General features: G+C 40.1%; 14 protein-coding genes and 2 long non-coding RNA genes across 19 annotated transcripts; 10 read left to right on the top strand and 6 right to left on the bottom strand.

Annotated features, from left to right (window-relative positions):
• The first annotated feature begins 15,291 nt into the window (after window positions 1-15,291).
• Window positions 15,292-16,675, top strand: atoh1b (atonal bHLH transcription factor 1b). Its single transcript, XM_044126172.1, has one exon. The coding sequence runs from the start codon at window positions 15,571-15,573 to the stop codon at window positions 16,306-16,308; it is 738 nt and encodes a 245-aa protein (XP_043982107.1). The 5' UTR covers window positions 15,292-15,570; the 3' UTR covers window positions 16,309-16,675.
• A 722-nt stretch (window positions 16,676-17,397) lies between these two features.
• LOC122836562 (docking protein 3-like) lies at window positions 17,398-28,409 on the bottom strand. Its single transcript, XM_044126171.1, has 5 exons — window positions 28,153-28,409; window positions 22,523-22,813; window positions 22,150-22,240; window positions 19,664-19,851; window positions 17,398-18,567 (listed from the first exon to the last, which is right to left on the bottom strand). Exons 1-5 carry the CDS (start codon window positions 28,207-28,209, stop codon window positions 17,722-17,724), a joined length of 1,473 nt encoding a protein of 490 aa, XP_043982106.1. The 5' UTR covers window positions 28,210-28,409; the 3' UTR covers window positions 17,398-17,721.
• Window positions 28,410-28,562: 153 nt separating this feature from the next.
• Window positions 28,563-36,840, bottom strand: LOC122836561 (probable ATP-dependent RNA helicase DDX41). Its single transcript, XM_044126170.1, has 17 exons — window positions 36,632-36,840; window positions 35,991-36,086; window positions 35,490-35,640; window positions 35,317-35,391; window positions 35,148-35,208; window positions 34,901-35,037; window positions 34,739-34,811; window positions 34,509-34,662; window positions 33,669-33,805; window positions 33,305-33,467; window positions 32,144-32,275; window positions 31,972-32,043; window positions 31,798-31,894; window positions 31,441-31,590; window positions 31,260-31,331; window positions 29,044-29,154; window positions 28,563-28,951 (listed from the first exon to the last, which is right to left on the bottom strand). The coding sequence occupies exons 1-17, from the start codon at window positions 36,656-36,658 to the stop codon at window positions 28,815-28,817; spliced, it is 1,845 nt and encodes a 614-aa protein (XP_043982105.1). The 5' UTR covers window positions 36,659-36,840; the 3' UTR covers window positions 28,563-28,814.
• A 1,336-nt stretch (window positions 36,841-38,176) lies between these two features.
• Window positions 38,177-49,365, bottom strand: fam193b (family with sequence similarity 193 member B). Its single transcript, XM_044126169.1, has 10 exons — window positions 49,024-49,365; window positions 46,150-46,428; window positions 45,238-45,436; window positions 43,003-43,212; window positions 41,910-42,321; window positions 41,636-41,819; window positions 41,302-41,535; window positions 39,668-40,724; window positions 39,504-39,579; window positions 38,177-38,612 (listed from the first exon to the last, which is right to left on the bottom strand). Exons 1-10 carry the CDS (start codon window positions 49,183-49,185, stop codon window positions 38,516-38,518), a joined length of 2,910 nt encoding a protein of 969 aa, XP_043982104.1. The 5' UTR covers window positions 49,186-49,365; the 3' UTR covers window positions 38,177-38,515.
• A 703-nt stretch (window positions 49,366-50,068) lies between these two features.
• Window positions 50,069-53,642, top strand: mxd3 (MAX dimerization protein 3). Its single transcript, XM_044126168.1, has 6 exons — window positions 50,069-50,444; window positions 51,135-51,237; window positions 51,377-51,406; window positions 51,840-51,954; window positions 52,064-52,229; window positions 52,482-53,642. Exons 1-6 carry the CDS (start codon window positions 50,375-50,377, stop codon window positions 52,598-52,600), a joined length of 603 nt encoding a protein of 200 aa, XP_043982103.1. The 5' UTR covers window positions 50,069-50,374; the 3' UTR covers window positions 52,601-53,642.
• A 1,760-nt stretch (window positions 53,643-55,402) lies between these two features.
• Window positions 55,403-59,642, bottom strand: prelid1a (PRELI domain containing 1a). Of its 2 annotated transcripts, none has more exons than XM_044126166.1 (6): window positions 59,502-59,642; window positions 58,850-58,969; window positions 57,412-57,637; window positions 57,196-57,309; window positions 56,889-56,967; window positions 55,403-56,274 (listed from the first exon to the last, which is right to left on the bottom strand). In XM_044126166.1, the coding sequence occupies exons 2-6, from the start codon at window positions 58,939-58,941 to the stop codon at window positions 56,153-56,155; spliced, it is 633 nt and encodes a 210-aa protein (XP_043982101.1). In that variant the 5' UTR covers window positions 58,942-58,969; window positions 59,502-59,642; the 3' UTR covers window positions 55,403-56,152. The 2 variants fall into 2 exon arrangements, with proteins under 2 accessions (XP_043982101.1, XP_043982100.1); XM_044126165.1 differs by having other exon boundaries at window positions 58,850-58,977; window positions 59,502-59,636.
• Window positions 59,643-62,136: 2,494 nt separating this feature from the next.
• npy7r (neuropeptide Y receptor Y7) lies at window positions 62,137-69,658 on the bottom strand. The gene is made up of 2 exons (XM_044126853.1): window positions 69,608-69,658; window positions 62,137-63,753 (listed from the first exon to the last, which is right to left on the bottom strand). The coding sequence occupies exon 2, from the start codon at window positions 63,711-63,713 to the stop codon at window positions 62,598-62,600; it is 1,116 nt and encodes a 371-aa protein (XP_043982788.1). The 5' UTR covers window positions 63,714-63,753; window positions 69,608-69,658; the 3' UTR covers window positions 62,137-62,597.
• Window positions 69,659-74,252: 4,594 nt separating this feature from the next.
• Window positions 74,253-79,536, top strand: trim105 (tripartite motif containing 105). The gene is made up of 7 exons (XM_044127056.1): window positions 74,253-74,397; window positions 74,811-75,125; window positions 75,811-75,906; window positions 77,418-77,636; window positions 77,812-77,825; window positions 77,961-78,076; window positions 78,527-79,536. Exons 2-7 carry the CDS (start codon window positions 74,835-74,837, stop codon window positions 79,075-79,077), a joined length of 1,287 nt encoding a protein of 428 aa, XP_043982991.1. The 5' UTR covers window positions 74,253-74,397; window positions 74,811-74,834; the 3' UTR covers window positions 79,078-79,536.
• Window positions 79,537-84,083: 4,547 nt separating this feature from the next.
• On the top strand, window positions 84,084-142,848 carry flt4 (fms related receptor tyrosine kinase 4). 2 transcript variants are annotated; one of them, XM_044126553.1, is made up of 30 exons: window positions 84,084-84,506; window positions 106,509-106,605; window positions 108,262-108,536; window positions 119,194-119,327; window positions 119,431-119,593; window positions 121,001-121,140; window positions 121,222-121,393; window positions 122,809-122,926; window positions 123,101-123,285; window positions 124,248-124,413; window positions 127,158-127,293; window positions 127,848-127,956; window positions 128,521-128,880; window positions 129,400-129,546; window positions 130,424-130,555; window positions 130,998-131,104; window positions 133,117-133,252; window positions 133,685-133,789; window positions 134,423-134,536; window positions 135,267-135,355; window positions 135,602-135,761; window positions 135,867-135,961; window positions 137,501-137,623; window positions 137,777-137,888; window positions 138,028-138,127; window positions 138,346-138,451; window positions 138,552-138,676; window positions 138,992-139,112; window positions 139,262-139,347; window positions 140,955-142,848. In XM_044126553.1, the coding sequence occupies exons 1-30, from the start codon at window positions 84,449-84,451 to the stop codon at window positions 141,166-141,168; spliced, it is 4,185 nt and encodes a 1,394-aa protein (XP_043982488.1). In that variant the 5' UTR covers window positions 84,084-84,448; the 3' UTR covers window positions 141,169-142,848. The 2 variants fall into 2 exon arrangements, with proteins under 2 accessions (XP_043982488.1, XP_043982489.1); XM_044126554.1 differs by lacking the exon at window positions 106,509-106,605 and having other exon boundaries at window positions 84,398-84,506.
• Window positions 116,031-116,514, top strand: LOC122836739. Its single transcript, XR_006371603.1, has 3 exons — window positions 116,031-116,080; window positions 116,167-116,347; window positions 116,423-116,514. It is a non-coding gene; the product is annotated as an uncharacterized LOC122836739 (long non-coding RNA).
• Window positions 142,849-142,909: 61 nt separating the features above from the next.
• On the bottom strand, window positions 142,910-166,741 carry ergic1 (endoplasmic reticulum-golgi intermediate compartment 1). Of its 2 annotated transcripts, XM_044126556.1 has the most exons (10): window positions 166,582-166,739; window positions 158,661-158,722; window positions 153,012-153,084; window positions 152,581-152,675; window positions 149,481-149,605; window positions 147,297-147,401; window positions 147,145-147,205; window positions 146,796-146,896; window positions 145,832-145,954; window positions 142,910-143,932 (listed from the first exon to the last, which is right to left on the bottom strand). In XM_044126556.1, the coding sequence occupies exons 1-10, from the start codon at window positions 166,599-166,601 to the stop codon at window positions 143,825-143,827; spliced, it is 873 nt and encodes a 290-aa protein (XP_043982491.1). In that variant the 5' UTR covers window positions 166,602-166,739; the 3' UTR covers window positions 142,910-143,824. The 2 variants fall into 2 exon arrangements, with proteins under 2 accessions (XP_043982491.1, XP_043982492.1); XM_044126557.1 differs by lacking the exon at window positions 149,481-149,605 and having other exon boundaries at window positions 152,621-152,675; window positions 166,582-166,741.
• Window positions 150,311-153,542, top strand: LOC122836740. Its single transcript, XR_006371604.1, has 2 exons — window positions 150,311-150,483; window positions 153,144-153,542. It is a non-coding gene; the product is annotated as an uncharacterized LOC122836740 (long non-coding RNA).
• Window positions 166,742-172,970: 6,229 nt separating the features above from the next.
• On the top strand, window positions 172,971-176,247 carry dusp1 (dual specificity phosphatase 1). Its single transcript, XM_044127770.1, has 4 exons — window positions 172,971-173,665; window positions 173,869-174,014; window positions 174,119-174,338; window positions 175,004-176,247. The coding sequence occupies exons 1-4, from the start codon at window positions 173,257-173,259 to the stop codon at window positions 175,357-175,359; spliced, it is 1,131 nt and encodes a 376-aa protein (XP_043983705.1). The 5' UTR covers window positions 172,971-173,256; the 3' UTR covers window positions 175,360-176,247.
• A 26,596-nt stretch (window positions 176,248-202,843) lies between these two features.
• neurl1b (neuralized E3 ubiquitin protein ligase 1B) lies at window positions 202,844-217,690 on the top strand. The gene is made up of 6 exons (XM_044127076.1): window positions 202,844-203,467; window positions 208,042-208,286; window positions 208,358-208,691; window positions 211,927-212,661; window positions 214,826-214,951; window positions 215,303-217,690. Exons 1-6 carry the CDS (start codon window positions 203,437-203,439, stop codon window positions 215,548-215,550), a joined length of 1,719 nt encoding a protein of 572 aa, XP_043983011.1. The 5' UTR covers window positions 202,844-203,436; the 3' UTR covers window positions 215,551-217,690.
• A 2,619-nt stretch (window positions 217,691-220,309) lies between these two features.
• On the top strand, window positions 220,310-235,306 carry mtnr1c (melatonin receptor 1C). Its single transcript, XM_044126680.1, is given in 3 exon segments — window positions 220,310-220,966; window positions 220,968-221,062; window positions 234,321-235,306. Coding segments are annotated over 3 exon segments (1,014 nt in total). The 5' UTR covers window positions 220,310-220,913; the 3' UTR covers window positions 235,187-235,306.
• An 11,515-nt stretch (window positions 235,307-246,821) lies between these two features.
• Window positions 246,822-250,377, top strand: vma21 (vacuolar ATPase assembly factor VMA21). The gene is made up of 3 exons (XM_044126852.1): window positions 246,822-247,032; window positions 247,237-247,346; window positions 249,508-250,377. The coding sequence occupies exons 1-3, from the start codon at window positions 246,971-246,973 to the stop codon at window positions 249,645-249,647; spliced, it is 312 nt and encodes a 103-aa protein (XP_043982787.1). The 5' UTR covers window positions 246,822-246,970; the 3' UTR covers window positions 249,648-250,377.
• Window positions 250,378-250,602: the final 225 nt, after the last annotated feature.

Here is a 250,602-nt window from a genome sequence, read left to right as displayed (position 1 = left end):
AACAAACTGTCACAACATGGTGACAGTTTTAACAAATATGGAGAAAATATATTTTTTTATTAAAGTTATATACTGCGGCTTGAATAAAATGCAACTACACAGCATTTTTTGAGAAGTCTGGATTGCTTCATGTATATTTTGCACGTTGCCTATGACTGTTGCTCATGGGGAGAGACATTTCAGTAATCAAAAACTAATAGAAAAAATCAAGCAACCTACTTGCATACTGTATGTGGACTGTTGCATGTAAAAGTCATGAGCAGTAAATATTGTGCTGGTATCAGTATTGGACCAAAGAAAGCAAGGCTGTTGCAAGCCTTTAAAATTGTGACGCTTTTGATGGGTCAGATAGACTCAAAAAATTGTAACAGCACTTGTGTGGGGGGGGAGGGGGCAATTTAATTTTTTGTCTTGGTGCCCAAGATTCCCGGCGGCGCCCCTGCTGCTAAGATATCAGTCACAGTTTTTGGGGGGGTTTTTTACAGTTTAGTTTTGGTTTCTGTACGTTTTAAGCTGTTTTAGCGACATCAAGAGTGTCGTCGGTGCTTTATTTTAAACTCTTAGCATCAAAGCAGCCATGTGATCGACTCAAGTAGTCAATCAAGGGACCGCCTCATAGTTGTGATTATCCCTGTTTTTTGGCGGTTCATGTCTGAGCCAGCCCCCCAAAATAAGCAGTCTCCGCTGAATATAGCACACTGTGTTTGTAGCTGCCTTTCACTTAAATGCCATGTTGTCTCAGGTTATTTATATCTTGATCATGCCATCCATGTTGGTGTGTGTGTGTGTGGGTGGGTGTGTGTGTGTGTGTGACAGAAAGAGTGAGAGCTAGCATGATGACAGCCAATTAATTCAGCTCTCGGGGACTAGTTGAGGAGAAACAGTGACTGGCTGCATTAGTCATGGAGTATGGCAGCGGCAGCGTTGAAGGGTGGGTGGGGCTCTCGTACACTTTAAAGGGGTCTGCATGTGCCCACATTTGCTGTTTCCCTCTTCTGTTATGCCTCCCTCGTTCATGGGGGAGGGAGGTGGCAGCACAAAACAAACTTACGCAACCAGCGTCTGAGTGCACCCCAAAGAGGTTTTGTCAAACTCTCAGCAATACATTTGCCAAGCACAACAGTGTGCAGCCTTAGCAGCTCCCCGTAAAGACAAACATGCAGTCCGCCTCACGAAAAGTACAAAAAAACAGACACTTTTTTTTTTTTCCAGAGAAAATTGCTTCGTGAAAATGGACGTAAAGAGAGTGCCCTGCAAAAGCGTTAATACCTCTTGAACGTTTTTTCACTTTCACATTCTCCGGTGGCGCGGGGAAGAGGAAGGAAAGTAACACGTGACTCTAAAAACATTTTAAAATGAAAAATCTGAAATGTACGGCAGGCAGTTCCCGGTGTTCGACTCCGTGCCTTTTGCTGCGTCTACAGCAGGAAGTCTTTCTGAGTGCATTTATTTGAACATGAAGAGATTGCTCATTCTTCAATGCAAAATATCAAAGTCTCAGTCAGCTCTTTTTTGGCCTCTAACAGGATTTCTTTTTCAGGTTTTCTGAGTGGGCTCCACCCACCTTTCAGTCCATGCTACGTAAAAGCATTCCCACATGATTATCCTGCTTCCACTGTTTCCATGTGGTGGTGATGTGCATGTGCATACAGTACATACCAAAAGTTTGGACACACCTTCTAACTGAATTCAATTAGGTGTGTCCAAACCTTTGGTCTGTACTGCATGCATATGTAGCTGTTTCTCATCTCTTGCCTGATTCAAATGTTGACGTCTTGGAAAACTCGCAACTTTCCCAGACTTTTTCCTCTAAATAGTCCTCAGCTTGATCTTTGTGGTACAATTTTACAGCTTTAAGCTTCTCCAACACTTTCCCCCCCTTTGACATTTCTGCTTTCTTCCTTGGATTTCAGCGTGCTGCTTGTTTATCGGTGTTTTCCAGCAAAACCTCTGACGCCTTCAGTGAATTAGACGGGATTTAGACTGAGATTAAGTTACACGCAGGAGGGCTCTCTTCGCTGATTGGATCACTCCTTCAGGCTGGGTTGTCCAACACCAATCCTCGCGGTCTGGTGTCCTGCAATATTCGAATGTGTCCCAAGTTTAATGCACTTAATCAAATGATCAAATGACATCCTCAGCAGGCATCACGTTTTGCAGATTCATGCCAATTACCCAATCATGTAATTCAGGTGTATATACAAAGACACATTCTCTCTGGGACTGGAGCTGAACTGGTTACACTTTATTCTTTGCGTATCAGACTAAAACAGATTGAATACAAATGTGTACCTCACCATCCAAATTTCTTTTCTCAATGACTCCATAATTTGGTGCCGTGTCACAAAAGCAATCCTATATATCATAATATCGTGATTAAAACGTGGCAAAAATTTGAAAAAGTGGGGCGAATGCTTGTGCAAGCTTTGACGAAGGAGTTGACTTGTGGTGGAAACAAGTGAGATCACGATAGAGCAGGACGCAAGCATGTCATTATCTCTCTTGAGGAATATTTTCTCTCACTAACTCACTGTCACGCAGATGTCAGGCCATCTTAGAAAAATGAAAAGGCCGTCTGCTGTAAACATGGCATCAGGTTTGCTGTTTGAAACGGTGCGAAGTAAGAAATAAACAGTTTGTCCTTCATGAACGGCCAGTTTGTGACGGAGGGAAGAAAAAGCGTCAGTTTTTGCCCTCGCTACATTCAAGCCAAGGCAGCTCGCACAAGAGCAAAGACTCGAAGAAGGTCGTCGTCAGTGTCCTCATTCTTCATAAGCCATTGAAAGCTCTCCATTTCATATAGTAGAAATCTCTACTTTTCTTTGTGTTACTCGCGAGCGTGAAGAAAACATTTCGCTCTTAAAGAATCAGCTTTTCCCCTCTGTGCCACTACTTGATCCTCTGCTGAACTGCTCGGAGAAAGGTTGCATCGTTGTTGGAGAAACCAAGAGGACGACTGGTAGGTGGCTGCTGTGCTACCTGCTTACAAAAGGCCATTTGCCGAGGTGTGTAGCTGACAGATAAAGGCCCCCCGTTGGTGCCGGTTCAAGCTGTGATTTACAATCTTTATATTTAACCGGAGAGAGATTAATTATTGCTGGCAAATTGACAGGGCCAGTGAGGTGAGGGAGGTTTCTGACTGACATCGCCATTCCTCACAGCGCTTCCCGCCTCAGGGCGCTGCCGCTGACCTTGAGATGCCAGGCATTTTGGGCAGCCCGCCCTCCTCCCAGCAACACCTTTCTGGCCCCCTTCTCCTCCCTCTAATACCCATCCTTTATTCTTTGCAGGACTGCCACACACCCCTTACTGAGCTTCCAGCGCACAATGGTTGTCATGGTAAAGCAAACAATTACTCTCAAGCAGAACTGCATTATAGTTTTTGTTGATCCTGTGGGACTTGTGCTCAAGTGTGTGCAAGAAAGAAGTGTGTGGTCTAAAAAGAAGCTAAACAGAAAACCTTCACTGCCACACATCTTATTGCTGCCATTTTTTAAATTTTTTTTTATTGTCGTTGTCATAAGTGAGACTCTTCCTCTATGCTTCTCATCTTTTGGGGAAATGTGTCTGCTAAATCAGAATAATGTCATGAAGACACACAGGGCTGTTGCGGGTCTAGTGTTACTGCAGCTTCACACAGTTCATGATGATCCCACCCATGATGAGAGGATAATGTCTGTGCTGAAACACGAAGAGTTGTGTCGAGTCAAAAAGCACCATGACTGTAGACATAACGGATACATTTGACTTGTTTGTTTGTTTTTTTTTGTTTTTTTTTACAATCAGTTTCAATGTTAAGGTAAATGATGGGCTTTTCAGATTTAATAGGTAAAATTTGGAAGATTCCTGAATAAATGTTATATTTAAACAAATAAGTATATTAATAATGTTGATTAGTTTTGTTTTCGATCCATTCATAACATCACAAGAGCAACAACTTGCTTGAAGATTACAGCAAAAACCAAACAAAAAATCCTGAGACTTTATTTATAAAGTGGTTGTAAGAGTCCATGATTGACAAATATGGTTTGGTTAAATTTATGAATCTCAAAGAATTAAAGGGCCATTTGCACCTAAATCTAAAGAGAGACCAATTGACACAACAGTCACGTTTTTGGACTGTGGAGAGACAACAACACTTGACATATTACTTCAAAATAAGAAACTAAAATTGACTCAGCTGGTTAACTTCAAATGTAAATTTTCTAAAGAGCATGTTTTTTGTGTGTATCAGATTTCTACAGAATATGCACATTTCCATCTGTTGTTTTATACGTTTGAAACAAAAATATTTGAGGAATCAGTTTCCATTGGTGTTGTGGAGTTGAGCCAAAAACCGAAACATGTCAGTGAATAAGTGAAGCAACAGTTTTACCTTCCTCTCTGCCACTCTGCACTTCCAGCTGAGATAATCATACGAACAAAACTTGACGTTTGATCTGTTTCTTGCTTTCAAGCAAGAATTACTTTTTGAAGACGAATAAAATGCTTAAAGATAAAAACCCAATGTCCCCCATCATAAAATCGATTTGATCTTCTACTGGTAACAAGCTATGAGTCTCCCTATCAGGAGGAGGACTTCTCTCTGGCATGTGACTAAGCAATCTGAGGAGCAACATATTTTTAGCACCTCTCTCTCATCCCAAGCAGAAACTTTTACCTTGTTACTGCTACCGACTTCAGCTACGTGTTTCTGCTCTAAAGTCATCCCTCGTCTTTCCCTTTCAGTCTAAACATCTCTGCTCGCTGTTTCACTCAGCCTACATCACACATGCCTCTTGCCCTCAGTAGCTTCAAATGGCTGAGAATCCCAAAGAAAGACCACATGGTTTACATGCAGCAGATCTGTGACGATGACCTTTTATCTCCTTTGTGACGCCACAATGAAGGCAGCATTAAGGAAGGGCTTTCTGCAGGAGCGATGGCCACCGTCACAAATCCTCCGGCGTCCCCGCCGGCGTACATTACAGATGGAAATCACTTGGGGATTATGGCAGCAAAATCAGCTCTGCTTGGATTAAGACGCAGATTGCCATCAGCCGTCTCATGCTTCCTCTGCCTCGCTGCGTTTCTCAGTCTTCGCCACTCCCGAGTCACACTCCCACATCTGAAGGCAAGGCTTTGAAAGCAGAGATCGCACCCATCCGGAGTGCCAGCATGGGAACAATTAGCTAGCAGGTGCAGTTTGCTGCTCTTTTCATATTAAATGTTAGTTTAATATGATGGCATATCATTATTCCTTAAATCCCCCCCCACACACACACACACACACACACACACACACCACCCCATCTCCTCCAGCTGAATCATGGTTAAGGCACAAAGCCCCCAAAAACAGAGCAGTAATAATTGGACGCAGGAACACAAACTAAAGGTTGCAAAACACACCTCCCCCCACTGGACGTCGGCTTAGACTAGGACGTTACTGATTCTCAATCCAATTATTTTTATTGACCATAGAAAATCTGTACGGAGGGTTGATGAATAATCTTTAGTGCCAAACTACAGGGATTGCATCACAATAACTGCAGTTGGTTGCGTCTGTCACTTTCTCTCTAATGAAATAATCTTGCTGCACTAACCTCCTGACTGTGATCACAGACAGGCATTGTTGTTATTTATCTCCCTTTCAAGAACAAAGTCTCTGTGACCCACTCCTGAGACCTTCCCTCTCTCTCTGTTTTTAGATTTTTTTGTAAAAGTGTCTGACATACAAATAAATCCACAGCATTAATGCCATATAACAAACACATGCAGAGATCATAGCAAAGAGGACAACAGGGTAAGGTGAGAGTAATACACCGTGATTTCTGAGGCACTCCACTCACTCTATGGACATTAAAGACGCTGAAGGTCACGCACTTTTAGCCGATCGCTAAGTGAAAACAGTCTGCTGTGATTCAGAGATAGCCACATCATAACGACTCTCACTTTGTGAGGCACGTTTAATTCAGTCCACAAGGTCAGAGGGGTCAGTGGACAAAGTGTTGCTCATCTCAACTGACAAGCAGCCACATGCTGCTCTGCTCAGCTCCCTACAAAGAGTGCTACTGCTCTCTACTGATGGCTGCAAGACACTTAATGTACCTGACGACAGCCCGAGTCAGATTTACCTTGTAACCTGACACTGAATGACAATGTGGTGCTGATCCCTTTAAGTTGCTCATATAAGAAAAGTCCATCTTTTATATGTTCATGACAATTTGGATTGTGTTATTATGGGGTCATGACATCTATTCTGCCCCATCAAACTTCTGGTTCTGACTCTCACTCAAGCCTCCATATTTTTGTATCCACTCCATCACTGCATGCTGCAGGATTTGTATCTGACTGGCAGTTCTGAAATGTGTTGTGTGGTTCCTCTGACTGAACAATGAACCCACTCTGACATGATGCCATTAATGCCACATGTGTGTTGCCTGTTGTGTTGTCTCCATCTGGTGGAATCTGGGTGTATTGCAGCAAACCTGGCACCCAAGCCCTGAAAGCTCTTCGGATTCATTTGAAAGCTTATTATTTGTTACCACAATAAATCTTATCTCTAACTGCCATTTACTTGGAGCCGGTTGGGAGCCGAAATATGAGAGGGATAAAATCACTCAGATAAAATTAAAAAAAGAATAAATTTAGTGAGGGAAAGCATCTGTGTACTCATTATTTTAATATACCCACTTAAGTTGATATGACTCAAGTCTGCCGCAGCCTCTCACTGTTGTCTTTCCAGTATTTCACTGGGATTTATCTCCCTCCCATCAACTCTGACCAGGTCCAGAAGCCATATTGAAGAAAAGAAGCCTGACAGTATTATGCATCCACTATCACACTTCATTGTGTGGGTGAAATTCTTTTTAGATTGATGTGAAGGGGGGCAGTTTTCCACCACATTTGATGAGTTTTATAAGGCAGAAAGGTGAAGGATCTGTGCAGCACCTGGAGAGTTACTATGGGCTTCTGAGTTTCTTTTTTGATTAGCCTAGGTTTAGTTGGGGGGATTACATTTGTGAAACGCTCTTTCCATTTTTGGTACACGGATTGAATGGTTAAGCGCCGATGGTTTAGAATTCTGGTTTACAATCTAAACATGATTGAACTGCTTCACTTGATCATTTTTGTAGCTTTAAAGGGGAAGAGGTATCATGCACAACTCATTTTTTTAGCCTCATATCCCATAATAATGTTATTACCAAATGAAAAACATACCTGGAGTGTTTCTTCGATTCTTTCATGCATGTTTGAGAAATCTTTGAATTTTCTGTGGAAGCCTTTTGGGGTGCTTAAACACTTGTTCTTCAGGTCGAGCTTCCACCTCACAGAGCCTCCTTCCCCCATGCCTTCCCCACTCAGCTCCACTAGACTAGCGGCAGCAGCAATGAACAAACACCTGGTGAGACTCTGAGTCTGCTGAGCTTCTCATACGAACCACCTCTCACTCCAACACTCCTTAGCACATCCAAAAACAGCATGATGAGAAGCACTGCTGTGACGGCGTGCTGAAGATGGAGTGTAGGGAAGAGTAGGAGGTTCTTAAAGAGACCGAATCTGTCAAATTGCTTTTAAGCCATGTTTGAAATGTACAGTATTTTTAAAACTGAAGGTAGCATAGTTACCTGACTGTGCTGTGAAATGACACTTTGTACCTGGAAAACACAGGTACAAAAAATACATAAGATATTTACCCCCCTTAAAGGAAGTGAAATACAAATGCATGATGCAATTTCAGTTTTTATAATAAAAAAAAAAATGAAAGCGATGTATCATTTTCCTTCCACATTACAGTTTTGAAATTTCACCGTAAACCACAAACCGTAGGAATTAAAATACAAAATAAAGACATACCCAACAACAGAATTGCACAAGAGATTTCATTTAAAGAGACTGTTAGGATCTTGTGTTCGTCATCAGTCAAACCGCAAAGAGCCTGGATGGCAAAGGGAAGCATACGATTCACAGAACAACAAAGATTTTTGGCTCCCACTCCAAGTAGGACTGAAAATCACAAAGAAAGCCCACAGAGGTTTTCAGCTCCTTTAACGAACCACAAAGATACATCAAAAGGACTCACAACAGGCAGGAGATGACACAAAACTGCAACAAACACCTGCAAAAACTCTTCAAAGAAGGAATTTGGAGATCTGACACTAAGGTAGTAGAAGAGACTTTAAAAATAAATAATAGAAACGACAAACAATATAAATAAAAATGGCTGTACGTACAATTAAATACAAACCAACACAAACTAATAAAGGAAGAACTGAAAATGATCACGGAGGCAAACAGTAGCCATGGGGAAAAGGAAGATAAAATGATTTCTACTTTTAATCTTGTGGCTCTGCAGCTTCAGGGAACATTTAACAAGTTTGTTTTCATCTGTTTTTATACATCCACATGTCAAACTTCTGCTATTAACACTTGAAACCAGAAGATTAAACACACCCAGGACATACACACGTTCTTCTGACTTTGAAGACATAAATAATAAATTTCTGTCATGCTCTTTCTCTCACTTTGTGGCAACTCCAGCAGATCTAAGACAAGAAATGTTTGGTGTGATTTAACTTTAGACAGTGAGACAAAAATGTGAATGCGTCTTTTTAGTTTATGCATGTAAACTTCTGGTTTCAACTTTATGTGAATGGTCACTGTGGGACGTCTTCCAAAACAACACCACCACAAACTGAACCGAAGCTTCACAAATCGCCACAAGGTGGCCTCACCTTTTTAACGCCGCAAACGGACACAAAAAGATGTGCATTAAAAATAAAAATAAAAAAAAGTGCTCTCTCCTTTCTGGGTCTTAGAAATGCGTTGCAGTGTGTGAACAATAGAAAACAACTCTCACTTGGGCCCAGCGCCAAAGTTTCAACAGAGTCCTTCATGATAAAAATGGATTGGGCCAAAGATGCTGTTCGCTCATCTGCACGCCTGCCCATCAACGGCATATAATGATGTCATTACAACCACAATAGCCCGCCCAGGCATTCAGTGTGTAATGGATAATAAGTGTCTATCCACCGCTGACAGCTTTCAGGGTCCCTGATGCTCAAGTGTCTGGACGCCTTTCTTCTTTCAGTTGATGGACTGGTTCTTTACAACACAGTCAACGCACGTGTTTGCCTATCTGCCATATGGTGTGCTGGTACATTAAAAAGAAAAAAAAAAAAAGACAACACTAAAACATGCATTTCATTGTGGTTTCACAAGGTTTTAATAGTATTTGAAAAACAATCAGCAGATTAGAAAAGATTAAAGGTTCATGCAAAAATGGGATTATTTGTATAAATGTAGGATACGTCCTCCACCTATATTGAGTGGCGAAAGTACAACGATGTGTGTGTTTAATGGATATTTTCAGTATGTTCTCATATTTGTCTTACTCTGAATTTAAGGAATAATGTTTAGCTTAATTCTGTAAATTTGTGCATCTAAACACGTTAGCACTACCGCCTTTTAGAAATAAGATACGTGGTTGTGTTTTCTACACAAAGCTCAAAAAAGTTGAGAAGATTTGTTCATGGTTGAAGGTTCTTTGTTGTACCAAAGCTTATTGTTAGGTATTACACATATTTTTCACTAACCTTTTGTTTCTTTTACAAATATTACAAATACAAATATTTTGTAAAATATTACAAAAGAACAAACATTTAATGTCAAAGTGAAAACTGATCTGAGCTGAGTTTGCCAAGAGCTGATGAGATCAAAATGAAGCTTTTTGGCCACCAGGCAACAAAGTTGGCCAGACACCAAACACTCCATGCCACCACAAACTCACCATCCTCACTGTTAAGTACGGTGGTGGCAGCACAATGCAGAGGGGATGCTTCTCAGCAGCAGGCCCTGCATGTAGCATTCAACTTTTCTAAGAAACTAAATGTGTTTTCATTAGCTGAAAGCAGAAAATAAACCTACTAAGCAGAAAGACAGATCTGAAAACAGCTGTATGTGTGAAGGAAGAGACTTTAAATAACTATTTACCTAAATACCGGCTCCATAGCAACAACAAATTAATGTGGTTTGTTAGTCTGGGTTAACAACCAATAATAAGTGTCTTCCAGGCTCCATGTGAACCATGATTAAAGATATCCATTCATCCACCCAACCAACTCTACTTAATGGCATAAATATAAAGTTGATTGGTTGATTGATTGATTGATTAATTGTCTATACCCGGATCAAAGGGGTATCTCCAGCAATTCATACCCTGCACAGTTCTACAGTAATATTAAAAATACATAATAAAAAGCTTTTTTTAAGTTACAGTTCACTTTTTCCACATACACACAGCTCCAGTGGGTTGTCTTTCTAAAGTAAATAATGGCGTGGTTAAAGTATTATTTTAGGTGCATAAAAAAATAAGCTGTTTTTTGGGGGGGGTTTTTTGTTTTTTTTTTATGCACAATCCAAGCAAGATATCCCGCTTACAGATGCTGAGTGGCACGTGTCGCCCGGAACACTGTGATCATTGGTGCAGGTCCGCCTGTAAGACCTGCTTTGTTCTGCCTGAAGAACCGCTCCTCCGGACCCCGTCTGTCGGACTCGGACTGAAAAGGCACCCCCTGCAGGACCTCGACTTAAAGCATCGCGACATTTCCTTCCACTTCACTGGAGCAGCGCGCGGTTATGCTCGAGGTGACCGAAAGGAGAGCTGGAGATCATTGCAAGCAGCTTCTAAACGAAAGATGATGACACACAGCATAAAGTCAGAGAGAGAGAGAGAGAGAGAAAAAACTACCCAGTGTCTTTTTGAGTTCATCAATTAGCCCTTTGCCACAGATACCATTAACTTAATGAACCGTTTCTGTAAGGAGAATATTACTTCCCTCTTCCCAAATTAATGAGGCCGCTAATTGTCCTAATTTGCGTCTGAAACCCAAGCATTAAGCTTTCTCTCTGTGCTCACCAGAACCACCTCCGTAGCTTCGGGTGTGAGGGGATAATTACAGACTATGGACTGTTTCCAACATCAAGAGGCTCTCTGTTGCTGGTGCACGAGTGTGTAAAATAATCCACACAGTCTTTTGTAAGGAAATTGAAGGATCTTTAATTAAATAAAAGGATAGTTGACACGGAAACTTCCACTAAGACTCATCAACTTTACATTATTACCAAAGCATCCGAAACGGTGTGGCGGTAGAAATCCTGTTGATAGAAAATAATATTCTTTTTTTTTCTTTTTTACTGAACCAAAAAAGAATAAGGTATTTTTAGTTTAAAGTTTCTTGTTCATCCCTTATTTATCACAATTATTACACTTTCTTAGACCTGTTTTTTTGCAAATACGTCCAATATATACCAGTAGTACTGTAATAATAATGTAACAATATTAAGCAACAATAAACCAGGGTTTAGGTTACTTTATTCACTAATGTGGCTTGGAGCTTTCAGCAAGACCAAAAACAAAATTAGTCACTTGTCGCAATATTAAAGACAAAATTTGACTGTTCTTGTGTGGAGCTCACAAAAAATAAATGTAGCATGAGTTAATCTTTAAATTGGACAAAATTGTCTTAAATCAAGCCTAAAAGACGAGAGAACATTTGGGGCCCTGGTGGCTCCCCGGGGAGTTCACTGAATTGGTTTGATTGCATCCCCTGAGAAATATCAAGTCTGTTTGGTTTGCTTGGCACATCACCCGTCACGCCGTGTTTAATAAGTATGATTGCTATTAAAATAACCAGGCCATGTGCAGTGCCTTGTAGAAGTACATTTATAGGGTTTTTCCCACATTTTGCCATAAAAATAACAAACTTCAGTGCATTTAACTGGAATTGTATGTGAAAAAGTAGCATATAGAGGCACAGAAGTGGAACATAAAGGATGCATGCTTTCTGTCTTTTTTTTCTTTTTTTTTAAAGGACATTTGAAAAGTGTGTAATACACCTAAATTAAATCCAGTGCAACCCATTATTTTCAGCAGTCCCCTAATTAGTGAATAGAGTCCATCTGTCGGTACATTAACCTCAGTGAAAACACACCTGTTCCCTGGCGGCCTTGGGGATGTTTAGAACATATTAGTTACGATATGAGGACAAACTGAACTTCTTATGTGAGACACTGCATCAGCCTGGACACGCCATCTCCACAGTGACACATGGTAGTGGGGGTGATTGTTATTTAGCAGGGACAGAAGAAAAATACAGAACGCAGAAAAACACCCGGCAGTCAATGGTACTGTTCAGATCTAAGAATTTTTACGTTTTTGACCGTCCTAGTCAAAGTCTAGGCCTGAATACATTTGAGAATGTTGGGCAAGACACGAATCCTTGCCCTTCAGACATTTTGTTCGTCTTTAAATAAAATCCATGAATCTTAAAACGGTGAAATCTAAAGAAAAAAATTCAAACGATTTTTGACTCCGATGATTTCTGCTATTGGTCAGACGTTTGTAACAGCAATGAACTCTTTTGGGTTCAAGTCCAAGCCACCGATGCTAAATCCAGCAGCTCAGGTGGTTAGCTGAACAGCAGCCATGGGGACATTGTGTCGACACAAGTGGGTGCTGCTGTTCTTGGCTGATTATGGTTTGAATAATGGTTGAGGCTCAGGAAACAAAGCGCCTGGACTGATGCCAGGTTCCATCACTGACATCGTGGGCCGGAGGCCGTCATCTGCAGCTCTCTGGCTGCCAGGCCGGTGACTAGTTGTGCGCAGCCATTGGCGGAGAACGGATGTTGTGAAATTTTCTGAGGGAAATTTGTCCAACCAGGTCGACTAACCGTGTTCACTCCGACAGCAGAGAGTCGGAAAAAATGATTACTAATGAAAATAATAATGTTAGGAGTTACGTGTTTGAGGCTATTTGGAGTTTCCATCAAAAACTGTGTTTGTGTTGGTGGCATCAGTCATCAGATTGTACTTCTATTGTTTTATTTAAATAATGTTTCTGCATACATTTTATTTAATCGGACTCAAAAGCAATTTAGGGACGTAAAGTAATAGATAACTTATATTTTAACTTTACTTAATTATGCAATTGTAAAACATAGCTTGGGCTTATAAGCAAGAATATCTAATATTAAATATATTTACCTCTTAGTCATGATATTTATTTGTTATTATTTGCTTGCTTGGGTGAGTAAAATTTAACAGATATTTTATTGAGATGACAACATTCAGATTTAAAATAAATAAAATAACCTGGTTAAAACTTTACATTATTTTAAAAATCTTATTTATTTATTTATTATTTTTTTCTGCACGCCACAATGTTTCTGCTGACATAGCTTTTGGTTATTTTATAATTCTACTAAAGATATCAATACATTTCAATGTAACTGGAAATAAACTTGGGCCAATTGTTTTTAAATAGCTTCATATTATAATCTATTTATATATTGAAATCTCTAATGTCTCTATGTATAGCTACTGCACCTTTCAGTTGTGAAGCCTGTGACTGACCTGAAGTGAGTTAACATGGAGTCCATACTATCTACCACATCTCAGTGTAAAGTAAAGGCCCCCAGCAGGAGCCACAGGGCTCTTCAGAGGGTCAGTGGAAGTTGACCTCAGCAATGTTCCTCACACCTCCTCGGCCTGCGCTGCCACTCCTCCGCTCCCGCCCTGCACCAGATGGGAAGTGTAGCCGCATTTTTAAAGCCTGCACGCAGGGTTACAGGCTGTTGTGCTGGCAGTGATGCCGAAGGAATGAAATATTCATGCAGGACCCCAAATAATACAAAAAAAAAAAAACCTGAATGGACTCCCCGGGAGAAGAACGTGCCGATTTATTCAACTAAGACCAGGGCTCATTAAACTGCTGGCGGCGAGGCAGGTCACGGTCCTCTGCTGTAATTGACGCCCTAATGAGTGATTAGCTTCGGAGCGCCGTGGGCAGCATATGGGAGACGTGGGTGACACTGTGTCCACCAGAGGTGCGTGGCGTGTGAGGGGTGCCAGGGGACACCAGCTGATAGGCACAGGGCAGGAGCCAAGTTACTAAAACTGAAATTTGTAGCCTAATCAATCATCCTTCACAAAAAAGCAACATCTTCATTTTGGCAACAACAACTATAACAGGAACCTGGTTATTTAATGGTGCAACTACCTCTTTTATGAATGTTTTCATCCTGCTCTTAAAGGATTCATAAATCGCATTGAGACAACTTATCAGTTATCATGGGTTCGCTGTGTAGCCAGGTGTGTCTCAGCCTTGTCTCCCACCTGTTCGTTTTATTATTCTTCTGCAAATAATCAGGGAATGATTGGCCTTTTTTTTTTTTTTTTTTTTTACTGTTTGTTTGAGCATGCATTTATTTTCCAGATCTGCCTTTCCCTCTCGCAGAGATCTGAGCCAATAGTTAGTTTTATGTTCAGAAAAATACTCAACTTCATTTTACCATGGCTGATGATGGTTCATGGTTAATCCAGAAAGGATTGCTGTTCACTACACACCAGCATTTAATGTGCAGCGTATCTTCTGTCAATTCAATAAGATTATTTTGACCACTGTGAAAATGATTTTTTTTTTGGGTGGTATTAACCATTAGTTAGTTTTAATTTTAGTAAATGGGGTTTACACTTTTATCAAGGATTTTATATCGCAAGTGTAATGTTGATTAATGGTTGAATCATACCAACATTAGCACTTTATTTTGATTGCAAATCCTCGAAGAAGGTTTAAGAATTTAACAGAGGATGAAATGTCCTCAATTCTCATTCATTGTGTGTTGTTACCAGCAGTAAAAATGAAAAGCTGGTATGATTTTGTGGCTTGCATTATAAATAGAACATTAGAAAAATTGCCATGAGTTTTGTGATGGAAAAAGTTTCTCTGCTGCACTAAAAATTTGAGTTTGGGTCCAGCTTAAGGTAGTTTAGCAGCACCGCTAATGATACAGTCAAACTTATTAGCAAGTTGAGCTTCTTCAACTTCTTCAGCTGTTGTTGTCAGGGAAAATATTTTCATGCCGTCTTGACAGGATATATTTCTCGATATTTATTTTATATATATTTTATATATTTTAGAACCTATTAGCCATTAATCTTGCAAAATTTCTACGCAGAAGGTTGATTAAGCTCGGTCAAAATAAACTGCTAGACCAAATGTACTGGTTGAATTACAACAGCCTGTTTCATCGGTGTGTTTAAATGTAGATCTTGTTTCAGTTCAAGCTCCAAAGTCGTTGTGCATACCGTTGAGTCTTGGCAAGCACACTTGTAATATGATCTGCATTTATCCATTAAAATTGTGTTCGCAAAGTTTACTTCCATTCCAGTAAGAGAGATGTTACTCCCATTTCTTCCTTTATCCAAACTTTCTAGACCTCCAGTGCCATCCACGCTCCTGAATGATTAATACTCCCGCTCCCCTCATGTGTAAGGACAACAACAAGGTCGTGATTGAGTTACAAAGCACAATAGGAGAGAAAAAGTCAAGCTTTGTCTGATTGTTCTTTGACAGGGTCAGAGGCTGCTCTCTCCTGAGACAGCAGGGCTGTCACTGGGCAGGGAGTGACAGCAAGGTGACTGAGGGGAGGCTCTATAAATTGGCGGCGCCGAGCAAACCTCTCCAAAGACGCGGAGAATCCCGTGCGCAATTCCACTGCACTGCACGAGCGCGGGCTGTCACTGACGATGACCGCAAAAGCAGAGCTTCCGGGCTGGCCAGAGTACCCCGAGGACTTCTCCCTGCTACAACAGAAAAATCTGGCCCACCTCAGCTCCAAAACGTGGATTTCCTCCAATTCGGTCTGTGGCTTTTCGCGAAGGGAAGCGCACGAATCTGCAGAGGCTGCTGGGATTTCACTGGAGAAACTCGGGTCAGTGGGTAGACTCCACGAGTGCGCGTCCGCAGAGATAGGCCACGCAAGGGCATCCGATGGAGACAAGGGGAGCGGCTTGGGGCCTCAGAGACACCGGCGCGTCGCAGCCAACGCCAGGGAGCGCAGGCGGATGCACGGTCTGAACAAAGCCTTTGACGAGCTGCGGAGCGTCATCCCATCGCTGGAAAACGAGAAAAAGTTATCCAAGTACGACACCCTACAGATGGCGCAGATTTACATCACTGAGCTGTCCGAGCTGCTGGCCGGCGTGGTTCAGCAGGAGTCCAGAGGCCCTCGCTCAGGGTCAGAGAAGACCTCCAGGAGGAACTTGATTCACTCGATCCGGCCAGACGCGGCTGCGCAGCCAGCCATGCTGCTGACTGGAGAGGAACAGCAACAGCAGCAGAGAGAGCAATCCATCAACCACCTGATCATACTCGGACCTTCATCCGTGATAGAATCCAACACGTCAGACGCGTCCTCCGGCAGCAGTGATGGCGAATCCTCGAATCTCAGCGACACGGAGGACAGTCAGACGGGGAGACAGTGACAGAGAAGCAGTTTATTTCTAACTTGGTTCCCAGATGTTCACATGGCAGGGAGGCAGAGCTGCTGTTTACTCCTCCGCCGTCTCTAATAGATTAGATGTTGCACTGCTGGATCTCAAAAGGGAAGAAAACTCATTCGTTTCTCAGAGATCCTGACTTGGTTTCCTCTTGATGAACTAAAAGAGGCCCTCATCTGCACTTTAAGGTCCTGAACAATAACTTGTGGCATTTTCCAGAGTCAGCTGTTGGATCCTAGCTTTTATTTCCAAATAAAACAAGTATTTTTCTATTTAAGAATAGCCAATCTGTATTTTATGAGGGATGTTTTGTTTTTACTACAATAAAGATATAATTAATTAATGGGTTTGCATTTTAATTTATTTAAGTATCACTTCCAGCGACATGTGCACAATTTATACCAAAGGGCAATGATTAATTATGCTGCAGAATAGTTGATTTATAAGTATACATATTCCATGGCTAATAAGAAGACAATGACCCTTCCTGATGCACAAGGCATTAGGTTAGAGCAAATACACTGCATTGCAATGACATTCATGTTTTTTAGCTAAGTTTGCACAAATGATACCAAATGATAACCACAAACCTAAATCTATTTTTACTGGGCCTTTTTTGTCCGACCAACATGGAGCTACACACATGACAGTGTAGCAACAACAACCAATTGTGTTAAATCATTTTTAGTGACCTGCAACTCTTGTCCTTGGCTGCCACTGTCCTGCAACATTTGGATGCATCCCCCACTCCAGCACACCTCAATCAAATTAGGAGGTCGTGACCAAACTTCTCTAAAACTTGCTGACATGATATTTGATTGGGGTTTGTTGGAGCAGGGCTGCATCTAAAGGTTGCAGGCCGGTGGGACTCGACAGCTGCAGTGTAAAGAGAGTTAAACTCAAATCCATGACAAAACCTTTGTCCTTTTCATTTAGAAAAAAAAAATGTGGAAAACCATGCAACCTTTTCCTTTGGTTTCACAACTTCGAGGTCCTTCGTGTTGGATCATATCCCAATAAATTACATTGAAGTTTCTGGTTTGTAATGCGACAAAACATTAGAGAGCTCAGCACTGTATCAGCTAGAGGTTTTATTTTTAAACAACTGCTTTCTGCATCACCTGGTCAAGCAAAGTGGCTTTAAAAGGCGCAACGCTTCTCTAATGTCCAAGCTGCAAAGAACAAAACTGATTAGCACATTTTGCTGTTGCAAATCCCACTCGCCCCCCCAAACCCCCCCAAACAAAAGTGCAGTTCCAGATCCATTTTCAAAGCAGAAAAACACACAGAACATCTGCAAGCACCAGAAGCCTAATTATGGCGCGTGACAGTTCATCATGTTTGAAACAGTCAGTCTGTGAGCCAACAGCCTGCTGTAAAAGGTGGGGCTGCCGTGGCTCAGTACGGAAGAGGAGGCTGGAACTTTGCCAGGTCCTTAGAAATGATTTCTGCCAGCCTCTGTTTGAAACTGCCGGAGGGCTCAGATGGGACGGTGGAGCCGATGGCCTCCTCCCGGTCGTTCATGCCGTCCGCTGCCTGAGCGTTGTACTCCACACATTCGTAGGTATCTGCAGGGGGGAGATGCAGGCTTTGTGGTAGAGCGGAGGCAAAGTGGTGTGCATTGGTGAGGGTAAAAGAAGAGGGCTCATTCGAAGGATGGAGGTCGGAGGAGGAGTAGCTTTTGGTCTCGCTGTACTTGCACTGGAATTCACCGATCTCAGTTTTTCTCATCAGTGGAGGCGTGGTCTTCCTCCAGTTGTAATAAATGCTGTCATTTGTGTGTCTATCCTCATCTACAGCTTCAAGGGAATGACACCGATCATCCTCGCCCTCTGTTTCCTCTTCCTCCAGCTCTTCCTCCTCCTCTTTGGTTTCCTCTCCCACCTCCTCTTTGCTGCCGCAGAGATAAGGCTGGACAAGACACGGATGCTTCAGACTCTCCTCGGAGGGGAGGAGATTAATCGTAGAGTATTGGCTGTCGGAACTGTCCTCCTTGTCACGACGAACCCGCACGAGACTGTAGATCGGAGAAGCGTCGGTCTGGCCGACCGTGGCTGGAAGGGCAACAGAGGACGCGTCAAATGACGGCCTTTTTTTCACACTGGTGGGTTGAGCACCCTGTTTCTTCTGCAGCGAGCACTGCCTCGCCAAAGCCTGGAAGATCTGGGGGCCGTCACGGGTCAGGAAGGTGAACACTCCCTCTCCCGAATCACAGCGACGGCCTGCTTCGATGCAGAAGCCCCCCTGCAATCACAATCAAACCAGCGCACAATTCATGTTTAGCATTTCTTTTGCAAATATCGAGCCATGTAAAATTATCCCTACATCTTGGAAGCGGTAACATCGCGTCACGTTACAACCACAATCTTCACTGTTTGCTGTTGGGATTTTATGTGGTCGACACAAAGCAGCTAATAACTGCAAAGTGAAGTGCAATATAACATTTTTAAATTAAAAAAATAAATAAAAATCTAAAAAGCGTGACCTGCATTTGTAAGCAGCCCCATTTACTCTGATTGCATTTTTTCCCCCCAGTTTTCCATTTCCAATTTCCCTTAGGGATGAATAAAGTTTTCTATAATTTTGAATTGAATTGGTCAGCATAAAACACAACAAAAGCAAAAAAAAGAATAGAGTCCAGCTGTGTTTCAGTTTAATTGCAGCTCTTCTGTAAAGGCATCGGTGGTTTGCAAGACAACATTAGTGAACCACAAATACAGCCAGTATAGAAGATGTATTGTCTGCGTCAAACCTTTTAACAAGTTCTAGTCTTAAAAGACTATACTGGTATGATAAAAAGGCCCAGTCAAAGTCCAGACCAACTGACTTGAACAGGGACGTTCAAAGATGTTCTCCATCTAAATTATACGGGCGTGAGTTATTTTTGTCCAAAGCTAGTACAAACACACCCCAAAAGATTTGCAGGTATAATTGTGATTAAAAAGTATTGATTGGGAGAGAGGGGAGCATGCAAATGTGCTTCATTCAACCTTTATTTAACTAGGTAAGCTACTGATAAGGCGTTCTTATTTGCATTAATGACCTGACAAGGCTGCTATTGACCTGAAGTGCATGCTACACTTTCAGATTATTATCTTAAATTAAAACCATGTCATATGCTGAACTTGGCGTTGCTCCATCACACTAAATCACAGCAAGATATATTGACGTACCACGTCAAAAAAAAAAAAAGGTGCATGAATAATTTTCTGGGACATTGCATGTTCACAAAGACTTGACTGAGCATACAACTCATACAAATGAGTCGCTGTGCGATAATCTGTGATAAAATCTCTCTTTAGGCATTAAGATGAATTGATGAGGTTCTCTACACCTTTACCTCCACTTGTCCAAACTTGCGCAGGAGTCTGTACGGCCAGCTGTAGATGACTCCACCTGTGTTGACGTCGAGGAGCTCCAAGGCCTCGCTGTCTGTGAACACCACATACTCCCCGGCCAGTTTGCACCTCTTAGCCGCGTCCGTGCCCAGAACCTTGACTTTGTACTGGTCAGGAGGAAGCGTCGGCTCTGCACGTCGGAAAACAACCCAGCAGGGAGATGTTCACACATCAGGGCCGAGCAAATCCAAGAAACGTTTTATAGCAGCTCTTGAGAAGCGGAGTGTCATTAAAGGAAACAGACGCATTTCAAACAGACAGTCGGATTCAAAATTACTCGCACTCTGCTAATCTCTCCATGCGTTGGAGCTACCCGGGTGACTTGGGAATGTAATCCGCTCGGAAATGAAAGGAAACGCATTTTTATAAGCCGGAACTTGCTGATGCCAAAGCATTCGAGCTTTAACGCCTGAACAAATGAGCACACTTAACTGCTTCTGACGAGTTTCAGCAGATGCTTACAGTTTATTATGTTGCGACATACCGTCTGGTCGTCTTACATTTATATAGTAAGTGACTAATTTGACATTAACCATCAAGGTATTTATACTACATTACAGTAACGACGTGGTGAGAGCTAGACTTTCCGGTGTTTGTAAAAAGTACCTGCTTATCCAAGCACGAGTTCAATCTTTCAAAAGAGAGATTACTGAAGAGTTTTTTAATGTTAAATGAAAATAATCTGGTTTATGATTTTGATGATGATATTATACTGTACTTGGGTGTAAACAGTTTGTGGATCAGACTAAAGGTAAAGGAGAAGGTGTTTGACATTCGTAGCAGCGTTTACGATGAGAGGCGTTGCGCTTTTTGTTGCTCAGTTCGACTTCTTTGGATGTTTTTAGCGTATGTGCAAATTGGGAGGGAAACCGCCAACTTCTTTTGTTATTTCCTTTCTAAACAAAAGAAAACATTCTCTTTAAATTCACATGTACGTTTTAGGACATAACCAGAAACTCTCTGGTTTTAGGTGTGAAAAAAAACACTCAGCGGTTTCAACAGAGTCATAATTTATGAAACTAAGAGAAAGGTAATGGAGGGGGAGGGAGGTCTGCATGAAAAGTTCCACCTCATGATTCAGTATATTTGGTAACAGTAACTTGAAATAGTTGTTTCCTGTGTGATTTTATCAGTCATTCATGTCACTGAGGACGGATTTCGGCCAACTCTTCTGTGCAGCTACTTCAGTTCATTGAGGTTCCGATTAGTTTGAGCCCTTTACTTTAAGTAGGCCACTGCAATGCCTCTATGCTTTTCTTTTGGGCATACTGACGCGTTTAGGGTTTCTGTCCCGTTACACAATAGCATTTGAAACAAGCCTCAGTGTTCAGACAGAAAGGCTTTAATTTCACTCTTGCAAGCTTTGGGTTACAAAAGGCGTGTGGTCATCTTGGTCACTCTGAGGCACTCGGGGCCCTGCGGCCCCAAAACACGCCCTCTTCATCACTGAAGAGGGCACAAACGGTATGAGCCGTTTGTGCTGATATTGTGATTGGTTTCCCTTAATTATAGTGTAGGGTATTGTGGCCAAACATCACAAAAAGTTCTCATCTGATCAAAAGATATCGTTTGATCAGATGCAGCGTTGCTAAACAAAGTCATGCTTCCTCCTGAAAAAAAAAAAAAAAAAAAAAAAAACTTTTAAAGAAGTCAGTTTTTTCTAATTCTTGTTGTCATGACCTTTAACAATTAACATGCCAGATAAGGTCATCAGAGTCACAGGAATTTTTTTGTTTGTTTGTTTTTAGTCTTTTCTCTGAGCATTCTCTGACAACGATCTTGAATGTAATCGTCTTACCCAAAGAAAACTGATGGAGTTCAGCTCTTCAAAAATGACCTAATAACCATGTTTACATCAATTCCCTCTCTAATGTCATTGCTGGTGTCTGCTTAGCGTCGTGCTAACAGCACCTCCGGCTTTCACACAAGTGGTCGCACTTGTTGATGAGCAAGTTCAGAAGCAGTATGGCTGTGGTAAGGTTGTTGAACACAGTTTTTTGTATTTTGGCTCTGTTTCTCTTCACTGTGTAACAGCATTGTGGAAACAAATTTCTACTTTATTCATGTACAGGCAGCACTGAATCACTTTAGAACCTGGAAAAGTTTAGGTTGCTGTTGTTTTTGTGATGATTCATACGATCTTCGATCCAAAAATATGTTTGTTTGGTTTTTTTTTATGTTACTATGAATGTACACTAAGAAATTAACAGCGGGCATTTTCTACACAAAAGTATTTAAAATAAAAGGAAGGTGATATTTTAGACTTTCTTGTTTATCCTGAGTAAAAATGAAAAATTTACTCTTCGCTGTACCTTTTTGTTTTCTGAATGAAGCACATCTTCCACACAGCAATACGTCATCAACTAGCAGAAACAGTGCAGCGTTGCGCTCATCCTGCTGGATGAATGCTACAAATGATGGGAATTACCGCTTTTCCAAGACGAGTAAAGGTCATTATCCTCCATGGTAAGGCCATTCCCTTCCTCAAAATCCCCTTTCTCTGAGTCTCCAGGATCCCTCTGCAAACACGGTGGCACAGTAAACATTACACAGAGTAAACGCCTCCCTCTTATCACTGCTTTTTATGACTTCAGAGTGGTAAGATGCAAGCAAGAACATGGCTTGTGCAAGCACAAGAATTGGAGAAGTGGCAGAAGTTCCAGATAATGTTTCAACTTCCCCATGTTCTTATCATGTCTGGCTGTGGGGACGGTTTCTGAGCATTTTTCCCAAATTAAAACACTGATACGAAGTGAAAGTCGGGCAGCTGCAGGGGTGGTAACCAGGGGGAAGCGTGGTACCTGGAAGACAAGACTGCAGAGGGCACTGATCCAGTCCTGGCTCTCCGTGGAGGCGAAGGTGTAGGTGTGTTGTGTGGTGTTCAGGTAGAAGGCCGTGCAGCGAGCCGGGCACGACTCCTTGGCAGCCGGGGTGACGCTCAGACAGTCGCTAAAGCGCACAACCTTTCTCTCTTGTGTTTTCTGTCGACTGGCCTTCAGCTGCTCGCTGTCGGATATAGAGCGGAACTCCAGCCGCCCCACACCCATGGAGCTGGGTTTGAAGAGCATCATCCAGATTTTACGCCATGTTTTCTGACAAGAAAAGAAAGGAGACAATTATTTTTTAATGGAGACAGATTTGAAAAGTGAAATGGGCCTCCAGTATCTCCACTGAAAAAATGGCAAATGGTCTGCACTTGTCCAGCACTTTATCAAGTCCAGAGGACTCCATAGCACTTCACATTTCATTCATTCATTCATTCACACGCTGCATCATTTTCTAGCTGTATGAGCGGAGGCACACCACAAGGGGCGCCAGAGGGTAAAATAATGATTGAGCTGTCATTTAAACTCTAAATATTACTTTTTTGCTTGTCTAGTCTAAATTACTTACTTACCTACCAACAAAACAAACAAACAATGGCTCAGAGGAGGCCACGCCTCCCTGTTAAAATTTCAGATTTTCAAACTTCAATACTGAGACCATTAACGTGAGATATACATCACGGAATATTTCAGCGTTCCACATCTGAACTTTTTTTGCTCACTCTTCTGAAAACGTTTCCAAATCTTCTCCCAGATTGTGTGGACATCTCTTGTCCACAGTGATCAAGACATGTCACGTATTTGCTCTTGGATTTAGTTCTGTTCTCTGGGACGCCGTTCTAAAACTTCTACCCTTTTTTACTTTTTTTTTTTTTGTGTGTTGAAAACAAATATTGTTGCTGATTTCAATGTTTGCTTGGACTCACAGTGATGCAACAAACAAAGCCTCTCTTCACGTTCAGATTCCCATCAGATACCTGGAAGTTTGGGGTCTAAACTGGCTAGTAATTAAATTAGTAATCATGATTTCACCCAGGTCCAATCAGAAGAGAGGTAACCCCAGATCATGACGCTGCCATCGCCATTTTTCACATGTGTGAACTCAAGAAAAGTCAAAGCTGAAATAAATCCAAAAATTGCTTCAGCAAAGTATTTGCTTAAGAAGGTGTGCACACTTCTACAAGATTTGACTGTCATTTTACAATATGACTGACAAGTTTATTAATTTCATAACTCCACACATTACGGAGATTAATTGCACGGATCGACGATTTTAAGGCTTTTAATTCTGATAGGTATGAGGATTTTCCACTAACAAATGAAAACACAGCATTAATGATTAGAATTTCAGTCTAACATAAAAATAAAAATACTTTCATTTCAGAAATGTGGACTTAATAAAGGCTATGCTTAATGCCTTATTTAAAGTAATTTTTCAAATGATCTGACAAGCAGTCTCATCAGAATCAATATTCTAATTCATTGAGTATGATCGCATAGATCACATCAGACGTGGAAAATTTTTAAATTCCTTCTTAAGTCTGGAAAGCAGGATTTCGACGGGGCTGTGTAAACTTTTATTGGCCGCAGAATCTGTTTAAAACTGCGTGTGCATCCCCATCCAGCATGATGCTGTGGGAATACGGTTTGAAGCGGGTATGTGGAAGTCGGTCAGCGTTAACGGAAAGATTGGATGAAGCTAAATTTTATTTTTTTATTTTTAATGAAATAGAACTACACGAACATTTTCCAAATCTTTACATAATTGTTGTTGAAGACTGAGCTCAATCCCAGAGTGTGTGAGTGGGTGTGTGTGTGTGTGTGTGTGTGTGTGAGGTGACAGAAGGAGTGTTTGCACTGTTCTTACAGGAAGCGTGATTAATAGTTAGGCCTCCTGTTCTCGTTCTAACACAGCTTGGTAATCCTCATCGTATTCACGGAGCTGAAGTGGAAAATAAAGTCAAAAGTCTACAGGTGACGTGTTGTTCCTGCTACTCGGGAGCAAAGACCAGAAGAGAGAGCCTCACTTCTCTTTTCGCCACCCATTATCAGCATCGACTTACAGCTCTGGTCTAGAACCTGAAACAGATTTTAGGAACCAAATTCAAACATCTGAAACCTTTCTTTGTATTATAGTTTGTCCTGTCTTACATTTACTGACCAAATCTTATTTGAGCGATTTTGGATTTTGTGTTGGAACACTCATGGTTGAGTCTGTAGGATGAAATTAAGCCAAATTTCTGACATTGTCGTGAAGATTCACACTCTGCAGAAAGCAGAAGTGACCATAATAGTAGGGGTCAAGAAAAGAAGGTGTGAAAGTTTATCTGAAGGCATCAGTTTTTAAAAGGCAGAACATTATTTTCTCACTGCAACTTCTGGAAACCTAAATTTAAACCTTGCAAAAACAATACCAGAAAAACTTCCTCTCCGCTAATAATCTCTGATTAAGCTATCAGACCACTTTAGCAAGCTTTTAGTTGTTTTTGGCTCCATAATCAGGCTAGATTTCATTAATAGTGACAGACCTTTAGTTTTCAGACCTTAAGGGTTTTGCAAAGCAATAAACATTTCCACTTACTCCCAAAGAAACAGCAAGTTTTATGTTTTATAGCAAAACACTGATCTGAGAAACCCCACATTTGAATTGCAGTAAGACAAACATACACTGCTTTTCTTCTAAGTTATCTGTTCAGTTATCCTGTGTCTATATTCTATAGTCTTTTTCTTTTCTTTTAAATCAACTAAAAGTAAGCTCAGTTAGGTCTTTAAAAGAACTCGGTATCATACTACAAACAACTTTTAACTGTAGTAAATTAAACTCTGACATAAAATAAACGAGTTGGAGGACTGATCCGATTTAGATTTAAGCTTACATGCACAACCGGGAAGGGAAAGATTTGCAAAGAGCTGGGATGCAAAGAACGTGTAAATGACTGGATCGACTTCTCTACAGGCATCGGATGCTGCCTTCCCCTTTCAAATTTCTTAGAAATCAAATGTTGGACAAAATAGTTTTAGGAGAGTCCCTCTTGCATGTGTATTTTTGATTAGAAATTTCCAAGAACCATAGAAACAGCGCCAACGCTTAACAAATGCTGCACAACACAACAGATGTTCTTCACTCTGATAAATATTTTATGTTTGATGTTTGAACAGCCATAGACAATGGATGGCTGGAACATTAGTCTTTTCTTCATTTGGTTCCATCTGGTTAGGGTAAAAAAAAAAAAAAATCTCTTTTCTTTTTTTATATTTAATTCTTACGACTTGTATAGTGAGAGATTCGGACACTATGCAGCAGATGTTATAAATAAGGCCACTGGTTTACTGGGGCACGGTACTGTGGAAACCACAAACACGGTGCAGCTCCAAACAACACTTGCCACTAATATCGCTCTCTGAGCTATCAAGTGTGACAATAATGCACAATTTGTGATAATTTGATGCAATAAAATAACAATTTAATCTACTAAACGCGTGAGAAATGCAAGATAAAAGTTGGGGCAGTAGCGGCAACTAAAGCCCATCTCTGCTCCAGCTTTCTAAAGATCCATATTGACTCCTTTACAATAAAATTACTTTTTCCCTGTTAAAATTGTTCAAAATGATTTCATAACTTCACTGTTTAAGCTTCAGATATAGACTTTGTGCAACAAAATGTGCTTTAAAGTAAAACTTGCTTGCACGGATTATTGAAGAATGCAGTACTGTCGTAAAGAAAGTCTTTGCCTCACATGTTTCTTTTGTACTGGCTTCTTTGGATTTTCCTTCATTCTTCTTTTAGGCAAGTATGTCCCAATCATAAAACTAATTATAATTTCTGACAAAAATGACCTTGGTAAAAAACAAATAAAGTTTTCAATTGATGATCTATTTATTAAAGAGAATTTTAAAAAACAACAGTAAACTTGACAGAGAATAATTTCTTTTTCTTATATGCTGCATTAGTTTTTGCAACGGGAAGCATATCTTCCTTTTACCTTTTACCTTTTTTTCCCTCATCAGTCCAGAGAAAATTTCCCTCCACAGTATTGAGGACCATTGAGAGTTTTTGAACAAATATGAGATTTTCCTTGAAGCTCTTTTTGGCCAGCAGTGGTTTTCTATTTGGGAACCTCCCAGAGATACAATTTCTCCCGCTCTCTGTCTTATTAGTCTTGAGCGTCGAGGCCAACTGAGGCATGTGATGCCCGCAGTGCTTCTAGATGATGTTTGGGTACTTTTGTGACCTCCAGGATGAGTTGTTGATGTGACCTTGAAGTAACTGCACCTGTTAAATTGTGAATTTACCAGGATTTCCTTTGGAATGTTGGTTTCAATTTCAGCAGCAACAGAGGCTTTTTTTTCCTCATTAGAGTTATAGAACCAAGAAATAGCTTAAATTGCAACCTCTCTAACACCATGATGGAGGGAGAAAAGGCCTCTACAAGCAACACCTCATGCCGTGGTAGAAAGAAATTCAGAAACAAATAAGAAAGTTACTGTTATCCATCAGTCTGGAAAGGGTTTCAAGCTCATTTCCTTCAAAGGCTTCAGAAGTCCAGCAATGAAGAGTGGCATCCACAAAAAAATAAAAATAAAAAATAAAAAACACCACCAAACACTGCTGACCCTCCCCAGGAGTGGCCAAAAAATATCTCAAGACCGCATCCACAACTCATCCACGAGGTCACAAAAGCAACCAAAACAACATTTAAAGCATCACAGATGTCACTTGCCTCAGTTACGGCCTGCGTTCATGATTCACTAGCTGTAATGAGAGGCTCGGCAAAAAAAAAAAAAAGGTATTCATGCGAGAGATCCAAGGAGGAAACCATCGCTGGCCAAACCGAAGCATAAAGATGCATCTCACATTTGCCAAAAAGCAGAAACGGAACAAATTTGTAAGAGCGGGGGGAACTGTTTGTTTTATTTTTTTCTTGGCACTGCGGACATGTAAATAAATACACCATCCTGTACGTGGGTGTCGAATTTGGGTTTAGCTGAACTTGGTGCACTGTTTTCGTGTGGCTGCTGCAGTTATTTTTAAATTTCATTTTTGCACGTCTATTTATTGCGATTGAGTAAGCTGAAATGGAACTTACAAGGCTGATTTCTGTTTCTGTAGAAATACCAAGTATTGTTTCATCAGTCATTTAACCTCTAAATTCTCCTAGAAAGAAAAATCACACAGGGAAATGAAATTCGACATGAGTTTTCATACCAGCCCATTATTACTGCAGAAGAGTGACGGACAATTCTGCTGCCTTGCACCAGTGACGTGTAGTAAATCAAATGCAATCTAGTTTGTAAAGCTTTGCAATATTTGGAGTAGAAGTGTATCTATACTTGAGAGGATTAATAACCAGATAGCTCTATTGACATCTACATTATTATTTTTATTTTTTAAATAATCTTAAAAAGTAGAACGCCGTGCCGTACAAGGTACTGTAACACAAATGCCAATACTGTGAAAGCGTTTTTATGCAAAAGCACTATGTACATTTTAAACTTTTTCATACCTTTTATAAGAACTGGACACTCAATTGACGCATTTTAGCCGAGCAGTAAAAAGCAGGCAGAGTTTTTCCTCTTTCTTTATCGTGATAAAAGATTCAACTTACTTTTCCAAACTTGGCCCCTTGAAGATGCAGCATCCCCTCTTTGAAAGTGACCTCCATGCTCGTACGCTTTGGGTGAAAACTGTTCACACGTCAACAGCAGTTGTCGCGATGTGGCAAAAACTGTGACAAGTGATGAGGTTAAAATTAGGCCTCCTCTACCACAGGTCTGACTTTTTCCTTGACGTCATGATCTGCTGTTATACTGCCGTCAACCTGTGTCCCTGGCTAAAGGAGGAGTTAAAAAAAATAATCATCTGCAACTTGTTACAAAAGAAAGGACACACAAGTTGAGTGTGCTGCTGTTTTCTTGAGTCAAACTTCCCTTTGAATTATTTTGCAACCACGTCAACTTCCTCGTAGAAAACCTCACCACACTTCTTCAATTTTGTACATAATACAAAAAGATCACATAAAATATAAAGGCTTTATTTACAATTCAGATGATACTAGCAGTATTAAAAAAAAAAAAACATATTCACAGCAAGTAACTTAAGAGGAAAAGAAGCAAACAATCACTTTTGTCTGACAGACCTAGAGGAGGATGATAAAATGAACTTCCTCAATTCAGAGACATTACATGTAAGTGTAACATTTCCACAGAAATATTTTCACCTTCATCAGGACAACTTGCATTCTTGCATAAAAAAAAAAAGAAGAAGCATTTAAAAGTCCATCGAGCTATGAGCCAGGTAGTCTTTCCGACCGATGTTGGTGACCTGCTTGGTCTGCATGGCCTCCAGCTTGGGACAGTCGGTGATACGATGGCCGAGACCACCGCAGAACGTGCAGCCCCTCTCCCCTGGGAAGACACGGCAGCGGGACGTGTTAGAATAAACCTGCTAACACCGTGAGGTGATAAGGGTTCAGAAATGTCACAACAAAGTAGCTCACCTCCGATGTCCAGCATGGTCTCGTCGCCCGTCTGGAGCACCTGGAGCACTGGGGGAACCTTCTGTTTGGCTTCGACCAGCAGAGCTTTCAGGTCCATCAGCACAGACTCGTCTGTTAGGAGAGACGAGACCAACGCTGCTGAAGTCACAGGTTCTTGTCCCCTGAAGCCTAGCTGGTTTCACCCTGCAGTTAACTTTTATCAGCTCTTGGTCATTATGTACTATACTTACACACGGTGTGTGGAGCATCTGTACTTTATTTGAGTAGCATTTCTTTGTAAAACTTACTACATTTAGATACTTATTGCTCTAAGACTCATTACTTATGTCGACCGCGTTTGAGTAGTTTGCGTCTATTTTGTTCCACTAAAGCGTGAACATACAAATCTAACATTAAAATAGAACCAACTTACAGGAACTAGCCAGCTGGTATTTTGCATTTGGTAAAAGCCATTTGACTTTACTTTAGGAGCTTCATTTTCTAAAATGGCTTGTGCTGAACTTAGTTTACCATCAGCAAGCATTTCCTCACAGATAATGTACAGACAGTAGCGGCTTGGGCTCCAGAGTTGGGTGGTTTTTAACGTCTGGATCCAGTTGCCACTGGGAGGACTAACGTCATAAGACGGAAGAAGATTTGGTCAGGATGATTCTGCAGCACTTTCACTGTATCTTGTTTACAGTTTGTCACTTTTTGTCAATGCTACAATGCAGTGACATTGTAGCATTGACGTTTACATGCACCAAATAAAAGTATAGGAGCACGTCTCTTCTTACTGTCTGACTCTGAAGTTAAATAAGGCTTGTTTTAGCTCAGAATGACCAGATCCACTTCTACTTACTGAAGGCCACAATAGTGGGAAAAAAAAACTAAAGAATGTGTCAGATTTATTTACTGATGTCTTCAAAATCAGCAGTTAACATAAAGAAAGATTACTGTTTCTTTAAGCAACAAGAGAAAGCCCCGATGACAATGTCATGGATTAGGAAATTTCTGGCTCATCCTTGGGAATCATTTCCAGATGCTTCCAGGTGTTGGGTTCATCCGTTCAAGGTGTCATGTGTACGTACAGACGTGGTGGGAACGTCCAACCATCTCACCCGCTCAAGTTTGGTCCAAAATGTGCAAATTGACCCCGAAATTAAAACCAAAAACCTTGTGAAGGTGCTAGCTGAACCTGGTAAGACAGTGTCATTCTCCGCAGTGAAATGTGTTCTGTACAGACATGGACTGAAAGGCCACTCAGCGAGGAAGAAGACTTTACTTCAAAAGAAACGTAAAAAGCCAGACTGCAGTTTGCAGATGGACATTTTAGAGACATGCCCTGTGATCTGATGACAGTAAAGTGGAAGTGTTTAGCCAGAAAAAAAAAAAACAGGGGGATTGCTTGTACCATTCTTACTGTGAATTATGTTGTGGGGCCGTCTTGCTGCAGAAAGAACTGAATTTCAAAAAATAGATGGCATGATGAAGAAGGACCATTATGTGGAAACATTAAAGCGACAACTACAGACACCATCCAGGAAGTTAAAACTCGGGTGCAGATTGATCTTCCAAATGAGCAACAACACTGAGCAAACAGACAAAAGTGGCTTAAGGTCAGCAAAAGCATTGTTTTGAAGTGGCCACCACAAAGTCCTGATCTCAGTCCCATGGAGAAGTTGTGGGCTGATCTGAAAAGGCATGTGTGAGTGAGGCGGCCTGCTAAATGGACTCAGTTACACCAGAGAGCGAAGAAAACTCAAAACGTTTAACCCAAGTCAGATAGTTCAAATGTAACGCTGCCAAACATTTTCAACGTCTGACTTTAGAGACATTAATACATCTCTGACACACTTTCACTCTCGTTTTTGTGACATTTAGCAAATAGAAATAATTTGCTAAATAACATTATGCAGCAGTGCAAATCTATCAAACAAGAGTGAAAATTATATTTCGCTTTCAAAATATTAAAAGGTTGGAAACTTCTTTGCTAAAGTGTCTGACACAAATGCAAAGTGTGATTCTGCAGGTGGCGAAGTTTAATGCAGAGCAATCCTGGAAGAAAACCTATTAGAGGCTACAGAACACTTGGAACAGCAACATTTCACTTCTCTACAGTAAGGATGGATGGGGGGGACAACAGATATCTGTAATATCTGCAGCAAAGTAAAAGTAAAAGAACAACAATTTTGAGGATAAATAACTTGAATAAAAAAAAAGTAATGTTTCCTCACCACAGCCCTTATTGATGAACGTTGTGGCAATACCGGTCTTGCCTGATCGTCCGGTTCTTCCTATTCTGTGGACTAAAACGACAAAAAATTGATAGCGAGGCACTAGAGAAGTCCACAACCAACTACATAAGGTGACACTCTTGTGTAGTTAGATTTATTTATCAACATATATCCTCTTTACCGTAGTTTTCTATCTCCTCAGGCATGTCGTAGTTCACTACATGCTGAATAGCTGGGAAATCGAGACCTTTAGATGCAACGTCTGTGGCAACTAAAACGTCTTTCTTCCCTTCTTTGAACGCTTCTATGGCTTTAGTTCTTTCTTCCTGATCTGCAAAAAGAATCAACAAATAAAACCTTAGTTTATACACCTGATTAGTCACTGCTTCACAGAACCTTGTGACATTTGCAAGAAGGGCGACATCTGCTGGGATTAATGAGGAAATACAAGCAGATTTTCGGGAGAAAATCTCATGCGGGGTTAAACACTCCTTCGTTCACCGTTTTTGCAAAGTAGCATCAACATAATTCTGCATACCTTTTCCTCCATGTATGGCCACCGCCTCCACTCCCTTAAGCAACAAATATTCGTGGATGGCGTCTACGTCGGCCTTTTTCTCAGCAAACATCAACACCTGTCAAAACAAACAGTCGCTTTCCATACACTCCCTCATTTTGTCAGGATGTTTGCACAGTGAACTGAGTTTCTTACTGGAGGCGGGGTTTTCTGGAGGCACTCCAGCAGGTACACCATCTTGGCCTCCTCTTTGACATATTCCACTTCCTGCATTGGAAAAAAAAATAAAAAATAAGCTCATGAAAATCTTTAAGATGAAATCTATGAGAAGATTTGAGAAGTCTTACAGCAACACAGAAAAACGTACCTGGATTACATCCAAGCTTGCAGCTCCGGCTCTGCCCACGTTAATAGTGACCGGTTTGACCAGAGCACTCTTGGCAAAGTTCTGGATCTTCTTCGGCATAGTAGCACTGAAAAGTAGGGTCTGCCTTTGTCCCTGGAAAACACAGACAAAACACACATGCACAAAAAATCAGGAAGGCTGGTTTTTATTTTATAGTCTGCATCAACAGATTGAGTGCAGCAGCTGGAACACACAACGTGGCCAATTCTAGATGATTAACTTCACTTCCTCCGACAGATTTAGGAGTGAGGGAAAAATTACAACTTAGCATTGAAACGCAAAAGAAAAAAAAAAAAGAAAAAAAGACAAAGAAAATTCTGGAAAAATCCAGAATCAAAACACAATTTAAGCAAAGCAAAGTTCATTCACCAGATCAGCCGGGGAGAATATAAGGAATACGGGCCACAGATTGTCTTCAGGAAGCGTTTCTGAGACCAACAGAATATTGCACTTCATAAATGACTTTTAGATGAAATAGAAAGTAGACCTGCCGTGAGCTATTAGGAGTCATTTTAAGTATATATTTTTATGCGTCTGTTCAACAAAAGGTAAGGTGGACGGCTGCGTCTGGAGAACTGGTTTCTCCATCTTTCCTCTCACTGTCTCTCACTTGTGGTTGAGTTCAGAATGAGGATTTCATCAGAGTGTGCACTCGTCGGAGAATGAAGATTTTAGAGAGTAAATGTGAGAGCTGATATTCCAAATCGAGCCTAAATTAAAGTTTGACGCCGCAGACGTCCTCGGCCTCGTCAGCCGTGCTGGAGAAAGTGATGCGTTCATGTCACCAGAAAGCACGTAAAAAAAAAAATAAAAATACTTCAATTCAGTGACTAAAATACACAATAAGACATCCAGATCACTGATCAGAGGAACATGGAAACTGCAACAACTGCACTGTGATGTGTGTATTGTAAAACAGACACTCCAGATTTGACCACTCGCTTACTTAAACTGCACTTGCCCAGGTCACTTCAAAATGTCCTAAAAGGATATTTTAGCTCGACCCAAAACAGAGGTAACAATGGTTGCATCTGAAGGTTGCAGAAAAGTGGACACCCACCAATAACAACATGTTGATGGTCCGTTCCCCAGCGTCGCTTATTTACACCACAAGTGCCTCACCTTAAAATAGGAAAATATGGTCCGGATGTCTTCTTCGAACCCCATGTCAATCATCCTGTCTGCTTCATCCAGAGCCAAGTAGCGGCAAATGTCAAGACTGACCATCTTCTTTTGTAGCAGGTCCATCAATCTTCCAGGGGTGGCGACCATCATGTGGACGCCGCTGAAAACAATAAAAAAAAATAAAATACAAATAAGAATCCTCAAATACAGGTAGCTACTCTGCTTTTCGATGTTACACTTTGCGACACGGTTCGTAGGAACCCCTTCTCGAGTGTCTGTGTTTCTCAGAGTGACGTAGCTGAACGCTTCCAAATGGCACAGTGAGCTGATTTTTCGCCACTGAACAATCAATCTTACTTACTGTTTCACCACCTCCATCTGCTCCTTGACAGACATTCCTCCGATGCAGAGGGCTGTGCGCAGCTGAGGAGCTCCTTCCTCTTCCAGCAGCTTGCAGTAATACTCTATGATGCCATGAGTCTGTCTCGCCAACTCTCGCTGGGGGAGAGAGGGGGGAAAGGCTGCAGATGTTTTATTGTATGACAAGTAAAAGATTTTCCATTGCTTATGTAATTGAGGTCTAAAACCGAAAAAAAATAAATAAAATAAAATACGAGGGGACAAAGATGTGCAGCAAATTTTGGTCTGAACAAATCAGAGCAGTAGAGATGCATTGCTCAGGCTTTTCCTAATTGATTCAGATTTATTTCCTTTCCAGGTGTTTTAGCTGTTGATTACAATTTATCTTTTCAAAGTAATTTTTCTTTTTGTGAAAGCATGCGGTTCTATCGCATATATACCAGAAAAATATAACCAGTTAAAGTACGACAATATTTTTTACAATATAAACTCTGAAATCAAAGCTAACAATTATTGAGACTCAACACATTCATCTTCTGTTACTGCTGAATAATTTCTACTCACATTTATCATGGACAAAATTATAAAAGTTATCAATTTCCATTATTATTTTACTTCCATTCAACTTCATTTGTTTGCGACAATGCAATGGACACATTTCCACTGAAATTATTATTTAATAGGCAATTTGCCAAAATGTGGTTTCTTAAGTACAAATAAAAGACATTTTTGAAGTCATGTAGTCAACCGGTGTTTGTCAAGTAAAATGTCAAATATTTCTCTCGTTTCTTCAAGAAAAAAAAAAAAAAAAAAAAAAAAAAAAGAGTCTGGCATGTCTTACTGAGGGACAGATGATGAGTCCATATGGTCCCTCTCTCTTGAAAAAAGGCAAACGTTTCTCCTGCTCAAGGGCAAACATGATGATTGGCAGAGTGAAGACCAAAGTCTTTCCTGATCCCGTGAAGGCGATGCCAATCATGTCTCGACCTGATAGACTACACACAAGCACTGTCAGTTCATGAACAGCTTTTACATGCATTAAATCCTAACAGGGATCATCCCATCACTTACACTGTGGGGATTCCTTGGATCTGAATTGGGGTTGGATGGACAATCCCCTTCTTTTTTAAACCTTTTAGAATCGCTGCAAATGTAAAAACAGAAATATGTTAACAGGAGAGACATAAAACCACAGAATGCAGTTTTAGCGTGGGAGATGTCGAGTGGTGTCACCTGGCGGAAACTTCATCTCCCTGAAGCTTTTGATGGGAGCAGGGATGCCTTCTCCGTCCACCAGGATGTGGAATTTCTTCCTGACTCGCTCATGTCTTGTGTTTGGCATATTTAAGATGTATCGTGGTGCCTTCCAGCTACGAATTAATGTAAATCAGTTAAATGAGCCCTCACCACCCAAAAAAAAAAAAAAGTGAAGTCCATTTTTTTTGGACTTCAAAAAGAGCTTTATTACGTAAAGCTTCACCTTGTTTTAATTGGGTCATCATATATGATACCTTTGGCCATTTCCTTTACAGACATCAGAGCTAGAAGAAAAGATTTAAGTTTGTGCAATTAGTTCTGTCATCTACACGGTTCTCAATTTCACTACTGAATTACTCGGACTTCTGAGGGTCTTGGTTGTGTTAATGTACCTCTGCCCTCAGCTACGCTTTCCAGAATCTTCTCTTCCTCCTTCAGCTGTTTTTCTTTTGCAGACTCCTTACGGGCTGCATACACAGACAAGTAAAAACTGTTACAGATCCCTTTAAGTAAAGACAGAAAAATAGAGACAAGTGTTGTTACATGGAGAAGCTCTGCTCTGAACCTTCTGCTTTCTCCTTGAGGTGTTGATGTTGGTCGAGGAGACTAACATTGGAGCGTGGACCAAGGCCCTCCTCTTCATCCCTTTGTTCCTCTCCGCTGTCCTTCTGATCCTCATCTACGGCCTTTCCACGCAGCCGTAGCATCTTCTGGAGCTGTAAACATTCAAAAAGCTTGACTACATACTAACTTAAAGTACAACTACATAACATAAAGTTATGTAACTCAAAATATTAAAGGCCTAACAAACCCTTAATATTCATTTACCCGACTTTGACAAAAAAACAAAAATTCGCAAGATTCAGATTATTACAATAATAATGAAGTAAAAAAGATTAAAATTATTGGTGTGTGGTTTTATAATGGAATCAGTATAAGGGGGGGAAAGGATTTAATAAATATTAAGAAAAAAGGTTAATGTAAATTAACTTGGTCACGTGGAACAAGAACCTAAACATTAATTTTGCACAGACTTGTCATTTCTTTGTTTCGTAACATTACTCACCATTTGTTGTTTCCTAATTTTGACTGGAACATATGGGACATAATCGTCATCCTCCGATCCTTCTGAGCCCGACTTTTCTTCACCTCCATGGGATCTCTGGAACAAACAAATGACAGATGCCATGATAATTCAAAAATAAAATTCTGAGAAAAAATTTTCAGAGTGCATTGTGGCTGAATGATTCATTTCAGAAATTTTAATTAATATTAGCGTTGTATAGACAGTTGTTCGCAGTGCCCCTCATTTTTGTAATTATCGCTGGTACCACGGATATCAACCTCCAAGCCTCCAAGAAATGCTCTCTGACACAGATACGCATATCAGTTTTAAATTTCACCACCGTATTTACATTAAAATAGAAGCAGACACTGATAATCGTATAGCCTTCGAAAAGCCAAAATTGCATACATAGCACGGCTAGCTCACTTTGTAAGGCCCGTGTTGACAGTTTAGTTTTAATACCTGCACCATATTACAAAAATTTATTTTTACATTTTATGTGTGATTTTACTTACAGTTAAATGTACTATATTATGTGAAATTATGCAACACCTTCACTGATAAAAACTGTTAGCATTTTCATATTAGCGTTCCTTAGCTAGCTTCACACGTTTATCATCCGCAGTTTGATCCTAACTTACCTTTAGAGTCCGATTTTCGGTCTCCATTTTATTTAATATTTACGTAACTTTACTCTGTATATATTATAAGTTAGCTACAGGTCATAATATAACAATTTAATTCAATATATCAACTCCTCCTGTTTACGCAACAGAAGCTACTAGTCTACGGAACGCCAGGAGGGTCAGATCAACCGGAGCCACATCTTCCAAACAGGCGAGACAGCGGTACGGATACAGGTATGAGCCAAAATTAATAATAATTTAAAAAATTGAATACCACACCTGATTTTGTCAAAGCTGTATTGTTTTAATCTTTCCGAACGAAAGATTTTTTCACAGTATCAAAAGTGAATTAAAAAAAGAAACAAGCCAACATACACTTGGCTGTTATTGGTATAGTATAAATCTACATTCGAAACATTAAGGTAATCTTTTCTAGTTGAGTATAACCTGGAAAGCATCAGAGATGTTACATTAAAAACAGAATTTCAGCACAGATTTAAAATAATAATAATAATAATAATAATAATAATAATAATAATAATAATAATAATAATAATAATAAAAAAAATTTATCCATCTTCATGAAAGCCATCAGGCAAAAACATTGATACTGGTGTGAAGCCAAAGGCCTGTGTCCTAAAGGTCTGTTTCTATTATTTTTGCCAAGAAAACAGTTGTGAAGAGGGCGTAAAGTTAACAGTACAGGTCAGAGCAAAATGGATGAAAAATGAAGCTCACACATATACACAAACCCTCAGGAAGGTAAGAAAAACTCGAAGGGGCCAAAAATATTCACTCAATATGTACAAGCATTTAAATTAACTGCGACAAACAATGCGTTTCCAATGTTGGAGTGAACATTGCACAGTGCGCTGCCAAGCAGGGGCTGAAATAGCAGTTTAGAGAATAAGCACTTCATGGCAAAGGGGTTTCTTCAACACATAGTCTCAAAGTGTATTGGATATCGTAGTTCTTCATAACTAACACCAAAGAGGGACAGACACTGAAGCAACACAATTTTCCAATACAAGATAGGAGCAAAGAGTTTAGTTCCTTTTCATCATGCACAGGGATGCGTCTGCCGGGGGGCTGATAGAAATCACATTTATCATGCATCCCATAGGCCAAATGTAAAAAAAAAAACTAAACTAAATTTAATAAGTGACATGAATATTATTAGTGTTGCTCTCATATCTATTGTTTAAAAAAAACATGCTGTATTATTTTTTTTCAATTTCATAACAAGAAAGTCTAGCAGGTAGGTCAAGTGAAAGGTAGATTGTTGATCGTAATCAAGTGTAGGAACAAGTATCCAATTCAGAGCCAGGACTGACTTCAGTCTCTTTGAGACTAAAAGCGGCACATCCTGTTATAACTGTAACTTAGGATGGTAGCTGTGTTTATTTAATATTAGTTCAAAATATTATATTGTGCTCCATTCTGACAACTGTACATTATTAGCATATTTGGATTAGACTGCAGGTTGTGATGGATGAAAAGCACCAATTCCATTTGACTTCATTGTAATTCATCAGCTTAACAATGTTAAAATTTCGCAGATTTGTGATAAAACCATTTATTTCATGTAATTGTTTACATACTACATACGTAAGCACATGGATATCAACAGACTTTTCTCTGTTTCCGTGTCACTCATTCAGTTCACGTTGCAATCATAGCAAAAGGGTAGAGTTGGCCTTGAGAACGCCAAGTGACTTCACAGCCACGAGTCGCTTTTCAGTCTTTTTAGTGAAGAGCAAGATTTTAAAACCAGGGTCCCTTGGCTTCATCAGGAGAAGAAAACTGGGAATGAGAGAAGGGCTCAGGCCAAACCGGGCTCTGTTGAGAGAGTTTGTGATGTGAAGAATTTCTTTTCTCCCCCTCTGAATTTAATCCAAGTTATTGAGCTGCATTGGAAGGAACCTTTTTGAGGCTGAAGTTGGACCAGTTCACTGCTACTTTCTGGCGAGTTTGCTTTGCTGAATCAAGACAGAACCTATGAGAAGCAAAGATAAAAAAAAAACACAAGAAGTGAAAAAAAAAAAACTGGATTAGTGATGCAAATAAGGCTAACACTGTCAGACATGAACAGAGAAATCAGCAGACGTTCATCTCGAACAGCCTCTGTGGGTAACTAGATGGCTCAAAAACCGGATCTTACTTGAGTAAGAGCTACCCAAACAACAACACTTTTCCATGTGGAACTGCTTGCTGACTGAAGAAGACTCAAGTGTAACTTTTACCAGAACCACTGAGTTCTTCAAAATGAAGTTAGAAAATCACAGAAATGTACAGTGGTGTGAAAAAGTGTTTGTCTCCATCATGATTTCCTGTTTTTTTGCATGTTTGTCACACTTCAGTGTTTCAGAACATTAAATGAAGTGGTTAATTATTAAGAAAAAAAAAATCCTAAAACTATATGTCCCTGTGTGAAAAGCTACATCTTTAAATAGATAACAGGAAGGCCCAACATAGTAAAACAGACATGTTGGGTTTTATTCATTTACCTTTTGTTCAACATACCACTATGTATTTGAAAATAGGACAACCTTTTAGAAATCTCTGAGTTAAAGGTTTACTACCCCTTCCTATTGTTTTTAATTTCTTTATGCTAACTCTGCCAATTGCTAATATAGAATAGTAAATGGCCTGTACTTGTGTAGTGATCTAAGCACTTTACACTATGTTCAGCCAGGAAGAAAAACTATCTTCAATACTTTTCGTTTATCATGCTGTTTTCTTTTTCGTAAAGAAAAAAAAAAGGCAAACGACAAGAATTTGCGTTGGCAGCTCAAAGCTTGATAAAACCCAAAGATCGGAATCCGAGCTCAAAATTCTGATTAGTGCATATATGCTTTCAACTAAATCACAGCTGTATGGTGATTACCTTTTAAAGTATTCAACTTCCCGATCAATCTCATCCATTTCTGTGGGATCCACATCTTTAGGGAGAAATACATCATCTGAAGAAGTGACATAAAGACGCAACATTAGATGGGATGACTCGAATTCCTCATAATGTGGTAAATACTGAGCTGTTGCCCCCCGTACCAATAGCACTGTTGGACTTTTCTCCCTTATTCTTGTTCTTCTTATTTTTCCCCTTGGGTTGTTGCTGTGGAGGCCCATTTGGAGGAACGGAGGTGGGAGCTTTGCCCTCTGATTCCTGCTCAGATCGACCTCCTCGGCTCTCCACGTCAGTTTTCCCCCTTGGTGCACCCACAAGGCCGTTTGCTCCATTTGATACATGCTTGGACGACCTCCCCTCCTCCGTTTTCTTAGGCCCGTTCCTCTGGTTGTCTGCTGGCTGCTGAGGCTGTTTGCTCCCAGCCTTTGAGCCATGAGATGCCGTGTCTTTAGACTCATTGGTTTTCTGTGCTTCGTTCCCAAAGGCAGCTTTGGTTGGTTTGATAGAGTTTTGCTCCGATACTGACTGCTCCTGTTTTAGCTGCTGCTTTTTATTCTTCTTCAACTTTGCGCCGACGTTTCCAGTGCTCTTGGGATCAGGAGCTTCCTCCTTTGATTTTGCCGTCGCTTGGGCTGGCACCTGTGGCAAACTGTCAGATCCAGCGGAAGTGCATCTTTCTGGGGAGCGAACTCTAGCGAGCTTTGAGAGACTGCTTGTAGTGTGCAACCGCTGAGTGTCCTTTGAAGCAGCACTGACACCTGCTGCGGTGTTGGCAGCAGCGTCGGGAGAAGAGGACATATTCGTGTCCTCCCATCCATTAACCAGGTCCAGGTGGCTCTTAAAGCTCCCCAGCGAGAGAGGAGAAAGGTCCAGGTCTATCTGCTGCAAGTCAGAGGAACCGTTGAGATGGGACAGCAGGTGGTTTCCCTCCAATGTAGCTGCCTTCTTGGGAAAGTCATTGACGTCCAGATTGAGGTCGTACATGCTGAACGAGGCCCGAATCGAGTCTTTGATGGTGTTCTTGATCTCTTCTAGTCGACTGGTGAGAAAACTGTTGACTCGCTCAAGTTCCAGCTGAGGCCAGTCAAGCAGCCGACTGGTTTCAGGGCCATCGGGGATGGGCTCGTCTACGGGCTCCTCAGGCGCACCGGACTGGGGTTCACCGCCAGCAGAACCCGTGTTAACCTGCTGAGCTTTTTCCTGCATCATAAGAGGAACAGGTTCAGGAGCAAAGTACAAACACATACACACAATTTAGAACTTCCTTAGAGATGTTTGTATGCAATCATCTACATGAATGTCATATTGATCCTTTTGGGTTATTTATTGGAATTGTTTAATGCTGTTTAATGGTGGCAACATTAAACAACATTATAATTTGAAAAAAAAAATTGAAAACTATATTGAGCATAATATTTATCTTTTTTGGCCAAGATTACAAGAAGTATGTTTGGTGGAGTCAACTTAAGTATCATCAGTACTTGGATCACTGTACCAGAAGTCAAGCATTGTTGAAGCTCGTTAAAATGTCCTTGAAGTTCAATTTTATAATCTTGCGGCCAGAACTGTCCCACGTCACGGTTTATCAATTTTTTACTATGACAAAATTAAATCTGAAGTTACAAATATGCTCACAATTGACTTGACCTTTTATTGCCAGACAAAGGTTTGTGCTTTTAGCTTTAAAGGAAATCATATCTATTTGTTTTGCTTAAAATTCACAGTTAAGTAAAAGGATTTGTGAGAAGTTTAGCAACTTTTTCAAAGGTCAACACACCTTTTTCTTTTGTTTGTGTCGAGCCCTCTTGGCAGCCTTGGCACTGTTGACAGGTTTAGGCTCCGAGCTGTTTATGAAGTCCAGCAGCTCGTCCACGTCCCTGTTGTCAATGGCACTGACTGCGGTCAGCTCTGCATCCTGACGCTGAGGCAGCTCCTCTTTACGTCGCGTTAGACGTGAGCGAAGCTTCTCTCGGATCTCAGCGTAGTTTCTGCTGGTTGGTGCAGCTGGAGGCTGTAAGATGTTAAACATGTTTAAATATGACGCATGCTTGGCAGAGCAAATGCTTTCCATTTCTTGCTTTCTTTCTCAAAGGAAGAGAAAACAGATCTACCGCATTGTGTCCAAAGAACTCGCAGTAGCAGCAGTCACAGTATTTCCCGTCCTTTTGATTGGTTGAAGAGGAGGCACAGGAGCTCCTCTCAGAGCTGCTGTCTTCATCCTCACCTTCTTCCAGCTCAGACGATGGGTGGCACAATGTTCCATTTGTCACTTTGTGCCCTTTACATGCCTGATCCCTGCAAAAGACCCCCACATAAATACATTTTTTCTTTCAATAAATACATACAATTGTCTAATTTCACATAAGCAGAGACACCAATTCTAACCTGCAGGCTCCAGCCGTCAGATGCCCTACATTTGAAGCGGCCACAGTTCCCGGGTTGTGTCCGTTACAAGAGTGGTTACAGCCCATTAGAGACGTTCCTAGTTTGCCGTGTTGTGTGTTTACCGCAGGAATGTGGGAGTTTTTGCATGAACTGGGTTTATGAACCGATGTTGGGCTGTCTGGACTTGGGGAGTTGAGTTTGGCTGCGGTGTTGTGGAGGTTTGGTACCAGCGGGGAGAAAGAAGTCTGGGCTGCCACGCCAGTGCCGCAGGACGAGGCGACGTGTCCGTGCTGTCCGGAGTTTGGCTTTGGGGGCAGGAGGGAGGAATGCTGGGAGGAGAGACCGGTGGGGCTGTTGGGCGGTACCGACAAGTCTGCATGTTGATGGTGGTCACTGGGATGAAAGGCTTCCCCTAGGCAACACACATTAAAAATGAGCTCTAGGTTATATACAGTGATTGACTGCAGGAATTACAAATGAGCATTTTCAAAAAAAATTACATCTCTGGGACGTTTTATTGTCGCTACAATGGATATGTTTTTGCATGTCACATGTAACTTGGGAAGTCAAAATAGTGATAGAATTACATTTGCTTAAGATAGTGGTAAATTGAACTCTGTTTTTTAAATAAAAAATACTTAAGAATATTTTTCATGTTAAAACAAATGCCGTACATCTATTTAGTCACATAAGAATTACTAAGTAAATCTTTTTTGGATACAAAGAAAAAAAACATAACTTAATTAGTGGTATAATGTAAAATATTCAGTTGGATAAAATGAAACTTTCCATCATATTTGTTCCTAAGACAAATACAGTTTTTTTTTTAATTTATTTTACCAAAAGGTTGTACCTGATCAGCAGTTGTTTATTTAAAATAAAGATGAAAAAACTTTACATGCTACCTCCAGTTATTATTTGACCAAGATGGTAAGCAACTGTACATTCTGATCCAAGAGCTTTTTCTTTAAAGCCCTTTTAACTACCCTGTGCATGAATAAAGTCAGAAAGAGGAAACTGGCAACAAAATATTTCATCGGTACATTACTACTCTAAATAAGACTCCTGACCCAAACCAAACAAAACAAAATACCTGGTGGCGTTGGTCGACGGCACATGGTCTTGAAGTGCTTGGATGTGGTCTTACAGAGGTCTGCTGAGGTAGACTGGGAGTTCCCAGCAGAGGGTCCACTGGAATTCTGGGATGACGGGTGACTGTAGGGACAGACTTTAGGACTTGAGGTTTTTGCCGATTTTCCAGGTGCTTCGTGAAGCCCCCGTTTTTCGTGACAGGCTGTTAGCCCTGTAAATAGAAACCTGTTTAAAATATCTCAGATAACAGAGGGCTTAATAGCTGTTCATTTCTGTAGTTCACACCCATCAGCACATAGAAGCAGTAATAGGCATCGGACCTTTTGGTGTAATTGAACCATCAACATAAGAAAGAAGCACGTAGAAGTCATTCAGGATTAGAGTTTTTGTGAAATTGTCTCTTTTCTTTGAGGGGACGTTTAACTATCCAACTATAACTAGTTATTATTGCTCCTACTAAAAAACAACAAGCTGACAAGTATTTTTTTGACACTTTTCGGTCCAGCTTGCAAATCTCTTTGAATTACATTTTAAAGTGTTGACCTACCCATAACTGGTGCAGAAAGACAATTCCCACCATTAGACGTTGACATGTCTTGTTCCTTTCTTACTTATGTTGTTCCATTGGTATCGTGTCAGTGCTCTGCACCCTTTGCTTCTTATTCACTACACAATTAAACATTTAAAGAATGACACGCGACTTCATGATGCATACAAGCATCATTTGACTACTTTCGCTTTCCACGTTTAAGCCTCCATCTTACATTACCAATTCAAATTTTCGTTCCAGATCAGAGCTACAGGAACTCTGGTGTATTTAAAGTAAACTCTACAACGAAGTCTCAATGAAGTCTTAAGTAGAACTATTTTTAACCAATCTGAATAATAAACTTGATTGCATTGTTTGAAAACAAGGATCAATTGCAAAGTATGCAGTTGACTTGAAATCTAATTGAATTGAATATGAAAAAAAAAAAACCCTAACAATTACATTCATGTCTTTTTTTTTCTATTTCTTGTCTTCTTTATTTTCTTGATTATATTTCTAATTTGTTCTATTCAACACTAATGTTTATTTTTTTTATGAAACTACCTGCTCTACTCTTTATTGGTCAAAGTGTTTTGTGGCTTTTTAAGTGGAAACCTCGTTTTGCTGCCTATTTTTAACAAAACCTTTAACAAGAATTCAAAAACCAAGACAGGTCCCTGACAGAAAACAGCTGTTTGAGCGCAGCTTCAAAGGTCTAACAACTTAGCAAGTGAAGAAACGTGGTTGCATTTTGGGGCTGAAATTGAAGAGCTGGTTTGAACAAAAATGCAAACGCATTTGTGTGCTTATTTAATACTCAGATAATGACTATGAATTGTCGATAGGTCAGAACACAATAGTAGATGTCACCAGTTCCGCAATACTAATAAAGAGATAATATGTAGTTTGTTTTTGAGTAATTTATACTGTGCACTTAAGAGGTTTACTCTTTGGGATGTTTTTTATTTTTGAAAATTTGGGAGGAGCAATAAACTGTTGGTTCTATTCCTTTCCAACCATTAAATGATGAACAATTAGTGATCTTGTCCATTTAAATGTTTTTCAGTTGTTGCAACAAGTTTTAAGGCAGAGCAGCTTCTGCATCACTCTGGTCAAACCTTCACTGCCTGACAGATTACTGACATTATTTAAGGTTCGATGCCAATTTAGGATAAACTAGGTTTAATTCAGCAATTAAACACAAAGATTTTTCCTCAACTGAAAATAAAAAAAAGTATCCAACATACCACTTGTCTATGCCAGAGAGCAGAATTTAATTTTTCAGTATTTGACCTAGCGATCACCAGTCAGATCAAGTCTATTTCATTCATTGGCTGATCAATAGTTGAGTCACTACTTCATCTTCTTTATTTCTTATCTTAACACCATCATTCATTAATAACTCAGACTAAACACCAGCCTACACACACAGTAACTTTGGAGTTATGAATAAAAGCTTTAATTTAGTTTCACCTTTTGGTTTAGCCAACCTCCTTTCTGCAAACATCAATTTACCAGCAATAATTCTGAGCCAAAAACTGTATTTTATCCCTCTTTAGGTGAAGCAGAGCAAAGATGCCAACCAATAAAATTAAATTCGGTTTCCTCTGAACAACAACACCAACTCAACATCTGGATCGTAAGCCTGGAGAAACCTTCAGCCATCACCGTGTGTGTGTGTGTGTCACTGACGCCTTTGTTCCTTACCTTGTGATGACAGACCTTGTGAGTGCGAAGAAGTGTTGTGGTTGCAGTGCTCGCCTCCATTGGAGTGGGCCGAGTTCCAGAGACCTGACAGTTTGTGGGCCGACAGGAAGGAACTCGGGTCCCAGTCTACAGTACTTTGCTCCGGGTAACCGTTCCCACAACTTTGGGACTTACAGGAGGAAGAGTGTGACAATGGTACCTAGTTTGAAAGAAATAAACAAAACAGAACGCCAATTAGTTACTCATCTGGCCTTCTTTTATTGACTTAAATCTTGGCAGGAAAAGAACAGGAGAGTGAGATAAAAGTCAGAAATGCGTTAAAACTATTTTAATGAGAAAAACAAACAGTAAAAAGGCTGCTTTTTGTTTTTCTAGCGTTTAATACATTTACAATTTGAACTGAAAGTGCACACATTAGACTTTTTTCTGACATACCACTTTCTGTTCTTATTTGAGGTCTGAGCAGCTAATTATGAGTTTGAGCAATTCCACTTTTATTTTTCTCAGGACAAATAAAATAGAAAAAAAGTGTTGCAGATTCCATGTTAGATGTTGTTTTGCGTTCATCGGAAAACTAAAAGAAAATACTTGAATATGCCCAACCACGCATCAATTACTTAGCTGAAAAAAGGACATTTAAGTGCATGCTGTTGAGTGATGCACTATGGACCAAAGAAAGATGGGACGTCTTAGTTTTAATGCATTCAACAATTAGGGGGAAAAAAAGTCAAATCAGATTTTTCAGAACCTGCATCCCCATATGAAGCAAGTCAAAAACAGGTTCTCCCACACACATTAGTAATCAAAACTCAGTAATCAAAACAATCAAACACATTGTCCAAATATAAGAAAGCTGGAGGTGAGTTAAACTTCGCCTGAGCCAAGCCGTTTTATTTTTTTTGTTTAATGTACCGATGAGGGCTGCTCCTGCGTGCTCCTTCTCTCCTCCTCCTCCACACTCTTGCAGCAGCTCTGACAGATCCATAAAGGGACCTCTCCCAGCAGGGACTGGGACAGCGAAGGCACTGCGTCGGCCAGTTTTCGACCCGGCGCCTCCCGTAATAAGGCCTGGGAGAGTGCAGGCACCGCGTCGGCCAGCTTCGTCCCGTGGCCGGCGGGAAGCCCGTTGACAGAACCTGCTCCCCAGTCCTTGAATTCTCGATGGCACAGCAGGCAGCAGGTGTGCATGGGCTAAGTGGATACAGAGAGAAAGAACGTGATTACTGTTTGAGATCGAATGAACTGTGGAATTGAAGCCTGACTTCATGTGGCGCCATAATAAACTTGAACCAATTTGAAGGAAGGTGAATATAAATAGAAAACTTCTAAGCGTCAGAAGAGTTGCTTGCTTTTTATTTGGCCTAAGAACTACTACTGAGTCTTTGTTTGTTTAATCACTTCCCTCTTTTTTATTCTTCTCTTTGAGACCCGTAGTACTCGATGAACAGACAGCCACCATTTTTCTTTATCCTTCATATTTTGATATCACCATTTTGCTCTTAAAGGCTGCTATAAACAATAATAAGATAGATATTTCTTGCAAAGTCTGCACAAAACTCTGTTTGCTTTAAAACATCTCAAAGATTTGAACCACAATCTAAAGGCGGCTACAAAATGTCAATTTTAAGTGCCATAACTGTCTTAGAAACCTTTCTGATGTCATTATGATTTAAATCTTAAGAATTATGTGGGAAAAAAACAACACTTACCAGTTAATAGTGTTTAATCTTAGTTGATTTCAACGAGTTATATCTGCGTTCAAGTAGTCTCAGATTTCAGAGCAGGGAGTCACACCTGAGTTAGAGGGTTCTGGTTGCAACAGGGAAAACTGAGGGATTTGCCTTTTCTTTTGGCACCAACAACTACAAGCCTATTTCTTTCAACTTCCTGTTGACTAAAGAAACACATTCGCAAACAGATATTTTACTGTGTTGCCCTGGTTTGATAAAGTGCTAATAAATGGTTAATATGGGTAACTGTTACTGCCTCCTGTGTGTATGCAGGTATATACGATATTAGTTTCTTCATCAGCTCTAGCTTTTCTGGTCCAAAGATTGACTTTGGGGAGCATTCTGGTTGCTTTCCTGACTCAGAACTTGGAAAATACAAATTCTGAGTACAAAGCGAGTGGACAATTAATACAACACTGTCGACGTAAATTGTTTACAGCTAGGTTCTTTTACCCTGCGGACCTACAGTACGCTGTACATATGTAATTATTGTCTTTCAGCTGAGTTTATTGCTTCCCTGCAACATGGGAGTCATAGTTTAGTCATGGGAGATGAAACACAATTTCACAAGCAATAACTAAATCCTCTGCTAGAGCTACTAATCACAGAATAAATTAACCCAGCAAAAAACAGCAGTTAACAAAGAATACACAGTTAGGAATTAACTGGACATATGTGTACTTTCCAGAACCTAAAAATTTAAGAATGATCTTTTTGACTTTTTAAAACCTTTCAGAAATCCTCTATAAACGCTGTGCAGATTCATCGAGTTTACGAACAATGTTACGGTTTTGCAAAAATCTGTTTAGATGATCAAAAAGGCTTTGAAACTATAGCACGAAACAGAAACCAGAATAGTCAGTAAGGAGATATAATGTTCGGCTTGTTTTGAACTGTCTATGTGGAGTTTCATGGCATAAGAAGTATTTTAGATTGGTTACATTTTTGGACCCTTATATTTCTCTGAGTTCCACTCACCGATTCAGTAAAAAAAAAAAAAAAAAAGAGAGAGACATTGATGACCATAATAGTGGGGTATCAAAAAACTAACAAATGTCAACAGAAGTCAATTACAACTCTGTGTATATATAACACTGAATCACATGATTATAAATCATATATAGCTAGATGTAAGTGACATCCATGCCACAATAAGTAATGTTTCATTATTTATTTGTAAGAAAAAATAAACAAAAGTACATGCTATTGTTTAAAAGAGTCACATAAAGTTAAACATGTTCTGTTTTATTGTTATTTCTTATTGAAGTAGTAAAAAGGGAAAACTGATTATAAATAAAAATTGTAGTTTTATAGCTTGTTTGAAATTTTGAGTGTAACTGGTCCAGACTCAGCAAAATTCGTATCAGCTGGAGTTATATTTTTATAATTTAATTAAAAAAAGAAAGAATGATAAATTCAGTCATATCGTGTAGTTTTGACATCGTTTTAGATGCTCAGTGCAAATGACGCTCTCATTCAGGCATAACAAAATGATGCGTTTACAGTTAAAGTTTTCACCTTCCAAATAGATCATCCAAACAAGACATGACGAAAAAAAAGAAAATCCAAACTGAGATTTGGCATAATAATTTTAACCCGTTCTCTCCTGTAGCCCGGTGGGCTGCTAAGCTGTTAGCTTGTGCTTGCAGAGCGCTCCTGCACATAGGGATGAAGCACGTTTGCAGCACACCGACTAGCCTTGAGGCTAACGTTAGCTGGGCGGATGAAGAGTTGTAAAGGCTGGAAATGGGACGACCTGTCCGAGGTACAATGTCACCTGTCCGACACAAGAGATGGGCTGCAAAGCTCCCGGATTCCCCTCCCTCAATTCAGCTTATTTGTTGACCTGCACATCCAACGCAATCAAGCTCCACATCCACGACAAGTACATCAAGTGTGAAATAGCTTTCAAGTACGGAGGGAATGCATTTAATTTTTACCTCAGCGGTTTTCTTTAATTAAATTAAAAAGAACAGTACGGCTCTGTTTGGATTAGCAGAGTGGAGAAGGAACATAGGCCGAGTAGACTTTACAAATGGGTTGCTTTTTTAGCTACCTGGTTCGCCCTGGTGTTGGCCAGCCTATCCAACCCAGCATCTCCTCCGCCGCCGCCGCCAGCTGCATCGCCGGGAGAGACAGTGCTCTTCGGTGCGGTCTGCTGTCCAGCCACAAGCTCCTTCTGGCTGACCCCTTGTTGCTTGCTTTTCTTCCTCGCCATCACTGTGGTGTTTGCGGGACGCTTTGGCCAAGTTTGCACCAGTTTTAATGGTTTTTACGAGCACACTTTCGTTTCTTCTCGGACCTCAAAATGTTCTCTATCTCCTCCAGTCAAGACAACAGTCAATATGGCGGAGGACTGGCACACTCGGGGGTTCAGAGGTTAAAGATACTACTGGCAAGAAGGCTTCACTTCCAACCGGCGAATGAATTTACAGCAACATTCGGTAGGTGAAGCCAGAGATCGCCATGTTTAGAAAGGGCAAAATTATCTTTTTTTTTCTTTAAGGGTATAATTGAAAATACAGCCCTAATTCCGAGAATTTCTTTTATTAGAACATATCGTTAATATTTATTATAATACCATAATTCTCACAAGCATGTATACATTTTTAAATCAGATTTAATATATATAATTAAAGAACGAATGTGTCAGCTACGGCGATTAAGAGATTTTGTTTAACTGGAAAATAACCATAAACATGTTGCTTTAGGTTATTATTTATTATTATTATTATTATTATTATTATTATTATTATTATTATTATTATTATTATTATTATTGTTGTTGTTGTTGTTGTTGTTGTTGTTGTTGTTGTTGTTGTTGTTGTTGTTGTTGTTGTTGTTGTTGTAGGAAACAGACTTATATGGTAGATAATTATATAAAGTTGCATGATTTCTGCATGTGAGAAACTTAAAAAAAAATTCTGTACTACTACAATTATTGCCGTAAATAGGCGTGGAAATGTTTTTATTATGCTTGAGCAAATTAGAAACGAGTACACGTCTCTCGCGGAGGGGAGTGGCTGGCTTGACCATGACGTTTTACTAGGCATAACGACTCCTTCAAATGCCTTTGGAAATGGTAGAGCCATATACAGAACATTTTCATTTTTGAATTTAAGCATACTTAATACATGCTTAATACATATCATTGCTTCAAATTAAGAGCAGTCTATTAATGCAGTACCGGATTGTGATGGACTAACTATTTTTGTTTTTAGCGTTTTGACAAGGCAGCCGAAAGTGTGAAATTTCGCAGATTTCCGTCCAGTCCATGAAGGCAGCACTATTGTTGGATCTCCGTGAACTGTGGACGTAGCTTGCACAGACAGTCCTTCGCTCATAGTAGATTCTTGTCTCGTTGTAGTTTGTTTACCTCCGCTTGTTTTACTCTTGCCAGCTCAATAATGGAAGGAAATGTTTGCAGCATTCAGGTTCTCCTTTGGGCAGCCGAGTTCGTGGAGAGGAAAGGCCGAGGTTGGTATTTTATGTAAACAGTCAGCCTAGGGGTAGGAGTTATTGTTGCTAAGGGGAGAAAGCAATCTGCATCGAGAAGCTGTTACTAATACATACGGGATTAATAATACAGTAATCACATCGTTTGCATTTGTTTAAGATTGCACATGAATTTCCAGCTAGATGGTACCGTGGCCGATCTGTGCCATTTGACTCAGTGACCTACATATCGGTGGCATCTTTGTATTGGAAGGCGCCAATCTCACCGAGTTTGAAAATGAATCCGGGGCGGCGCTCATCAGTCCTGCTCGATGAATGAGAAGACCGACTGGGCAGGAAAGCTACATTTATCGCGCATTCTGCAAACTGAGTCAATGCTAGTTTAATGTAGTAAGTTAGAGTACTTTAAACCTAAAAGCCTCGGTTTGAGTGTGACGGATAGCTAATGGATGGATGGCGCCAAAACCAAAAAAAATAAAAAATAAATAATAAACGTTCAGCTGATGACTCCTCAGATTGTTTTCATCATTTTTGCTTGAACACTTTAGTTTGGGTTAGGGTAATATTTCTGACATAATACATACTTAGTCAGAATCCCAGGACTTCTAACATGTCTACAATGAGAAAACCACCATTGTAGCGTTGTAACAGTAATTTTATCAGCGTCATAAACATTGACGCTTGCCTGTAATGGACTTCCTCCCCGTGCAGAGGCTGAACATGGATATGCTTCGCCCCCGCCTCTCAGCCCCGGTAACTCGGATAAAAGAAGCAAACAGAAGAACAAGAAGATTTCTGCTGCTGGCGGCAAAAGGTAAGTACATTATGTAACAGATCAATGGCGCTTCGCCTGTGTCTGTCAGTTATGATAAGGAATCATAAACCTTACCTGTAAAAGATGTTTCATCATATTTATAACATTAAGAAAAGTGTGTTTTTAATTCTAATTGCAGGACAGTTCACAATGAGCTGGAGAAAAACAGGTACTCACGTTTATTTTTTAAATTAAATTACATCAGATGTGTCAAAGCTGGGGTTTTTTGTCTTGAGAGATATAACAGTACATTGCTTTCATTTATAATTCGAACTTTTCTACATTTCCTCACATTGTATCCAGCGAGTTTGCCTGTGCAGATGTCTGAAAATCTCAGAGGCTTTCGCAGAACAGAGATCAAATGCAGACATATTTCCCTAATGAGTTGACTTCTTAAGGTTGTCATGGTAAAGTGGAATGTATACAAATGCACAACAGACTTTGCAAAGTGAAACTGAAAACCACATGAATCTTCATCCACTTCACTTCACAATCACATTGTGTGGGTCTATAGCATAACTCAGTCGAGGCTCCTTTGAACGCTGTGGTCGTAATGTGACGAGATATGAAAAAGTAACATTGCTGATTGTTGTAATCTGCAGACGAGCTCAGCTCAGGCAGTGCTTGGAGCAGCTGAAGAAGCAGGTTCCTCACTCTACCGACTCCATGAGGAACACCACCCTGAACCTGCTGAGACAAGCTCAGCTTCACATAAAGGTACTTCGGAAAGCCTCACATTGACCTCTCCAACAACATTCCCTTCCTCCCCCTTTGTGTCTGAAGCTTTGATCAAATGTCTCTCTCCCCTTCGTCTGCGACGTTTCAGAAGCTGCAGGAGCAGGACGAGCGTGCCGAGCAGCTGAAGGACCGCCTTCGCTGGGAGCAGAGGGAGCTGCAGGTTCGGCTGGAGCAGCTCCAGAGGGGAACGGAGAGGATGAGGAACAACAGCCAGGGGTCCACCATGTCCTCTGAGAGGTCGGACTCTGACAGAGGTGGGTGGATGACAGGCTCTCAGCTGAAATCTGTCACGTCACACTTTGATTTTACTCTCTTTTTGGCTTGAATTGAACTTTTAGAATGATGCCAAAAAAAACAAAAAACAAGTCTTTATTTTATTTACCAAAAACAGTAAAAACAGGAGTTCTTTTTTAAACAGATCAGATCATGCAGCCCCAGTTTTCAGCTCTTTCACCTTGAGTTTCCTCTCCTAATGGGTTTAATCTGTGCTGCTGTCCTCATTACAGAAGACGTGGAGGTGGATGTGGAAAGCATCGTGTTTGACTGCGTGGACTCTGACGGGCTGAGTATTGCACACATGGACGCAGACCACAGTTACTCCAGCTTGGACAGGGCCTGGCTATGACCACCATGACAAAGGGTTTAACCAGAGCGAAGGGTAGGAAGAAAACATTCCAAAAACAAGACAACAGAGGATGAGGGAAGACGTGGATACTGTACACGACAAAACACTTTTGTTTTTACAGGAAGCTTTCTTTTTTTGGGGATGGGGGGGAGATCTTCTTTCAAAATAAGTTCAGGCTAATAATGTATTCAATTGCACTGGGATGGATGTTACAGCATGAATAAGCATTCCTCTGAGAAAGCAATTATGTATTTTTGTTCCCAAAAGCCATGAGGTGTTAACCTTTCTGTCATTTAGGAATCCAGTTTTTATCTAAATAAGGGCTTTAATACAAATTTCCTTCATGTCTGTGCTGAATTCTGCCTTAAACCAGATTTAAACTAACATTCTACACTGCTTCTCCTTAGCACTAAGTCTATATTGCAGCAATGTCACATTTATCATGCACTTAAAACATTATTTCTGTTTTGTTTTCCTTTTCTTTTTTTTTTTCGTCCTCCTACTTAAGTTCCCTTCATGTATTTATAGCGCTTTTTCTTCTGTTGCACATAACGTCCACCCGTTGCACTTGTTTTGTCAGAAGGACGTGGGGTAGGGCAAGAGATGGGAGGGGGGCGATCAACAACCAGGAAATGGGAAAAGGAAAAAAAAAACCTCAGTCACATTTGCACATTGAGGTTTCATATCGGCACGCATTTACATCTCTATTTAAAACAAAGGCTTGACACATTATGTGATCGGTCGGATCTCGAGAGCGTTCAGGTCAGGGAGGAGCGTTGGCCGTCTTGCGTATTCAGTTGGACATTTGAAAATCAGTCAAAGCAGGCGACAGCTACCTGCGATAATTATGCAATTAACGCTGATTACAGGTATTTAACATTGATTTAATAACTGAAGTTGCTTTCTTCTTCACTTTTTGTATATGCAAGATGCCTTATTACTTTTAGTTCGTCTTTCCACCCAGTAATATTATGTAGCATTTTTTTTGTACCGTTGTAAGCTTTCTTTCTTTTTTTAAGCAAATAAATATTTTCTATATAAATTTCTTTCATGTGTTATTTTTTTCAAAACTATTCTCTCTGAGAATTTTAGGAACAAAGCCTTGTAGAAGCATTCATACCTTTATACTTTTGTCATATGAAAACAAAAAAAAAATGTGTATTTCGATATGATTGTACCTGATAAAGCAACACACTTTTCATATACTATGAAAATCTGCATTTGTATTCAGCCCCATTTAACTCTTATGCCACTTAATAAAGTTGTGGAGGAATTTAAAGGTGGGTTGACATGTCCACAAGATTGTTATTAGTTTTCTAAATTATGTCAAATCTGAATATTTGACATAATGTAGCTTTGTGCGTTTCATCCCAACCAGTCGTTTCTTACCCACTTCTGCTTTTTTTTAATATTGAGATGCTCCAATAACACAATGATAGTTAGTCAGCTACAGTCAAATGATTTAGATCAAAGCATACTAATGTTAGAATGGCTTTGTTAAAATCTAGATCTAATTCTAATCTAGAATCTGTGGTAAGACCAAAAAAAAAAAAATTGCCATTTTGCAAAGAATGTGAAAATCATATTACAATCAGTGATGTCAGTAACGTTACTTGGTAACGCGTTACTGACGTCGGACCACTTTTTTCAGTAACGAGTGATCTAACGCGTTGCTATTTATCCAGTAGTCAGACTACAGTTACTTATCAAAATCATTTTTGCATTACTATTTTCTTTGGAATTTAATTTTATTTCCTCTACGCGTCTTGTCGAGTGATCGCCGTTTTTATACGACAGTGTCAGCGGCGACAGAAATGAAAACAATGGGCAGAAGAGGGAGATGGGCATTTTGTTGGTACAAAAACAAGAACTACTTCTGAGTTTCTGTTGCCAAGTCCGATTATTATAAGCGGCTGTGGGCTTTTTTTGTTGTTGTTTTTTTAAAAGTCGCTTGCAAATTTAACGAATCGCGAATTGCGCCTTTTGGGCTCGTTTTTGAACGTGAAGTTGCTCATTTGGGCTTGGAAATAAGCAGACATAAACCCCAGAATGTGTCTGACCTACTAGTTTCAGTCAGGCTCTCCCTGTCCGTCATTTCCCGGAGGATCCGTCCCGCTGTGTCTTTGTTAATGTCAGGTTAATAAATTTCCTGTGAATTACATCGAGCTATCCAGAACATTGGAAACATCGAGACTAATATGAACAGCGCAATAAACAAGAAAACAGCCACGAATGAGCGAGTCCGTAAAGTTGTGCGACTAAACGCCATTATAATTATTAATATTAAGATAAGTGTCACAAATCTGTGCATCTGAATTGTGAAGCCGCAGTAGGAGCGCTATGCGCTGCGCTCTGACACCAAACGCAGGGCCGTAGCTCAGAACCTGGAGGACTGGGGGCTGGGCGGTTAAAATCCTTCTTAGAGTTTTCCAGACAATAGTGGACCACACAAATTGTTGATGTTACCATTATAAAATAGCTTACAATTAAGTTTTGGCAAAGATCAATGTGATTTTCACAGCTTTGTTGTTAGCAGCTGCTGAAAGTAACTAAAAAAAGTTACTTTTAATGTAGCTTAGTTACTTTCCAAATCAAGTAGTCAGTAATCTGAGTTACTTTTTCAAGGAGTAATCAGTAATCCGATTAAAGTTGCTTTTTCAAAGTAACTATGCCATCACTGATTACAATTACACACTACTTTGTGTTGTGTTACCACATAAAATCCCAATTAAATACAGCAAAAAGGCGCCATCGCATTCAAGGTAAAGTTGTCCAATGCTTTACTTGACACAGAAAACCATATAATGATTAGGAAATGTCAATTTATTCACCAACTGATACTTCATTTAAGCAAGAAAAGTCACAAGGACTACATGAATGTATACAGCGAGGTGACAATCAAGTTAAGAGGAGGCTTCATGTATAGCTCTTACACAGCAGCAGAGATGCCAGGTGATGAGACGTTGTCAAGCTTTTATCGACAACAACGTGAAGCTAACAAACTTCAGCATGAAGCAGCCAGGGAACCAGTCTCAATATCAGGACTAAAGTAGGACTGGGTAAACTGAACTAACACAAAACAACTGGGATATCATAACACGTATATTAATCATAAAGAACTGATGTGATATTTTAAAGTAGTGCTCCACGTTAACAAAGAACATAATAAACAAAACAAGATGTGAAGTGAACTGGAATTTAAAAAAGGCAAATCCTGGTGGGTAGGGAGGCTGAGCAAAAGCCTAAGGAACACTTCCAGTATAGGTCATCACCCTTACTTTTATGGCACCCTGGGCCATGGTCAAGATCTCTATCTGTGGTAAATACTGAAATGATGTGGCATCAGAAGTAGAATAAACACAATCAGCACGGGTGGAGCAGGCTCTTGAACCCAGCTCAGGCCTTTTCACCACCACTTTCAGCAGGATGTGTCCTCACAGAGGTGTTTTTAAACCAACACTGGGATGCGTTGCAACATACCCAGTAACTGCGTGAGCTATGAGATTGGTTAAATGTAAAATAGTCTTGGTATAAAAGGCTGCAGCTGCATCATCATACGTATTGTTTCTTCTGAGCATGCGAGGCGAGGTCCTTGGCTTTCTCTTTAGCTGCCAGTGCTGTCTCTCTTGCCCGCTCTGTAGCGGTCTCTGCCAAGGTTCTGGACGGAGTTTCGCCTACAGAAACACAAAGCACGGCTTTAAACGAAACACGTCGTCATTCTCATGCTCAGGATGAAGAGGTAAAGGTTAAGCTGATGTACAAAAACAAAACTGGCAGGTTTTAGAAACACACACTTTTTCACAGCAATGTATATTATGTCAAGATTACAATATCAAAATGTCCCACGTTTTACAAAGGTCAATCAATTTTACTAAAATCCACGTAGTCATCAAAAAGAAACAAGGAGAAAAAGTCTCAGAGCCGATCAGCAGCATGGTCCTGCAAACTAAGTCTGCATAGAAACGAGTTGCTGAAGAGGCAGACTAGCATTAACTGGCTTCCTCTTCGTATTATTCTGACTCAGAGAATTTGGTGTGTCAGCATTCTGAGAAATTTGCTAAAAAAAAATTTTTCTTCACATTTTTAAAATAAAAAATTAACTGTTATTTTCTGTCATTCTTGGTCAACAAAAAAAAAAAAAAACAACACAAACCTATATCTGCAACAATTAATGTAATGCCACGCCCCAACTACATGCTTGTAAACATGAATGAATTACATGAACCTGTAAGGTTTACTATAGCTCTAGGGGGAATCTGGAAAAAAAACTCTTCATATGACAATGTACCTTGCATTCTGGAGAGCACGTACTCAAAGCCTTTCATCGTCTTTGTGACGCTATTCTTGAACCTTGCCAGACCAAATTCCTGAAAAATGAACAAAGTCAGTAAAGGAAAAAGACAAAGTGTATTTATGTAAACCCAGCAACAACAAGAAACTACATGGACTAATTGCTCAGCTGTTCCCTCTTAACTCTGGCATTATGTTGCTGATAATGCCAGAACAGAACAGAAGACAGGTGGGGAGCTCTCCCCATCAGCCACTCCATGCTGCTTTGTGTGCTGTAGTACCACTTTCCCCTTTACTCTACTGACCTGAATAGCTCTAGAAAGCCCATAGAGACTGGAAGAGATCCAGGCTTCCCGTTTAATCTCCGTCCAGGAGCCGTTCTCTGGATTAATTTGGTATAGACAGCGCTCCTCCACAGACTGGAACAGCATGGAGGAAAAAAAAAAACAACAAAACATCACAATTATGTTTTGACTTTGAGCAAAGCCAAGTTCTGCTGGAGCCGGTACACCGGAGCGTACCATGAGGCGAGCGTGGCTGATGTTCCAGGTCAGAGTGGTCATGGTCCGTTTCTGAGGGTCTACGACGGAGTCCTCGATGATGTACGCCGAGTTGGTCATGTGCTTTGGGAGGTACCGCTCCATCCAGCGAGGTGCGCGGCTGGTTTTGGTCAACAGACGTCTGGAAATGAGGCAGTTGGACGGAGTAACTTCTCTGAAGATGATGTCCTCCGTCAAGACATGGTTACTGAAATCAAAGGGATCGGTAAAATGTTAAAAATCAGATTTTATTTGCAATATATTCATTTTTGAACAACTTTAAATTCTCAAAGTAACAAATTGGTGTTCTATTTTAGTATGAATGGGTTTTATTGATTTAATTTCTGTGTTGACTACTTAAACAGTAAACCTAAAATCCTAGATCAGTAAATCAAACTTAGGTCAGCAAAATGTCCCTCTTCCTCAACAAGGACTTCACAGTATTCAGGAAACACAGCTCAGTTTTCTGCTTCTCACGACATCAGTAACCCTTTAGGGTCTGTGGATATTTGTGGTAAATAGCAATTGTTTACTTCTATAGCAATGTTTTATTTGATTGTCATAATAATAAACATAATAAATTTCTGTGTATTTTAATTACAGGGCTCGGTGTACTGCTGATCCAGAGTCACATGAATCTGTGGTTCCTTCAATGATAATTAAAAACTTTGTTTTTAATCATAAAAGGAAATAGAAAACGGAGGATTTAAGAGTTCTTTATGTTGTTATGCAAATCCCGGACTGAATGCCAACTACAAAAATGTTAATAATCCAAGGCTTTCCCCCCCAAACTATGTGAGAAACGTAGGGGAAATATAAAGGGACTATAAAAAGAACACAACTATTCTCATACTTAGTTGTGTGTATGAGACTAACATTTGTTTTCAAGGAAGAAAACCCTTGTTACTTTGTCACATTTTGTGACAAAGTAACAAAATGTGGAAAAATTGAAGGCGTGTGAAGAACTTTGTAAGGCAGTATGCATATTACCGTATGTAATGCAACTCTAATTATTAATAAACTGCTTTTACAGTTATGTCAGAAAGGTATCATGTCCCACTTTGTTGCCACATGTCACAGAGGGTATAGTGCATGCTCACATTTTTAGTAACATTACTTTGATCATTTCAAAGTCTGTGTATCATCAGAAAATTCCCATAATGCATTTTCAAGCTTGGCATGATAGCACCTTACGGTTTCAAATGGCCAATAATTGATGTTTTATAACACACAAAAAGAAAACATAGTTGTAGGTACACTGCAGTTATGTGTTTACTTATAAGAGTGTTTGTACATCAAGAAATTCATCTACATTAACAAACCTCTGCAGTATGCAAATGTAAAGACCTATTTCACCAGCACAATTTTTTACAGTAAAGTTAATAATCGTGCACTTTTACACTAAGATATATTTTCTCACCTGTAAGGATTGGGATAACGTTGCCAGAAAGCAATGCAAACTTGGTCCCAGGTGTTTTTCAGTAAACCTGTGCAGCAAACGTATTTGCCCATTGTTCCCTTGGTTTACTCTGGCAGTACTCTGTGGAACTACAGCACAAAAAATAAAGTCAGTTATAATCAGATAAAGCAGAAGTAGAGCAAACTAGACAGTAATCATATTTGTAGCTCATTCAGCTGCCGTCTCCGGATTTAAATAACTGCTACGAATAAGTAGGATTTAAGTCAGTCATGACTGTACTAACATTTTTCATTCATATTTTGTAGAATAATGGTACAAGGTGGCTAAAACCAACATAAAAACCTAGCAAGGTATAAAAAATCCCAGCGGGCCATTTTTTTACTGACGGCTTTATGATGTATTCGCAGTTTAAATAAGGGCTTCATGTATTAAAAAAAAAAAAAAAAACAACAACAAAAAACTGAGGTCAACGTGTTTAAAGTCGTTTCTGTCACATTCGTCACGTCCACACTACCTAGCTTCCTGGGTGGTAGGAGTTAGCCTAGCATGCGGCTAACCTTGTTAATGAATGGCTCTCTCGTTATAGATTTGTATTTAGTCACATATCAACACTCAGAAGGAAGGGCTCAACACAGACGAAATAAACACTGACCTGCACAGTGATGATATTCAAAAGATCAGAGCGGACATTTCATTGTTCCTGAGGAGCAAAGTCCACCGTGCGACCACCTACACGAGACACCAAACGTCACCAGGCCGAGAAGAAGGTCAAACGTTGAGAGTTGACGGAACATCCGGCAGGAGCCACTGGTGATGCTTGTTTTGATCACTAGATGGCAGCAGAGATCCTGCGCAAAATGTTTCAGTTCCATTGCAGGTTGTGCCTGTGTAGGGAGGGTTGACAGCGGGAGTTTCTTCCTGCCCAGTTAAATGTCACTCCATATAAGTACTCAAATCAAACTCAGATTTTCTGCTGTGTTTGTGACTGATATTTACAAACAGACTATATGAAAATACTGTAAATTTTAAGGAAGAGATTTTGTTTTTCTTCTTAAAGGCTTGAAGCCTGAAATAGATATAATAATAATATGCTTAAACCAGGAAATCTGCAATGTGGGAGTTAGGAACCAGTAATGCAATGGCCATAGCTATTCTCTTTGGCCTACAATGAATAAAAAATGTGTGGGTCACATTAGTAATTTTGCTATTTTAATGCGTTACAGGATTTACTTAACCCTTTTTTTATAAATCCGGATGTACTTTACTTCCACACATACACAACCAATATCTCTTTATTTGACACAGAGGAACAAACAATACGTTGTCTTTATAGAAACAGCAGCTGTAATGTATCAGGTCCAGGCTTGAAACCTGTGCCCAGAGGCCTCATTGTTGATTCATGTCCCCACATTTATTAAATAGGATCAACAGAAAGGTCACTTTAGCAGCAGCATAATGAACACAGAATTGCATGTCCTTTTTTACATCCCCTTGAACAAGTTTCTGTAATGAAGACATCAACAGTGTGCTGCCCTGGCATCACACAGGTCACTGGTTTCCAGTCCCATTCCTCTGGACACAGAGTCCCGCTGCTTTGTCTAATCAAGAACAGCTGGTGGCCAGGTGAGAACAATAAATTTTTATTTTTCCAGATTAGAGGATTTGAATGAATGATAAAACAATTAACGAAGTGTCATGACAAGCCTACATTCACTGTCACACAAATCTATGCTTTCTCGCTAGAAAATATCCTGCAAAGTTGAACATTACTCAGCAACAAGAATTATGTACAGACAGTGGAACATGTTTACATAAGACATAGGTAAACATTTTAGATACATATTTGAATAAATTAGATATGTACTTTACAAATACCACTCACAATTCAACAAGGAGCCTTAAAAAGAGATTTGCATGCAATGCATTGGGCCCTCTTTAGTGACCAATGCTTTGTGTCAACCATTGTCTCTATGCGGAGGGGTTATTATCTCTTGTCCCTTCTCATTTAAGCTGCAGGATCCAGGGTAGGGAGGTAGCACTTTTGGAAATATCCTCAAAATGGTGGAGCTTTGAAAGGTTGTTAGCCATTTCTGAATAGGTAAGTATGATAGCGAGAACATTGCATTGCGTTAGGCACTAACACCTTTGTCACATTGTTGCTTATCTCCCAAGTGTTTTATTTGGGTAGGATTACATACTGCCTTAGGTGAATCACTTTCCAGCATCACTACTTGTCCTTGCATTTAATACCATAGAATAGTTAATAGAAAAAACATTGTATATTTAACCAAAAGCCCAACTGGAGAAAGAATTTGTAAACAAGCCTCGGTTAAAAATGCCGAAGTGTTCAAAATTTGTTGACACTGAACACTTGAATATAGATAAATGTAATCAGTGAAAAACATAACATAATCACTAGCTATGGCAGGCTGAATGTCCCACTCTTTCCCGCACCCAACTTTCAGGAAGTCATCACAACATCACTCCTCTTTAGACCCTTGAGCAACGATGCAACCATTGAGAAGTAGCGGGTATAATGAGATCAGCTGATGCACAGTTCCATCCGGGTATTGGCTAATTGCTGCTGGCTAGTCTGAAGGAGCTGAGTGAGGAAGTTGCAGAGATCTGTGATGAAGAGGCTCTGCAGCATGGAGACTGCAGCTCTGAGGAGGAGATTCATCCTCAAAGAAGCTCAGTCCCACCAAGAGTTTTGAACAACTGAATTGTTGTGCAAAACAAGATTAAATGATTTCTCAAGCATGCATGAAAGCAACAGTCCAGGCATGGTTTCGATGAGGAAATAACATTATAACATGATATAAACCTAAAAAAGTGGATTTCATATAATACTGCTCCATGTAATCCCAATTTATATGCATTATGTAAAGTAGGAACTTGTCAAAAGTGACTAACACCCATCAAAACTGTGATACGATTTGAGGTTTCCAAAATTATTCCTTTTTATTCTGCTTAATTTTATGAAACACTTATTCTTAAGGCCCAGCACACATGGGAAAATAGAAAATAGTGTGAGAGCAGCTTAAGGATTTCACACAATGGGTATAAAAATCCCATGAAAATCACATGTGACTTTCACATGTGATCACATGTGGTTCACACAAATGTTTACACGTGAATGATGTGTGAAAGATGTGAATCACATGTGAAAGCACATGTATTCGTGTGTCTCGTGGTAAAATCACGTGATTCACATATGATTTTCATGAGATTTTTTTTTGTAAGGGACTGCTGTTTTATAATGTACCCAGTGTTAAAATAGTCAGAAAATTATGTTTTATTGGTATCATTTAAAAAACCATTTTCTAATTTTATCGTAGTTGTGCAAATAGCTAGGCCTAAATGTTGCATTTGCAAACAATAAAAGATTTTCCAGCTGGAATTTATTTAGCTGGAAACACTAGGCATAAAAGAACACATAGTTTTGTTCTGCTTTGTTTTTTATTCTTAAGACACTGTCAGCAGCAGCAGCAACACCTCAGCAGTTCAGTATTGACCAGAAGTAAGTGACACATATGTACCTAAGGTACCTGTACTTTGAACTTTTGTGGGCAAATGGTTTTCAAGATTCTTGAAAACCAACAAGGAGCTGAAAGCTTCAGGGTAGATACAATTGAAATACACCCATAGGTCAGTTCTTTTAAGTCAAAAGGCTTCTTGAGAACCACACACCCCTTAAAGCAGAGGTCTAGCTAATGTGCTAAAATTCTGTTTTTAAACAAGACAAATCTCATACAGCAGTAGGAGGGTGTCTGCTGTTACAACCGTTCAGAGTGGGCCCTCTTACAGAGCGTGTCCTGAACGACCCATCTGGGTGGAAAGTATCTGCCTTGTCCTCGCAACGGAACACCATTATGAAGCCATTCCTGTAGTTTTTATTCATCCATCCATAGAGGAGAGGGTTGGTGAAGGTAGGGCACATAGCCACGATGTGAAAGACCGTGAAGATGAGCTTATACTCCTCAAACCGGAGCACCAAGTCCAGATCAGTGGCCAGCTGGAGCACATGTAAAGGCAGCCAACTGGTTGCAAATACCACTACTACCAGCGCTAGCATCTTTGTGGTTTTCTTGCGTCGGTTGATGCTGTCGTTACGGCTGGACGGACTGACATGGTTTTTTAGTTTGACCCAAATGCATATGTATGCATAACTGATGATTGCTAAAGGAAGAATGTACAATAATAGGATCATTGAGAGACTGTAGATGACTCCATCCCTGTTGATGCCATGGGGCCACTTCTCAGAGCAGACAGGCATGCGCAGATTGATAGGAGGAATCTCTTCATAGCGATATTCCCTGAAGATGGCAAGAGGAGCTGCCAGGACAGAAGAAATAGTCCAGGTGAATGCCATGATGAAGAGGCTGGAATGCCAGGTCAGCCGTCGACCAAGGTGGAAGACAATGCAGCGGTAACGCTCCAGAGCTATGACAGTCAGGGTCAGGATGGACACATGAACACTCAGAGCTTGGGCAAACGGGACTATGTGGCACAACACGGCACCAAACTTCCATTCATCCAGCAGAGTGTAAATCAGAGTAAAGGGCAGGCACAGAGTGACCATCAGAAGGTCTGCCAAGGCCAGGTTGGCTATGAAGTAGTTGGTCACTGTCCGCATGTTTCTGTAGCGAATAATCATGTAGATGACAAGGGAATTTCCCAGCAGTCCCAGCAGGATTATTAAGGAATAAGCCATTATTAGAGTGATTTGGACTCCAAGGTGCTTGGTGATATCAGAGCTGAAACCGGGCTGGTATGAATCAAAGCTGTCGTTGAACAAAAACGACAGATCACTTTCGCTAGGCTCCACTTCTGCTGTGGCGTTGGATGTGTCAAGTGGGCTCATTTTTACTGGAAGGTCCACAATACTGAGGCTGCACCAACACCTGAGCAGAGAAAACAAAAAACAAAACAGCTTGACACAAAATTAATACAACATCACTTTCAGACAGAACATAGCTATGTTGGATATTCTGGAGAAGTAAGGAGTAGAATGTAATAAGCCTGGGCTTTATCCTACTCCTTTTCAAACTAAATAGGAGCAATTAAGTGAAGCAGAATTAGGGGCAAGTGCAGTAGCCTCCATGTGAGTCTGAAAGCTAACCTATATTAACAAGCACTAACAAATCTTGAGGCTATTTGCTTAGCTGGCCACACTGCCTATTGGGCAGATAGAACTGCAAACTCTGGTAAAACTGCAGTTCACAGCTGGATACTAACTAGACTACAAACAGGGTGAGAAACTCGGTCATCCGAGAGGGACTCAGAGTAGAGCCGCTGCTCCTTCATATCGAGAGGAGTCAGTTGAGGTGGCTCAGGCATCTGGTCAAGATGCCTCCTGGACGCCTCCATGGTGAGGTGTTCCAGGTACGTCCCACTGAGAGGAGGCCCCGGGCCCCTACCTGCATTCCCAGGACACGCTGGAGGGACTATGTCTCTCGGCTGGTCTGGGAACACCTTGGGATTCCCCTGGAAAATGTGGCTTGGGAGAGGGAAGTCTGGGGAGAGGGAAGTCTGGGGCTCCCTTCTGAAGCTGCTACCCCCGTGACCCGACCCCGGATAAGGCGGGAAAAAAATGGATGGATGGATGGATGGATGGATGGATAAATGGATGGTTCCCCCAATTTTCTTGCACACCCGGCAGTACAGCAGTGATACACAATGCTCTACGACAAAAATTCCCAAGCAGCTGAGATGGCATATTGGCCATTTTCAGCCTCAGGAAGAAAAGAGCCTTTGCTGAGCATTATTTTCAGGGCTAGCAGAGTTATTTATTTATTTTTTAACTACATCTGATCCTCACTGGTGTGAATTGGATGGACACCACTTTGAACTTAATTGACAGTCAGTGGAGCCTTGGTCTTCCTCTTAATCCTCCAAACATCCACAATGACATATTTTTGTAATGGTTGTTTAAAACATAGTTATTGCCTGTACAACATTCAACCATATGTTGGGACTCCTACCTGCATTTACATCTGAGATTAGTCAGTATGGGGTGGCATCATTTGGAAATCAAATCACATAGTTTGTTGGGCAGTCCAAGGCTGGTGAGTTCGGAACGGAAGTTAAAAAATACGGAGCTCCAGGTGGGATGAAGGTGGCTGAATGAAACATGGTACATCTTCAACAGACTCAGTTTGCTCGGTAAACATCCAGAATGCCTTTGATGTGCAATACCACTCCCTGAAAGCACTTCATTATGGTATAAGGCCTACTTAGACAGTAGTTGTTGAGACTGATGGCTGATGTCTTCTTCGTCAGTGGGAATGAATGTGGTGGTTTTGAAGCAGGTGAGCACTGACGCGTGCTGTAGTGAGAGACCAAATATATCAGTACACTTGAGGTGTGCTCACACCTTGCTGCTAAACAAAGGGGCTCTAACGGTCAGCATTACCTCAGTGCAAAATCTGATGTAATCATAGCCAGCAGAAACATATGTCCCTTGTGTATGCTTTCAAAACAGTCCTGTAATGTTACATCTGTATTCACAGATGCTGGGGTTTTGCAAACCACAGGTTTATACGATAGATTCAGAATCAATAAAATGTGATTTGTCGTCTGTCATCCCCAGGTTGTGATGATGGCACAGCTTTATATTATCACAGGATATTTGCAAATAGTTGATCTGGAATATCTGGCCAGAAAGCATACATTTTTATGGCACTTGGGTAAGACTGCTGTCATATCTGCATTATTAAAGTCTTCAGGATGAGCATTCATCTGGATGATAAAAAGCTATGCAGCTCTTCCATTGCTAGGCCAGCGTTAGCTTGCAGTGAGATCGAAATAGCTATGCAAATTATAGAAGTAATGTGTCTCAGTGGATAAAATCCCCTGCATAAGGCACTCTTGATGTAGAGAGCATTGTTTCCTCAAAACATTTACTGGAATACTCCTGTCAGATATAGATACTGACTCTAAGGGGGAGCCCAGACAACCTACAGAGAAAACCCAATTTGGCTGCTTGTATCTGCGATCTCGTTGGAGAAACCTTTTCTGGGTAATAAACACAGCACTAAGGATCACAGGAGTACACTGTCAGCCCTGGACACTGTATCGTGACTGGCTGCAGCAGAAGTCAGCGCTGATGTAACTCACCCGAGGCATTCACTGACTGTCCCTCTGCCATGAGGAAGGAGATGGTGCCTTTTAGAAACATGCAGTACATGTGTGAGGGACAGATTATTTTCATCAACAATAACTTCCATCAGCCCCCCAACCCCTTAATGATTAGTGTAATATGACAATACATGGGTTATGATAATATTTATCATGCATCCATCCATCCATCCATCCATCCATCCATCCATTGTTTTCTGCTTATCTGGGGTAATATTCAGGGGTCAGTCTGTGGGAACCAATGCTATTGCCCCCATATTAGGGGGCACTGGGGACGAGGCTTCGCAGAGAGGCCCAGTTGATTTTATTACTGGATTTTTATCTAGTTAATTCGGTTCATTTTGTGAGGAAACAGAATAATTTTAGTTTAGGTAATTGCAATGACGATAAAATATTCTCTCCCTTCTTATTTTTATTCTATGTTTGATTATTGTTCTTGATTGTTTTTGTATTATTTTCTTTTAAAAAAATGAGTTGCTTATATGTTCTGAATACATATTTTATTTGTTCGTTTGTTCATTCATTTATTAATTAATTTGTTCACTCATTCAGCAAATGAGAACATGAAGTAAGGGAATAAACTCAAGCTGCTTCAGAAGTGTCTGATTCACAATTCTCAAGATCTGTGATCTGTATTTCTTGTGTGTGCAAGCACAGTGGGATCTGCATCAGTCATTTGCTCCTGCATAGTGGGGCGACATGTACCAAACTTCACATATTCTCCCGAACAGCAACTCCCAGTGGGGCTACTGAGTGCAGTTAGGAGGACTTGGCTGTCAAATCCTGCCACCTAACCCTGCCGAGGTCTCTCAGTTGGGAGTCTGCATGTACTTGGCTGTGAGTTGGTTCTTTGACCCCTTTTTTCCTGTGTGCAACACCTTTTATTTGTTCCCATTCATCTCTGTCAGAAGCGACTCTGTCATTTATAGAAATGAGCACTGGCTGCATGGAGGCAAAATGATAGCATTGGTGATGTATCTTAAAATCATGCTATTTGTTTCCAGTGTCATTTCCTCCTCAGTATGAGAGCTCCTTATGAAACAAGAATTAAGCAGTATGTAATTTTTACCAGGCTTCAGCTTCCACAGAAAATGTCACCACCGTAAAGACAACTATTGTTTAAAGCTGAAGAGGAAGAACTCAGTGCATTTTAGCGGATAAGCTGATTCTCTAATGCGTGCAGTCTCATCATTCACACAATCTTCCCTTATTGCAGGGAGAAAGGTGGATGTTATAAAAAGCTAAGAAAAGGATAAATGAGCAGCAGTCACAGAGAGAAATTAGTAGAAAATTAGCTTTCCTGGAACAGAAGTAGAAATTCCAACCAAAAACATACACTATCTATCTCTTCAATTGACAATAATGAGAAAACCTCTTTCCTCATGCTCTCTGTGTTGCTTTCCTGTTTATTTGCGGCATGCTTTCGTTTTTTGTTTTTTTTTCCTTAGGAACACCTGTGCCTCTATTGACACTAAAGGAGACGATGGAAGAAGCAATGAGGGGTAGTCAGTGAGTTCAAAGCTCAATCATTAGAGCTGCAGAATGTGCGCCTACACAGCTTGCAGCTCATATTAAAGAGAACAAATGCGGGCCTAATATTAAGGAAAAACAAATGCAATTCAACATCTTGTTTTTCCTGTTAATTTACATATGCAGGCAAAGTGCTGCTGCTGCATACAGATATATATTCAATTATTGCTACTGGCGGGTTAGACTGTCAACTAATGGTCTGCCAGATTAATCCTAATGTTGTTACTTGTCACATAATGTAAGAAAAGGTTTCTAATTAGTAAACACAGGAACTCCATATTAGAGATAAACTATAGTACTTGATTAGCATGGGCATCTTGGAGAGTTTCTTTCAGCCTCTATTTAAGTCTGTTTGTCAGAGTCTTCTGTAAAAATGTTCAAGCACACTTAAGAAATAGTTTATCATCATCAGAAGATGAATAAAATTTACTTCAACAACCAAACAAAATCAAAGATGTCCCATTTTCATTTTAAGGAAATATGTTACGGAAACCTCATGTACAGGGTGATGCTTTCCATTAGGATGATTATCAAGTCTCAATGAGGCTTGGACTGCTGAATCACTCCTTACTAACCCTCTCGCGCACCTGCAGTATACAGCCAACAATCGTCTCCATCAATCCAGTCAACACCAAGAGGAAGACACAATGAAATGATTTTCTTATATTTTCTTATACATTTTCAGTGAAAGACTGTTGAACTGTTCAGGTAAACTAAAAGTAGATTCAGTGCACTGAATCATGTCAGGTTATATGGGCAGCATATGAGATGTATTTAATCATTCAGTCATTAAATTAATCAGTCAGATGAAAAAACTTAATCAGGAATTTAATGAACCTGAGAGATATGAGGAGAGGAAAAAAAACATAAAGGCTGAGTGCCTTCTTAATCTATGCTGAAATTGCTTTTCTGAGATAATGATCACTAATGCCAGGTGATCTTACTCATTAATGTGCCTCCTTTTATATCGTGATCCAAACACACAAAAAGCAAGTTTTAGCCAATTTTGACCTTTTAAAAAGACGTATTTGTGCTCATTTTCTGAAATTTTGTCGTAGAATTCCAGACTCCTTTCTCCGTTGTATTTTAAATGCATTGTGCAAATGAGTTAGAGAGCTGTTCCACCACCCATAGTATATTTCAAGTTTTGATTCTTGGAGGTGGAACTAAGAAATCAGGCATTATTTATTGAGATCTTTTCTTATTCTCTTTGATTGTTCTGTCTTCAAGTCTCCAGAAGAACCATGTTTACCGAATATCTTTTTCCATTCAACTTTCAAATTTGATATGTAATATTTGCAACACAGGCAGAAATATGATACCTGCGTTCCCAGCTGATTTTAAAGATAAAAACTTATTCGACAGGCTGCCCGCCAGGCTCCCCTAGTTTATTAAGTTTTATGTTTCTCCTTGTCTGTTAAAGTAGTTTTGATACATTCAATGTATGCAGTGAAATGGCATGAAAGCTATAAAGCATATTAGAAAATGTAGCTGGCGTCAAGCAACTCAGCAGGATCCCCTAGCCACCAAAGCGCACAGATGCCCAAGAGCAAATGGATGCGACTTATGTCCGTTCAGGCAACATTTTTACAGTAATTTTCAAATGAAGAAAAGCACAAAAATGACACTTCCTATAATTTCTTATCCCAAGAGTTATTATTTTTTATTTTTTACGATGCACCTGCTGAGGGGAATCCAGCGCACATCAATAGCGAGTTACTACTGGTAAATTGTAATAACCAAATTCAATCAAGTATGCGTTGACGCGTAATTTGTGGCCATTTGTTTCACTTTCTCACTCTTTAAAGATATCTTTCACAGCTCTCAAGGCTCATTTAACCCTCCAAAACATATGCAAATTGCTATAATTGTCTCACATCATTTGGACTCTTCATCATCTTGCTTTGAAAAGATTTCTTCATATCCAAATTACGCACATGTGACAGTTTCAGTTACAGGTTGTGCCCGCGTCACAAGAACAGAAGAAACACACATTCAGCGCCTCCCTGGTGCACTTGGACACATATCGAGCCCCGCATTATGAATTTATTGTCTACACGAATACCAATCGCGTGTTAATGGACTCACCTTTCGCCGCAATATCTACTTTGGGAAACGAGTCTTCACTCAAGAGTGGCGTGGAACAAGTAGTGTGAAATTCCCGAAGCTCCTCCCTGCCTGGAGTGCGCATCTTGTAGATCCACTGAGCGCTCCCGAGTCAGATCCAGCGGAGTCAGAGTAGGAATGAGGCGCCAACATCTGTGCCAGGAACGCTCCGCTGGAGATCTGCGCAATGGCCGCGTCCTGTGGGCTTTCCGCACATCACAATTTTACCCGAGGCGTCTCTCTCATCTTCATTTTTATCATGTAGACGAACATCGCAAAGTTTATTCCAATCGAGGTTTTATTTCTAATTGTGGTGCACAGTGTGGAGGCATCTCTGATGAACATGTCGTTATATCATTTCAGTTTATGGTCCTCATCGTTCTGCTCCAGTCTGGTCTCAGATGAACAGCGTTCAAGTTGATATAATCATTTATTTCCCACGATTGGGATCAAGTTAGTTTAAAGGAACGGCTTGGAACCAAGGCCAGAGTAGATTGATTTCCCCTGGAAATAATCACGTACTCCTTTCTGTGAGCTCCATGACAACCTGGAAAAGATGAAAGCTGTTGGACAACGCACCGATGCTTTTAGTTTAAACTGCAGACATAAACATGTAGGGACCTCATCAAGGTGGCACGTCAATAAAAGAACATTTGAGGCCCAAAGCTGCTTTTCGAATACAGCCTGTTTTAATTATCTGAAGGATTGTAAATGCATTTTGAATGGGTGTCTCAGGACAATTTTCAGTGTGTTCAGTGTCTTCCAAAAGCCTTCATGCACTTGAAATGGTTTCGCAGTTGGTCATATTACAACCACAAATTTCAATGTATTTCATTGGGAGATTTTCTGATGGAACTTCATCAAATGGACCAAAACTGCAAAGTGCAAAGAAAAACTTTTACCTCTATCTTGCCCAACTAAAAAGGTGAAAAGTTTGGCATTCATTTATACTCATCCTGCTTTACTCTGATGTCCTAAATATGATTAACTGGAAACCCTGTGTGTGGTGTAATCTCAGTATAAATGCAGTTGTTCTGAAACATGCTTGTGACACAATCATGGTGTTGGTATGCTTTTCTTCAGGCTGGACAGGGAAGCTGTTCAGAGTTTATGTGAAGAGAAATGTGCCTAAATACAGGCCAAACAAAGAAAGCCTGTTTGAAATCACAGAAGCTTTGAGACAGGGCAGAAGGCATCTAGCTGCAGCTGCAGTCGAAGATGATTCAAGCCAATATTGACTCAAGTCCTCCGGCTTCCTCCCACAGTCCAAAAACATGACTTTTAGGTTAATTGGTTTCTCTAAATTCTGTGAGTGTGTGTGTGCATGGTCGTTTGTCCTGTCTGTCTCTGTGCTGCCCTGCGACAGACTGGTGACCTGTCCAGGGTGACCCTGCCTCTCGCCCAGAATGTCTTGCTGGAGATAGACACCAGCACCCCTCCCAACTCCACCAGGGACAAGCTTGTAAGAAAATGGATTCACTATTTTGATCTACTTTGTGTATATTCATCTCATCCAATTTGTTACACCTTGTAGGATGAATACCCATCCTGAGGTCTACCTTGTGGTCATATGACTATGTTTCAGAGTTATTATTTTTCAGAACTACGGAAAAAACAAGAAAACAAGCTGAAGAACATTTTACTAAACTATAAGAGGATGTTTTGTAAATCTGGCCTCTAGAGACTAATTTATCCACCTTCATGGAACTGTTTAGGAGCCACATTAAGTAACTGTTTGGGTTCAGGGGATTTGAAGATGTGCCCAGTTCTCTCCTTTTCTTTGTTCTTAGAGTGCTTATCAGCCTCAGCCTTACTGATCTGGTAAGGCAGCCATTTGGCCTTAGCTTGTTGTCTTAACAATAAGATTCACCCACAACCTCCACATGTAAATGAAGTCGTTTGATTCTGGAGACCGACAGACAGGAGCGATTGGGTTATGGCACTGAGGAAAGTTTTGGGATGTCATTGGACCTTCTGTGTGTGACTTCAGCAATCTTTGGAATACAATCACACATCAAGCTAGGAAATCTTTAGGCTTTTCTGCAGAAAATGTGGATTATATATTTTGAAATAAAATAAAATAAATCAAAATATCAAAAAAGAGCCGACTTGAACACTTACTTTCTTTTTAATTTAATCTTTTTTTTATTATTTCTTATGTGTGATGCTGATGTTTTTTCCTCTGATGAACAATTCTCTCATAGGTCCATCTACAACATTTATATCTGAGAAAGGTCAGTACTTGTACTTGGTCATTTCAAATCGATAACTTTATTCTCCTTTAGCAACCATTTTTAAAAGGTTGCTAAAGATCTTTTGAAAGTATTTTTATTGCTGAAAAATGACTTTCTTAGATTTAGTTCACAAAGTAATGCTTTAAATCTGAACTTATTATTTCCTTGAGCCATCTTGCTTGGTTATGTAATCTTTAGGATCCTGGACAAAGGCAGATATCCATGGTCACTAGGAACCTTTAGTTGCTGTTTTTTCTTATATGTTTTTCTTTTTTAACAAACTATACTGCTAGAATGACCGTTGTTTGACGACCTCTCCTGGGGAAGGTGACAATGGTCTTAAATGTTTGGAACTTTCAATCATTTTTTGTAACCTTTACAAACCTGATGATTACCAACATCTTTTTACTGAGGTCCTCTGAAAGTTTTACGTCAGCCACAATAAACTTCCACAAAGCATTGTGAAGGTCAGACATTTATATGTCCCTGTTCTTTGATGTGACTGTCCAGAGTGTATTATCACATACACCTGGAAACCTTTTACTTTAGTTTCACTTTCAAATGATCCACCAATCCCAGCTATTGACTTTTAATATTATGTGCAATATAGCTAATAATTTTTCCCTATAAAAAAAAACAACCACCAAATGCACTACTTTGATTTCTGTTGTTTTTAATGACATGTAAAAGTATTTACATCCACTCAGCTTTTCCACATTTGTTTTAGTGAGAGGCACGACACTTGTTATGGATTTTTTTCAACAATGTAAATAGATCTGCCACACACAAAGATTTGCGGAATGGAAAACGTACAGTCCTTTTAACATATTCTTTAAGCTGCGTCTGCTTCTCAAATGAAGCTATGTTTAGGTGGACTTCCTTGCAACTATATAGCAAAAAATGTTATGCTACTATATAATTTTTCACAAGCAAATGTAAATGGCTCATCATGTAACTTCTGCACATGAAATATGATCATGTTTACAGAGAATGAGTGGGTTCTCCATGTTTCTGTAAGCTAAAAGACAGATTTATAGTTCTCTTTCTGTGCCAAAGCTTTTCTTCCTTTTGCTGTAGGTGTTTTTCATAAAGGTTACTCTGACGGCTAAACACTTTCTAATGCAGACAGATGAAAGTCTTTAAGTCACAGGCGATTGGACATATTGATTCAGAGGGAAGGATAGTCTGTGAAGTTTGCAAATTGGATTCCTGAGGTAAATGTTTGTGTGGGAAGTCTCTGCTACGCCTCGGGACTCCATGCAAGAAGTAAAACTGATCTTGTATATTTTCCTCTCTTCTGTCTTTGTCCAACTGAATTCACTTTTAATGGCAATAACCTTGTAGCTTCATGGAGAACCCCAGGGTCATCTCACGTTCAGTGAATTTGCAGGCTTTGGGAGGGAAAGAGGTTAAATTATGCAATTAATGGATAAAAGACAGTATTTTTATTAAATGTGCTTTACAGGTCTCCAGCCCACTTTTAAAATCCATTGAACCATTCATAAAACTGCAAAATCACTCCAAGTAGGGCTTTTTTGTAACACAGAAAGGAATTACAAAAAGCCTGTGTTCCAATTTGGAGATTTTTCTAAGACAGGTAGCTCACTCAGGTCTTCATAATGAGCAAACCAACTGACTTACAGTACTGACAATGCCTGAAAGCTATGAGAGTTTCTGTTTTATGCTCAACTTGGAGTTTGGAAAACAATGAAAGAATAATAATTCTACAATAAAAAACAGGATATATTTAGATTAAGCATTAGAGGAATAAACTGTGATTAATTACTTTTCCAGGAGACTTCATGCTTGTTAACAATTATGACAAAACAATGTAATATTTAGCTAGATATAATGCTTAGAGTTTTGTTTTTGGTCAAGCTCAAATTATTCTTTTACAATAAAGCTCTTTTAAAACACCAATGTTCTTTGTGGTAAATTTACAAGATCAGTTCAAACAAATAAGAAAAACGTATTTTAATTGATTTTTTCTAATTTAATACATGCTAATCTTTTTACCCTTCCTGTCATTATATGGTTGGATGGGTAGACAAAATATATTGTGACATTGTATATTTTAATGGCGCATAAATAGTACTATTTTTCTTTCTTTTTTTATACAAAAGAAACACATTTCAAAAATCCTTCCAGCATTTTAAACTAATATTTTATTGTTTTCCTTTTTGCTTCTTCGTTTGGATGTAAAACCATTATGGTCAAGGCAACACTTCACATTTTGTCATATCGACTTTCTATCAGTTTCGGCTTTCATGAAAACCCTAAACAAAAAAATTAAAATATAACTAAGCATCCCGCGTGTTTTTGCTCTATGCAACTTATCATTTCCACTCTCTGACTGCCATGCTTCCGGGGTTCAAATGAACCAATCAAACGTCGGCCCTTGTTCGTGCGCATGCTCATTTATGACAGCTGTGGTTCCCCGTCCACAACAGCAACAGGAAGGAACAGCGCAGAGTCAAGGACCAAAGAAGGAGGGACTTTGAAGTGTTTGGACACGCATTTCACTTAACAGCAGACACAGTAAGTTCATTAAAGTGTTTAATATCCTCTTATATCGTTGTGACATAATAGTTTTGATAAGGTATTTAGTCCGTTGAACTTTTCATGGGCGGCTATGTAGTTGTAAATGCTAACAGTCTCTCGGCAAACTTAGCGGTCTAAGCAAAGGCTTTTTACAGTACGAATCATGTGATCGGTCGCTTGCTATCCAGTCATAATCACCTTGATTTGAGTTTACACTTGAAATAGATTTTTACACATACTCTGGGAGTCTATTTTACAATAAATAACTGATAGCTGTAGTCGAACCTTTTTGCACACTTAGTTTACCATCAGAGCTTTTGTTACAAAAAGATCTGGCTTTTTGTAACAAAAGCCAGATCTCCACCCCGAGTTTCTTCTTGTTTTCTAATCTTTTGCTTTCACTTCCTCAGTTTGGAGAGGAAAGACATCTCAGCATGGCTGCTGCTCCTGCGGCTCCTCCTCCCCCATCCAAAGGCAGCCTGAGGGACGACCTGACCTGCGCCATTTGCTGCGACCTGTTCCAGGAGCCTGTCATGCTATCCTGCATGCACCACTTTTGCAAGGCGTGCATCTCAAGGTACTGGAGGGGAACACTGGGTCCTGTAACCTGCCCACAATGCCGCAAAGAGTTCAGGTCCAAGCAGTTTCAGACCAACTACCTGGTGGCAGCGATGGTGGACAAGGTTCGGTCCTCCTCTTCAGACACCTACATCAGGAATCTGGAGGTGACTTCATCGCTTTTGCTTTGTCTTCCCCTTGTGTGTTTTATCATTTGGCTGCCTCACAATTTATTTTTATATTGGTGTGTGTTGTATCTTATGCAAATAATAAAATGCCCCAAAGTAAACCTAGTAATGATATAATATAACTGTGTTCCATTTTTCAGTCCACATCTGTGTGTTAATGACATGTTGTGCTTGACTCCATCAGGCCAAAGTACACTTCCACTCCCTTTTATATCTCTTGGTATGGCAGGATATCTCAATTAACCTAAATAAGGATCACTGTGTAAAGCCACACCAAAAGAACTACCACTGATGATTTACAAATGTCTCGCCTGGCTTACAGTGACCTTATAAATAGATGTAACTGCCTGAGTCGAAAACATTTACATTTTTCTTCATTTTTATGCATTATGTTGAATTCCCAGTAAAATATATTAAAGTCTATGACTGTAACCTAAAAACATGTAAAAAGTTAATTTACAGCTGTTTAAACCAAAATCCCAGATCTTTGTTTTCACACTGCAGCTGTGTGATATTTGTTTACAGCACAAAATATAACTTTAAAGGAGTTTAATAGGTACCGGTGAGGGTACTGATTACTCTGGCTTTCCTGTCCCACTACATTGTACAGATTTACATTTTATGAATTAGCTTATCCAGACATTATTTGCATATTGCTTTGCAGAAAAAGCTGAGTGTGGCATTGCAGAGCCATAACTCAAAGAAGGAGGATCTCCTCTGCACCATTCGCAAAGACAAGGACAAGATGGATATCATAAAGGTAGGCTCGACTGAACAGAACCTGATATTTCATTATGCACACTGAGTTGTGTTTTCAGCTGCGTTCATAGTCTCTTATTGTGTTCCTTGAATGTCTAAGCACAATTCTGCTTCTCACAGTTAACTGGATATCAGTTGCGAATAAGATACAAGTGTTGATAAGCAGATGGGAGCTTGCTGTGTGCTCTGAGTAGATGTAACGAAAACCTTCATCAGTGCAAACGTCCTGTGGCTGTTTGAGGCATTTCTTAGAATGTCTACCCCTTTTAAACTGCTTTACATCATGTGAACAGCTTTTCATCTAAAATATGTTGGAGTGCAGCTGCCGGACTGGTGTTAAAACCTTGATGCTTTCTGATAAACCATTCTGCAGCAGTCTAACAAGGTCGGACCTCATCAAACACACTTACTTCAGTGGCACCCAGCTAATTCAGACAGTTGTTCTGACAGCTGATCTGATAAATTACTATGTGTGCTGGTAGTTTGGCGTTCCTGTTTGCTCATAGATTAAAGTTAGTTATAATGTGTGAAATAGGTTTAAATATATAACTTCACTACTTTTTGCTTGTACCTCTTCAGATACAAGCAAAAAAAAAGTGTTCATTCCCCAGTAAGCTTAGTCACAGATTTCAATGCATTTTATTGGATAAATATGTGGTAGAGCAGCATGAAGTAGATCATAACCGTTGAAGTGGAACAAAAAGGATATGTGGTTTTCCGATAAGCATAATGTGCATTTGTGTTTAGCTCCTTGTAAGGCAAACGCTCTAAATAAAATCCAGTGCAACAAATTGCCTCCAGAAGTCAATGATTTAGAAATTATAATCCACATTAAGACTGCATGTTTAAAATGCTATGTGGCAGAGAACACTGGACATCAGCCTGAACACATCATGCCCACAGTGACGCACGGTGGTGAAAACGTCATGCTGTGGGGAAGATTTTCTTTAGCAGCAACAAGTTAGCTAATCAGAAGTTGGTTAACTGCAAGAGGGATGGAGCTAAGTATAGTTCTACCTCTAAACTTGTTTGATGCTTTAAAAGACTTGGTTTTGAATGGCCTAGTCAAAGTCCCGCAATAATTCCAATTGAAAAATGTTTTTACAGGACTTGGAAAATGAATGTTCATTGAAGTGCTCCGGCCAAGGACTAAGCCTGACTTATTTTGCAAAGAAGAAAAGGCAAAAAACATTATCTAGACGTATAAACGTCATTCCCCTAAACTCGTGCAGCAGAAACTGCAGTGGAAGGAGATTCATTCTGCATTTGCATGGTTCTACAAAGCGTTGCCCTTGTGGAATTGAATAGAAATCCTGCCACACTTTTCTTTTTAAAGCAGTTATAAAGCCGTGGATCACTTTCCTCCAGCTGGTCAATCATTTGTGCTTTGTATGTGTGTCTTTTAATGTGGAATTTAAAATTTAATACAGTAAGGTTCCTGGATTTTGACGTATCCAAGTCACTTGGCAATGTCAGTGTTCCTGACGTACTGGTACTTTCTCACTTTTCCAGAGGGTTGGAGCAGATCTGCAGGGGTGTGTCAAAAGTGAGTTCAGAGCTCTGCATCAGATCCTGCTGGAGGAGGAGAATCGTATGTTGGATCAGCTGAGGAGAGAGGAAGCGGAGGAACTGGAGAAGGTCCAGCGTCACCTGGAGGCCGCAGAGCTGGCTAAGAGGGAGCTGGAAAATAACGTAAAGCTGCTGCAGCAGTCAAACGTCGTACTGACTGAGGTGGAGCCTTCTCAGTCCTTCTCAGTCTATTAATTTTGTAAAGTTTTAATATTTTTGTACCCAACCATAATTTAAAATATGGTGGAATAAAAAGTTGAGCTTCATCTGATTTCTAACTTTTCTACCAATGTGTAACATGCAGTTAATGTGATTTCTTTGGTTTCCTTCCTGACAGTTTCCACAGTTGAGGTAAGCATTTACTGCCGTGGAGCGACACAGTAATTGCTCCAGGCCTTTTAACACCAATCATGTACATAGTAGAATTTAACATTAATTAATGTTATTTGATCTTAGACATCCTAATAAAATGTGTTTAATCCGCAGGCCCTGTGTGGAGGTGTACGTGGCGCCAGATTTTGATATCAGTGCCTTCAGCAGCAAATACTTGGCTCCGTTACAATACATCACATGGAGAAGGATGTTCAAGGCCCTGAAGCCTGGTAACTTTCCATCTGATGACCATCATTAAACACAGACCGATACTGCAACTTTCAGAGGCATTTTGGAGAAATGCAGAAATATTCATGCCTTGTCAACCTTTTCCCATGGTCACATCATGACCATAATTATGTTGTAGAAAGAAATGGCAGATGGTGCTCTAGTGTGCTCTCTAAAGATGTTGGAATTTTGGCCCCCAGTCGAACAGAGTCAGACTACCATTCATTAAACACTGCAGAGAGCATCTCAGGCTTTGAATGTAGTATTTTGCTTCCTTCACAGTGATGTATGTTATTGTTTTGGTCTATCACATAAAATCTCATAAATGCACTGAATATTGTAGCTGCAATGTGACAAAAACTGAAAAACACAAAGAGGTGTGAATTCATGTCAAATTGTTATGGCACAAACAATATTTGTCCCAATGCCTGATCAATCTTTTCAACCCAAAGGTCCTGCTGCCTTGACGTTTGACGTAGAGACGGCACATCCCAGCATCCATGTATCCCGGGACAAAACCGAGGCTGTCGAGTGCAATGCCATGACACCGCACACGGACAACAGCAAGCGCTTCTTCCAGTGCGTCAACATCCTGGCTGCCCAGGCCTTCCAGTCAGGGCGGCATTACTGGGAAGTTGAAGTGGGCTCCAGCCCCAAATGGGACCTGGGCGTTGCCTCCGAGACCGTGGACAGGCGCGTCCGGATCAAACTCAGCCCCGAGAATGGCTACTGGACCCTACGGCTGCGGAACGGGAGCGAATACTGGGCCGGGACGCAGCCGTGGACGAGGCTGCAGCTCGGGTCGCCCCCGCAGAGGATCGGGGTGTACTTGGACTGCGATGAGAGGAAGGTGGCCTTCTACAACGCCGACGATATGAACCTGCTGTGGTTGTTCAGCAAGGGGCCGAGAGGGAAAGTGTTCCCCTTCTTCAGCCCGTGCATCAGTGAAAACGGACAGAAACCTCGCCCTATGAAGCTCCTTCACGGGCCTCTGTACGACTAAACTGAAGTCGGTCGATACTGCTCAGCATTAAAAACCTGTTCTGTTATTCACCAAAGGCTTTGATAGGCACTTTTGGATCATTTCTGTTTTTCTCAAATTTTCTAAGCTGTAACTGTTACAGGTTTACATTATATAGAAATAGATATAGCATTTTCTTATAAAACAATATCAGGGTTGTCTTGAGGAAGAGGTTTTCTTTCCATTTTGTTTTTAATCAGCATGAATGATCTGTGCACTTTAGTTTGATTTAATGGGTTCCTCATGTTTTATCCATGAGTTTGAAATAAGTCGGTTCTGTCTGTAAGCTTTCCAGTTTCACAGAATTGAACTATAAACATCAATTTGTAGTCATTGTATGTGCCTAGTTTCAAATGCATGCATTGTGTTTCATTGTATCCATGGATGTAAGATGTAAACCTGCTGATGCGGACAATAAACCAAGTCAAAATTTCTTTTTAAGCTGACTGCCCTTGATTCTTTTCAGCAGCTGCAACTTTGCACGGATTCATCACCTCTGAAGGGTTAAAGTCCTCACTACTTGAACCTATGAAGGATGTTATAAGGCATCATCAAAGGAGGCTGCACAATTGCATACTCTGCGGTTGATGGCAGTCCAAAACCATCTAAACCCCGAGACAGTGGAAGCTTGTTGACTCTGCTGCACCTGGACTGGAATTTGTGAACGTGTGAGCCATCTCTGACACTAGAGCCGCGACAACAGGCGGGCTTTTGGTTATCTCCACAAACACACTAGAGCACCGACGTCCTGTTTCCTCCCGTCAGGTGAAAGGTCAGGCAAACAGAGTGACAGTGTGGTTGTTTCTGAGGTTCTGTTTTTTGACAGCCCTCAAGGGCACGAGAAGCAGGATGCTGCCGCCTGCTCCTCTGAACGGAGGAGTGGCACAATGAACCACACCAAACGGGGATTTGTGCTTTTCCTGTGAAATGTTTTGTTAATTGGCAAAAGCACAAACAAAATTTTAACTTTTATTCTGTGGCTCCTGTGAGGCTGAGATGTTGTGCCTGTATGCTTCTTTTGAACAAAACTAGCACTCCAGTGTTATTTTAGAGTCTTCTACCAGAAGTACTGATCAAATACAGATTTCTAAACATGCATTTCAAGTTAGAATTGGTTACGGTACAGTATTAAAAATGAAATGACATCACCCGAGTTGAGTTTTTTTATTCACTAGGTGCGTTAGGGTGGGTTATTTTCCAACTTTTTATAATATGAGCAAAACATTTTACATCCTGTTTAGCTTTACCTGTCACTGACATGCACATTTGCTGTATATTCATCAGATTGCCTCTGTTCTTAATAAATAGTACAAAACATGGTCACTTTAGCAACTCTGACTACTTGGGAAAAAAAGGATTTTCAAGAAAAACTACAGACCAAAGGACACCCGGCGCGTACACAGAAACAATGGAAATGCTGCATCAAGAACAGCCAAGGCTCTTTTAAAATTGTTCATTCCTAACAAAAATAAATTATTTTTGTTAGGAAATACATTTCCTTACAAAATGTAAGGAAAAATTTACTTTTTTTCCACTAAAAAAAGTTTAAAAGTGTAATGATTTGTTATGTGGGATTAATTTGCCGTTTCTTGTACTGCATGGATTCTAGTTCAGAATTAAAGTAATCAGTAATCATCTGCATAGTTAAGGACAAAGTATAACTGAGACTTTTAGCACTACTCTGACAAACTAAAAATGTGACCCATTGTTGATTTCTTTTTTTTAATATTATCTATTTTAGAGTAACACCTGATTATTACCAATTTATAGCACCAAAATATGTACATCCAGTTCAAATATTTAGCCTCATTTCCCTTTATCATCTTCTAACATGTGTGTTTTGCTTAATTGCGACCCAGATTTTTACATAACAAATTACTGTAATTAGTGTAAAATTTAGCAGAAGTCTGAAATTAAAATAGTGAAAACCATCTGTTAAAATGTGATAACAGAGAGTAGCTCTACAAAGTCTCCCATTCGGACCTACTGCTCAAGCCATGGGTATGATTTTAAATCTTGTCAGTAGTTGGGAGGTGTTTTAAATCATGCATCAAGGGGTTCAAAACATAAAATATTAGGCAACATTAGTGAATTTATGCTGTAAATATGTACGATTTACTCTCATGATTGATTTTATGGCTGCTGATTTTGTGAATGGGAAAACTGAGCTCCCGCATTACAAACATGAACTACTACAGTATATGGCTGACGTAAAATTTTGGCTGACGATCTCAAACCAAAACAAAACAAAACATTTACTGAGCACTATATACCACTTCAAAGAAGTTCAGCGAAGTGGCGTTTGGCCCAAAGGTATGTGGATGTGAACTTCGCTGAGCTAGAGAGAGCTTACTTGCTCCACATCCTTCCTATGGTAGTTGCTGTGCGGAGCTGCGGTCTGTTTCCTGACCTGAGGATGGGCCGGATGGAGTGCTGGCACTTCAAGGACGGGTCCTTGAGTTCTTGGATGTCTCTCTGGAGCCAGCGAGATTATTTAACTCCAACCTTTTCATCTGACACAGCAGAGACATCCGAGCCATCCTTCACGAGGGGCATTGTTGCCGTTGTCTGGATGTAAGCAGTGTCTTATTAATGAGACCATTTGAGTCTTCTTTCGTCAGCATTATCTGTTTTAAATCCATAATGAGATTTGGCAAGTCCCTGGCCTAAGCTTTGCTCCACTATCAGCACAATTTGGGGTGTTTATTTTCCTCTGAAGCCAACGTCACTCCTGGGCTGAAACCAGGGAGAACATTTTAATTACAACCATTCAATCACAACATTGTGTTTTATGAACAGAGGTGGATTGCCTTAAGGGGTCTAAAGGGAAACACAAGCCCACAGTAACATCCAACGATCCTCTGGCTCTATGTTATTCCACACGCTTCATGTTCGTCATAGCTGAGAATGACAACATATTCACATCTCTGAAAATATTTTGTTCTCTTTTGTCTCATTGTCAGCAGCAGTTTGATGGATGTATAAGGGCTCCCCCGGCTCTGAGGGCAGAGCTAGCAAAGAATCTGGGGTCAATGGTGGTTTTATTTTTCTTGTAACAGTCTCCAGTCTTTAAGTGGAGATAGAGCACCTTGTTGATTTGCACCATACCCCTGGCACTGGACGGTAAAGATGTGTGGGATCGATTACACTGGCCTGAACCTGCTTTCTGTTTCTTCTCCACCAGAGGTTTGATCGTCTCTCGAAGCTTCTGCAAGATCTGGCTGTTAATGAGCAAGCTGCACTTGACACTCCATCTCCAAAGTGCACAACCCTACTACCCTTTTTTGTACTCTCGAGTTTACACTGGTTTTCAATTTGCAAAGATCCCTGCCCGTGAAATAAAACAGAGCTGACAGCCGCTCACTGTGGGGCCCGTCTGATGCACTCTTGGTTGAAGATATTCCTTTACACTCTGAAGACTCCCCTGAGGTGATGGATGTGTGGGTGGAGTGGGGTTAACGGGATCTGGACAAGCCTGGAAGATCTCCATGCAGTTCATTGGAGACACCTTTATATCTCACTCTCTGAATGAATAACTGCAGGCTCTTAATAAAATAAGACACTCCCAAAACTCAGGAAGAATTTGTGTTCATCTTGTCTGAACATTAAGTAATCGCTAAAATTGGATCTGAACTGATAAGTGTTTTTTTTTTTTTTTTTTAGAAATGTAATTCACAAAATACCATGTAACTATGGAAGAACAGATTTTCATTTTGTACAATACAAGGAAAGCTGTGTTATGCATGTAATTAGTCTCCTCTATGATACACCTAAATAAAACCCAGTGCAAAACCTGTTTAGTATACAGAGTCTACATGTGAGTAGTATGATGTCTGAATAAAAACATCTGATCTGTGAAGGTCTCAGGTTGGTTAGAAAACACTTTTGTAACAAAATCAGGAACCAAGGAACTCAAAAGACAGGTCAAAGGGGAAGTTAGTGAAAGCAGATTTTATAATAAAACAGCATCAAAATGTTTGGGCATCTGGCAAAGCACTGCTCAATCCACGGCTCTAAACTGGAAAAGTATGACATAGCTACAAACCAAGATATGTCTACGAAAGTCACAGGTTAGGCAATGACAGCATTAATCCAAGAAGCCAATGTTAGCACTGAAAGAGTCTTGACAGGAGACTCGAAACAATTGTTTTACTCAAACAAATTTGGTCTTTATGGATGGGAGACTGGCAAGGAGAAAGTTATTGCTTGAATAAAAGCCATAAAACGTCCAAGCACGACAAACATGTGGGAAAAGGCAATTTGGTCAGATGAGACCAAAACTGGACTTTAGCTTACAAGCAAAACATTGTGTGTAAAGGAAACCTAACACTGTACATCACCCTGAACACAACATCCCAAACTTTGAAACGTGGTATAGTGGCAGCATCATGTAGCAGGATGATGTTGTTATTAAAGACAAGGAGGCTGGTTGAAGGTAATTGGAAGACAGATGAAACTAAAGACAAAAACATGCTGATTTTGTTTTTAGCAAAAGTATGCTTTAATTTAGGTCAAACCTGTATAAGAAAGAAGTTTACACTATACCTGCCTATATGTGCAGAGTAACACTTTAAGTGTTACTTGCCTGACACTTGAAGTGGTGTGTTTTGCTTCCATTTATATGGATGGCATTTGTTGGCACTTCCTGTGGTGACTTTGACTGCAATTCCCACAGCATCAGGATAACCTGCTGAGCTATTCAGGTGCCAGAACTCCTCCACATACCTTAAACCCGAAAATAAAATCGACACCAGCGGTTCTGTGCAGCTCTCAATGTGCTTTAATGAGACCTTTACTTTCTTCACAGTGCGTGGAACCGCTGCAGGTCTTTCACACAGAGGATGAGACGGATGGGATTTTGCAGGAAGGAAATTTGTCATGGATGTTAGTGTGAACTCCCCTTCGTCCCCTACCCCCAGTCTCTCTTTACACACCTCCTCTCTCCCACACGCCTCCAAATCAGCTTGTTTTATGAACTGAGTGGGTGGGTGCGCTCCACTCACGAGCAAAGGAAAGGGAAATCATTGTAAATCTCATTCAGTACCTTGTGCATCCTTTTGACAAAAGAGGAAAAGGTTTTTTTCCCTTTCTTTCTTTTTTTTTTTATATAAGTGTTTTCCATGTCCTTTCTTTTTCTCAGCACTTCGGTTTTCCGACACAGAAGCTGTCCGCTTACACGCATAGACTGACCGAGGTTCACCTGAGCGCACCCCGCCTCCCTCCTCTCACTATTACGGATTTGTAATTTGTCATCCATTAAAATAACTTTCAAACACTTTCTAGCTGCATTAACAGCAAAAAAGAAAAAAAGAAACCTACCAAGCTTGGGCAATTCTGGACCGGAGATCTGGAGATGAAGACAGATTTCACGCTTTTCTGCCGGACTTGGATTGGAATAGCATACGCCTCAGGTGAGCGACTCCACCAGAAAGACGGAAAGTTTGGAATATTTGAGCTAATAGTTTAACTTTTTTGAAGCAGTACGCATTAAATCATTATATTTTGTTTTAATAACCATAGGATGTAAACTTTTCCTTATTTAGTCAGACTGCACTTAAAATAAGGATTTGGGAAGGTCGGGAGGGGTATTGAATATTAGTCATTAAAAATATGTATTTGATTAAAGGGTACTGTTTTGTAAATTTCTTGTTCATGAATTATAAAATGAAATTTGATGTCAAGTAACTCTTTCCTAAACATTCTGAACTGGAAAGGTAATCCAGACAACCCTCACAGTCATAAATTTGTGCGGAGTCTAGAACAAGGCTCACATTTATAACTTTTTTTCTTTTGTATATTTTTTTTCTAATTTAGAATAAATATCAGCAAAGCTGTCAAAAAACTGAAATAGGGAAGCTTTTGTGTTAGAACAAGAATTCAAGTTTGCACTCAACTTTTACTAGTTTAGCAACAGAGCTAATGCTAAAGTTGAACTTGCTAGCAAACGTTAGCTAAACCCCGAGTTTCCAGTGGATGACCCATTTTAAAGTTATTTTCAGGGTAACTGTTTACGCGCCACATTCTTAAAGTAGGTTTAAAAAGTGTAATGCTGTCTCAGTAAAAATAAGTGACAGTGTTCAACGTCAAGTGGAGTTTGTTAACCCTACGTCAGTCGTCGCTGAAAAGCAATTTACATGCCACTTAACAACTATTTCATTATTACAGCTATTTCAGTTAGATTAAAAAAATTTTTCTTTGTAATATGGATGGACAAACCAGCTAAGAAAATAAGGACTTGATAATTAGTTACATATGAACTTAACTTAGTAGACATGTTTTAAAATGTGATTGAAATTTATCTGATTTAAAGTGCCTTTTTATTTTTAGCTGTCTAATTTATGGAATTCCTGCTCAGAAATATTTACTATAATCCATCAAGTTTAATGGTATATACATTTTTACAAGGATTTGTCATTAATTACGCTTGTTTTATCAGTGTAATTTTCAAGCTAGTGCAATTATTTAAATAAAATTATTTGCAAACGCAATGTACAATTATCTTTTTTGGTAACCACTGGGACAGGCTTTATAAATTATGTATGGAGTTCCTCTCAGAATGAAACTCAATTAATAAGCAAATGTCACAAGTCTGCATGAAGATAGGCACTAGGGGGAGGTAAGCCGTTGTTGAGTTTATTAGAAATGAAGCTGATAATGATGGTACAAAGAAATCAGAGGGGTAAATTATAACGGGTTTTGTTGTGGGACTTTTAAGAGATCGTGTGTTTCGCATAGGCCCCGTTTTTAGAGGCACATTGAGTGGGAGGGGAGACCACTGATCTGGACCAGACCCATTTGGGGGAGAGGGAGGTGGGCTAAGGGTTCAGATCTGTTCATATCCTCCAGAAATAGGAGTTTGATTTGCATTCATGTGGGCATTGTTGTGCTCCAGTGGAAAAGGCATGCAAGGCTTTGTAATGTGAAACACATTCCTTCTCCTTACCCCTTTGACTTGCTTCCCTGCTTGAAGTTATGGGTGTCTGCAGTTTTGCTGAATGTCTTTGTTGACTTGTACATTTGTGATTGCTGTTTAGCAGCTGTTCATAAAGAACAGGAGAAGGCTCTGTGAGGGGGGCAGTCAACATATGGCTATTCAGATCATAACTCCAGCTCCTTTCTAATATCGCAGAGCTGCCATGCTGACTGGGATTTATGCAGTCAGAACATAAATACATGAGCTGAGGCCTTAGTTACAGTAGACGCTATGACTCTGATCGTTTTATGATGCAGATTTGTTTTTCAGTATGAAAATAAAGGTTCATAAGATATTCTATAAATAATCACAGCTGACAAGACTGTAACTTAGGAATAAAAACATCTAGAAGGAAAGAACATAATGTCTCTCACAGTTACAGTGTGCCACAGAAGTACTACTACTATATTATATATTCCTTGTCCCTGCCGAAGAAAAGCATTTCCACAGCATCACACTGCCACCACCATGTTTCACTGTGGGAATGCGCTCACGGTGAGGTGACGTGTTAATTTTTCACCACACTTAGAATTTTGCATAAAAGTCAAAAGGTTCAGTTCTGGTCTCTTGTGACTAGGACACATCATACCACATGTTGACTTTGCGACCTGTATAGCACAGATAGGACTTCTTGTGATTTGTGTCTTATTTATGTTCTCTTTGTCACCGTTTCATTATTCCCAGATTTTTGCAGGACATGATAATTGTCCAGTTTATCATGTTGTCCAGTCAACAATTTCTCCCTCCTGAGCTGTGAATCTCTGCAGCCCACCCAGAGTTACAATGGGCATCTTTGCTGCTTCTCTGATGAATCCCTGAACCCTGATCTTCCCTGCCCATCCTGTCATTTTAGGCAGCCAGCCATGTCTTGATAGTTTAGTTGTTGCAAAATACTCCTTCCATTTTTGGATGAAACAAAAGCTCTGGGAGCTGCTTCTTGTTGTTGTTGTTGTTGTTGTTGTTGTCGTTCACTCTCCATGAGCCTGTTTGTTTTTTAATGTTCTCTGAAGCCTTCCCAGAACATCTGTATTTATACCGAGTTTAAATTGCACACAGGTGGGCTCTATTTACTAATTAGAAGACACGTGAAAACAATTATTTGCTCTGGTTTTTACTCAGCGATAACAATGCAAAGAGGACTAACAGCAGATACAAAACACACTTTTCAGATTATTAGATCCTTCACAATACTATTGCGCTTTGTGTTGGTGTATCAAATAAAATCCCAGTGAATTTCATTGAAGTTTGTGGTTTTAATGCAACAAAATGTGGAAGTGAATCCTGGAGGCAAAGCACTCTGCGTAAGAGAGGAACATTTTTCTAATATAGCCTCACAGGAAGACACTGAGGGGAATAAATGGCTCACCAGAGGTTAGAGAAATGGGGCATGTTGTTATCTAAATCAGAGGGGAAGACTGAGAGAAAGTTTGCTGCAGACCTGCCAGATCAGACGTCATTGTCATGTAAGGTGTAGAGAGGATGTCATTTACACATCAGCTACAAAGTTTGGGCTTCAAGATGCATCTAGAAACATTTTCTACCATCTTCATATCAAACTTAGTCTCTGCTTTAAATTATGTGGGTTTTCGAACTGTTATAGAAATTACGTTTTGAGGAAATGACGAGATGGTGCAAGCTGTTGCTGAAAATTGGTTCATTAATCTTCTTAAAGTTGTTTTACAGCTAAATTGACCATTTAGAGGATACTCCCCCCAGAAACATATCAAGATGATGAAAATTTCTGACTAAGATGAAGGAGCAGATGATCTTTAGCTCAGTCTTTGCTTCCTACTGTTGATTTTTTCTCTTAAAGCAGAGTGTTTGTTGTACACATACCACAGCTTGATCGGATCATCCCACAAATCTGACTCTCAACTCTTGGTGTTATTAGAGCTGTCAAATCATGGAGGTTGAGTTTTTACTGGCCAACATTACCCCATCCCGATATTCTCAGTGCTGATCTCAGAATTCAACCTCAGGACTCAGAGGAGCAAACTCATGTTGTCTGACCTTCAATATTTTCATCTATCAGCTGGAGAGAAGTTGAGACGGGGCTAGAAATGCTGCTGCTGCACTCTGTGGGAAGGTTTCGGCAGGAAAGCCCAAATAAACAAGGTCTCTGATGCCTCCATTATCACTGCCAGAGTATTTCGAGGGCCCTTGGGTCTTTGGATGCTTGGTCATCATGTTAAAACACCAACAACACCAACTATGACTGGAGAAGAGTAATAAGCTCTCTCAGCATGAGGAATTTGCAGGGGAAAGCCAAAAATGTGTCAAAGTAGGTGTTGGACAGTAGATGAAAACCGTCTGTGGTGTTTTTAGCTTCATATTTCTGATTCCTCCTCGATTTCAGTTTACATTTTTTAAGCCATGTAAATCAGGCCACTGCACAATGAGTGAGTCCAGGAGCTTGTGGATGAAAATATGCAATCAGCTGTGTTTCAGCAAATGGAGCAAGCCCCTTTTTGCTTATAAATATTAACACCATAAAAAAAAGTTTGAATATTATAAATGGTTGTTTTCAGTGTTAAACATGGCTGAGAAAATTGAGGTGACCAAAAGTATGAAAATGAAGATATTGGGAACCGCGTTTCTCTGAGAAGGACAATCTAAAAGTAAAAGGGAAACAATGACGAAGCCATTTAAAGTACATTAACTTGAGGCTGATCGGCCTGACAACTCAAGCAAAAATATTATTGTATGTGAGAAGAAGGATTCAAGATGTAATTTTGTTGACATTGAGGGAAAGCAGAAATTAAGAACAAAGTAGGTCTGAAAGCCAAAATTCATGACGGAAGAATAGTTACAGAATAAAACATGACAGATCTTTTATACTGAACTCACTATGAATATTAATAAAGAAGTGCTTCTGACATTAATTGTGCTAAAGTGAAACATCTGATACTGGATGAGTTAACAGTTTTTCAGGAGAATCATTTGACTGTTTTCATACATTTTACAGTCTTCATCGCACACTTTTATTAAAACTTTTGTATTTTTCTTATTTTATTTCATTTATTTTTGATTCTACCTTTGCTTTTTTCTTTGTATTGTATTTGAGCCATTACATCAGAACAATTGTCTAGAGAACTTGTTTACTGGCTGTGGCAGTAAAAGTATCATAATGCATAATAATCATAATGTTTTATACGAATCTAATTGCATAAAACAATTAGATTTGATTCTCTAAACCATCAATCAACATTATCAACTCCACTGACAGGTGCTTGAAGGATATTTAACCATTTCTTTCTCAAACACGTCTCGACCTAAATAATGATAAAGCCAAATGGATTTAGTTTGATTCTTCCAGCATGTTATGTAACGTTTCATCCAGTCTAGGTCTTTTTTGGGGGGGGGAAAACTTGACAAACCAGTTGTTTTGAAAAATAACGTTTTTCAGTTTTGTCTGTTGTCTAAAGTAAAGCCATTCTTTACATGCACCCAGAAAAGGCAATCCATGACTTTGATATCTCTAGGCCTGATGTTGATATCAGCCAGTCTACCAACTCCTGTTAGCAGCTTGAACAAAACTCTGCTGCTCACTTATTGACATAACTCAAGACATGAACACATCACTCTTTTTATCTCTGCTGTGGCTCCGGGTAGGTTAGGTTACAGTTTACACTGTTGCTGTTTGTTTTAAAGCGCTGAACGTCCTTGCACCACCCTATGTTTCTGAAATCTTGAAAACCCACCAGACCAGCAGAAGTTGCTGGTCTGCTGGTCAATATCTGCTGGAGATGTCCGATGGGAGTGGTCGTTTTCTGCAGCCCTAAGAGTTATGTGCCATCTCTGATCTGGTTCTGTTCAAAGTTAAGACCCATTTATTTATGCTGTTTGACTTTTAGTATTTTTATGTTTTCTTTATCTATTTAGTACATGGTTGTATTTTCTAGCTTTTTAATTAGCTCTCTTTATGTTTTATTGTGTTCTGAATTTACTTGTTTCATTTTGTGAAGCACTTTGGTAAGTTCAAGATGCAATTAGACACAATATAAATTGATTTGAGTGAATATGTCAAATTAAGGTCCAGCATTTAGCATTGTTATTACCAACAGGGTCTACATCTTAAATAAATAACTCTTTTGTGCTCAGTGCTTTCAAGACCACCACCCTCTGACAAACAGGAATCCTTTTATAAAGTAACTTCATAAAAGTATAAAATTTTGTAGGTAAATAATTAAAAAAATATATTAATGTGTTATATTTAGCACATTATCAAGGTTTGTTTTTAATTAATCACTTACTAGTGCAGAGTAATCCATATTTATCTACTAATGCAAACAAAACAAAACAACCCAAACAAATAGCCCTTTAATTTAAGATAACTCTGCAAACCAATTTTTGGAGTGCTGCAAGTTCAAAAGGTATGAATACTTTCGAAATGCAATTAATATAAATTATTTTTACTCTCAAAGCTCAGAGAGGTAGAGTTCCTGTTACCCGTCTTATCTGCTCGCGGTACTGATCTGCATATGAATCTTCTCTCAGAATTTGTTTTTCACTTCCCAGAAAGGCAAAAAAATTGGCCCTCTAGTCTCAGCCATTTTAGTTATGTTCTACACATAATGTTCTTGGTTCCTTCGTGTGGATTGGGGCAGTGTGACTGCAGTCAAGCTGTAGATGGTTTTAAGTTGATTATGACCAGTACATTCCGGTGGTTTTTCTATGTATACGGACTGTTTACCTGTATTCAATCAAGCCGCTTTCAACATGATTTGCCATTACAACTTGAATTAACACCAGACCTCCTGTGCCAGAGAGAAAGCTTCCAGCAGCAGAATGAGCTGAGTTACAGTGTTGCAAACTCGTTAAAGACATGCGTTTGCTCTTAGCAACGTGGGAGATGACCTCACGTTGCTTCCTGCGGAATGAATTCACGCAAACACGTCTCTTGGATACAAAGTGGTTGACGCTGACATTTTGTGTCTTGACGCTAAAACTTGCAGGGGAACCTTTGCACCAAACTTGATAGAGTATTTTGGTGTACAACAGATAACAGAATTGTTATAAAACAAGAGGCTAACTTCTTGCAATTTTATGGTGCAAGATGTTAAACACAATTCCCCCAAAAAATCTGCACAAAAAAATCACTCTTTTGTTGTAGAAGTTGTCTATTCTACAATATGTTGTAAATAAATTACATGGCCAGACTTTTAAGTGTTGATAAATTTTTCACCTGGCTGCACAGTGGCACAGTTGGTAGAGCTGTTGCCTTGCAGCAAGAAGGTCCTGGGTTCGATTCCCGGCCCGGGGTCTTTCTACATGGAGTTTGCATGTTCTCCTTGTGCATGGTGGGTTCTCTCCGGGTTCTCCGGCTTCCTCCCACAGTCCAAAAACATGACTGTCAGGTTAATTGGGTTCTCTAAATTCTCCCTAGGTGTGAGTGTGTGTGTGAATGGTTGTTTGTCCTGTCTGTTTTCTGTGTTGCCCTGCGACAGACTGGCGACCTGTCCAGGGTGAACCCCGCCTCTCACCCAGAACGCAGCTGGAGATTGGAACCAGCAACCCTCCCGACCCGATTAGGGACAAAGGGTGAATAGAAAATGGATAGATGGACATTTTTCACTCATCCTGCTTGACTTTATACGGCTCCAGGTCTGTCTTCCAATCTGAAGACAAGCCTATTCCCATGAGCAGCGTTCTGGATCAATGTAGAAAAATAAAGTTGTAGAAGTTTGTTTCTGTATGATGGTCCAAAGTACTCAGTGCATGAGGAGATCCAGAGCTGGCAGACGAAAGGTGAAATAACAGTCAGACTTCCCAGAAGTGGTCTGTACATTCTGCTTAGCCTTTTCATGCGGGTAATTGAAATTCAGAACGCAATCTAACACGGCAGAGGGAGGGTGACAGAAACAGATGACCTCTTACACCTGTACTTCTTGTTGTCCATAAAATAATACAAATCAATTGTACAGCTTATGGCTTTGCTGTTCTGTCAGAATCAAACACAGTTCTTTCTTTCTAATTATACAGTATCTGTCAGCATCTGTAACTTATGACGCAGAGAGATTATTTCAAGATCATTCAGAAACGTTTCTGTATTGACATCCTGTGTCCCTCTGTTGCAAACTAAATGCCCTTTATTAGGTTTGCTTTCTCTTCTTTACCTTCTATAAAGGCACCGCCATTCTCAGAGCAATTACCATGCAGGAAAGGTTTAACCTATTGATTTCCTCCCCTCTTGTGACTCCTGCTCTTTCGGTCCTTTTAAATCCTTCTGGAGTTTCATATTGCGATGTAGATAAACATAATGTTTTCAAAGTGTTTTTTTTTTTTTATTGCTGGGTTCTTAAAACCTCCCATCAAGGGAAACGATGATGCATTTTATGCATAAATCTTTTGTACGCTGAGTCTTAATGAGAAGTACACAAGCTGATTGACTGCATAGACGGTAACTTGAAACTACAAATATGTTGCACGAATTGATTTTTCTTCTTTGCATTCTGTTTTTCACCAATACGAGCCAATAATGGGACATTTATTGCAATTAGTGTAGCTACAATTAGTGTAGGAACGTTTTACGGAGGACTGATCTCTCTGCTCATGATCTGAAACTGAATACAGTCAAGCCGACACTCTAAAGTGACTTTGTTGCTTGGAAACTGGAATCATTTAGAGTATTTATTAATAGACCCAACCTCAAAAACGCTTTAAAATCCAGCTCAGTCTCAGCTGCGTACTTGGTGTATATAATCGCTCTCTACATGTTGCTGGGCTGTTGAGCTTGGTTCAAATGCATGGGAAAAAGTTTATTGGCAAAGCCTGAGGAAATTGCCAGCTTTCCTCCCTTTAGGCATTCAGTACTATAATAGTTGACCCTGCACTCCCTAGTTTGCCTTGTTTTCTTCAGCATCTTAAGCTTCCGCAGTGATTTACCTCACCATGAGATCTGGCATGGCAGCAGAGGCTTATTTTATAGCTTCTGAATCGCTGGGAGTTGAGCAACAAACGCAATGATTTATCCTCCAAGACAGTAGAGTTAGAAGGGAGGGAGTACCAAGGGAGTCTTTCATAGGCTGAGATATAAACAGTATGTTTTTTTTTTTTTAAAATCACTGAATTAAAAATATAACAATTGAAACAGAATCTCCTCTCTTTTCCTGTTTATTAGCTTACACAATGGGCTAGCATTAGCTAACTAATGCTGCGCTGCAGCACAGCTTCCTGAATCAAGGAGCAAGTCCAAAAGCTACCCAGCAACAGGGCATGATGTTGAAAGCTCTGAAAATTTTGAAGCTGATATGGTTGATATGCATCTTCGATGTTGCATGGAGACCTCAAATAATACCTGTGGAGTAGCAGACAGGGATGCTGGTCTCAGCCTTTAAGGAATAGGACCAGACAGTGTTTTCCAACAATCAAGTGATCATACTTGAGAGAGTCCCTAGCTGATATGGAGAGCTCTAATTTAGGAGGAGCATTGTCGAAACCCTTGCTGAATTGCCGAGGGAGTAACAGAAGCTTGGTTTTCTGATCCTTTTTGTGGTGCTCATGAACGGGATCTTAGGGTTTAGTCGTTGAGATAGGAAGTCTGGTTTGAGAACCTCAAAGTGTCAGTTTTTTGGCGGATGATGCGGCTCTGTTGGCATCATGGCCCTTGGTGTGCACTGGAGTGATTCATTGCCTATTGTAAAGAGACAGGGAAGAGAGTGAGCTGCATCAGGTCTGAGGCCATATTCCTCAACGGAAACAAAGTGGACGGCTTTTTCAGGGTTAGAAGCAGGCCTCTTGGTGTCTTGTGTATGAGTGATGGCATATAGAGACTGGGGATTCGTCTGCTATAATGTGAGTCCTGCTCAGGTCTATCTTGGTAGAGAAAGAGTTTAGTCAAAAAGCAAAGTTTTGATTTATTAGTCTGTTTATACTGACCAACGGTCTACATATTTTATAATGATTCATGTCTCCTGACCATGTGAGGGCTTTGTCTAAAGTGCCACAACGTTTTGTGTTGAAGAGGACGAGTTGCCTCCATATACTCTGAAGAATTGATGTATGAACTTTGGAAGGGGATAGTGAGTCAGTGAAAGCCTGGAAAGTGACTGTTTTTACACTTTAGTTGTAAAAAACTAGCTTATATTTAGTTTTACAAGTGAAATGCCATTACCAGTTCAGACAGGGCGAATTGTTTACCAGAATGTTCAAGGGAAGCAATTTCTCTGTTACGAAAATGATGACAAGCCAAAATGTTCCGGCACAGAGGAAGTGACTGAGCTGTCCTGTGTGAAGATACAGGAAGTTTTGGTCAGGGACAGAGGTTCTAAAACATAGGAAGCTGGCCCAGATGGCTTGTTGCCGCATCCTTAATTTTACACCCCTCCTCTGGCAGGATGTTGGAGAAGCCTGTCCCCGTCACTACTGGTGGAGAGGACAGGGACGTGGTGGGTGTCATTCCCCTCTGTTGTAACAATGAAATCAAAGCTGGGCTGCCAGTCAGGCCGTCGCCGGGCTTTGCCTTGGCCTTGTATCTAGATGACAGAGGAAGTGGACTATTTTATTTATTCTTTTTTGAGAAAGCGGATGTGTTTCAGAACCTGAGGCAAGATGGCTCCATGTGCAGAGCACTGCATCCCATTTCACTGCAGATGCTCCAAGTTTTGTCAAAAAGTTGCAGTCTTCACCTTTTTCAGATATTGTGTTGCTGAATTAAACATGTCGGCATGGCTGTGCCCCCCAAATCTGAATAAGTATTATTCAACCAGTTTTATTTTTAAATTTGATGCAGACATTTTCATATGTTGAAGATTTATTGCAACAACGCCTACTTTTTGTGACTGTTTTGTGTCACTACTTTATTCCCTTGTCACATCTACATGTGTTTCTGTAAGAAGCGTGATATGTTTGTTCAAGGTTTCTCTTTTCCTGCCACACGATCTGTCAGAAGCACAAACTACTGAAGAGTGATACAAACTCTGATGCCAAATCTTTTTCGCTGTACATGAAAACGGGAAGTGTGGGAGAATCATCACTGTGATAAAGAACAGAGGAAATTCACTCGCTGATTTTCTTTTCATACAGGATTTAATGTGCCCCTGTGTCGCATCCACGAAGAAAGGAGCTCTCCTCTTCCCGCCTTACCTTCTGCACTCGCAGCGCTCACCCGCTTTCAAAATCCTGTTAGAGAAGCTTTACATTTTTAAATGGCTCAAAGGGCTTAATTGGCGTTGACGTTTAACTCTTTCCCCTTTCTATGTTCCTGATTTATCATATCAGCAGGTGTTCTCTGCACGTTAGAAAAGCTCCTTTCAAAGCTGTCTGAATGTGACCGAATGATGAGTGTGAGCCCATATAAGAGAATAATCTGAATGCAAATGCATCGAAATTCAAAAAGATTTAGATTTCTGATGAAGGTTTTATATTAATCTGGTTCCAACAGATGTTATTTAATTTAAGAGTGCATTCAGACCGGATAGACTCAGTTCGATTGGGGACTTAAATATTTGTTACATTTTCAGAACTCTAGTTCGCATTCACACTGCACTGTGTCAAACGACTAAAACTAACTGAAAAACCTGTTTCCCCCCCGTCGCCTGTGGGGGCGCTGCACCAAGAACTACTGAAGGAATCGACACAAAACGTCTGAAGAAGACAAGCGCAACTTTCTTCTTCACAAAAAGTAAACAAAAACGGAGCAGTGTCAGATTTTAGCGGCTGTAGGACTTCTTTATTAACATACATTACTGGTTTGGACATCGCATGTTAGCCGCTAGCGCTAGCGACGCTCCTGTTGTTACTACGCGGTGAATCTGTCCACTAAACCAGGCTGCTCCAATGAGCAGGAATCACAAAAATGATCGCAGCGCCTTTGTTTCTTACCCGATTTCTATGAACATTGCTTAAATTAATGCTGAGAAAATTGCTGATGTTTGTATTCTCTCTTGATATAAGTATTCTCCCTTGATATAAACCTATAAACAGTTTGGTTTCTAACAAGATGCAAGAGAGGACTAAGCGAATTCCCCCATCCTATTTGATGTTTAAATGTTCAAACAAACGAGGTAATTAGTTCAGTTTTTGTCATTTATTAAAGGTTTAAAAATTACAGCAGCTGCAGAGCGCCACGGCAATGGGACAATAAACTGATAAAAAGTTGTCAAACAACTTCAGACCACTTATATTCTGCTTTTCCTTGCTTAGTGTCGGCACGCAAACCCGTTGATATGACAATCGGCACAACATCTTCGTTAACCCGCAGAGCAGAATGTCCTGCACTGTAGCTAGCTTCCTGCTTTTGAAACGGGTCTCTAGTCAGGCTGCATTCAGACAGGTTTTCTACCGTTTTAGGGTCCACTTCAACCAGACCGAGACCTAGGTTTTTAGGCGGATGAGAGTTCGGTTTTTAAGTCCGTTTTGGAATTCAAATTGGCGTTCAGACCTCCCCCAAAACTCGGACTTTCTAGACAAACGGATTAGAGTCTGATTCAGGAATCTAATCCTGGGTTGGTTTGAATACACCCTAAGTTTATTTGATAGGGGCAAACACACTTCGACATAGACAAACTGAGCATAACAGCAGTCCCATGATTGCATCATAGTGCTTTTTAAATTGTACAACTAAAAACCTCAGGAAACCTTTTTCTTTTGGATTTCTTGGTAAAGAGTTGAATTCATGTTAATGCGGACTATCGCAAGTATTCCAGCATGAAGCTCTTTTTCTGAAATACTGTGTTTGTTTTATACCAGATATAACTGGATCCACACCTTCCAAAGAATTTCTGTTTCATGTGTTCACACAATATTTTCCAAAAAGTCACAAAGGTCATAAAGTCTTTTTTTTTTTTTTCCACAAAAGTGAAACAGACCTTTGGGTTCAGTTTGGTCACCCCAGAACTCTAGATGACATTCTCAGTTTTGTTCTTATTTTTAAATCAATAATAATAATAAAAAAAAAAACGCTCTTGGCCTGTAGATGGTACAGGAGCTCTATATATATTTCGATGTTCTGTTTTTTGTGTCCTCCTGGAGGAGTCAATGTGCTGTTGGAGTCATTTTGGTAGACTCATACCTTCTGTGAAAGTTCACTGCTTCTCCATGTTTTCTCTATTTGTGTTTTATTGTTTCACTGTGGATCACTGAAGTGCCAAAGCTTCAGTTAGGACTTTGTAACCCTTTTTAGTCAAATAGATTTGTTTCACATTTGTTCTTAAATCTATTTAGATCATTTTATATTTTTATTATCTTTCATCCTACTTCATGTTGTCAGACATCTTCTGTTTAACTGATTTATTTATTAGTAATCAAACCTGGACGTAGATGGTTAAATTTAATTCAGCTCTCCAAAAACACAATGTCGTCAACCACAGATCATTTAACATTTAACCACAAGAAGAATACATTTCTCCCTAAATATCTGACTGATTTGGATAGTTTTTCCTCTAATTTTAATTTACTCATGAAATTCATTTGATCTGGTAGATTAAAGTGTGACCAAAATAATTGCTGAACTCAAAGAAACCTGTAAGAGGCAAAACACTTTTTTTTTTTAGCATCATTGTAGACTAAGGACACATCTGCATTATTGCATCTCACAAAATAACGTCTTTTAGTTGTTTTGTGGGTATACCTGTGCTACACATCTGTAGATGATTTTAAGTATAAATGCTTGGATTAAATTTGAAAAGTCTAAACATTCGTGGAGCCTTCTTATCCATTCCACTTTCATCTTTTAAGTTTTTGCAAAAGAAAAAAAAAAGACATCTGGAATTTAAGGACTCGGTTGAACTTCTTATCAGATAGTTCTGGTTAGGAAAAGGTTTGACCAAACATTTACATGTCAGTAGATAAACTCCTCACAACTCTGCAAGCAGTGACGTGGTGCACGCTTTGCAGCAGCTGTGGATGCAGCAGTGGGAACGAGGAATTGAAACATGGATTTAGGGATTCCTGCTGCTATTTAGTAGCCATGGAGAAAGTAGTTTGGGCAGTCTTCCCTTTCATGGCTTTTGAGGAATTTATGTATTTGATAGGAGACAGCACCAAGCAGGCAGGAAAGGGGAAGACAGAGGCAGATAAAATGTCATCCAGCAAAGATTGAGTTTTACAAGGGATGCTGGTATTCACCCAGGAATGTGAATCATTCTGTGGTTGTTATTTGAACCAGGAGGATGATAGGAAACCAACACCATCCTGCATCTGCACAGCTGATATTATGACATGTTTACACTTTTAATAATCATTCTTGCAAAACACTTGGATATGACTTTACTTTTCATACTTCTTGGTATTCTGACTTGTTGAGCAGAAATCATGGAGCCACTGAATATGTTCCTCTGGAGAACATTTTATACCGGTTGTGCATTGCCCCCCCCCCTGTCAGGCAGGTAAGGAAGGTTTGACACATGCTGAGCGAACAGGCACAATTGTCCTTATAACACAGGTTTCTGGCTCTCAGCTCACATTTGGCCCTTACATCAGCACAGAGGCATGCAGCTCGGCAAAGTGTGTCTAATTCAACCTGCTCGATCCCGGCCATGTCCTCTGCAAGTTTGAGAACACCAAGCAAACACTTTGCACCGTTCTCGTCCTTATCTTTGCAACAATTCTTTTCCTATCAAAGAGCATTTCATTTCCTCTTTCCTTACTAGTGCTTCAGGCTAATGTTTTTTATTTCTTCATGTTTGCTTGGCACAGCCAGCTGGACGTAGCGCACGGTCCACACATCCCTCCCCACAGTGAAAGAAGCTTTTCACTACGACAAAGACAAATCACTTTTCCTGAGAGCCGTGTCAGTTTTTTGTTAGATAACAAAGATGTGTTCGGTGACCTCTCACTCTGATGTGAGAAAGGCTGTCATTGAAGAAGATTTTGATAATTGTTGATGTCAGAATTTAATCATCTGCGACACTCCCTGCTGTTCAGAGTGTCACATCCTGGGAGAGAAGCTTTTATGAAGTCACTGGAGTCATTTAGAGCTCTTAAGAATGCTAATAAATGACATTTTGATACCAGTTACTGTTAATGTGGCATTTCTTCCTCTCAAACCTTAAAAATCAAACTTTAAGGTTTGTGTTAATTATGTAAATTATTATTTACATACTAATCTTTATTATTATGTAAATAATAATAATAATAATAATAATAATAATAATAATAATAATAATAATAAAAAGACATGGGAGATATCAGTGTGGAAGTGCATTGTGTTATCTTTGCTGGTTAAAGTGTGCTGATTGTAGTTGGGGGCTAATCTCTCAAAGCTGGGGCTTATCTCTGCACCAACAGCTGGAATGCATGGGAAATGAGGAAAACCAAGCTCAAATTTATTTTTGGCTCACAGCCATGTGTTGCATTTGTAAGGTGGTTGCCAGCAATTCAATCATTTGGGAACCAGAGATATATCATAAGACTTCATAATTTACGTACTACAACCACAAACTGGAAAGTTGATTGGGATTTCATGTGGGATAACAAGAAGAGACAGATACATTGCCTCGCTTTATTTTTTAATAAAAACCTGAAAAGCATGGAGCACACAAGTAATCATCCCCCTTTTATACAGGGAAAAAATTCAGGTCAGTTTTACTAGAAATGTTCATACTCATGTCTGACCAAAACAGAAAACAGCCCCAGACGCTTTTAGCGATGGCCAAACATTTTCATTTATGATGCGGAACAGAAATGTGTTTAGCAACCAGCTGCACAGTGTCCATCTGTGTCTCATTGCATTTATAACTAGTGGAAACAGGAGCTATTGTACTACAAATTAAAAGTTCCTGGGCACTCTCATCAAATTAAAAAGTAAAGCTTCAGGTTCAGTTTATAGAAATTCATAGGGGTGCTTGTAATAATGGTGCCTAAGATTTTTTGAAAAAAAAAAAAAAAGAAAAGAAAAAGAACATTCCATAATTTTTTTCAGAAAATTCAGCCCTTTATTCATCCTTTTATATATTAAATATACAATTTAATGTGTATGAAACGTTATATTTTAGATTTTGCTTCTGTAATTTATCTTGAAGCTCCTTAAATGTTTACCAAGAGTAATTAGTAATGATAAAAGGGAACACTGTGAATGGAATGGGAAAAAAAAAAATCTGAGATGGATAGAAAATTAATATTTGCTCACTATAGACTGAACTTTAAAAACCTTTAGTAGAGACTCATTAAATTAAGGAGTCTCAAAGCATAAAAATACGAGACATAAAGTACAACACCTGCTCTACTAAAAGCGCTGAAAATGTCACTGAACTTGAAGGTCTTGGATGAAACGGCCCAGGAAACAGAAAATGAACATCTTCAGCCTGTTAGATAAAAATAACTTTCCAAGCTCTGACGTGGCCGTGCAAGGGGCCATGATTGAAACACCTTTTCTCTTTGTTCTGTTTTTTAGGCTGATGCTATAAAAAATGTTCTCCCTGAAAATGCTTCAATTTGCTGTGTATAAATGGAATGTCTTTTAGGGGTCAGGTCAGTTTTGCCTCTTCTTTGAACCACTTGGTTGGGAGTGTCTGGCTGAAACTAATTTTCAGAAACAAAACCTCCACAATAGTTTGGGCCTGTGAACCTTTCTGAGGTCTTTAGTATAGGTTAGCTCAGAGATAGCAGTCCTAACCATCCGCCCTGCCGGAGAAATGTGTTTATTATCCTAATAAGACATGTTATCAGCAGTGAAACCCTGGACATGGATGTGTTTGGTTTTTCTTGGCATTCCTTTCACATTTCTGTATGTTAAACTTTATATTGTGAGTCTGACAGAATGCCAACAATTACTAATGGGATCGTCATTATTTTTGTTTTCTCAGATCATTTACAGAGCTGACAGATGGGCAGGCTGCAGTGTCTGGTGTTTCACAGTTTGGAAATATAATGTACACATAGTGCGGCACGCTGAGACATCTGTCCCTGAAGCAGCAAAGGGAGAATGTTCTCCAAGCTCTTTAGTAACCATGCTATAAGAAGAATAAGAATGTTCTTCTCTTCTTTCATCAATCTCAAGTGTCCAAACAATAAAAAAGTGGCTGGACTTTTTCACAGCGCTCAAGAAGCTATGACTTTATGGAGCTTTCGTCCAGCATTTAAGAGGGGAGGCACTTAATATGACTAGTAATACAAGCTTTGACAAGTGCAGGGGCATATATTCTCAAACTAACCCTGGTAGCAGGCCACTTCAGAGGTGCTAAGAGTTCAGAACCGCACATCAATCAATCAATCAATCAAATTTTTTTTTAGCACATTTCAGCATCAAGGCATTTCAAAGTGCTTTACACCATATCAAACACAGAAACACAATGCAACATAGAATCAATAATCAAAAACGACAATGAGTCACGTTCCATCAGTAAATTTGTAATTGATTACGTTTCAAATACAAGGAGGTTACCAGTTTGAATGATCCGTGGAAATGTTTCTTCACTTTCTTCCACTCTGTAAAACCTCCCTGTGATAGCCACAGATACTCAACGCCGCAGCACATCCAGGGGACCAAAGCCGAGATCGCCCGCTTGTCTTTTCCCGCTTCCTCTTCTCTCTGAATGAGGGAACCAGAGACCTCCAACATCTTGACGGTTGATCTCTCAGGGCTCGCTACTCAGCGCTGACATTTGAAAAGATTTACAATCCGCATCCTGTCTGTCAGTGCGTGATCTCTCAACAGATTGTGAGGGGGACATCCATCACCGGGAGCCAGCTACAATAGGTATTTGGCTTGCAGTTCGTCGCTCACTCTGCACATTCCAAAGGCAGAAATAAAGTCTCTGCACATAATTAGGTCTGTCCTTGGGTTGTAAACCTGAATTCATGATGTGCAAATTATATTATCAGATGTAATCGCAATAATTCAAAAGTCATCTTAGAGTGTTTGTTGCAAAACCGAATAAAAATGTCACAGCACATTGTTGCTGGATCTGGGCAGATGGGGGTGCGTTTAGTGTTTTTGGCATCATCAAGGCGGCCTAAGGAGAGGATTTGAAGGAAATGGTTGTTGCTGCCAAAAGTCATGACTGATCATTTGGAGTTTGACAAAAATGTTATCCATCAAACTTTACAGCGTGATGTTAGTTTTATATTTTGTTGGTTTTTGTGGTATATTGAAGTTCACAGATCAACCTTAAGCTTTAAAAACTTTAATGGAGAAATATTTCAAATATATGGAAAGTTTCAATAGGTTATTGGTTGAATTAAGATCTGTGTGTTTTTGGACCAGGGATTCCAAATTTCAATGTTTTGACCCTCTAGTCCCTTGGTTCTTAAAGGACGTTTTGATCTCATTCTTCATCTGAGGGACTCAATCAGCGACCTGGTCTAAGGATGCTTCACTGTTAGCTTGTGGAAAAAAAACCAAAAACAAAAAAAAACATCTGCAGAGGGTAGAAAGAGCATTGTGAGAAAAATAACTACATCTCACTTTTCAGCAGATCAATCCTTATACTACTTGCAAAACACAATTTTGTCTTCTCCTGAGAAAAGTGCCTTCTTTACTGCATTTCCTGACAGTACACCACTGTTCAAAAGTCTCAGTCTCACTGAGCTCTGCACTGGTGGTGTCTCTGCCAAAAAAAAAAAAAAATCTTCTTAACGAGAGCACTTTCTGCTTGGTGGACCTTTTTTGCCACTCGGGAGATTTCTTCAAACCAGAAACTATAAATTTTTTGATAATTTGATAAGCTTTTTGGTGCAACATAGGTAATCTAATGCAAACGTGGGTAAACAAATAATTATACGATTTTCTGCCTTTTTGAATGTTATTTTATGTGCGTCAGAGTGAGAACATCCCTGTCCTCCTTCACACTTGCCCCTGAGCTAACCATTACAGCAATGTTACTATGCTAACTGGTCACCACAGTGGAATTCGGGCTACCGTGATTCTTTCAATTTTCCTTAGTTTTATAGTTTATTGGAGGTCTTCTGTTCTGTCTTCATAGGAATATACCCCTTGATGCCAATTCCCTCCTCAAATAGATTTTGTGAGCAACTTGCTGTGCGCTTGTATCAGTTTAATATTTAGTACATGTTTAGTACATGATCTGGCAACTGCTTGAACTTTTGAAGATCCATTCTGACCTCTTTTCTGACAACGCAGGCTTTGATGCTGCAGCGTTGAGTAGGACTCTTCAGGAACTTTCATTTACAAACCATGTGCAGCTTAGATGTGTGTTCCATCTATAAAAGCTTTCATCACTAAAACAGTGTGTTTGCCTTGACTTTAAAATCGTAGATTGTTTATACACAGCACACCTTCACTTTCAGCTTCTCAGTCCCTGATGCTGAGTCTGGACACACGTTCTGCAGCTAATTCAAGCTGCGCATATTTGTCTCTGTCTAGTCTAGCAAATTGGCAGACTTGCAATGTCTAGCTTTACATTTTTATTTGGCATTTTCATTAAATAATGAATTGATTCATATGCTTTCATATGAGCTTTTACAAATAGGAACGCAGGCTGAAAGCAGCAGTTTTCCTTCTGCAGCAGATTTCTTCTTAAATGCGTCATAACTACGATGTTGCATCTCAAGCCAGTAAACTGCAGTCACTTGAGCTGAGTTTAATGGCCCATTTTGAACACTAATGATCTCTTGTTTGGATCTGACCATTCTTTGATTGTGGAAAATTATCAGCACAAGGGTCAGTGCCGATAATTCTCCAAATCCACTGAGTTGGGAGGGAGAACTGGCTTTAAGGAGGTATATAACTCAGAATATAATCAGCATGTTACCAATAGGAAACCACACAATGAGTAAAAAGTTGAAGTTTTCAAAGTTGAAAATCTCCAAGAAGCTAAATTCCCTGCAAAGTTATATGATTAGTCTCTACTTCAAGCAGGACTAAATATTTATTTTGTGTGCTCTTTTATAATATTTGTCTTTTTTAAATCAGCTTTTTTGGCCCACTGCGTCTCTCTGTGGGTAACCAAATTAATCTATCCTCCAACTGTGCTTCTAAAGTTCTTTTTATTGATCCGATCGTTACAAGTTACACAAACACAGACTGAGATATTCACTTTGAATCAAAGTTTGTTGTACCTTGTACAGAAAGAGAGAAAGCCATGCGATCTTTAGAAGTGAAGGTGCAGGAGGTCTAGAGCTCACCGGTTTGCTGAAAGACATTTTGTTTTTCTGAAAATAGATCCTATTTGAGACGACTCTGTTTTTGGTTGACAGCTTTCTGAGGTGTGAAGGAAGAGGGAACAGAGCTGTGTTGAGTTGGATGCGGGTGGAGACGGGACTGAGGGTGGCGGCAGGTTCACATCAGATGTGAGACAATGTGTTGGGGAAGCTAATTCTCATTTAAACCCAAGTTAAGAATGTCTGAGGCTGCGGGGGAAGGAATGTCCTGCGGGGCACCAAGCAGGGAGCACTCCATGCACTGGCAGCATTTCCTACTTTTGCCTTCAAAATGTTTATTTTAGTGTTTATAATATGTTCTACCTTAGTGTTTGTTTTTGGTGTGCATAAACACTCAGACTGTGAAATAGCTTTTGCTTCAATTGAAAATATACTTCCTGATGTTTTTACTCTTAAAACTCAACTCCAAATAAATGTATTTGTTATGAAAAGAGAATCAAGGATGATCATGACTGCAAAGACATAAATAAATATAATCTGAAAGGATTCCAGTTTGCTTTCTGGAAGAAAACAGGAAAATAACTATTCTATTTCCTCGTATCCCAATCTAAGGATATTGTTATTGATTAACATGTACAAGTTAATCAATTATCTGTCAAAGCATCAGACAGGGAAATTAAACTCATTAGAGAGTGCTGTGAAAAAGTACTTGATCACTCCTGTTTTGACTTTTTTGTCATGCTTAAATGTTTCGGGTTGTTAAAGCAAATTTCAGTATAACAGATGTTGAATTTTCTGTCAGTTTTTAATGGAAAGAAAAAATCTAAACCTTCCACAAAATGTGATTTTTAGACAGTTTCTTTCTTACTGTTGAACCATGAACATCAACCTTAATGAGGTAAGTGAGGCCTGCAGACCTTTAGAGGAAATTATTTTTAGCTTGATTTGTTTCTTCACAAAGCCTGAAACATTTAAAGTGTGACAGAAAGCTACAAGAGTTGAAATTTGTGATTGGAGGAAAATGCTTTTTCATTGCACTGCAATTAAGAAGACACACCGCAACTAAAACAATGGTCACCTTAGTTCTCTATATAATAAAGACTATATAGTCCAGATAAAAATATGTTATTTAGAATAGTTTGACAGTGGCTAAGGATATTGTTATTGTAGTTTAGTCACGTATTTATCTTGGAACAATTCATCCCTATTTTTAAATGGTGTCGAGAATCGACAGCCGATGCTTTTACATTCTATTTCATTCACAACTGAGACACATTTCTCAAAGTGTATGCCTAAATTTGTATTGTTGTTGAAGACTTAGTACTCATTTGGCGGTGACCTCTCCGAGCCGAGGGGTATTTTTGAGATTTTTGTTGACTTGGAAGGACCTCAGGCTGATCAGTCCTCTTCCAGTGGGATCAGTCGTCACTGTAAACATCTTTGAGAAAATATTTGCACAAGAATAACTTTGCTCCATTGTGCTCCCCGACCAGCAGGATGTGTTGGAGGATTTGGGTTTGTGTACAAGATAAGCAGCTATCCAGGTTTTGATTGGCAGCGTGTGACTGCAGAGTGTTGAGAAACCGTCCGTGCCCCTTCCTGCTGCCGGTGCCTCGTCCGTTGTCCATGTTGCAGATTTTTCAAGATGAATAACTAAATTGTGTAAAAATGTGCTGTTTCTACTATTTGACCTACACGTATACCATACGTATTGAGAATTCATTAGATGTTGGCTTCGAGGTAATGAGGATTCTGCTTCTAGTGTCCTTTTGAAAGTTAAATAAAGCTGGGAAAAGGGCCAATGCGCAGTACATCAGTGTCTGCAACCATTTTCAAATAAACATAGATTCCTTTGTGGGGAGAAATGCCATCATTTACTGTAAAGAAAATCTCCCTGAGCACAACCACAGGGCCTTTCAATCTCTGTTATTGCTCTGTGTTTGTTTTCATCTCTAATGATATCCAGGTGGGGCATAAGTCATGGTGACACATTTATACATGATATGCTGTAGGTGTAGAGTCTTGCTAAATGCTAATACGGCCCTGCAGGGGCTCTGGGATGATAATGACATTCTTGAAAGCCCACATTAACCAAGCACAAGCCAGAGTAGACGTAACAACAATGAATCAAGGCCAAATAGACTTTGGCGGCTGTTTTAGAGGCTATCCACAGAGCTGAGAGCAGCATTGTTTCATCATGAGTGAGAGGGTCATGATTTCTCTGCCTGAGTGTTATTCAGCACGAGGGACTGAATGACTTGCTGCAAAATCCCTCGCAGCTTGTAAATGTTGAGAACAGCGTGTCTGATTTCAGATTCCCGATGCGTCTCGGAGACTTGGTGGCCCACCAGCAGCAGCAGCAGCTCTCCGTCAAAACCCCTCAGTCCAGACTGACCCGTGTAACGTGAATCTAACGCAGCTGCTTTGTTTGTTCCCACAGGCCTGGTGATTGGTTTATCTATGACTCCGCCCACGATTGACAGCTCCAAAGGCGATCGTGTAATTTCTGTCAACGAAACACTTTCTCTTACATGCAGGTACTTTTTGTGAAGGTACACTCAAAATGAACTTTAGAATATAATATGTATAGCTTATAAATCTACATTAATTAGTACCACTAAAAGTTTAAAAACTCATGAATAATTATGGATTTTTTTTTCAAATCATGAAGCTGAAAATTATACCATACTGTCTCACACATGGTAAAAGAACTGAACTTACAAAGTGCTTTTTCCCAATCATTCTTACCACTCAAAGCGCTTCGCACTAGAATCACATTCACCCATTTGCTCACACATTTATACACCGATATGCAGCCTTGTCCACATCAACATGTGGCAGGAGGAAGCTGGAATCGAACCGACAACCTTCCAATCAGAGGAAGGCTATGCTATGCTGAGATAATATTTGGTAAAATGCCCCATAGCAGGGTAATTCTGGCAGCATATTTAACCTGCCTGAAAGAAATTATTGAACTCATTTAAATCGTTTGGTTTCCTGGACAGAAAATTGGCTCTTGAGCATAAACCTTCCATTTTCTTTTGGATTTAGGCTTGAGCCTTTCCAGAAACTCAGTGCTAGTCTGATTGGTCTATTGCATGTCCTGGGGTTTGAAAGCCTCATTTAACTCCAAATATTCATCTTTGAAGTTCCCAGAAGAAAATTTGCATTATGCAAATGACATGTGACTCTGCCAGATTAGGGATTTAGTCTTCATTTAATATTGGTCTTAATGTAAGATGAAGTATTTCTAAAACACAATTTTGAATAACCAAATAAAAAGTAATGACTTAAAAGCTCATTTAGTTACTAAATGTTCGTTGAAAGCATCTTAACTTGGCAGTGATTACTGAGGGTGCTCAGTGGTTTTCCAAACCTATAGTTCTTGTTTTATGAATTCGTATATTGTTGTTTTTGTGAAGCTGGTTTTATCCTTCTGATGCATGGATTTAAATTCCCTCATGCAAATTTGCTTGTAACAACAATCATTTATTCTCATAAAATCTCAGATTTTCTCTCTGCAGCCAAGCTGTCACTCCATTAACCATTTTATTCGAATGAAGAAAAAAAAATTGCTGTCTTTGGAAAGCTGGTGATACGTTTGGGCCTTTCCCAAAGCATGCCTTAAATACTTGTTTATATGTAAACCTCTAATGGCACTATCATTGAGAGTCCTCTAAGGCAGGGTATAGATTTCAATTTTGACCATTTATACTCCGCGGTGTGCAGTTTTCTTGGCTTTAGATAGATGGGCGTTATTCGCACGGGTCTAGCAAATTACCCTCAGGGTATTTTCACAGAGCTCCATCATTTTCAGTGTTTCATCCAGTCATCACATTTTGGCCCTACCCATAGATTTTGGCCATTTGCATTTGATGTGGGCAGGTGATGAAAGCAGAGCTATCAGTTTTCAGGGAGCCATTATGATCCCCTGCAGCCCAGCTCACAGTGCCTTCGGGTTACGATAACAAAATCTATGTGACAGAGAGCAAATCGAACAGTGGTGTGCAGATGTATGTGAGGATTTCTTTTGGGAAAACAAACAACATGCACTTCACTCACTGGAGACTAACTGTGACTATTACAAAAGTTTAATTCTAATCAGTTTGTTCTCATATTAAAGCAATGATAATTTGCCCTGTTTGTAAATAGTTATATCCTGAAATTTATGTTTTGGATGCTCTTCTCCTCAGGGGACAGCGCACTCTGGCCTGGACTTGGCCGGACGAAACGCTGACTGGACAGGAGCTCACAGATCGCCAGCAACAGTTTCAGACCACCGGGTCACTCGGTCAGAGGACGATCTTCATCAGCGAATGTCCCGGGCAGAATGGCCAGCAGTATTGCAAGAGGCTGGCCCTGCAAGGCGCGCAGGGCAAAGACACAGGCTACTATCGCTGCCATTACAAAGACATTAAAGCCATCATTGATGGCACCACTGCTGTCAGGATTTACACTTTTGTCAGAGGTGAGCCACACTAACTCAGCACAGGTACACAACCTGTGTCTGTGTGTACCTGTGCTGAGGTACACACAGGCACAGAAAGAAAGTTTAAAAAACTCCAGAAAGGTTTGAAATGCCTCTCCACCAGGGGTGAAATGAGTCCTGACATGAGGTCTTGTAATATCAAAATGTCCAAATATTTCTCATGGAAGTGAAATCTAACAGTATCTAGTGGTAATTTAAGTATGACAGGAAGTAATCAAAGAGTCAGAGAGTAAATATGGTGCTGCCTGTTAACTGGCTGTATTATTAAAGGAATTCCCAACACCTTTACATCTCTTTGTCATGAACGTATAACTGCTAGAAAAATTGTTGAATGATACAAGATACACTTTCTGTAAAAAAGCAAAAAAAACAAAACAAACTATTTATATATATATATAATCTTTGCACTGTTTATTAGTATTGTTAGTATTTCTTCTCTTAAATTTATCTTCCTAAAACCTATTCGTGAATTTATAGCAACGGGTGTACAACACACATGCTCCAAGCTCTCTCTTTGGTAAAACCACTGTATGTAAACCTGATGCTGATTGCTACTAGATGGTAATAAAAATAAGAATGTGGATTTTGGGTTCAATGTGTAATACTCATGTTTCTTTCTCATGTAATTCTAGGGTAATTATTTGAGCAAAATGCAAGATAATTATGACAATTACATTTTCTGTTTTGACGTCTTATTTGAAGTCATTTTTCTTTTCTATTCAGAAACAATAATCCTTTTTTTCTTAAGGATGTAATTTTCCCTCCATGACAGCAGCTATTTGCTCCTGTTATCTTTGGGTGGTCCACAGGAAAACTGGGGCTTCATTGAAACAGAATCTCTGTTTGAATATTAGTTATATATTACAATATCAAAGCCCCTGCTGTATTATTAAAACTGGAAGTTGTTGAGTTAGGCTCCGTAACACCCTGGATGCTGGCAGTATTAAAGTTTAGGAAATTAGAGATTTGAAGCGTGTGATAAAAACAATAATAATCCGTCTATTCAGGTTTCCCCCACCCCACAATGAATCATTGTGTCTTATGAATTTCAAAGTAATCAAACTGATAAGTGCTCCACATTTTTCTGCCAACAGCTTTTTGTTTTTTTTTCTGCTGCTTTCACATCGTATCACACAGATGATTCACAGCCAAGATTTTAGACTAGAAGTCGGGCTTTTGGGTCTTATCTCTTATTTTGCTTTGCTGTGCGTGCTGTGGCGGAGATGTGCGAGGTCCGTCAGAAAAAAACAAAAAAAACCACACATGATTGTTATGTAGGGATGCCCTGCTGTCCAGACTGCTCATGTGAAGCGCCTGTTTATCCCCACTGACAAGGTGCCAAAACAGCTGCCACAGATCTAACAGGCATGCTGATTAGAAACAGATGTAATGGCAGCAATAAATTAAACCCAGCGGGTGGTGGGATGAGAGACATCGCACATGGATTCAGTTAAACTGGCAGATGTCCACCATACAAGGTGTCTGCACTGTCTAATTTCCACCAAACTCTCGCACAATAGCAATCTCAGAAGGAAGCTGATTCCTACCTAACGCAGTCATTTTTATGCTGATTAGCATAAATCAGAAATGATTTACCCGAATCTATTGATATTTAATAAGTAAGCTCGTTAGTCCTCTTGTTCAGGTTGTCATTCGTGAGCTAAATTCAAACGTTTGTTTTGAATTGACGTGTTTGAGTTGATTCAGCAGGTCTACAGACACCCACAGACGACCTATCGGATTTCACCGAGGTGACGTTCTTGGTCAGACCAAAGTTTTAAATTATTCTCCTTTTGAAACTTGTATGTGATTTCAGCTGTGTGCCTTCAAACATTTCTGTGCTGAAATATTCATCATCTGCCAAGCTCTAGGTCTGGGAGTGATTTTGTTTAGTGGGTGTTTTCGTATTATCTGCAGGCATTTATGGTGCCATCAATAAAATGTAATCTCCCAGTGTGCTTTAACTCATGCGGCTTGTGGAGATGATGGAGTCAGCTTTGACTTGGCCCTCCAAAGCGAGTGCCAAACGAGAGTTTGTTCATAAACACTGTCTTGTTAGAGTTCTCAAACTCCCTGGACATTTTTTTTCCTCACAAACTTTGATGCAGTTTATTGAGATTTGAGGTGATAGATCAAAACATCAGACAACTATTCTATCCATTTGTAGTCCATAGTCACCAGTCCATCACAGAGATTTGGATTCACCACTCTTTAATTTAATGCAACTTTACCTAATGAGTAAGCAGAGTTCACCGGTGTGCGATTCATTTATTAAGAATTTGTGGTGCACAGTCATAGATTGGAAATGTGAAGAGCAAGAAGTGGGATGGCAAGCAGCTAAGACCCTGAGTGTTAGGTACTGGGGTTTTTGGTTTCTTTTTAGTTGTGGGTTGGGTTCCTTTTCTTTGTGTCAACCGCTAGAGGGTGCCAGAAGCTGCCGTCCCGGAGGGGTGTGTCGGATTCCCGACACACCGGTTGCTGATCACTCATCTGCTCGGCTGTTCAAGAGGAGCTGACCGACACTCATTCAACGCCTGAGTGTTAACCTGCAATGGTAGCCCGAGCCACTGAACAAGAGCCTCTCTGTGTTTACCTGAGTTTTCCTCTCGAGAAAATCATCTGTTGCTTGTCACTTTCAGGTGCTGCGCTGGAAACGTGAAGTTCCCTTCCGAGAACTTGTCCCGCTTGTTCTTACCTGTCCGCCCTCCGCCGCCTACTACCTCTGGACCCTTGGAACCTCAAATACCCACTGAAGATCCTCCCGATCCCGGCCCGAACTCCCCCAGCTCGTAAACCACCCCGCCACAAGTAAGACCACACCTTTCCTTCAAGCTCCCTATTCCCATCACCTGAAACTCACCATCTGTCTGTTACCTTCCTAGTGTGTCATTCAGACCGAGCCGTTCCCTGGGAGACGCTTCTCCCATGCGATACATCACCCTTTTTTCTTTGTAAAATAAACCTTTAACGGAACATCTATTCTCTTGTCGTGTTCTGCATGTGGGTTAGGAAAGTTGAGCCAAACATGACAGAACACTCAGGCCCGAATCCCAGCCCAGCGGACGCGATAAGGAAGACTTTATCAGAACAACACTCTCTAATTCAGTCCCACGAGTCCGCCCTGCAGGAGCTGAGTGCTCGCCAAGCTGAAACCAATCGCCGCTTGGACGAATTAGCCATTTTTCCACGGAATTCTCTTCCACAACCCCCGGCACCAGAACCAGTCGCTACTCCGGATCCAGTTCCACCGGCCAGAACCACGTTTTCAGAGATCCGCCCGCCGACTCCTGAAAGGTTTTCTGGAGATCACAACAAATGTAAGGGATTTATATTACAGTGCTCTATAATATTTAATCATTCGCCCCAAAGTTTTTCACATGATAGCTCGAAGATTGCTTAGGTCCTGTCCTTACTGTCTGACCGCGCCCTATGCTGGGCCGAGGCTCGTTTTCCCACACCCACTAATTATGGTTGCTCTTTTGATGAGTTTTTAAAAGAGTTTAAACAAGTTTTCGGTCAGGACCAGGACACAGCCTCTAACTCACGGGAGCTATGGAATTTGAAGCAAGGGCAACAAACCGTTTCGGATTTTGCCATAGACTTTAGAATTAGAGCAGCCGCTTCCAGCTGGGATGCCACAGCTCTTAAAAGTGCGTTTTTTCACACCTTAAACGAATCGATAAAGGATGAATTGGCCATCCTTGATGAACCTCAAACTTTAGAGCAGTTAATAGCTCTATCCATCCGACTGGATACCAGGATCCGTTCCCGAGTCAAAGAAAGAAAACGAAGAGTCTCTGCGGTTAAGATGATTGCTGGACCCTCGACTACACTGCCTGAATCCCTCCCACCAAGGGCTGACGATCCCGAACCCATGCAGATTAGCCGCACTCGCCTCTCTCCGGAGGAGAGGCAGAAACGCATGGTTTCCCGGCTATGTCTTTATTGCGGGGCCCCGGGCCACTTTATTGCCACCTGCCCGGAGCGTTTAAACCGTCAGGTCCGCCAGTAAAAATGAGGAGGCTGGCGGACCTCCTCTTAACAAAGAAACTCCTCGCCTGTTACTACCGGCAACCTCGCCATCGGCAGCCGTGATTTCCTGTTGTCTGTCTTCATTGATTCGGGGTGCGAACGAGATCTTATGGACACAGCATTAGTCCACCAGCTGTCTCTAGAGACCGTTCAGTTGCCTGTTCCGCTCCGAGTTACAGCTATTGATGGACAGTCACTCCCCCGAATCACTCACCAGACTAAGCCGCTGCGTCTCATTATTTCTGGTAACCACAGCGAGTTGATTTCTATTTTTGTCTTCCCCACTGCTAACTCATCTGTGATCCTCGGTTTTAACTGGTTGCAACGTCATAACCCACATATTAACTGGGCTGACAAACATCTCGAGTCATGGTCCACTTCCTGTCATGCTTCCTGTCTCGTTTCCCCCAGGCTCTCCCACGAAGCAATCTGAACCAGCAGACTCACAAGATCTGTCTACAATTCCCTCCGAGTACCATGACTTGGCACCAGTTTTCAGTAAAACCAAGGCCCTTTCGCTTCCGCCTCACCGTCCATATGACTGTGCCATCGATCTCCTACCCGGAGCACCTCTTCCATCTAGCCGCCTCTATAACATCTCCCGACCTGAGCGGGAGACTATGGAGAAGTATATTAAGGAGTCGTTGGCCACAGGTATCATCCGCACATCCTCCTCTCCTCTAGGAGCGGGATTCTTCTTTGTGGGAAAGAAAGACGGCTCTCTCCGTCCCTGTATTGATTATAGGGGTTTAAATCAAATAACTGTTAAGAATAAATATCCTCTGCCTCTACTTTCATCTGCATTTGAACCAGTCCATGGCTCCACCATTTTTTCAAAACTCGACTTAAGAAACGCTTACCATCTTCTTCGCATTCGTCAAGGTGACGAGTGGAAGACAGCCTTCAAGACTCCGTTAGGTCACTTTGAGTATTTGGTCATGCCTTTTGGTTTGTCTAATGCCCCTGCATTTTTCCAAGCACTAGTCAACGACGTCCTGAGAGACTTCCTTAATGTTTTTGTTTTTGTGTACCTTGATGATATTCTCATCTTTTCTAAGAACCTCTTGGAACACCGTCGCCATGTCCGTCTCGTCCTCCAGCGGCTCCTGGAAAACAGACTGTTTGTGAAGGCAGAAAAATGTGAGTTTCACAAAGATTCAATCTCTTTTCTTGGTTATATTCTAGAGGGCGGGCAGATAAGACCCACAGAGGAGAAGATCAAAGCCGTGTTGGATTGGCCCACCCCGGACTCACGTAAACAGCTCCAACGGTTCCTAGGATTTGCTAACTTCTATCGTCGTTTCATTCGAAATTACAGTCAGACTGCCTTACCCCTAACATCACTAACTTCGACCAAGTCCAGTTTCTGTTGGACCCAAGCAGCAGACGCTGCATTCAAGAGACTTAAATCCCTGTTTGCGACTGCACCGGTCCTTGTTCAACCCGACCCGCAGAAACAGTTCATTGTTGAGGTTGATGCCTCTGACACGGGGGTAGGAGCAGTCCTATCACAGGTTTCTAACACTGACAGCAAAACTCATCCCTGTGCCTTTTTCTCCCGTAGGCTTTCTCCCTCGGAGCGAAACTATGACGTGGGCGATAGAGAACTGTTGGCCATCAAGCTGGCCTTAGAGGAGTGGCGGCACTGGTTGGAGGGCGCTGAACATCCCGTGCTGGTTTGGACGGATCATAAGAACCTGGCTTACCTCCAATCTGCTAAGCGACTTAATCCTCGGCAGTCACGCTGGTCCCTGTTTTTCTCCCGGTTCAATCTCATCATTTCCTTCCGTCCGGGTTCTCGAAATATCAAACCTGATGCCCTCTCACGTATTCACTCTCCAGATGACTCCGACAGAGTTTCGACCACCATTCTGCCTCCTAGCTGTGTGGTAGCATCTGTTTCTTGGGAGATCGAGGATCTTATAAGACAAGCCCAGCGACTCGAGCCTACTCCCGAGTCCTGTTCCCCAAATAAAATTTATGTTCCATCTACAGTCAGGTCCCGTTTTCTCCACTGGATCCATTCCTCTAAGTTTTCTGCACACCCGGGCATCAGCCGAACCATCGCTCTTATCAACCGGAAGTTTTGGCGGTCATCTATACATAAGGATGTTAAAGAATTCGTTTCTGCCTGCCCTGTTTGTTCTAGGAATAAATCCTCCCACCGACCTCCCTTGGGCCTCCTCCAACCTTTCCCCAAGCGCCCATGGTCGCACATTGCGATTGATTTTGTCACTGGCCTTCCCTCTTCTAAAGGTATGACAACAATCCTTACCATAATAGACCGATTCTCTGAGGCCTGTCATTTAATTTCCCTCCGTAAACTACCATCTGCTTTTCAGACAGCTCGATTACTGGTTAAACATGTTTTTCGTTTGCATGGCATTCCGGTGGAGATTTTGTCTGACCGAGGACCCCAGTTTACGTCACAGGTGTGGAAAGGTTTCTGTTCGGCGCTTAACGCCAGAGTAGCTCTGACGTCAGGGTTCCATCCACAGACCAATGGCCAGACTGAGTGAATGAATCAGGAACTGGAATCCTCTCTCCGTTGCCTCACATCCACCAACCCTGCTGACTGGAGCATTTTTCTCTCATGGGTGGAGTATGCTCATAATTGTCATGTTTCCGCAGCCACAGGTCGGTCCCCCTTCAAAGCCTCTATAGGGTATCAGCCACCGCTGTTTGCGACTGAAGAGGACAACATTGCTGTTACATCTGTGCAACACCACATCCGCCGTTGTCACAAGATCTGGAGGGAGACGGTTCATGCACTCAACCGCACAGCTGCCCAAAACAAAAGGCTGGCCGACCGCAGGAGGATCCCCGCTCCTGATTACACCCCGGGCCAGAAGGTATGGTTGTCGTCACAAGATATACCGCTAAAATCCATGTCCAAAAAACTGTCTCCCAAATTCATAGGTCCCGTTTGAAATAGAGTCCATTATCAATCCATCTGCTGTTCGTCTACGCCTCCCAGCCTCTCTGCGCGTCCATCCCACTTTTCATGTTTCACAGATAAAACCCGTCCAAACCAGCACGCTGTGCCCTCCTTCCGAGCCCCCTCCCGCCCGAGACATAGATGGTCATCCAGCTTATTCTGTCCGCCGGATCGTGGACTCCCGGCGAGGTCGTGGGTGGCAGTACCTCGTCGACTGGGAGGGCTACGGTCCGGAGGATCGTTCTTGGGTTCCTGGCTCTTTCATTTTGGATCCATCCCTTATAAGGGACTACCGTGGTTCGCTTCAGTCCAGTCATCTAGGCGCCAGGTGGCGACCTCATTAAGGGGGTACTGTTAGGTACTGGGGTTTTGGTTTCTTTTTTAGTTGTGGGTTGGGTTCCTTTTCTTTGTGTCAACCGCTAGAGGGTGCCAGAGCTGCCGTCCGGAGGGGTGTGTCGGATTCCCGACACACGGTTGCTGATCACTCATCTGCTCGGATGTTGAAGAGGAGCTGACCGACACTCATTCAACGCCTGAGTGTTAACCTGCAATGGTAGCCCGAGCCACTGAACAAGAGCCTCTCTGTGTTTACCTGAGTTTGCCTCTTGAGAAAATTAATCTGTTGCTTGTCACTTTCAGGTGCTGCACTGGAAACGTGAAGTTCCCTTCCGAGAACTTATTCCGCTTGTTCTTACCTGTCCGCCCTCCGCCGCCGTCTACTACCTCTGGACCCTTGGAACCTCAAAATACCCACTCGAAGATCCTCCCCGATCCTACGGCCCGGAACTCCCCCCCCAGCTCGTAATCCACCCCGCCACAAGTAAGACCACTCCTTTCCTTCGAAGCTCCCTATTCCCATCACCTGAAACTCACCATCTGTCTGTTACCTTCCTAGTGTGTCAGCAGACCGCGAGCCGCTCCCTGGGAGACGCTTCCCGCCCGCGATACATCACCCTTTTTTCTTTGTAAAATAAACCTTTAACGGAACATCTATTCTCTTGTCGTGTTCTGCATGTGGGTTAGGAAAGTTGAGCCAAACATGACACTGAGGTCAGAGGTTGAAATCCAAAGCTGCACCGAGGTCTTAATGGCCTCTGTTTATTGGGCTGGTCCTCCACTAATATGTCACACTTCCCCAGCTGGGGTATAAGAAGATAATCTGTGAGAAAGAATGAAAGATGCCCTCTATTCGGTTTGCCTGCGCTGATCCACCAGCAAAAAGGTGGTTCATTGAAGTGTTTACACTTAGGAGTTAAGTGAAAATCCTCACCACACTTTCTAGATTATTTGTAAAAATTTTCACCCAACATGTATATTATTACTTTCTAATGTGTTTAGAATCCCCATTTTAAAATAATAATACAAGTACATTTCTGTATATGTAACAAGAACCTTATCTTAGTAACTCCCTTCTGTTGGAGAAAACATCCAATCTTAATACATGCCTTCAGGCTTAGGGCCTTGTTATTCGGAGAGCCAATACTTTGATGCTTTAATTTGATCATTTTAAAGTAGTTTATACCTGAAAACAAGGAATAATCTCACCTAGTTTGGACATTGTCAAACAGCCCTGAGTTGTACTGTTTATCTTCAATTTGATGTCTCCAAATATGATGTGATCACCAATCACAGTCATTCAGGTTCTTCTTTTTTCGGACCACATTTCTTCCTTTAAACATGATGGTTCCCACTGTCCAGCTTTAAATAATGCCTTGGGCAGCGGTCAACACAATTTTAGTAGTTTCTGCAACCTCCTTAGATGTTTTCATTGCTATATATCAATGATTTGAGCCTTTAACAGACTAACATCTTTTCAATGACCACAGAACGTGTCTCTTCTGTGGTCATGTGTTAATAACCATAATAACACATGGTTATTATTGTCTAATAACCATGTGCTATTAAACAACTCATGGTTGTTTAATAAGTTAGAGCCACTCATTGCATCAGACAAGGTCAAAAAACAAATGAAAGAAAGTTATCCGTGCAGTAAGTATCCAACAGGATTTTTCCTTAGTTAAATTCTGGTGACAACATTTTTTTCTCAGGCAGTGTAGAAAGTGCTTCTATTGAGAAATAGGTCATTGTACGGCCCTGATTAATTTTAGGATCACTTGTAACATACATCCTGATTACATCACCAACTGTGCTGATTGGAGCCTAATTCTGGCTGTTCACTTATCGTCAAGCAGCTTTCTTCTGCTACTGAGAAATCTCACATTTTTCCACTTACTCTGATCATTTTTTTTCCAGCCATTACACAGATGTGAAAAGATAATTTGAAGAGATTAAAAAAAATTGCCTCTTCTGGTGTTTCAAATGATCTCAGATCGTTTCATAAAAGAGGGTGAACAAGGAACTCACACGTGGGCTCAGAAATCACTGGCTCTCCAACTCATTTGTTCGCAATATTTCAGGGTTTAGCCTTCGACGTCACAGAAGAAGACACTTGTGGTGCTGACTTCGGTAATCCAAAGAATTACTCAGAGGATGTGCAAAATCTGACGCCCAATTTTGTAAAGCTCTGCACATACAGATTATCTTTCCAATCTTTGTTTAAAAGCAACAAATAATATTTTTTGAACTGCCACAATGGCATAACATTCACAGCATAATACAGTGATGATGTCTTATATCTAGTCCGAATCGATCAGAGTCTGCAAAACTAAATTCAGATTGAATAACAGCTGTGTCTCACTTCCTGTTTGTGATGCAAAAGCTCCGATTTGCTTCTGCGACAGGTTGATAAATGATATGCTCATTTATTAAACTAAAAAGGGAGAAATGGCATCATTATGTGTGAAAGATTTCTCCAACATCTCAAAACGAAGGCAATCTGATTACAAAGTTTTTGTTTTAAATTGACTAAATTTGTGAAGCTCTTGCATATTGACATTTCAAAGCACTTTGAACTAGAGTCGTATTTATCAAGATGCACCAATTCACACACCAGTACTTATGTCAGAAGGCAAATTAGTGTCCTTTAGTTTCCTTGCCCAGGGTCACATCATTATATCAACATATGTATGGCAGAAAGCTGAAATTGAACCCAAAGTTTATAGATTACAAGAGAACTACTGTAACGTTACATCCATTATGATGTTTTTGCGCTGCCTGTATTTTAGAATTAATGTTAAAATCTCAAGCCTATTTTTTTTAAAAGTATTCTGTTTCTGCTTATACAGTCTGACTTCTTAGAGCGTCGTGTCATTTCAAGTAGTTTTTCATTATGTGGTTGGATTTATTTTTGTTTCTTTTCTTATTTTTGGACAATCTCTCAGCAGTATGAGATTTTGTGTGATGTGAGCTGGTGAGATGTCCTCAAACACTTTCAGCTACATTGAGTGAGGCGGTAAAAACAGGGCAAAATGGCAGAGCTATTTTCCTGCAATAGACAGCTTGGGGTGAAACTGTAGCAGGAGGATTAAACCCTTTGGCTCCCTGTCTCTTATAATAGTGGTTTTTAATGCTATGTGCTGGATGGAGACAGACTGGGCCTCTGGTAATCATAATGACCTCCATATTCGCCCGTCCACCGGGTGGGACATTATCAGGCCCGGGGTGATCTGTGTGTTCGTTCGCAAAGTTACCCCAGTAATAGCTGCCATTACCCCTGCTGGTGTCAAGATTACCTTTCAACAGCTCCATGTTTCTGTTTTCCACCAGACCCTGTGCAGCCCTTCCTCATGAGAGGCGGATCCAGTAACGAACTGGAGACCATTTACGTCACTCGCTCCGCCACGCACGTCATTGTGCCATGTCTGGTCACGATTCCTGATCTGAACGTCATCCTGCAGTCGGTATGCTTCCGCCTTTTGTGTCACCCATTAAACCTGTCAAGTGTTTAGAACATCAGAAATGTCAAGTCTCTTTTTTTTTTTTTTGGTACGTTTTCATTCACAGTATCCTGCAGCTCTGGAAACCAGGGATATGAAGTGGGACAACAAGCAAGGCTGGTCCATCCCCAGATACGTCATTGACAGCGCGCCACTGATCATCGTAACATGCAGAGCCACACTGGAAGGCAAAGATTACTCTTCTGACAACTACTACATTCATACTACTGGTAAAAATACACTACAATTACGCATGGCCCAATATGAAATTCTCCTAATGGCAATGTAGTACGAAACACTACCATGGTTTCACTGCATCATCGAATATTTGTAATTTTATCTACACCACAAATATTCGATGAAGCAAAATAGTTTATTCTGTCCAGATGATTTAGATAAAGCATTACACAAAAATGTAGAAGAAACACCTGCTGCATTTTTCTTCTGAAACAAATCCCTATTTTCCATTGATTGGTCAGGCTATTTGCTCCAGCCGAACCTGCAATCAGCTGCTAAGCACAGTATTAGTTTTAAAACCTTAAAACATACATTACATTCAACTCAATAAATCAATTTTAAAATGACTTTCTTTTTTGTAGCATTGTCTGTCTTGAGAACAGAAAGTGATTGATCGCCATTTACGGATAATCACCTGTCTGAAAACAACCAGGAAAAAAAAGTAGTTGCTTCAAAGCTATAACCTTTCAAAAACTGAGTATGAATTAAGACTGGCAACCTATCCATATGTGACTACTATATAATGACTTGTGTTCATTCTTAATTTTAAACTGAGACTTCACTGTCTGTTGTTGTTGAAAGAGCAATTAGATGGGAAATCAGAGGTGGTGCTAAACGTACTGCTTAGTTGCAGAATAACTGTGTGTGGCAATGAGTCACTCAATTATGTCACAATTCAGAAAATGTCAAGACTTTTATTGAATCATGCCATTTCCTCAAAAGCTACTCCCTTCTCTAAGTGGGCCATAAGACATTATGTCAGCAGAATGGGTCAGGAAAAAGAAAAGGGAAGGGAAGTCATGATCACATTTTAGACATCTGACTTGATGAACCTTTTGCTGAAGTTCTCTCTCAATGTGAGTGAACTTTGAGGACCTTGGCCTGAGGCACTTTTCTCTGCAGTGGGAGATCATTCACCTCTTTCTTCAGAGGAGGAGAGGAAAGTCATACCCCGCTGCTGCCAGCCAAACATAATAGCTGCATCAGTCAGAGGAGAAACCGAGTCTTCACTTTGAGCACTAATGGGGTGTTTCAAACAATCAAGCAATCACAGTGTACTGCACAGACATCAGCGTCATTTCCACCGACTGCCAAAAAGAGATGGGTTCTATATCAGCTTCCCTGGCCAGTGTCCAAAGCTTTCTCAGCTTCCCCCCACTAGACTTTACTATATTCTACTTTGATTTCTAACAGACGCAGCTTGTCACACGAATGGAAGTAGTGCAAAGTTGTAACAGACCGTCCTTTTATAGTAGCATGACTTCTTCGGTCCAGAAGAAAGTCATTTCCTCCGGGCCTGTGAGGAGGACAGAAAAAAGCTGCTGACGGTGTCACAGTGACCTCTCCCGCTGCCTCACTCCCAATTTTTTCTTTTTTTTCCCCTCCTTTTTCCCGGACAGGAAGTAAGATTTACGAAGTCAAGCTGTTTCCTGAGGAACCGGTAGAGTTGATGGTGGGGGAGGCTCTCACCCTGAACTGCACGGCGACAGTGGAGTTCGACACCGGGGTGGACATCCAGTGGTCTTATCCCGGTAAACAGGTACCTAGCAGATGCTACGGTCAGAAGTTGAATATTTCAGCTGGTGCCTAATAGTACCCACAATGTACTTCTCCTTGACAGACAAACAGCTGGGTGGAGACCAAGCCCCAGCGAGAAGCTCTATCTCATGCTACAGAGGCGGTTCAGGTCCTGACCATCCACTATGTCAACGTCACAGACACTGGACCATACGTCTGCAATGTTACTAGCATGGAAAGAACAGAAATTCTCCAGACTCAAGTCATCGTTCATGGTGAGCAATGCAGAACACATTACTACACCAATTTGGTTTATTTTAAAGGCTTCAAAATTCCAAGAAGTTTGGTAATCGTGAAAAATACCTCAAATTAAAACTCGACAAACATGCTTGCAACTCAGTGAAAGAGTTTAGGACTTTAGAAAGCGGCCTTACTTACAAATGCAAAATGTTGTCTAAACTATAATACTCTTATTACACTGTTGCCTTTCTTTGCAAAGGTGTATGAAAATATGTGAAATTAAGCTTTGGCGTTGACTTCAGCATGTGAAATTTGATCTCTAGCTCTGTGAAGGTGCCATATATGTTTTTGTACTTGCCCAAAAAATACCAATGATCCAATATTTCTGCTGCACTATACAAATGCTCTATGTGCATTGATTCACTCACGTTGCCATGCTGAGTGCTTGAGGTGACAGCAGCACAACCTGATATGTCTTTAGATTAATTTGGTTAATAATTAAATGTTTACATAAAAACTTTGAACATTCATCCCAAGGTGGTCATGGGATACATGAATATAAATGTTACAGTAAATGTTACTTACATCTTCTATGCAAAGCAGCAAATTGGACATATTTTAGAATACGCGTGAAATATACAAAGAGAATGGATCTTAAGCAACACACATACCCCAAAGACATGGCAGGTCTCAATTCTTGCAAAAATAAACTTAATTTCATCACATTTGAATCCTTGTGAAAGATCGTTTTTAGATAAAGCGTTATATGCTGTAAGAATATAATCTGTAAAATTACATACTTGTCTTTCACAGAATGAGGGGAGCGTGCAATTCCAATGTTATTTTTCACTGGCATCATTTGCAGTTAGTCCATATTATTCTCATTCATCAACTTTCCACGTGCGTATATTTTACAGCTGGATATTGGTAACACAGGAATAACTTTGATTAAATATACTGTGGATCCCTCTTCCTTTCATTGTCTGAGCTTTCTACAAATTTACGGATCTCTGTGTTGCTTTTCCGTGCAACCTCATCCTGTTACTTGGCTCCGGATAGAAAACATAATAATTTAGAATCATAAATTAGGAAGCAAACATCAGTTCTTAAGTTTATTCTATTATTTAAATGCATGTTTCTTTTTTTATGTTATTGAGTTGAAGCTTCCTGCTTAACGCGTACATTTCATTTCACCATAGTATACCACATATTAAAAGTAAATATTTTAAAAATAAACAGCAAATCTAAATGTTTTGCAACATTTCACAATTTCTTGTCCGCATTACAAACTTGTAATGAAAGATGAGTTCAGTCGAAAAACAAGACGTGTCGGTGTAGAAAAGTGTGAAACCACAGCATGATGTGAGAAGACGTCAATGCCAGCCATTCACACGTAAAGTTTTTAAAGCCAGAAGTGCTTTATGCAAAAACTGAATGTCCTCAATTCCAGAAGGGCCATTTATCAACCTGGATTATACAGATGGGCCTGTGGTGGAGGTAACTGCTGGCCAGAAGTCCTTCAAATTACAACTAAACGTCTCTGCCTTTCCCACACCTGAAACGCAATGGTAAGATAAGCCACTTTGGTGTGTTCACAGTAAAGCAATGGGATATTTTCAGAAGCATAATTAGCCCTGACATGGCTGCAATTTAGAGATTAACTGAGGGGGCAGAGCACCTGAGGAGTAGTGTGTTTTGTGCTGAGGCAGATGTGCGTGTGTGTGTGTGTGTGGCTTTTCCAGGTACAAAGATGGCATGCTGATAAACCAACGGGCCGAGTTCAAGAAGAAAAGGATCAGAATGCACTCTAACCACGCTTTGGAGATTAAAGATGTTTGTCAGGAGGATTCTGGTCTGTACACTGTGGCGCTGAAAAACAGTGTCGCTTTGCTAGAGAAGAGGCTAAACATCAGTGTTGTTGTCAACGGTATGTACCTGGTATTTCACTTTCTTCAAAAGGATTTGTGGCAGATTAAACTTTGATTTCAGTTTGGTTTGAAGTTTATTAGATACTGAAAGCTGAAAACCGAGACTGAAAACTTTACAAAGAAATAGACGTTAGGAATTTATAAGACCAAAATCACTGAACATCAATTCATCCCAATAAAATTTTAATAAAAAAAACAAAATTACTGTTTAATGACGTTAATGTGTTTTACCAAAAATGTAATGTAATATATCAGAATGTAATATAATTTGCATGTTGTCATTTCCTAAAATTCTTCAGCAGCTTCGAACCAATAAGAAAACGTTTTTAAGCTTTACATGTTTAAAGGGACAGTACATAATTTACAAAGTGAGATTTTGTGGAGACATTTCTAGAAAAACCTGCTTTAGAAAATGTGAAGCTATACATTTTTTGTTTTACAGTTTTGAGCTCTTTGTCTGTCACGCTTTAACGTGTCACTTTATAATGATGCTTCAGGTGGCATGTTTTGTTTTATTATTAGACAAACTATTCAAAGTAATCTTACTGTAAATAAGCATCAAATGCTAAAGTGATGGTGGTGCAACACGCATAGACAAATCTAGTCCATTAAAATCCAGACTGTCTGTATTTATACAACTGATTCTTGATATTTATGAAAACCAACTAAAAAGACAACACATTTTTTTTTTAATTGTCAGACTGTTAGCTTTGCTTGGTTTACATTAAGTTTTGTACTTTTATACACTCCTTTTATATGTTATAGTCCTATAAGAAAGAAATTATTCTAAAAATCTGTCAAAACTGAAACAGTAGGTCTGACCTCAAAGAAAACCAAAAATTGGTATCAGACAGGAAAAGCCTTGGAGAAATTCATGCTACCGTTTTCTTGTTTCCTTCCGCTGTGATTTTTCCCTGTTGCCGGCCTGTTGGGTTTATAGATCTACTCTCCTGTTCTTCAGTTCCCCCAGAGATTTATGAGAAAAAAGCAGCTGCTCCTTCCAGTCCTTATCGCATTGGCAGCAGCCAGACGCTGAAATGTACTGCCTACGGACTCCCTGCACCCAACATCAGCTGGCAGTGGAGAGCCTGGGGGCCCTGTGTCGTCAACAACACTGAAAAATGGCTGTAAGAAACACTTTTGTCCTCATTAGATCAATACACATCACAGATATATACGGTCTTTAAGCAGTTTGGGAGAAGGGGACGTTGGAATTGTATAAAATAAAATTTTATGGGGCACAGATGCAGATAAACCAGATTCATTTACATGTTAGAATGGCACATGAACTACTCTGGTGTGCTTTGGTTTGTCATGGTGATATATAAAACGCATGCATTCTTAGAGAGAAAAAAAAAAACAACAAAAAACATAAACACACACAAAGACTTATCAGTAAGCATTGCTCCGGGGGTTTTTTTTTTCTTCCTGCCTCTATCTCCACTGAAGGGCACAGCACGATATAATGGATTTTCCAGACAGACCATATTTACTTTGGTTCCTATTTCTGTAAACCTCCATGTTATGCCTACTTCTATTTGACAGCTCTTCAGATAACTATACACCTCCACCATCTTCCCCTCTAGGCTTAATTTCTGAAGCTTTCGCAGCTCTAACCTTTCTATGCGGGTCTGAGCAACCGAGCGATGATGGCAGTATAGATACAGACATATGGAAACACACAAGAGTGATATGTTTTGTTCAAATTAAGCTCAAAATGCCCAGCTCATGTTCTTTGTCGTCCATGGTGCATTTATTGTAACATTTCATGGACCGTGACTGATGTATTTACGTTTTGACCTTTCGTAGTGTATCCGAATTGAATTTTCTTTAAAGTTCTAATGTAAAAGAGAAAAACTGCCTTGTGTCGCTGCAGCTTTCGACTACCACACTACAAATACTACAAAGATTTTGAAATTAGCGGCTCCTTCTTTATGTACGAACATTAGTCAAGAAGTTTAGACTTTTTAATTAATGTTTTGGATACATTAATAGTTTCTGAGTAAGACAGAAGATCTTCATCTCTGCGAATGACGAAATTCAAGCTGTACATTATGCAGATGAATTGCTGAGAGTTGCATCAGTGCTGGATTTGCCCAGTAGGAATTGATTTGCAACCACAAGCTATGAATAAACGGCTGCCAAGCTATTTCCATGTCATTAAATGTTGCTATTTCAGCTTATTCTACTGCTAAGCTATTGAACGTTCCTGGTATAACGAAATCAATCAATCAATTAATCTTTTCTATTGACACTGCTAATTATTGCATAAAAAAGCATTAAAAGGGTTCACTGTCATCATACAAATATTCCACATCTAATCAAACTAAATTCATCTTTCTACGATAAGATTTTATTTCATAATTGGTCCAATGGCATTTGTTTTAGGGAACATTATTATTATTATTATTATTATTATTATTATTATTATTATTATTATTATTATTATTATTATTATTATTATTTGGATTTAACTAGGTTTATTTGGAAGGGGAAGCGCTGATCTGGCATTAATGCAACCTTTGGCAAAACTGCAGGTCAGAAAACCATTGAGATTTTCAAATTGTTTTCAGAACAACACACCTGTTACCGTTTCATGCCTTCAAACACAAACATGTTCACACATGGAAGCGATACAGTGCTAAGTGTGACTTTAGTTTAACAGGCAGGAACTGTCAGAAGTGCATCACAGCATTTTGCTGTACAAAGCAGCAATAGCGGTTACTGAACTCTGGGCTGGTCAGTGACCTCTGACCTTTGCAGTCTCAATTCCAACTCCAGGGATCTTTCTGTAATTCCAAGTAGCAAAATCCAACTTTAACCTGGAAGGTGCACTGCACAGGTGTCTGTGTAATGATAACATGTAGGGGTAAATAATTTAACATCTTCAATGAAAGAAAATAAGGATTTGTAAAAATAATTTTAGTTTGATGTAACCACTGTGTTTTAGACATATTTTTTATCAGGAGATGGTGAAACTTGTAAGAAGAGAGGATTGAGATTTATCAATAATCACAATGTTCACAGCAACCTCTGGAGTTTATTGTCTCAGTCAAAAGTTTTTTTTTTTTGAAGAACATGATTGTGATTAATAGCCGTAAGGGTTAGGGTTACATCACTCACACTCATCTATGCTATATCAACATATGCCTAATCATGATCACAAATGACTTCCTTGGTGTAAACTTGGTAGGTTATTTTGCATTCTCACTCTGTATCTGGTCGGCGGGCTGGACGGTGACGGCATGTTATGTTACTATTATTGCGAAATGCAACACAGTACCTTATACCTTGAAGTACCTTGAACAGTCCTCAGTTCAAGGTGCTTCTAGGTACTTTTATACATCCATCTGGGTCAGCATGTAGGAAAGTATAATGGTCTAATTACAGTACTGGCATGCTGAGGGTGCCAATATATTGACGATAAGGGCAGTTAATATTATAAGCTCCTAATGATAGTACTGATTTCTGAAGTCATTAGAGATGTTTAGGTGGCCTGTGAAGCTTTGATGATTATTTATGCAGCAAAGTGAAACTTAATCCCATTACCTTCTTCTAATACATTAACGTTGCCTTTGGGCAAGAAAGCTAAAATATTCCATTTCATGCTTCATTAGCTCTGCTGCGATGTTCACACTGTGGATCGCCACGATACAAATGGTTTTCTCCATTGGTTGCTGGGAGACCTGTGATAATTGACTTGTAGGATCATTTCAAAGTCCAACTTGGGCAAGAGGGGGTGGTGGACAAAAGTCATACTTTAAAGCCCAGGATGCAGTTTGATGTTTCTGAATTTGTGCCAACTGGTGACTTTCTGCTGCACATGTCAATAAGAGGAGATGTCATGAGGCGTGTCTGTGCTTCCCTCCAGGGTGCAGCGAGACAGGAAGAGCGGGAGCGACAGGACCGCAGACTGTCAGAACTGGCAGGACATTTACTCAGAAAACACCATGAATGAAATTGAATCTGTAGAAACATCTGTTGAAGTGGTGGATAATCAAGAGAAGGTTCGTCACAACTTTTCACGTTTGCTTTTCACTGAAATTCCTTAGGAATATAAGACTACTATGTTTCTATACTTAAGAAAAATACCTTGCATGTTGAGATTTGATTGAAAACCTGTAAATCCAATCGCTGAATAACACTAATCGTTTTGCTATTTTACAAAAGTGTCCAGATTTCTGAGCTCCAAAACAGAATAGCTGACCAGTCAAGAGCCATTTCCACTGTAGAAATATTTAGAACAGGCTTCCTTTGCAGACTTCCTTCAGGAGTTGGTTATAAACACATCCAGACATGTGTGTGTGTTGCACATACACATTTACACCCCACTGCTATTAAAGGAAATGGCCACAATAATGCATACTCATGCTCACACATATAAACATCCTATTTCTTTCAATCACACCAGTTTAGGTTTGCCAGTTTTTTTGGCCCGTCAGCGATAAACCTGATCTAAATCCAGATCACATCACACACAGCATCACAACACTTCCTTTTTAAATTTGCACTCTTCCTCAACATAAATCCAACTCTTAACTCGGTTTTTCTCTCCTCATAGATTGTGAGCAGGCTTCAGATACGCAACGCCAGCGTTTCCGTCATCTATAGGTGCTCTGCTGAAAACAAAGTGGGCAAAGATGAGTTCCCTATCTACTTTTATGTGACCAGTGAGTATGCTGGGTTTGGTGTCTCTCACACACAAGTTGGTTTGATGAAAACCCAAACTATTGTTATTATTTTAAAACCTTTCATAACCGTATAACCTGCTTTAAACCAATTTTCTCCAATCCATTTTCCAAATTGTGTATTTTTATTCTTTGAATTTTTTAGATTCACAAATTATGCACTACCTTGTGTTGGGGAAAAGATGTTTGTCATTCCAAAATATTAAAAGCTCAAAAAGAATGAGTACTTTTGGATGGCTCTGTTTACGTTACAACCTGTAATACTTAAATAGTAAAGAAATCGTCTTAATAAAACTTCCCAGAACAAGTTGAGCCTCCAGGTAATCCACTGTGAGCACCCCAAATTACATTCCACTGCACCATTTTATTGAGATACTTCAAACAAAGACCATTTCATCTGCGTTTTGTGGCTACGGGCCACTGGAAAACCTTTTGTAAGCCCTTCTTATATATTGTTGCAATTCAGATGGCTTGGCTTTAAAAGCAATTCTTTCCATAAATGCATATTGCAAACCTCTCACTGCCTCTTGTGTCTCTACCTTGAAGCCATTCCTGAAGGTTTCAGCGTGGATGTTCGTCCCTCTGAGAATCCCCTGGAGCAGGACAAAGTGTCTCTGTCCTGCAGCGCCGACAACTACACCTACGACCAGTTGCAGTGGTTTCGCCTTAACCCCCAGGCTCTGAAGGACCAGCAGGGCAAGCCCCAGGGGCTGGACTGTGGCAGCGTGCACCACTACGCTAAGCCCCTGCTGGCCGAGCCGTCCTTCCAGCCGCACTCCAACAGCTGGGTCCTGGACTTCACCATGGAGTCCGTACGGCTGCAGGACGAGGGACACTACGTGTGCAAAGCTCAGGGAAGACGCAGCGAGGAGAAGCAGTGCCTGTTTCGATACATCTCCGTCAAAGGTGAGCAAGAAAAGCAACAAACGCAACGATGCGCACAACACAAGAATGATTCAGCCTAACTGGAGCTATTTCTAGTTCAGCTCTCAGCACTGGGGATACACAAGGGTCGTAGCAGCGAGGAGCTGGTATTTAAATGCTGGAGGCACGCAATTACACCTACTCACTAATGCCCACGCACCTAGGTACCCACATCCTCGCTTGACACAGGGAGCACCTGGTGTTTTCATGGAACAAATATGTGCAGACAGAAAACACAGTAGAAAACCGAAGGCCAGCTACTCCTCTATTTATCCAATTATAAGTAGATTAACACAACATGACATTGCGCATTCTTGTTTGGTTTTCTCTGCCCTGTATGTTTTGCACACTTATCTAACGTGCCTCAGAAGCTTGACCCTGCTTGACAGAACCGACCGTCAAGCAAATAATTTTAGCCCATTTTTGCCCAGATTTCAGGTTGGGCACGGACCGTAAATCTAAACTCTAGTTGCGATCGTGCATCTCTGTTTACCTTCACAGCCCTGGAGGCTCCTCGGTACAAGCGCAGCCTCAGCAACCAGACGGTGAACGTGACCGAGTCTCTGCGGATGGAGTGCGACGTGGAGGGCAGACCACTTCCCCGCCTGTCCTGGTTCAAAGACAACCAACCCCTTCACCAAATGTCAGGTGAGCAAATATACCCACACAGGTGATCCAGCAGAGCCACAGCTCACCTGGCAAGTCTCACCCAAACTCCCACACAAGAAAACAAGAAGACGCTCTGGTCAGATGAACTTAAACTTACTCCACATTCAAAATACTGTGCGGTGGAAAGGTAAACAATCCAGCCATCTCTATGACAACACAAGTTGGGGGCAGGAAACTTAGTCAATGTTGATGGGGAAGAAGGATGGCGATAACTACAGGGTAAGGAAAGGAGTTGAAGCAACAACACTAAACAATGAATCAGAGGTACAACTGGAGAATTTGTATCCAAAGATTTTGTTTTTGGTAAAGTGGTTCAATCAAAGTATTGGCACTGGGAGAGCTGAGTTAGCACTCAAGCCACACTTTTCACATTTTTATTTGAAAAAAAAAAAAAAAAATTAAAAATTGAAATAAAAAATTCTTCTTCCAATTGAGGTGTATGCACTTCTTTATTTTGATTTCTCACATAACATCCCAATAAGATGCATTTACATTTGCAATAGTAATATGACAAAACAACCACACTGCATGTAAGAATACAATTTCAAAAAGCAGAATTAGATGGCATTTTAATTTCATATTTACTTTCATTCTAAGAATCTCTCATAAAAAGGTGACGATGAGTGGGTCAGCACAGGTTTGAGTGACAGCTAATTTTCTGAGTTTGCTCTGACAGGCTCCTAGGATGTATAGGTTGACGGAATAATAAATGAGAGCTCCTGCTTGGAAGTCCAGACCTCTGACAAGAATCTTTATAAATCAAGAAAAATCCTGAGAGGTGAAAGAGTTGTAGCGAAGGAGTTTTCCACTTAATGTGCAAGCAGGGGCCACGGATCATTCTCCATTTCCCCCACAGGGATCCAGCTGCATGACTCGAACCGCACGCTGAGTATCCAGCGGGTCACAGAGGAGGATGCTGGACTTTACACCTGCACCGCCTGCAACCAGCGAGGCTGCGTCCACTCCTCAGCCGCCGTGCGGGTCATCGGTGAGACAGCTGCACACATACAGAAACACACACACACACAGATAACTCTCGGGTGCACTCGGGCCTGAAATCACCGCTGCGCCTGACCTCCTGCCTCACTCACGGAGCGTGCCTGGTTTTCCAACTCTCAGACCTTTCACTGCTGAAGTTTCGCGCTTACTCCGATGCGCGGCTCTCCACAGGCAAATTAAAGTCATTGACTTCTGGGACACTTTGTATGCAGAGTGAGTAATCTAATGGGATTGCTGGAAATGCTTCCAACACAAATACCTGCAAGGAGTCTGCTCAGCACACTGATTTAATGTCGGAGAGATGGGGCAGATGATTTGTACTACAGCACCCCCTGTAGGTGGCACAGAGGAAGGATGAGGCAGGATGGTGAGGATGGGGCGAGGGGAGGTCATTTCTTATTATAAATTAATTTTTTCCTCCTTTTGAAAAGGTTCAAGCGACAAGGCCAATGTGGAGATAGTTATCCTGATCGGGACAGGAGTCATCGCTGTGTTCTTCTGGGCTTTGCTCATCCTCATCTTCTGTAACGTGAAACGGGTCAGACGCCGCCATTTTTCACCCTCTATGTTTGTGTCTACAACATGCCTTCTTATCATTAATATCAGCTGCTGACAACCTTGAACACGATGACACTCATTTTGCTGTTATTTTTTACTCGTTTTGTGATTATTCTAGAGATTTCCGACTGTCCTTTTATCTGTCATTCAGATATTCTTCTTTTTTGTTGTGTCTTTTGTTTTGTCCTTTTTGAAATCGTTGCTGTTCATAAGCAGTTTTTCCTGATACACGATGCAAGGAGAAAATGCCTGGGTAAAAAAGTAGCCTCAAATTAGTTTTCATCCATTTTATGGGGCACTGGGTTTTATTGTTTCTGGATGAAAAAAATGTCCTGGCCTTTAGCAAGTGCCATCAGGCAGGGGCTGTAATTTAATTTACAAACTTTTTAAAGTCCATCATTCAAACAGTAAAGATTATTCACAAAGGACCTCCATCTTACATTGTACAAATGTAGTATTTTTAATTCCCATGGCTGTACTATTAGAAAGTATGGCTTACATATTTATTCTGTTTTTTTCTCTCTTTTGTCCAGTTTTTTGTCTAATTTCAATAGCAGACAAAAATAACTTGAGTAAATAAAAAGAAAAGGTTTAAAATTATAATTTATCCTCCTCAGGTAAAAAAAAAAGCTACTCAAGCAAACAAAGCTTTACAGGAGCGATCAGGAGCATGAAAGAAAATCTATTTCTCCTAATAGCCCGATTGAGTTCCAAAACCAAACTTGATTAAAATGACAAGCTGGAACGTTGGGAGAGCTGCGTGAAAGCTGGTGTCTGCAGCACTGGAAACCTGGATGGTTGACGAGTTGACGTGGGAGCGTGTATCACGAGGAACGACCGGCATGCTTACTGGCATACTGGTTTTTGATGGATGAGGAAGTGGGCTGAGACCATGGATTCCATCATTTCCATTGACCGTGTCTTGTCTTCCCATTCGGAGAACTTTGTGAAATGTTTGGACTTGGTCAGTCTGTTTGCAGTGGATGTTCAGTTCTCCTGCACTTTTGGACTGGTGCAGCCAGAAGTGGACTGGAGTTTGGTCGGAGCATGTTAGACTCATAGTGTCTCTGAGTTCGGCCCAAAGTGGCTCTCAAATTCACCACTAGTCTTGGTTAATTTTCACATGTTTCTTTTTTTTATTTTTTATTTGGTGTCATATTTTGTTGATATGTAATGGCAATACCAGATCATTATTATTTTGTCACAAAATCCAATAATTGAAAAAGAGTTTAGCTTTTAGGCCTTGAACTATTTTTGAAAAGATGTAAACTATTCTCGATCTCACCAGCAGATAATCTGCTCTAAATGAAGCCGCTGTTCAAACTGTTACATTCGTAAATCACAAATGACTGAATCATCATCTGACATTTTCTTGTCACCTCAAAAAAGGCCAAAAAAGAATGAAATTATGCAAATGAAACAGCACTGCGCTGGTTATACAAACAGGTATTCCCTCTGTGAGTCGGTGGACTTAAACCATAATTACGTAAATCATCAACATAATCACTCTGCGACGCTCTATAAACAGCCGCAGTGACTAACGGCTTGACGTCATGTATGAGCTTTTTATGAGCAACAGCCCACGTTGTCTCTCTGAGGTTTTCTTGTATCACAAAATCCATGTTTTCTTTCATGCTATAACATTAAGCTTAGGAAAAGTTTTTTACGTTCCCTCTGCATTACATTTACCACTGTACTGAACTCATACCTGCTGTAAGACATTGCACTCATTGCTGCAAACATTTCTAGGTATTGTCTTGAATATTTTTAAGTGATTTTAAACACTGAAACAATCTCTGTCTGTCTTTTTTTTTTTTTTTTTTTTTTGCTCTGCTAAATGTTGGTCTACTTGACGCTGTCAAACAAACAAACAAACAAACAAACAAACAAACAAACAAGCATAAATGTAAAGTGACGTTCTTCCCGTCTAATGTTTATCCCGGCCTCTTACCTCCTTGCCTTACAAGAATAGTGTCCCTCTGTGAACTGCAGGTTAACCCAGCAGACATAAAGACAGGCTATCTGTCAATCATAATGGACCCCGGGGAGGTGCCGCTGGACGAGCAGTCGGAGTATCTGCCCTACGACTCGTCACAGTGGGAGATCTCCAGAGACAGACTCCGACTGGGTGAGCAGCTTGGGAAAAGTCGGCCAGCGGGATGGATAGATGGTTAACAAGGACTGTGGGAGGGAAGGGTGTGTGTGGTGATGTACCCAGGGATGGTTGAGCGTTAATAGATGGGAGAAGCTGAATTATCTTTCCATTTCCAGAATCCATAACAGCATGTATTTAAATCACAGCCAGCTGTGCTGAGAGCTGCCAAGTGGAGTGCTAATGTTCAAAATGTGCTCATTTCCACAAGAGCTTTTTAAAAACGCCCCAAGGAGAAGCATCTGTTTCACAACAGAATCTTGTGGCAACACGTTGTACCTTTTTTTTTTTTACCCCCCGAATTCTGCAATCTGTACCATGATTTCTCCTTCTGGTTTGTTCTGCAAAATGCCCTGCCGCAACTATTGGCATAACTGGCATCATTTTGTCTCTGCTTCAATGACACAGGGAAAGTTTTGGGCCACGGTGCCTTTGGAAAAGTGATGGAGGCATCGATCTACGGCATCAGCAAGAGCAACAGCTTGAACACGGTGGCCGTCAAGATGCTGAAAGGTGAAACTCTGGGTTTAGTATGTACACGCTTTTTCTGTGAATCATACACTGCAGTAAGTCATTGACGCACAAATAATGGAAGCACATTTAAGCCGTTGAACTTAAATACAATTGTGAGTCAATTAGGCTTGGTGAAACCGTTCTTTTTCAAATTCGATAATGTTTGTCTTTTGTGGAAAGCCTTTGGTTACAACTCAGATTTATTGTTGTGGTTCACTAGATAAGCCCTCACCTAATCCATTTTTATCTTCACCTACAGCTGCAAGGACTCAGGGCTTTCAGACAAAAACAGGATGTGTGGCTTGAGAAAGGAGCCACTCTGTGTGAATTATGGCTGATTACTCATAAACTTTACTCTTCCCCAGAAATATTGGCTGGTTTGAACCGTGCCTGGATCGCAGCTTTTACTGGGACCCCAGGAGAAGCATTAGAAAGACGTGTGAAGCCGTAAACAGCTTCCAGAGGAGGTTCAGATCAGTCGCACCTGCAGAAAATCTCTGCGAGCTTGTTAAAATAATTGTTCAGGCTTCCACTGTGAGCACGCGGAAGCATCAGGGGAAAGTGTAAATGGAGGCGCAGCACAGGGAGGAAAAGCACAGCCGTCTGAAATAAGTAAATGTGCGCGTGTTGCAGATGGAGCCACGGCCAGTGAGCACAAGGCTTTGATGTCGGAGCTAAAGATCCTGATTCACATCGGTAACCATCTGAACGTGGTGAACCTGTTAGGAGCCTGCACCAAACAGAATGGTGAGTCCTGAGATCACCCGATTTATTTTAATCTTTGTATAAAAACCTCATCCCGTCAGTAATTTTAAGTGCCTTGCAAAGGTATTCATATTTTATCACACTACGGCCACAGGCTGCAGCATGTTTTACTATGAGATAGTCTGAAAAAAAGCGGTTCACAACTTGACTTTAAAGTTAAAAAGTTACAAACAGACGCAGGCCGAATACCATTCTTGTATCCAGCTAAATATGGACAGGGTTGTCCAACATTGTGTATGAAGTTGAATGTATTGATGCCTCTCCACTGTATGCGTTCAGAAATGTTCAATAAAAAATAAGTAATAAAAAAAAAAGTTACAAATTAAAAACCTGAAACTGAATTTGTTTACAACCAAACATATATGTTGTAAAATGATGTAAGTGAAATGGTTTCGCCGCCTTAAATTCAGGAATATCTTCTTGATATTTTTAGCATTAATTCCAGTTTTTATGCCAATAAATCAAATAAGAAACAAACAAACAAACAAAGAAAACCTTCCTTAACCCGTACATCAGTAAGACATGTGGAGCACATTATTATTGGTGTACATTTGAAAATGTTTATCCTAAACAAAAGCAGCCTAGTAAATACTTTCAAGATGGGGAGAGGGGAGACGCTCACTCGTCTCATTATTATGCACACAGAAGTTGTAGATCAAATTCCTATCTGAGTCAATTTTATATGTGACGTTTCAAACTTCTCCATCAACAGGTCCATTGATGGTGATAGTGGAGTACTGCAAATATGGGAATCTTTCCAACTTCCTACGGGCCAAGAGGGAGTTCTTCCTTCCCTACAGGGTATCGGAGCGCAGCAGCCACTGAAGCATTCTCAGCATTTCTATAAACTGTGGCTTAACCGCGTTTTATGCTATATTTACTCCGTGTAATATTTCCATCTAATGTTTTGTTTTCCCTTATGTAGTTCTTTTTCTTTTTTCTTTAACAGTTTCAATCTTCTCCAACACATGTAACTCTTTTAGAATTGATTTTTTTTTTTTTCAAATAGATTTTTGGAGATGAATCAACAATCTGTGTCCTATTTAGGACCGCTCGCCAAAAACCCAGAGCCAGATGAGGCGGATGATCGAAGCCGGTCAGGCGGATCAAAGAGCTCGGCGGACTCCTCCGGCTTCCTCCTCGCCGCTCGGCAGTCCTCGGGTTACATCATCCGAGGCGTCCGATCAGAACCAGGCGGTGGAGAAAAGTGAGTCAGCTTCACATCGTCAGAGTTATGAATTATGCCACTCACAGTTTCCAAATAAAGGCAGCTCGATGGTCTTTTCCTTCCTCCTCTGTGTTCTCGCTTTAGCGGAGGACCTGTGGAAAACCCCGCTGACCATAGAGGACTTGATATGCTACAGCTTCCAGGTGGCTCGTGGGATGGAGTTCCTGGCCTCCAGAAAGGTTAATGTCACCGTTACGTTGTGAAAAAGGAGCGAATGAGGCTGTGTGGAGTAGATGGATCAGGTTTGAAGCCTGGATGTTTCATGTGGAGCCATCTGCGGTTCGACCAGTTCTCTTATTCAAAGACGAAATTGATCATTCTGCTTATTTCTTCTGCTCAATAACCAATTATGTGGGTTTGGATTTAACTTTTAAAATGAACTTCAAATAAAGATTGTGTATCAAAGAAAATTCACATAAAATATAGTAGATAGTAGTCATGGTTCCAATAAAAAAGTACAAATGAAACAGAGCTTAACTTGTATACCTTATGATAAATAATACACTAATTTATTAACCAGTGACTGAGAGGTTGCATACTGAAAAATCTGTTGCTTTTTTTTTTTCTTTTCCAATTAAATGCATCAGAATTCAAAGTGTCGTCCACTTTTGTTCCCAAGACAAATTCTTTACAAAACCTTAGGAGTTTAGTGAGGAATATAGAAAAATAATCCTAATTAAAACTAATTTACACAAATCAGACCATGTGTGTTGAGGCCCAAAAGGGAAGCTGAATTAACAAGAACAGGAAAAAAAAACAAACTCCATCTGTTTACAAGTTTTATCTCAAAGTGTCAACTTATTCCGTATAATCATCTAACAAATGTAGTTGCTAGTTAAATTACAGAATTTGCATATGAAACCTTTGAAGAAATGTGAAATAAATGTAGGGCATCATTAGAGTGCCAGTTATTGATTCAATTTATTTGTGTAGCACCCGCAAACGGATCAGCCAGAGAAATTCAAAATCTAATCATAAAATCATGTACAAAGTCAGAAAGCATCATGGAATCTAATTCAATCCAACTTTACCAAGGCAGGAAGGTTCAGATTATAATCTGTAAAATGTTTTCCATCTAAAAACATCCAACCAATAAATTTTAAGTATTAATTGGAGGTTCAGTTTCCACAAATTCAGTCACTTAATCGCATAGTTACAAGATCAATCTTTTGTTTCTTTTTACGTTTTTTTTTTTTTTGTTGTTGGAAAAATTCTAAACTTTTAGGAAAAATATCTAAGGTTAAACTTAAGATAAAAGTATCTTAAGTTTATCTTAAACTTAAGATACAACAATTCTGTTGTATTAATAACACAATATTAATATTTCTTCTATAATTAATAATTATAGCAAATAATTACTAACAGCAAGTTAATTTAAAAAAAAGAAAATGGGGTGACATTTTTGAGCGAATTTTAAATCAAATAATTTTCACAATCTTAATCACAGGGTTTGAATTAAATTGGGATGCAATTTATGTAATGATATAGCTGCAGCCAAACACTGCACACATCCTCGCATCTGCATTTTTAACAAACGAAACAAGAACATTTCTCCTCGCCTGCTTCAGATTTAAAAAAAAAATAAAAATAAAAAAATCCCTCACTTCAGTGGAGAAACAAGGTAGGAGACAATGCACTGAAACACAGAGACACGTGGCTGCAGAATACTGATGACTGTAGGTGTGTGCGTGTGTGTGTGTGTGTGTGCGTGTGCGCAGTGCATCCACAGAGATCTGGCGGCCCGGAACATTCTCCTGTCAGAGAAGAACGTGGTGAAGATCTGCGACTTCGGCTTGGCCAGAGACATTTACAAAGACCCCGATTATGTCAGGAAAGGCAATGTATGTCTGTCTCCCTCGGTCCCACTGAGCACCGTTATCTCCTGCAGCTGGACGAGAAAATACTTTGTGTTATTGTATTAAACCACCCACATGACGATTACATTTGAGTGTTTGTGCTCCTGTCATGCTTTATCTGCTTCGGCGGCCTCTCAGGCTCGCCTGCCTCTGAAGTGGATGGCCCCAGAGAGCATCTTCGACAAAGTGTACACCAGCCAGAGTGACGTGTGGTCTTTCGGAGTCCTCCTCTGGGAAATCTTTTCACTCGGTAATCTCAGAGCCGGGCCACACTTGAGGACCGTCGTTTGTTATTCATTCATATGAAAAAAAAGTGCAAAGTGGGCTTGATCCCCCCCGTCTCTTGACATGTTCATTAATGCGCCGGCCTCCCCTTTGTGTGCACGCAGGTGCTTCTCCGTACCCGGGGGTGCAGATTGATGAAGACTTCTGCAAACGGTTGAAAGATGGCGTCAGAATGAGAGCACCGGAGACGGCCTCTCCTGAAATGTAAATATTTCTTCCTCGTACAAAGGAGAAATGGGCTTTTCTTTTCCTGTCAAGTAGGATCTATGGATTGAAATCCCTCTAATTTATCAAGCCAATTTCTGGAGCCAAGCGTCATTCAGCTGACGGGCACGCTGAGGAAATCAATCGGGATTAAATTTGTGTTGCCAAGTTAGAAGGTGATGTGCTGTTGTTGTGACTGCACTGCCCTCTACTGGCAGATATGGCATCATGCTGGCCTGCTGGCAGGGCGAGCCCAAAGAGAGGCCGACGTTCCCTGCGCTGGTCCAGATCCTGGGAGACCTGCTGCAGGACAACAGTCTACCTGTAAGTTCTCCTGGATCTGCAGCAACAACCAGAACGTTTATCCGCGGTTACTACGAAGCACAGTGTAGCTCTGGGTTGACGTTCCACTCCTTTCCCTCAGGATGGGAAGGATTACATCCCCCTGAACCACTCGCAGAACTCAGAAGATGACGGTTTCTCACAGACTTCATCTCGTCCCGCGTCAGAGGAGGAACTGAGAATGGCCTGCAACACTCTGCCCACAAGGTACCGACCCATCCTGCACACACAACAAGCTGGGTCACGCGATGGTGGCACATTTCACTTTTCTTGCAGCTTTGTAGATCATCCACCTTACATAACGGTGGGGAAGAGCAACTTTTCTAAACGTTGCCTGTATTTAACACCGAACCCAGGATTTATATAGTCCTGTAAATAAAGTAGATCTGTTTGTCTGTTTTTTATGTTCATCCAAAGAGGTATTTTTTTCAGTGTAGGCATCAGCTACAAACGGTTTTTGTCTTGTTTGAGCTGCATATGTTGCAGTTTTAACCCGAGACGTTTTCTTCACTTCCTGTCCAGGTATTATAACTGTGTTCCTTTCACCGGCTGTGTGTTTGTGGGGCCCTCTAATACATGCCAGCCCAGAGTCAAGACATTTGAAGATATGCCCCGTGGGATTAATTCACAGAAACCTCCACAGGTAAGCTCTTTGATCCTCTTCTTGCTTACTGAAACCAACTGATGACTTTGTTTTATTTCTGAGTGATTTTGGCCTTTGGGGATTTTTCTCCCCGGATAAGGCGCTGCTTTCCAAACCTCTTACCTAATTCACATGTCGCCCTCCTCCAGGACAACCAGACCGACAGCGGGATGGTTCTGGCCTCTGAGGAATTTGAGAGAATCGAGCACAGCCACCGGGGAGCCGTGCTGAAAAGGTTTGTCACTCAAAAGCTACGCTCGCCGTCACCGAAAGCGGGAAGTGACACACGAGACGGGGTTTTGAGCGCGGATGTTTAGCGGCGGCGTTTCGCGTTTTGCCGTGATGCGCGCTCGTTGCTCGCCCAAATGACACCGTTTCAGAGCAATGAGCAAACAGACGATGCCCCGCACGTTTCAGTTTACATGAGAAAACATTCTTCCTTGGCAGGAAGAGGTGGAGGAGTCGCTCGCTGTTTCATGTGTAGCGAAACCAGCTCTGCAGAGAAAATGTGCATGAGCCGGCTCTCGATCTGCATGTGGAAGCAGATGAACGGTATGACTCATTCAGACCTCGGGGGCCCCATTTTTAGTCATGTTTTGAGAAGCGCTTTTCAGAAAATATTTGAGAAATGACATCAGCTGCGCGAAGAAATGAGGGCCGGTACCGGACCCGGCAACTTTGCAGAGTTAGAGCTAAAACAGGTTACTGTAAGTCGCACAGATGACGTATTCAGTCTTAACGAAACTCAAAAAGCTGCAATCACGCCTAAGTTTATTGAGTTTATTTGGCAGTTTTTTAAAGCTTTCCTAAATTTAAACGATCGAGCAAGATTTAAAATAATACTATTTAATTTGAAGTCTGTAGTCTGGATATGTGAGCAATAAAGAAGCCAAAGAATTGCATAAAGTAGACTTTGGAAAACCATGAAACGCTTTCTGGGGATACAGTTCTTTGCAAAAGTTTTTATACTTTTTGAAATTTTCACAGTCTCAAACTTTAACGCGTCAGGATGCTATGATGGACCAGCACACAGTATTGGTGTGGATGACAGTTTCAAAACTGTATTGTTTTTTTTTTTCACACAAAAAAACTGAAAAGTGTGGCTTATATTTATATTCTGCCTCCCAGACTTACTTTAGCACACAAGTATGGTTAGGGGAGTCTGCAGCCTGCAGCTCCACACCCACATGTGAGTCTTTGGCTCCTCCACTGTGGCTCTTACAAAACCAAAAAGGAAATGTTTTGACAATGGATGCAATAAAAGTTTTTCCCCCATGCCCCCCTCCCCCACCCCACCCTGAGCATTTCTGCAAGTTCTTGTACAAAATCTTTTAACATTTTCAGCAAGTTTCTAAAAGTAACTAGTATATATGCTACCTATTTTATTTTTTTTGTCAATGTTCATGTAGATAAAATGTGCTCTCCTCATTTTACAAAGTGGTGTTTTTTTTTTCTTTCCTAAAACACATTTACAAATACATTTTAGTTGAAATTTTGTTAGCTTTCATAATAAGACATTTGCTGTAGTACAAAACGGTTTTCTGCAGCTCCAGGTGAGTTTTCGTTTTAGCAGAAGAGGCTTTTTGAAAGGAAAAGGTTGTTCACCCCTGACCTAAATCGTCCTGCAGTAGCTTTAGTCTCAATGTTCTGCTAGAAGATAAAACTCCACCACAGTCATAGTACTTGAGTGACCTTTTTTGACCAAATGTGTTGCAGCAGTGCTCTTTCTCAAAGCAAAGTTTGGGTGCTCTAATACCACTACTCCAACTGGAGGCTGCGTTGCTCAGTCATAAACAGAGGTGGGTAAAGTCCGAGCTCTGACTTTTGTTGCCGTCTCCCCAGTCGGATGAGCAGCACCAGCAGCACGGAGCCGCTGACGGCCTCCCACTGTTCCCTGGGTCAGAGCAGCGGCAGCTCCGGACTCCGTCCCAACTTCTTCAGCCAGCTGGCAGGACAGACCTTCTACAACAACGAGTACGGTCACCTGTCTGAGGAGGGCTTCTGTGACTTCTACTCGTCTCCAGGGACCGCTTCCTTGGCCTCCTCAAATGTCTAATATTATTACCACAGAAGAAGACCTTTGAGTGGGTAACATGTCGAGTGAAGACCTCCTGAGCAGAGCCGGCTTTTCATTCGTCCTCAACAAATGGACTTATAGATATGTGCCTGAAGTTCCTTTAACCGGCCACTGGGTGGCAATATTATGACAAAAATGATAAATCATTTTCTATACATACATTTATATTTTTATGTTTTATATGTAGTTTTCCTTCTCCTGTTTTTTTTGTTTGTTTTTTTTGTTTGTTTTTTTTACCTGGTATGACTCACATAGTCAGAAATAAAGACAATTTACCCCTTCTCGTCTCATTAATGTGACATTTCAAGTTGGATCAGCTCGCTGTGTTTGGTGAAAGTTTTTTGTTTGTTTTTTTTCCCCCCAAGCATATTCATAGTGTGGACCCCATGCAGTGAATGAAATGTATAATTATATACTCTTTGTGTCGTTTGACGGAGGCGGCCACATTTGGATCGACGCCACCGGTAAGAGGCGAAGTGACGAAGGTAAACAGAGGGATGTAGGGCGACTGAAGGAGTGAGTCACACTGAGCACCTCTTATCAGAGGTGGACGTAAGCGTGATGATAGCTGTGAGAGCTTAAAGCCTGTTGGCTCGGCCTGCCAGCTGAGGGAAAATAATCGCCGTCTGCGTATGAAGTCCACCTCGGTCATTTTCACAGGCTTTTGGAAGAAAATATACTAAAAGGTTCCAGCGTCTATGAGTAATTGTCAAACTCCCTGTAAAATCCAGCCAGTACATTTTTATTTATTTATTTATTTATTTTTTACTTTACAGCAATCTTTTCGGTGTGTACAGGAGGCATATCTCAGTAAGTTAAAAGTACCATCCAAAAGTTAATTCATCTCACCGATTCAAATGAAAAAGGATGATTTTGTACTGAATCATAACAAGGAAGTTTTGATTACAACAATAGAAAGACTGTTACGTAAGAGCAGTAAAATAGGTTGGCCTTCTGTATCAACGTGGCAGAAAGGCTGATTTAGGCCTTCAGCCCGTTCACATCGCTGGTTCTGGTGTCTCCATTAAACTTTTAGATGTTTCTCCTTTTCCCAGGTAACCTGCTACTGAATTCGCCTCTGGTTCAGGAACGAAAATTCAAGCTCCTCTGCCTTCTCCTGTAGTCTGTCATCTACAGAGAGACACACCTCTGTCAAACAACTAATCAGAACCAGGAGGAGGGTTGTAGCGCTGTCAACCATCCTCATGCAGGCGTTGCTCACACCCTCCCCCTTGCTCTCTGCTGGACTGCAGCTGGTTTACCACAATGGGGCTTGCTATGAATGCTAGCTGTAGTTGGAATATGTTAAAAACATTTAAAAAAAAACATTTGTGAGAGTTATACTGCTGCTTTACCCAGATTTTTTTTCTGGCTACATCTGAACAGCTAGCTTCTTTAGCAAAGACTTTCTGTATTCTACCCTCATGAACAGTGACTGAGCTGGACCATTTGAAATAGTCCAGCTTAAATTACTTTCCTCTGAACATTGAAATTCAGATAAAAACAAAACAAAACAAAAAACATCTGAAATTCATTGTTCACTTCTTGTGTCTACTCACAAGAAGTGAACATTATTAGTTATTCAGTTCAAGAAGCTCTACTTCTTGAACTGAATTACCTTTTTAATGATCATCTAATGTATTGAGTTGCGCCTGTTCATTCAGGCCTTTCAGGTAGGATTCATTGCTAAGAAGAAGATAAATGAAAGAGAAACAGAATCTAGAGTTGAACCCTGTGGTGACTTTACTTGGGAAAACAGGCACCATGACAGAGTCATTTGAGATGAAAAGGAAAAACATGGCTGTGAAAGTAGAAGAGCAGGCTCTGCTGGTCTTATCGTGGTGCTAGATCAGAGATGAGTAACAATTATACAACAGAAGGAAACACACAAAAACAACACAGACATTTTTAACAATTACTCTGTTAATGCATGATTTACAATCATCCAGAAACTACAAACTACTGTTGTTTAGCATGACTGCTGGTGAAATAATTGGTATATAAAACCCCCCCCAAAAAAGTAGTGCAAGAAAGAAATCTGAAGGACAGAGATACAGAAACAATAACACTGAAACACTTAACAGCAGATGGTTAACCATAAGGTACAAACTGAAAATATCTCGGACACAAAGACACATTTTTGACAAAGCAAAACAACACTTCCTTCAATTATTCACTGATTTTTGTAGTGACCGGTTTAAAATGGAAATAAAAGTATTCAGTCATTCAATGTATGGAGAGGAGGGTGTTGGCACCAAGTTTTACAGCGAATCTCAGAGCAAATATGACCCATTTTAACACCATTAAAAAAACAAGAAAAACAACAAAAGGTGAGTTTCTGGCACATCTTTCCCCAACATCAATCCCAATGGTAACAAGAGACTCCCTCTTCTCTCCTGACACCGATGACGGTGTAAGAAGACATGCGATAGTCAGAAAGCACACGTCAGCAGCAGAGGACATGGAGAGGATCTTCAGTAACGGGTAGCCTGGTAGTTACATCGTCCGGTTGGAGACTCCTGCTCATTGGTTGGTCTTTGGGTTGTTTTCAACCAGAAGCGGATTTAGCTAACAGGCTAGCAACTTTGCACTCATAAATAAAATACGAACTGGGGTCGGAGGCGAGAGGCAGTCCTCATGACATCTTTCCGATCTGGATCTTCTTCCACGCCTCGGAGGCAGTAAATATACACGAGTCGATGATCCCGGCAACAGTGAACGTCCCTCCGATTATGGCACAAATCTGTAAAAAACAAACAAACAAAAAAAAAAACATCGCTCTGTCAAGATCAATATGAGTTTCAAAGGCTTTTTTTTCTTTCTTTCTTTTTTCTGCATAATTTGGCCCAGAGTCAGCTGGTCCTGATCACATTCGGTCAAATTAGTCACATCAAAGAATGAGCGGGGATCTGGCAAAAGCCCCGAGGCTCACAATCTTTAGCCATGAGTCATGATAACACTGAGCACACTCATGTCTTAAACCTGCCCAGTGAGAAACAAAATCGACACAAAAGGCAAATAAAGACGCAGGCCATCGCATCCATGAAAGCGATGAGTAAGAAATCAACCAGCAGGAAATGTTTCTGACGAGTTAAATGTGGGGAGGGAAAGACGCGGTCAGTTCGGTCAAGTTTGCCGCATTAAACGGACAGAGCAGCTAGAGACAATCACCAGCGGAGCGACATAAACATTCAATTCCATCTCCTCTAAGGTATTCTGTTCAGGCTACGATAGGCCTTTAGAAACTTGATCCAAGACGAAATAAAACAATGTACCAAACGACATAGGTTAAAGGTCATAATTCCAATAGGTTACCAATTGACTCGGCATCTTCAAGCAGAGGTTGTACTTTCTTTTTTAGCTTCACTATATGCAACAATAGGGTTATTACAACAGTTCCCTCCTGGTTCTAGTTGTTGGATTAAGGAGAGTTTACAATTTTCCACAGATATCTCCTCAGATGTTCATTTTAGTGGCTGCAGTGGATTGAAGTTTTGGGGAATCCGCAGTGAGAAACTTTAGGCAAAACACCCAGAGCAGTCTTTGTAAAACATGTCATGTTTTACTGGTCTTTGGTGAGATAGCTGCAGAAAAAAGACTTTTAGCTTGTGGTCCTACAAAAGCGTGCCTCGTGTTCCTGTAGGATGAGGATTTTTAAACAATCAAACAATTTTATGCCTCATTTCCACCGAGTGTTACGCCACAGCTAGTTGCAGGTCGTTACACTCTTATGCCTTTTTCCATTGTAAAAGTAAAAAAAAAAAAGAAAAGAAAAATGTCACTGCTTTGGACACGGCACAAGACATAATAGGGCATCCAATTGTCCCAGAAATAGTATGATTCACTGGACAGGCATGGTAAAACCCAAATATCTAACTTTGCGAGTCAAACTGGTGGTGGAAATGTTGTCAGGAACACAGCAGACCATAAATCGCCCACCGAACCGCAGCGACCCGGGCCATGTCGCTCAGTGAAGACGAGTTTACGTCTTGCAAAGCTTAACGGATTGGAAGCAAACACTTTGGAGTCGATGGTAAGATTCTTCAAAAGCAGACGCATTCTGGAAAATGTTTAGCATTAGCATGAACGAGAGAAGCCACCTGATAAATATCCGGACAAATTAAAAAGTTTGAACATTCGTTTTCTTTGGAAGCTTCACTGCTTTGCTGGGTTATTGGTACCAACGAATATCAAGTGACATGGTTTTAAAACCAATAAAATTATCCATCATATTGTTCCTACTGAACAAAGTCCTTCACCGAGACTAAGAAGGTGAAAGTGACATGAGTTTAGAATAAAGCAGCGTCGCCCCTCCTCAACTTGTTGCTTCTTGCAAGTTTTGAGACATTTATTCCCAGCTCAATAAATCTGTGTATCCTTTATTTACTTTTTCGAATTAACTTCCTGTATACTGACATGTTACAACAAAGCTGCAGAAACTGTTTGGTGGTTGCAGATGCAAACAGTTCTATTCAACGACAACAGAGAAAGAAGGTGTTGATCATTGTTTCAAATCTGAAATAGAAATAAACGCACATCAGGTCAAGGTCTTCGACCGTTTAAAACACGGGTAGAAAAACGAAAAAAAAAAAAAAAACAACATTCGGTGTAAAGTCCAGCAGACGTAGGCAAATTCACTGACCGTTGTGATGAAGCGATAAAAAGGCTGCCTCCTCTCTGTGTACTTGACCGTGATTGGACTGAGGTCATATCTGAACCAGATCGCAGGGATTATTCGGCCTGTGTGGCTGTAAGCAACATACTCCTGTGGGGAACAAAAAGAATAAAAATAATCATACAATTAGATCAGAAACTGTTTTTAATTAAATATATATATATAGTGGAACTTTTAATGACTCGGGATTGAGTCATTCCATCAGAACCTGGACAAATCCGACTCGGAGGAGGTAAACCAGAGGAGGCCGCCATGTGCTCAGAGTTACTGATGACAGAGTGTTAACGAGCTTAGATAAAAGCTAATCTGTTAACTCGCCCACTCAATAAATCTGATCATATCGGCGCGTTTGGCGAAACAAATGTCTGTCTATGTTGACATTTCTGCTTCTGTCGGCTGTTTATTTACGCTTTAAGAAGAGGTAAGGGAATATTTTCCTACGGCCCTCATTTCCCTGTTTCACAGTTGACCGACACTGTTGTTACTCTACACTCTGCAGCCAGTTTTCAGTCAACACAGTTCTAGGAAGCGTGTTTATGGGTTTGTTGACATCTTAGGGAGAGTTTCCATTCATTACAAGTTAACCTTTTTTTTTCCAGGTGAGGCAAACGCAGCAATACATCCTCAAATGAGGTGAGGGGCAGGATGAGTGAGTCATGCTGTGGGGATGGTTTGCCCTAGCAAACGGTAGTGTATTTCAATATGACTTTTATGCAGCACACATTAAGTGTAAAGTGGACAGATGCATATTCCGTTTTTCTGAAGATGACCTTTATGCAGTTCTTACCACTTTGGTGCACCAAAATAAAGTCTGAATGCCTAAAAACAGCGTCTGATTTAGTCGAGTACAACTGAAGATGTTCTCTGAAGGCCTAAATAAACAAATGATTCCAACTGAATTTATTGGAAAACAAAAGCATAGCTACAAAACCTTGTTTGCTACGGTGTACTGGTAGGAAAACCTCCGTCTGCCTGATAAGTCTTCATACACAGTCGGCACAATCTTCAGTATGTAGTCGTGCGACGCCAGCGCTGCAACAGAAAAACGTTTCGTCAGCAGAAAAAAACAAAACATCCTTTTTTGTTTGTTTGTTTTTTAAGAGTTTAAATGCTGATGTACTTGGAAGGAACATGAGAGGGTTTTCGAGTTCTACATTTTGAGTTTGCTGCATGATTCAAGTTTTCCCCTGTTAGGTACTTATTTCATTGCCTCAGTGGATGCAACATGATTCATTTCACACAGCGGCTGTAATGAGCACACAGGCTGCTGGAGTACGTACGGTTAGATGACAGGCGGTTTGCCCCTCCTAAAGCATTAAAGGCTCCTTGGACTTTTTGCACCTAAGGAGAAGAGAAACTGGTTTTAGTCCTGATTCTGTTAATCTCCTTCAACTTGCTGAGCTTCTTCGTGTGTGTGTGTGTGTGTCCTAACTTGTAGCTTTTCTCCAAAGGCCAGCTTGTGGATGGTGTGAGTCATGTCAGGGCTTTGAGGCTGTGCTGTCGCACCGTGTGTCGACACATGGAAGTTCCCTGGTACCTGCACACACACACACACACACGCATACACACAGGCCTGGTAAACTGACGTGTGTTCCTACACATGCACCATTTCTTTAACTGATGATCATGTCTAAATGCATGCAGACTCTATAGGAAACTCAATGTTCTTTGTCACTTTGCTTTTTCCCCCCCGCCCCCATATAGGCCCAACTGTTTTTAGCTGGAGAGCATTAATCATCCAACTGTTGGATTAATAATTTTAAAGGTAGTGGAAAGACTGACGCAAGGCGACGTGGTGAGGTGGAGCAAACTGGGCTGCACAGGTCTCAGACTACACTCTAACACATGGATGTAACTAAATCCCAGGGATCATTTCTCAATTTAGACCAAGGAAGGAAGGAAGAAGGTGGGGGGAGGATTCAGTGTTTCACTCAACTCCAACAAAGATATATAAACAAATAAACCAAAACATTTCTATCCTCTTTTTTTTTTCTTTCTTTTCTCCATCATAGATTATGTTTCCGAATTTGGACATGATACTTGGCCCTTGTGGGTTTTTCTTGTATATTTTATTCCTAGAGAAATAAATATACCCGGAGGTTTTTCTTCCGAGTGCGAAGGAAAATCTAGACAGCGTTATTACAGACAAGACAAAGAAATTGCACCATCGGCCAATGAATGCTACTGAGGCACAAATGCTAAAACAAAACGGTAGATCTGGTGGCAGTTTTGTATTACTCTGGCAGCTAGCTGCGCGCTTTTCGACAGCGGAGTGCTGAACGGTGCTGTTTATGTGAATGTAAAATGTTAATTCCTCCACCCATTGTCTTCTGCTTATCTGAGACTGGGTGTCAGGCGAACAGGTCCAGGAAGGAAACCCAAACATCCTAGAGCTCAGCAACTCCTCCTATCTTATTTTGGGGAAGTTAAAGGGTTCTCAGCCCATTCGCTCAGTTTCTAGTATCTGGGATCTCATGACCACTGGTAAGGATCATTGACCAGTAAACACCAGCTTTTCCTTTTTGACTCTGATCTTCTTTTGGTTACCTTTTATGTGCGTTTGAACAGGTTACGATAGGTCTATGGGCTATCACATTTTTTCACAAAATCCTTCTTAGAAAGTGAGATTTCTGTTCCGTCTTGTCTATCTTCCAATTCTTTTTATTTTAAACCCAAAGAAGCTGCTGCTGGCCACGCCTCCCAACGCAACGTTTCCACCCGCACGTGAAAATGGCCACAAACAGAGTGCAACTATATATCTGTACATCTTTGAAAAGCAGAAGTGGAGCCTCTCGCACAACCACCAAGGATGAAGCAAGTGGTTTCTGAATGGTAAGTCAACAACAACAACAAAAAAAAACATGCCTTTTCCAGTAGCCATTGTACAGCACAGACAGCAGTTAAACCAGCTGACCAAAATGCTGCAGTTGCTAGTTAACGGCGCAGTCTCCATCGATTGTGACTCAACATTTGGGAGGCTTTTGAAACTCATTTCCACGTTTTCCAGACACCAAATAAACTTCACTTATTGCCAAAAAGCGGATGGTTGGTTTTCTTAAGCACTGCCGCTTTTAGAGACGGTTGAACCCCGAATAGAAGTTTAAAAATGTGCAAAAAGTCAATTTTGCGGAGCGTTGCCTACATTACAAAAGACACCTCAGGCTCTAGCATACCATCGCTAACAAACAAAACACCAATATACTTGAACTCTTCTGCTTACGGCAGAGAACAACCCATAACCCAGAGGGTGCAGTCCACCACGTTTTGTTGGGAGCAACACCCTTTGACTCACAGAAGCAGATTCATACTCGGGTACAAATCATCCCAGCACATGCAATATGCAAAAATCAAAGATGAGACTCCCAAACCCTCCCGCCTCATCTTCATCGCTGCCCCTCAAGATCCTGTCCATGAACACTGTAAACTGGATCTGCTTTCCATACATGCTGCGGTATATTTCTGTCCTGTTGTGACTTGGCCCTGGTTCCTACTGGAAACAATACTGGCCAAAGACTTGTTCCAGGTTCTTGTTTGGTTCCTGAAAAGATTCCTGCATCTTAAGAGTATGATTGTACTCGTGCACCAGGCTGATGTCCGCAGTGTGATGAAGCCTTACTTTGTTGACGGTGAACTCGCCCTCGAAGCGGCAGCCCTCTCCCTGGTTCAGAGGAATCTTCATGGAGTTGTCTATGTGGCCCACCTCATGGCGCCCCATTTCATCCTGGATGTCCAAGCCCACCACTGACAAAAAAAGAATAAATAAAATAAAAATCACAAACAACAGACATCAGGAGGCAATTAAAACGTCATTAGGAATATTGTTACTTCACTTTAAACTTGTGAATTTGTTCATTTTGCATTCAATTTTCTTGTTTTGGAAGAGATGAAACATACATGTGAAAAATAATAACCTTTGTTTGCTTTGTGATGACAAGCAGTCATACTAAAACAACAAATCATCCCTTTATCCATGTGCTTTCACACTGCGTTGTCAAAAACACTTTTATGTTGTCAACAACTTTATACTTTGGACCCAAAGTGGAAACAGAACATGTCTTTTATGTTTTCAACTGACCCTAGAATAGACTTTATCTGGAGCTATCATCATCAATAGGGAGTAAAAGGGGGAAAAAAATGCAGGTATCACAGCAGACAGTGACCCACAAAGTCAATACAAAAGTCCAAACATCATCACACACACTCTGCTTTCCGTGATTTTCCATCCAGACCTTCAGTCCCCCCCCCCTCACACTCCCCTCACTCTGGCTCCTGTGTGTTGGCACACTGGCACCGGCCAAATTTTCGAGCCTTCCTGACGGTCAGCAGTGCTTAATCTGGGCTCCACACGCCGCCTGTCTGACCTTTGACATTCAAGACAAGTTACCCCCACCCCCCACCCCACCCCCCACCCCCACCACCGCCACCCTTCAACTTCACTCTGTTTATTCAGATCTCAAAATAATGCGGCGGACAAATATAAGCGAGGGAGAAGTTGAGGTTCTCCTTTTAAAGACCCTCAGGACTGGAAGGAGGCTGATTTAAAGCGGATCAATCTTTAAATAGGGAGCACAATTTATTTTTCCATGAGGTCACAAGCGAAGACGAAGCAGCCCGGAAAGGTCAGTGTCAGCCGAAGATGTTTACCTAAGAAAGATACTTCCTTTAAATAAAAAAAACAAAACAAAACAGTATTCCATGACAAAATGGGTTCTCCGTCGTAGTAAATTAGCAACGGATGACAACCTGTTTGGAGGCCTGGAAAGTGAGCTGATAAAGTATTAACTCGCAGCGAGCCAAGCTCAACAAAGCTCTGCAGCTCTCTTCACAGCATGCCGAAAGGACAACTCAACACGGTCGCGCTGGTGTTTAAGCCGGATTCCGGCTTTAGGAAAACTGTTTTCAATTCTAAAATACACAAACTCAACACGCAAGCGATTTGTGTGGAACTTTAATTAGAAACAGCAGGCTTTCTTTGGGCATGTGGGGAGCAGGACCATCTAAAGTTAGGGCCGACGGCTGTGGCTCCGTAATCCGGAGCCTCGATAGCAGCGACCAGGATTCAAGCACTTATTCGCGCTGCCATTTTTGGGAAAAATCTTGAACCGTTTGGGAGTTTTCTGCCCTGCCTGAGCCTCGCCGATATGTCAGCGTTCGGCGATGGGCATAGTTTCTGAGGGGAGTCACGATGAGCGAATACGAAGTGACTCCTCTTTATCCTGGCACGCGTCAGCCTGCCGCCTGCCCACTTCTCTGACATCAGAGAGCAGCAGGCTGAGCCGGCTGAGGCAACTTCAAGTCAAACGCAGATCAAAGTGGAGCAGCAGCAACAGATTTCAAAGTGAAACCAGCCTCCGATCAAATGGGACCATCACATCACATCAACTGGGCAGCTAAAAATATGCACAGCACCGGTTAGAGGCTCACACACACACACACACACACACACACACACACACACCGAATACGTGGATGCCTTCATTTCAGACGTAACGCAACCTCAACGATTTTTCACAAACAAGAATTTAGTTCACAAGTTTGATTTTATTGTGGATTTTCAAATCTACACAGGTCACAACACTACATATCAGAGCTGAACTTCTTATGCCAGATCCGATTTAAATAGATTTTTTCTTTTTTTTTTTTGCTTGCTTTATTTTCCGAAAGATAGGCTATAATATTCCAGGAAATATTTTCAATAAGTGGATGAGTGAGTTGTACAACAGAGTATTAGGGTCTGGCCCTAAAAGAATTTTGCTTAATTATGAGAACATAAACATAATATTAGCAGAATTAAAGATGCAATTTTACCAGGACGTCTTAAAATAATGAGAAAAAAGTTGCTTCAATGACAAAAAAGGTTGGATGATTAAATTACTTCATTCTCCTAATATTATTCTAGCAGTATTAAGGCTTTATTCTCGTATTATTCTGACTGCATTCTCATAACTTTAACTTTATTTTCATGAAAAAAAAAAATAATAATCCTGATATTTCATCACAGGATATATTGCAAGGAAAACACATTTTTCTGAGCCGTTAACAAGCCTCTAGATCAGGCCAGGCTGCATATTCAGCAGTTGCTTAGATAGAAATCATATCCTTATAATTTATGTCGTTTGCTTTCTTGGCATAAGCCTGACTTGAAAGCACAGGTTGCAAAATTTCAATAGGTTTTCAGGTCAGTTCACTTCAAAAAGCGAAACATTACCCTAAGCACGCCGAAGCTTGTATTTAAGTGTTTAGGATCATTGTCCAGTGTCCAAGTTTTGATCTCTGCTTCATTGAAGTAAAGTTAAAGAATTTGGAGCTGGCAGTCTTTCAATATTTCAATATTAGTGCACTGGATCTCTAGCAGTGAAACTGGACCACAGCATGACGCCACAACTATCATCATTTTACGGCTAACAAATTATTTGGTTTCGAAGGTTTGCCGACACGGCTCCGTCGTTAGAGGAGATTGTGTGTACATCTGTGTGTTTAGTCTTACTGAGCAATGCTTGCACCAGCTCAAACCCATCAGAAACTAAGACGTCCATGCCTCTGGTGAGTATAGATCGCTTTTATGCCAACACAATATTGTACTCACTGTTCCATAAAATGAAAGAAAAAAAAAAAAGACCCAAATAAAAACGTTTTTAACAATGTGAGAGGAAAAAGCATACCAGCAGAGAGGATAATGCAGAGAAATAGAGAGGCGTGAATTTGTAAATACTCACAATCACAGTGTAAGTTTGGCAAACTGATGTTTAAACTCACATCTATCTTCCCACCACTGTCTTTATCAGGGTCATCCACATACAATTCATTTACACTACAAGGGAGGGAGGGAAAAAAAAAAGACAAAGTTAGATACAGAACAGTGAAAACAGGTCGAGTTTCATTTAAAAACTGATTTTCACAATGATTTCAACACACATCTCCTGCTGGAGCGCCGCATAATTAATCCATGTCTAATTTCCTTTCGTGACACCTTCTCAATGTCAGCTCATCGTTGCACGTTGCTGACGCATGCGAGCCAATTTCCTGTGAGGGATATTGTCTCTGTGCCCTGGCCGCAGCAGCAGTCGGTCAAAGGACAGAACAACGACAGCCCTTGGCATTCATTATTAACTCCCTGCGTGCGTCTCAAACACAGGATGTTACGTACATTTCAGTGGCTATGAATCCCGTCAGCTCGGACAGGAAGAGGAAGAGTATGAAGATGCAGCAGAGGATGGATACTGTGGGAAAAAAAGAGACAAGGAAACACTTCTTAACACATGTCGCTTTTTGTTTTCAGATTAATGTCAAGTTACACCAGCTTGTGGAGGAATGATGCAAACCCCAAAGAGCCAGAGTAATAAGGTTGTTTTTAGAAATGGCTGACCTCAGCTATTGACATAAATGAATTCACAGCAGTCATAAATTTCTTTTCCCCCTTAAACAGCGGATTTACTGCCGGTTTTAGAGCTGCCATTACGCAAGTTTTTAAAGACCATCCTACACTCATTACCCATTGAATACCAGCACACCGGGCAGCCATTACAGCATCCTCTTTCTCAGAGGGGTGAGCTCACGCTATTCTTTATCGAGAGCTACAAAGCAGCTCATTTTCCATAAACAAACTTAACCCAAATGTGGCTGCTCCAAAGACCTAAATAAGGGATCTCAACCCTAAATCAAGAGCTTGCACAATAAGAGCTTGCACAGTCAATAAAAGAAAAAAAAAAAAGTTTAAAGGGGAAAAGCAGCAACCTCATGTGTCAAACTAATGAGCCTAATAAAAACGGTTGTCATGTGTTTCCTGAGATGAATATGGAAGTAATGGATCTGCGTCGGCGCAGCGGTGGTCCGTCCTGTCTGGCGAGATTCTCAGTCAGCAGGTGAGGCGGGTTTACGTGGCAACTGTTTCCAAGGATTCCACAAGCACATGACCCCGCGGTTAGCAGGGCGTTGCGGCCAAACCAGTCACCGGCGGAAGAGGCTTTACATAAGGTAATGTTTAACCAACAAACACGAGGGAGTGTCACCATGACACATAGGTTACCAATTCTAGTTCATCAAAACACTTGAAGCAATTCTTGCCCTGGCTTCAGAGCAAATCTGCTGCGTGTTTCTGGGATTGTTGAAGGCTACAGTAATGAGTTACTACTCATTGGTTTAACCGGACAGCAGTGGAAACACTGAAAAGTCGAAAGATTTACAAAAACCTACCATGACTGGCTTTTGTTCAAAGGTCAGATCACACATATTTTCCGAGCGTCGACAGAAAGTCAAGATAAATAACCAGGCACTTCTCTAAACAACATGCCCCTGTGTGAGACATAGACTGAGCCATAACACTGATCAAATAGCGCGTGGTGTATCACAGTATTCACATTAAAATGTTTCACGTGATTAAACTACCTGTGGGCTTGTTCACGTACAGACACGATTCAGCACTTTCAAAGTTGACCTAACACAAATATCAAGCTGTAGTTTTCTGGGAAAGTTCTATGTCATTAACATCCTCTATTTTTCTAACCGAAGCCACCTCTTTTTTTTTTTTTTTCTTTCCTCAGAATAAGCAGTGTAAGGGTGTACCAGTCTTCTTTAAGCCAGCTGTCAAAGGGTTTCCAGCAACAGGTGGACAAGGGGCAATACAGCATTATGTTATCACCAAAACAACAGGAGAAAATAGCAGTCATTCCAGGACTTTCTCTGCTGACTCACTGTAAGGACGTAAACTGAAATAATACTGTAACAGAAGATTTTAGCAGTTTTGAAACATGAACTTTAAAAACAACAACAACTTTGGTATCCATCAGTACTGGTAGCCATTTATTCTCACACAGCACGGACAAGATGAGACAGAACAAACAATGCACGGAACAACAAGAAGCCGCAGCAAACACTTTGACAATACTTCCAAAAATAAAACTACTGAGACAAACGCGGATCCATTGTTGTAACAGAGCTATACCTTAAAACATAAACCTAGCAAAACGTGAGCCTCGGTTTTAGACAAACAGAGGCTTCAAATATTTGGCCTTAGCTTAAAAGTCAAAGTATGTGCTGCCCTGTCTTGAATGAAACAATAACAGCTCTCCAACATTTGAATGAGTCCATGGCCCACACCCTCCGACAGTGGATGGAGACAGGAAGGGAGTCCACAGTCTGCAGGAAGGACTTCCATGAACTTCCTCTCTCTGGTGGAAATTGATGCATAACCAGTTCATTTCCTCTCTCTTACATTATTTGCTACAATCAGTCCTCAGTTTACAAAGGTAGCTTTGTGGTAGTTTATCCACCGTCATCGTTTTTTTATTAAGGGGATGATACAGTCTTCAGACTCCTGCTCTCATCAGCTGACCAGCAAAACAAGAAAAGGAGAGAGGCGCCAAAAATGTGTCATCGGCTCTATTGTAACCCTAAGCGGTGAATAATCAATGTAATCCGTGATGGCATGATGAGTTATTGATGACAAGCAGGGGGAAAAAAAAAGCATGATCCAACAAGAAAAAGCACTTAATCTTCCACTGATTACTTCTCATGTGCTTGAGGCAATGAAAGTCCACAATCATTAACATTCCCAGCATACTTAGTTGTCCTAAAACATGCATTATTCCAAATTTACGCAGTTCACAGGTTGGGTAAACCTCTGCGCTGAACAGACAAGTACCAGCTGGCAGCCGCCACCTTTAAACTGTTCCTCAAAAGCTCGGCAGTGTGCCTTGTTTCCACTGAGCCTTTATTGTTTCATGAAAAATGACCAAAGTCCAAAGGTGTCCTGAATACTTCCTGTAAAGTGCGACTAGTATTATAGAGCCACTATCAAATAAAGTCTCTATCTGAAGGCAGAAACTGAAGCTAAAAAAAAACTGAGAAAATACATTAAAACTTTAAATAAACAGAGGTTGTATTTAGAGCTGAAGCACTAACAATATTTTAATAATGTGATGATGCTACAGTGCAAGGTTTTCCTCTGGGCTTTTGTCGGCATGTGTGTGTGTGTTTGATTGTAATACCTTGTGGGGACCCACTGCTCCTTGTGGGGACCAAAGCCTGGTCTCCACAAGGGGAAACGCTGCTTTTGGGTCAGAGGTTAGCTTTAGGACTCGGTATGTAATTGTTAGGGTTAGGATTAGGTTAAGGTTTAGGCTGTAGAAATGACTAGAAGTCAATGGAAAGCCACGCAAACATGTGTAGGTATGTGTGTTTCAGGGCTTTTGGTAAACTGGTGTTACTTAGAAAGTGAGGAAGCTGCCTTGTACCTCCACAGAAGATCAACCACTTCATGTGGTTTTTAGTTGGGAATAATCTTGTCGTCATTTCTGTGACAACCTGTATTAACTTTGATATTTCTCATACATTGAACTAACTAAGTGAACCAGTTGGGGTTTTATAACATTGCTGCTGTTGGTCATGTAGTGTGAAAAAAAAAAATTAAACAAAAATAAATAAAACCTTTGAAAGGTCTTCACCAAGTCCGATAACGGAAAACAATTCTCAAGATCATTGGTATAAAGGTGTTGGCTCTGGTTTGGAAAAGAATATAAAGATGATCAAATGAGTTTGTTGGTGATGTGTGTTATGAGTTATTGAAAAGGAATGCCGAAATTTAAAAGCATCCGTTTCAACATACAGAAGCCTATTTACCCTAAAAACACCAGACACTCAAGAACAGCAGCAAAACGTTTGTCTAAAAAGCTGCGCGTAAAGTAATTTGGGTTTGAATCTATAGATTTGTGTAAATAATACATTTTAATTCATTTCTTTCCATTTGAAGCAAATTTAAGCATCTCTGCATCTACAATTCTATTTTTTTTTCAACAATTTATTAAGAACACACAATAAGCGTTCAATTGAAGAAATGACTATGACCACACCATAGTCATAGTACTCTGTATTACAGGTGACTAAGTGTTTATCTTGGGCTATATACATATATATGAATGTCAAAATGAAACAAAATAGTGATGAATTTGTCTCAAAATAGTACGTCTAACGTAAGAAAGACGGGATTCACCACAGAAGGGGGTTTGTTATACGACTGTGACAATCACTCATATTTGACTAACAACTTTCCTGATAACGCTATTAACTGGACGTCCTTATTGACGATACATAGGAAAATATATACTGAACACTTCTGTAGAATATTTGTAAATAACTACCGTGTTTTTGTCACACCTAAATTTTAAAACTCGCTTTACTTGCGCAAGACTATTGGCTGATATCATATGAAAACACAAATCAGAGTCATTTCATGGCAAAACATAAGAAATTCAGGTCAGACGTTTTAAACATCTAAATTGTAGAGGAGAGTAATAAGAGTTGTTTTGCTTTCCTATGTGTAACAATTTAAACCCATAAGAGTGATAGTTATGTTTAACAGAAAGATTACTCCCAAGTCCACCAAATGACTCATTCAGCCGCCATGTGACCTTCCCATGGCGTCATCAGTTGCCTGAATGTGACACACTGCAGAAAGGAGCGTCCGTCCAGCCGATACAGTCTCAGCTGTGGAATTATCAAAGTTGAGCAGAAAAACAAAGAGGTCAAAGTTTTGACCTTTTAAAAACCCGTGATCCACTGAGTTCACTCCACAGACATCACATTAAACCACTCTGTGCAAATGCACACGATATCTTGCAAAAGCAATATTAGATTTTCAACCCTCACACACTTTACAGACATAAACTTCAAGGAGTTTTATTGTTATTTCATCTAATTGGCCAACACAACTGTTACTTTATTGTGAAGATATATATATATATATATATATATATATATATATATATATATATATATATATATATGCATTAAAAGTCTGGTAGGCATTTTTAGTTGGACATTTACTCTGACACAACAATGAACTTGAATGTAATTTTATTATTTTTTGTTTTTGGAAAATGAACTTGGAAAAATGTATCGATCAATGCACCATGTTTCAACTGTTGATTTTTGTGTTTTTAGGATGTAAAGCACTTTGAACTGCCTTGTTGCTAAAATGTGCTAGAGAAATAAAATTTGATTTGAATTCGCTGTTTGACGAAGATCTGAGAGGTGTGTTAGAGAACATAAGTGGAAAAAAAACAACATGATGAAGACAGAGGAGCGCAACGGACAATCACAACAGGTCAGTTTAAAACAGAGTTTGGTAATAAAATAATATCCCCGAGAACTAACTATTGGTCATGTGCGCCACATTGCTGGTATTTATAAAACAGTGATGAGAAGAAAGACATATAGTGGATGCAACAAACATATGGAAGAAAGAGCACCGTTTGAGGAGAGATTGTTTTTTTTTACTTTTTGGCACTATGCAAACTTGTGAGAGTCAGAAAACACCATAAGAATAATCAAACACGGTGATGCTTTGGGGATGCTGGTCAAAACTGATGTGAAGAACAGATAATTACAAGACTATTCTGAAAAAAAAGATATATGTGGTTCACCCGCTCTATCCAATCTAAGTGAGCTTGAGCTATTTTGCAAAGAATATTTTAAATTTAAACTTTTTAGAACAAGGCTGTTCTAAAAAGTATAAAGCTCTGCGTCTAAATACAAATGCATGACACCTTTCTTAGATTTTTATGTCTAAAAAAGTTCATGACTTTGCTTTTACTTCACAATTATGCACTTTGTGTTGTAAAATCCCAATAGAAAACAGTAGATGTGCCAATGTGACAAAAGGAATTAAAAAAAAAAAATCTAAGGATGTGAATACCAGGGGGGTTCAGTACAAATGTGGGCAGATGGTTTCATATAAAAATCAACATATTCTACATAAAAAATAAGCACTTTAGATATACTTGCATGGAGGCCTACTCACTGAAAGCTCCTGTGTAGGTTGGCTGGGTGAGATCTTTTGGCACTTTCCTGTAGATATCAAATCTAGGAGGGAAAAGAAAAAAAAAATTAAAAAGGAAACAAAACAGGGAAAAGGGAGTGAGAAAAAAAAAATACTTTGCCAAAGTAAACAGTACGTGCTGAGAAAAGCAGCACTTTCTGTACCCATCTTGGAGTGCGATATTACAGAGGAGAGGTGGAATGTTAGCTCTGGACCGCCGCCATCACACGTAACGGACTCCGACCGCCTGCTAAGACTGGAAAAACATCAACCTTTTAAATGGGCCTCCTCTGTACGGATGCCCTTATATTATGATCTGTGCCACAGAGAGCCAAGCACAAACATGTAAGGAAGTATTTGGTAAATTAAACAATAGGGTTTTTATCTTCCATACTGACAGTCGGCTTTTAGGTTTATTGTGCATCTTTCCAATAAAATTCAAAGCACAATGTTTTGGTTAAAATCATTTCCACCTGATCCTCGTGTAACGTCACTGCTTCCCATTTGGAGAATTAAAAACAAAAAGAAACGTCTGCAACACAAGCCAGACACTGTTCCCATCCAGGATTTCCAGCGCATGTCCTTTTTGGGCAGTGAAACACGTTCAGACTCGAACTCCATCCCCGGCTGCATGCACCCCCCCCCCATGTGCCCTCCCTTCTCACGCTCCCTCCTTCCTCTTCTCCCTCTAAAACAAGACACATCTGTCCACATTTCTTCCACTGTCAGCAGCCAGAGAAGTGATCCCAGCTGATGCAATGCAGGGCGGAGAGGAAGTGTGAGAGGGAGGGCTTCCTGTCCACCAAGGACTTGGCTGTTGCTCTTATTTTGCCTGTGCTTTCACTTCTTTTTCGATTTCCCTCCCTCCCCCCAAGCCACAAGATATGAAATCATAGTTCTGACACCTTATTCTGCCCACTTGCGTGCCAATAAGCAAACTGAACAGGATGCAGGGGGCAGACAGAGTAGACAGGAGGTTGCAGGGAGCTCAGCGGCTCATCGTTATCCAAACTAAAACAACTTTGTGACTGTCGAGCCGTAAAGTGCCGAGGAAACTGCAGTATTACAGCCAGAGGGATATAAATTTGAATTTAGTCGATTTTTACTGATCTGTTTTTAGGTCCAGAGTTGCACACTTTCCTCTGGCTTTGTTCCCAGGTGGGGGAAAAAAAATTTACCCAAGGTTCCACTCTAGCAAACTACTTCACATGAAAACATCACAACAACAACAACAACAACAACGTACAACAAGACAGTGGTTGAGTCAAACCTTTAGAGTCAAAAGATAAACCAACAGTCGTTTAGTTGTTAGAATATCATGGACTTTCTCAAAATTGATGAGTTTTAGCAACATCGTGACGTCCTGCTGCTGCTACGTTAGTTGCAAACTATCTTGAATGGGTCATGTCAGTATCGAGACTAAAAACCTGGGACATCCTACTAGTTTCAAAGTCAAATGAGCAAAGAGGCTTGACTTTCTCCGAATAATGGGGGGTAGATGATAATAGAGGCTTCTGGATTTTCCGAACCTCAACAAAACCTTGTCGTTTCCTGCTCAGTGCTGACTCCTAATTGCAATATGATGAAAGGGTGAGAAGAAAAAGCAGTTCGTTTTTGTCTTCTTCTCTCATTTTGTCTCAGTCGGGCAGCCGTTTAGATTACCTGTCATGTTGATTACCCGGAATGTTGCAGGGTTTCAAATTTATGTCCCTTATTTGACATTTGCGTGTTGCTTGGCGAATATCGCATTCCCCCAAATAATTTGTAAATATCCATTTGAGAGATCACTGAAGCAGATCAGGCAAGTCTGCATTTCTGTTGAAAGGTCTTACTTTATTTCTGACTTGGCATTAGTCAAATTACAATTTTCCGAGCCGTGAAGAATTAAACCAGCTCTTTTCAATGAAATGTCAGAGAAAGTGCACGTAGCAAACAGCAACACAACACCGGCCCTCCCACACATGCAGAGAGAGCTCCCACACTGTTGCTCTGCAACTGCAATTGGCGAGCAAAGTGCAATCCTAGCAACTTTTGTACATTTTAGTTTAAAACTTTTGCCTTATCATGTTGATACTCGAGGTTTTGAGAAATTTCTTTTCTCTTTTATTTTTAAACATGGCTGCAAGCGAGGACAGTTTAAGGGCCTGACCCTGAGCAATGACTCCGCCGCAACAAACCAGACAAACGACTGCAGCCGATTTGCCGCTGCAAACGTAAAGGCCGTCTTTTTTTTTTTTCCCCCGCTGTAACAGCATCTGCGTGCAGACATGGGTATCTTTAGCAAGCATCTTCCCAGAGCTAAATTAAAACCCGAGCGAGGAAACAAAATCACACTCATCCGGTCACTGGACACCTGGGTTTAGAGTCTCGACACTCCATGTAAATAGCCGTGGACGCGCCGAATATATTTACAAACAAGATACACTTAAAAGGGAACAACTCTTAACAGGTACAGCATCATGCATCTAAAATTAAACAAACACAAAGTTTCAAAAATGTTAAAGACAGTTACTAGATTACTTGCTGTCTGAAGGATAAAAATAGAAACAGAGCCCCAGAATGTTCTGCTAGTCAGTAGTTCAGGAGTCTACATGAGTTTTACCATTACTATACAAAAGAATGTAAACGTCACATCAATATTGTTGCGAAATGTGCCATTTCAACTTTGCTATGCAAAATTTCGAAATGGAAAATGTCTGAATGCAAATATTGCCAACACAGAGGTCAGCCAGCGCACCTGTTTATCTCTGAAAGAGGGAAGTGTGCCGAGTTCACATGTGACACTCAACGTGCAAACCTTGAAAATCCACTGTTGAAGGCCAGGAAGCTGCATGTGCTCTCCAAAAGATAAAGAGAGTTTTGATAGCGTGCTAATATATCCGTTGAATAAACGACAGATTTGGACTTGAGAGACAAGTGTGACCACGTCAGAAACCCACCATCTTATTATTTATTTAAATCAGCCTTTTAACTTTGGTGCTGAGGTGAAGTATGTAAGCCGTTTCAAGAAGAATTCAGTCACATCTGTTCAGTTCTGGTGCTGAACTAAGGGGTGTTTAGACTACACATGGGTCAGTATGAAGTGGTAGCAGAGTTTTAACAAGTCAGTTTTGCTGAAGCACAAAATTCTTCCACTATGCAGTTTTTTTTTTTAAATGAAAGCTCTTTTAATAAAAGGCCACATAGCACAGAGGTGCCCACAGTGGGTCCTGGAGGACGCCACCGCCCACCGCGTGGCTCACGACGAGCTCGGAGAGGGAGGGTCGGGTACCCGGACGAGGCGCGAGGCCCCCGCACCGGAGATCCGGAACCCACCGCGTACCGGTCCGTTCTCTCCCTGGTTTAACTCACCTGGATCCAATGATGGCTCGTTAGAAGGCCTAAGAAGAACATTGACATGCTGAAAAGGTTGTTACTACCACCCGGGAGAAAACCAAAATGTGCAAGATGCCGGCTCTCCAGGATAGACTTTGGGCACCTCTGACATAACATATTGTCCAAGCGTTTTTCTGTTGTTTGAAGAGTTAAATTACTCTTTGACTTTTTTTAAAATTATTGTTATTTTCCATCAAGTGATAAGAATCAAAGCCGTCATGCCTTGAGAATTTCCCAGCTTCCCTTAGCGCGTTCACACTTGTTTCAGTTCACACGGGTGTGTGTTTTATTTTTCACATGGTTAATGTGAGCAAACCTTCACTGATAATAAGTCAGCCACAAGGTAACACGAATCCGCTTCGTATTCAGCGACACCATCGGTGTGGAACTGTCTCAGCTGTTCAACCACATCAAGAGGATAAACTAAAAATCCAATTAATGGGAAATATGGGGAATATGTTAAATCAAAAGTTATGTTTGCATTTTTGCCATTGCTCCAGTTTTTCTATCCTGCATCTCCCAGTTCAACATGTATTGAGCCTGTTTTTGGTCATGGGAGCAGTTGGGCAGTTAGGTGCCTTACCAAAAGACACTTAAACATTGAACAAGGTTCCTCTAAAATATTACACTAACATCAACAATTAGTAATTTATTAGATCAGACCTTTCCCATCACGCACTGCAACAAAAGTGACTGCTTCACAGACTTCTGACATTACCAGTTAACCACTGACTTTATTTATCTAAATTCATTCTTCTTCTCCATTCTGATTAAAACTACCTGCAGACCCGAGTACGTTTACAGTAAGCTTCAGCTCCACACCGCCGATACGTCTGAACCATGATGTAAAAGCTGCGGTGACAGATCCTCAGCAGTTTACATGTGGGTGAAATCTTTGGCTTCATACTAACCTTTGGCTGACGTTTGCATTTTTCTGAATTACAGTCAACATGCGTTTCCTTTGTAACATGTCACGGCTGAACCCTCTGTGAGGAGACTGACATGTTTTGTCATCGGTAAGAACACAGCGTACCAGCGTCGCTCGGTAAAAGTGCTCAAAAGAAAGCACGAGGCCGCTATTCAAGGAAAGGTCTTACTAAAAAAACACCTCATCTTGAGAATGAGTCACTCTTAGTCACTAGTTCATCTTCTCCTTTAGTTACACATAATGGACACTTAAGGTTGTCACATAGTGCGATGGCCTCATTGCACGGTGTGACTTCAGCTCTCTGTGTGCTGAAGGTATACGTCAAAGGATGAGACAGCTGTCAGAGTTAATATAAGAGGATTATTTAAACTTAAAAAACAAGAAAAAAAAACACTTAGTATTCTCAGTGAAGCTCTATAGGCACAGTGATCTAATCATCACTTTGACAAACACATAACAACATCATCAGCTGAGCTGAAGCCAAACATCCCTTCTGTCAACAGATGACACAAGTTAACAGTCTATTAAACTTTAAAGGAAAAGCCCTTAGATAAACAGGTTGAGTCCCTCCATTATTTGGGATTTAAACATCCCAACTAGGCATGAGCTGCTAGGACGCATCACTGCGAGATCATCTCAAAAATAAATACTAACCTAAAAATATTAGTTTTATATTTTACTTAAAGAAAACAGAAATGTATAAAACAGACTATATATTAATGCAATTGCAAAACATTCCTGCTGTTGCAAAAAGACCATATTAATTATTATAGCTAATAATAGAGTGAAATAAACACAATATGGTTACTGTTACAAAAAGTTTTAGAATTAGCAGCGGCTAAATTTAATGGTCGTTCTCTAGAAAGTCTTCTGATCATAGAAAAATTACGATTTTATTTGGTCCTGTTTTTTGTTTTTTTTTAAATAGATTAACACCTGGGAACAAAAAGCTTATAATCTAATAAACCTGTTCAAATTTAAGAAATGAACAATGTACATATATTTTATGGTGTGACTGTTAACTGCAAATCCAAACATAAATTGTAGGAATATTTTAAGTTAGACAACACAGTTTCTTTAGTGCTACCCGAAATGTTTTTAAATGGGTTTCAAAGTAGAACAAATAAAATCCAAAATACCATCTATAAAGACTTATAAAATGCAAACATTTTAAAAAGGCTTAAATAAATATGCTATGCCTAACTTGGTGGGGGCACAAGTAAAGCCTGGTGGCCCGCCAGGCTTATAACACACAGGGGGAAACCCTGCTAGAGTTGGAGGTAAAGAAATGCGAAGTACAATACTGTTTCTCTTAGAGTTGGAGGTAAAGAAATGCGAAGTACAATACTGTTTCTCTTGAAGTGTTCTCAAGCATTTTGTTCTTTATTTCTTAGAAAAGACATGGTCTTTTGGTTTTACATGGACTTTAAACATTGCAACTCTTCTCATATGTTGCTCACCTTTGCCTGGTAAAAGTGGCAAAATAGAGATTCAGATAGCAACATTATACAGCATGCCAGCATTACATTATCAGCGCCCTGAGAATAACACTGTTGGTCGGAGTGTGTTGAACGTGTCCGCTGACGCTATGCACTAATTCAGCACCAACGTCCCTTAATTAGCCGCAACATAAGTCTTTCTTTCGATCAAGCTTCAAGTGAATTGATGATAATTATGAGCTCTTGACACTTTGTACTTCTCAACAATCCTGTAATGATTTCAGGTATAAAATTAAACTAGAGGACAGCTGCTTCTTGGTAGCCTTATTTTCAGTTTCTGTAAACACTGATGAATGTTATTTTTATCTCTTCTGGGATTCATATTTTTGGCCTTCTTGACTACTTGAAAAAATATATTAGTCATGCCTTATACCTAATTACCTTGAATATTTTTATGTGTACCTTTATTCCGACAGATATCAGTTTGTTTATGGTCATCTCTCTATTAAAGGTTAACTTTTAATTTCTTAGACTTCATCAAGTTTGGCTTTGAAAACCACATGTAAAACATGTAGTATTGTTTAAAGGATAAGCAGATTGGAGATTTTATTTTGTAGCTTGGGATTCCAGTGGTCAGTCAGAGACAAACCTCAAATAGTATCAGTCATATGTCTCAATGTGTGGTTAAACAAACCACAATATGGACTTTTGGGAATAAAAGTTACTCGCCTGCATGGTGTAAAATACAGTAATGAAACATACATACTCTCTCACACTGATGACTAACACCGCATTAGTGTGGAGCAAGCAACACCTCGAAACAGTTAGTCTATTAGTCAATCAAGATATTTCCAGTTGTTGTAATACAAGCTCTTGGTCTAAACTACACTCAGACTGAACACAATATCACATGAACTCCTCCCACAACGGCCTGATGCGTTGCTTTTCTGAAGCGATGTCCAGTAAATTAATTCATCGCTACGAAACTGTGATGTGGCTGAAAATGAGAACAGGTCGTCAATTCTATAAACTGTAGACGATTACCAATTTGCCAAAGAGTCATAGAGCTAAAATGAGCTAGACTGTCAACATGAACACTTAATTTACACATTTGTACTAAATCTGTACCAGTGTGAAAGTATACAAAGGTTTTAAAAGTTACAGTTTCAAAAAAAATTTTTTTTTTCTCATGGTATCCATTTATTTTAGAGTTCATTTAATGAGTTACCAGAGAACAAAGTAACAAGGATTTTGACCTTTGGTCATCAAAACACACTAGCCTGGAAACTAAAGGAGCACCTCCTACTACTCTTATTTCAAAAAAATATTAGTTTTGAGAAAATTTGTAAGCTGCAAGATGTGTACTTATCTTCCAACTACAACAACCTGACTATGGCCTGACTAACTAATTACCCATTTGTTTAACATATACGTGGCTCAAAAAGGGAACACTTTACACAATAATTGTGCTTTTGGATAACTACTACTGAATAGGTGTTTATATATACAATTATACTATAAATATACGGTAGAGGGGTGTAAATAAATTGTGATAATGAGTCTGGTATTTTTAATATGAGTGTGAGCAGCAAAAATGAGATCAGCTGAGAAAGGTATCTTTTACTGAGTTTGTGAAGGGTGGCAAAAAGCAAATATTCGGTCATTTTAAATAGGATGTGGCATTGACAGCTTCCACAGAGTCCACTTTACAATGGGTGTGACTATTAACTGTTGCCCGAGTGTCACTAGATTACCTGGATGCAGTGTTAATTTGTAAGTGATGGTTCTCATTGGTGTTATGGAGCAAGTATGACAGAGACACGTCACTTTGTTGTTTACTTTGTGTTTACAATTACCCACGGCTATTGAAACCGGTTTCATATCTTTCAGCTGGGTGAAGAAATCTGCACATGCGCAGGCAACAATCAACAGAAAACCTCTTGCAGCATACCTGAGCATCACTCCGTGGAGTCGAAGATAAAATATAGGGTCACAAATATTTTCCTAGCAAACGCAAAAAGGACAAATGAAATGGCCTTTTCTGTATGTGCGGTGCTGCATTCAACAGTTAATTCATTTTTCAAGGATCCTCAGATTGCAAAGTAACATCAACACAGTCCTCTCAAAACTAAACCCACGCAAGCAAAAACTCTCTACTCACCTCCTAACATCGAAAGGCATGATGCTTGGGTGTTTGAAGGGGAAATTAGTGAACAATTATTTTGAAAACAGGCGGATTTTTACAGCTTTCTTCAGCGAAACCGGTTGTTCATCTGAACCGGTGTAACGTCAGCTTAGGACGCTTTGCAAAACCTGATTGGCTGAGAGCTACTTCCGGTTTGCTGTGATTCTGCTTCCTCCGCGCGTGCGTCATCAATGTTGCTATGGTTGCTTCGACACAAACTTCACAAAACGCTGATAAAGTTAATACATCTCTATTTCAAGGAAGGTTTTCAACAGATTCTGTCGATTTTAGCGTTTGGAACTGGTATATTTTAAGTGAAAATGACTTTAGCGTCCTCTCAATGAATATTTTAAAGAAATAAACTAAATAAATTTCATTCAAAATAACATGTAGGCTATTATTCAACCAGTGAAACACGGTTACAGCACTTTCGTAATTTTTGAGGAATAGGGGAGAATAGTGACAAACCTCAAAACAGGCGACGTTTTGTACTTTAAATGTCTAGTATTATATAAATGAAATAAAGCAATTTAAAGAAAACCTTGAAATCTCTAAATAATAAAAATTAAATACTGAAACTTAAACAAAAAAGGAAATCTAACGTCAGTATGCCCACCTAACACTGCGGAGCAAACAATATGTTTGCAGGGAAAATGTCAACAGTATGTCTTTAAAAAAGGAAACAAATAAAAACTTTTTCATCTAACAAGACATGCTAGAAAATAAGTCTTTAAACTTTGTGAAAACATTTAACCGTTCTTAAACTAAAGAGGAATTTCTGTTCAACGTGTAACTGAATTATTATTGTTGCTGCTGAGTAATGACTTGTTAGCCCACAATGTTCTGCCCAGTATGGTAAAGCTGGTTATTTCAGTTCCTCTTCTAACCCTAACCCTTTTGGGTTTCAGTAGGAAGTCACTTGTTGTGGCTGGATGTGATGTTTTTTCTCACAGTTTCTATGACATTCCACTAAAATTTGGACCATTTCAGTTGTGAGTTTTGTGATTGCAGTAAATTTTCCTCATTGGTTTTGGCAAAAACATTTAAACGCACTGTTTACACACACGTGTAGAAACTGTAATTAACACTAAAATAGATCATTGGATGACAGAATTCTTATTTTCGTCCCCCTGATTGCCAAATTTGTAATCTCTTTAATGTGTTGCTGCAACGTTTGCAAACATTAGCCAATCAAAATGTGAGGCATCAAACTAAAATTGTTAAATTAGACAAGAGATGCAAATGCTCTGAAATCCCTCACAAAGAAAAGGGACAGGGAACTAGTTCAAGGCAGTAACATAATTTGAATGAGGGACAATTCCAAATACAATTAGTGACCAAATCCAATTAATATCCATTTTATATATCAGACACTTCAGGGATCCCCTGTAAATGTTTGAAATTTAACACAGACCATGAATTTAGAATTTTAATATTTGTTTATTGAAATTGAAAATATAATTAAATTTGATTTAACATTTTCAGCATAGATAAATGAAATGGTTTTAAATTGTTTAACATTGAAGATTTAAAGGAAATGGCTAATTTAGTTTGTAGAAGTGCAAATAATAATCTTGATATTTTGATTGTTTTGTTACCATAGCTACAATCTGATGATATGTATCAAATCTTTGTGTTTAAGCATGGTTTGTTAACCAATACCTCTCAGCAATAACCAACTATCAGTGATTTATCTTAAGCTTGGTACCATTTCTAAGATTCCACCAAATCTTTATTGAAATACTGTTAATATTTGTGATGTTCTTAGCAGGAAGAGGGCCCCCTAAAGTATATTCTCTTTAAGGCGCCATACAATCTTGAGCAAGCTCTAAGATCTTTCACACACCATTGCAACGCAATCAGTACAACTGCAATTCAGAGGTTATTTTCTAACCTAATTCTATTTTCACACTAACCTAAACTTCAGCACAAATAAACATTTGAAAAGGGTTAGAGTTAGGGTTAGTCATGCCAGCCATGATGTTTTCTGAATATCATGGCTGGCACTTATCTGACCAGCGTGGGTACAAATGGAGCATTTGAATTTCATGCCTAGATGGCTAATTAATTCTAAAATATCCCGTTTATATAAAACAAGATAGGAAGATTATTACAAAAGCACGATACTCCATCGTCACATGCCAGACACTGAATTCCACACCCTTGATGCCAATATAAACATCTAGTATTCAAATGCTTAGCACATACTTTAAAAACATGACAAGACCTGGTGCTTTGCAATTTAAGTTTCTCAAGTTGTGATGTGAATAACATGTTATTATTACGCCAGTATCGATGATAAGATGGTAAAAAGCATGACAACCATTTAAATACTGGGACTCACAAGGCTGGTTTTTGAGCCATTAGTATCTATTGGAGGAGCGTTAGAAGAATTTGTAATGCGGCAGGGAGGAAAACCTGTTCTGAATGGATCGTCCTTTCTCATTCGTGTGGTCTACAGTGACTGGACTGTCAAGGTTCTCATTTTAATTACAGTTTGTGGAGTCCTTTATCTTGATTTTTTTATTTTTTTTTTGAAAAATATCAACTTCTGCCTGTTTACTTCATTCCAGCAAAAACATTTAACACGTCTGTAGTTCAATCATCAATTTCTGCATCTGAACTACTTGTACTAGCACAATTGAACCAGAAAATTCTACCACTTCATGACACAAGCTAGACATTGTGAGATGTTAATGGGAAAGTTGTTACCTGTCCAGTTTTCACCAACCTGCACTAGTGTTTTACTTTGCTTCTTATTCTTGGACCATGCAGAGCGGTGAGTTGTTGTAAATTTTTAGCAGTATGAGTATTTCAATACCAACCAAGTGGGATGGATTCTTTCATGAAGCAATAGAAACAGGGCAGAGGGAAGTAATATTTTATTCTAAATGTGTTTGGATCCAAATGAATGTTTTTCAAATGTTTTTTGGATTATTCCCTTCACACACATGCATTGTGTCGCCCATGATCAGCTGTGATAAATAACTTTTTTTTTCGGATGCATTTCCTCAAGTTGCGATCTGCATAATAAATTTTTTACGCCAGTACAGATGGCAAGATATGAAACATCTGAAATTTGTTTTGAACAGTTATGAGTATCAATTGTAAAAAAAATTAACTAACTAACTAACTAACTAACTAACTAACTAACTAACTAACTAACTAACTAACTAACTAACTAACTAACTAACTAACTAACTAATTAATTAATTAATTAATTAACTAACTAACTAACTAACTAACTAACTAACTAACTAAATAAATAAATAATAATAATAATAATGATAATAATAAAATGCATTCCGTATGCATTTAGGTGGTTCCCTGTTTGTTTTGGGGATTTACTGTAAGCAACTGCTTAGTTTGTATTTGGGCCAGTTCTACCCAAATCCAGGTTCACAGTGTATCAGAAACAAACACAACCAGAGCTACTAAGAAACTAAGGCTAGAGTTTTAGTAATATTGTATTATGGACAATGTATATTTCGGTTTCTGAGTTTAGTGACCAATGTTGCTGTCCAGGAAATGACACGCTCTGTTTGAAAATTGCATATGTCATAGCAAAAAAAATCAAAAAAAAAAATCCATAAACTCAGCAGAAAGTGTTATTTTTGCCACAACAAAGGAAACAAATAATATATGTGTCCCACATTTACAAGTCTGTTATTAAAACTTAGCAGGCAGTACATGCCCTGTGTTTTCCCAGTGGTGTCTCAACTGTTGCCCGTAGCTACAATGACAGTAAACAGGCAGGGGATGACAGCAAGTGACAGCTAGGCTGGACCGCAGGAAATGCCTCTCCGTCATCCGCTTTTTCACTTCCCTTTCTGGTCTCTAGTTGGTTACAAGCCACAGCCAAGAGAACCAAAAACACAGAGACAACACAGGTTCAGTTTTCAGAGCTTAGTTTCAGTTTTCAGACACACAGTAAAAGCTTATGCACTGTTTTGCAGTCCAACATTTACAAAAATAAAAGAATAAGATCAAGACAGGACCAATAATCTGACAGATGTGTATGGTACAGTAAACTTATTGTATTTTAAAAAAAAGCGAACGTTCTGTACCTCACTGAAAAAACCATGTGATACTGACACAGTATGGTGTTGCAATATACATTCTCCCCTAGTCTGTAACAACTCTCTTAGCTGTACTCTTCCTGATTCTGGGGGGTTTTGCGCTGGCCATCAGAACAAAATGTTTGGGTACAAACTGTTTTCTGTCGATCTTGGGCCCTCCTCCCTGTATAGTGTGTAACATTCTTGCTTTGTAGCATGTGCCTCACAGTTGACTCATCTCACAAGAGTGTGAGGTTTAACCTGCCAGAGAGTTTTTACACTTGGCTGTGGTTGGTTGACTTTCTGTTATGTGGGCCTAGGCTCCCCCTCGTTCTCTGCACCATAACAAATCTATTTTTCTTTTGCTTGAAAAGACAGAGGGCCAAACCAGCACACGTGTGTGTATTCCACACTTTCATGTTGTAGAAAAGTATGAATGACATTATGGCCTGCTTGGTAAATCTAGCTTTAGCTAAAAGACATAGAATTTCGAAGTTGGAAACAACTGCGCTATTTAGGTGTTTGCTTGGCAGCATAGCCTCTTTTTCCTTTTTCTTTTGCAAACTTTTGTTTGAAGACACGAAGGCAACACACCCGCCTTGTCAACAAGTCAACAATCATCCTGCTTCTGCATTTTAAGACATGAGCGTTGCCTAGCCTGAGTCAGCAAACCACACCAGCAAATGAAAAGGGTTTCCCACACTGGTTGAAATCATGTTTTTTTTTTTTTTTTTCACAGTGTTTTCGCTCATCTCTCTGGGAAAACAAAGAAACACCCCACGTATCCGTACAAAACAAAACTAAAAGGTCAAGACATCTCCATCTGTCATCGGCTTCCTGGTATACCAGTGTTTTGTTTCTCGGCACCTGGAAATTTACTGGACTTCAGATTTCTATACCGTGATTAACTTTTATGGTTAGCCTTCGTTCTCGCTGCATTGAACACTATGTACCACAGACTAATAAAAACAAAGAATAAACCTTTATGGCACCCATGCCAGATATTTACTTATTATCTTGTTATTTGTCAACTCTCTACTGAAGAGGCAAAATAGGAATCCAATTAAATACTAAACATCATGGAAAGTTTGGCAAATTCTTTATTGGCTGACAGATCATCAATTTAAATCAACACATAAATTGAGACAGATATTGTAAATGAGAATATGTTGTAAACAAATAATAATCTAGACTATCAATGCACTGAAACAAACATGAACGTTCATTTTGTTTATTACTCTGTTAAAATGTAATTAATTATAAATATTGGTACCTATGTAATATAATTTAATATAATATAATATAATATAATATAATATAATATAATATAATATAATATAATATAATATAATATAATATAATATAATATAACTGATATTGTAGTTCAGATTTCTGTTTAATTAATCATTAATCAACAAAAATAAATTACGTCATAATCAGACCTACATATGGAGTATGTAACTGGTTTTGCTATACTGTCAACATTTAATATACACATGAGAACTTAATTGTATCAGAATAATAAATAAATATATTTTTTTTAAGAGAAAAAATATTCTTAAACACATAAAAACCAGGAGTAGTTGAAATTCAGAAAAAAAATAACTACAGTCTAATTGTAAAAATAATAACAAATTAGCCAAAGTCTGATGCAAATTTTATGTAGAAAAATTAACTAAAACGAACACACTCTAAATCTTAAACGATTTACATTTAAACCCTAATCAGTTTATTTGGCAGTTCTTTGCATACTGCCATACAACAAATTGAGACATTATATTATTGAGACATTAAATACTAGTCACTGGATAGGTGATTGAAAACCCAAAGAGATCAATAAAAACATGAACATGTGAGATACATAATCTCAACAGTGGTTAAGATTAACCACCGTTAACCACCACTCCCAAGGTGGGAGAAAAGCAAAAGCAACAACCAGAAATTAAGCAAAAATGACACCATTTACATAATTCAATTGGAATCCAATGTTTCTTAATTATATTGCTATTCATTTAATACACGTGTCATTTATCACAGAGAAGATACACAAAAATAAAAATAAAAACAAACGAGACACACAGAGAGAGAGAGAGAGAAAGAGAGAGAGAAATCTTCGCGTGCCCGCGTACGTGCAGTACGTTCATGTAGAATTATCCCGCGTGTGCGCGAGCCCTAGTTCTTGTTGTTGTGCCCTCCTGCATTTTAGAACGATCATGATGACGTCTGCGTGGTTGGCGGGACGCCCAGAGAGGCGGCGCTCTGACGTTAGTGGCCTCTCATTCATGGACTCGGCTCATATATAAACAGCTTCATACGGCTCTGAGGCAGAAGTCAGACTTTGAAACGTTAAACATTTAAACTCGGTCAATAAGGAACTAAACTACCCGGAACTACACAAGGAAGAATCGGAACACCAAAGTCAACTTTAAAACTTTTTTCTTTCCTTTCTTTCTTTCTTTCTTTCGAGCTTTATCGTCATTTTTTATTTTTTTTTTTTTTTACATAGAAACTAACCGGAACAAAGGACTCACTCCAAAGAACAGAATATTATTTCTGTAACTTTGAGCTTGAGTATTTCTGCCGTTGAACCTATATGTATTTGGATTTGACACTCATAACCCGCTGTACTACTATGGTGATAATGGAAGTTCCCACCATCAACTGCGCGTCCCTGCGTTCTCTAATGGAGGGCGACGTCCCGGGCTGCCTGGTGCTGGACTGCCGCTCTTTTCTCTCCTTCAACGCCTCTCACATCTCCGGCTCCACCAATGTGCGTTTTAGCACCATAGTCCGGAGGAGGGCGAGGGGCGGGCTGGGGCTGGAGCACATCGTGCCCAACGAGGACACCAGGAACCGGCTCCTGTCCGGGGAGTACCAGTCCGTGGTGCTGCTGGACGAACGGAGCACAGACCTGGGCCAGGCGAAGAAGGACTCGACGCTGATTCTGGCTGTTAATGCGCTCTGCCGCAGCCCCTGTGGGATCAGCGTGTTTATTCTCCAAGGTAAGAAAATGTTGCGCGTTAGGAACACGTTCAGGCGCTTTACTGTTGCGAAGTGCAGCTGTCACCACACCAGCTGCTCTTGTTGTTAAAATAGCCTGCATGAACAGTTGTCACTCATAAATAAAAGCATGTACCTTTGTGTGAAGCTTCAGATTTTAATGACGTTTGTTGTTTATTTATTTTTTAAAATTTTTTATTTCCAGGTGGATTTGACAGTTTTTCCTCTGAGTATCCAGAAATGTGCACCAAAGCTTCCCCTCCTCAAGGGCTCAGCTTATCACTGAGTGCCAGAAATCCAGAGAGTGCAGACCCAAACTGCAGTCCCTGCAACACACCTCTATATGATCAGGTTTGCACTTTTACAGAAAATCTCATGCCCCTTACTCTTCTACTTCCGGTTTTGCTGTTATGGAGGTGACTTACGGTTTGCTTTATTTCTCTGTTCTAATTCAGGGTGGTCCTGTGGAGATCCTGCCGTTCCTGTATCTTGGCAGTGCTTACCACGCTTCTAGAAAAGACATGCTGGACATGCTCGGGATCACTGCCCTGATCAACGTCTCCTCCAACTGTCCCAACCACTTCGAGGACTCCTTTCTGTACAAAAGCATCCCGGTGGAGGACAACCACAAAGCCGACATCAGCTCCTGGTTCAACGAGGCGATAGAGTTTATTGGTGAGTGCAGCTTTTGCTAACTAGTTCCTCGGTTGTTAGCCCAACAAACACCCAGCCTGCCCCGACCTCTGTTCTCTCCCTTTTCTTTCCCCTCGATTCGCTTGATTTGAAATCGTCAAAAGTTCCCTCCAAAACCCGACCAGCTGGCTCCCTGCTCCAGCACAATGGCGGTTACATCATTGCCACCCCTGAGGCGTAGAAAGAGGGATGTCCTTTTTTTTTTTTTTTTTTTTAATAATGAATTGCAAAGCAGCAGCCCCAAACTAGTTTTGTAGTTTCGGGCTGGCTGTGCTTGAATAGATCCCCCCCCCTTCATAGCTCTTTTTGTTCTGATTGAACAAAGGGCAATTTCTCTTCACTCACTGTCAGCCTTCCTGCCACTTCAATACCCCCAGCAGGGGTCTGTTCCCCTCTTTTGTCCATTCATTACGCCTCCTTTGGGAGGAACCCCCACTGGTTCACACCCTGCGAAGCTATTAACTGTGTTCCTCTTTGCTAATGAGCGCATTTAAAAAGAAACCGAAAGTGCTGCAAAGGCGTTTTTGTCCTCGTTTCCTGTTAATAATGTAGTCTTATCCATTTGTGTGTAATCACCTTTGGCTGTTTTGCGGTGATTCTAATTTTCTTCTCTCTGTTTTTTTTTTTGTTTTTTTTTCTCCAACCAGATTCGGTGAGAAACAACGGCGGCCGCGTGTTCGTGCATTGTCAGGCCGGCATCTCCCGCTCCGCCACCATCTGCCTCGCCTACCTCATGCGCACCAACCGCGTGAAGCTGGACGAGGCCTTTGAGTTCGTCAAGCAGCGCCGCAGCATCATCTCCCCCAACTTCAGCTTCATGGGTCAGCTCCTCCAGTTCGAGTCCCAGGTCCTGGCCTCCTCCACTTGCTCCTCGGAGGCAGGAAGCCCGGCAATCAGCAAAAGCAGTACCGTGTTCAACTTCCCCGTCTCCATCCCGGTTCACGCTTCGACCGGTCAGCTCGCCTTCCGCCACAGTCCCATCACGACCTCCCCCAGCTGCTGACAGAGGTCCCGTCAAAAAAAAATCAGACTTTGTTCGGACTCAAAACACCAAGTGACTCCGCATGGAGCACTTCACATAATGCCTGATCCATTTGGTGATGCTGGTGTCACCAGACAGAATGGGTGCTGTAGCTTTGGGCCAGTTAACTTGACTCTGCTGGCCAATCCTTCATAGCTTGACCTCATCGTTTCAGAGCGAGCTTTAACGACTACCATCAGGCAGTATTCACGCTTCGCGTCCTTAATGTGAAAACCATCCCCAGTCGGGAGACGCTAAAGAAGAAGAAGTCCCGAGAGCTCCTTCTTTAAAAGACTGATTTCCTATTTTGATGAAGACAACTGCTTTTGATAATCACAATCATTTTTAAACAAAACTGAGAGGGCTATCAGTTATCTCAGGAAAGCTTTTTTTAAAACCTCTCGAATCTTTTCACTTGCTAAAGAGGCAACGCAAACCCATTGCACAGCAAGGCAAATGATTAGAAATGAATGTAACTCATTCTATTAGTAGGTGTGTCATAGAATCTACCTGTTTGGTTTTGGAACAGGTTTATAATTAGATTACAAAGCTTTTTCATTTTGTGTTTTTCTTCTTTTTTTGTTTTTTTTGTTTGTTTATTGCCTTCCTCGATATCACTGACGATCACGACGTGTTGGGTAAACCGACTTTGAAATACCTCATGTTTTTTGTACTGTGTACTGCAGCGCTGCGACGGAACCCCAAAAACTACTAAAACTGGGGGGACCAATTGGTCTGTTGGACCGTGTTTTGACATATTTATTAACTAAATTAATATATTTCTTTATAACAGCTATTTTTACAAATGTTTGTCAAAGAGTTTTTTATATATGTTCAATAAACCTCATTGAGTTTTTGTACTCTGTTGAAGATGTTCTCTTGTGTCTCTTTTAATGCAGATTATATACTACATAGGTGGTTTTTTTATAAGGTCTTCATTTAAAAAATATCTTAAATTTTTTGTGAAACAAAACTTGTCTTGTCCACTGACCCTCTCACTAAAGCATAACTTTCATGCTCCATCATTTAACAGTAAAACTAGAGATACAAAGAAAGCTAAAAGAAAAAATAATAATAATAATAAAAAAAGACTTCACAGAAACACATGAGATGTTGTCTTCCCCTTTTTTGTACGAGTAGCTAAGCTAATTCTCTTTTGTTTCTTATCAAAACTCCAGGAAGCCATTGGATTACTATTCAGAAGTTTATCACTTAAATGGGACGTTATCTTGAGTTTATTACTTGAATGGGATGTTATCTTGTCTTTTTCATTTTAAGGGACGGCTAAAAGAGATGGACCTGCATGTCACAATAGATTTAGAGCTTAAAGAAACAGGACATCTGCCAATTAAAGGTTTTTTGCCCTTTGTGTTATACCACATTTGTACCCAAAGGAAGTAAAAACTGCAAAGATACGAATCCCAAAAAAGCTTTCAAAATGTTTTAGTTGTGGAACGCCTACTGATTTTTTCTCAAGTCTGGTTTTCCATTCTTATTTATGAAAATGAAAGGTTAGATTTATTTTTTCCACTTTGTAATTATGTTACAATGTAGCATTGCTACTTCAAATTCAACCTTCTTATTTCGCATGATGTTTGTTGAGAGCATTAAAAAAAGAAGGCTCCAACTAACAACAATTTATGTAGAGGTTAATTTATACGTAAAACCTGCTGCACAAGGTTTTCTTCAATGCCTATGAAGACAGAGGGGAGGCCAAAAAGTCCTTTTTCTACCTCTGCTGCCTGTTGATGCGATGGAATCCCATCATATAGCTGCATGAGGATTTCACCAAAATAAGAGGCATGATGTCATGGTGTCAGCCATTGTTCGGGCCACACTCCGTCTCTCTGAACCCATCTGAGTCCGGGGCAACAGCAGGAGGCTCAAAAAAAATCATCTAAGTTCCCCCTACATCCCCCCTCGCCTCCCTGCCTCTCTCCTTCTGCGGGCCACAATGGAGGCAGCTGCAAGGCGTTTGGGAAAAGTGTGACAACCAAAGAGCATTCAGGGCTCAGTCAAGCACCGGCTTGTGTCCTCTGCCTCCACATGTTACGGAGGAGGTTGGGGCTCAGTGAATGTGAAAGGGAGAGCAGAGTGCTTGGGTTACAAATTAGCTAAAAGATTTGGCTGTGACCTGCCGTGTGGTGTGACATTTAAAATAAAGGATTTTCACACTCCTCAGAAACGATACGACTTTTAAGCGAAGCAACTCTTTGATGAGAGTCTAATTTGAGGGAGAGAATTAAAGAGAAAAAAAAAAATTCAACATGAATACATAATCAGATTACCAGAAACATTTGTTGTCGACTGTAACGAGATGCTCCCTGACAAAGGACTTTTTCAGCTCCCCAGACAATCTGTAGCTTTGCTGACATATGCGTCCCCCTCCACCCCTTGATTCTCCTTCCTCCATCCCCCCCTTCCACTCCTCCTGCTGCCTTTGTGTCTTTAGGTTTCCTGCCCTAAGAAGTTGGCAGAAGTTTGTGTGAAAGTCATTAGGGATGCTTTATGATCTGATGTTAGTGTTTCTCGTGCATGTGACAGACTCTGTTGTGAGCGAGACAATTTCAAAGAGCGTAACAACCGATCCTTTTCATGTTTGCTTCTACCAGGTTGTTTGTTTGGTTCTTGTCCCATCTGCATCTGTCTCACAGAACAGGAACAGCAGCTGTCTCGAATTCAATGAGGTTTCAGCTGAAATAATCCTTCGTGCACATTAGTTACCTTATCTGTCAGACACGACATCCACGGCTGAAAGAGAAGCCCAGCCACACATTTAATATGCAGCAATGACACTGCAAAAATTAACATAGGGCGCATTCACAGCGCTTCACTTTTTCCACATAATTATGTGAACATCTTATTCCAAATTGTAAGAAATTAAGCTCTTCCCTCAACATTCTGCATACTGCTACCCTATAATGACAATGTGTTTATTAAAAATAGTAAAAAACAAAATCACATTTGTGTTAAGTATTCACAGCCTTTCAGCCATAACATTCTAACTTGACATGTTTCCACTGCTTGTCCTTCGGATGTTTCTGCAGATTAAATGGAGTCTACCTGTGGTGTGAATTCAGTCAATTAGACTTGACTTGGGAAGGTTTCCTATTTTTAATCATTTTACAAAACATTCAAAAGCCCCACCTCCCCACCTCCCCACACTTTTGTTGTAATGTCATAAAGTTTATGTGTAGAATTTTGTGGGAAGAGAATAATTAAACGCAATTTGATAATAAGGCCGTAGCTTAACAAAATGTGGAAAAAGTGAAGTGGCGTGAATATTTTCCCTATGCACAGCAACTGAATGTCCTACTGCTCCCGTTAACAGAAATGCTAATGCTGCATGTTGGGAAAATGTTGTATGTGCAGTGCCTTGCTAAAAGTATGTACTACAATTAAACCTTTCATATATTGTTACATTACAGTCACACACTTAGGGTTTTATTTGGATTTCATGTAATAGACTAACACGAGTGAAAGGAAAGACATGTTAACAAAATAAATACCTGAAAAATGCGCATTCAACCACGTGAATTGATAGTTTGTAGGATGGATTAAATTACAGTGGTTGCACCAGTTTTGCAGATCAAGAGACTCAACTTTAAGGTCATCCTTGTTCACAAAACAGCCAACTCTTCACCGGACAGGTTTGAAGTTAGATCTGGACTTTTGTTTGGTTATAAGCTTTTATTTAAAACAGTGGTGTACAAAAGTTTTTGTCAAGTCAAGTCAAAAGCCCTCAAGCCTAAAGATATAGTAAAAGAATCCCCAAAAATTAGATTATGATGTGTACATTCAATATTTAAATAATAAAAAATGGTAGTCAGATTTTTTTTTTAATAGTTGTACCAGATTGTCTGCTTGCATTTTGTTAAAGAAAGAAAGAAATCTTTTTGAGCTCAACTGAAAAAAAAGAAATGTTGGTTCTATGCAGTAATACCAGCATTAGGTCACTTTTTCAAAAAAAAAAGAAAAAAAAAAAGGTTACCATATTTACCAACTTTAATAAAATAAGTCAAAGCAGATTTGGCTGCACCAACTTTGGATGGATGTGGTCATCTTCATTAAGAAATTTAAAAAGAAGAGAAAAAACATGCTTACTAAAAGGCAAATTTCTTGACATATGCAACATTTTCTATTGTAAGAAGATTTTAATCCGTCAGGGACCAAATTAAAAATCCTCCACCTGCATCAACCACCTGCACTGCGGGGCCAAATTGCTTTTAATTGCAGTTGGAGCCACACAAAATCAGCCCGTGCTGCACTTTGGAAAGCCCCAATCGAAACCATTGCATCCTAAGAAAGACACTTTAAAATGGGATTAGGTTCAAGTGTGTTCATGGACCACAGTGGTTCAGTCAAAGCCTAGACCTAGGTCCTTGTTAATTATCTGTGGCATGACTCACTTCTCATTATATCTGATTCAGTAAAAGAATCAGATATATGTTTTCTTCTGCTAATTTGCAGAAGAAAACGTAGAGAAGACACACGCGGTTGAATTTGAAGCAAGTTGTGGTTGCACAAAATGTCGACTCCTGTAGATCTGAAGGCAAATGAATGTCAGGCTGTTCACATCTTTATTTATAGAAAACTGTGAAGATAATGTATCCATTTCTCCAAATGAAGCTATAATGTGACAAAATGTGTAAAAGCTGAAGTTGCGTAGATACTTTTGGAAGCCGCTGCACATTAACAGCCAAAAGATATTTTTAGTCATAAGCCTTATGATGGGGTGGATCTAACTTTTGCCATGCTGACCACAACATACACCCACGCCTTAGAGTAAACAGCCAAAGCAGCATGTAGAGGCAAGATAATAATGCAGCTCAAGCAAATCAGCTCTGGTTCTCAAACTACTGTGATACTGCGGTTTCTGCACCTACAAGTCACCTCATCATAAGGCCACAAAGAGCGACATTTACAGTCAGTGCTGTTTGTTTCCTTGTTGTGTTTGGTTAATCGGGCCATCTTTAGTCTTCCTGCTATTTTCATCTGTCAACACGTCTCAGTCAGACGAAAAAAAATAAAAAATATGGCTGTTTTCCAAATTTCTTTTCTTATGGGCGTGGGAACAGAAACTGTGTGAAAATAGTCATGCTCGGAATAAAAGAGAGCCAATTTGGCATTTTGCGACAAAAATGTTTGCGTTTAAATTAAAATGAATACCAAGTCATTTTAAAAATATTTGCATATGAAAATCTGAAGAGCATAGCAGGCAGAAGTAGACCCACCTTTTGCTGGTGGTCGGTCAATTTCCCAGTCTCCACTCCTTCGTAAAAGTTGTATTTGTGAAGGGCATGATTAATAGCTGTCCTTTTGACAGATCGTCCTACATGAGCTGAACTCTGCAGCTCCTCTAAACTTACGAATGGCCTTTTGGCTGCTTCTCTGATTAATGCTCTCCATGTCCGTCCGGTGAGTGTAGGTGTCTCGGAAGGGTTGATGTGTCATACGTTTTCCCGTTTTGGATGGTATATTGTGATGTTCAAAGCTTAAGGTGCAGCTTCATAACCCAACTCTGGTGTAAACGTCTAATGAATTTTGCTGCCACGTATCATATTGCTTCTACTCCACAGTCATTTGCTACATTGTATAAGTGTGTGGCATAAAATCCCCCCAAAATGCAGTAAACGTATATTTCTACTGCAATAAAAAGTGGAAAAAACAGAAAAGGGTGTTGACAAATTTGTCTCGGCATGCGCGTGACTTTCTAAACCTTCTTATTGAGATCTTTTTGGTTGTAATACTAGAATAACATTCTGACTTTTTCAGTGTGATTTTACTGAGAGACTCTGGGTAATTACACCTCTGCGCTACATTATTACCTTCAAAGTGGATTAAGCTTAACACACATCCTGAGTGGGAAGATTTAATCCCCAGATTGATGTCATACAGGAGTACGCACGGGGAGTAAATCTGTAAGAGGATTGTGCCAGTGACGGAGGAAGGCCTCTGTGACATCCAGAGCCAGAGAAGCCTCTAGAACGCTGCGATGGCCTGCTATCGTCTTCAGATCAACACCTAACGGCCTGTTGCCCCACATTTCCAAACCATCCTTTGGATCTGCTTCAAAACCACAAGCTGTCAATTGAAACCTACCACAGCTGCAAAATCCCATTCGCAGAGCTTTGGCAGAAGAGAACTGCAGACGTTGTGACTTTAATAAAGAGCTGCTTGGATTGATAATATTCTGGGCCCTGCTTCAAGAAGTTGGACAAGCTGCAGTCGCTTGACAGGAGCAGGAATAAGGGCAGATCTGTGGAAAGATTAGTTTCAGGAATATTGAGAGATTACATGTGGCAGCAGTGAAGTGACCCGTTCCTCTCTAGCTGGGCTCACCTTCCTTTAGCACTCTGGTCTGGAATGTGAGACAATGGTGCCAGAAAAAATACGTCCGCTCTAAGGGTGAGCGCGGTTCCTATCAGATCAGCCGTTGTTTGTGATGGTGGGGCCTGATAAGTTGCATTTGTCATGCCTCGCTGTGAAAAGGTATTTCACTTGTGCGCCAATAAAAACAAAAAACAAAAAAAACACTATTTGAACCTTTGTTAAACTTAACTGCAACAAATCTTCAAATTTTGTGATCAATTAAGATAACAAATTCAGATTTTGAGGAAAATACAAAATTTTAAAAGGCTTCCTGGTCAACCTGGCTCTGCGTGAAAGTTTAAAGGCAAAAACCACTGGCGGCAGCAGAAAACATGAAGGGTTGTCTCAAAACTGCCAAAAGCAAGCCATCAGGATGATCCTGAAGGTCCTGGAAGGTTTGCTTTACACCAGTGCAACAGCGTCCTGTTGCACTAGTGTATAGTAAACAGAACTTTACGGAAAAACAAGATATTCACACAGAAAAGAATGGTGGTGGTAGTTTGATGGTCTTTGCAAATCTAAGAGGACATACCACAACCCATTGAACCATCACATCTGCTATCCACTAAAAGTTCAGAAAGAGGGTATCTCGACATCAGCTTAGGAACTTAAGCTCCAGCACACTTGGCTTGGAGCAGCAGAATGATCCAAGCATATTGGCAATCCATCCATGAATGGCACAAAAGAAGGGTTCTCAGTGACCCAGTAAATCTTCAAGATTAAATGTGACTGAGATGGTGCTGTTCCTGGCCATCAAAGGTGGCTACATTAAAACAATCCTGCAGACAAGTGGACTAAAACTCCCCAAACTGAAACTCCAATGTGGAATAAATTACTCACTGCATTTAATCAGGTTGATTTGGGTGGTTTGTTTTTGTTCTGTAATTAATTAAACCGTCCATCTAAAACTGCTTTTGTATTTACTGAGTTCATTTTTTTCTGAGGTTAAAATGTTCTCTCTGATCTGAAATGTTTAAATGTGACAAAATAAGAAAAAAAAAAACAAAGGAAGGAAATACTAATAATGACATCACTGTAAATCTAAAAAAGGAATTGTAATAGTAGGAATCTTAAACACATCTTAAAAACTCATTTTCAAGCAACAGCTGGGAGGAAAAAAAAAAACTAAACAAAACATCTGAACCCTTTTAGAGCTTCCTTCACTCCTCACACTCTGAACAGAGCCTGTAATTTTCCACTCGCTGCAGCCGCGCTGTTGTGTTCACAAGCAGAGGTCAGATCCTGTATGGAGTATTCTAAGAATGTGTGGCATCCTGTCTTCTTATAGCAACTGAACTTTGACGACATGATGTCATCCCAATGGGGTAAACATATGTGGAGACATAAATAACAAAGCTGTTGACAGATGCATTTGATTCCTTCAACAACTCAGATGCATATGAGTTTTTTTCTGGCTCACAGACAACTTTTCATGAGCGCCAAGACCGGTTATACCAACTTACTCACTGGTCTTGACCTAGATACTGAAGAGAGAGAAAGAAAGAAAGAAAGAAAGAAAGAAAGAGAGAAAGAAGGAAAGAAAGAAAGAAAGAAAGAAAGAAAGAAAGAAAGAAAGAAAGAAAGAAAGAAAGAAAGAAAGAAAGAAAGAAAGAAAGAAAGAAAGAAAGAAAGAAAGAAAGAAAGAAAGAAAGAAAGAAAGAAAGAAAGAAAGAAAGAGAAAGGGCAGTGGTTTAGGACAGTAACTAAACCACTGCCCTACTTCATATAGAGACACTCTATAGATAACTAAAATTCAGAGCGATTAATGACAGGACTAAAAGTGGGGAAGACTGCCATGTCTTGTGTTCTGGTGAATATGGAGGCACTACAACATAAATCATGCCTGAGGAAAGCCTTGAGGAAAAGCACGGGGCCTCCATCTCTGAAACGCTAACAAAGAATGGTTCATAAGCTGCGGAAATCCTCATGACTTAAATAAGATGATGCCCTTGTTTCTCTTGGAGCATTACGTTAGCTGTTTTTTCTCCCTATAAACAACTCGTAACAAGTATTCATTTTTTTTTACATTTTTTTTTATTTGCTGGAGCAATGGGAAAATACAGCTGCATCTCACATACAAATAGTTAATTTGTTTCTACCAGTAATACAACTTAAAAAGATAAACTCATGTGTAGATGCATTACAGAACATTATTTCAACTTATTTGAATAATTATTGCTTAATGGAAATCCAAAATGTAGTTTAACACACACAAATGTTTTTTTTTTCTACGAGAGCAGGAATATATTTGTATTTTACATTATGTAAAATTTTTATTTTGAGAAGATATAAAATGTAGATTGTCATTAGCGCTACGCCATAATTATTCAAAGTATGTGCATACTTGCTCTGTCCTACTTTTGAATTTCTGAATTCAACATTTAACTTATATTCTTCTCTGCTGTGTCTGATAGACATCTGATTCCCAGTCAGTAGATGACTTAACGCTGAATGTCACAGGGCATACAAAAAGAGTTAACTGTTGCACATTTTTGAGACGTAGCTGCGAAAAATGTATTTGTCTCCTTAAAAGGTGATCAGAGTTACAAGCCAAAAAGCAGAAAACAGTTTAAAAGGAAACATGTGTCGTGTTCATGACAGCGTTACAATCTGCTGTCTATCTTTTTCAAAAATGTTCAGTTTGCGTGTTTTAGAAATGACCGTTTGTGTCAACACAACTATTATGAAGTCTGATGTGGTGATGCCGGTTTTTACTTCATTTTTGCTGTTATTCACTGGATGAGCCAGTCGTGAATCACTGAAGATCACATGTTCAGTATAACGTGAATCATCAAGGCCATCCATTAATCAGGGTGTATCATCCTGAAGCAATTTCAGTGATAAAATGATTAAAATATTAGCAGAGATTCTCTAATCCCCCTTTTGGATGTACGTGGTATTTTAAAGTGCACTCCTTCATCTTCCATGCATCTGTTCTCAACTGATTTATTCAAATCTGACAACAGAAATTAAAGTAAATCTTTTGGTCATCTTACTCAAGCAATGTGCCTCTCAGTGGAGATGTTAAACTTTTTTCTAGTACATTCCAGAGGGGCCTCTTTCTTCCCGATTTCCCTCTGGCTGAGAGGATTTACAGCATTTAAGTCTGTTCACCTTCTTTTCCCCTCCCCAAGTACATTATATGTGAGCGCCATCTCCTGGAGAGCACTCTATATGTTGTGTGGTCTATATTAAGAAGAAAGAAAGCCTAAAAAATAATGCTAAAAAAGCTTTTGCTTGCTTAACAAAAAATGTCGACAGAAGTGAAAATGCGTAAGCTGCATTTATTTATTTGATTCTTGGCTTCAAGTGATCTCAAACAAAGACTTGATCCAAGTTTCAACACCAAAGAGGTTTTGAAAAGATCGGCGCACAGCTGCCAAAAAACAAATCAACAGACACCAATCACAAACAGACATGAACTGAAGCAGGAGATTTACAAATTAACCTGTATTCAGTGGTACAAGCCATTTTTTCTATGTTAATTTTATTTTACATTTAGGCTAAAATTCAATAATGAAAACACAGCCATTTCAGCTAAAACAAACTGCTGAAGTAAGCTCAAACATTTCCCTTTTTGTTAATAAGTAACAGCGTTTATAGAGGACCTCCAATGAACATGCTGCTTCAGGGAAACGTCATCACTTGATTCAATCCATATCAACTGAAGACAAACTGCTGAAGTAAGCTCAAACATTTCCCTTTTTGTTAATAAGTAACAGCGTTTATAGAGGACCTCCAATGAACATGCTGCTTCAGGGAAAACAAGGGCATCTCATTTAATATTCAATCCATTCAAGAAGTATTCACATACTGATGTCAAAGCTGTAGCTTACATTTAATATTTTAAAGGGTTTCTCAATTGCATGCACATCGTGTCTTAGATCACCTAACATAATCTCAGTAAGATTGAGATTTTATTTGGGAACTGATATCAACGGTCATGAGGAGAAACAAGGGCATCTCATTTAATATTCACCTCTTTGCTAATAAGTATTCAGATACTGATGTCAAATTTTGCTTTATTTACGTCTGAAAAACGTCTGTCTGTCCCATGCAGGTAATTTTCCTCTCCAATTTTCTTTCTAAATCCCACTCAATTCTCAAGGACAAGGTTGTTATTATTCCCGCCCACGAATATTTCTTCTTAGAAGTTGTATTGTGGGTCTGTTACACAGGTCAGCAGACTGTGACCTTGTGAAAACTTAAAGGTCCTCTGTGTTTATCAACCACACAAATACACACATGCACACGCACGCCCACGCCCATATACACGTGTCAATGTCTGTCCCCTCTCAGGTGGGATTTCATTGGACAAACGGCAAATAGCCATGGACTCGTGCCTCAGTTTACACACCTTCAAATTTCAGGCGGGATTAGTTTTAGAAACAAAAAGAAAACCAAACAGTGTTTCAGAAGACCAGGTGTCAGAAGGCAGAAAAGGCTGACACTAGGAGCAAAACATTTGTCCACACGATGGGAAGCTGTGAGTCTTCGAGTTATAAGTTTCCAGCTGGCTCCTACAAACTCCCTTTTTCCAACAAGCAAAAGAAACCTGCTGGCACCGCAGATGGTAATGTGCATTATTTACCTTTCTTCCTCTGTTTTAAAAATAGCAATGTCATTTCACTGCAAGCATTTAAATAGTCAAATTTACAAGCTGAAATCAGATTGTGTAATTAAATAAGTGACATTTAATTCAATCTTTATTGTAGCACCCAACATAACAATATGAATTGACTTAAGAAATTCAATTCATACTGAAGTTATATTTAAAATTTTAAATCCATAAGCTCTTGTTAATTTTGTTGGGGTGTTTTTTGAGGGGTGTCATCTGCAGACTGAGATCACTGCTGTTTCTTCTTTGTAAAATAACCTAAGCTCAGTCAGACTGGATCAGGAATACCATTGAACACAATTTTGTCACATGTTGAACTTCACTCTGTGCTTCACTGAGGCATTGTAACACATGAAGATGCTTTCATTTTACAAGGGGTGTCATGTATGGTCTTTTTGTTAGATTTGCACGTTATAATGTTTTTCCCTCATCTAAAACACGTCTGGAGTGTTGCTTTGATTCTTCCGTTCATGTTTGAGAAATCCTTTAATCTCCACGGCAACCGTTCGGGGATGCCCACACAGCCGTTCTCACTAACCGCCTTTTTCTTCAAAAATCCAAGCTCACAGATCAACCCTCCCCCACAACTTCCCCCATCAGCTCCTCCAGGCTAGTGGCAGCAACACTTAGCACGAGTCTGCTCAGCTCATCATACATCATACAGTCTACAGCAATGGTTGTAAATGGGATCATGGGAAGGCCTTGTTGCGATGACCCTCTGAAGGTGGAGTAACAGTTTCTTAAAGAGACAGAGGCTAACTTCAAGGTGTCAAATTTTGAAGTCATATCTCTTTTAAATCATGCTTTAAACTTATCTTTTAATGCAACTATTAAAAGATAAGTTGCATTTTTAATAGCAACTTATCTTCCTTGAATGTGCTATAAAATGGCACTATGTGCCTCATGCTGCATATTTAGCCAGTTCACTGTAGATCTGCTTGTGTGTTTTGGGTCCTGAACCTTTTCATTTCAGTGCTATTCAACCTAAAACTGCTAAAATCCACTTCACAGTTTGACTATTTAATATTGATAGTGACAGAACTGAGCTACCTCATCTATTCTTTCTTTAACTTTGTTATTTTGGCCTTAAGGCAGAGAGGAAATGCCTGTCACTCATTCACTGCTGAGCCGAGCAGCAGTTGTGTTGCTGTGAGTGGGTTGCAGAGGCTGTGTCAAAACTTTCCCAGACCCTTGTAGACTGATGAGAAAAATACCAAATGCATATGAGAATAGACAAGAAAGTCACTGGTCAAGAACCAAAATAATCCACTAGAAAATAAAACAAACAAGAGCTGTATTTTTTCAAGACTTTGGGAGTTTCCTTTATTATCTGTTTCCCCCCCTTTCCTGTGTTTTTTGGTCTCCAGTGTTGTTGGTGCCCTTTTTATTTTAAAGTTACAATGTAAGAACTGATTTTGTGGTTTTAAGGAAAAGCCTTAATTGTGGAATTCTTTTGTATCAGTGCTTTGTGATTTTCTCTGACTTATGACAACTAAATAATATAATATCTTAGAATAAATTCATGATGATCTTCTGTATTTTTTTAATCTCAAAGTGAGCTCTGTGATCTGTTTAAGTTTTTCTGAAATAACCCAGCTAAACATTGTTAAACAGAAGACTCATTCATTTTTATGGTGTTCCATAGATGGTGCCCCCGAAGCGCAATATAAGAGATGGCCACAAGAGGGCTCTTTACTTCAGGAGCTGACTGGGCAAGCACAGTAAATAAATGAGTTCACTGGGTATTGTTGCCAAGACGAGCCGCTTCTTTTACCATTTCTTCTTGTGCATGAAGTCATGAAGCATCATCTTCATTTAAACACTCATTGTCCAAATGTAAATCTTCAGATGTGCAGAATGCAGCATTATGAGGACGTGTTTACTTTGAGGCGTCGCCTCTCACGTGACTGAATCCTCTTTGCTCGTCCAACATTTGAGGGCTGGTAGGTGTATTAAAAGTTCTCAGAGGAGATGTTCATCCACCGTATGTTTGGCTTCGTGTTAGCAAAGTTTGGCCCTCACACACAGGATGGGGCGAGGGAAGTGCTGCTTGCAGAAATTCATCTGGAGTCTTCTGATTACAGTTCACATGGTTTTATATGTGTAACCTATTATGAAAAGGAAAATGCTGTGCATGTCTGAGAATAATTTGTCTCTCCGAGTTGAAGAAAGGAACTCGAATATTTACCTCCACCATGTTTATTTATTTACTTTCTGTTAATTTCAGGGTTTAAATACTTGTTTTAGAGAGGGTATAAATAAGACACATGAATATTGATCAAAATTAACTCAATCCTAAAAGTGCAGAGAGACAGATTAAATATTTTATGACCCATGTTTATAACACTGTCATTCAGGTGCTGGTAAATTTGTCCAGAAGAAATAATAAATACATCTACATGTACTGACTAAATATAAGTTTGAGTTTAAATATTTCTATTCTTGCACAGTATTCACCTTAGTATCTGAATCATTTCACAGGGTGAAAAAAGACATGGCATGACTGTAAAATTGTGCCGTAATGCCAGGTAATATTTCACATAGTACATAAAAGATGCATTAGGCGTGGAGCAGCTTACTGTAACCCTGAGTAAAAAGCTTACAGTGTCAATGTAACACAGTGTTAATACATAAAATTAAGACAAAACTGAAAATCATAACTGTTTCCACTGCAACTGCTGCTGCAAAAATAATATTCATAGCAATGATAATTATCTGAAGGTGCACTCATTTTTATTTTGATGTTATGCCTTAAAATGTTTAACACATGGAACATTTCATAGTTTTCAGATAAAAATGTAGAACATTAGCTGTTTTTGACATTTGCTCGTCAGAGAGGTTATGTCTAAACCTTTTCCATTCTTTTCAGTTCTTTTATTTTTTATTTTTGTAAGTTTAACCAATCTTTATGCTGGGTCAAACCCATAACGTAGCACAGTTCTGTTAAATCAACAAAGATCCAGATTTGGTCCGGTACTGTTTCCCATATTGGGCGAGAAAAGGAAGCCGTAACAAAATTGATAGCACGTTTTTGTTTTTGCTTCTGCACTTTGCTGTAGATAATCCTCTTGGGGATCAGATATACGATAGGAAAGGAAGTTCTGATGTTTACAAGTTCCAAAAATAGGTCCGTCACCCAGCACTCTTAGTATATCAGTTGCCTCTCTGAAAGCAGGGCCCCCCACAGAAGTTTCCCACAAGACACAGGCCAAAGTCACCACAAGAGAGCTGGGGAAGGGAGAACAGGGTCAGGGAACTGGAAGGAGCGGCAGAGATTAGCTTTAAAGAGGAGCGAAAACAAATAATGAAGCCCTCATGTTGTACAGATGTCGGGAGTTATGGCAAAAAAAAAAAAGAAAAGCTGATCGGGACGGGCTCAAATGGCAGTGGTGGGAAATGTAGAGCAGGAAAAGAGACACAGATGGACGGGAACACTCAGCAGAGTAAAGGCGATGAACATGAACAGAGTGTCTGTGAAACTGACCCTGAGGTGTCATTGGTTCAAGTCAAACAACAGGGTCCTGCAAAACCCATGCTGGTCTATCATCCTCCATGTCCTACCTGTTTCAGGGTGTAGTTGTTTACCTATTTGAAGCTGCATGCTGTACATTTTAACTTGTCAGAGAGTCATGAGCTCAGCTTTCAGAGCTGGCTTGCACAGGCCATCCAAGGCATTTGGCTTTGATGTCTGATATGCAGTCAGATAGTAGATGGCATCAATATCCAACATTTGCTAGACTTTCATAACGCGAGACGTACAATTTAACTTTGTATGCTGGCACTGCTCCTCCTAGATGGCGTGAGATTTATGGAAAGAACAAATACAGCATATTCAAAAATCCATAATTTTGTCATGAAATCTTCTAAGCCACACATTGGGAGTAGTTATTGTGTTATGCATATCGAGATTTCATCTTTCTCCCCAAATATTTTTATTAGAAAGCCCAAGTTTACTGCGAATGAATTACATCTGCGCTGAGTGATTTTGGCCGCCTCGTTTGTAAACCTCATCAATCATCTGTCTGGGTTTGCAATCAGAGGAGGAACAAAGAATGAAAATGATTATAATTCTGTAAAAGGGGTTATTTTTTTACCCTAAAGATAATGTATGGAGTTTTGTTTATTTTAGCACCAGTCCTTAGATGGTTCAACCGAAAAAAAGACTCTTCTAAACCATAAGTAAACAAAAAGCCTTACAGTGATAACAGCCAAAATGGAAGGAGGTAAAGAGTTCATATAAAAACGTTGTGGACCTGTTGCTGTTATCAAGGTTTGCCAACAATCCACATATTTTCTATGGGGTTCAATCCATGGGAGTTTGATGGCCAATCATGAATAGGAACACCATAGTCAGTGAACCAGTTTTTGGGACGTCTGGCAGTGTGGACACCTGCTGGAAAACAAAAGTAGAGTCTCTGTACAGCTCATCAGCAGAGGGAAGTGCTCTAGAATTTGCTGGTAGACAGTGGACTTTAGAAAACACAGTGGACCAACACCAGCAGATGACATGGCACCCCAAACCTTCACTGACTGTGGAAGCTTCAGTCTGGTCTTCAGGCAGCATGGATTCTGTGTCTCTCCACTCTTCCTCCAGAACCAGGGACCTCGATTTTTCAAATGAAATGCAGAATATACTTTTTCCTGGTGACAGGGCATTGGTTCTTCCAGTGCCTTTTCTGCTCAGCCCTCTGATGTTGTCTCTGGTTCAGGAGTGGCTTGACAGGTGGGATGCGACATTTGCAGCCTGTGTCTAGTAATCGTCTGACTATGGTTGCTCTTCTGGAACGAATTTGAGAGACAATCCTCTAAAGGTTAGAGTTTTCCCTGTTGCTTGCGCACCTTTTTTGACCACACTTCTTCCTTCCACTCTTACTTTTAGTTAAAAGACTTGCATACAGAACTCTGTGAACAAACAGCTTCTTCAGCAAGGCTTACCCTCCTTCTGAAGGGTGTTGACGACCGTCTTCTGGACATCTGTCAAGTCAGCAGTCACAGTCATGGGGAGGACTGCATTTTTTATTTTTTATTTTTTGCAATATACTAATTTTGTGAGACGTACTATTAATGTGGCAGTTATTAATAGCACAGGAGGTCGGTAGGAGGCCGATTCATGTCGCTCTAACTGGGAATGGATGGCAACTGTCTCCCTGGAGACGTAGACTGAAACTAAAGTGCCTCAGTCTCTAATTACCAGGCGGGGAGAATACCTTAGCTGAGACCCTTTGCAGAGGAATAAACAATGGCTTTATTACATGGTGCTGCTTTGTTCTGAAATACTGTGTCTGGCTGAAGACAGATGCATACAAAGGGTTCCTGTGGTGGGGACAGCACGCCGAACAGCACTGTGCATCTGTTGGACTGAAATGACAGATAGATTGTTGCAACAGAATTGCCATTTTGCTGAAAATAACTTATTCAGTAACAGATGCCAGTATGCAGTGACTGTGTTAGCGACATTACCTCCGCTCAGTAAACCTAACCAAGGTTTCCCCATTCAAACAGTGAGCTGACCTGTTCCCCTTCATTAAAATATAAACTCAAAGAGCTGCAGGCCTTCAAATCGCCCTTGACACACACATACAAAAAAAACAGTAGGTTATTACTGGACCGAGTAATGCAGCTCTGCCACAGGCCTGAATGTCTTTTTAATTCGAGTGACTCATGGACCTGGAGCTTTGGAAAAACAGACTTGACTTATAGCTCTCCAAAGTGATAGTTTGGATGTTATTCTTCACGTACGCTCTAGCAGAGGAGGATGAAGTGCTGTGAGATGCTGAGTCCACTTTAGTGTGATCCTACATTTTTATGTTGGTTATCCATGTTGGGAGATGATCTGTGACGCTTTCAGAAAGAAATAATTAATAGTTTCCCTTAAACAATAAGGTAAAAAAAACATAGATTCATCATTGTTCACATTCAGAACCCCACAAAAGTGAGCACAGCCCTTTGGATAATTTATTTATTTCTTTAACAGCCCCAGACTTTTGATAAACATTCCTTATGAAAATGTTGAGAGGACGGAAAAATCATAGCCAGCTTGTAAGTTGAAGATTAAAATGCAAAAAAAATGAGAAACAAGCCCAAGTTGAAAAACAGTCCAGTTGTTGTACTTTTTGTTCATCAGCTGATCGTAACTTTAGGACCATTTGTCAAAAAACCCAAAACAGAAGTGAAAGTGTCAAAAAATAGATCCACGACCGACTAATCCCAGCAGTTTTGCTGACCCCTTCATAAATTTGCATAAATGTGCTTGATGTGTCCTTTAGGACCATTCTGCATCTTAAATTTTGATGCAAAATAGTCAATAAGTATATATGAGTATATAATTTTAAACTGATCAGAAGGAACGACAGACAAAACTTTCTTAAGGAAAGTTGTGAGCCTCCTATATAGAAACAGAAGACCAGTGCAACACACCAAAGCAGCCTCGCCCCCATAGCAACACCACACCCCCCATCTAGTTGTCAGCCACACACCACTGACAACTAGACACACACCCCCATTTGACCACCTTCCAGAACTCAAAGCCCCAAAGGGGCCTGTTAATCAAACATGGAGGCGAAATCCTAAAATCCCAACAACCCCTCAAAACCTGGAAAGACATCTCCTTCAAACATCCTGTTACGGCCCCTGGCCTCTTGAGGTTGTGCAGGCTCCTTTTCTTTTGTTTGTTATGCAGGATCAGCTGTGACAGCACCTCTCCTGATTGGCTGTCTGGAAGCTGCAGGAGCCACACCCCATTGGATCAGCAGAGCTTGGCAAGCCAATCAGATGCCAATGAGCCTCACCTGTTCCTTTAAAAGGCTCCTGAAACATTGCTCCAGTGGGGCAGTTTGTAGCGCAGAGGTTCTTCAGCTGTTCCCCTCCTTTGTTATTTGCAACTGGCTTTTGGGTGTTTTGAAACATTTTGTTGGCTGTTCTGCTAAAGCAGTGGTTTGTGCTGTAATTTGCTTTCTCAAGCAAGAAACTTGTGCAAGGGAGGTTTGGTGCTCCCTTTGTGTGATTTCTTTCTTCTTTCCTTTTTTCCCCCCTTAAGGGTGTTTTGAGTTTACTTCACACTGATTTGTTTGACCCTCTAGTAATATAATTTGCATTTACCCAATCTTGAATTTGTTAACCCTTTTCTTTTGTTTTAATTTGGTTAAGTTTCACTGTGTTTTGTTCTGTGCGACCTTCTTTTTGTAATAAATCACTTTTGTATTATGCCCCTTATTCTCTCTGGACATCTTGTTACGTTACCGCCCTCAACTCCTAGACCTTGGGGCGTAACACACACCCAAAGACCTGAAGCCCATTTGTCCTCCCGGCCCCAACCCTGAATTTCAAATCGATAACTCCACCAACTATGTGGTGTTGATGCGTGTTGTTAAATAGTCAGTAGGCAAAACCAGTTCCTCCCTTTAGTCCTCACCTAAAATCCTAAATGTCTACACGCAACATTTGGGAACGGGCACAGCAACCAGAGGTGAGGATGATCAAACGTCTCACCACCTACATGCTACTAGGTGACCCTGCATGTGTTTAAGTTGTTCATTAAGATTGGCCTCCTCGAGATCAGAGAGTTGGAAAAAGCTCCCTGGACCTCAGTGACACACACCGGCATGCCAACATGTCCAAACACACCTGGATCAACCTATTCCTGGATAAAAATTGATTTTGTTCTTTACCTTCCAGCGTCACAGAAAATTTCAGTGAAGCACACTGACGTTTAAAAAAAAAATTAAAGTGAAAAACATTTACACCTGGTCATACTGCAGCAGATGACCAACACACGTATCCAGTTTAAACTCTATGGGAAATCTGGAGCCAATCAGCATGTGTTTTCTCCCAAACTGCCAAGAGATAAGCAAAGACAGCACAGCAAATTAGTTTGACAAATTAGCAATAATTACAGGCAGGATACTATGGTCTGTCCAGCTGTCTCTGAGTGGAAAGAAAACAAGCCCTGGAAGGAAGTATTGTCTTATGCAATGTGGTACCTGGACTCCTCAGCTTTCCCTATATGGTCTTTCTTGTAGAGATGAGGTACAAGCCAAGCACATATAGACGAACGGCATAGAGCAGGATAGCCGGCGGCTGCTGCTCTTGATCATCTTTCACTTTGTGTAAACTGCTGAATCTCACACAGACGCTTTGTCCGAGCATGAAAGGGTGCTTAGATGTCTTTTTTAGCTTACAGTGATAGCACAGCATAAAAATAGCTAAGGCATTTTGTGTCATAAACCTCTGTGACCTCAGTGGGTCATGAAAGCGTTTGAAGTCAAGCTCTCTATCACCACACAACCTTGCGGTCTGTAAACATTTTGTTACCGCTAGCAACATGTACGTAATATTTAGCTTTGGAAAGGATCCAAACAAGTCTCCACTGTATGGGTACCAGCCATGGGATTTGATTAAAAAGTCTAAAATAAAAAGCACAGTGGAGTAGCGTACAGTACAGTAGAAGACAAATATCTGCCACTTTTCAAGAACATTAACCTTGATAAATTGCTTCTTTAACTTTGGTGCAAAGTTATTTTGTGTAATGGACACATTAAAAAGACACAACACAAAAAAGCAGAATAAAAGCGGGAAAGCCCATAACCAGATTTATCGTCAAGCACTTCCCCCAAACCCAGTCGCATTTCTCTAATGAGTTTTTGGATGCTTTTCTGCTGAATATTTGAGAGTGAAGCAATTTGGAGGTTGCAAACTTTGAGAGCCCCAAGGCAAATTCTGAGCAGCCTTAAATTGCTTGGGAAGTAACTTCCTTTTGAACAGTATCATAAATTCTAATGATGTTGACGGGCTTAATTGGGTTTTTCTTAACTGTAGGTTTGTTGTTTAATACAGACCACAAAAATTCACTGCCTTCCTGCTGTACAGCCAGCGGGATTATTGTGAATATGGCACAGGAGGCCTTTACAACTCCAGCAAAGGACTGTGGTTGAGTAACATTTATCCTTTTTTATAATATTATTATGAAAACACAATTACACCTATTAGTCTCCTTCTATTTTCACATATACCCATTGCTTAGGATAATACCCTTTTATAATTACAAGCTTTACTTCTCTTTAAACAAATATTTCATGATCGATTAAGTGTATAAAACTTAACCTCATACATTTTAAAGCTAGGCCTATTTTCGTGGGCCAATATTTCTTTTTTGCAGTGTTCCTGACAGCTGTTCTTGGTTTCAGTCTGGAGCTGTGTGTTTTGGTGGAACGTGACAAAGAGCTCGACTTGAATTTCAAAATGGCTTCCCGTTCCGCCTCACCCAGAGTCTGAAGACCAGTAGGAGATTCAATCTGTCCGTTAACATTTATCTGGTGCCAGCTCTTATAAGCAGACTGGATTTTCTTCAAATGCTCTTTTTCAATTTCAGGTCCCAACAACAGAGAAGCTGGGCACATTTGCTGCAGTGGAGACTCAAAAAGGCTTTGCGCCTTTACAGAGTTCTTCTGCTTCTGCTTTTTGCCACAACACAGAGACATCCAGAATGCCTTAACATCAAAGATGATAAAAATAAATTCAGTTTAAAAACCTTATTTCACTTAAGAATATCCAAACTATCTAAGTTAATGCATGAATTAGCTGAAATTATTTTTTTCTTTTAGAAAACTGTCACATTTAATTGCGTTGCCCGTAGAATTCACAGATCACTTATGATGTTATTATGGAAAAAAAAAAAATTATATAATCTTATAGTGTCATTTCCTCACCAGAATAATAGCTGGTGTGTTGCTTTGATTCTTTTGTGCATGTTTGAGAAATCCTTGAATGAGTATTTGACCAAAAAGTAAAAACAAAAGAAAGAGGAAGGTGAGTGAAGAAATGCTGTTTCACAGCATCGCACACTTGAGTCTTCGGACAGTAAAGAAAAGGATAACGGTTGTCTGTGTTGTTTTGGGCCAAGACTACTTCCTGCATCTCCTTCGGTGGTGCATCCGCTCCTCATCCCCCAGAACACTGAGACAATAGAACAGATGGAGGAAGAGTACCGTCCATGCATCTGGTTGGCTGCGTTGAACGGACGTTTTTAGCTCGTCTCCTACCGACAGAGAGGCCTAAAACAACACCCAAGTGGAGCCCTGAAATTTTCCACGTTTCTCTGTCAGATAGTGAGGATTTTATTCTGTACGGTCGGGCCATAAAATAATTTACTGACAGTCTTGTGTCTGCTCTCCTCCAGAGTCCCTCCTCTGTTTGAGCAGTAGGGATCATTTATATAAGGATTTGACATGTTACATAATTTCATGCCTTAGGCTGTTTTGTTGGAAAAGCCTTCAAGGAGTTTCTCCTCTGACAGGCAGCGTCCCTGTCTGTAAAAATGATCACCTTTTAAGACACAGTATGGTTTCTTTTTATCAAAAAATTGCAACAGTTGCTTATTTTTTATTGGTGTGCTGCTGGCAGAATACATTTAAGAACCACGTCGAGCTGAAGCACCGCGGATAAATTGCTTCCTGGCGAGATAAAAATATGCATACTATGAAAGAAATTGTTGTTTCTAAGAGGTATTAATTGTTCTCGAAATTTTATATAACTTTCATCAGTTAACCCATCAACAGCTTTTGGCAATATATAATATTATATTTGCATATGAGGCCCATGTGGATAGAAAATGGATTGATTAATGAACCCTAGGTGTGATTACTCTTGGGTTTTGCAACAGTCCCATGTTATCTGCCTATATAGGTTTCATACTGGTCAAACCAATTGATATACGGGGCACAAATAGGATCTGATTGACTCAATACCCAAAGCGAGACTCATTGCTAAAACCCAAAATGTGGGCCACATTGCTTTTGCCATTATGGGCTGTTTTTGGTCAAATACAGGAGCTCTGTTGTGAGCAAAGGCTCAGATAATACTACTCCAGCCAAAGCGGGTGCAACCAACACGTGTTGGTTGGGATGCTATACATGCATTACTGCAATACAATGTTTAACAGCTCAGGAGCAACACACAGACGCTGACATTAAATGCTTCAACCTGAAGCCCAGACAGTAACCTAAAGCAATCAGTTAAAGAGGTAGAGTCCCAGCACCTCCCACAATCTCTGGGTAAATACTCCCATAATTTTTACAGTTTTTGCGAAAAGTCTTGCAACTTTGAATAATAAAAAAAAACCATGTTATTTCAATGATAAAGTTTTAAATTCCAAAGAAAAGACTGACAGCTGAAAACAAAGCTTAAATTCTGTTTTTACAGTAGCAGAAAGAAATGTCTTGGATAAGCACCAACTGTTTGACTTCTGTTTGGCCAGTTATTAAAGAAATGAGAAAATCCTAAACACAAAAAATTGAAGCAGTGAACATTTCTCATGTCTCTTTATTGCATGACCTGGCAAATGAAAAGCAAGGTGAAGCACATCATCTTCTGCAGGCCTGTTTTGATTAAGCTAAATTGGATGATTGTTTTGTGCTACTTAGTGTTTCTTTGTCAAAAAGTAAGAAGCCATAAGTTAGGTAATTACAGAGTGACTGGTAAGAGGATAATTATATTCCATGGGATTTTTGCATCGTATAACACTTGCAAACAGGGAATTTGGTTATTATTTTGGAGAAAATTTGTGGAATTAAACTCCTATTTTGGCCTCCTAACCTTGATTTTAGAGTTTTTAGATTTTCTACAAGTTATGTATACAGTACATATTCTGTTTAAAAAGAAGTTTTGATTGACGAACCCGGGAAACAGAATCATTTATAGGAACAGTAAACTAGATTTTCACCTTTACAAAACTGCTAAAGGAGTCACGAAAGTCTGATTGTTCAAGACCTGGAGAAAACTTGCAACTGAGTCCCGAAAAGTATTTTGTGTGTACAAGTTCTTGTACAACCAATAACAGAACTCTGTCTGTATTCTTGAGGCTAGGCTAATGTCATGAAGTGCCATAGTTGGTGAGGACGCAGCAGGACCCAGGTTATGGAGAACAAATGATGGTTTAATGAAGAAATGCAAACAATAATCCAGGCAGCACAGGTCAGTAGAGGCAAGGAGCTCAGACGCTGGGAGCAACCTGCACAGCGAACAAAACAGAAGACTATACATCTGACAACGACTCAACAGAAACGACAAGGACCTAACAGAGAACAAAACACACAGGTGGCTATAAATACACAGGGAAGGTAATGAAGGTAAACGAGGGACAGCTGGGAACAATCAGGGGCACACAAGAACTAAATTGACGCACAGAAAAACTCAAATTGTCACAGTTTTTTTCTAGAACAGGTCTGACCATGCCAGAGCTTCCTCTTGTATGTTTGTGGTCTTCGTGGACATTAGCTCAAGGTGTTATAATGGAAACGGGGAGATCTGGGTTGGGAGAGAAGGTCTTCCATTAGGAAAGACCTCTGTGCAAATCTGTCCCTGTTACTAGAAAAACATAACACAGTAACAAAAGGGGTCAGTTGAGGCGCTCTGCATTATGGCCTCTGAAAATGCTAAAAAGATGAACAGAGAGAGCTAGCGAGCTATTTGCCTTCCACTTTCATCTCATCTTTTTCTACTTATTGCATGACCTCAAACATGCTCTAAATAAAAGTTATAACAGGGGAGTACTGGAGCATAAACAGCAAGCTGAAACACATTACCTACTACAGGCTTGTTTTGATTAAACATCAACCAGCTACGAGGCCTAAGGTTGGGTCATGTAGGAGTCACGATACTGGTAAACGGAAGGTTGATCTTCTTTATTTTCTCACAAGAAACTGTTGACTTGGGGATGAGCTGTATTTCATATGACTTTCTACTTCTCTCTTTCACAGAAAAGCAGCACAAATAACTAAGTTCATGTGCAAAATGGAGAAGTAAACTGATGATTTACAGTTTTGCACACACGACTGGAGTTAGAGTTGAGGAATGAAAATTCTTTTTGTTTTCTCTTTTTTGTTCACCATAAAAAAACATTAAAACAACCTTCAATAAAATTAACTTACTCGCTTGTTTTGAGAATATTTAGAGAACTTCCATCCCTGGTGGTTAGGTTGTTAAACAAAATAACTTAATGATAACTGAGGAACATAACTCACTGGGGCAATCTGTGAGACGGAGTTGTAAGTTTTAAAACGTTGTTTTTATTCCATGTGATCTATTTTTTTTCCTTCTGAGGCAAGAATTATTTCTATACGTCTTGATTCCCAAGAAAAGTCATTCCATTCTGTTTTTTTTTTTCTTTCAGCGCAGCACAAACCCCCTATTGATACTTAACCATGAAGCAAACATTGGAAAAAGCTTGCAGATTTGAGACGGACTATATTAGTGTGCACAGCTTATACCCTTGTCTGGGCTTTGTTTTTCCAATTTACACCCCTTGCCAGCGATTCACTACCTAGTGGTGTTTTTAATTTACTGAAATCTGAAATTGCACATGTGAAACCAAGCATGCATGCATTTTGTCTGCTCCAGACTACCACAGCCTTCGCTCTTATGATCTGAGGATTTTGTAAATTAGAACAATCTGTGAGGGCAATGAGCACAAGCACATGGCAAGAACCCCACCTCCCAAAAAGGAGTCCAATTAAGCTCAAATACTGCAGATGCTTTGAAATTTTTTTTTTTTTTTTTTTTTTTTTTATGTATTAAAAAAATATCACATCGCTTCATCATTCACATGAGAGACGCTTTTTTTGTTTTTCTTTTCTTTTTTTTTTGTTTTTAATTTTTTTTACTGACACAATCGCTTTGGCAGGGCTTGCCCTCTTACTGTGTTTTTGAAAAGCAGGTGCTTGACTCAAAATGGGCTGTTAAGAGTCGACCTATAATGAAAAGACAGGAGCCCATATTGAGAGCAGATGTGAACAAGCCAAAGTTTTGAAAAGTGCACGCACACGGAGAGGTGACCAGAGAGTTGCAGCATGAATGTGGCTCATTGTGCTTGGCCTGTGCGCGCTTCGCGGAGATGGCTGCGTTCGCGTCGAAGGTGGGTATGACTCACTTCATCCATTAGATCAGTGGCTGAGGTTTGGACAGCAGCCCTTGCCTGATACTGAGACCACCACTCACAAGCCTTCCCAGGCAGCCATCTGCTCAACGTTCCTGCCTTTGACTTCTTAAGGAGAGCTAAAATACTGCAAATGTAACACTTTTCTCTCCAAGGATCAGTCACTGCGCTGCTTCTGCGACGCAGCAGTCGCGTCGCTGTGGGCCAACTTTCCTTGAGCAAACGGGACATTTGCCCTCCTTTTCTGGAAATAACTTTAATCGCCGTAAGGGAGGGGCCTTGGAGGGACTGCTGCATTACAGATGCATGATGCCCTGAAGGGGGACAATGCATTATGTTTTGTGGCGGAGCAATATGTTGCTGTCTGCGTTTGCTTTATTTTGGAAAGCAGTGCGGCTTGTTACGCAGTTTTAAAGCAATATGTGAAAGATTACATTGCCTACGTCTTTCTGCTGCAGTGTAAAAAAATAAAAAATAAAATAAATGGATTCTTTGTTGTTTTTAAAAAAAAACAAAAAAACAATTGTGCTAACCCGCTGAAACTGCACTCCAGCCATAGCAGTTGGTAAAAAAAATAAAGAAAAGAAAAACTTTCTACTGAGATGTGCTTTTATTCTTTCTGCGTAAAGACAGAAAACGCATCACAAATTACGTATAATGAAGGAAAAGAAGAACAGCCATCCATCTAAATAATTTTTATTTTTAAAGCCTGGGAAAATCTAGAGCTTCTGTCTGTCGATGATCCTAAATTTAGATCTGTGGCCGAGTCCAAAGAAAAAGCATTTGCCATTATAAACAAAGCAGCAGCTTCTCTTAAATTCCCCTGAAGAGTTTTGAATACATCTCAGTGTGAATGGATCCTCTTACCGGTGGCCTTAGCTTATAGCTGTTCTGCTGTGACGTTTGCACATGACACAGTTAGCAATTGTTGTGCTAATTAACAAGTAACGTTTTAATTTTATCACTTGACTTTTACGTTTTTTTTGTTGACATCTATTTGTGCGTCTATACAGATGGAATCATTAAAAAAAACATCAAGTCATCTTACACCTGCAAACATGAATATGTCTTCTTGGGATTTTATGTGACATATCAAAAGAAATTATTACATAATTATGAAGTGGGTAAAACATAATGAATGTTTTTCAATAGTTTTCCTAAGTTAAGGGTTGAAAAGGGTTTTGTGTAATAATCCCCACCTAAAATAATACTTTGTAGAACCCCTTTTTATCTTTCTACAAACTCTGTACATAAAAGGCTACGTTTAATTGTTTTTTTTTTTTTACCAATTTGTCTTAGCAAAATAGCTCAATCGCATTTAGATAAGAAGGAGATAATCTTTTGAATATCTTTCAAATGGTCAGTACTGCCACAGAAATTCAATTAGATTTAGATGTGGACTTGGACCAGGAAGCTGTTATGTTTTTTGAAAAATCAACTAAAAACAATTTCTTGGCTAAACTTTCTCAGCCATTTGAGAGTCTGAATGTTGCATATTTTACACTTTTATTTTTGCACAACATTTTGTAAAAGATTCATTTAAAGCTGCTATAGAACTACAACCTATGCTCTCTGTTGTCACCAAATTGAGTGTTAACACAGTTAAAAAAAGGTAGGAAATCACTTTATAACTCAACCCCTCTTCACAGCTTTCTGCTTTGTTTTTTAATCACCGGCGTCTCTGCAATGTTCTTAATTCCTGCAGACATCTTGAAGGACCTCTAAATGACTGCTGAGAACAAACCTGGAGCTACAGATGCTTGCATTTAAACTAAATCTGCGATCATTATGCTTTCATTAACACCCTGTAGTCGGCACTTAAGCAGTGCAGCAAGCGTCAAGGGGGTTGGGGGGGAGCTGCACTTGTTACTGCAGCTCTGCTGTGTTTACAGGGAAAGCTTGATTGCAGACATCATCGCAGCCACATTCACTTCCTGTGTTAATCCCCTCACCATTGCAGCTCTTTATTTCCGAAGCTAAGGAGCGGGGCGTGGGGAGAGTTTTTCAGTTCTGCCTTGCTTCACCCTAAACACCATTCACATAAGACTCTCAGGGAGCCACAGTATCCTGCTAAAACAAACAGCATTGAGCATGCAGAAACAAATGCTTTTGTCTTAGAGTTATATTTAGTTCCAGTCTGCCATCACCCAAACATCAATGCTGACAGGACTTGGTTGGCCTCCGATGTCAACCAGTCTGCCCAGGAACCTCCACATTCTGTGAGCACACTTTCGCAGCATGTTATTTTCTTAAAAGCGCAGGCTTTTTGTTCCCGCTGTGCTGGATGACACAGATTACTGTAGCACCTTGGGCCTCTCTCTGGCTCTCTCATGCTGCAGGAGACGTGTCATCCCAGAACTCCTTTCATTGATGCAGTTCTCATTCCTACAAGCCCTGCAGGCCATGCATGACTCCTCTGAGAGCAGAGAGATCCAAAGGACAGGAAACAGCTTGAGAGAAGCCCAGCAGTCAAGGCTGTGGGAGGGCAGAGGATAGGGTGTGGAAAAAAAATACACACACACACAAAAAAACGGGGATTTCCTCAGACTGTACTTTGACTTTTATCAGGAGTGTGGAGTCCTTATCTGTTAGTCTGCTTTATACGTGCGTAAGGCTCTCCGTTTTTATACCTACATCTGTACTCAGGTTGGCTATATCTCTCCATCAATCTCAAGGACTTGTCAAAGTTCTCAGCATCCTGTCCGCCTGACTCTGTATGGAAATGTATCCACAAACCACGTTCCCTTTGGATTAAGCGTGCCTTACTTTTAAGTATTATTGGCGGCACAATCGTTAGTGTTTCATTAGCGTAAATTAACCGCTGAGTTAATTATCAGGAGGCTGCGTGGGATCTACGCTCGCTGTTTCTTTAAAGTCGTGCAGAGGGGAGCCCACGATCAAGAAAGGAGGGGGCAGCTGTGCGCCAGTACGAGGTGTCTGCCTGTCGCAGCGCCTTGGGGTTGACATTAAGAAGAAGAAGAGCGCGTCCATGCTTCATCTGGGAGGATCGTCGCGAAGCGGAAGGCGCTGTAGCATAAGCCGATCGGGGGAGGTGCACGTCGGTGCGAGGATACATGGATGGGCAGAGAAATACTGCAATCGGACTTAAGTTGTCAGCCGGTGCGAGAAATATCAGCATATAATGGGGAATACAGCGCCAAAGCCATTGATAGGTGAGGTTTCTTTTTTTATTTTCCTTCTCCCCCTCTCGTTTTTGGTCATTATTGGCTTATTAATGTAAGGAAACAGCAGAGGTGTGTATACACATGGCTTGTCTTGTGATCGCCGCGCACTGATGCGCTCCGCATCACGGGGGAGATGAGCGTGATTCCCAGGGAAGCGCTCCTTTCCTTCAGCAGCCGCGGTGCTCCACACACACACACACACACACACACACACATAAAACAACAAACAACAAAACAAACAAAAAAGCACTTCTATTTGATCAGCTTCAGGATTCATATCAGTAGTGCAAACTTGAGAGCGATGATAGCAAAAATGTGAATTTCATGAACAAAGATCTTATTAGAAAAGCCTCTACATTTATGAAAAAGCAACTCTTTTTCACTGCCGCGTTACAATTTAAATGACAAAGCTATTATACTTGGTTTTAATTCAGGCAGATATTTAGCATGTTTGTTTTTTTTAAAGCTAACTATTTATTTTAAATTTCAGCAAGGTTTTATTGCAGCAGTTCGTGAGAGCTGAAAACACCAAGGCAGCCCGTTGAGAACAATAGTTAAATATATGCATAACTAGAAGAGAAAAGGTACAAACACCAAAATATGGTTTTATTCCAAGTGCTATTACTTTAAGAGCAATCTCGATTGATTAGCAGCGATTTATTCTTGTACGCGCTTGATTGTCAGCCTCGTTTTCTTCATGATTATGAGCTCTCAGCTCTTAGCCACTCTTGTCATGTTACCTAGAGCCCATTACTTGATAATCAGTTCCCCTATATCACTTTGATTTAACGTCTGTCACACTCCCACGCTCCCAGCAGGCCCGTCTCAGCAACTGAATAAGGGGGGTGTTGCCATCACAGCAACTCACTTTAGTTAGTTTTTTTTGTTGCCAGGAACGTTTCCTTCTGGAAATCCATGTAAAATCGAGTCAAACTTTGATTTGTGAACATACGCTGTCAAAGCAAAGAATTTGCTCAATAAAAGTAGTGCAATCGTAATTATTTTTATTCAAGATTTTTGATGCATTAACAACTACAAAACACAAATTTGGGGGGGAAAAAAACTATAAAAGTTAAATTGTTAGGGGCGTGCTGTGGAGGCGTAGGGGATAGCGCAACCCACACTTGAAGGCCTTGAGTCCTCTACGCGTCCGTCGCGGGCTCGATTCCCGGACCCGACCGACATTTGCCGCATGTCTTCCCCCTTTCCCTTTCAGCCTACTGTCATATCAGGGACACTAGAGCCCACAAAAAGACCCCCTGGTGGGGAAAAAAAAGTTAAATTGTAAATTGAATTCTAACTTATAAAGGTAATTTTGCTTTCGATTTTGTCGTTCCTTGTTAAAAGTTACAAGAACTAGGAATTGTTTTTGATTAAAATGTCACTGAAATAGTAATTAGTCGAAGGTGGCGTGTAAACAGTTTCCCTGAAAAGCCCACAGATTTGCTACATTGACAGCAGAGAGCTCAGTGAGATTGCAACATCTGTTTTAGCATTAGCGCTAATGCTAATTAGTTAAGTCACACGACGTCCATAAAGTAGGCCTAGCAATAGTTAACTTTTCAAATCATTCTAGCTAAGGTGGCTTGTTAGCCTTACTTGAAAACCGTAGCTAACATGTGCCTTCTTGCCTCATGGTTAAGCTGAGGTTGCTAGGCAGTTTGACAGTAGCAACACCACAGACCGGGCTAAATGAAGCAAGCTTGCTCTGAGACAAACTTTCTGAACCACAAGTTCTGTGCCAAATTTAAATTTGCATTCAGACATGAAAGAATGCGCATAAACATGGCAACCTTACAACCTTACATGAGGATTAAGATTGATGGAACCAGCGCCAAAGTGTTACTTGTTACCAAAATGAATTGGCTAATATTTATAGTTTTGAACTGATTTTGAACATTACATCTGCATACTCATCTATTTAATTAAAATGTAAATAATTATGACAGCTTTAATTCAATTTAGAACTTCTTTTTATAGCGTACATTTCCTATTTTTTAGCAGTAGTCGTGGTTACATCACAACAAAGTCATCAAAGCTTACCAGTCAGAAATAAATGATTATAATCCCAACTAGATTCATCTAAGATATTTAAGTAAATAAGCAGATTGTTCTGCTAAAGAAGAATTTTAAGAATGCTTAAAATCAGTTTTCTATTTGAAGAAGCTGGCCTTGGTATGACAGTCTTATGATTTAGTTTACGCATTTTCATTTTTTAGAGTCCTGAAGGTTCAGCATTTCCCCAAAATAAATTGGCCACTAATGAGCAGCGGCGGACACAATCCAGAGGTCAGAGGATGTTTTTAGAGTTAATCCAGAGAAATGGTTTCTTCACCTCAAAATGTGACAGAGTAGTAGTGTGAGTAGTTACTCCTAATTGAGAATGACCTCTGCCCAGTCAGACACCAAATCTGTGAAATTCAAGTACCGTTTACATTTTCTGTCTCAGAAGATATGAAATCCACACTTCCTCTTTTGTGTTAAGCACTGTCACACACACAGTGTCATACATTATCTATTCGTAAGTGTATTCATCTGGTGTTTGAATGCATAAAATATAGAAAACACTTTGTTGTTGGCTTGCCTGCTAGCTTGGTTAAGGGAGCACAACAGCTGCTAATCCCAATGATTTTCCAATTTACAGTCTTGTCATTTCCAGATGGAAGTTCCAACTTCCTTGACAAATGAAACGCAGCATTACATCTCCACCTTCCACTTTGTTCTGGTTGCAGATCAGAAAAGCTGGAGATTGAGTAATGTTTGTGCAGGGACCATGCTGATTACTGCTAGCAACACAATATGGTACCAGTGCACTTCTCTGTGCAGTTTAAACACTTCCAAATTGAATCATATCTACAGACAGAAACAGCAAATTACTGCTAGATTGGAAATGTTTGTCTCAGGCACAAAGTGGCAGAAGTGCAAATTCATTTCTCTAGTTATGCTGGTGTTGTATTCTCGGAGCAATAAATTTGGATTTTCGATTAGAAAATGGATTTCTGCCAAGTTGACTTTTTTTTTTTACTTGAAATTTGCTAATTCCTTCTAAGTATTGATGGGGCAGAAGGTGGTTTCTACTACTTGGAGAGACCCCACACATGCAAACTCTATGCAGAAAAGGTCAGGGTGCGGTTGAGCCTTGTAGCAATACAGTTGTTGCTACAAGGCCACAGTCCACTGATGGTACCTCTATATACTGTTGAAAAGAGTTGAATCCAAATGTGAGGAGATGGCTTTTTTGTTAAGCGCTGTTTGATAGTCATTTTCCATTTTCTTGATTTTTCTTTTTTTACTAGAAGCGTTCCTAGACAGAAAGAAAGACAATATCTTTTGTTTGCGCACTTTCCAATTGTAGTTGAAAACTGAATGATGCAAAGACACAAAGAGGTTTATGGATAAATTTACATTTAGTAGTCAAAACACTTTCGAGATCTATGGGTCTTTATTCTTTCCATGTATTTATAATATCAATTTTTACTTATTTTATGTGAGGCACCAACTGCAGTCATAATGTGCTTTGAGCCGTCCCTGGCTTCTTGACTTGCTGAGACTTTCATCTGATAAGGGCAAACAAGTGTGTATATCAGGTCTCACTGTATGTGATTAAACTTCCCTGTTTGTCCCTCCGTCAGCGAGGCAGTTATGCCTCAGGCAGTCGGTCAGGTCAAGCCTCAACATGCTTTCTATGTTGCACTAACCTCCAAAGTATATTTTACTTGCTCAAAACCCAAAATGCTCAAGTGCAGATGGGAAGAGGCACCTCGTTTGAGATGTTACAGATGTTTTCGAGCTCTATAGTTTAGAATATAATCAGTGATAATGCCTAAATTAGGAAATGTGCTGTGGAACATTTCACTGAGTTATTGTCTTTGCACCAGAACGCAGTGAATTTGTAACAGGAACGTAATCTCGCCGTGGCCCGCGGGAGGAGAGGAGACACACCGCCCCCACCCCTTTGAGGGTCGACTCACAGCCAGTCCATACCATAAACACTCATCATTCATGTCTCATTTGAGCTGGCGCTCGATTTTTCCTCTCCTCGGTTCTGATCTGTTTGTTTTGCGATGCTCATCAAGGGATTCTTTTTCGCTAACTAGGACGCTGACTCCTTCTGTGCAGACGAAATCAAAGATTAGGCCTTTTATTTTGGTGTTTTGACACTGACTATGCACTGCGTGATTCATTCTCTTCTTTTGAAGATAACTCGAGTAATAAAGTGGGCTAGTCAGGGTTTATTTATCCTGTAGGCCAAGGGGTGTGTAAGTATGATGAAGACTAATGGCGTATTTTGCAAACTTTAGTCTGATCTAAAGGGGATAAATTAGACAGTTTCCCTGTGTTTTACAGACAAATTTATTTGAGTCAATTAACAATTTTAATGCACAAGACTGTCAGATCCCTTTTTTTCATGCTGGACTTTAAAAAAGCTGATTTTAGTGTCTACAGATGTTGTACTCTCAGTTCGTACAATAACAAACTTGCAGTTAAGACGCCGTGTTAGCCCAATCATTGAAGGGCTCTGTTCTCATCCACCTATGTAACTCTTATGTTTACCTACATAGATGCTACTTTGCAACCCCGCCCGGTGGCTAGCAGGCAGTACTACACTCTGCCAAACAACGGGTCAGGTGTGGAGAGAAGACCGTCTGCCCCGCCTGTCAACATCAACCTGGAGTCGCTGCGCTTTAACTCGCATGCCAGGGGGAAGAACATCAGGCTGGATGGGCAGCTTCGAAGAGCGACTCGCAAGAACAGCTTCTGCAACGGCATCACGTTCAGCCATCGCCCCGTCCACCTCTATGAAAAGGTTTGCTTCATCTCTCTGTATGGTTCTTCCGATAAGGTTGCAGTAAGGTTGTAACAATTGTATGTGTTCAGGTCCGTCTTTGCCTAACTGGTGTGCACACTGGCTGGAGTGGAGCACTGCGCTTTGGTTTCACTAGTCTGGATCCAAGTGAGCTAGAGGCCACTGACATCCCCAAGTATGCGTGCCCAGATCTGGTGACGCGGCCCGGTTACTGGGCCAAGGCCTTGCCTGAGAGACTGGCCATAAAGGACAACATGCTGTCGTTCTGGGCTGACCGCCACGGGAGGGTTTTCTACAGCATTAATGATGGAGAGCCCATCCTCTTCCACTGTGGGCTCAGCATTGGCTGCCCACTCTGGGCAATCATCGACATCTACGGCATCACTCAGGAGGTCACACTGCTTGGTAAGAATCTCGTGATGCTGGTAGTCAGCGCATTGTGAAAAGATCAAGATGTGTGAGCAAATTCAGCTTCTAATAGGAAGAGCTTTAGCCATGTGCCCTTGTTACAACCATAAATAGCTATGCCTACAAAGCTCACCATATTTTATTTAAAGATTTTGTGATAGACCAACATGAGTTAGTGAATACATTGAGAAGTGTAAGAAAATGGATGCATTTATTTATTTCTTTTTAGAAAAAATTATTTGAAAGGTTTGGTGCGTATTTGCACTCCATGCTAATACCTAGCTATGCTGCACTTATTGCTCCAATTTCCCTTGTCTATTCATCTCTACAAAACAGCTCAAGCTCAGCTAAATTAAACTAAGTCATCTTAGACGAGGGGATTGTGAGAAATGATTATGCTTTCATAAAAAAAAAAAAAAATAAATGTTTGTAGTGCTGAAAGAAGACATGACGCTGTGGCACAAGGCTCACCTCCTAGCAATGACAACCCCAATGTTTCAGTATTGAGATCATTCATTTAGAGTGAAGTGCAGTGGTAGTTCTGTGTCACAACTACGTTTTGCAAAAGGCCAATAAATAAATAATGTTGGTCTCAGCCCAAGTGTGTTGATTATAGGGCTGACTCATTTTCTTATCAACAAATTGTCTCACCTGAGCAAAGGACCCCAGCAGCTCCTCCAGAGGTACCACAGGCCTCCTGGCTGCTTCTCCAGATATTGCTCTCCTTGCTCAGCCTGTCATTTTAGGTGGATAGCCATGTCTTCTTAGAATTGCAACTGTTTTGTCCTTTTTCCATTTTTAGATGATGGCTAGAACAGACACTCCTTGGGATATTATTTCACAACCTAACCTGTTTTACACTCCTCTAAAAATCCTCTGGGGGTTTCACAGAATATCTGGATTTAACTGAGATTATACAGATAAATTTGGAGGCTTCTGCAGAACGCTGGTTGCAATATATTTTATTTAGAGTTATCAGAGTAGTAGAAAACGATGTATCATTTTTTTAGCTTCCCAATTATTCACTACTTTGTACTTACCTATTATAAGACAAACCATATTGAAGTTTGTGGTTGAGAAAACGTGAAAAACTTCCAGCGATATAAATACTTTTGCAAGTGACTATAGTACTCCATATTTTTCTTTTTGGATTCAAGTGAGTCATCTTGGAACCATGTGTTTTGACAACCCAAAGTCAACAGAAACACATTTCTATAGGGTCAACATATTCACAGCTAAATTAGACAGATTCTTGGGAGTTTGGCTTTACAGCCCCACGGGTCGGTTTCAAATGGTCTGGGATGCCTCGATGATGAATGATCTGTGTGTCAAAACGGATCTGTGTTTGTCTTAAAAACCAGAGCCTCTTTATTTCAAATTGGCTAACATGACATGGAGAAATGAACAACAGATGTCATGCGGTCTATTCACCCTCCCAACTACTATTCACGACTTCAATAAACACTCTCTTACCATCACTTTCCTGAGCCGTGTAACTTTTTCTGCGTTTTCGCCGGCTTCACTTCCATCAACGTCTGTCCCCTCGCTCTTACACTTACATATGGAGCGTGTTTGTCTTCGCCTGACAGAAGCTGTAGCCTTGTTTGGTCAAGGCGGTCCTTCCCTGAAGCTTTGGTGAGGGGCCAGGGAGCTCTACTGCTCCAACATCTCTAGAAATAGTGGTAAAGGAATGCACCATAAGTCAGAGGGGGGCTACAAGCAGCAGACTTGTTTATATCTGTTTCTGGAGTACAGAGAAGCTGAAGCTCTTCCTGACAATGCTGGTTTGTCCACCTAAAATAAATACAACGTGGGACTAAATTCAACAGAGATGTGTTTCCGTTTTTTTTTTTTTTCTGGATGCTATCATCATGTTTTGTCATCAGAAACAACCCCAAGTTGGCTCTGGAACTGCAAAATGCTCAACATGTGCAAAAAATGAAACACGTTGTAAATCATTTTATCAAATAGCATCATTGTTCTCTCGTCAGAAATAGCATCATTCTTCAAAAAAATAATCGTATGAATCCAGCTGTTCTGCAGGGGCTCGAGAAGTTTGGAGTATATTTAGCGGACAAACAGCAGAAAGGGCGGGCAGAACATTGGATCATATGGGTCAAGCTTAAACCAATGTTACCTAATATAGTTCAGTCTAAAACTGAAGACCTTTGCTTAACTTCAAAGCTATAAAGACATGGCCATCAGTCTATACCCACAGTCCAGACAAGAAAAACCTTAATCAGAGATTTCGAACCCCTTGAGATCTCTGGCTAAGATCCACAACTCAAGTGGGAGAATCTGTTGACAGGACAACTATTAATCATACACTACATAGATTGAGCCTTTTAAAATGAGTGGCAATACGCGTTAAAAGAAACCAAGAAGAAGTTTGTCACAAGTCAAGTGGGCAACGCAGCAAAAATGTGGAAGAAGGTGGTCATATAAAATGCTATGTGTGGTGGAAAGCTACCGCTGCATATCGCCTAGAACATACCGTACCCCTTGTGAAACATGACAGTGGAAACAACATGCTGTGAGGAACCTGTACTTCAGCAAAGACAGGGGAACTGGTAATAGGTGAAGGGGGACGGATACAGCTAAATACGTGTAGTCCTAAAAAAAACAAAGCCTGCTAGAGGTGCACGTTCTTGCAGGATTATAATCTTATACAGTAAGTGCTATAATGCAATGGTTTAGATTAAAGCCTAGTCGTGTGTTAAAATGGCCCAGTCACAGCTCAGACCTAAATCAAATTGAAATCTCCAATCCGTTAGTCCAAGCGTGAGCTATTCTTGCTAAGGAAAATCAGCAAAAACTTAAGTCTCTAGCTGTGTGAAGCTGGTAGAGACATACTCGACATCTGAAAAAAAGGGCTGAAATACAACACAGACGGCAAAAAGCAGCTTCCATGAGTTATTTTCTTTCAGAGGCTTCATGTTTCTTCTGGAAACATGAAGCCTCTGAAAAGAGCTGTGACTAATAGCAGATTTTTTTTTAGCTCCCTTGCAGTTCATTTTATTGCCAATATTACAGCTTTCCAGTAAGTGTTATAAAATTTGTCTGAATCAGTTTGAACTAATATTCCTGACAGTAAGTACATGTTTTTTTCATGTCTTGTCCTGGAAAATAAGAGGAAAGTGCCAACTAGAAGAGAACAGAGAAATGTTTTGGGACAGATTGTATCTGGCCACGGAGTAGCCGTTAACCTTTTCGTGCACCTTTTGCTTCACAGACAGCACATTTGCTGAGAGTGTGGGGTCCAGCTGCCTGAGCGCTGCCCGTCTGAGTGCCTATCTTCCCCAGAGCAGCCACGACTCGGCCAATTACAGCAACAATCAGCTGGAGAACAACCAGGCGGCTGCTGCCAAAATGGCCAACCTCCAGCTCAACAACTACTCTCAGCTCATCCCCTGCTGCTCATCCTCCTCTTCCTCCTCCACGACGTCCTCGACCGTCTCCTCTGCGTTTCCGAGGGGCGTCCGGGGTCTGCCGTCCCTGCTGGACAACGACTTGCACTTTCATCTGATCCGTGGATCGGATGTGATACTCTCCGCGGACCGTTTGGCCGCCTGTATCCACTTTCTGGACAGCAGTCGGACTCTGGTGTTCAGCGACCGGCCGCTCCACGTGAGAGAGACTTTGTATGTGGAGGTGGGCCACCTGGGCCTGCCTTACTTTGGGGCGATGTCATTCGGCTTAACATCCTGCGACCCAGCCTGTCTGCACTCTGGAGACCTGCCGGCTGACCCTGAGGTGCTCCTGGACCGGAAGGAGTATTGGGTGTTGCACCGCGGCTTCCCCATGCCTTGCTCTGGAGACGTGCTCAGCTTCAGTCTGCTGCCCAGCGGAGAGGTGCACCACGGCGTGAACGGAGTGGGACGGGGCCGGCTGCTCTGTGTAGACTCCTCTCAGGTCCTGTGGGCCTTTTTCACACTGCATGGAGCTGTGAACAGACTCAGGATACTGGGTAAGTGTGTTTAGAGCTACGCATAAAGCACACAGAGCATCTGAGGAGCCATAAAGCAATAAAACAACTTGGATAGCAATCACTGGAACTTTCCCCTTTAAAGAAAAAGAGGATTTTTATTCACTCATGCTTAATGGAACAGAGCTGTGAGCACATAAAGCCTGTGACGATGAGGCACATCAGTTTAGCACCATTTCTCCATCTGTTTTTTAAGTGCAAACAGTAATGAGACAATAAGATGAGATGGGATGTATACATAAAGTATTTCTCCACTGTACTTTATTGTCAGCTTTCTACCTCGTGCTCCAGTAAGTAAATGTAAATAGACGATCAGAGCTGATAGACTTTTCATCTCTCTGTGTTTGTTTTGTACATTTCTGACCTCAAAATACAGAAATTAGCAGATTTTTCTTCACGGCCATAATTCAGAAGCGTTCGAGAATAACTGGCTGACTTTTAGTCCTCTTTTCGCAACACCATATCTTTCCCTTCTGCGTACCTGCAAGCAGGCTATTTCTCAAACCAGACTGTACATATCAGTTTACGTGTCTTTTTAGTAAAGTATTTTGTGTGAGTTAAGAAGAGAAATAATCATAAAAACTCCCAGATCTTTCATATAAGTCTATCTATGTGTAATCTCTGCTTATTATTTTTTCGAGACATTAAATGACACCCAATTTAATTTATTTTAACTATGAACTGAAATCATGTCTGCTGCTGACAACTACATAAACTAACTATCCGAAACTTTTTGATTATACATATAATTTGCCTGAGTTACATAGCCATATTTTCTAGAGTTGATGATTAATTTACTTGAAATCCTTTTTTGTCCAAGCAGATGAGATTTTTGTACCAAAACAGTCAGGAGCTTCAAAGTTCAAGGGTCAACATAGTAAAGAAGCAAGACGTCTTCCTGTCCCAGTGGTCATTAATTATTTATGTTAGAAGCAGAGATGGTGTCACACTGCATGTGTCTGTAAACATTCACTATCGTCATATTTATTGATTTGATTTTGAACTGTTTAGCAGCTTATGCTACATTTGAGCTATTAGCATTAGCATCTCTCAGCAGCAGTCTCTCTGCGTATTTCATAGCGAATGTAAAGCCTTACTGGGCTGCACAGTGGTGCAGTTGGTAGAGCTGTTGCCTTGCAGCAAGAAGGTCCTGGGTTCGATTCCTGGCCCGGGGTCTTTCTGCATGGAGTTTGCATGTTCTCCCTGTGCATGGTGGGTTCTCTCCGGGTTCTCCGGCTTCCTCCCACAGTCCAAAAACATGACTGTCAGGTTAATTGGTCTCTCTAAATTCTCCTTAGGTGTGAGTGTGTGTGTGAATGGTTGTGTGTCTTGTATGTCTCTGTGTTGCACTGTGACAGACTGGCGACCTGTCCAGGGTGAACCCGCCTCTCGCCCGGAACGTTAGCTGGGGATTGGAACCAGCAACCCTCCCGACCCCATTAGGGACAAAGGGTGTATAGAAAATGGATGGATGGATGGATGTAAAGCCTTACTTACTTACTTCTTAGATTTCCAGCATGTCTGGATCAAGGAGACGTTGAAAGCTCAACATGGTAAATCAGAGCCACTTATCTGTAATATGTTCAACCTTCCTCTCATCTGCATTATTTACGTGTAAATCTGACAGCTTTAAAGTACTAAACACTTAAAAACTAATTCTAATTCTGCTTAATCGAAATTAGATCGAAAGGAATCTTGTTATTCCACAAACCAAATATGGGCTTCCTGAAATGATGACAACATTTTTCTTTTCCCAGGCTAAAGGAATTCAACTGGGTAGATTTGTTCTTCATTAGGCTGTTTAACCTTGAGCCGTGACCTTTTTCAGTCCCTGTGGTCCAACTCCCACATAAACTCCCATCAGACCAGACCCCGTTCGCTCTTGTTTTTTTATCCAGCAATGTTCTGCTATGAATAGAAGACCGTGAAAAAGAAGTTGCTCTAATGAATAAGCGTGCATATCTAATCTGTCTGCTTCGGGCATGTCAGAGTGCAGCCTGCAGCTTCACATTCGGGCAGCCGATGTTCTGAAATCACTCATTTTAACGTACGTTAAATATATCCTCGAACTGAAATCCAGCCTTTTATAGATAGGGAGTCTAATTGTGTGGTCGTTGTTGATTTATATTTTGTCTTTGCGGAGCAGGAACACTGCAGTCCAGTCCTCCCTGCACATCCCCCACAACTTCTCAGAGCAGCAGCCCAGATGACAGTGACTCAGACCTGGCTTTCAGCGTCAACAGATCCTCCTCTGCCTCAGAATCCTCTCTTGGTAAGATGCCAGATGTTGACAGCATGAATTATACTATACTGTATATATGGAGGCCTGTGTGAGGCCCCCAAGGGACGACTTAGACGCGCAGCAGTTCTGACAAACTGCAGGCAAAATTTGTTGTTTCGTACTTTTATCCATTACAGGAAGCGAGGCTTCTGCTAAAACATTTCTGTAATGTTAAGATTTTGTCATTGGCAAGGACATTTCGTTAAAAATGTTTAGAGTGCTCTTTTTTTTTTTACATTTTGTTCTGAGCAGATATATGATTATTAAACATAAAAAACTCATTCTCCATCAACAACAGAGGATTCCTCTTCCATTCATTCAAGCTGTCTTCTCTCCTTCCAGTGACTGCTCCCAGCTCCCCGCTTAGCCCCCCTACCTCTCCCTCCCTGACTGCCTCTGAGCTGCCCCCTGCTGGAAAAAACGGAGAGTGCACCATCTGCTTCGACCAGGAGGTGGACACGGTCATCTACACCTGCGGACACATGTGCCTGTGCAACGACTGCGGGCAGAAGCTGAAGAGACAAATAAATGCCGGCTGCCCGATATGCAGGAGGCCCATCAAAGATGTAATCAAAACGTATCGGCCGTGATGGCGGCTCCGCTTTGTGAGCAGGTGCTGCGTGCGTCTCTACCACCTGTCGACTCCTCTCAGGCATCGCTGGACCACAGTCCTGACCTTAAACCAGAAACTGACCGCATCAGAACATCACTGTGCCTCTTAGATTTCCCTTACATGTGGCTGAATGCAGCCTGGAGTCAGAGCTAAGACGGACTAATAACCAGATTCGATGTTTGACTTCAGCCAAGATATGATGAAGCTTGTGCTCAGTTTTATGTTTTTCACATCATCTCACCTGTGTTGTTGAAGCAGAGAGGCTTGTTGTGACTTTCTTGTCCTTATTGTTGTCATTCTAGGTATGTAGAAGTCCTTCGCAAAGAAAACAAAAAAACAAAAGAAGAAGGAAACATAGACATTGAACACATTTTGTTATGTAACTACAAACTTCAATCCATTTAGTTTGGATTTTCTGTGAAAAACATCAACCCGAACTGGTACATTATTGTAACACGAAGGACAAAAAAAACACAAAAAACAAAAAAACTGAAAAGTGTGGCGTGCATTTCTAGAACCACACTAGATTTTCTGTTACAACTTAACTTTCAGAGCACCTCTCTACGGGCTCTGGACATCTAGAGAAGAACATTTCTTATTTTGTAAAATAGCCCAAACATCGGTAAACATCCATTGTCAAGTCTGATTTCAGAGCTGGACGTCAGCTGAATCACTCTAACAAATTTTAATCTCAACACTTTGCTTTCTAGCACCAGTTGGGTGTTTAGGGTTGTTGCCTGCTGAAAGGTGCACCTCTTCCTCTCGCCATTGTGTTCATCTATCGATGAACTCTAAAGCTGCAGCTCTACAGCTTCCCTGTCTCTGCTGAAGAAAAGGATCCACAGCCATGTTTCACTCTGTGAGTGGTGCTTTCTGAATAGAACTAAAAATGCAACAACAACACAGTTGTCCGTCCCAAAAAGAGTTTTGTACGTGGACCAGAAATTTCAGTTTTGGTCTCATCTGAGCAAAGCAGCTTCTTCCACATTTTTCCTCTACATGACATGTGGCAAAATATATGTATATAAATACTTTGTACGACTTTCTCTCAGCAATGGTTTTCTTTTTGCTCCTCTTCCATAAAGGCAATACTTGCGAAGTTCTGGAGTAATCATTTTCTGGCAAACAGATTATTGTTCTCAAACAAACCTGCGGGGCCTTCAAAGAACAATTAGACTAAGACTGGGGCTAAAATTCACATGGCAAATAGTAGAAACGCATGTCACTTTTTTTTCTTTTCTGTCTTCTGTGAGGTTTTTGGAAACCATGCATCCTGTACTTTGTCCTTAATGGTTATGTGTCAGCCCATCACACAAATTCACACCGAAGCACACTTTCAGTGTTTGGTTGTAACATGATGACAAAATGGGAAAATGTTTAAGGCGTATGAATACTTTTGCAAGGCGCTGTACATGTCATCCAAAAGAACCTGTGGACCATTGACTTCGAGTGCCTTAGGTTGTTGTTATGATATCTCTAAAAGATAAAAAAAAGAGAAAAGATAAATAAAATCCCTAGCCATATCTTCCGTATTCGCTCTCCCTTGAGGCACACAGAATGTATGCAACAAGAGTGAAGGCAGGCTAGAGAGAAGGTTGTGGCTGGATGTAAGGGAAACGCCATGCTCTAAAGAAAAATGGAAGTTTGCTTGAGAAAAAAAAAAGAAGAAAAGGATAGAATCTGGTTTTGCACTCTGAGAGACTGACAATATTGTCTGAATACATTTTATCTAGTTTGATTTCATAAAGACTAATTTAAATGATATTTTTGAAAAGCACAATTCTAATTTAACACTAACATAGCCTAGCTGTTCAGCGATACTCCTGAGTAAATTAACTTAGAGTGTGCACAGTAATATAAATGATGTTAATTGTAGAAGTACACACTAGAAATAGATGTTTGCTGTTTATTATGGAAAATAATGCCACTAGGTTTTACACTATAATCTATCTAGGACATAGTATGTTGTATAGAACTAATGAGAATCATGATAGTATTTTATTTTCTTTGAATAATGAAGCTTTGCTGATTTATACTTTCTTGTAAAATGAGCCGTCTTGTTTTCTTTACAGCATTTTAATAAAATATCTATTGGAAAGTGGGCAGATCTTAAGAAACACCTGTTGCAGTTTGTTTTGTTAACATGTGATGCTTTTTGTTTAGTTTTCATTTTAATTTTTGACATGTCGGGAAAGAAAATGAAGTCGCAAAGAAGGAAATGATTTTGCGTTTAGGCGAAGCACGGCACTGAAACGTTAAGTGTCATCATTTCACGGAGACACTTTTTCACTGCAATGCTGTTAATTTTAGCATCTCTTCACCCTCAGTTTCAATCATAAGGTTTGGATCAGAAACTTATCATATTCATATTTCATAAAGACTACTTAATGATGTTTTTAAATGGAGCCACAGCCATTTACGTATGTTACGACAAACCTCAAACACACTGCTTTTTTGTATGAAAAGACCCTGTTCTTGTTCTAGAGCCATATTCTAAGTTTTGATGTGTTATGAGTGACTTTATTAAGAATCATCGAGTTCATCTCTGCGGTTCTGGTCCTGTTCAACCACCACAAATCACCATCACTGAATAAAAACATTTAATGTCTGACACAGTCATTGTGAATATTTAAAACTACAACTAGTCATGAATTAATTAAACAGTCCAGATCCCTTGTCTTTAAATCCCGAAGAGCTCTGATGCATTTTTAAACTCGCTCTGACCTTCACTCACCTTGATCCCTGTCAAACTCAAGGTCATATTTGCTTGCACTCTGAAGATTTGGAAACATGTGATGTTCTGTCCAGATATGAAATGATAGCTATCATATTTACACAGAGTGAACTGTGGGAACAGTTGGAGCCGATGAAACGTCCAGCTGAACATGTTGGAAACTACCACGCATTTTAATGAGGGAGCAAACAGAAATAACATAAAATATTCAACTCTGAGACAAAAGCATCGCTTTAGTTTGATCGACTCTAACGTCTATGAAACAAAACACTGTAACAGTTGTCTACAATTTAAAATCTGTTGTAATTTTAAGATGGTTTTACAGAACTCATCATACAGAATAAAACTGCTTACTGACACTTTTATGCTTAAAAAATGAACAGAAACATAATATATAGAGGTCGAGGAGCTGATCCTCAGTAGTACAGGAGGTCGCAGGTTTCCTGCTGCCATCAACTTCCTGTAGCATTTATCCAGTATATATGAGCTTCTTCAACATTGCAAGAAGGCTATAGCAGCTACAAATAAGCTGTTTAAAACTTGGGTTTCCAATTCACACTTGTTTCATCTTTCAGAAACGACATGTTATCTGTATTACTTTATACTTTTCCTATTTTAGCTGCAGGCATAAACTGTTAAGTGGGAATTTTAAAGCAATTGCAGTGGACTTGTTGTGAATTGTTGTGATTTTGAGATCAGAAAGCTGTCATATAAAGCTTAATTTACTCAGATTAGGCTCTCACTTGGAGGAGTATGGAATTTCTTTTTATTAATTATTCGTGTTTTATAACATTTTCTATATTAAGGTTTATGTTGTACCTCATGGTGAAATAACATTTCTTTCCTGCGCTGCTGTATTGTGGGGAATAACAAACACCCTTTTTATCACAGGATCACCAAGAAGAGCCCCTTAGGCGTCCGAAACTGGACTATTTTTGACCCCAACATTAATCTTTCTCAGGTCATCAACAACCGGAGGCACGCTCTAAAAGTCATTTCAGTGGCTTTTATTGACAGATGATACTGAGCAACCCTAACTTTAGAATTAAAATAAGAAAAGGCAGTAAAATCTTACTTTTTCTTAGCATATTTTGGAGATATATATATACATAAAGCTAAAGTTATAAAATTTTTGAATAATATTCAAGAAGGGGTATTGTTAATCATCTTTTGTTCTTTCAGGTATTGACTTTGCTGTGTTTTGATGCTAATGCTGCTCTGGTTAAATGCAAAGATAATTTTTTTATTGCGATTGTAATGCTAATGTTTGATTAATACCATGATGATTGCTGGGTCAGATGGTCATTCGGATGTGTTATTGTACAAGGGAGAGCTGAAGCCCTGTGTTTCCATGAACTTTTATCTCTGTTTTATTTTACCGAGTGCCTGTTTGTCAGATAAAGCCAGAAAGGTTGCTTGGTGATGTGGATTCAGCAAAATCTGAATAAGTCCTTCTGATTTCAGGGTGAATTTTATGCTATTACGTCGCCCTTTCAAAGTCTTTTATTTATTTGGGTAGAAAGTTCTCCGATCCTGTTGTTTGTCCAAACTTAAGCTTCCTGGCGATCATACAATTAGTTTGGTGTTTTTCCCAGTTTTGAGTCTGATTCAGGGTTAGCTGTTGATATTAATTTAATAATTAAATTCTTTATATTTTGCAAGTTACGTAACATTATTTTTTTAGCTATGCTTTATGCTATCCTGCTATATGAAGAATATTCTGTTATTGTGAAATTGTTGACATTTTCCTACCATTCATTTGAATTCTTATTCTGGACTAGAAGGGAAATCTGTAGACATCAGCCCTATCAAATTTGATTTATTTTATTATTATTATTTTTTTTTCCCCAGCCGCCACTGCTGTAAGAGTCTCTGCTGGACGCACGAAGGCGCCATTTCCAAGCACATGACACAATATTTAATGAATAAGAGTTTCTGACTTATGCAGGTCGTTAGTAGTAAAAACCATAAAGCGCTCATTTGAAATGAGTAATGTCTTCCTCGCACGGATCCGGAAGCTTCACGTCCGTTCGGATCCCTGAATGAGAGTGGCAAATGGAGAGGTTCGGGACGCACAGTGTGGTTTTTATTGGGAAGCTTGTAATTTCAAGTCCTACGGAGACTTGAAATTTAGTCTTACTGAGCAAGAAACAACTACAAAGGATTTTAAGAGTGTTTACTAAAAATATCAAGCAGCACAGAGCTCATGCTCCATTCCATTACGCACAGAGGAGCGCTCACATGTCCCACCGGTCGCGCTCTCTTCTCAGTATGGGGCAACGCGGGGCAGCAGCGACGGTGACTGATGAGGAGCGCCGTGAAATCAGAGCCTTCAGCAACTCCAGCACCTTGCAACTCCCACGCTTTACTTCCTCGCTGCGCGTAAAGCGCGTTAGTGTCCAAATGCTCGTGCCATGGCTCGCGGGACATCCCAGGACTTTAATGATGGAGGAGCGCGTCTTCCTGTCCAATAAAGTTGAATAGCCTTTCCCGCCAAGAAATTTAGATCTTTTCTCTCTCTTTTATTTTATTTTTTGATATTTATTTTTTTTACCTTGAACATTGGAGAAGCGCTGCCCATCATGGGCGCTGCATCCTGAGGGGAGATGGATGTGGAGGTGAGGGATGCGAACGCCTCGGACTGCCCGCGGAATGAGGAACGCCAGCGTGCTGATCTTCACCATCGTGGTGGACATCCTTGGAAACGTGCTGGTCATCCTCTCCGTGTACAGGAACAAGAAGCTCAGGAATGCAGGTGAGGCGCAAAGGCGTGAGAAGGAATGTTGTGCGGTGGGGTCAATAAATGATGGAGATTTATACGGTGGAATAAATCTGTAAATTTACGACGGGACAGAAATATACCATTTCATTTGAGGGAGTCGATTTATTTTTACGTTATTTGTGCTCAACTTTATTTATAGGAGTGATAAATAATAATATTAAAAAAAAAATGTTTTGGCGTGGTTCGACCTGTTCTCCTTGTTTCGTTCATGACTAAAGTGATGCAAACCAACACGTTTCCTCTGACCCCCTTGCTTAACAATCCGCCTCCAGTCTCAGTGTCTGCACTTTCTGCAGCCTTGCATGCCAGCCTTCATATCAGTCTATTATAACACTCTACTCCCTCTGGCTGCCTGGCTGCTGTACCCTTGGCTTCTCCGGTCCAGATAAATCACACCCCTCCTTATATCATGACCTGAAGTGTCCCATGAGCAGCCAAGGTGAGAGGCACTGTCACTCTGACTGTAGCTCCCGTTGCCTCTCTGAACATGTTTTAAATCTATATCATATTTTTCCCCACTCCACAGTCCTTCTACATTTGTGATGCTCTGACTGGACTTGTCCAATTTTTTGTTTTTGTTTGTTTTCTTCCACCCTTTCTTGCAATACAGTTAAAAATATCTCCAGTGGAATAGATGATGTCTCGTGTGTTAGGCAGCATAAAGGTCCTCATTTATGTAGCAAAACAACAGCTCTGTATCTTTCCTTGTTATTTACTTTTTTTAAAATTCACAATCTCTTGTTTGATCTTCATGAACACAGACAATAAACACAGGGGAATCTTCTTAGCAATCGGAAGGAACTGTAGCTTCCTAAAATCTGCACTTTTGAACCTAAGTTGTATACTCAGGGATCTTTTAGGAATTAGAATATTTATGCAGGACCGAAAGATGTCATGTCTTATATTGCTTGTAATGTTTGTTTATTTTTGTTACATTTTGTTGGTAGAAAAAAAAACCAACCTAGAATTTATTTCTTTGCTTTTATCTTTTCTTCATTATTTTATGAGCTAAAAAAAGACAGGTGACATCTGAAAATCTTTGACTCTTTATATATATATATATATATATATATATATATATATATTTATATACCATCATAAAGTACAAACCCCCACCCCCCCTTTCTTTATGTAAATGTTAACACTCATTTCCCATCAATGTTGAACAAGACATTCACACTTTTGCAGTGTTTAACCATAATGGGTTGAAAGCAATTTGTTATTTTTTTACTTTGGTGATCTGTTCTGTTGCTCCAGGACAGATTTAAATGCTTTTCTAAACTTTGCTGGAGGTACTGTAGAGCTCCCATCCTGAGCCTATAATCTCATTTGCTGATATAATGTCACTGTGAGCTCTGAAGGCCTCATCATATTATTTACATTGTTTTGGTGACCATCCCAATCATTCTACGTCCCAGTGCGCGTCATTTTGGAAAGCTACAACTCCCACTAGGATGTAAACTAGCGTGCAGACAGAGCGTTGCGACATTCGGGCTGATTTTCTGCGACTCTTTTCTTGTAAAGTCAGTCTGAGGTTTATTTGGTCTGTATAGATTTTATTGCCACTTCCTGAGGGAGTCAAGGATTCAGTTTTGTCTTGCTTTGTGGCTGAATCGTCAGACCAGAAGTCATCTGGGGTTGACAATCATATGTGTTGTCGTTTGTCATTCTCCCCTGTAAAACACGTGGTTTATCCACAGCGAGGGAAGCACCAAAAATAAACCAAAAATAGCTTTTTGTGTTTTTGGTGAAAACCCAGTGCAAGAAAAATATGTCAAGTCTCCCTATAGCATGAACACATGTGGCAAAAATAAACTTTCTTTATCAAAATGTGGGTAAGTAAGATGTGGAACAGAGGCCCACAATTCTTTAACTCTTCGAAATTGAAAAGAAAAGAAAACACACCAATCAAGTAAGACAAATATAAGTTAATCTTTATCAATTGGAAAACAACTGGAGTAAAGTGCATTCCGCTGTGAACCTGTGATTGCAGTCCGAGTTAGTGGCTGTTTTTGGTTTGGGTGACGTGACCTGTTCTCCAGGGATCCTGTCTGTCTGTCATGAAGTTTAGCAAAAGTGTCGGCACTGAAAAAAAAAAAAAAATGGCTGTATATTTGTATATTCCTGACCAAGATTACAGCCACACAGAATTATGGGAAGGAAATAAATAACACATAATAATCAAAACAAGCAAAGAAAAACAAAGACAAAGTGCGATCGAACCGCAGCGGCCTTTCATGAAGAACAATGACATTCCTTCCTCTCTGCATTTTTTTAAGATTCTCTGAACGGATGGGGGGTATTAAGAGTTCAACAGCTTCTTGCTGATCGTTTGAAGACCACTGTGTGTAGTAGCAAATTTACTGCTTTGCTGAAATCTGTCAAAGCCCTGGGAACATTTCAAAGCAACAATTTGGAGCAGACAAAAATTTAAGTTCCTTAGGTAAAACTGGACGTTTTGCCAGCAGAGCCTTATGAATAAAAATAAAAACCATATCAACTCTGTTGTATACGGAGGAGGAAAGATGCCCAACCAACTCAGTCATAGAGAAAGCAAAGCTGTGTCAAGACATTCACCTTCTGAAATCAAAAGCTGCTTGCATGTACAGCATCTCACCATAATCGATAATGAACAGACGGGCGATTTCAACAAATGTTTGTTTGCAATGAAGGGCTAGATTTCATCCTGAAGTACAAATCAAGTTTCATTTTAAATCTCCTAAGCAGATTCGCAGAAGCTCTTCAACCCACGTTCAAGTACTTGTAGGAAAACACACTTTAAATAAATAGACTATCAGGCAAGAGAAAAAAAATCCTGGATTGTCAAAGTCTTACCAGCAAGGCTTTGATCGACTGATTAACTTTTCATTTTGTTTGAAATGTAGTCTGAAGTACTCTTGCCTGTGCTGCATTGAAAGCAGACGTATATAAAAGATTATATAAAACTCAGTATGGCTTGAATGCCTTAATATAAGTAATTTTAAAAAGCGAACAAAAAAACAACAAAAAAACAAAAACAAAGCCAAAACGGAGCCTTGGGGCAAACGTTCAGCTATTTCTAGAAAGTCTGGATTTTGTTCTTCTGCTCCTGCCTGTTAAATCATTTTCACATGTCATTTCAGAGCCTTCACAAAAGCTGCAATTCCCACGTTTAGCCCAGAGAACATTTGTAAAGCCCAGGATAGAGTGATTATTGAAAGATTTCTAAAAGTGCCACAATGCAATTTTGAGTTTTCTGTCCAAGACTCCAATGAGATGAATTTTACAGCATTAGTGGCAGTGATGGTGCTGCGACTACTTCCAAAACCAGACCTAAAAATAACAAACAAACTTCAAACTGACCAGAGATGAAGTCAGGAAACTATGTATTTTTTATGGATCTGTGTTAGAATAATTTAATGTTTCTGTTTTGCGTTAATGGCGTAGCTGGCCGGGCTCAGACAACGGGGCAGGAGTGAATGACCTCACGCTGTTTGACTGTGGACACTGCAGTGATTGCAGACCTCACTGCCCTCCCGGCTCTAATTGGTCAGAGCGTAGAGGCGATCTGTCAGTGTGAAAGAGTGCTAACCTGAAACTCCAGCGGAGCCTTTAGATGCTGTTCATGGTCGTTGAGTGTCTGAAATGGTTACAGCTGTAAACAATCTCTGCTCTGTTCTTATCAAGCTATTTATAGCCGTGTTTGGCTCCCCGTCGTATGAAAGTTTAATTGAACGGAGCTTTCAAACGGATGCAGCTGAATAGCTCCAAACAGCTGTCCACCATGAAAACCCCATCTCTGTGATGGATGGTTGCTTTGTGGGGGCCCATTAGGAGACACGGGGGCGGTCGTTCTCTGCTTAAAGGATTGAAATCATGACTGACAATAGGTGAAAGCAACATTCAAACTTTTTTTTTTGTGGCTTGAACACGTTATCGTTCCTTTCTTTCTCTCTGTAATACGCTTTTCTAAGGCAGCTGGTTTTTTGCATCTCGGCACACAACGGCAGCAGCAGCAGCAGCAGCAGCAACAGCAGCAGCAGCAGCAGCAGGACCGTTCCGCTTGGCTTCACTCTACATGCTGCATCCCCCTGTCTTCCACCACAACAAACACGGACATGTGCACATATGCATTCTGTACAGCCGCTGGTGCATGCCAATGGAAACTGTATCTGTGCACAAGCAAAGATTGGTATCTATCTATCTATCTATCTATCTATCTATCTATCTATCTATCTATCTATCTATCTATCTATCTATCTATCTATCTATCTATCTATCTATCTATCTGTCTATCTGTCTGTCTGTCTGTCTATATATAGATAGATATAAGTAGCTGTAGGACTGCCAATGGAATGTTAATTCTAGAGTTTCCCAATGGGGTTAGCCTTACTAAAAATACACTCACAAAATGCAGGAGAGAGAGAGAAGGAGGAAAGGAGCAGATGGAAAGAGAAAATTCAAAGCAAGAGCCAGTGCCTGAATATGTCTGTGTGTGTGTGTGTGTGTGTGTGTGTGTGTGTGTGCGTGTGCGTGTGTGTGTGTGTGTTTGGTTTGTGCCACCGTGTTGAGAGCGGTGGGTCATGGGGCATGTAAGGTTTGGGGATGAAGTTGAATTTTGTGAAATCATGCATTACATCCCTGCATCTCTCCAGAGTCATGAGCTCCTTACTCCACCCTGTTGAAAAAAACCCCAAAAAAACCCTCCTAAAAACAGGAAAAAAATCCAGAGGGAGGGTTAATTGAGTCAGTGGACTTACTGAGTCAGACCAGAAGGCAATTTAAATTGACAGCACAGATCCATGGGGAATATCACTCTGTACATTACGTTTAGCATGTCTTCTTCTTCCCGACAACAAAATCATGGCAGGCATTTTGTCGTACGTTGGGATTATCCGGCTAAATCTGGATCTCTATCTCCTGGAAGAGCTTGCTCGTTTAAATTGTAGCACATTTTGTGATGTGCTCAATAAACCTATTGATGTTCTGAGTCTTTGGTTTTGGGTTCGGTCAATGGACTCCTCTGATGACAGTGATTTTCGCTGGCCGGACTCGTCGCAGGCTACATCACTTCAAGGCAACTCAAGTCAGCTTAATCTTAAACTTGTCCAAATCCCCGGGCCCCCCTAACATAACTCAGTGCAGTCACCAGCGTCTCATCAGCTCTGATGTCCTTGCTGAAAGGTTGTTCTCGCCTATTTATCATAATTTGAGTGAAGAAAATGTAATCTAATCTGAGATTAAGCCACGCACTGCTGACAGAAAGATTCAAGCAATGCCACCACTCCCACACGTTCCCCCCCCAACCCCCATTCCTGTTTTTTTTTTTCTCTTCCTTTCTGTGAATTCATCTTTCCTTCAGAGGTGTTTAAATATAGCCGAGTGAATCAAAGCACAGTACGGCGCGTCACGTTTCCAGCGCGAGCGGTCAGAGTGACGGGACGCGGATGGTGGGTCCCGGGTGCACGTGTGCACACAGCCGTAGGAAGGAGGAGAATGAAAAGCTACTTGGCTGGCAGCCTTTCTGTTCGTCACACTCTTCTGCATCTTTGGTCTTTTTAGGAGTTATCTCCAGTGTTCTCCTGTTGTTTCCTTTGTAATATGAATGAATCAAACTTGAGAAAAAGTTGAATCTGATTTGCTTGACTATTCGAATGATCAAAAACCTTACGCTGCAGAAAATGTCTTTTTTTTTTTTTACATGCTGTTCTGTTATACTTCCACAAACTTAAGTCTGTTTTATTTGTATTTCATGACACAACTCATCTCATTTCTATTAAGTGAATAGAAATTATACATAGTTTTGATTTAAAGTAAAATCTGAAAAGTGTGGCATCCGGTTTTCTTTGCCTTCCTGGGTCAAAACAAATTCTCAATTTACCTGCAAGTCTTTTCGTTTGTCTCCATCAGCTTCAAACACTTAAAGACTGAAGTATTGCATAATGATTCAAGGTCAGTTGAGCTGCAATGGACAGCAATTGTCTAATCAACTGTGCAATCTTAAAACAATTATGGTGTTATCTGACCAGAGTAACTTTGTCCACATATTTGCTGCATTCCTTCACTTGGGGAGGCTCTATGTGTATTATTTAGGAGAATTTGAGGAGATTTGAAAGTGATTGCACTGGATTTCATCTTGGGGTATCACAGTACAACGGGCTGAAAATAAATATTCACCACACTTTTCAGATTTTGATGTTCTTCTATCTTGAAAATTGTTTAATGCTTTTTGTTGGTCTGTCAAAACAAAACAAAACAAACAAAAACAAAATCCAAATGAGATTCATAGAAGTTTGTGGATCTAGCATAAGGGCAGCAGCACTTTTGCAGAGCCCTTTGCTTTCACAAATACTGAGACGATCGAGAAAGAACTATTGTTTTCATTTTTTCACCAAACAAGGAGCGCTCACTGGGGAAATTGGCTAGGCGACCCCCTCAGCTTCCAGGAGACTCTAAAAGCAAGAGTCAGTTGATATGATGGCACGTTTCACTTGGCGGACAGTTTTTTTGTGCGAGTGCAGGCCGCTGTAAAATCAAATAATTACAGAGCGGTGTCAGAGAAGTTAAAGGCTCCTTGTCAGCTGTCCCTGCCGGACTGTACCAAATCAGCATTCGTGCCGAGCCGCGTCCGACTCACTCACACTCGATAATTATAGCTCCAGAAGAGGCCGGTGGGCACGGCTCTCTCCTTGTATGCAGGTGTGAGAACAAGTTTGTCAGTCGCCTGTTTTGCACTAAAACAACAGTTTGCCTGAGTGCTGCAGCTCTGGGCGTGATGAGCATCATTCCGGCCAACTTGGCTAATTACACCACACTGGGAGGTAATGGTGTGTCCAATGTTTTTCATAATGAATGACAGAAAAAACAAAGTCAGTCATCTGGCCTCTGCGCAGCGATCCTCTCAGCGGTGTTTTAGCACTTACCTCACCCTCCAGACGATAAGTGCTGGAGAGCGGTTCAGCCGCAGAGACCTGCAAAGCTGGAGCATGCCCTGTGCAGCAGGCGAGCATGATAGCATTGGGTCACATGATGTCAGCAAGGAATCAAACCTCTGCACAGTGACAAATGCACACGGCGAGTGCTGCCAGCATCACAAATGCAATCTGACAGATTTGCCCACTGAGCTAAATCGAGGACGAGGAACAAATGCTTTTATTTTTATCTCAGTAGACTTTAGAGATGGCTTTTAGGGGGCTGAAAATTTGTAGTCCCTGACGGATCGAGTTGCCAGAAAAAAAATAAAAACAATAGCACGATAAACATCTACATTATTTTTTTCTATATGATGAAGAGGGGAAAAAAAGTCCTTCTGGAAATGTAGGATTATAACACCGCTCAATTGCTGTTTTTCTTTAATTAATCCAGTTGAGGAAGGTACGTTTTAATTAGTCCAGTGGTGCCTGGGGTGCAGGTTGTGTAACAAGCTCTGGATTCTATGGACAAATACTTGACATGTGTTTTAAATCGACATAAAATTATATCTGTCAGTGAGTGCTGCTGTCCCAGCTGTATGAATGACCCAACCTGCATGTAGTCTCTCCAACTTCACAAACTCAATTATAACTCTGCATACATTATTTACAGATAGCGTAGTTTTATCCATGTAACGCTGCATGGGAAAGTCAATTCTGGGTAATGACTATGACAAGCACTATCTAATTAAATCTTCATTCACTTTTCGTATTGTTTCTTGTCCCGTGTGGATTGTGAGACATTGTTCTACTGCAGTAAATCATTTATTTGCATGGGCAACGTGTTTTACTTCGGGGTGAGTTTCACCTTTCATGAACAGCAGCTTTACAGAATGCAGTCTTTATCAGCCAGCATCCATTCACAGCATACCAGACAGTGATTTGTTTTTAAAAGCAGACCCGGCTTGTCGTACTAGTTTATGTTTAAGCTATCAATCTTCTCATCTGACACAGTGTTTATGGTTTGATTTTCCTCCCCCCACTCCAGCGGCGGTATAACAGTATTAAGCGTCGTTTTTAATTATTCGTGTCTTGTGACAAGATCCAGTGTCATAGCAGCCCCAGTTCTTCTGATGCTGTTTTAGTTGAGTGTGTCATCCAGCTGCTGTGAAACTAACAGAGTGTTTTATTGTGATGCTTCTTTCAAAAAAGGCTGCCTTTTGATTTTCTCGTAATCGGTTTTACTGAAATTCCTGTGAGTTTTATGTGGGGAAGCGAACATGGCTGGCAGAAAACCATGAGAGATTTGAGGTTTTTCACACGACGAAACACCGACGCAAATTTTTTACCAAAAAACAGAACGAGACGATATCATGCTGAGTTTCTTCCTGTTGGTCTGAGAAAGGGTGAAGAAAATAACATCTGCTCACACCACAAAGACAATGTTAACAAATAACTGAGAAAGATGAAATTATCATCTGACTGTAGAGCTGGGTCCGACCCTGGTAAAGTACTTGGCTGGATTTTGTCTTAAATAATGAACAGGGACGTCTTTGTACCAATTTGTCTGATGCTGATCCCCACATGTGACTTTGTCTCACAGACAAAAGGCACATGTGGGGATCCCCTTGGTTCCACCTGAGCGTCCCTATTTAATATCTACATGCTTCCGCTAGATCAGATAAGAACAAACTGTACAATTAGTTGTCATAACTACGCAGATGATACGCAGGTCTACATTGCATTGTTACTAAGCAACTCCAAACTCATTGAGCAAAGGCTTAAAACAAATCAGTTTTAAGCCTCACATTAAGTTTTTATTATCCTCTAATCAGGAACAAACTTCCAGAGAACTGCAAAAATGTTGAAAAAGTGAGTTTCCTTAAATCAAGGCTAAAAACCCATTTGTTTGGCGCAGCCTTTGATCAATAACATCTGGAACGTCATAAAGCGTTATGTGTTTTTCAATCTGTCATTTCCCCTTACATTACCAATGCAAAGTGGCGAAGAAGGGAAGACAATTTTTGCCTGTTTGTTGTTTTATCTGCCTTCTGATTATGGAAAGTACTTTGAATTGCCCTGTTGCTGAAAATGTGTTATGCATATAAAATGTCTTTGCCTTCAGAAAGTGGAACACCTTTTCAAGTCTGAAGGGGCTGACATTCAAATATAAATACCATTTTTACATAGTTCGCAAAGTCATGAGTACAGTTATACGTGTTCAACTCATTTTGATGTACATTGATTTCTAAAAATATATCCGTCCCTTAACGCAGGCCAGATTTTGTCAGGGTTAAATCTATTCTTCTGGGATTTAATGTGATGAGCCGATATAAAATGGCGCCTGATTTTGAAACGGAAGTAAATTCATTTTTTCATTACCTCTTTGTAGATCTGAAAAGCATGACATATAATCATATATTTAATTTTGTATTTCACCTTTATTTAGAAATGTAGACACACACGCTCAATCATTTGTTGTACAATCTGTTGTACAATGTTTTGTTGTACAAATTGTAGTATGATTCATACAACAAATTAAATTAAAAATACAAAGAAAAGCCGAATGTGAAAAATGCTTTTTGTTGTAGGACATAATTGCTTATTTTTAGATGATATAGTAAGTTAGAGTCACTGGTAATAAGTACTGATTCATAAACAATTCACATTACATGAGAAACATAATTTCTTTCTATAAAAGTAAGAATTTGTTTTTTTGGGGGTTTTTTGAAGATGTTCCAAATTTGACAAAAAAGCTAGAATTTCTCCTACCTAAGCACTAAAATATTTACAACAAATCACAAACTCAGTAGCAATACCTCATGCAGACACTGCAGCAGGGCAATCAGGGATTTCAGCCTTAGTTTTGCTGAGGTACAAGAAATGTGAGTAAGATCAACACAAGGGTGTGGGTTGCACTCCACCTGCGCTTTGGTCAGCTTAGCATAAGGCCATTGCTACATGGAGCAGAATGGCTTTGAATTGATTTTTGAGCTGGTGCCACATTCAGTGCACAAACCTCATAACCACGTTATCCATCCACCAGCGCTAGATAACAGGAGAGAAAAATAAACTGAAAAGTTTGGAGAGGAAATAATTTGTGCTTCCAAGATCCAACATTTAAAAATATATATATATATTTAATGGAGGTTGAATGAATGAGATATCTTAAGACAACCTTCAGTGCGCTTGTCTTTTGTTTCCATCTGAAAATTACCATACTTGTAGAGGATTTAAAAATCAGATTTCCACTAAAATGTGGTTTCAGGAGAGACACAAAGAGAGACTGGAAGTTAAGAATTGATTGACAAAAACCCAGTCCTGAAAAATATGGAAGTATTTAACTTTATATATATATATATATATATATATATATATATATATATATATATATATATATATATATATATATATATATATATATATATATATATATATATATATATATATATATATATATATATATATATATATATATATCTAATTTGATATACAATTTGACATTTGAAACCTGGTGGTGGGAGTATCAAGCTCTGGGAATGTTTTGCTTTGGGCTGGGCGAATTCCTGCAAAAATAATCTGTTACAGCTTGTGCAGTCTTGGGAAGTTTATCTTTCAGCACGTCAATGTCCATAAACAACAAAGCCAGAAATACAACATAATGGTCAGAGTACTTCATGTGTTAGAACGACCCAGCAAAGTCCAAACTTAAATCCAGCTGACAATCTGTGGCAAGATCTGAAAATGGATTTTCACATACTCTCTCCATTCAATCTGACAGAAGTTGAGTTATTTTGTAAAGAGAAATTGAAAAAAATAAATAAATAAAAAAATCAATTTCTAAATGTGAAAAGCTGGCAGAGACACCTCATTCCTCCATAAGAAATCAAGTTGTAATTCCAGCAAAAGGTAATTCTGACATTAATGAATATACAGCTTAGGGTTCAGATTGTTATATCTGAAATGTTTATATATAGGGTTAGGTTTAGGGTTCACCATCATGCACTACTTTGTGTTGGACTATAAGATTAAGTGTGTGATAGCAGCATAGGAATACAACGATCCTTTAGCAACAGCTAACACATTGCATTTTTTTGTATCATATTAACCTCTGATTTTAGTAGAACTCCAGACTTATTTTTAAGGCAACTACTGATGAAATGTCTTACAGAACTCATTAAGGACATTGAAAAAAAAAAAGATATTCTCACACATTCACACATTGCGACATGCCCAGACACATGGATACTCTGACCTTCACTGAAGCTCACAATGTTCCCGGCAGCAGAGTCAGATTGCTCTTTCATAAGGAAAAATTGAGAGGACCACCAAAGTCAGACAGAAGACAAATATCAGTCTTTGTCATTTAAAGGGTACTGAATTTTTTAGATGGTACTGAAAGAACAGACCAGTAGATGACTGAAAAGAAAAGAAAAAGTCAGTACTGACCATGATGACAAAGCAAGATTAAGCAAGATGTACAAAATAGAAAGAGCTTGTGACAGAGAAGACTTTAATCCATTTACATGGACATGGACAGTAAAAAGAAATTATTTCAGTCCGTTGTAGTTGTTGTTTTGTGTTGAAACTCATGCAGCCAAGGTTCACGAATGATAATGAGAAATCAAGATGAAAAACCATTATCAGACTCTAATAAGACAGTTATGTTCTGCTTTTCTCTAACGGTTTGTTATGCACTGCTTTCTTAAGTCAGGCGCTGCTTCATATCGGTCCTCCGCTCTAAGTTGGTTAAATCTCTTTATTGCGTTACTGCTGCCGTAGACAGTGCATGTAGACATGGAGACAGGGTTCGATGAGTAATGCCTTAAACATACCAGAAAATACAATACAAAAACCACTCTTAAAAATCAAATAAATAATGTATTTTATGTTACCTGCTTCTAAAAGGAGCACAGTGGTGCAGTTGGTAGAGCTGTTGCCTTGCAATGCATGTGAAGTCCTTTTAAACTTGAACAATGTGTGATTTATTCACATTTTTCAGTGATCTTCAAAAACAAGAACTAGAGTCATTTTGCACTTGCTGTCAGTTCTTCTTTAATCCACACCTTTGCAAAAGCGTACCCATTCTGATCTTGATTAAATGTAAGCAAGTTGCGCCTCAACCAGAAGCTTTTTCTGTCCACCAACAACCCTCAGAGGCAACCCTGTCAGGATATTTCAAAATATGAAGGGGTAATTTATTTTGTTTTTGACATGTTTTCAGGAGAGGTCAGTCATTCCAGAAACTCAATATTGTTCTGATCTGTCCACTTCAAAACTACTACTGAGTCATATTTTTTATATTCCCTTGTTTTTGTTCTAGTTTTAACCAAGTGATGTCGGAGAATTTGAAGTAGACCTTCCTCTATTTTATTTCATCCACTTATTGAAAGGCACCAGGGTCCCTGGTAGCTTAACAGAGTCAACATGATGTAAACATCATGGAACAGTGTTTTTAGGTTCGAAAACCTTAACTTGACTACTACAAACATTCTTCTCATCCTTTTTGCCTAAATAGCTCATCCTTGTCTCAGGTGACCTTGAAACGGTTCTCCTGAATGCATTTGGTTTGACGATGTGGGCAGCTGCATCAGTCAAGTTTGAAGGCGCTTTATTGGAGCAGTGGAACCGGGGTCTCTTTCTTGTTAGACACCTTTAAGTCCATGGCGATGTAAAACAGGCTTCACTGAGTTTCTGAAAAACTTTCTGCTTCCTGGGCTGGTTTTGAATATTCTGACCAATTTCCTTTCATGTGAGGGTAAGAGTTTGGCTCAGGGTTTTGATACTTTGACATAATTGGGTGTTACTTCAGTACGCTTCAGTACACCGCTGTCCTTCACCCCACTGGAAATTCATGAACTGTGCTTAAAGACAGCATAGTCTTTAAGAGGGTACGGGTACATAGCTGTACCCGTACCCTCTTGTGCTGACAGCAATGTTCCACAATGACTGGACCATGGGAGACCTGCACTGTCAGGCCAGTGGCTTCATCATGGGCCCAACCTGACCTTCACCCCATTGGAAATTTATGAACTATGCTTAAAGACAGGTAACTGTCAAAAGAGGGACCAAATATCACTGATGAAACGAAAGTTTAACTTTAAGAACTTGTTGATGGCTCCAACTTTTCTGGGAATTCTTAAGGCAGCAGTTATCATATTAGACTAGACACTGAATTAGAAACGTTTTCAATCATTGAGGTTATTTGTTGTCAAATCATAATATTCTCGAAAATTAACAGCCAAAATGCTTCAGTAAATGCCCCCAAATTATGTTGACTTCTGGAACTTTGTAAAACAGCATGACTCACACTTTGCTTGTTAACTCCCTTTTGTCTCCAGGCAACATCTTTGTGGTGAGCTTGTCTGTAGCGGACCTGGTTGTGGCGCTGTACCCATACCCTCTTGTGCTGACAGCAATCTTCCACAATGACTGGACCATGGGAGACCTGCACTGTCAGGCCAGTGGCTTCATCATGGGCCTAAGCGTCATAGGCTCCATATTCAACATCACGGCCATAGCCATCAATCGTTACTGCTACATCTGCCACAGCCTCCACTACGACCGCCTGTATAGTCTGAGGAACACCTGCTGCTATCTGGGCCTCACTTGGTTGCTCACTGCCATCGCCACAGTGCCCAACTTCTTTGTCGGCTCTCTGCAGTACGACCCTCGCGTCTACTCCTGCACCTTCGCTCAGACTGTCAGCTCGTACTACACCATCTCGGTGGTGGTCATCCACTTTCTGATCCCGCTCCTGGTGGTGTCCTATTGCTACATGAGGATATGGGTTCTGGTGATTCAAGTGAAACACCGGGTAAAACCAGAACAAAGGACGAGACTGAAACCCAGCGACGTGAGGAACTTCCTGACTATGTTTATGGTGTTTGTGTTGTTTGCTGTGTGCTGGGCTCCACTGAACCTTATAGGTCTGGCTGTAGCTATAAACCCCGCAAAAGTGGCTCCCAACATACCTGAGTGGCTCTTTGTCACAAGTTACTTCATGGCATACTTCAACAGCTGCCTCAATGCCATCATCTATGGACTACTAAACCAAAACTTCCGTAAGGAGTACAAGACAATCCTCCTTGCCCTTTGCATCCCACGTTTGCTCCTCATGGAAACATCCAGGTGTGCCACCGAGGGCCTAAAGAGTAAGCCTTCACCGGCAATAACGAACAATAATATAGCTGAAATAAATGTATAAGTTGATGTTACACTGGACAAGTAATGGTGCCATGTTTCACTCAGTGCCTGTTTTGGATGTTTATCTTTGTTTCTTGTTTTTGAGTGTGGAGTGATTCAGATGTCCCCCAAAAATCTATCCACCATGGAAACTTGACATAAAGTACTCTGTTTCAAAGCATATCAGTGCCTCTCAATAATGTATTATTTCATGGTCCATCACTCACTGACTAGGTTTAAGTTTTTATTTGATTATGTCTTGTGACTCGTAAAATTACATAAGACTAATGTTAAAAAGCATTTGCAACACCGAAATGTTGGTCAAGCTAAAATTATATCCAACTGGTGTACAGTATTTGATCACAGGAATTACTGAGTCTGTGCAGTTTGGCATTGAGTTTATCACCAATCACTCACAGCGGAAACTTCACACTTGACCTCAGTCAATCGTGATTCTGTGCCTCTTGGTTTTTTTTTCCCATAAGACTCTAGAAACTGCTTTCCGAATGAAATACGGTGACAGTCCTTACTCTTATCTTGGATACATCTATGTGTGGTGGTTCTTGAAGCTCTGACTACAATTGTATTGCACACCCAAATTCTTTTCAGTGACCTTTGCTTCCTCTCAAAGCAGTGGGAATCCATGTAGTTTTTTCCTTCACAAGTTTTCCTTCCACTCAACTTTCGATTAATGTGCTTGGATAGCAAATTATTGTGCAACAAATTTATATAATATATAAGCTTACCTTTTGATCCCATATAAATTAAATAATTACATTTTTCAATATATTTTTTTTATCTATTTAGAATCATCTCTACATGCTCTCCCAAATATCAACGTAAAATACATAATACTGCCCCTCTAACAGCGATTGCTGAGCTACGCTGCATTGAAGAACAGGCAGGTTAACTGGGTGAAGGTAGATAAAACCACAAAGATGCACAAATTACAACTCACTGAAACGTTTTGGTAAATGAGTGGATGCAAATTAGTTTCCTGAATATTTTCTATTTAATTTCATTACAGCACTGAGAATTTATTTTCCGTCAAAGTCCTGCATGTGTGCATCTAGCAAGAGAAAGACTCCCTACCTTTATTTGCACTGACAGATTTAGTCAGAAGCACACTACAAGAAAGTTTTGTTTTTCTTGCCACACTTTCTTTGGTCTCTCAAATGCAGCATTAATAAAAGCCGCAATGTTTGCAATTTCCCCTTAAATTGAAACCTTTTAAGCTTTGATGCTCAGTCAATTACCAAGGACTTAATGGTCTTATTGGGATTAAGTGGCTTAGAGTATTAAAAGAGGGCTAGGTGCCAATTTGGAGAAAAGGTCTTCCTTATCAAAGCGGCTGAGAAGATGAAGTTATACGTCATCCTTGGTTTGTGAGAACGTTTCAAGCTAATTTTTGTGGCGAATGTAGAGTTGTTAATTCAACACATCGCTATTTCATTCTGAAAAAGGAGACAAGCAAAAGCACACAAAATATCTGGGAAACCTCTGCTATGGTTTCAAATAAAGAAAACAAGAAATTCCAACAGGCCTTGTGCGTGAATGGAAAGTTGCTTTTTTGTTAAAAAAAATAAAATCAAATCAATTCTTCTAATCACTTCTACCTCTACCTCGACAGGTCTGAAGCTGTTTTTCAAAATTATTCAAAAATGATTTAGAAACTGTCAAAAGAGGAAGAGCAGCTGATAAACAAATCTGGCCCTCTTGTTTATTAAACGTCTGCGAGGCAAGACATGCATCAGAAGCCAATGAGATGTAATTTCATGATAATGCAAGTGTGCCTGGGCGCATGTCACCCATACCCAAGATGAGCTCTGGCAGGCTCCCAGCGTAACTTCCACCCCGCAAAACAAACGATAAACATTTCACCTCACAGGGAGGCTCCGAGACGTCTGCGTGACACCTTCTTGAAATGATGCAGTTTGTTGGCGTATTAAACAGATTACACATTTCAAATGACGTATTCAGGATGCACAAACTTTCTAAGAGAGTATATTACGTTTCACATTCGCTCAGTGATCCATCCTCCGACTTGTTGACAATTTGCTGTGGTTTAAAGCCTCTAAGCTCAGATAGGGTGTTGGATGTCAGAGTCAAGCGAGTCAAAGCGTGAAGAGCCAGGTGCTGTCAGGTTTCCCGAGCTGCAAAAGGGGCCACATAACCGTTCACTTCTGCTTCTTGCAAATAAGTGACTCTGACGTGCAAAAGAAATGCGGCACACATGCCAGGGAAATGTCAGCTACTGGTTGGTAGCTAAAGCGGCTCGGGGGGATATGACAGCATCAGCTCCACCACAACAAGCACTTATACACAAATGGGTCATCTTTCCTTCCTCCCATCTTATCTTCCTCTGCTATTTCTTTTCATTTCTCTTTCTTTTGTGTTTTTTTTATGTAGATTTTCGGGTGCTGGGCACCATCCTTTTTTGCTGATAATTTAATATAAGGATCATTTCTTCAGTTTACAAGAATTTCCTGCTGCTGTAATCTGAGAGTTTAAGGAGCCTGCCAACTTTAATTTCCTGTCTGATTTGGATATAGTGCCTCGGAAAATTATTCCTATCTCGTAAGCAATTTCTTACAATTACTCTTGTAGTCTTTGGGGGTGTCTAGATCTCTGAGCTCCTTTCGGTCCATTCGGTTTTTCTGTCTGAGAATTGCTAAAAAAGTGTCCTTCCAACAGCATGATACCACCACGTTTCACGCTGAGGATGATGCATTCAAAGAAATAAGACGTTTTGGTTTTCCATCGATCATGACCAGTTGTACCCTTTATTCCATAAAGAACACGTTAATCCAGATGTCATCTTACTAGAGCAACTTTTGATATCTTTTATCTCTTACATGTCATGTAACAAACTAAGATTATTATTATTTTTTTATTTAATACAATTGAGCACAGATTCATAATATCTTTGCAAAACAAACTGACCCTGAAGTACTGTAATTAACTTTGCAGCAATCCTTCATACAGAGCATGCATGTGGACACATGTTGAAAGGAAGTCTCCACTTTATCCTCCAAGAGAACCAAGGTTTTGACAACACATAGCACACACACACACACACACACACACGCACACACACCCACCCCACACACCCACACACACACAGAAGCAGTGATCCAGGAGTTTATAAACTATGAACACTAATCAAAGATTGCAAAAAGTTAGTATGATAGTATTATTCTCTAATTATGAGGATGAATTTGGTGAACAATAAATTTACTGCTTGAAAAGTTCTTTCAGAAATTGGGAATTTTTCGGATCTATCCAACAGTAATCATGAAATTATGATTACGGTCTTAAAAAAACTGTCTCCGATTTCTCCTGGTTGCTCTGAAATACCAGCTTTAATTTTTACATGATTTTGCTTTCAGTTTAAATTTAAGAGTAGAGCCGAGTCAAAAACTCACAATGTGATGTAAATCATCTTCTTTTCTAATATTTATTTGTGAAGACGGGTGATTTTTATGTCATTTTTTGAGCTGCGGTGCTGTTCTCTTTATCACTGAATAATTACGTGGAAAACGTGGACCAAGAGAGCTAAGGGTGTGAATCTGTTTTCTTTTTTCCCCCCGCTGACATAAAGCTCAGCTCAATGGATTTCATTCTCCTCCACAGAGCCTTTTTGTTTGCACAGGGAGTCTCAAAGAAACTAATTATTTGAGTGAGATAAAGTCTATTTCCACACCAGCAGCAAAACCTCACTGTGAAGGCAGTTAACACAAGATAAATGAGCAATGAGGCATTATATAGCCCACCGCTTGCGTGCAATGGTGTTTTGTTTTTTGTTTTTGCCAACTGCATGAAAACCTGACTGCTGCTCATGCACACAGGATTTTTTACTGTTCTTGCACTTCATTGCACTTTACACCAGCAGGGTTTCATTGTGAGTCCACTACTACAAGAGCAAGCCTCCTAATGGATTTTTGCATCAGGTTTAGGAATGCTTGTGTTGTCATGCATATGATGGGTTGCTACGTCTCCCGAAGGGATGGCAGGAGCTTTAAGGTGCAGTAGTTTCAGAGAAGCCGATGAAGGCTGGAATTACAAGACAGGGTAAACATTTGATATCTTTTTATTTTATTTTATTTTTTTTGACAGAATCAGAGACAACAGAGGGGATTAAAACATTAATTTGTCTGAATGCAAGAATAATCCCACACTTCCACAGCTCTGGTTTACTGCAGTAGATCCATAAGGATCCTAAAATAATGTACAATTCCAGCACAGATTACATCTCCTCGTATGAAATATGATTTAGAAATACTACAATAGCACATTTAGAGCCAGTGTCATTACCTGGATGGTTTACTGTTCATGCTCCAGTGTTTTTCCTCTCCGTCTCCTCCTGCTGCTCCTTAGATAGGCGTCATCTGCCGTGGTGCCTGCAGACCTCATCATCTTCTCCTCAGTCTACAACCCTCATCTCTGCCTGCCCTCCCTCCGGCACGACACCCAGGCAGCAACACAGAAACCTAAAGAAACACAACTGCGCATTTGCTTTATTATGCTCTAATTCTGTCATCCAGAGTCATCCGCTCCTGAATCTGAAGCAGGACTATGTTTACACCAAGTGCTTAAACTTGTCTTGTCTCGGACGTCCTCTAACTCGACTCTCCTTTCTGCTAGAAACATCCGGAGAACTATCACCTTTCCTCTGTTTTTCATTCAAATAGTTTCCTTCGACTTCTATTTTTTTTTTTCCAAGAGTTTCTCTTTTGTTTGCATGAAGGTGAACTCAAAACGTAAAACGTAGATAACTACCTTTTACCATTACTTTTATTACTTTTTATTATTTGATTACAAAAATGAAATGACATTTATATACTAATCAGTCACCATATCAGTCAGCCTTATAAACTGGCATTAATTATACTAATCAAATTCCTGAATGGAGGAATGTCTTAATTTGTCCTTGTTACACCATGTGATTTTTTTTTTTTCATACAATAGTCTCTCACATTTGAACAATTCTTCTAGTTCACATGTGTAAAATCTCTATATTTTTACACTTTTAAATAAAACACAAAAGGTGCAAAGTTTCGAAAGTTACTTGTTTTGGCATTAATTTTCTCCTGAGGGCGATTTCTATGACATTTCAATAATAATAATAAAACAACAAAAACAGAAATTCATTATTGTCTTACTCTGAGTATAATATGCAATATTTCCTTCTGATAATTAATAAAGAAATGTCACGGGGAAAACACTCAGTTATAATCTGCAGGCATGTGATTTGCTGCAACATCCCCTGAGGGGAGCATCCAACAGAAGAAGAAGACGAAGAATCTGCTATTAATTAAAAATGACCTTTCAGTTCATATTCTTGATTCTCTGTTAAGTTTGTCTTTGAAAAAACTTATTGAACTCAATTTCTAGCTGAAAAAAAAAAAAAAAATCATGAGATGCAAACACTTAAAACTGACATTTTAAAATTGGTTCACCACTGCACTCTTCATATTGAATAGCAGCTGTCTTTATTAGTTTGTGTTCGCTTGTACTTGCATGTTAAATTGTTTCTTTTATATCAGATGTAAACTCAGCATTAAAATTGTAAACTAAATGAAATAAAATGCTTTTCAAGTAGGAAAGTGTAAACAGGACATGTAGAAAAAGTAACAGATGGTTCATAGAAATGCACAAAGCATTTTTGGCCCAACCTTTTCCAACTGTTCATCTGATTGTGATCTTTTTAGTTAACACAATTTCCTCTGATGTGAGTGATGTTTTATTATTTGCATTATCGGCAAAGGGAATCGAAAGCAGTCACTGCTGAGCAGTTTTAGTTTTCATGTAGAAACTTTTTTTGTAGAATAATTAGACTCTTTTAAACAGAAACTATAAATAAATAAACAATCTGGAGCAACATTCCCAAAAAGAGTCTGATACATTAAAGACAGACGTTACACGTGAGTGAAGACTCCAGTACCGCTTGAAATACTAAGAAAATAATGTTGTTAAAAAACCAACATATCAAACCTGGTTGTCTGCTTTAGAGTTATTACAAAACATCAAACTTTGATTCTTTTGGCAAAGAAATGAAGAAATAAGTAAATAAAAGGCTGAGGACCAATCAACATTTTTCCTGGATGGGTTTTGTATTTTAGCCTGACTGAACGGTCAACATCCCTCCAACATTCCTCTTTACTAGCTGTTCACACCTTCTTTCTTCCTATTAACTTAATTTTTAAACACCCTTGACAATAAAGACACTCAGATTGGCTTCATCTTCCTGGTTTCGCGTTCTCACTAAAACCAGGAAGATAGAGCACATAACACCAGTTTTAAAGTCCCTCCACTGGCTCCCTGTAGCTCAAAGAATAGACTTTAAAATACTGTTGCTAGTTTATAAATCACTGAATGGTTTAGCACCACAATACATTAAAGATTTGCTGCTGTTGTATCAACCTTCCAGAGCCTCTCAGGTCTTCTGGTTCTGGTTCTGCTCTGCATCCCCAGAACCAGAACCAAACGAGGAGAAGCGGCATTCAGCATCTATGCACCACAAATCTGGAACAAACTTCCAGAAAACTGTAAAACAGCTGAAACACTGACTTCCTTTAAATCTCTACTAAAAACCCACTTGTTTAGAGTTGTACTTGAAACGTAATCAATTAAAATTTTTTTGACGGAACCTGACTTTATGTTCTGTTTTGATTGTTGATTCTATGTTGCTTTGTGTTTCTGTGTTTGATATGATGTAAAACACTTTGAAATGCCTTTCTGCTGAAATGTGCTATACAAATAAAATTTGATTGATTGATTGATCTAAAACCAAATCAGACCAGAGATCCAACTCTGCAAGGTGATGGTACAATTTTCCTACTCATTTCTGACTGACTCTTTAACTCTCTAGGAAACTTCACAAGATCTGTCAAACTCCAACTAACCTCTGGAGCCAAAGCAGCAGCTCCCTACAAATAAACCCGTCATACGTCCATCCCTGTTCTGATTGGGCTCCGATCTGCATCCAGACCCAACCATTCCTCCTGCGGACATGCTGACTCTGACAAACAGAGTTACCGCCACAGCGCAGGACCAAAATACTGACTGGCATGAATGAGTGTTTTCAAGAATCGTTTCAGACTGACAGCGGTTGTCCCAGCAGTAGATCATAAAGCTATGAATAACGTAAGCTATTCTTGAAGCATTGGAAGCTCTGCTGTAGCCTCTCATGGAAACTCCATTAACAGCAGCAGATCCTGGCTACCACACTTGAAATATCTTCAGAAGGTCACAGTGTTGTGTGGCTAAACAACAGGTGTGGAGTTCACAGTGTCCCGCGTTTGGCATGCACAACTTGTGACGAAGCAAACAGCATAACCTGGGGAGTCCAGAGAGCCGTGGCAAAACTTCCACGAAGCCGAGAGGAGAATAACTACAAGGATAACTACAAAGAACATGTTTGCATGAGCCTTGTAAAAAATACCGTCTAATTTATTCCATACAAAGGGTTTCTTTTTATCAAGCTATCCCATTAAAATTCTTCGCTTTATGACAGGGTAAGAATGTACGTCTTTATCTGGCTACATCTGTTGTAAGTTATGGTTTATTCCCAAAGTTCACTGCAGTAATCCGTCTGATTTATTTCCATGTACGTTTTTGTACATAATCAAAGTCTATCCCATGATGAGTTCTGTGTTTGGACTGGTTGCAGATGACCTGTTTATGAGAAGGGGTCATTATTTATTTTACAATTAATCCCAGCTCTTTTGATTGGCATAACTTCTTTCATGAGAGTCTTTTGCATGCCAAAGTATTTGGAGTTATGCTCAGAGAGAGAATTCCCCACAGTATTATGCTGGGATTTAATTGAAATAATTACACAAGCAACAAGGAGGCAAAAGTATTATTTTTTGAGAAAAGTAATTAAAAAAAAAACCCTTCAGAAATAAGAAGTAAATTTATAGAATTTTCCCTATATGTTTGCTTGCACATGAAGCATGGAGATGACATTTAAAACCTACTTGGAAAGAACCTGGAATGACATCTGACATATGTGTAATTATGGATATACTTTTAGAAAGAGCAGCACAAAATATGACTTGGGGTTGAAGGAGGAGGCAGTAATCTGTGAGAAGAATCGAGGCTTTTTTTTTTTTCCAATAGAAGTGAGACATTACAAAACATGGTGGTACAATAGCAAACACGTCTCTTTAACTTGCCTTGCCCCTTTACATGTTTTTAATACAATTGGGTTTTACATGGCAGTAGGTTATCCAGTCAGGCAAAAGTGAATTAAAAAAGGAAGGAAGGAAAGAAAAAAGGGAGGAAAAACTGGCAACACTATTTGAAGGGGTGTTCATAAGACTGACATGACAGTGTCATAAATATGACATAACACCTGTTATGAATATGAAGAAGTCTTTATGAATGTCTGTCACTGTTGGCATGAAGTGTCATTCGGTAAATAATGGTTAAAATTTCGGTTAAAATTTGGTTACATTTTTTTTTAAATGCAAAATGTCTTTACAATTTGCATTAAAAGTCAATTTAAAGTGCCAACTTTGCATTTTTTTAGTTAATAATGACACTTTCATGCAAAGATGGCCCTTTTAATTGACTTCTTTACATTAAAAGTGTCATTATTTACCAAATGACACTTCATGACAACAGTCATAAACATTCATAAAGACTTCTTTATGTTCATAACAGGCGTTATGTCATTTTTATGACGGTGTCATGTCAGTCTTATGCACACCCCTTCAATTAAAGTGTTACCGAAAGACTTTTGAGACACAAAAAGAAAAACATCAGAAAAAAGAAATACAATCTCTTAAACAGCCAAATCCCATAAGGAAGGCTTTTATTGGCTCTCCAAATGAAATCAGGAAAAAACACACGACAATTTTGCATCAAGAAAAACATCTTTCCCTATGTGGTGGTGCAAAAAACAATGAGGATACATAATAGGTTCTAGCTAAATTTCAAGGGTAATTAAACAACACTGTGCTTTTAGTAACATAAATAACCAGAACTGGCGGATTTATTGGACTATTGAAACAAAGAGAGCCACACTGATTTCATGTGAGTCAGAGTACTAAATGCCTTATCCACCCATGAAAGGCTGTGTTAAAAGCTGAAATGCAACAGAAACAAAGCAAATTATAGGCCTCTAAAGCTGAAAGACAGAAAACAAAAGAAGATTTTTATTTGAAAAAATAAAGAAATAACAAGCTGTAAAACACAATGCTCTGTGTCGGACAGCTGCAGGTCAGGGACTACATTTCCAACTTCTCATTTCCGTTTCTTTTTGCGAGCTGCATGTCGACATTTAGTCGCTCCGCACTGCTTCTCTTGCAGGTTAGGATCGACTCTGCCAATCACGGTGAATGGAGGTGAATGAGGCGTGATGCATTTAAGTTACAAACCCCAGATAAAGACAGGAAGCGATGTTAAGAGTTGAAAGCTCTGTCTCCTGGTTACAAGCGTGCATCATCGTTGGGAACAAAATGGGCAGAAAATTATTTTTCGGATTGTTCCTGTTTGTTCATCCGGCAACTGGCTGAAGAATGATATGATTCACCGTGACAGCCCTTCCTGTCTCCAGAGCCTGTGATGTTCTGGGCGTTTTTTTTGCCATTCCTGCACACAAGTGAAATTGCTTCACAAAGCAAAACGATTATTTTGAACACACCCCAATGAATTGTTCCTCCTGCGTTTGGTTGGCCCCTTTAAAGAGTCTTTTCGAATTAAGTGTGTTTTGGGCAACCTGCTGCGCGTCGGAGCACGGAGCGTGAAGCCAACTGGAGCAGAAAGGGTCACTGCGAGAGGCTCTGCTCGAGAGACATCAGCCCCGAAACGCAGCCGGTGCACCGACACAAAGCGCATAGCTCGCATGAAACAGATTAAATGACTTCACTTCTGAAACTCAGCAAGAAAGGCCGCCTTATTCATGTTCGGCAAGAGCACTAGCATGTTCTCTGATGAGGATGATCTAATGTTTTTCTTTTATCATTCAGTTCTACTTTGGGTCATATTTTCAGAATATTTCTTATATATATATTTGTTTCCATTGCTTCTATATGTAATTTTGTTAAGCAGCTAGTGCTGCTCATCAATCTGTTAAAAGTTATGAAGTCACTCCCAAATAAGTCTGAGTTTTATTTGCCAATTAGGCCAGAAACCTGAAAACTCCACTGATGCTTGAAAGATTAAACAGTAAGAGGGAACAGTATTTTCAATCTAACTCGGACTGTATGTTTAGGGTTGTTGTCCGACTGGATACCAAATCTGCACCAGTGCATTGATAAGACTGAAGTATGTAGCTTTTATTTTTTTAAAAACAAACACCCGGGACCTGACTCAATGTGAAAATGTTCAAGGGATGTAAAAACTTCTGCAAACACTGCATATCTCTGGCTGAACATATTCTTAGTTACAAAAATGAGATTTGACCTTCTTTGACTTTCAAACGGAGAAAAAACATATATCAAGTTATGGCATGTTTGGAAAGCCAGTCAGGAGCCCCCACCCACCCCCCCCAAAAAAAACAAAAAAAAAACTGTCTAGTCTTAAAATAACAGCATCCCAGCTTGCTTTTTAAATTTGCATATGAACTAACCACAAGACCCCTGAAACAAACTCCTTTGGACAGCAAGGGAAAAAAAAAGTGGAGACATTTTTCCTATATTGCCCAGAGTCATGTCTGAGGAAAAATAAGCACACTTCAGCAGCATAAACATATTATCCTAAAAGACAGAGCTGTGGAAGGATGATGATTTGGGCTTATTTTTAGCCCAGAAACCTTGGCTCTTGGGATTTGCGTGTCATTTGTGTTTTCCTGCATGCAAGGACAACAAACAGGTTAAATTGCAAAATTAAAGTGGGGCTAACTATGTAAGTCGTCATGCTATATTGAGTTATATTCTATTAAATTTCTAAGAAGCTGGAGTCTGTGAAGTTCTCCATTAAAAAGTGGAAAAAAAATTATCTAATTTTTATCCTCGGTAAGACAATCTTTTTGTAAGACATTAAGAAATTCTACTTTCAAATGAATCATATTAAGTAAAAATTCAATTCATTTATATAACACCATTTCACAACATGCCATCTCGAGACACATTGCAAAAAAAGTCCTTTTAATTTAATCACACATAAATTTCATTTGATCCTATCAAATAGTGCAATAAAAACTCCATCTTTTTTCTGACCAGAGTAGCTTCAGCCACATATTTGTTCTCTTACTTTCAACTAGTTTCTTGTGGCCTCAGACATAACTTCAATACATGTCCATACTTCTGTGTATATTTATAATTTATTACAGAGATTTTACAAAATACTACGTTCATAACATATAAAAAATAATTATAACAAGGACTGGGCTGTATTTTTGTATACATTTTGGCCATTTGGTGAAAGATAAAAGCCTGTAAGCCAATTCAAGTCCAGCTTTTTATTTCAAGATGATTAACGTTATTAACGTCTTCTATTGTAGGAAGAATGAAATGTCTTATTCTCCAGATTCTAGATATAAAGTATACAGGAAGTTTCCTGGGGTAAATTTTAAAAGAAAATGTCAAAACATATTAGCTGCACTCTTCTTATTCTAGAAACTGTGATACACCGTAGGACAGTGTCATAACTTTGCGCTCATACACAGATTGTATGTCTTTATAAGGAGGGTCTGACCTCGCGAGACTTGTTGATGACAAATCTGAGCGACGTCACGGTCTCGTGACTTATGCCGGAAGAAGGGGATTCATAACAACACGAACGAGAGCAGAACACCAAGGAACGGCTTAAATTCTCCCCCGTTTCCACATTTTTCTCTCCTCTTATTGACGCCAAGATGGACGGCTCTGTCCGAGCATCGTCAGACTCGTCTGCTGGACCTCCACCGTATTTCAGAGGGTGAGGAAGCAGCCTTTAATGAACAGACAGGCAGCAGGGGGGGATGTGCGTAGCAGAGCTACCTGTTAGATATGTCGTAAATCCTGCACCGCAGCATTATCCAAGGCCGACGGACAAAGCCACATCAGTAGCAGCGGTGTTAAATCTTACAGTAGCTCGGCTGTGTTCGCTTCTGTTGGATAATGTGAACTTTTGCTCCTGCAGAAATGAAGGCTCCTTGGTCTCTGCCCTGAAGACTCTGCTGTTCTTCACGATCCTCATGGTGACGCTGCCCATTGGGTTGTATTTCGCAACCAAGGCTTACGTCTTTGAGGGTAAAAAAATCATTCGTTTGTCACCACTTTTTCTGTGTTCAGTTTGTGTATTGTTTAGCAATTTGGAGAAAACGACGAGACTTTTGCAGACTGTATTTTTGCATATTGTTTGATGCCTTTTTGGGGTAGGCCCTTTCCATAAGTCCACAGTATTACTGAGTTACTTTAATGCATTTAAAAGTAACTACTATGATGAAGCCGTGGCGTAATTTAGATGAAATAAGACACAATAGACAGTAAGTACGGCTAATAAATAGGTTGAATCTTGAGATATTTATCTTTAAGTATGTTTGACATTTTTAGAAATGTTATGTGAACCATTTTTGATGCTCTTTTATCTTTTTATTATATATTGTATTAATACCCAAGTAGCTTCAGGTTATAGCAACTGTTTTCATACACTGAATAAAAGGCCATAGTTCTTTTTTTCTCACTGTCTGATAGTCCATCAGATTAAACCTTTTCGGTTTCAGGTCAGTTATGATCATCAAAATGATCTCTATTTGCTAAGTGTCATCACAATTTGCAGTGCAATTTTCTTTTTGTTGCTTTCTCAACATTCTGAACTTTACATAAAATAAGATGATTATACTTTTAAATAAATCAGGAAAGCCCAGATAATGAAGCCATAAGCTTTTGATTTATTCACTTAACAAGATTTGAGTTTAAAAGAAATGCATCTCTGGATAGATTTTTTTGAATGGAATAAGAATGTGCTTTATTGTCCCACAGTAGGAAAATTCAGCAACTATTAGCAGCAAGTTAAGAACAAGAGACTGTCCAACGGGGGTAGCATCTTACACATACTTCATCATTATATGGCGTCATGGATAAAAATCAAACTAACATAGACAAGACAACTGCAGACCACCACAAGTATGGTTCATCTTCGGATACAACTGTTTTAAATGCCCGAATATGTCACATTCATGTTTTTGAACAATTACACACAGATACAAACACATTGGCCCTTCAGGGCGTGATGGATTCTCCATCCGTTATCTAAACACACTTATCCTCGCGGGGTCACCAGGGGTTCTGCTGCCTATCTCCAGCAATCATGTGGTGCTTTGTGGAAAATGTGTGTGTGACCGAATCAGCCTGCAGATTTGACTCGGTTCTACCAGGTTTGTCAGAATGAATGCGCCACAATTTCAGCAAACCAAGCCAGTGAAAGGACACCCATGACGTTTGACCTGCATTGAACAGTTAAAAAGTATGCAAACATTTACTTTAAGGAAAGCAGAAATTTGCCAAATATATAAATACTTTTGATAATTCTAACAAACAGGATTTAATGTCAGTGAGAAATCAAGGTTCCCTTTCTCTATAGCGAAGGTAAATATCTGGTTTCAACTGTTACGCACACTAATATATTGATTTATTAAGCATTATGCTGTTATACAATAACAGCATAAATGCAATTAGTGACACCTAAAACAACAATGTGCTAAATGAAATGAATGAGAGCAAGCAAGAAAAAATAAAAAGGGACTTCTGCACAAAGAACAGAAAACGCACCCTGAGTCTGCATCCCTTTTTTTGTAGCAAAAATGTTATTTTCAAGGCATAAGTTTGGTTTTATTTTCCACAAATAAGGGCTTTGAACGGGGCTATGCTAATTTAAAATAAAATTTGACTGTAGAAATGACGTATACAGTGGAATCCCATTTTTCTCACTTCTTTTTGACATCTGCTAATGAAGATCAGTTGTCTTTTCTCTGAATGAGACCTCAAAAACCATTTTGAAGTTCCAGACTTAAGGCTAAAGTCAGAATAACTTGGGGGTGGGGAGGATTTTGACACCGATCCAACCACCAGGGTGGAGCTGCAGGACATTGAGAGTATACAAACATGCTGCTGAGCGTCATTTTTGGACAGACTTTTCTACTTTGCAAGAAACAATCAAAAATTCTCATTGAACAAACAAGAATATACGGATGTTTTCTTTTATTTACCCACTTCATTCTGTTGTTTCGCACCGATCTCCATGCTAAAGTTTGCTGCTCAGGAATTTTGAAGAAAAAAAAAAAAGGTGACATTTTTTTTTTTTTTACTTCTGGCCATAACGTTTTAACATTTTATGCACATATGCGTTCTTTGTAGTGAACTAAGATAGCTAAAACCTTTTTAGCTTTAATCCACCGTCTCCTCCTCTCAGGTTCGATGAAGATGTCGAGCTCCGACAGCTACTTCTACGCGGCCATCGTGGCCGTGCTCGCCGTGCACGTGGTCTTGGCTCTGTTTGTTTACGTCGCCTGGAACGAAGGCACGCCTAAAAGCAAGGGCAAACATGATTAAGGCATACCCTTATCAGCTTCTGAGGCCGCTGGAGATGGTCAGACTGCAGGCAGGGATCCACAGTCCTGTCTCCCGCAGGCATCAACACTCACTGCTGCACCAACCAGACAAGTCGTCAGGGGGGATCTGGCTTGGCTCAGGCTTTGACCCCAGGGTTATAAGCAGGAAGTAGTGAATTTTCCTTGACGCAGGGGTGCGGAGACCGGAGGGTGCAATTTTGTTGCCAGGCCCCAGCAGGCATAATTTTGTTCCCCTTCACACAAAATGATTCCTTTTGTTGACTGAGAACAGTTTTTGAAACAATTTGTCCTCAGATGCTTTTTGACTTTGGGCTCCGAGTCCCTTCACACGAAGAGTTTATGTCAAAATTCATCTGCACGGCATGTTTGTTTTGTTTTTTTTATTTGAGTTTGAATGATTTTAATCAAGAAAACAACCGATTACTCTGTCCTGAATTTTCAGTCCTTGTCCGAATACCTCGAGGTTTTCCTTATGTATTTTGGAACAAAGTTATCCTGGTGTCTCATTGGTACTTTGTTAAAATGACCTCATCTATCTGTTTTCGTCCATCGCTGATTTGAAAATGTTTGTCCACTGTAGTGAGGTGATGTTGTAACACATGCATTAGAAATCATTGCTTTTTACTTAAATGAGTCCTGGAGATGTTACATGATGTTGGTGTAATACCAGTAGAGTTTGTTGAATTGCTCAAATAAAATGTGAAACTTTTTTTGCTTGCATGTTTTCTTATTCTATGTCATTTAATTTCTGTAACATTCGAGATTTTGCATTGAAATGATTATTTGGTATGTTTTTTTTTTTTTTATTCTCATGGGAATCTGCCACGCTCAGTTAAAGGGACAGTTGTAAATTTTAAAGGGAGTTTTGAGCAAAACATTACAAGTAATTCATATCTTGCATACCTCTTAAGGCTTCTTCTCCGGGCAGCAGGTGT

This window comes from Gambusia affinis, linkage group LG09, assembly GCF_019740435.1.
Source record: "Gambusia affinis linkage group LG09, SWU_Gaff_1.0, whole genome shotgun sequence".
NCBI lineage: Eukaryota > Metazoa > Chordata > Actinopteri > Cyprinodontiformes > Poeciliidae > Gambusia > Gambusia affinis.
The sequence above is the reverse complement of the archived record's forward strand: the minus strand, read 5'-3'. Positions and strand labels throughout refer to the sequence as shown.

Coding starts and splice junctions, on each gene's coding strand:
- LOC122836562 (XM_044126171.1), bottom strand. CDS start 28,209: ATGGAGGTCACTTTCAAAGAGGGGATGCTGCATCTTCAAGGGGCCAAG. Junction 19,852..22,149: donor TTACTCGTCTTGGAAAAGCG/GTAATTCCCATC, acceptor TCCGACGTGCAG/AGCCGACGCTTCCTCCTGAC. Junction 18,568..19,663: donor GCAAGTTTGGACAAGTGGAG/GTAAAGGTGTAG, acceptor TTGTGATTGCAG/GGGGGCTTCTGCATCGAAGC.
- fam193b (XM_044126169.1), bottom strand. CDS start 49,185: ATGGCGAGGAAGAAAAGCAAGCAACAAGGGGTCAGCCAGAAGGAGCTT. Junction 46,429..49,023: donor CCAACACCAGGGCGAACCAG/GTAGCTAAAAAA, acceptor GTATCCACTTAG/CCCATGCACACCTGCTGCCT. Junction 41,536..41,635: donor AGTTCTTTGGACACAATGCG/GTAGATCTGTTT, acceptor AACATCTTACAG/CCTCCAGCTGCACCAACCAG.
- neurl1b (XM_044127076.1), top strand. CDS start 203,437: ATGGGGAATACAGCGCCAAAGCCATTGATAG. Junction 208,287..208,357: donor CCGTCCACCTCTATGAAAAG/GTTTGCTTCATC, acceptor GTATGTGTTCAG/GTCCGTCTTTGCCTAACTGG. Junction 212,662..214,825: donor GAACAGACTCAGGATACTGG/GTAAGTGTGTTT, acceptor TTTGCGGAGCAG/GAACACTGCAGTCCAGTCCT.
- vma21 (XM_044126852.1), top strand. CDS start 246,971: ATGGACGGCTCTGTCCGAGCATCGTCAGACTCGTCTGCTGGACCTCCA. Junction 247,033..247,236: donor CCTCCACCGTATTTCAGAGG/GTGAGGAAGCAG, acceptor TTGCTCCTGCAG/AAATGAAGGCTCCTTGGTCT. Junction 247,347..249,507: donor CAAGGCTTACGTCTTTGAGG/GTAAAAAAATCA, acceptor TCCTCCTCTCAG/GTTCGATGAAGATGTCGAGC.
- atoh1b (XM_044126172.1), top strand. CDS start 15,571: ATGACCGCAAAAGCAGAGCTTCCGGGCTGGCCAGAGTACCCCGAGGAC.
- trim105 (XM_044127056.1), top strand. CDS start 74,835: ATGGCTGCTGCTCCTGCGGCTCCTCCTCCCCCATCCAAAGGCAGCCTG. Junction 75,907..77,417: donor ACAAGATGGATATCATAAAG/GTAGGCTCGACT, acceptor TCACTTTTCCAG/AGGGTTGGAGCAGATCTGCA. Junction 78,077..78,526: donor GTTCAAGGCCCTGAAGCCTG/GTAACTTTCCAT, acceptor TTCAACCCAAAG/GTCCTGCTGCCTTGACGTTT.
- ergic1 (XM_044126556.1), bottom strand. CDS start 166,601: ATGCCTTTCGATGTTAGGAG. Junction 152,676..153,011: donor GGATTCATAGCCACTGAAAT/GTACGTAACATC, acceptor CCTCCCTTGTAG/TGTAAATGAATTGTATGTGG. Junction 147,206..147,296: donor CCTTTGGAGAAAAGCTACAA/GTTAGGACACAC, acceptor TCTTCTCCTTAG/GTGCAAAAAGTCCAAGGAGC.
- mxd3 (XM_044126168.1), top strand. CDS start 50,375: ATGGAAGGAAATGTTTGCAGCATTCAGGTTCTCCTTTGGGCAGCCGAG. Junction 50,445..51,134: donor CGTGGAGAGGAAAGGCCGAG/GTTGGTATTTTA, acceptor CTCCCCGTGCAG/AGGCTGAACATGGATATGCT. Junction 51,407..51,839: donor AATGAGCTGGAGAAAAACAG/GTACTCACGTTT, acceptor TGTAATCTGCAG/ACGAGCTCAGCTCAGGCAGT.
- npy7r (XM_044126853.1), bottom strand. CDS start 63,713: ATGAGCCCACTTGACACATCCAACGCCACAGCAGAAGTGGAGCCTAGC.
- prelid1a (XM_044126166.1), bottom strand. CDS start 58,941: ATGGGCAAATACGTTTGCTGCACAGGTTTACTGAAAAACACCTGGGAC. Junction 56,968..57,195: donor GGCTTTCTAGAGCTATTCAG/GTCAGTAGAGTA, acceptor TTCATTTTTCAG/GAATTTGGTCTGGCAAGGTT. Junction 56,275..56,888: donor CGTGCTCTCCAGAATGCAAG/GTACATTGTCAT, acceptor GTGTTTCTGTAG/GCGAAACTCCGTCCAGAACC.
- flt4 (XM_044126553.1), top strand. CDS start 84,449: ATGAAGACAGATTTCACGCTTTTCTGCCGGACTTGGATTGGAATAGCA. Junction 124,414..127,157: donor AACAACACTGAAAAATGGCT/GTAAGAAACACT, acceptor GCTTCCCTCCAG/GGTGCAGCGAGACAGGAAGA. Junction 138,452..138,551: donor TGCAGGACAACAGTCTACCT/GTAAGTTCTCCT, acceptor CCTTTCCCTCAG/GATGGGAAGGATTACATCCC.
- LOC122836561 (XM_044126170.1), bottom strand. CDS start 36,658: ATGGAGACCGAAAATCGGACTCTAAAG. Junction 35,392..35,489: donor CCTCAAGGAGAAAGCAGAAG/GTTCAGAGCAGA, acceptor CTGTGTATGCAG/CCCGTAAGGAGTCTGCAAAA. Junction 34,812..34,900: donor GGAGATGAAGTTTCCGCCAG/GTGACACCACTC, acceptor TTACATTTGCAG/CGATTCTAAAAGGTTTAAAA.
- dusp1 (XM_044127770.1), top strand. CDS start 173,257: ATGTATTTGGATTTGACACTCATAACCCGCTGTACTACTATGGTGATA. Junction 174,015..174,118: donor ACACACCTCTATATGATCAG/GTTTGCACTTTT, acceptor GTTCTAATTCAG/GGTGGTCCTGTGGAGATCCT. Junction 174,339..175,003: donor CGAGGCGATAGAGTTTATTG/GTGAGTGCAGCT, acceptor TTCTCCAACCAG/ATTCGGTGAGAAACAACGGC.